Below are 288358 nucleotides of genomic sequence, written 5' to 3' on the forward strand. Positions count from 1 at the left end.
ATGAGATTCAGGTGGGGACACAGAGCCAAACCATATTACCTTCATTGCTCTGATCTGTCCTATAAAAAAAAATATTGATTTTGTGAAGCATCACCATGATCCAGTCATTTTCTTGCCATAAGTCCTTTCTAGATGACCTTTGTTTACTGTGTTGGTTCTCAAACTACTGTTATGGACTAGCAGCATTGGCATCACCTGGGAACAGCATTGGCCTCACCTGTTAGAAATTAAAATTCTCAGGCCCCACTTCTTTTTTACTAAATAAGAAATTCATGAGCGCAGACCAGAACTATGTGTTTCAACAAGCCCTTGAGATGACTCTGATGCTGGAAACTCCTAGACCATTGAATAATCGAAATCCCTAAAAATGCCATTTTTATGGATTGATATCATGTATCCATGTCATGGGTCATGATATCAACCCACCCCACATACCAGCTTTATTTTATAAACCCAATTGCACATTTTCTAAGTCCCAGTAAAACCACAAATCTTACTACTTTTAAAATATGCATTATAATATCTCATGTCACATATTTTTTACACTGTTCCCTCTTTAAAAGATTTCCTTATCACCCCTGTCTTCCAACCACCAGTAACAGTACCTCTGCTGCAATCCTCTTTTTTCTTCAAAGCCCTGTCTGAAAAAGTACCCTGCTTTTTAAACGTTTCCCAATTTCCTATCAAAAAATAGGATACTTTCCTCTTTTGAATCTTCAGAATAACTTCATTTCATCACTTTAATGCCTGCATCACAACCTAATTTGTAACATATTTTAATTTTGGATGTGATGACTGATGACTGGCAACCTCTTTCGCCATTTGGCTAGAAGGCTTTGGCAGGTAAGGACTAGATCCTGTTCACTTTGATTCTATTGCAGTTTGTTGGACATAGTGGGTATTCAGCATGGGTAGATTAGTTACACGAAGCAAATACCTTTTTTTTTTCTATAAAGAACAATGCCCCTTAAGCCTCTGTTTGCCAATTTTAAATCAAGTGCTTCCCTAGAAATCCTCTACTTTCCAGCTGAGTAACATTATCTAGTGATGGTACTATGGAATTAACTCTTGATTTTAACTTGGATAGACTTTCATTCAAGTCCCAGACTCACAGCCCCACCCTGGTGACTTCAGGCAAGTCCCTTATCTCTTGGTACTTCATATGTATGATGGAGATACTATTACTTGCCTTATAGGATTGTTATGAGGACTATACTCCATGCAATGCACACATATCTTGTAAAGAAAAACTACTAGTATAAAATGTGTACATAAGCCACAATAACTTAACAATTATCTAAATCTAGATAGCTTATATATTATCTATATATTATCAAGACAAAATTGAAAATTAAATGTTATTTTTGTACTTTATTTCTATCTTCTGTGTAGAAAAAAATACCTTAGGCTAAAGAAAATTGAAAGGACAGGCTGCCTAGGATGCCTTCCTTCTGATCTAGAGGCTAGTTCTTCCCTCCTGGGTTCTCACCTAGAGGCTAGCCTATTTGTCCAGTGCCACATACTCACCTTGCTCTTACTCTAAACTAATTAATTTTTTCTCTTCACTGAATTGTTCTATGATTTCCATGGTTACCTGCCATGTTTTGATGAAATAGCCCTTCAAAATATTGGAACAGATAAAATAGAATTTGGAACACATTAATGAATAAACTGCTTCAGTAACTTACATGACAATGAACATCAATTTTTAGTTAACTTAAATAAACCCTCAAGGGGAAATACATTATTTCTCTGTATGTGCGTGCATGTGCACGTTTATATAGAAAGCCTTAGGAGAATCTACTCTGTCAAAGCCTGTGACAGTCCTAACTTTAATGTCCTGTGGAGCTTCTTACTTTATTATACTATGGCCTCTGAAAGTCATCAGTTGAAATTAATTAGTGAGGATTCTCTCCCGATTACATCATGGTGCTTGTATTGCATTCTGTTTTTCCTAATAGATTCAGACATTTCTGGGATGTTGATTAGTTCTGCCTTCCATCAATTTTCTTACAGCATTTGTGTCAATAAAATTATGAAGTATAGGTTTAGAAGTTAATTTTCCTCACACTGAAGGAGCAGAGAATGTATTAATTCTCTTAGTTTTCTTTTAGCACTTTTATTCACAGCTGGTTGTGGCTGTATGGAGTAACCATAATTTTACATATTTGATCCATCAGATATACATTGTAGTTCACTACTATGCAAGTGAAAAGTGAAGTTCTGTTCTTGAAACTTGGCCTCTCTTGTATGGCAAATCTAAGAATAGGAGGATTATAGAAGCCTAAAGGATTTTAGGGTGTGTGTGTGTGTGTGTGTGTGTGTGTGCAACATTTGTGTATTACCACTGGAGTTACTTCAATTTTGTGACACTGAAGACTAAAACAGAAATGTCAGCTTATGCTCTGGGTCAGTTAGCTGTGGGAGCATAAGAAAATCACCCTAAAATTTGGAGACTGTCAATAACAACTATTTATTATTATTATTAATATGTCTGCAGGTTTGGGTGAATTGGTTGATATAGGCTGGCCTCACCTGAATAGCTCTACCTCTAGCTATGGTTCTGGATGAACTTGGCTTCTTGCTGAGGTTTCAGTTCAGGTCCGCTTCATGTCTGGTCATGGGGGCCCAGAATGAGGAGGAGCAAATCTTCAGATTTTTCAAGCACTTTTCAAGATGAAAAGCAAACAGAAAGTAGGAACATGGGGTTTCTTAAGATCTGGGCTCAAAGGTGTAACATTGTTACGTTTACCTTATTGTATTAGCTCAAGCAAGGCGCATGGGGAAACCCAAAGTCAGGGAATAGGGAGCTACATTCTCTGCTCCTTCAGTGCAAGGAACTACAAAGACTCATGGCAAAGAGCATGGATAAAGAGAGGGTTGAGGAGCTGAGACCAATAATGAAATCTATCACCTGTTCTCATATGTCGATTTGATAGTGATAAATAGTGAATTTGTCTAAATATATTATGTCTTGCTCCTAAATATGATTGTCTTCTTGTTTCATATATCCAATAGCCTCTGAAAATAGATCTTAAAAGTTTTTTTGATTAAAAAATGGCTAAAATCTTGTATTGGTGAAATGAAGATAAATTATATGGCACATTTATCACTATTCCCTATTTGATGGCAGATATCACACCTTATGTTTCTTTCTAGAAGTTTGACCCTAATGGTGAGAGATTAGAATTCAAATCTATTGAAAATGTATAGTCTTATTTTAATTTATTATATAACAACAGAGATGTGTGATTTCAATGATTAGTCCTACAGTCTACCAGGTATGTGACCTTGACTATTTAAACTCTCTGGTTTCAGAGGATTCGTTTGTAAGAAGTATTACGACACACACTTGGAAAGTTACTACAAGGATTAATGAGATAATTTGATAAAGCAGGTGGCACAATACCCAGTATGTGGTAGTATTCAATAAAGATAAAATGTTCTTAGATTGAAGCAAATGTTACCTATCATGAGAAACCATGAAAACTCTATACTAATATGAATGTAGCAGGTCCACACTCTGAAGCCATGTACTGAAGTATATAATAAAATTTCCTTCCATTTTCAATAACTTACTTTGTAAAGTCATTTATTCTACAAATACATTTTGAGTGACTTCTATGTGTCAGACGCTATGTTCCAGGCATCGGACATACAACAAAGAATAAAACAGACAAAAATCTGACCCTCAAAGCAGAGGAAGCAGGTAGTAAACAATAAATAATAGTAAGCATATAATAAATAATAATACACATCTAATACACACAAGTAATATACAGTTCCCCCCCACACCCCGCAACAAATCAGTACATTATTTGTGTGACTACCTGCCATTTGATAAAATAGCCCTTCCAAATATTTGAGCAGATAAAATGGAACTTGACACATTTAGTGAACAGACTGTTTTGATGCCTACATGACAAATTTTAATTAACTTGAACTTTCGACGGAAATATATATATATATATTATATATATATATTTATTATATATATTTATATATATATATATTTTTTATGGAAATATATATATATATTTTCTTGCTGAGGTTTGGATTCAGGTTTGCTTTACGTCTTTGTGTGTGTGTGTGTATATATATATGTGTATATATATATACACACACACACATATAAAAAAATGAAATAGGAAAGAAACATATAAAATTGTTGTGACTTACATGTAATTAGATAAATTGACTAGAGAAAAATTAAATTCTTGTTTACTACCAAAGGATTGGATTAAGGGTTCCCAATGTAATGTTCATGGATCTCTCAGAGGATACATCAATGGTTTTCAATAGCTCTGGGAAGCCTCTAAAATTGAATGCAAGATTTTGAATGCTTGTGTCCTCCCCAGTCCTGGGGAGATTACATAGCTTTCATGTGATATTCAAAAGGTTTCTTAAGAAGAATTCATTTAGGCAAATGTAATAGAGGGGAATCACTTTCAGGGGGTAGGTTATGAGGTTAATTCTTAGTTTAGTGTTCTGTGATCATATAATAGGCATCCTACCCTGTTCCCCAATCATTCCCCTGCATGAGGATTTACATAAAAACTCATAGAGGCTTCCAACTCACCTGTAATGAGGGCTTACAATTGCAGAGTTCTTCCTGCACAGGAGGCCTTACCTCTACCCTCAAGGAAAGATTGACACTCAAAAATAATTGGAATTCAACGTTATCAGTGCCAAAGTTATGAACAAGGAGTTAAAGGCCTTTTGTTTATTCAACTTACAAATTCTGATCCTAATTTTTTCAAAAGTTCTTAGGTAATACAATATGTGTAAGTATTGTTTATACTTTCTACAATCAAAGTATCCAAGTAAGTCTTGGACTAAATTAGTAACAGCTCACATTTATACTAAACCTTATTATTTACAGTTTCTTTAGATATATTGCCTCATGTGGAAACCATGACACAGAAAATCCAAAAAGTTCCACAAAATGCATGTCAAAATCATGAATTTAAGAGATAGGAAATACTTCTGAGATTATGTAGTCAAATCTGAATATTTTTTAAAAAAGTTGCTTTGTTACACTTTAACTGGTTTTTCAGCATTTAGATGTCCTTTGTATAGTAGTTTAAAATGGTTAAAAGCCCGATGAATTCTGCTGCTAGACTGATGTGATCAAAACAGTTTTCATATCTATTTACCACATTCTCTAGCACGAAAAGCACTGTATTATTATTTAGGATAGTTTCTCTTTTCATAAGCTCTTCTTCTCAAATGACTGTTAGTATCTCCAACTTATTCTTATCCTGAAATCTCAGACCTCCGAGACATTGATTTCTTTTCTTTGATAAATTTCTGAGTATTTTCTTTCATCTAGATTGGTCTGTTTTTATTCCTGCTACAATCATTATGAAGGGAGTCTTTAAACATATAATAATTTTTTTGAATAGCCTGTGTCATCACCCATTCTAGTACCTCATCCTACTTAATTACACTTAGAAAATCTGACAGCCTTTCAAGTTTAGTATTTTTATCAAAATTCAGGGCTTTATCCATCCCAGGCTTTCTTAGTTTTATTGGAAAAGGGATGGGAGAGAAAAAGCAATGGGTGAGATAGTTGTGCCTTCTTTTAAGAGACCCAGTCTCTCAAGTATTGCTCATTTTATAGCTTATTGAATTTACAGGTGCAGCAAGCAACACTAGGAGTGAATATTTGAAACCTAGAAAAATCTCAGAAAAAAATCAAGGGAAAAAGAGTGGAGATCCTTCTACATGCTTTTACCAGGTGAGTATTTTTTTAATTTCCATTTTCTTTCATTTCAAGGGCAGCATTTAGTTTTTATAGACTGGTATCGTTTGGCTGTGCCCACACCCAAATCTCACCTTGAATTGTAGTTCCCATAATCCCCATGTGCTGTGGGAGGAACCTGGTGGTAGGTAATTTAATCATGGGGCGATTTCCCCCATGTTGCTCTTGTGATAGTGAGTGAGTTCTCATGACATCTGATGGTTTATATGAAGATTTTCCACTTTTGCTGGACACTTCCCTCTCCTGCCACTGTGAACCAAGACACGTTTGCTTCACCTTTTGCCATGATTGCAAGTTTACTGAGGCCTTCCCAGCCATACAGAACTGTGAGTCAATTAAACGTCTTTTCTTTATAAATTACCCAGACCCAGGCAGTTCTTCATAGCAGCATGAGAATGGACTAATACAGAAATAACTCTATTTATCTTTGAATTTAATATTTATTTGCAATACTCAGAGGTATGCTCTTATGCAAAGGATGATAGCCCAATAACTAATCCACCTAATCCAGCAATAATATCAGGTGATTTTAGAGTAATAATTATAATACTGACAACAATAATAATAGCAATGCTATATGCCAAGCACTGGGCTAAGCTTGTTATAATAATTATTTAATCTTTACTACAACATGAGATAGATACTGTCAATAATGCTGTCATGCATAAGCCTCTGGAATTTCAGTTCTTCTCTATGTAATCAAATATAATCACAACTGATATGTTTTACATGAAGCCACCTAGAACTGAAAATACCAACACAAGAATTTGTCATGGATACATGGTAATATACATCCTAAATATTCTCTATCAGTTTGTTACTTTCACTGTAAAATGTATGATATTCACTTGTTAAAATTTCAAATATCCTTCATTCTCAATTTTAAAAATGAAAAATAATATATTGTGAGAAAAATTTCGGGTTGGATATACAAACCATATTAACATGATCGTCCCTGATATAATGGGATAGAAGGGAGTTTAGTTCTCATTTGTATCTTTTTGTCCCTCATTTTTTATGACAAACATGGATTAATGGTGTAAACTTATATATTTACATATTCACTTATTTATTTTTAAGGAAAGTACTTCCACATAAGCTGAACCTAGGATATGACCTAGAATATGAAGAATCAGTCCCATTCAGTGGTTATGAGTATGACTTCTGAGGCCACACTACCTAAGTTTGAATCCCAACTTTGCTTTTTGACTTGGTTCATTTTACTTCATCTTTCTGTGTCTCTGTTGCTTATACACTGAGGTTAGTGAAACTATTAATACCTACCTTAGGATTATTATGAACTAAAATTAGATAAATTAAGCATGCAAAGCATGTGGTACATCCAAATTGCACTATAAAATCAACTGTCATTATAACCTATAGACAGTGGGTTTCAGGGCAAAGAAAGCTCAAAATTTCCTTCTTACTTCTTGTCTCTTTCCCATCTACTTCAAAGTAGCATCTCTGCAAGACTGTCAAAATATGTCAGATATTCAGCATTAAAACTGCATTATATTGATATTAGACACTGAATTGTTAAGAGGTGCAGCATTGTAAGTATTGCGAAGAAGAAAACATATTAAATCGCCAATGGTTTTATACAGTGAAAATCTACCCAGGCTTACAAACAGAAGTTACAGAATTCAGTTTCATAGCTGCCCTTGTTTAACTGGGAAACAGAAAGCAAGCCATGTTACCTCAAGACATTTCAGTACCCTTATCACTCAGGAAAGTAATTTCTATGTCAAAGGGTTATATTTGAATCATTTTTGTGGGTATTTACAAAGCAAAATCTTAGATCCCAAGATAGGAATCTATTTCTTTAAAAAATATATAAATCACAAGTCATAATAGTAAAGACTGCTACATTTGACCATCTGAATAAAAATATTGTGTTTTACAAATGACACCATAAGTGAAATAAAAATTCAAATTACAGATACGAGAAATTGCATAGCCAACCAACAATTGAATACAACGTAAGTGAAGAGTTTTTCACATAAATAATAAATAGATGAATATCAGTTTTTTAAAAATGGGCAAAGCTTGTGAATAAGCATTCTGTTAAGAACCCAGTTAGTCATTTTAACACAGATATTATTAGTAATTACACAAATATTCAAGTTTGAACATTAATAGAAAATAATGCCATTTCCAGTTAGTTTTTTAATTAATAAAATTGATATCACCACATTTTTGTGAGGAACTGGGAAAAGGGTTGCTCAGTCATTGCTGATGGGAGTGTTAAGTTGCTACACCTTGTAGAGCAAATTTACATGTGAAGCAGGAAATGCCCACAAACCATTGACCTAATAGTTGTGCTTCAATGAAAATTGAGCATAAAAAGATACACAAAAAGATGCTCACTGTATCTCTCTATAACAAATAAAAAAATTATCTGCTTCTCAAAAGAATTATTATATACCATAAGTTTGATTTATAAAATGGAATATTATAAATGAATTAAAACATGAACTATACTACCAATGATGCTAGCCTGGGTAAATTCATAATATTGAGTGAGAAAAAAAAATATTTCAAATAAATAAGTAAAATATTGCTTTGCATGTAAAAATTTAATATAAAATATTATTTTCTGTATATAAAGACATGTTAATATAATGAAAGTACAAAAACAAGCCTAAGAATGATAGACATCAACTTCATGATTGAAGTCACTTCTATAGCTAGCTCTTAGCTTGAACTATACCTGGTTTGCTGAGAGGTATCTTTTTTGTTGTTGTTTTATTTGTATTACCATAAATTTTTCAAGTGCTTTTTTGGTCACGTGAAAGGATAATAATGTAGTATTTTTTTCCTTCAGTTACAAATGAAATTGATTGTTCTAACACAAATTTCCCAAAGTTAAATAGCCCTCATATTTCTGTGTTAAGCTCACCTTCGTACTGATGGGTATTTGTATGTGTTTGAGTGGTTGAACTGTTAACTTTCTTTTGTTATAGGATGTTGGCCTAGATTTTTTAAAATTTTAAGAGATAGTTCTGCATTGACATTAACAAATGAGATGACTTGTGCTTTTTCTTTTTTTCAATTACCTTTGTCTAGGTATGGTAACACATTTATGAAATGTTCCTTCTTTTACGTTTCTATTCTCTGAAATACTTCATATCAAATAATTTCTTTGAAATTTTGATAGCATTGACCTATAAAACTCTTTGGTTAAAAACAAAATGGATAGAAAAATATAGTATATTCATATCTAATCATACTCAGAATAAAAAGGAACAAATGGTGGATACATGCAACAATGGATGAATCTCAAATATATTGATGGTGAGACGAAGAAATCTTGTACAACACAGTACATAAAGTGTGATTCTATTTATATTAAATATTCCATGGTGGGAAAAAAATTAAGAAGGTTGTTACCACTGGGGAAGTGGAGATGGGTATTTATTGGGAAGAGTCATAAAGAAACTTCTTGACTTTATGGTACAGTTAATATTCTATACCCTGTTGGGAGTTGGGGTTGACAGTTGTATTCATTTGTCAAAACTCAGTTTAAAAATGATGCATTTTGTTGTATGTAAATTTTACATCAAAATTTAAAAACTGAATTCTAATTAATGTTTATTCTGAAACATTTAAGGTGAAGTATACTGATGTCTGGAATTTACTTTGACATGCATCAAAAAACAAAAGGTGTTTGTACCCAAAGGTAGAAGAATGAATAGATGGATGGTCTATTAGTCTGTTTTCAAACTGCTCTAAAGAACTGTCTAAGACTGAGTAATTTATACAGGAAAGAGGTTTAATTGACTCACAGCTCAGCATGGCTGGGGACACCTTGGGTAACTTACAATCATGGTGGGAGGCAAAGAGGAAGCAAGGCACTTTCTTTCACAAGGCGTCAGGCAGGAGAAGTGCTGAACAAAGGGGAGAAACCCCTTATAAAACTCTCAGATATTGGGAGAACTCACCCACTATTACCAGAACAGCATGGGGAAACCGCCCCCATAATTCAATTACCTCCACTTGGTCTCTCCCTTGACACATGGGGGTTATGGAGAATATGGGGATTACAATTCAAGATGAGATTTGGGTGGGGACACAAAGCCTAACCATATCAGATGGATATGTGAAAAAAGCAAGTATTGTAAATGTCAATGGAGGAATATAGGTAATGGGAATATAAGTATTTCTTCTAAGATTTTGGTGCACCATTTCTCTTTTGAAAATTTCAAAACGTTCACAATAAAATGGGGCAAAAAAACTTTATATTTTAAAAGTATTAAAACTTTTACAATAAAATGGGGGCAAAAAAAATAACTTGGCATTTTAAAATTACCCACAATAGTAGAGCTTCAATATTGATTTGACACTCTGGTATTAGCTGTCTTTTTCCGTGTGCATCTCTGAAAACTTCCTTTCTCTATTTCAAAGACAGTTACATGTTTTAAAAGCCTTTGAATTTCTTTTTATAAGAAGCATGAATGAATTCTGCAGTTTGAGAAATTTTCAGATAATGTAGCCTCTCATGTTTCTGAAAAGAAACAATATTAAAGACTTAATTTAATTTTTTTACTTTTTACTTTAAATTCTGGGGTACATGTGCAGAATGTGCAGGTTACATAGGTATACATGTGCCATGGTGGTTTGCTGCACCTGTCAACACGTCACCTAGGTTTTAAGTCCCGCATGCATTAGCTATTTGTCCTGATGGTCTCCCTTCCCCCACCAAAATGATCTTAAATGTACACATTGTGTAACCTCAATTTGATATATTCATTATATGCTACCCTATTATTGGAAGTTAACAAGGCTATAGCCCCCTTTCAAAATAAAGTATTAACTTACCTTTGTAGGCCCCCTCCACTAGTAAATTTTCTTGCAGGCTGGATTTCTAGTGTGTGTGTTTACTATTTGCTATTTCCAGACACTGAAAGGATATCTTTGATGCTAATGTTAATATAGTAATCTTCCTTTAACCGTGGCTTTGCTTTCTGCAGCTATAGTTACTTGCAGTCAATTGTGGTCTGAATATATTGAATGGAAAATTCAGAAATAAACAATTCATAAGTTTTAAACTGTGAACCATTCCGAACAGCATGATAAAATCTTACACTGTCCCACTCCATACCATCCAAGACATGAATCATCCCTTTGTCCAAGGTATCTATACTTTGTATACTACCCGCCTGTTAATCAGCAAGTAACTCTTATTTTACTTAATGCAGTTGGCCCTGGCCCTATGTTTCTGCAGGTTCCACCTTCATGCGTTCAACCAATCACAGATCAAAAATGTTGGAACAAAAAAGTACAATAAAAATAGCAATACAACAATAAAAACAATACAAATAGAAACAATACAGTATGGCAACTATTTCTATAATATTTACACTTACATTTCATTATAAAAATAATTAAGATATGATTTAAAGTATATGGCAGGAAGTGCACAGGTTACATCCAAATACAACACCATTTTCTATCAGGGACTTAAGCATCTGCATATTTTGGTACCTGTAGAGCTCCTGAAACCAATCTCCAAAATACATTGTGAGGGCCCACCATAATGGCCCCAAAGCTGAAGAGTAGTAACAATGGCATATTGTTATAATTGTTCTATTTTATTAGTAGTTATTTTTCATCTCTTACTGTGCCTAATTTAAAATTAAACTTTATCACAGATATTTATGTACAGGAAAAAGCATCATATGTATAGAGCTCAGTATTGTTCAAGGTTTTAGACATCCACCTGGGGTCTCCAAACATATACCTTGTGGATCAGGTGGGGGCACTGCTGTATTTATGTTTATCTGGACCGTTCCATATGGGTAAAGTAAAACCCATGTGAAATACCAGACTTTGATTGTGATTTCTCTGGGAAGATGGTTGTTTCTGTGTTTTATTCCTCACATAATAATATGTGGGGATAAACTGACTTTCTTATCATTTTCCTCTGTGTGTGTGTCAACCATTTCTACTTAACCCTTTCACTGAGATGTAATCCTTCATAGATTCTAGACGTATGCAAGTGTTTCAGTATTAGCTCACCAAGTTGGGGGCCCAAATACATTTTCCTAACTTTTAAATTCAATGTACTGGCAATGACAACCTCCCACAGGGTAGGCTCAGAATCAGTTCCTGCACTGACCACCCTGTGTTTCAGTTCTCAGTACATTACTGGCAGTTGGTGAGTTTTATCCTTTGTTTAGAGATCAATGATGCTTTATAATTAATGCTATAAAATATAACTTTTAGAAAATTGGTCATTTTAAATGTTTTGCAAAGAAAAGCTGTGCATTACTTTGATTTGTCATCTTCAGATCTACAAGACCCATTCCCTCTTTAACCAATTCCATTGTGGCCTCTGTCCCAGTCATTCTACAGAAAATACTTCCGTGAAGGGTACTGATGATGCTTAGAAAACTACACCACATACAATGTGGTGTTTTGGTGCGCTGAGTACTTTGCATTGAAGGACATTGGAAGGGCCTCAGAAGCAAAGTTTATTCCTAAAATTCCCTGATCTTTCTTTTTTTTTAGCTTTCTTTTTAGTTTTTTTTTTTTTTTTTTTTTTTTTTTTTTAAATTTAAGTTCTGGGATACATGTGCTGAACATGCAGGTTTGTTACATAGGTATACACATGCAATGGTCATTTGCTGTACCTATCAGTCCCTCATCTAGGTTTTAAGCTCTGCATGCATTAAGTATCTGTCCTAACGCTCTTGCTCCTCTTTCCCCCCAGCTCCCAACAGGCCCTGGTGTGTAATGTTCCCCTCCCTGTGCCCTTGTGTTCTAATTGTACGACTCCCACTTATGAATGAGGACATGTGGTGTGTGGTTTTCTTTTCCTGTGTTAGTTTGCTGAGGATGATGGTTTCCAGCTTCATCAATGTCCCTGCAAAGGACATGAACTCATTCTTTTTTATAGCTGCATAGCATTCCATGGTGTATATGTGCCACATTTTCTTTATCCAGTGTATCACTGATGGGCATTTGGGTTGGTTCCAAGTCTTTGCTATTGTAAACAGTGCCACAATAAACATACGTGTGCATGTGTCTTTATAGTAGAGTTTTTATAATTCCTGGGGTATTAAACCCAGTAATGGGATTGCTGGTTCTCCTGCTTCCCTTCTTCACCCAAGGCAGGCCTAGAAACTAGAATCCCGCTTTCACAAGGCAGGTCATAGGAACCAGAACCGCTCCCTACAAAGTCAACCATAAACCTAGAAATATTAATTTATCCTTCACCTACCTTTCATGTAAGAAGTGATCATAAAAAAATTATCTGACCTACCTTTGTCCCATAGGAGTTTATAAAAACCTTATTTCAGAGGGGTCCTGCACTATACACAAGAGAAAGGAATGCCACACAGAGGCACCAAGACTAATGAAAACATACAGGTGTTGCTAGGTTTCCCCACTCACTCTATTATTATTAGAACATTCTCTTTTGTCAAATTAAATTTCTACACAGCTGTTCACTCCTCATTGAATCTAAGCCTAAAAATGGACAGTTTTCTCTTGGGTCTTTGTGTCTTCCTTTTTGAAGGCTCCCATTGAAACGAAGTCGTTCGCCTGGGGTGATACCCGAGGTTCGTTGTCTCACAGCCACGAAAAACTAAGATGCAGACACACGAAGAGTGAGGATGACAGCGGGAGTTTAATAGGCAAAAGAAGGAAAATAGCTCTCTGTGCTGCAGAGAGAGGGGTCCCAAACAGGTTGCCATTTCCGAGGTGAAATGCAAGCTTTTTAGAGATGAGCTTGAAAAGGCAGTGTCTGATTGACATAGGGAACAAAAGATTGGTTGTACCAGGTCTGCCATTTGCATAAGATGTGAAAAACTGGTTAGGATTAGGTGTGCCATTTGCATAGGGTGCAAAAAACTGGCCACCCCTACCTTAAACTTTTATATGCAGACGGGTTCTCTGCCTGGCTGGCGCCATGTTGCCCATTTCTTTACTGTACATGTGGTAACAAAAAAAGGGAAGATGGAGTCTCCATGATGGACATGCCTGGCCCTCAGGTACCCTTTTTCTATTGGCATAGATGCTGGCATTTCCCTGTGCAAGCTTCCAGCTTGTTTATCTATGTTTGCAGCTCAATTTTTCAAGTTTCTCTTTGTTAGAAAAATAATAATAATAATAATTTCATGGGCTGCTTTTTGTTAAAGGGGAAGCTCTGCTAAGTACTCTTTTACCCTCACTATCTGTCTAAATAATTTCTTTCTAGTTCCTGCATCACCATGTCACCTAAAACTGTGATTAAATAAATTTGTTATGCTTTTTCTCTTTTTTTTTTTTTTGAGAAGGAGTCTCGCTCTGTTGCCTAGGCTGGAGTGCAGTGGCCAGTTCTGGGCTCACTGCAAGCTCTGCCTCCCGGGTTCACGCCATTCTCCTGCCTCAGCCTCCCGAGTAGCTGGGACTACAGGCGCCCGCCACCACGCCCGTCTAGTTTTTTGTATTTTTTAGTAGAGACGGGGTTTCACCATGTTAACCAGGATGGTCTCGATCTCCTGACCTCGTGATCCACCCGTCTCGGCCTCCCAAAGTGCTGGGATTAGAGGCTTGAGCCACCGCGCCCGGACTATACTTTTCTTCAACTGTTGTTATAGGAACGCTGTCAGTGCCCCTTGCAATGAATGAGGAAAGGTATCACACTGTTACACCCCTACAGTCTCATGTTGATTGAGGCTATGGTCATTTTCTTCACTCATTTGGCCATTGAGTAACATTCTACTGAGTAGACGGAAATGATCATGCTCTCCTTCTTGAGACACTTTCATCTCTAAGCCTTTGTGGTATCCCCTCTCTTTGTTTTTCTTTCACTTCACTCTGACTGGCCTTTCTCTGTATCTTTTGCTGGCTATTTTTTCTCTCCCACTTCTGAATGCTGAATGGTTCCAGGACTCATTCCTGGACTTTTTCTTTTTCTTGGTCTATACTCTTTTTAGGTGATTTGAATAAGGTAACTCACTAATATTGTATCTAGCCCTGTTCTCCCTTCTTAGACCCAACTCACCAACCATCAGATTTATACATCCAAATTTACTATAGTTGTGACTTCAACCTCAAGATACCCAAAACCCATCATTTTATATTTTCACTGAAACTTTTGCTGCATATTTCCAACCTTATTAGCTGAAAATCCCTTAGGAGTCATCCTTAATTCATCCTTTTCTTGTACTTCACACATACCATTCACGCACTGCCATGTTCTTTTTTCCCTACATCCAAAATATTTTGTGTCCAGAATCACATGCTTCTCCTCATCTCCACAGACATCCTGCTGGTCTAGGTATCCACAGCTTTTATCTGAATTACTGCAATGGATTGCTAACTGCTTTATTGCTATCTTTTCTCCAGTCCACTCTCCATACAAGAGCATGAGTGAATATATAAACCTGAAAATCAGATTATGTCATCCCAATGTTTTTATGTTATTCAAATCATTATTTATTGAAATGAGAGAAAAATATCCATGGTCTACTCCACTGTCTCTGGTTTCATGTCATGCTACCCCTCTTCTCTCTTTTATGATGCTTCAGGCATGCAGGTCTCATATTGCAGAAATATACCACCTAGCTTCACTCTGCTTTAGGAATCTCACAGTGCTTGGTCCCTTTTACTAGTATTCTCCTCTATCTCCTTGAGTAATTGGCTTCTTCTCATGCTTTAGGTTTTAGATCAGATTTTAAATACATGCCTCTATCTATAAATTTGTGCTCTAATTAGTGACTTCTAAGATTACCTAACTCTTCCTGACTGATCAGTTCTGCATAACAATTGATTTTTAGAGAAGCAACACTTTATCAAGTTATACAATATAAAGTTGAATATTCTTTCCAAGAATCTTCTATTTGCATAATTAAGAAAATTGACTTTTTTGATCCCCCTCGAAACAAAAAATTGCTGCCTAACAATGACTTTTCTTGTTTACTTACTGGTGTCTCTTATCTGGGAACATTCAATATTTTGGGTGGAGCAATCCTTCTTTGTATGGGACAGCCACACACATGACAGTGTCTAGCTCCTGTCACCAACACTAACAGTGTCTTCTAGTTGTTATGGTATGTTAAGACCCCTACACATTTCCACCTGTCCCCTATGGAGGTAGTAGTACCCACTGTTTGAGAACTGTAGAAGCAGCTAATAGATTCTGTGAAATAAAAAAAAAAAAAAAAAAAAAGAATTTTACCTCTGCAAACACCCTCTATGTGTTAACATACATGGAGGCTCAGAAAAAAATGGTCAATGAAATATCAAAGATTTTCCAGACTCCAACTTCCCTCTATATTAGATTACCTCTGCACAAATCCCCATAATATAAAACAAATGTTAAAAGTCAAAATATGATTACAATCAAAAGGTCTTGGGTGTTAAATGAGCATGAGATATGATAGTGAAATAACAATTGATTCCAGGGTTCAGGCAAGGCTTCCTAGAAAAAGGGGAATTTAACCTGATTCTTTAAGAAAAATGTCTAAGAGTATAGTTGGTAGAAGGGTGTCAATCAGGCAGAGAGAACATCTGGGAAAAAAGAAATATGGGAGCAAAAGAAATGTGGGAAAACCCATGTTAGGTTCTGAGAATAATAAATTATCCACGTTGACTATTGTAGGCAAGGGAGTACTGGAAGCTTTCTGAAACATTGACTAGAGCCGTGTTATGTAAAACCTTCAGAAATTTGTACTTGATTCACTAGGCAATAGGGACCCTATGAATATTTTGTGTGTAGCAATGGGCTGACCAAAGGGAAGAGAAAAGTCAGAGGAGAAAAGAATTAGGCAACACTTGAACACTAATAACCTTGACTCCACTAGAGGTAACTGTCTTACTGCTTACCCCTCACTTTATCTCTGCAGGTGAGATGCTCGAGAGAACAGGCATTGGACTCAGGCAGAATATATCTGAATTCCTGTTTATTCACTTAGTTGCTGTGTAATTCTAAGCAATTTATGTAACCCTTTCTCAATCCCAATTTATTTATCTGTAGAATGGAGTTTGTGAGAGTTATATGATAATTTAATATACTCATGGACACATAAAAATCATCCATTAAACTACTGCTATTATTATAAGTATTAATGTTAGGTTATTTATTTCCTGGAGAAAACAAATATTTCTTTTCTAGATGGCAAAATCCATTAATGATTTTAGATCTGTGGAGCATGCAAGAATTCAAGGCTTTGCATATGAATGCTATGATGCCACCTCAGAGATAAATGAGATGTTGCCAATAATTGAGACCTAATACAGTGTCTATGTGTACTTACATACACACACACATGTTGGAGTGTGCCTATCAACTAACTACAGTACAGTCTGGGTTTTTATGCTCTTCAGTGATGCCTGAGTTGAAATACATCCACAAAAACCTCAGAGTCACTGTTGAAACCATGAACCAACCCCAGTAGAACATTCTCTACATATTAGCTTTCCTGAATGCTCTTGACAACTATCAGGAAAGCTAACTGCAAAGTAAGCTGTGTTTTGTTTCTTCCATAGCCTCAGTTATGTAGCCAGATTTTCTAAGCTAAGCCATTTTAAGGAAGAAGAAATGAAGCAGAAGGCTAATCAATTATATAGTAAACTCGGGCTAAAGATTTGTGTAAGTTTCCTTCACCAATCAAATTTAGGTATTGAACTCTCTAGATTATACTCATTATCCAAATTCCACTTAAGTTTTTCCAAAATCATCTTCGGTTAGGTGCTACCTAAAATGTAAGACAAGCAGAGGATAATTAACAACTATAAAGCCTCAATTATACCCCACGTCTTTTGCTTAAACATCTTCGTGTTTCTCATTTAATACCTAAGTATCCACACATGCTTAATGAGATTAATCAACTTAAAGTAAGGGATATTCCTAGCCCTGTGCTAAGTGCTTTAGGAGGTCATGTGGCTATTGATCCCTGGAGCTATTTTTCAAATACAGATCCTTTACCCCCACTATGCCACACTGACTTTCCATTCTTCCTCAAGTGGGAGCTCATTTATTCATTTTGAAATCAAGAGAATAGTATTTACCTTATAGGAGATATTTGAAGAGTAAGAAAATAAATGTGAATAAATTTAACTATTAAGCCTGGCCTATATTTGAAAGTGAAATTGTTATATATCAAATATACAAGTAACTAAAATTTATTTTCAAAATATTTCTAATACAAATGATTTACTTCCTCACACATCATTCTCACCCCTTTCCAAATGTCGTCTACTTCTCTTTCTTGTTTATTTTTAAATTGTGAAACATTGCACAAATAGAGGTGCTGATACGTACTACTATATCTCAAAACAATTACTACCTATTAACAATCAAGAACTTAGCTGCTATTATTGAGCACCTACTATATATCAGATGCTTAGCCCTTGTTGTCTAAAGCCTGTAATGTGGATGCTATTTTATACAACATTACTGGTAGTTGTCACCAGGTCCACCTAGCTGCAAAGCCAGACTCTTTTTATTGTACTTGTTGCCTCCCCATGTCTGTTTTACTTCACATCTTTCATAACTGGGCCCTAACCTTATTCCAGGTTATTCAAAAAATCTTTGTACTATGCAGCACCAGGCTTGGAACAGCTTCCTTTCACTCTAATGACTATTTTCCTGCTTGTATCCGTCATCATTGAAGTCTTAATGCAGATCCCAATGAGATCCAAATAATAGACCAGTAAATAGTTTCTTCTACTTATATTATGAGCTTCATAGATGGCAGAGACACTTGGTGAGGAAAATATCCTTAGAAAACAATTAATTGTTTCAAAAACACTGACATTCATCCATTTAATAGAAATTATTGTATATCAAATACATAAGTCACTAAGAATGCCTTCAAAATATTTATCCAAAAAATGACTTACTCCCTCACACATTATCCTCACCCCTTTCCAAATGTTATCTATTCTTTCATCTTGAATAACTCATTGTATATTCAGGTTAACACTATGTCCTATGATACTGACATTTCTCTCATAGTAGCCCTTATTCACTTTTGGATCAGCTTCTCTGCTTTTTTAAATCCACCCTCATAAGTTGCAAAAGCAGTGTCTATGTATGTCTTATTTGAGTTATAACACTAGTAACTCAGATTTTCTGACTACTTTCTGATTTTGAAATGAATAATCAGAGTCTCACAGATTACTGAAAACCCTAAATGGTATTAGCATACTGGCATTTCCTAATTCAAACTTACTAAATCCGGGTCATAAATGTTCCTGTTTCTTATATGCTGAGCTCCTTCCATCTGACAAATTATAGCTACAGCCAGGAAGATATCAAAAAGAACACGTTCTATCCCAATAGTCACATATGGTGCTGTCCGATGTCTACCATTTACATCCATCAGTGAGAAGAATAGTCATTTCTAATAGAGTAGACTTCAAAGAAGAACAGCTAGTTGTGGTCTAACTATAGAGTCTGAATTTACACTAAGTAAATTCCAGGTCTATTCTGATTTTCTGTTTTTAAGGCAGTAGACATTATTGTATAACAAACAGAAAGAACTAGATGAAGAATCTCTCAACAATAATTCTCTATGTTGTTTTACAAAAGACATTCTTTGCTCTTCTCCTAACAGTAGAATTTCTCTTTTCTTTTAGCATTTGTATATTTTCCATCCTTCAAAACTATTAATTACATGCCTTAATTCTGTTTCTTTCAGAATTTGACCAGGTATCTCTGGCTAGCCAATTGGCAAATCATTTCCTGCTGGATGTGATCACTGATGCAAGAATGAGACAATGTCTGGAGGTCTCAGGATTCATTTTTGCTGCCACATTGCCATAGGGACACAGTCTGTAAAATAAAATTTAAAAAAATAACAAAACAATAGAGTCAAGATGGAAAGAAAGGGTGAGACTGATAACTTTTTTGAACATATAGAAGAATTATGCCTGATTCCAGAAAGCTCTATGAACAGTTTTGTGAATTCGTTGTGGTAATAACTTTTTTTCATGTTTAATTGGGTTTCTGCCACTTACAAGCCGAAAATATAAACTAATCTTCCTGTCTGTCTCTTCCTTTTACCATACTTATGTTAAAATGCTGTCCAGCTGCTCAACCTTAGGTCTTTATTCCCTGGATTTAGTTAACTACGGGATAAAGTCAAAGGGAAAATACTTTTATTATACTTGTCCCAGGATTTGGGGCCAAAGAGGATAAAGAGATTAGCAACTATGGTTCTATCCTTAAAGAGCTTCCAAACTAAAGAAGAAAACCAGACTTACATGTGTAACCTAAACAGAGAAACACATGAGAATTTCAAGGGAACATATTATAGATCGTGAGTGATAGAGAATATACCACCAGGAGCATTGCCATTCAATACTTAGGAACAGCAATGAGCTCCTTGCCTTGCAAATATGTTCTTATTGCCTCTTTATGAACGGATAATCATCTACAAGGTACTAAAGATTTTTTCAATAAAACTGCAAAATACTTCAGCAAGAAAATCTCATCTAGTTTTTGAATTTATTTTTTATTTTAGTGAAAGATTAAAATAAAGTTTTCCTCCTCTGACCAACTACGGTCAAATGATAGGTTCTGCCTGAAATATTCAGTTGGAAGGGATTTCGAGGACACAAACAGTATGAGTTATAAAAAGTATCAAGATTGATGATAATGTCTGGAAATGGATAACAATTGTTATGGTAATATTTGTTATTCTTGCCTTTGTGTGAATGAATTTTTCAACTCCATTTCTGAGAGCAAGTTTTGATTAATGAAGTGAAAAAGAGAGCAAGAGGCCAGTCTGGACAGAGATACCTAAATAAAGGGAAGAAGACAGTAAAGTTAAAGTATATGAATACAGAAAAACTTTATTTCATAATTTTTTCCCAGGCAAAATATTTGCGTAATTTCACAATTCTGAAAAGGAAAAAATTCGTTAAAAAGGAAAAAATGTTAAAAAGTGAATTATTTAAATATTTAAGTGTAAGAGAAGGCATGTAGTTACTTTTGTAAGACCATGTTTTCTTTTCCTTCCCCATCTCTCTCATTCTAATTTTCTGGCAAATGTATACCTTCCTTTTCTCTTTCAATTTCTTGTGAGCCTTCTGAAGAAAACTTGAATATAAACTGCTCCTGGCTAGAAAAATACTTCCCCCAGTTAACTTGGATTCCAAAGCAGAAAACCAAAAATTAGCAAGTTTTTGACTGTGAATAAAGGATAAAGTAACATTGACCAGAACACATGTTTGAATAGTGACTTCATTGTAGCTTTACATTCTCTTCCTTTGTCAAAAATTACTGCTTTTATGACACCAGCCATGTTGCTTTAATTTTTACAATAAAGTTCTTGCTGATAGAACCACAAAAAATTACAAAAACAAAATACTAGATGAATTAAACAGAGCAATTTTTGTAATTGATTGTGTAAAAGTAAAATGATTACCCCAATCATCTCTCAATAATTAATCATCTTATAATCTGACATATCCTTGTCTACTGAAGGAATGGGGCAAACTTTTTAATTCAGAACAGCAACTACTCATTTACACAAGGACAATATGAAAACACTGTTCTTTTGACAAAAGTATTTATATTCTTCCCCAAAATAGCTCTAGGAAATAGTTGTGATAAAAAATAAGGCCATATGCATTTTTCTAATATTCCCTTTTCTGCTGTCTGCCAAAACTCACGTAAGTTTCAAGTAGTCCCAAATTTTCTTGTTCACATGTATTTTCTATTAATTTTTCTAGCCAAGGTATCCAATGAAATAATTCTTTTCCTACACCCCTAGTTAAAAATAGAAATACTAAGAAAGATAAAAATGCAAGTATTTATAGTAAATAGACCAATAAATATGTACAGTATCAAATTAAATATTTTATGTGACCATAATGAAAATTAAGTCTATATAAATACAATAGCAAAATTAGCAGTGTAGAATTTTTCTGGGTGAAAAAACATCATTGCTTATTTAATTTATTATTATTTTCTTCAGCTCCTATGGCTAACCAAATTACATATAATACTCTCTTAATTTTGTTTAGCAATATACCTGGAGAAGCCAGGTTTGATTTTCTAAATAAAATAACATTATTGCTTTACAATTTTTTTTAAAAGCAACTAATACATATAAAAAATGAAAGATTTTCCTTTTGGTAATTGTTACTTATTTTTTATTGTTGTTGCTATAAAAAGTTACAACAAACTTAATGGCTTAAAACCATATGAATTTATGATCTTGCAGACTTGTAAGTCTGAGGTTTGACAGGGATATCACTGGGCTAAAAGCCAGGTGTTAGGATGGCTGGGTTCTTTTCTGGAGGCTGTAGAGAAGAATCTGTTTTCTTGCCTTTTCTAGATTTCATATGGAGCCCACATTCCTCAGCTCATAGCCATTTCCTCCATTTTCAAAACCAGCGAAAGCAAATCAGTTACTTATCGCATAATCCTGATGTACTTCCAATGTCACATCTCCCTCTGGCTGACTCTCTCTTCTGCCCGCCTCTTCCACTTTGAATAACCATTCTGGTTAAACTGGTTTTACTCATGTAATCCAGGATAATTCTATTTTACGGTCAGCAGATTAGCAACCTTAATAACATCTTCAACTTGAATTCATCTTTATCATGTTAACAACATGTTTATAAGTTCTAGGGATTAGAACATGGACACCAATTGCAGGGAGCATGATTTTGTCTATCACAACAGCCATCATAAAAATACTTTATTCAGGCAAGAATCATCAATGAATGCTTAAACTAGTGCGAGCCAATTGCTGAAGGAACAGCACACTAAGGTATCTCCTCTCAGCATACTGAAATTATATAGTAGAAAATAGTAGCTTTAAAGTGGAGTAACCTGGCAGATACCAACAAAACTCAAATTAACAAAACCAGCAATGAGACATACGAATATCATTGTCTCTGTTTATAGAAAATATGTACTGAAGCAATTAAGGATAAAATAAAATTTTGTCTTCAATTTATTCCCAATTAATAGAGAAGACAATTATTCATATTATATACATGTGTATATATAATACAATACATATTAGCAGTCATAGAATCTTAGTGAAGAATATATGTGTACTATTCCTGTAATAATTCCACAAGTCAAAATTATATTAAAACAAAAAGTAAAAACACATCTGACAAACGACTAATATCCAGAATCTACAAGTAATTCAAACAATTAGCAAGAAACAGACAAACAATCCCATCAAAAAGTGGGCTAAGGACATGAATAGACAATTCTCAAAAGAAGATTTACAAATGTCCAACAGACATATGAAACAATGCTCAACATCACTAATGATCAGGGAAATGCAAAGCAAAACCACAATGCAAAACCACCTTACTCCTGCAAGAATGACCATAATCAAAAAATTAAAAAAAAAAAAAGATGTTGGCATGGATGCGGTGAAAATGAAAACTTCTACACTGCTGATGGAAATGTAAACCAGTACAACCATTATATAAAACAGTGTAGAGATTCCTTAAAGAACTAAAAATGGAACTATCCTTTGATCCAGCAATTCCACTACTATCTACCTAGAGGAAAAGAAGTGATTATATGAAAAAGATACTTGCACACCCATTTATAGAAGCACAATTTGCAATTGCAAAATCAGGAACCAGCCCAAATGCCCATCAATCAATGAGTGGATAAAGAAATTGTGGTATATATGATGAAATACTACTCAGCCATAAGAAGAAATGAATTAATGGCATTTGCAATCTGGATGGAACTAGAGACTATTATTTTAAGTCAAGCAACTCAGAATAGAAAACCAAACATTGTATCATCTCACTCTTAAGTGGGAGTTAAGCTATGAAGATGCAAAGGTATAAGAATGATACAATGGACTTTGGGGACTCAAGGGGTGTGTGAGGGATAAAAGGCTACAAATTGGGTTTGGTGTATGCTGCTCAGGTGATAGGTGAACCAAAATATCACAAATCACCACTAAAAAACTTAATCATGTAACCAAATGCCACCTGTTCCCCCAAAACCTATGGAAATAAAAAATTAAAAATAAAATAAAATGAAAATATATTTTGAGTGTAGATTTGCTAGCACTTAATAGATTAGTTAATAGATTAGATGTATGATTAAAGAAATTCTAAAAATCGGGAACCTAAAAGTTGTATGAATAATTGTATGTTTACTGAGATTAGAAGTACTGCAGATAAGGCATCTTTCAAGGAAAAATGAATATTTGAATATTCAGAATATAGCTGTATAGGTGGTATTTAAAGACACAGGACTAGTGAAACCATTTAAGGAGAGTTTTAGAGGCAGATGAGAAGTAGCTGAGAACCAAGTTCTAGGGAACAATAGCACTGAAAAGTCTAGAAACAGGAGGAGGAACAAAAGTTCCTAATGAGAAAGATTGAATAGTCAAGAGGAGAAAAAACGGAAGAGAATAACAACTTGGAAATAAACAGAAGAAAAGTTCTCCCCCCAGATAAGGGACTGATCTAAATGTGACTGAGATATTCAGTAAAATAAAGGTTGAGATTAATAACTAGATTTGGCAGTATTGCATTTCATGGTGACCTTGACTAAGGAGGTTTCTGGAAAGTAGTGGAGTTGAGGGACTAAGTGGTATGGTTCCATAAAAGAAAATATGGAAATACAGAAAGTAGAAAACAGAAAAAGAAGATAATATTTGGAGGAGATTTATTATGTAGGAGAAAACAGACATGAAGCAGTGACAGTCCACTTGGGCTGTCATAACAGAACACCAAAGACTGAGTGGCTTAAAAAACAGAAATTCACTTTCTCAGAATTCTGCAGGCTATGTGTCCAGAAACAAAGTACTGTCAGGCTTGGTTTCTGGTGTGTCCTCTCTTTCTAGCTTGGACCTGGCTTCTTTTTCACTGTGTCGTCACATAACCTCCTCTGTGCACTCATAAAAATAAAGAGATCTCTGGAGTCTCTTCCTCTTTTTATAAGAATACAAGTCCTATCCTTTCGACCTCAATTAACCTTAACAAGCTCACTAAAGGCCCTGTCTCCAAATGCACTCACATTGGTGGTTAGGGCTTCAACATATAGATTTTGGGAGAATGCAATTCCATAATACAGGTGGGATATGAGGAATTAAGGAAACATTATGTTTTACTTTGTTTTTAAGTTGGGTGTTATTTAAACTTTTTTAATTTTATTTTTATTTTAAGTTCTGGGATACATGTGCTGAACATGCAGGTTTGTTACATAGGTATACATGTGCCATGGTGGTTTGCTGCACCTATCAACCTGTCATCTAGGTTTTAAGCCCTGCATGCAGTAGGTATTTGTCCTCATGGTCTCCTTCCCTTTGCCCCCTACCCCCCAATAGGACCTAGTGTGTAATGTTCCCCTCCCTGCGTCCATGTGTTCTCATTGTTCAACTCCCACTTATGAGTGAGAACATGCGGTATTTGGTTTCCTGTTCCTATGTTAGTTTGCTTAGAATGATGGCTTCCAGCTTCATCCACGTTCCTGCAAAGAACACGAACTCATTCTTTTTTATGGCTGCGTAGTATTCCATGGTGTATATGTGCCACATTTTCTTTATCCAGTCTATCATTGGTGGGCATTTTGATTGATTCCAAGTCTTTGCTATTGTAAATAGTGCTGCAATAAACATATGTGTGCATGTGTCTTTATAGTAGAATGATTTATAATCCTCAACTTCTTTTTAATGATGACAATGACCAAGTAGAGACAGAACACTGATAATGCAGAAGGAAACAACTAGAAAAAAAGCATCCACCTCACCAAGTCCCAGTGTACAAGGGGACATTTTGAACTAAGATAGGAACAGTTTATTTGTTCTATAGAATGGAAAGCAGAGTTTATGGGAACAGCTGTAAGTAGGTCAGTATATTGGTGGTAAGAAGGTGAGGAGATTATTTTCTGATTGCTTGTAATTTTTTTCATGAAATAAAAAGCCAGAGGACAGGATTGCAGTTAAGAAAATTTTTTAAATGAACAAAATTAGAGAAAACAAAAGAAAGTGTAAAATAGCCTTCTCAGGCAGTAGATAATGAATTGACTGGTGAAAAATAGTAGTATTCCTAATGAGAGTCAAGGCATACTTCACTTTTATGGTCATAAATATAACGTGACATCAGTCAGTAGGCATCCATATTCAGCTGTGCTATGCTAATTTCAAGTATAATTAGATTTAACCACAGTGGAATTTTACAAAGGGAGAACCAAAGGAGATAGGGCATGAGTTGAGGTTTAATCTAAGGAGTAGATTATGAGCAGATACGGTGACAGATGAGCAGAGTTTAATCTACACGAAAAGAAAAGAGGAACATGAGGGACTAGAGAGTGAAAAAGTATAAGGGGCCAATTGATTTCAGGTCAAGTTGCAAGTTAAATAATCGTTAAAATTGGAGAACTGGAAAGATAGGTGGTAGAGACAGTGGGTGGGGAGCTAGCATATCAAGATTTTTGGCAGTGGTATTTTTAAAAATAAGAGCCAGGAATGACCAGGGAGTAGGTGGCTGGATAGGATAAACGAAGAAATCATGAGAAACTGAATATTAAGGAGCTGAGAAGCTGAAGTGTTGGATTAGTGGATGGTAAGATCATAACAGATACAACGAAGAAGGAAAAGCTTCAAGTGAAGTGTTGAAATCTTTTATGAGTGAGGGCTTAACTATGACGGTCACAGGTAACTAAAATATCTAATATCATCAATTTCAAAATAGCCAATAATTTATATATGCATGTATCTCTCTGTTTTTATAGAAAAGTTAATTAACAATGGCCTAGAAATAGCAACAGGAAGCAATATGAAGCCCTATCTTACCTCTAGACCCCCTGTTCATACGGGAAGTGAGAAAAGACAAACAAACAAGCACCTTTCTCTCAAGAGGACTGCAAGGAAAGCATTGTTTTTCTGGGCATGGCAAAGTTAGGAAAAGATGAAGGAAATAAACATGCTACCTTTAAGCCCTGTGCTTTGAGTTCTGAAAACTTAAAATTTTCTAGACTTGGAAATGTTACCATTTTCTAAATTGGCACTCCACGGAAGTAGAAAGAATGCATTCTACCCAGCGCGTTTTTGCTGCGGAATATCCTTTTCTTTCTAACCTAGTAGATTATAGAGGGCGACTCTACTATCAGCCTGTTTGTCTTGCTGCGTGATGGAGATCTCCCCCATCCCGCCAGTTTAATTTGTGGGAATCGCTTATAAACGTATCCTGGGAACAATTTTGATTAAATTCAAATAAATGATAAATAGCATGCTTAAGTCCATTTATATTTATTTCTCCTTTGTTAACTGTGTTGGCAACACCTCAAAATTTAGTGCTATCTGCAAATTTCATTAGCAGGCAATTTATTCCCCCCTGGAGATGATTAATAAAGATGGAAAATAAAACCTGACCTCATGCCAAAGCTCCTGCAGCCCCCCTGCTATCCACTTCCTCACAACTGGACGCATTCCCATTTATCATCACCTTCCTCTGCACTGGCTCAGCCAGTCTGCCAAATGATGTGACAGTGTTCATGTCCAAGCCAACCTGAAACAGGTTAGAATACTAACTTTTTTGAGACACAACATGAAATGCTTCAACTATTCCCCCAATAAAACACAGACCACATTTCCAAAGTTACTAGCTTTGTCCTCCTGCAAACAGATACATGTTTGGCATCATTTACTATTTTGTAAGCCCATATAGCCGTATTAAGGAGTCTATTGTTCTCTGGGTGTTTATAGATTCCCTTTCAATATCTGGGACTTGAAGAAAAAAGTAAGTACTGACATCACACATATCATATAACTCCAATAACTGTCTTCTGTTTGAAGTTTTGCAACCTGTCTGCTTTTTCTCAATGTTTGGCATTATTCCAATCCTTAATGATATTTCAAATATTCTTCTAAGTAGTTTAACAAATGTCGGCCCACTTTTCCTGCTCCTAAGTGATTGTGAGATAGACTATTCTGATATTAATATTCTCTGAGTTTAAGTTTAAATGTAACCATGGGATTAAGTGGATTTGGGATGCTTTTACTATTTTCCCCCTGTTCGTATCCTTTGTTGAAGAATTATTGCATAATTGATATAATCAGTTGGACAATTAGTCTGATTTGGCCATTAAAGCTTAAACATTAGATTAACTTTTATTTTTAAAGTCTGTTACTTCTTATAAACAGTATAGTCTGTAATTTTATATAAGTCAAAATTCAATTTGAACTTTTACCCTGCAAATCTGATTCAAAAATCAGTTTGCCATAGAAAACACTTTAATAGCTGGGATTTTGGGTTTTTTTTTAAGCTTTCTTTTTTGTTGTTTGCTTTACCTATTTCAACGTCAGAGTAAAATTTTGCTATTATATATATATAATACATTATATAATATATAATATATATTATATTGGTTCTATAGAAGGGAATATATAATATATATTATATAATAAAATATATATTTTATATATATATAAAAAAAGGAAAATATGAGATCAAATCCAGTCTTAGAAAATATTTGAAACCTCTATTCATTTTATGTAAACCCTCAAACTATTTCATCAGAATATTTTATACAATGCCTAAAATATCTCCTTTAAGGAAAACATAATTATTGATAAATAGCTTTTTCAAATTCTCATTGGTAGCATATATTTAACAATTTTGGTAGAGGTTGAAAGAATTTGAATGTTGCATCATCTGAGAAATTTAATGCAGTTTTAAATAAATTAATCACTTAAAGAATACTAGAGTGAATACTTCATATGTCCCCAGAGCACTGTAGAAACACCTTGTTATATTATAAATATATGTATTGGACATCCCTACTGCTTGTTGGGATGTAACTAGATTTTTCCAGGTAATTGAGAATTTAAAAAAATCTGTCATTCTAGCTGACAGACTAGTAGTTAGAATATTTACTATATATATACTGCTATACATCAGTGTTTTAATACATTCTCTTCATTTTTCTCATAGGCTAAAACCACTAGCATGGTGGAAGTAGGGGTATTAGTTACCTAATTAGTCTTCATTCAGTTCCCAACAGTTACAAAATTGCAAGGGGAAACCAAAGTCATCATGACATGAAAAAGTTTACTAAATAATTGACTACTTGTATAATTAATTTTTAATAAATATACCTTCATACTTGAAATAACACTAATGTTGAGCTGATATAAAGGTTTTTATTTGGTTTTTAGGCAATGATATCTCAGCAAGGTCTCATCAAAGTAAAAATAATACTTCTATGGTCAGTGTTAGTTTCCTGCAATGAATTACCAGGAAATAGAAAGATGTGGGGATGAAAAGTCAGGCAGAGGTTATTGTAGGTGAGTCGTTGTAGCCATGACTGAAAGTAAAGCTTAAAGTTCAAACATGAAGCATTTAGGTAGCATGCAGGGAAGTTGGACTTTCTGTGACAGAGAATGTGATGCTATTGAAAGACTTAAGCAAAACTGCATAAACAGAGTTGGACTACAGAATGGTTTATCTGCCACAGCATGGAGGCTTGATGGCAAAAGGAACAGATTTAAGGCAGGGAAACTAGTTAAATGAATATCGCAAAAGACCAGGGCAGAAGTAATTAATATACTAAACAAATATTTACTGAGCTTCTATCTGCCCAACACTCTTCAAGGTGATCAGAACACAAAGTAAACAAAAGAGAACATAATCCCTGATCTCATGGAGCTTACATTGGAGCCGTAGGAGACAGACTATATACAAAAACAATAATAATTAAACTGTACAATGGAGTGGGAGGTGTTAAGTGATTTGGAAAAAATAAACAGTGAGAGAAGATCAGGAACATGGAGAGAGTTACAATTTTCAATAAGGCAGTCACCGTAGGCCTCATCGTGAAGGTGACATCTGAGGGAAATCTTGGGTGAATAAGTGACATGAATACCTGGGAAAAACGTGTTCCAGGTAGAGAAAAGAGCCAGGAAAAGACCTTATGGTATAATTGTGTCCAGCATATTCAAGACAGGATCTAAAAGTCAGTGTAACTGGAGTAAAGTGAATAAAGAGAAATAGGAAGTGGAATTGGAGGGAATGGGTTTGGGGATCAGTTAAGGTTTTTCGGGATACTCTAAAAACTGTCTTTTGCCCTGAGAGAAATGAGCTAGCACAGGGTTTGAGCAGAGGAGTGACACGATGTTATTTTAGTCTTAAATAAATAATTATGTTTTCAAGAAACAATTATGATTTATATCTTTAAAACAGAATCTAAGATGGGGGCACACAAGTTAAAAGCCAGGATACCTATTGCAATAATTAAAGGTTAAAATATAAAAGTAACTTTGTCTATGGTGTTAGCAGTGCAAAGGATAAGTGGTAAGAAAGACCCAAATGGGAATGTAATAAATACAGATGAAAATGTCTAAACCGAGTGAAGATTGATAGGTCTTAGTAACTGTAAATATAAGTGAAGATAAGGGAAAATTTAATCACTATTCTTAGGTTTTGAGTCAGGATAACTGACAGTATGGTGTTGCCCTTAATGGAAATAGGTAAGTTAGGAGGTGAAGTTAGTTTAATGGAAGAACAGCAGGTTTTAATCATATTAAATATGAGAAGTTAGTGAATTATATTAGGTCAAATCAAATAAAGTTACAAAAATTACATATTAGTGTGTGTATGCATATATATGCTTCTACACTATTATACATGTAATTATATTATGAATTTATAAATTATATATTTATAAATTATGGACATATTCATTTGTGGGATCTAAAGCATATAAATTTGAGAGGTCATCTTTAAGAAAAATAAAGCAATATAACAAATATTTGGTTTGGGATCTTGAAAGTGGCTCATAAAATTGAGAGGTGCAGAAGCTTAAATTTCATAATAAATTCATTTCTGGTGATACTATAGAAGGCTCAAATCTCCAAAGGAGTTAGGACTGAATATCACTTTTGGAGATAGTAGGAAAAGATACTCTTTAAATGTAGAGAAGGTGAAAGAGAAGAATTAAGATAAAATAGCATCATAAAAGTCAAGGTTTGCAGCTTCAGGAAATAGAAGTGACTGGATGACCAAAAATATCTGACAGGCAGCATGCTAGATGCTGGAAGCCTGCGACCATAGGATATGGTGATGAGGAGCCTTTTTCCATAGGCCCTACCAGATTGCAAAGGGTGGCAGCAAGTGATCCAGAAGCCAAAAATGATAAAGAACACTCAGTTGAGAAACATAGCCACATGATTAACTGATTTTCTTGCTTTTCATAAGTGTAGACCTATCATCAAGCTAATCACAGCTTTAGTGGCTGAGTATGAAAATATGCTAACTCTGAACACACATTAAATTCTTACCCATGGGAGGAAACTTAGCATATCTGAGGACCAAGGACTCTCTAATATCCTCAGAGATCTTTATGCTTAACTGCATCTATGTGTCTTTGAATAATTCATCTGAATTTATGCATAACCTCTTTTTTTCAGCCAGCATATTTATTTCTCACTAAGAGCTCAAGAAAGTTAAAAAAATCCTCTATTGTTTTTATGTATGCAATTACAACATTTTCACTAAGTGCAAATTCTATTGATTGTCGAAATACTCTAATTGTCTAACGTGCTTGGCTCATAAAAATGAAATACATATCTTAAAGCTAGAATATGCAATGTTATTCATTTTCTTGTATTTTAGCAGTGGTTTGATAACTTCATAGATGATTTTGTCTGTGTTTGTTTTAATATGGGGTAACTGAGTAGTTATTTTTCCACATACAAATCAATCAAAATACATGCTACATTGTAAAGTCTAAAGCAAAGTGGTGAGAAGTTAATTAATTTAACCACAGGTCTTAGTTGCAGAGCTCAAAAAAATTAAAATATATATGATTCCAAACATTATGATCTTTAATCCAAACCTTATCACTTTTATATTCTAATGACTCTTTTCCCCCAATCTGCCACCTTTTCTGTCTCTAGAGGGTCTTTCTATATTATACATGCTTAATTGCCTCTCATTTAATGATAAAAAATAGTACCTTGTATTTTTAATAGGGACAAAAAATATATAGTCCCTTGACCCCATGTCATCTCTAAACACTATTTTACCTCCTCTTTCCTATTCAAAGACCATTTTTTGGTTTTTATCCTTACAATTTCTACTTCCTTTCTTGGCTGCCATTCATGCGTGAACTTAATATAGTCTGATTTTTATTCCTCTATCACAAATAGAAGACTTCTTTTTTTTTTTTTTTTTTTTTTTTTTGAGACAGTCTCACTCTGTTGCTCATGCTGGAGTGCAACGGTGCTATCTCTGCTTACTGCAACCTCCGCCTCCCGGGTCCAAGTGACTCTCCTGCCTCAGCCTCCTGAGTAGCTGGGATTACAGGCACGTGCTACTACGCTGGGCTAATTTTTGTATTTTTAGTAGAGACGGGGTTTCGCGATGTTGGCCAGGCTGGACTCGAGCTCCCGACCTCATGATCCACCCACCTGGACCTCCCAAAGTGCTGGGATTACAGGTGTGAGCCACAGTGCCCGGCCATAGAACACCATTTTATTAGTATATTCAGTGATCACTTGCCAGTTCTTATTCATATATGGGACAAAAAATAAATTCTTCTCTAAATAAATTATATCATTACAATTATAATACAATTATCATAAAAGTTTGGAACTAAATACCATCAACTTTTTTTTTTTGAGACGGAGTCTCGCTCTGTCGCCCAGGCTGGAGTGCAGTGGCTGGATCTGAGCTCACTGCAAGCTCCGCCTCCCGGGTTCACGCCATTCTCCTGCCTCAGCCTCCCGAGTAGCTGGGACTACAGGCCCCTGCCACCTCGCCCGGCTAGTTTTTTGTATTTTTTTAGTATAGACGGGGTTTCACCGTGTTAGCCAGGATGGTCTCGATCTCCTGACCTCGTGATCCGCCCGTCTCAGCCTCCCAAAGTGCTGGGATTACAGGCTTGAGCCACCACGCCCGGCCAATAGGCATTCAATATAATATGGCTTATGCCTTAATAGCCATTCAATATGATATGGCTGTAAGTCAGTTAATTTCCCTAGATGGTGAGAGTCTGTTAACAGGGTGGGTGAGTTTAGAGTATCTTACTTGTAGACATTCCTATTTTTTCTGTCCCAGTTTATCAGAAGAGTACACTTGGTTTACTTGGCTCACTGATCTAGGTACAAGGAATAGAAGTCCAGCAAGTCTAAGGTTAAGTTGGCAAAAGAAGGAGGTAAACACTCTCTAAAGGAAAGAAAGGAAAGATGGACTAAGGTCAAACAAATGGACCAAGAGAAATCTTTTTTCCAGCAGCACCACTTAAGATAAGACTTTTATTAAGTGCTTTTGGGGTAATGTAATTTATTACACAGAATATAAACCTTTAAATTAAATTCCTCTTTGTTCCAAGTTTATGACCCGGAAAGTCAGCCGCCTTTTTTTAAACTTTATTTTACCTTAAGTTCTGGGATATATGTGTTGAACATGCAGGTTTGTTACATAGGTATACATGTGCCATGGAGGTTTACTGCACCTATCAACCCATCATCTAGGTTTTAAGCCCCGCATGCCTTAGGTGTTTGTCCTAATGCTTTCCCTCCCCCATCCCCCCACACCCCAACAGGTCCTGGTGTATGATATTCCTCTCCCTGCATCCATGTGTTTTCATTGTTCAACTCCCACTTATGAGCGAGAACATGCAGTGTCTGGTTTTCCTTTCCTGTGTCAGTTTGCTGAGGATCATGGCTTCAGGCTTCATCCATGCCCCTGCAAAGGACAGGAACTCATTCTTTTTTTACAGGTGCACAGTATTCCATGGTGTATATGTACCACATTTTATTTATCCAGTCTATCATTGATGGGCATTTGGTTTGGTTGGTTCCAACTCTTTGCTATTGTGAATAGTGCTGCAATAAACATATGTGTGCATCCATTTTTATAGTAGAATTATTTATAACCCTTTGGGTATACATCCAGTAATGAGATTTGCTAGATCAAATGGTATTTCTGGTTCTAGATCCTTGAGGAATCGCCACACTGTCTCCCACCATGGTTGAACTAATTTACACTCCCACCAACAGTGTAAAAGCATTCCTATTTCTCCACATCCTCACCAGAATCTCGTTTCCAGACTTTTTAATGATTGTCATTCTAACCTGAATGAGATGATGTCTCATTGTGTTTTTTGTTTGCATTTCTCTAATGACCAGTGATGATGAACTTTCCTTCATATGTTTGTTGGTTGCAAAAATGTCTTCTTTGAGAAGTGTCCATGCATATCCTTTGCCCACTTTTTGATGGGGTTGTTTTTTCTTGTAATTTTGTTTAAGTTCCTTGTAGACTCTGGATATTAGACCTTCATATACATTAAAAATAGACAAGCAGAGAGACAAATCATGAGTGAACTCCCATTCATAATTGCTACAAATAAAATAAAATACCTAGGAATATAACTTACAAGAGACATGAATGACCTCTTCAGGGAGAACTACAAACCACTGCTCAAGAAAATGAGAGGACACAAACAAATGGAAAAAAAAATTCCTTGCTCCTGGATAGGATGAATCAATATTGTGAAAATGGCCGTACAACCCAAAGTAATTTATAGATTCAATGTTCTTCCCATCAAGCTACCACTGACTTTCTTTGCAGAATTAGGAAAAAAACTAGTATAAATTTCATATGAAACCAAAAAAGAGCCTGTATAACCAAGACAATCCTAAGCAAAAAGAACAAAGCTGGAAGCATCATGCTACTTAACTTCAAACTATACCACAAGGCTACTTTAATCAAAACAGCATGGTACTGGTATCAAAACAGATATATAGACCAATGGAAAAGAATAGAGGCCTCAGAAATAACACCACATATCTGCAACCATCTGATCTTCAAAAAACCTGACAAAAACAAGCAATGGAGAAAGCATTCCCTGTTTAATTAATGGTGCTAGGAAAACTGGCTAGCTATATGCAGAAAACAGAAACTAGACACCTTCCTTAAACTTCATACAAAAATCAACTCGAGATGGATTAAAAACTAAACATAAAACATAAAACTATAAAAACCCTAGAAGAAAACCTAGGCAAAACCATTCAGGACATAGACATGGGCAAAGACTTCATGACTAAAACATCAAAAGCAATTGCAACAAAAGCCAAAATTGACAATGGGATCTAGTTCAACTAAAGAGCTTCTGCTCAGCAAAAGAAACTACCATAAGAGTGAACAGGCAACCTATAAAATGGGAGAAAACTTTTGCAATCTATCCATCTGACAAAGGCCAAGAGGAATTATGTGAATATATTGTGACATACTGTATATATACACATCTGTGTGTGTGTGTATATATACATATATGTATATGTGTATATATGTGTGTATACACATATATGTAGATATATACATACATATCCATATATGTATATACACACATATACATATATGTTTGTTTATGTATATATGTGATATGTCACCTATACAGTGACATATGTACTGTATATATACACACATAAGTATGTATGTGTGTGTTTGTATACTGATTCAAATATGTCATCTTTTCTTTCACATTCAGATCATTAGACATGCTTTTTCCACTGCCTGGACCACTCTCCTCCCTCTTCTACCTGGAATGGTTAATTCCTACTTTTTCCTCGGGCCCTAACTTGATCTTTGAAAAATATCTTGCTGTTTAGAATATAATTAATTTCCTGAGAGACAGTGAACATGAACATTTTGAAAACGTTGCCCAAATGAACTATTCATTCCACACCTCACTGAAATTTTCTGCTCTAGAAAGACCATGGGAAATGCATGGTGCTTCCAAAGACAGCAGTGATGGACTTCCAGGTGAAGTGAATCATGGTACCTACTCTCTTACTGTTAGCATGAGTGAGTCCAAATGGATGCCCCAAATTAAATCATATTTAACTAAACATAGCTCTTTTTTGTGGAAGGGTTTTGTAAGCTTAGGTGCATTGGCAGTTACTTATATTGGTTTTATTTTGTGAAGGATTTTGCTTTACTTGACATTTTACTGTCTACAGAGTTGCTATCAAAAATATCCATGCTAAAACTATGATGTGCATTTGCATGGTGGCTAACTGTTATTTATTTCATTTGAGAAATTAATTAAATACCCTGCTTCTCTGAATTCTGAGTAATTAATGAAGTGTGTAGGAATTAGCAGCTGGAGGTAGAACACTGATTTTTTTCCTCTATCATTGCCCACAGTAAGTACTTAAAATAAGCAACGATCATTCATTATTTGCTGTATTTCAGAGCTTTAATTTTAATAAATGCAAAAGAAATATGAAAATAAAGTACCTCAGTTGTGAGTTTGTTTTCACTTTTCTTTTGTTTTGCTTTAATTTTTAAAATTCCTAGTTTAATAAAGATTTGCATTATCACATGAGGGGAATTCTATATAGGTGGATAAGTGAATAGATACCATCATCATAATGTGCAGAACTGGCAGACTATGTACCATAGCAAACTGAGAGATTCGCCTTCTTCTGTCATAGATTTGACATCAGAAGTGGAAGCTTTCTGTATCTCAGTTGTTAGTTCTCAAAATCCTCTGTATATACTGGCTGAAAATAAAGGCAAAGTCAAGTCACATAGCAAAAGCATTCTCTTAGATATCTATGGATCTTTCTAATTTATGAGAACCCTAAATTCTCAGTGTGCCCAATAGAATTCAGTGTGACTGGCGTATAAAAACTGTGCATATCCGCCGGCTGCGGTGGCTCACGCCTGTAATCCCAGCACTTTGGGAGGCCGAGGTGGGCAGATCACGAGGTCAGGAGATCGAGACCATCCTGGCAAACACGGTCAAACCCCGTCTCTAGTAAAACTACAAAAAAATTAGCCGGGTGTGGTGGTGGGCGCCTGTAGTCCCAGCTTCTCAGGAGACTGAGGCAGGAGAATGGCGTGAACCCGGGAGGCGGCAGAGCTTGCAGTGAACGGAGATCGCGCCACGGCACTCCAGCCTGGGCGACGAGCGAGACTCCGTCTTAAAAAAAATAAAATAAAATAAACTGTGCATATCCATCTCCATTCTCTGTGTCTGCAAAATTCCTGCATTTCAAGTCTCATTTCCTATCAAGATCCCATACCTAACTCCCTCACTTTCTTAAGTGAATCACTGCTCCCAATCCTTTCTTAAAGAGTTGTGTTCATGACATAATTGTTGTGAAACTTCTTTTCGAAAGTAATTTTAACTTTGCTTGTTGTGATCTCTCCAAAGAGATTTTGCTCATGAATATCCTCATTAGAAAAATCTTACAATGCACTCCAGCCTGGGCGACACAGCGAGACTCCATCTCAAAAAAAAAAAAAAAAAAAAAAAAAAGAAAAAAAGAAAAATCTTACAAAAACTGCTCAATCGTAAGAGAAACCATGAATAAGGCAATTTTCTACTGTCCTCTGCAAACTACTTTGGGTCTAGGAGTGTTAAACACTTTTTCTTTAATCATATCACTGTCCAAAATGTGTTGTAGATCTTGTGAATTCTAAGTGTTCAAGGATATTTCCATAGCAGAGAACACTAAGCAGGGAACACTTCCAAATGGCAGCTGCTGCATTTCTATTTTTATATATAAGTGAAACAATACAGCCAAAAAAAAAAAAAAGGTTGAGTTGAAGAGAGGAATGACCCAAAGAAACCAAAAGTCCAGCAAGACTGACAGAGTACTCTAATTGACACAAGGTGCCTAAACGTTTATGTTAATATTAACCTCTTAGCATAAAACCTCAGCTCTGCAAATGTCACTGCTTTCTAAGGTTCAGTAAAGTTCAACACACACAAAAAGTAGATCATGTTTTAGAAATAAAAGGCATCATAAATTAACTCTGATTGAAGAACCTTTTTCTCTGTCTTGAAAATTGCTGAAGCTCCTCCCTTCAAGGAACTGCAGTTGGCTTCCCTTCCTTCACTTGATGTGACGTTAATTATATACCTGTCAGCCTACCTACCCTATTTAGAAGGCAAGTTGCACATTTTTCCAACAACCCACCACTTAGTTCTCTTCCAATTTTTAAATAGTGCTGACTGGTACTTTTTAATTAAGATTTGACAGTTGAAATTTGCATTCCAAAAGCTCATTGAATTTTATGGAATTAGCTTGCCTATTTTATCCTACACACACACACCCCACAGTAATTTCTAGGCCATTTTTTTTCAACATATAAACAAGCTTTCCTTTTTCTGGGTTTCAATAGCATAAGTTCTGTAGACCATAGAAAATTTCACTTTTAGACTATTGTAAATGAGCATTTGCCATTTGACGCTCTGCTAATGTAGTGTAATTTGGCATGGTAGGGAATTTGTGTACATGTTAAAACACTTACCCTGGCCTATTCATTATTAATTTATATTAACTACAAGCAAAGGAAATTGTTAGAGCTTACTGGACTTTAATCTCATAACTCTGTGACTGATGCTGAGATTTTGGTATGTATTAAGTGATAGAAACTATATAAGTAGAGTGTCAAATTTTTGGTACACAGAAGAAAAACCTAGTTCAGCACCAAATTACATTAGCGTCCACTTGTTATTACTAGCCACGGTCATATTTTTAAACAACATGTATCCCAGACAGAAGCTTATTTATGAACATAAATGAGCCTATTTTCTAAATAGTTTAGCAGCATATAAAATGAATATCAACTATCAATATATTACTTACCAGTTATGTGGATAGCAAAAATGACTTTCTAAACCTACAGGATTAAAAATAGGTTATAAATAAAAATATGAAAATGAACATCAACTATCAATATATTACTTACCAGTTATGTGGATAGCAAAAATGACTTTCTAAACCTACAGGATTAAAAATATGTTAGGTTATAAATAAAAATATTATGTTATACATAAAAAATGTCGCAATGCTACATATGACAGAAGTAAATATATTTTGGAGGAATGCATTTGTGTTACTTACCTAAGGGGGATTATCTCTAAATTGTATATAAACATGTAATTCTACTTATGACTTAAAGAAAGTGAATTAAAATCACTAATCTATTAGTCAAACTGATTTTGCAAATCATGATGGAGTGGATTTATCTCAAATCACAGAAATTTTTTTTTGCCCCAATCTACCAGATTCCAGCAATGGAAGGAAGACTGGATTTGTATAGAAAAGGAAATTTTGTTTTCTAAATCAACTTTATTTATATCAGGTGAAATTATTCAATACAGGTCAAAATATTGTTCCTAATGTGCAAACGTGACATCAAGACAAATATCTTAGGTGTCCCGTTCCAACATAATTATCAAACGTAAACACATTCTACATTGAAATTCTGAAGATGTTATTGAACAATAAAATTTTCCTAGAGCATTTTGAGCAGATTTAGAGTCTACACAACATAATATTCAAAATGTCCAGAATGCATTACAAAAATTTTTACATACAAAGAACCAGAAACATCTCAAGCTAAAACGCAATCAATAGATGGTAACCTTGAGAAAATGTTAATGTTGAATTATCAATGTATTAGTCTATTAGGGATGCCATAGGAAAATACTACAGACTGGGTGTTATAAATAACATGATTTATTTTTTCAAAGTTCTAGAGGCTAGAAATCTAAGACCAAAGAATCAAAGTTGTTGAATAGTGAGGCTTTTCTTGCTATCTTATAGGTGGCTGCCTTTTTGCTATGTCCTCATGAAAAAGGATTTTTTGGTGCTGCTTTGCCAGCTGGAGACCTAGGTGGCCAGCAATGCCCTTGCCTAGGCCTTGCTCAGCTCAGGCTGGAAGCACCCTGCCCACTCAGCCCGATGGGCTGCACTGGGCTTGCACTCTGGCCTGTATCCCATGCTTGCTGCAGGATCCATGCTCAGCCTTCAGCTGGCCTGGGCATGTCATGACCTGCTTCCGCCTTCAGCACCAGTGGCTAAACAAGGTGAATGCGGTGGTGCCTGAAAAACTCAGAGATACCAGTGACCCCAAAGCCCAAAATGGGTGCTACAGTGTGCTATAGCTTTAGTTTGGGGAGCCCTGATGTCTAGGACTCCAGAAGGTTCAAAGCTCCCCTCTTTCTCCTGTCACTAGCAGAATGGTGAATGGGGGAGGGGGAGCCATGTTTCAGCCCGTTTGTTTTACAGCACATTCAGTCCCTCTGCCCTGCTCTGGCCAATGGCTCCAGTGCTGGCCCAGTCTCACTGCTACTTCCTGTCCCATGGGGCAGTTGCCCGACACCAGCGGAGGGTGGAGAGCTACAGTGTTACAGACTTTTTTGTACCTCAGTTCTGTGGGTCCTGAGTACTTTCCCCATGTCAAAGAAGAATGAGGTTACTGACAGCCGAAGGGTGAGCAGGGTGGAAAGTTCTATTGAGTGACAGCTCTTAGTGGAGAGGAGACCCACAGGGGATATCCCACTACCCAAAGTTGAGTAGCTCTCAAAATGTGGCTGAATTAGGGGCTTTTATGGGCTCAGAATGAGGGAGTGCATGCTAATTGGTTTTTGAGCATGCAAAAAAAGCTATAAAAACACACCATTCAAAGATGGGCACAACAGTGTTAAAAAACAATTAGGGAAGGATAGGTATGTGTAAAATAGGTGAAGGGTGAGGATTAATCAGAGGAATGTGTGCCAAACGGTAAGAGAGGTTCTCAATCTGATCAATGGATTTATGTGAGATTTGTAGCTTGATTTTCAGGCCTTAAACTGTCTTTGATATGAAGGTGTGGTTTCACTGGGGACTCGTCCCTGTCTGTATAGGGATTTGTCTGCCTCCTGACTCTATCACTTACATGGCATTTCTTCTGTGTGCACACAGAGAGATAGATATCTCTGATGCTTCTCCTTTTCTCATAAAGACATTAGTCATTTTAGATTAGGGACCCACAATTATAACCATTTATTTTCCTCCTTAATTGCCTCCCTAAAGGCCTTATCTCCAAATACAGTCAAAAGGGGGGTTAGGATTTCAACATATGAAGTTTAGGGGAAGACAGTTCAGTCTGTAACAATCAAGCAAAAGCCTTAAAACAGATATAAAGACTATGCATGATGAAGTAAAGGTAAACATACTTGAAATAATTAGGAAAATGTGTTAAAAAGTATAATTTATAAAATTTCAAAACTCACAGGCAAAGTTTAAATAATAAAATGGAAATGACAAAAAAAAATCTGTCAAATTGAAATCAGATCAAGAGATTTTCCCAATCTAAAGCATATGAAAAAAAATTTTAAATAAAAAATAAATAAATAAAGCTAAAGAATTGTGACATTTTTGTCATTAATGTCTCAGAGTGAGAGAAAAAAATTGGTATAAAGTACAATTTTGAAAAAGTAATGGTTGAAACCTTCTCAAACTTAAAATTTTAAATTTAAGAAGCCCAAAACATACAAAACAAAATAAAATCAAAGTAAAATTGGCCAATTACCTTAAATTCGAATGGACATAAAACAAAAGACAAAGAAAAAAAATAAAGCACTATAGAAAACTGACACGCTATATACTGGGGAAACAATTTTAGTACTGTGTATTTTTCACACAAAATCCAAAAGTGGAACAATAGCATCTTCAAAGTGCTTATATTAAAAAAAAAAAAATGTGTCAACCCAGAATTCTGTATTTAGAGAAAATATTCTTTCAGAATGAAGGAAAAATGAAGACATCTTTAGATAAAAGAAAATTAAGAGAATACATAGTCAGCAGACTTCTTCTAGAAAAAAAGCTGAAAAAGGTTATTCATGATGAAGAAAAATGATACAAGAGAAAAACATGGAATACCAAGAAAAAAAGAAGAGCAAGAAAAATGCTAAATATCTGAAAAAATATCAGGTCTCTCTTTCTCTTCTTATTTAAAATATGCATGAATTCAAAATGTATACATGATAACATTTTCTGGTAACGTTTTCACTGTATGTAAATGCAATACATATGATAATTTTTAGCATAGGATGCAGAAAATGTGTAAAGAGGCCTGTAGGATTGTAAGTTAAACTATATTTTACTGATAACATTTATAAAGTATTATCTCTAAAGGGAATGTAGAAATATAAATATACATATTATAAGCCTTACATTAATGATAAAAGAAATACAAAGGTCCAAAACCTAATCTAGTACTACAAATATTCAAATAATCTAACAGAAGTCATTAAAGCAGAACAACTAAAATCAGAGAAGGGGAATAAAAAAAAAAATTTAACCATATCAATAACTAAATTAAACATTTTAAGTAAAATTTTAAGTAAAATTTAACATTTTAAGTAAAACAATTAAAATAGAGATTGGTAGGTTGTATTAAAGTAATATATATCTAGCTATCTATAAACCTATTTTAATATATAGATAAATTAAAAGAATGAAAAAATATAACATGAAAACAATAATCCAAAGTAAGTTGAAGTGGCTAAATTATTATCAGATAAAGTAGACTTCATAAGAAAGATGATTACCAGAAAGAGAGCTGTGTTGTATTATAATAATAATAGGTTAAATTCAACAAGAAGACTTACCAGTCATAAGTGTGTATATATCTAGCATCAGAGCTTCAGAATTTCTGATACAAAAAGACAAAAGAACTCAATGGAGAAATAGACAAATACACAAAGATAGTTGAAGGCTTCATCACTCCTTTTAGTAATAGACAGTTCATGTAGAAAGAACATCAACAAAGATAAAAACACATGAACAGAACTTCCAGCTACCTTGACCTAATTAATATTTGTAGAACAATCCATCCACAGAAAATACTTTTTCTCAAGTGCATCTAGAATGTTAACCAACATAGACAACATTCTGGGTCACAAAACAAACCTTAGCAAATTTAAATAAATTTAAATTATGGAAAATATCTTCTCTATGATATAATTTAATTAGAAATCAATAAAATAAATATATCTAAGGATTTTCCAATATTTGAAAATTAAAACACATACTTCTAAAAATCTCATGTGTCAGAGGTTTTCTCAAAGGATATTAGAAAACATTTTGAACTGAATGATAGTACAACATATCAACATTTATGAGGTGAAGCTCAAACAGTACTTAAAGGAATATTTACAGCATTAACTGCTTATGTTAGTAAAAAAGAAAAGCCTCAAATCAACAATCTAGGCTTAAAAACTAGCAGAAAAGTAACTTAAATATGAATAAGGCAGGCAGAAAGAGGGAAATAATAAGGAATAGAAATCAATTAAATTTAAGACTAAAAAATAGAGAAAATAAATGAAACAAAACAATTTCTTTTAAGATTTATAAAATTCATAAACCTCTAACTGGCAAAGAAAAAAACAGAAGACACCAATTACAAATTTTAGGAACAAAATAGAGGATATCAGTACAGACCTTACAAATATGACAAAGATGATAGAGGAATTTTATGCCCATAAATTCTATGTCCATAAATTTAATATAGATGACATGGACCAATTTCTTGAAAGACACAAGCTATGAAAATTCACTCAAAAATTAGTAGTCTGGATAATCTTGTACTTATTAAATAAATTACATCCATACATAAAATATTTTATCAAAGAAAACTCCAGGCCCAGATTATTTTATTTGTAAATTCTACCAAATTTTTAAGTAAGAAATAACACCAATTATGTCTCCACTATTCCAGAAAATAGAAAAATATCATATAATTTCCAACCTATTTTATAAATCCAGTATTTTCTTTCCACTAATGTCAGACACATTACAAGAAAAGGACAGCAATGACAGATCCACATCCTTCATGAGTATAAACGTATATCTTCTCAAGTTAATATTAATAAATCAATCTAGCAATATAGAAAAGGTTAATGTTTGGATCAAATGAAGTTTTCTCAGGAAGAAAAGGCTGTTTAAAAATTCAAAAACCAATCAATGTAATTTACTATATCAACCAATTAAATATATACAGGATCATCTCATTATGCAGAAATATCATTTAACAAAATTCAACATCCATTCATGATTTAAAAACCACTCAGTAAACTAAGAATGAAGAGAATTTCTTTAATCTTATAAAATATGTCTCATAAAATACAACAGGTTATAGCTAGCATGACATTTAATAGTTAAATGCTGAATGTTATTCCCCTGAGACTGGAAAAAGGCAAGAATATAATTTTTCACAGCTCCTACTCAACATGACAAGAAAAAGAATTAAAATGGGAGGGGGGAGGGGGGAGGGATTGCATTGGGAGTTATACCTGATGTAAATGACGAGTTGATGGGTGCAGCACACCAACATGGCACAAGTATACATATGTAACAAACCTGCACGTTATGCACATGTACCCTACAACTTAAAGTATAATAATAATAAATAAATTAAAAATAAAATAAAATAAAATAAAATGACATAATCACTCAAAAAAAAAAGAATTAAAATTCATAGAGGCTAGACAGAAATAAATAAAACTCTCTTTATTTGTAGAACATGTCTATCTACACAGAAAATTCCATGGAATATACTGAAAATACTCATAGAATTAGTATACCTAAGTTGCAAGATACACAATCTATATAAAAAAACTATTTTCCTATGTACTACAATAAACAATTGGAAACTGAAATATGGAAAGTCTACTATTTAAAGCAGCATCAAAAGCATTAAATACTAAGACATAAATCCAACAAAATAGGTACAGGATATGAATACTGAAAAATACAAAGCAAGGATAAAAAAGAATCAAGATCTGAGTAAACTGAAATAATTATTGCATCCATAATTTGGAAGGCCCAATATTTTAAAGATGTTAATCTCTTGGGAATCCAGGTGTGGTAGCTCAAACCTGTAATCTCAGCACTTTGGGAGGCCAAGGAGGGAGAATCACTTGAGGTCAGGAGTTTGAGACCAGCCTGGCCAACATGGTGAAACCCCATCTCTACTAAAAATGCAAAAATTTTCCAGGGCTGGTGGTGCCCGCCTCTAATCCCAGCTACTCGGGAGGCTTAGACGCAAGAATCACTTGGACCTGGGAAGCAGAAGTTGCAGTGAGCCAAGACTGCACCACTGCATTCCAGCCTAGGGGATAGAGTGACATTTCATCTCAAAATAATAAAAAGAAAAATATAAAAAGAAAAATAACTTGGCTTCTTCAGAGTAACAAGACTAATAAGATACACACACACACACATGCACACACACACACACATATATCCACACACCTGTGTGTATACACACACATATATATACATACATATATATATGAGAGAGAGAGAGAGAGAGAGGCAAAAAGACAGAGAGAGAGAGATGTTAAGGAAGTAGTTCATGCAATTATGGAAGCTGGCAAGTCCAAAACCTGCATGGTGGGCCAGAAGGGAAGAGGTATTGTTATGGTTCAAGTCCTTAGGTTATCTGCTGGTAGATTTCCTTCTTCCTTTGTAGAGATTATGCTTTTATGCTATTCAGGCCTTCAGCTGATTGAATGAGGCCCACACACATTATGGAAAACAATCTGCTTTATTGAAAGTCCACTGATTTAAATGTTAATCTTAACTAAAAACAGCTTCAAATAAACTTTCAGAATAATGATATATCAAATATCTGGGTCCCATAACCCATCCAACTGACATATAAAATAAACTATCATGTCTCCCCCCAAACCACTCTATAGATTTAATACAATCTTAATCACTTTCCCAGTAGCTTTTTAAATCACAAGATTGTTGCAAAGTACATGGGATCAAAGAACCAAGATTACTCAAAATAAGTTTGAAAATAAAGTTATTTTGGAGGACTTATGTTACATTATCTAAAGATTTAATGTAAATCTACACATTAATTTGGAAAGTGTAGTATTTGCAAAAGGATAAATATATATTTAAATGGGTCATAATAGAGTTCATCAATCAAACCATATAAATGCAAGTCATTGAGCTTTAATAAAGGAGCAAAATCAATTCAATGGAGAGAGAAGAGTCTTTTATCTGGAGTAATTTGACAGCAACATGCAAAAGAAGAAGAAAAAAAAAACTAGAAAAATCCATACTTCTGATCTTATACAAAAATTAACCCCAAATTGATTATAGACCTATGTGTAAAACCTAAAAATTTTTAATGTCTCAAGTAAAATATAAGATAAAATACCTGTGGCTTCATGTAGAACAAATATTTCTTAGATATAACACTGAAATCATAATCCATAAGAGAATAAAAGTACATAAATTAGACTTCATCAAGATTAAAAAGTACTTCATAAAATCATAGTTAAGAGAATGAAAATGGAAAGGGAAGGCCACAAAATATAAGAAAATATTTGTAAAACATACATCAGACAAAGGACTTTGTACAGAATGTACAAAAAGTACTGAAAGCTCAATAATAAAAAAATAAAAAACAAATTTAAAGATGAAGATTTGAACATAGACATCAAAGAAAATATATGGATGGCAAATAAACACATAAAAAGATATTCAATATAGTTAGTCATTAAAGAAAAGCAAATTCCAGACATGTGTCACTTAATGACAGTGTTATGTTCTAAGAAGTGCCCTGTTGAATGATTTTGTCGTTTTGCAAACATCATAGACTATGATTACACAAACCTAGATGGTGTAGCCTACTACAAACCTAGGCAATGTGGTATCTCTATTGCTTCTAGGCTACAAACCTGTACAGCATATCATTATACTGAATATTATAAGCAATTGTAATACAATAGTGTTTGTGTATCTAAAAATAAAAAGGTACAGTAAATATGTGGTATTACAATCTTACAATGCCATTTACCACATGCAAGTGATTTCACTTACATCACCATTATGTAAGTGGTTCATCATTGACTGAAATGTTGTTATGCTATGCATGATTGTACATCCATAAGGATATGCCAATAAAACCTATTAGAATGCATAATATCAAAGAAAAAAAAATAACTCGACAAAACTAAGTGCTAGGAAGGAATCTCCCCTACTGGTGCAAATGCATAATGCTACAGGTACATAAGAAAATGGTTTGTCCTTTTGGACTAATCCCTATATCATTATATAATGTTCCTCTCTGTCTTTTGTAACTGTTGTTGCTTTAAAGTCTGTTTTGTCTGATATAAGAATAGTTACTCCTGCTCTCTTTTAGTTCTCCAAAAGGAGCCCTCGAAACTATACAAATACATGGAAATTAAATAATCTGCTCCAGAATGATCCTTGGGGCAGAAATGAACTCAAGATAGAACTTTAAAAAGTATTTGAACTGAATGATAATGGTGACACAACCGATCAAAATCTCTTGGATACAGCCAAATAGGTATTGCTGTTTGTGAATGATTTGATGGTATACCTTCAAAATCCTAAAGACTCATCTAAAAAGCTCCTAGATCTGATAAATGAATTCCTTGAAGTTTCAGGATACAAAATCAATGTAAACAACTCAGTAGCACTGGTATACACCAACAGCCACCAAGCTGAGAATCAAATCAAGAATACAACCCCTTTTAAAACAGCTAAAAAAAAAAAAAAAAAAAAAAAAAAAAAAAAAAAAAAAAAAACTTAGAAATATACCTAACCAAAGAGGTGAAAGATCTGTACAAGCAAAACTACAAAACACTGCTGAAAGAAATCATAGACAACACAAACAAATGGAAAACATTTCATGCCCCTGGATAGATGGAATCAATATTGTGAAAATGATCATACTGCCAAAAGCAATCTGTAAATTCGATGCAATTCCCATCAAAATACCATCACCATCCTTCACAGCATGAGAAATAAAAATCCTAATATTCATATGGAACCAAAAAAGAACCTGATTAACCAAAGCAAGACTAAGCAAAAAGGACAAATCTGGGGGCATGACATTACCCAACTTCAAACTATACTATTAGGCTATAGTTAACAAATGAGCATGGTACTGGTATAAAAACAGGCATGTAGACCAGTGGAACAGAATAGAGAACCCAGAAATAAAGTCAAACATAGCCAACTGATCTTCGACAAAGCAAGCAAAAACAGAGAGTGGGGAAAGGACACCCTATTCAACAGATGGTGCTAGGATAATTGTCAAGCCACATGTAGAAGAATGAAACTGGATCCTCATCTCTCACCTTATACAAAAATCAACTCAATATGGATCAAAGACTTAAATCTAAGACCTGAAACTATAAAAATTCTAGAAGATAGCATCTAGACATAGTCCTAGGCAAACAGTTCATGACCAATAACCCAAAAGCAAATGCAACATAAGCAAAGATAAATAAGTGGGACTTAAAAGTTTCTACATGGCAAAAGAAATAATTATAAGAATAAACAGACAACTCACAGAATGGGAGAAAATATTCACAACCTATTCATCCAACAGAGGACTAATATCCAGAATCTACAAGGAATCCAAATAAAGCAGCAAGCAAAACCCGAACATTTCCATCAAAAAGTGGGCTAAGGACATGAATGGACAATTCTTTAAAGAAGATATACAAATGAAAACAAACCTGAAAAAATGCTCAAAATTACTAATTATCAGAGAAATGCAAATTAAAATCACAATGTGATACAACCTTACTCCTACAGGAATGGCCATAATCAAAAAATCAAAAACTGATAAATGTTGGCATGGATGTGGTGAAAGGGGAACACTTTTACACTGCTCTTGAGAAAGTAAACTAGTGCAACCACTCTTGAAAACACCACGGATATTTCTTAAAGAACTATAAGTAGAACTGCCATTTGATCCAGCAATCAATCCCACTGCTGGTTATCTACCCAGAGGAAAAGAAGTCATTATATGAAAAATACACTTGCACATATACATTTATGGCAGCACAATTTGCAGTCGCAAAAACATGGAACCAGCCTAATTGTCCATCATCCAAGGAGCCAATCAGTGCATAAAGACAATGTATATATCACAAAAGTATATATATCACAATATATAATATATACCACATAATATGTGTATCTATATACCACAAAATACTACTCAGCCATAAAAGGGAATGAAATAATGGCATTTGCAGTAGACTGGATAGAGTTGAATACCATTATTCTAAGAGAAGTAACTCAAGAATGAAAAACCAAATATCGTATGTTTTCACTTATAAGTGGGAGCTAAGCTACGAGAACACAAAGGCATTATAATAATATAATGGACTCTGGGGTCTTGGGGGAAAGGGTCGGAGTGGTGTGATGGATAAAAGGCTGCACATTGGGTGCAGTGTACACTGCTTGGGTGATGGGTGCACCAAAATCTCAGAAATCACCACTAAAGAACTTATCCATGTAACCAAGCACCACCTAGTTCTCCAAAAACTATCGAAATAATAATAATAATTTTAAAAACCAGTTTGTCATTCTTTTAAAACTCTCAAACTTTACCTATGATGCAGTAATCCCATTCTAGATCTTTGCCTAAGAAAAATAACCTGTACATGAATGTTTGTCATAGCTTTACTCATAATCACCCCAAAGTGAAAATGAACCAAGTATTCTTCAGCTTGAATGAATAAACCAAATGTAGCACAGTCATACATATTCAGCAACAAAAAGGAAGCTACTGATGAATGCAAAATACGCATGCTCTATAAGTAAAATAAGCTAGACTAAAAAGGCTACATGTTGCATGATTCCGTTTGTATAATACCTGTAAAAGTAAATTTATGGCAAAAGGAAATCGATCTGTTGTTGCCAGAGGCTGAGGTTTGGGAAAGGGATTAACTCAAGGGCACACCACAAGAGTTTGTGGTAGCAGTTACATCCATTGAATAAATTTGTCAAAATCATAGAACTGTACCCCAAAAATATTCATTTTACTCTTTTAAAATAAGAAATTAAATACATTATAATAGAGAATAAATCCATGATAGGATCTTTCCTCCAGATAGTTATTCCAATTTAATTGGTCTAGAGGTATGCTTGGGCATTAGTATTTTGTTTATGTATTAGCTCTGATTTCTTGATTTTCATAAGAATTCAATGGGGAGTTATTATCATTTCATTCTCCTTCATGAAATCTGGATTGGAACCACAAAGTCCATGAGTCCATGTCTGGAAGCCAAGAGCGCAAATATCAAAAGTTTAAGAATGTGATTTCTATGGGACCACTGAGAGTTTCTGAGCTGGAACTCAGAAGACCAGTGTTTGTAATTTTGGCTCTGTCACCTCCTTGCTGTCTGTTCTTGGGCAAGAGAAATGGAATCTTGGTAGTATACTTAGCTTTGCTTATATGATGGGTTTGAACAAATGAGCTCTATACTCTCTTTCACCTCTGTCATGCTAAGATACAAGAGCTGAATATTCTAGACCGGTCTTTCGTTTGCTTTCAATATAGTAACTAATTCTCCTGAGCCTCAAATTCTCTGTGTATTAAATTGGAAAAGGACAATGTAATTTTAAAAATTCGTGAGTAGAGGGAAAACCATACACTGCCTCCATCTGTGATCTCGCCAGCCAATAAAACAGAAACTTCTATTTTATCGGGCATAATCAGTATAAACTACTAACCACACGCTCTCCCATTTTTACAGCTTCAACCCACAGGAGTAGAAATTATTTACCTGTTTGCTAAAATGGCAAGAGATTGACAGTCATTCATATTTCTCTATTGAGGAAAAAAGACATATATGTTCAAGGTCATTCACAAAGAGAACCTTCCTCTGAAGGGCTGTCTGCCCTCAACTACACATGCCTCGGGTCAGTCCTCCTCTCAGTTCACTGCTCACCTAATTCTCCCTACAGGCAGATCCCAGATTTGAGGTTGAAGGTAAACGTTGGGGAGTATGAGGAAGTCCATTTTGGTCACAAAGAGCTATGGGCTAGTTAATATTTAATAACTGCCTTTCTGCCTTTCTGGCCGGGGCAGAGGATGGGAAGGTGCAATAAATTGTGATTTTATTCTTTTTAAACATTCAAAGGGAAAGTATTCTTGCTGTGGTAGATTTCAAACTACCACAGTGATGTCAATGAATGCAAAGTTGGAAAGAGATGTCCATTATTGGCTTTTGCTCTTGCAAACCAGCAGCTCCAGCATACCACTAGTGACAGACACACATCTAAGTCATGCAGCCTAGTCAAATTTTACAAGCAATAAAACTGATTGTTGGAAACAAATTATATTAATATCATTTCTTACTAATCAGATTTTCAAATACAAAAAAAACCCTTGAAAATATAGCCTCTTGATAAGGTTTATCTCATAATTGTTGCTGGGAGTACAAACTATTATTCACTCATATTGAAGTGACAGTGTCTATAAAGAATATACACATGTTCACTCTTAACTAATTAAATTCCTTAACTAATCAGTAGATACCAAAACACAGAATGGGAAATTGCTGGTAAACAGAAATTCACACTACTCAAAGTATGACAGATCATTTTTTAACTATACATGGAAAAGTTACTTTTAAAATACGAAAAGTATATAGCAGATATCACCTTAATTAAAAGATCAAATTGATTTTTCCATTTATGGGAGAAATGGAAATCATGTATGCATTGGACTGAGAAGGACACCTCTATCTTTATAGTATTGCTGATAAAGAAGGATAAGAATAATTTGAATCGTGTTCCTCTTGCATCTGGGTTGTCTTTAAGTCATTAAGGATCTTATTTGGCCGACTGGTATTATTTTTTTTAATTGGCTTTCTGAATGTAACATTTTTATTGTGGTAATGTAGGATGACAATCCTTGTCCTTAGGAGATACATACTGAAATATTTGGGGGTGAAGTGTTATGATGTCTTCAACATTCTCTAAAGTGGTTCCAAAATAGTAGTCTAAACCTATATGAATGAATGGTAAAGTGAATGAGAGATATAAAACAAGTAATTTGTTAGTGATTAGCGAAACTAAGCAAATAATATACATACTGCTGTTCATTGAACTATTATATTTAATTCTGACATTGTTTAATAAATGTTTTCAAAATAAAATTGAGAAATAAAATTTGGCTATGAGGTTAAATATATATATATTTAAAAGTATGTCATGGTGTTGATGCAACACAGGGTTGCAAACCAATTTTAATTTGAGGAATGTGATTAATTAAATTTGTGACATCTATATGATAGGGACAGAAGTTAAATTGATGATACAGATTTTTCATTAACAGAGGTTGCCTTTGGGTGTTGGGATTCAACCAATTTGATTATTTTTCTTTTCTCTTATCTCTTTTCTCTGGCTTTCTTTTTGTGCAAGTTTGGATCACTGCAAAATTTAAACATTAAAATATATCAAATACAGCAAAGCTTAAGTAATTTTTGTTTGTTTGTTTGTTTTTCTGAGATGGAATCTCGCTCTGTCTCCCAGGCTGGAGTGCAGTGGCAAGATCTCCGCTCACTGCAAGCTCCATCTCCCGGGTTCACGCCGTTCTCCTGACTCAGCCTCCCTAGTAGCTGGGACTACAGGCGCCCGCCACCAAGTCCAGCTAATTTTTTTTTTTTTTTTTTTTTTAAGTAGAGACGAGGTTTCACTGTGTTAGCCAGGATGGTCTTTATCTGCTGACCTCGTGATCTGCCCGCCTTGGCCTCCGAAAGTGCTTGGATTACAGGCGTGAGCCACCGCGCCCAGCCAAGTAATATTTTTTAAAAGACAAAAATGTAGGTTCTTAATCGATATCTATTAGATATGTGAAAGTGCACTTCCTGAGGTTTCAAATCTCTTTAATAAATGTTCTATCACTTCTGGAATGTAAATGCTTCTCAGTAATGTTTCCACGAGTCTATTTCTTGGGGAAATTTGTTTTTCTTCATAGCTGTAATATTTGGATATGTGATAGTTTCTTAATTTTTACTATGTATTTTGTAATTATTGCATGCACCTATAACTAGGTTTTTTAGAATTGTGTTTTGGAGACATGGTGGTATTTTACTAATGAAAATAGGATGCAGCGGGGCGGAGCAAGATGGCCGAATAGGAACAGCTCCAGTCTCCAACTCTCAGCACGAGCGACACAGAAGACCAGTGATTTCTGCATTTTCAACTGAGGTACTGGGTTCATCTCACTGGGGAGTGCGGGACGATCGGTGCTGGTCAGCTGCTGCAGCCCGACCAACAAGAGCTGAAGCAGGACGAGGCATCGCCTCACCTGGGAAGCACAAGGGGAAAGGGAATCCCTTTTCCTAGCCAGGGGAACTGAGACACACAACACCTGGAAAATCGGGTAACTCCCACCCCAATACTGTGCTTTAAGCAAATAGGCACACCAGGAGATCATATCCCACACCTGGCCGGGAGGGTGCCACGCCCACGGAGCCTCCCTCATTGCTAGCACAGCAGTCTGTGATCTACCAGCAAGGCAGCAGCGAGGCTGGGGGAGAGGCGCCGGCCATTGCTGAGGCTTAAGTAGGTAAACAAAGCCACTGGGAAGCTCGAACTGGGTGGAGCTCACAGCAGCTCAAGGAAACCTGCCTGTCTCTGTAGACTCCACCTCTGGGGACAGGGCACAGTAAACAATAACAAACACAGCAGAAACCTCTGCAGACACAAACGACTCTGTCTGACAGCTTTGAAGAGAGCAGTGGACCTCCCAACACGGAGGTTGAGATCTGAGAAGGGATAGACTGCCTGCTCAAGTGGGTCCCTGACCCCTGAGTAGCCTAACTGGGAGACATCCCCCACTAGGGGCAGTCTGACACCCCACACCTCACAGGGTGGAGTACACCCCTGAGAGGAAGCCTCCAAAGCAAGAATCAGACAGGTACACTCGCTGTTCAGAAATATCCTATCTTCTGCAGCCTCTGCTGCTGATACCCAGGCAAACAGGGTCTGGAGTGGACCTCAAGCAATCTCCGACAGACCTACAGCTGAGGGTCCTGACTGTTAGAAGGAAAACTATCAAACAGGAAGGACACCTACACCAAAACCTCATCAGTACATCACCATTATCAAAGACCAGAGGCAGATAAAACCACAAAGATGGGGAAAAAGCAGGGCAGAAAAGCTGGAAATTCAAAAAATAACAGCGCATCTCCCCCAGCAAAGGAGCGCAGCTCATCGCCAGCAACGGATCAAAGTTGGACAGAGAATGACTTTGACGAGATGAGAGAAGAAGGCTTCAGTCCATCAAATTTCTCAGAGCTAAAGGAGGAATTACGTACCCAGCTCAAAGAAACTAAAAATCTTGAAAAAAAAGTGGGAGAATTGATGGCTAGAGTAATTAATGCAGAGAAGGTCCTAAACGAAATGAAAGAGATGAAAACCATGACACGAGAAATACGTGACAAATGCACAAGCTTCAGTAACCGACTCGATCAACTGGAAGAAAGAGTATCAGTGATTGAGGATCAAATGAATGAAATGAAGCGAGAAGAGAAACCAAAAGAAAAAAGAAGAAAAAGAAATGAACAAAGCCTGCAAGAAGTATGGGATTATGTAAAAAGACCAAATCTACGTCTGATTGGGGTGCCTGAAAGTGAGGGGGAAAATGGAACCAAGTTGGAAAACGCTCTTCAGGATATCATCCAGGAGAACTTCCCCAACCTAGTAGGGCAGGCCAACATTCAAATCCAGGAAATACAGAGAACGCCACAAAGATACTCCTCGAGAAGAGCAACTCCAAGACACATAATTGCCAGATTCACCAAAGTTCAAATGAAGGAAAAAATCTTAAGGGCAGCCAGAGAGAAAGGTCGGGTTACCCACAAAGGGAAGCCCATCAGACTAACAGCACATCTCTCGGCAGAAACTCTACAAGCCAGAAGAGAGTGGGGGCCAATATTCAACATTCTTAAAGAAAAGAATTTTCAACCCAGAATTTCATATCCAGCCAAACTAAGTTTCATAAGTGAAGGAGAAATAAAATCCTTTACAGATAAGCAAATGCTTAGAGATTTTGTCACCACTAGGCCTGCCTTACAAGAGACCCTGAAGGAAGCACTCAACATGGAAAGGAACAACTGGTACCAGCCATTGCAAAAACATGCCAAAATGTAAAGACCATCAGGGCTAGGAAGAAACTGCATCAACTAACGAGCAAAATAACCAGTTAATATCATAATGGCAGGATCAAGTTCACACATAACAATCTTAACCTTAAATGTAAATGGACTAAATGCTCCAATTAAAAGACACAGAATGGCAAACTGGATAAAGAGTCAAGACCCATCAGTTTGCTGTATTCAGGAGACCCATCTCACACGCAGAGACATACATAGGCTCAAAATAAAGGGATGGAGGAAGATTTACCAAGCAAATGGAGAACAAAAAAAAGCAGGGGTTGCAATCCTAGTCTCTGATAAAACAGACTTTAAACCATCAAAGATCAAAAGAGACAAAGAAGGCCATTACATAATGGTAAAGGGATCAATTCAACAGGAAGAGCTAACTATCCTAAATATATATGCACCCAATACAGGAGCACCCAGATTCATAAAGCAAGTCCTTAGAGACTTACAAAGAGACTTAGACTCCCATACAATAATAATGGGAGACTTCAACACTCCACTGTCAACATTAGACAGATCAACGAGACAGAAAGTTAACAAGGATATCCAGGAATTGAACTCATCTCTGCAGCAAGCAGACCTAATAGGCATCTATAGAACTCTCCACCCCAAATCAACAGAATATACATTCTTCTCAGCACCACATCGTACTTACTCCAAAATTGACCACGTAATTGGAAGTAAAGCACTCCTCAGCAAATGTACAAGAACAGAAATTATAACAAACTGTCTCTCAGACCACAGTGCAATCAAACTAGAACTCAGGACTAAGAAACTCAATCAAAACCGCTGAACTACATGGAAACTGAACAACCTGCTCCTGAATGACTACTGGGTACGTAACAAAATGAAGGCAGAAATAAAGATGTTCTTTGAAACCAATGAGAACAAAGATACAACATACCAGAATCTCTGGGACACACTTAAAGCAGTGTGTAGAGGGAAATTTATAGCACTAAATGCCCACAAGAGAAAGCAGGAAAAATTGACACTCTAACATCGCAATTAAAAGAACTACAGAAGCAAGAGCAAACACATTCGAAAGCTAGCAGAAGGCAAGAAATAACTAAGATCAGAGCAGAACTGAAGGAGATAGAGACACAAAAAACCCTCCAAAAAATCAATGAATCCAGGAGTTGGTTTTTTGAAAAGATCAACAAAATTGACAGACCACTAGCCAGACTAATAAAGAAGAAAAGAGAGAAGAATCAAATCGACGCAATTAAAAATGATAAAGGGGATATCACCACCGACCCCACAGAAATACAAACTACCATCAGAGAATACTATAAACACCTCTACGCAAATAAACTGGAAAATCTAGAAGAAATGGATAATTTCCTGGACACTTACACTCTTCCAAGACTAAACCAGGAAGAAGTTGAATCCCTGAATAGACCAATAGCAGGCTCTGAAATTGAGGCAATAATTAATAACCTACCAACCAAAAAAATTCCAGGACCAGATGGATTCACAGCTGAATTCTACCAGAGGTACAAGGAGGAGCTGGTACCATTCCTTCTGAAACTATTCCAATCAATAGAAAAAGAGGGAATCCTCCCTAACTCATTTTATGAGGCCAACATCATCCTGATACCAAAGCCTGGCAGAGACACAACAAAAAAAGAGAATTTTAGACCAATATCCCTGATGAACATCGATGCAAAAATCCTCAATAAAATACTGGCAAACCGGATTCAGCAACACATCAAAAAGCTTATCCACCATGATCAAGTGGGCTTCATCCCTGGGATGCAAGGCTGGTTCAACATTCGCAAATCAATAAACATAATCCAGCATATAAACAGAACCAAAGACAAGAACCACATGATTATCTCAATAGATGCAGAAAAGGCTTTTGACAAAATTCAACAGCCCTTCATGCTAAAAACGCTCAATAAATTCGGTATTGATGGAACGTACCTCAAAATCATAAGAGCTATTTATGACAAACCCACAGCCAATATCATAGTGAATCGGCAAAAACTGGAAAAATTCCCTTTGAAAACTGGCACAAGACAGGGATGCCCGCTCTCACCACTCCTATTCAACATAGTGTTGCAAGTTCTGGCTAGGGCAATTAGGCAAGAGAAAGAAATCAAGGGTATTCAGTTAGGAAAAGAAGAAGTCAAATTGTCCCTCTTTGAAGTTGACATGATTGTATATTTAGAAAACCCCATTGTCTCAGCCCAAAATCTCCTTAAGCTGATAAGCAACTTCAGCAAAGTCTCAGGATACAAAATTAATGTGCAAAAATCACAAGCATTCTTATACACCAGTAACAGACAAACAGAGAGCCAAATCAGGAATGAACTTCCATTCACAATTGCTTCAAAGAGAATCAAATACCTAGGAATCCAACTTACAAGGGATGTAAAGGACCTCTTCAAGGAGAACTACAAACCACTGCTCAGTGAAATCAAAGAGGACAAAACAAATGGAAGAACATACCATGCTCATGGATAGGACGAATCAATATCGTGAAAATGGCCATACTGCCCAAGGTAATTTATAGATTCAGTGCCATCCCCATCAAGCTACCAATGAGTTTCTTCACAGAATTGGAAAAAACTGCTTTAAAGTTCATATGGAACCAAAAGAGAGCCCGTATCTCCAAGACAATCCTAAGTCAAAAGAACAAAGCTGGAGGCATCACGCTACCTGACTTCAAACTATACTACAAGGCTACAGTAACCAAAACAGCATGGTACTGGTACCAAAACAGAGATATAGACCAATGGAACAGAACAGAGCCCTCAGAAATCATACCACACATCTACAGCCATCTGATCTTTGACAAACCTGAAAGAAACAAGAAATGGGGAAAGGATTCCCTATTTAATAAATGGTGCTGGGAAAATTGGCTAGCCATAAGTAGAAAGCTGAAACTGGATCCTTTCTTTACTCCTTATACGAAAATTAATTCAAGATGGATTAGAGACTTAAATGTTAGACCTAATACCATAAAAATCCTAGAGGAAAACCTAGGTAGTACCATTCAGGACATAGGCATGGGCAAAGACTTCATGTCTAAAACACCAAAAGCAACGGCAGCAAAAGCCAAAATTGACAAATGGGATCTCATTAAACTAAAGAGCTTCTGCACAGCAAAAGAAACTACCATCAGAGTGAACAGGCAACCTACAGAATGGGAGAAAATTTTTGCAATCTACTCATCTGACAAAGGGCTTATATCCAGAACCTACAAAGAACTCAAACAAATTTACAAGAAAAAAACAAACAACCCCATCAAAAAGTGGGCAAAGGATATGAACAGACATTTCTCAAAAGAAGACATTCATACAGCCAACAGACACATGAAAAAATGCTCATCATCACTGGCCATCAGAGAAATGCAAATCAAAACCACAATGAGATACCATCTCACACCAGTTAGAATGGCGATCATTAAAATGTCAGGAAACAACAGGTGCTGGAGAGGATGTGGAGAAATAGGAACACTTTTACACTGTTGGTGGGATTGTAAACTAGTTCAACCTTTATGGAAAACAGTATGGCGATTCCTCAAGGATCTAGAACTAGATGTACCATATGACCCAGCCATCCCATTACTGGGTATATACCCAAAGGATTATAAATTATGCTGCCATAAAGACACATGCACACGTATGTTTATTGCAGCACTATTCACAATAGCAAAGACTTGGAATCAACCCAAATGTCCATCAGTGACAGATTGGATTAAGAAAATGTGGCATATATACACCATGGAATACTATGCAGCCATCAAAAAGGATGAGTTTGTGTCCTTTGTAGGGACATGGATGCAGCTGGAAACCATCATTCTTAGCAAACTATCACAAGAACAGAAAACCAAACACCACATGTTCTCACTCATAGGTGGGAACTGAACAATGAGATCACTTGGACTCGGGAAGGGGAACATCACACACTGGGGCCTATCATAGGGAGCGGGGAGGAGGGAGGGGGGAGGGATTGCATTGGGAGTTATACTTGATGTAAATGACGAGTTGATCGGTGCTGGTGAGTTGATGGGTGCAGCACAGCAACATGGCACAAGTATACATATGTAACAAACCTGCATGTTATTCACATGTACCCTAGAACTTAAAGTATAATAATAATAATTTTAAAAAAAAATCAGGCTGCTATAAAGACACATGCACACATATGTTTATTGCAGAAAAAAAAAAAAGAAAATAGGATGCAGGCATTTTTAAAATAATTTTTGTAATAAAAGGAGTAAGTGAATTTTTAAGTATCAGAATATTACTTCCCTTTTCTTTTTACATATATATATACAGAAATTACACTCTTTCGCCATGTTTTTGTACATTGATTCTCAAATGCCATCAAGAGTCACATATAAAAACAAGAGTGAAAATAGCACCACAATGGGAGAGGATATGTTGATTATCAACTGCATAAAAATTACATTGACTGCTATCCCTCGCAATTTGCTCACACCCACTGCATGAATACTTTGTCATTATTTTTTTCTTAATATGAATTTTTGCTTATTGCAATTATTTTTACTGAAAGCTATTATAAATTTACTTTACTGAATATTATTTTCCACAAAATATTCAACTGTCATTGACCATCCTATAGAAGTTCAAGTTTCTTTTCAAAAGTTTTCTCTCTCGTTTAATTTTTTTTAAAATGTAATGATTCTGTGACACTAGATACCTCAAAAACCCCAGTCAGAAACAATCTTTGGTAGATCTAAGTCTATATCTTGGGGTAAAAATATGCCCTGACCTCTTGCTGCCTCTTGTGATAAATTGAGGACATGGTGTATCATACTGTTACCTTGGGCACACCTCTGTTTTCAAACTTTCTAAATCCCTGGATTATTTTTAAAGCATCAGAAAGGTTAAAATTCAAAGCCTTTGAAATGGTCCTCTGAGAGATAAGTCCTGTACACCCTTAGTGCCCTGTACAGTAATCTCCATTATGCTGTTTGGGCTCACTAGAAATAGAATCATCATCATTATAAAGCCTCTCAGGATCAGGAGTCACAGTGTGGAAGCAAGACCATTAATGCAGAGCTCATGTATCTGCCACTGATGGCTCTTATAACTTCGTTCCTTTCAGTGCCCCAAGCTGCAGGTGTTGTAACAGCTGTTTGCTTCCTCTGCTGGAAGCACCGAGCTCCAGGATGATTCCCAGTGGCATCGTTTTAGAGCTCAGTGTACATGTCTGTCTGTGTTCCACAGTCTGAGCAACAGGATCATTAAAATCCATTAGAAGCCAACGACATGGGGTTCCCAGCAGACCATAGTTTCTCATTTGCCTATGAAGGCTGAAACATGAGAACCAACACTTGCAAAGCCCTGGCTAAAAAAAATCTAAATTTTACTTTTCAAGGTATTGTTGATATAAAAATCTTCCAAGAGCTCTCAGGGCATAGTGCAAGAAACTCTGGGCTTGGATTCCAAACAGCAGGGGTTACATTGACTCAGATCCAAGCGACTCCAAGGAAAATACTCAGCGTTATTATCTCTATCTGATATATTTGTTGTAAAACTTAGAAAGATAAAAATAGTTTGGCATGTTTATTACAATGTTAATACACATGAGGATAATCAAGTAAGAGTATACTTTTATTAAACAAAAACATTTAAACATATTTGGTAACTTAGAGGAAGAGGAGATCCCATGTTGAGTTACAGTTAGGAGCATCCTGTTGTATCCTGGGCAGAACAAAGAGCAAGATGGGCCTCCTAGTGTTTCCGGCTTCTGTCACCAAGATTTTTAACAGAAGTGGGTGAGTATGGGGTGCGAGTTGAAATAAGATTGAAAAATTTTAAGACAGTTTTCATTCTCTGGCACTTAGTGGTCTGCGTGGCCCCATGGTAGGTATTTAAGGTGCACTTCCTCATCTTCAAGATAACCCTAAGGGATAAGTATTGTTGAACACCTTTTATGGAAGAAGTAACCCATGTCTGGAGCAAATAACTTTTTCAAGTTCTTACCTCACTAAGTGCAGAACTGACGCAGGTCTCTGTCACTGACTCTGCATTCTGTGCTCTGTTCTCTAGTAGGTGTAGACACTATTGTCACAGACAATGAAGGTTCTCTGAACAGTTCTGAAGATCTTTAAATGGTTTGTGAAGTGGTACTCAATTCAAGGCATAAAGTAGTGAAAATAATCTGTTTTAAGCAAACCATAGATTTTGATGATAGTAATAGCTAGAATTGTGAATGCTTACTATGCTAGACACTATGTTGAGATGTTATGTATACTTCCTTCTTTAATTCTCACAGTCCACAAAATTTAATGTGAGAGACATGGAAATGAGTAACTCAGATTTCCCTTTAATCAAGGACCAGCTGCCCCAGTTGTAGGGAGTGAGATTGGCAGACAGTCTCTAGCTGTCATCTCCTTCAGGTTGATCTCAGATGCAAACAGCCCAAAATCACACACTACCAAGGTAGCCTACAGTCAGTAACTGAGCAAGGTATGTGTATTGATTCTTTAAGCCCTAGATGGGACACACTGATGCACAATCATCTCTCCAGAGCCCCAACCTAGCTGGTCAAGACTTTGTGAGGTCTACATCTCAATTTGTTTTCTTCCTCTGCCCAATCCTGCCTCCCAATCTCCCCCCATAATTTTTTTTTTTTTTTTTTTTTTTTTTTTTTTTTTTTTTGGTCACAGTCATTGACTGTTACTAAGCACCTTAAATCTCAAACTTTGACTTAGCATCTGCTTCCAGGGATCCCAACAGGCAACAACTGACAATGCTCAAAATATTTTTGGAGTTTATATTTGGAATTGCCTTTACAAGTCACAGAAGATTCTTTTTTCTAACTTCACTTGGTTATAACAACGGTATTACTCAAGTTAAATGACAAAGTATTTGGATATGTTGACTTTGAATAATGGTTGCTCATTTTTAATTACATCAAATGTTTATTCAATCAATAGGCATTTATTAAGCATCTCTTATGTAACAGAGATTATTCTAGACACTGGGGGTTCAAAGACAAATCAAGACTGCCCTTGGGGGTATACAGGCAAATAGAGCAAAAAGTGAGGCATTTAAAAGCATGTGAAACACTTAATGAGAGAATTTTGTGGGAGCATTTGGGAGAGAAGTTCTCCATCCCTATAAACAAAATGTTAATTTTAAAGAATTAGTAGATGTGAAATACATAACACAAACTTAAAAGATTTTAACTTAGGCTCTGAATATACTTCTAAATTTGAATTTTACAAATATATTCTAAACAATGAAAGCATAATTAGGATAAGCACATTGTCTCTGTTTTTTTTCAGTTTTGATTGGCATTTCCTTTTTATTTCTTCTAAAAAAGAAAAAAAAAAAAAAACCACGGGATACATGTGCAGAACATGCAGGTTTGTTACATAAGTATACGCGTGCCATGGTGATTTGCTGCACCTATTGACCCATCCTCTAAGTTCCCTCCTCTCACCCCCCTACCCTGCAACAGGCCCTGGTGTGTGATGTTCCCCTCCCTGTGTCCATGTGTTCTCATTGTTCAGCTGTCACTTATGAGTGAGAACATGCAGTGTTTGGTTTTCTATTCCTGTGTTAGTTTGCTAAAGACAATGGCTTCCAGCTTCATCCATGTCCCTGCAAAGGACATGATGTTTTTCCTTTTTGTGGGTGCATAATATTCCATGGTGTGTATGTACCACATTTCCTTTATCCAGTCTATCATTGACAGGCATTTGGGTTGGTTCCATGTCTTTGCTATTGTAAATAGTGCTGCAATAAACCTATGTGTCCATGTGTCTTTACAGTAGAATGATTTATATTCCTTTGGATATATACCCAGTAACGAGATTGCTGGGTCAAATGGTATTTCTGGTTCTAGATCCTTGAGGAATCACCATACTATCTTCCACAATGGTCGAATTAATTTACATTCCCACCAACAAGGTGAAAGCATTCCTATTTCTCCACAGCCTCACCAGCATCTATTGTTTCCTGACTTTTTAATAGTTGCCATTCTGACTGGCATGAGATGGTATCTCATTGTGGTTTTGATTTGCATTTCTCTGATGATGGGTGATGTTGAGCTTTTCTTTTTTTTTTTTCATGTTTGTTGGCCGCATAAATGTCTTCTTTTTAGAAGTGTCTGTTCGTATTCTTTGCCCACTTTTTGATGGGGTTGTTTTATTCTTGCAAATTTGTTTAAGTTCTTTATACATTCTGGATATTAGGCCTTTGTCAGATGTGTAGATTGCAAACATTTTCTCCCATTCTGTAGATTGCCTGTTCACTTTGATGATAGTTTCTTTTGCTGAGAATAAGCACATGGTCTCTTAAAGTGACTGTTTTTAAAGAGAATATACTTTTTTGCAAATATACATTTTTATATATTTAGGCTTCTTTAGAACAACCATTAATGTATGTATCCTATGTTTTAGTTTGTTAACTATTTACTACTTTAAGATGCTTACTTGTTTTGCTGTACTCTAGTTTGTCTTTTTAGGAAAATAATGAAGTTAATTGGGGTATTTCTTGCCTGTGAAGGGTAACATGTACAAGTAAGAGAACTATATTAAAGGAGACAGGACCTGGGCTGATCCTTAGTAGCTGTCATCATATTCCCCTGTGCTAAATAGGGGTTGGAGAATGACACAATGATCCATTCATCCCAGTTAGAGTTTCCTTTTAAAGATAAGTTTTTTAGGTTCTGTGAACAATGACAGCCCATGGCCTCTGATCATTCCAGTATACATCTTTGCTGTGATTTTCTTTTCTTTCCCTTTGTCCCTCTTCCTCAGTAAATGCCCTTCCTAGTGAAAGAAGCCAGCTTTTAGAATTACTCTTTTTTCAAGTCTGAGGGGAGCAGATTAAAATATCAACTTTGACTTCCTATCTCTTCCACCCCACCTCCTCTTCTCAAACTTATAATTGCGTCCTCTATTCTTGGAGAGTGTACTGACAGTAGTTTTATGACCCAGGATTTTTCAATTTCTTATCCAAAGCCAACTTCATCTCAAGTTTCCAAATTTATGGGCACAGGAGATGACATATGGGATTAAACTCTTGATAGATTTTCAACAATGACCTGCCTTTGGCAGTAGGCAAGGCTTTCTGAATCTGGAGGAAATGTGGGGAAAACATGCTGTCATGGTGCAGTGGGATATCTTGCCTCCTTTTCAGGCTGTTCTCTTTGACCCTTCCTGTTCTTTATCCCTCACCACCCTCCATTCAAACAACCACTAACCCTGATGAACAATTTACACTTAGAAGTAGACTCATTCATTCTTTTTTTGAATAGCGTCAGTTCTTAAGAGTTAGGAAACTATGAAGCTCTCATGAAAAATTAACAGTGACCAACATAAAATGAAACATTTTAGACTGCCGAACTTGACTAAATGGCCATCTGCTTTCCTCAATGCTTTCTGGGTTTTGCTGTTGTTCTAGATATTTTATTGTTTGAAAAATTACCTCTCTCCACCTGTGCATTCCTCCAGCATCCTTTCTGGGGTTGTCTTCTGGTAACGACAAATTGCATTGTTTTTCTTCATTTTGTTTCTCATGGTTTTACCTTGGAGATACCAAACATCTCTTTCTTTTACATGGTAAATAATCCTTATTTGGCTCATTTCTCATAATCTGTGAAGCATAGCCTCTCTAAATATATTCATTACTCTTTCCTGGCCTTTATCCAGTTTTCCTGATTGGTTTCAGGAGAACTTTACTCTTAAAAGTGTGTCAGGAATGGTAAAATCATGTCAACAAATGGTAGTATAAACAGACACCTCACAATTAGCAGATTATTTTATAACACTCTCTTCAGTCCCATATATTTTAAGCATTTATGCTTATTATCTTAGGTTGAATATTATACACAGAATTTCTGAATCTGTCATCTCACTCGGGATTAGAAGAACCAATTTATTATTTGAGGGCTCAGAGGTAACTAAAATGTTACCCAAATTTTTAAAAATAAGTTTTATCTGGTAGTAATAAATATGGTATATTTTTGATGCAGGTAGCATCCTTAATTTACTTCTTTTTGAGAGCAGAAGCACAGTATTAATTTATTCTAAGATTTTGATAATTTTTTTTGAAATGATAAATTATTTTCTCTGCTACTGTATTACTATACCTAACACAAATTCATATATTTCATCATTGTTAGCCTAGGATAACTAAGTTTAAATGCATATTTAAATTCATATATATTTTCACAATATGTCTTGGGTGTTGATTCACATTCAGCATGGCTAGACATATGGATTTTAGATCATACATGTTAGCCTCGAAATGATTTTTTTTTTTTTTTTCTGTAGTAGTTTAATTCTGAGGAAACAAAGTCTTCACCTTTGATAGGTAGGAAGGCTTTTGTCTTTGTTGGTTTGTTGCTTAGTTTCTTTTTTTTTTTTTTTTTTTTTTTTTTTTGAGAAGGAGTCTCGCTTTGTCGCCCAGGCTGGAGTGCAGTGGCGCGATCTCGGCTCACTGCAAGCTCCGCCTCCCGGGTTCACGCCATTCTCCTGCCTCCGCCTCCCGAGACACTGGGACTACAGGCGCCCGCCACCGCGCCCGGCTACTTTTTTGTATTTTTTTAGTAGAGACGGGGTTTCACCATGTTAGCCAGGATGGTCTCGATCTCCTGACCTCGTGATCCACCCGTCTCGGCCTCCCAAAGTGCTGGGATTACAGGCTTGAGCCACCGCGCCCGGCCTTGCTTAGTTTCTTTTTATCTTGGATGAATGCTTGCAAAATTCCTTTTGATTTTTAACACCTGAAATTCATCAATGCCAGCTTTGCATATGTAGGTGTTTGTTGTTTTATAAACATCACATGAGTCTTATCTACAGATTCAGGTCCTTCAGTTCTGCTAATCTTTTCTGTTAGTATACTTTTGTTCTGTTTACTTCTTTGTTGCATGTTGGATGTCAGTTACCTAGAAGAGTTCCCTTTCATCACTATCATTGTCTTTGTCCTCTGAATTCTGAGAGAATTTTTAAATCATGTTTTAAATATCTGAGAGTTTTTTCTAAATATTGTTGATTGGCTTTATGTAGTCTAGATTCTACTCATTATATTTTCAATTCTGTTGGGACACCATTTCTTAAAATTTTCTTCTTAAATTGATAATTAGCTCATGGAATATGTTATTAACATCCAATTTTTATTACATTTTAAATATTTATATTTAATTGTAAAAAAACACACAAAATAACTTTATCCTCAACCATTTCTAAGTGTAGATTTAGTACCATAAGTATATTCACACTGTTGTGCAACTAAGCTCCAGAAAATTTTTTTTTCCCTTCAACTTTTATTTTAATCTCTGGGGTACATATGCAGGACATTCAGGTTTGCTACATAGGTATATGTGTGCCATGGTTATTTGCTGCACAGATTAACCCACCATCTAAGTATTAAGCTCAGCATCCCTTAGCTATTCTTCCTGATGCTTTCCCTCCCCCAACCCCAACCTCTGACAGGTCCCAGTGTATGTTGTTCCCCTCCATGTATCCATGTGTTCTCATGATTCAGCTCGCACTTATATGTGACAATATGTGGTGTTTGGTTCTCTGTTCCTGTGTTAGTTTGCCGAGGATAACAGTCTCCAGCTCCATCCATGTCTCTGCAAAGGACATGATCTCATTCCTTTTTATGGCTGTATAGTATTCTAGGATGTATATGTATCACTTTTTTATCCAGTCTATCACAGATGGGTATTTGGGTTGCTTCCATGTCTTTGCTATTGTGAATAGCACTGCAGTGAACATATGTGAGCATGTATCTTTATGATAGAATAATTTATATTCTTTGGGTATATACCCAGTAATGGGATTGCTAGTTCAAATGGTATTTCTGTCTCTAGATCTTTGAAGAATCCACATTGACTTATACTCACAGCAAGTGTAAAAGCATTTCTTTTTCTCCACAACCTCGCAAGCATCTGTTCTTTCTGGACTCTTAATAATCACCATTCTGAGTGGCATAAGATGGTATATTATTGTGATTTGTACTTTTCTAATGATCAGCGATGTTGAGATTTTTTTCATATTTTTTGGCTGCATGAATGTCTTCTTTTGAGAAGTGTCTCTTCATGTACTTTGCCTACTCTTTGATGGGAATAATTTAGGTTTTTTTTTTTTTTTTTTTTTGTAAATTTGTTTAAATTCCATGTAGACTCTGTATATTAGACCTTTGTCAGATGGATAGATTGCAAAATTTTTCTCCCATGCTGTAGGTTGCCTGTTCACTGTGATGATAGTTTCTTTTGCTGTGCAGAAGTTCTTTAGTTTAATTAGATCTCATTTTAAAATTTTTTCTTTTGTTGCAATGCTTTTGGTGTTTTTGTCATGAAATCTTTGTCTGTACCTGTGTCTGAAATGGTACTGCCTAGATTTTCTTGCAGGGTTTTTATAGTTTGGGGTTTTACATTTAAATCTTCAATCCATCTTGAGTTAATTTTTATATAAGATATAAGGAAGGGATCCAGTTTTAATTTTCTGCATATGGCTAGTCAGCTCTCTCATCACTATTTATTGAATAGGGAATAGTTTCCCCATTGCTTGTTTTTGTCAGCTTTGTTAAATATCAGATGGTTTTAAGAGTGTGGTTTTATTTCTGATTTCTCTACTCTGTTCCATTATTTTATGTGTGTGCTTTTGTATGAGTACTATGCTGTTTTGGTTACTATAGCCTTGTAATATAGTTTAAAGTTAGGTAGCCTCCAGCTTTGTACTTTTTGCTTAGCATTGTCTTGGCTATTTGGGCTTTTTGTTTTTGTTTATGTTTTTGGGTTTTTTTTTCATTCCATATGAATTTTAAAATAGTTTCTTCTAATTCCATGAAGAATGTCAATGGTAGTTTAATTAGAATAGTGTTGTGTCTATAAATTATTTTGAGCAGTATAGCCATTTGCAAGACATTGATTTTTCCTATCCATGAGTATGGAATGTTTTTCCATTTGTTTGTATCCTCTCTGATTTCCTTGAACAGTGGGTTATAGTTCTCCTTGAAGAGGTTCTTCACTTCCCTTGTTAGCTGTATTTCTAGGCATTTTATTATTTTTGTAGCAATTGTGAATGGGAGCTCATTCATGATTTGGCTTTCTACTTGCCTGTTGCTGGTTTATAGGAAGTATAGCAATTTTTGCACACTAATTTTGTATCCTGAGACTTTGCTGATTTTTCTTATCAGATTAAGAAGATTTGGGGCTGAAACAATGGGATTTTCTAGAATATAGGAACTTGTTATCTGCAAACAAAGATAATTTGGTTTCTTCTCTCCCTATGTGAATACGCTTTCTTTCCTTCTTTCTCTTTTCTGATTGCCCTGGTCAGAACTTCTAATACTATGTTGAATAGGAATGGTGAGAGAGGGTATCCTTGTCTTGTGCCGCTTTTCAATGGGAATCAGCTTTTTCTCAATTCAGCATCATATTGCTGTGGGTTTGTCATATATGGCTCTTATTATTTTTATGTATATTCCTTCAATACCTAGTTTATTGAGAGTTTTTAACATGAAGGATGTTGAATTTTATCAAAGGCCTTTTCTGCATCTATTGAGATAATAACGTGGTTTTTGTCTTTGGTTCTGTTTATGTGGTGAATCACATTTCTTGATTTGTGTATGTTGAAGCAACCATGCATCCTGGTGATGAAGCCAACTTGATCATAATGGATAAGCTTTATGATGTCCTGCAGGATTCACTTCATTCATGTTTTATTAAGGATTTTTGCATCAATGTTCATCAGGAATATTGGCCTGAAGTTTTTGTTGTTGTTGTTGTATCTCTGCCAGGTTTTAGTATTGGGATGATGCTTGCCTTATAAAATGAATTTGGGAGGAGTCTTTCTTTTCAGTTTTTTTGGACTGGTTTTAGTAGAAATGGTACCAGCTCTTCTTGATACCTGTGGTGGAATTCAACTGTAAATCTGTCTGGACTTTGGCTTTTTTGTTTGGGAAGCTATTTATTACTGTCTCAACTGCAGAACTCATTACTGGTCTACTCAGGCAGTCAATTTCTTCCCAGTTTAGTCTCAGGAAGATGGATGTTTCTAGGAATTTATCAGTTTCTTCTAGATTTTCTAGTTTATCTGCATAGAGGTGTTTATAGTATTCTTTGAAGGTTGTTTGTGTTTTTGTGGGGTTAGTGATAATATCACTGTTTTCATTTCTAAATGTGTCTATACGATTCTTCTCTTATTAGATAGCTAGTAGTCTATTTTATTTTAATTTTTTAAGAAAAAAAACAGTTCCTGGATTTATTGAGTTTCTGAAGGATTTTTTTTGTGTTTCTATCTCTTTCAGTTCCACTCTGATCTTGGTTATTTATTGTCTTCTGCTAGCTTTGGGGTTTGTTTGCTCTTGGTTCTCTAGTTCTTTCACGTGTGTTGATAGGTTGTTAATTTGATATCTTTCTAGCTTTTTGATGTAGGTATTTAGTGCTATAAATTTCCCTCTTAACACTACATTAGCTGCATCCCAGTGATTCTGGTAAGTTCTCAATTTGTTCTCATAATTTGAAAGAACTTCTTGATTTCTGTCTTAATTTCATGATTTACCTAGGAGTCATTCAGGAGCAGGTTGTTCAATTTCCATGTAGTTTTGTGACTTTGAGTGAATTTCTTAGTCTTGAGTTCTAATTTGATTGTGTTGTGGTCTGAGAGACTGTTTGTTATGACTTCTGCTCTTTTGCATTTGCTGAGGAGTCTTTTAGTTCTGATTATGTGACCAATTTTAGAGTAAGTGACATATGGTGAAAAGAAGACTGTATATTCTGCTGTTTTGAGGTGGAGAGTTCTGTAGATATCCATTATTATGAATATCTTATGGATAAGATTATGGGTGCTTGATCCAGCACTGAGTTCAAGTCCTGAATATCTTTGTAAATTTTCTGTCTCAAAGATGTGTCTAGTACTGTCAGTAGGGTGTTAAAATCTTCCACTATTGTTGTATGGAAGTCTAAGTATTTTTTTTTAGGTCTCTAGGAATTTGCTTTATGAACCTCAGTTTTCCCATATTAGGTGCATTTATATTCAAATTCTTGTTCAGTTGAACTCTACCATTATGTAATGCCCTTTTTCATCTTTTTGTAATCTTTGTTAGTTTAAAATCTGTTTTGTCAGAAACTAAGACTGCAATCCCTACTTTTTTCTGTTTTCCATTTACTTGGTAAATTTTCTTCCATATCTTTATTTTGAGCCTATGTGTACCTTTGCACATGAGATGAGTTTCTTGAAGACAGCATACTGTCTTGAAGACCCATCAGGGGCTTGACTCTTTATCCAGCTTGCCAATCTGTGTCTTTTAGTTGGGCATTTAGTCCATTTACATTTAGGGTTAATATTCTTATGTGTGAATTTGATCCTGTCATCATGACGCTGGCTGGTTATTTTGCAGACTTGTTTATGTGGTTGCTTCATACTGTCACTGATCTGTGTACTTCAGTGTGTTTTTGTAGTGGTTGGTAACAGTTTTTTCTTTTCATATTTAGTGCTTCCTCTGGGAGTTCTTGTAAGACAGGCCTGGTGGTGACAAATTCCCTCAGCATTTGTTTGTCTGAAAAGAATCTTATTTCTTCTTCACTAATGAAGTTTTATTTGGCCTAATATAAATTTCTGGGTCGGAAATTATTTCCTTTAAGACTGTTGAATATTGGCCCCCAATCAGTTCTGGCTTGTAGAGTTTCTACTGAGAGGTCTGCTGTTAGTCTGATGGGTTTACCTTTGTAGGTGACCTGGCTTTTCTTACTGTGTGCCCTTAGCATTTTTTCTTTCATTTCAACCTTGGAGAATCTGAGGAGTATATATCTTGGAGTTTATAATCTTGTGAAGTATCTTACTGGGTTCTCTGCATTTCCTGAATTTGTATGTTGGCCTGTCTTGCTAGGTGGAGATGTTCTTCTCCATGATATCCTGCAGTATGTTTTCCAATGTGGTTCCATTCTCCCAATCTTTTTTAGGTAACCAAATCAGTTGTAAGTTTGGTCTTTCTTCATAGTTCCAAATTTCTTGGAGGTTTTTTTCATTCCTTTTCATTTTTCTTCTTTATTGTCTGACTGTCTTATTTCAGAAAAATAGTCTTCAGGCTTTGAGATTATTTTCTCCACTTGGTGTATTCTACTATTGATACTTGTGGTTGTATTGTGAATTTCTTATGTTGGGTTTTTCAGCTCCATCAGGTAAGTTATGCTCCTCTCTAAACTGGCTCTTCTGGTTATTAGCTCTTGTATTGTTTTATCATGATTTTTAGCTTCTTTACATTGGCTTACAACATAATTCTTTAGCTGAGAGAAGTTTGTTATTACCCACCTTCTGAAGCCTACTTCTGTCACTTCAGTCATCTCAACCTCCACCCAGTTCTGTGCCCTTGCTGGAGAGATGTTACAGTCATTTGGAGAAGAAGATGCACTCTGGCTTCTTGAGTTTTTAGTATTTTCACATTGATTCTTTTTCATCTTTTGGGGCTTATCTACCTTTGATTTTTGAGGTTGCTGACCTTTGAATGAAGTTTGTGTGGGGTCTTCTTTTTTGATGTTGTCATTGCTGCTTTCTGATTGTTTGTTTTTATTGTAACAGTCATGCCACTCTTCTGTAGGGCTGCTGCAGTATGCTGGGGGATCACTCCAGAACCTAGTTGCCTTGGTTTTCCCTTACCTGGAGGTATCACCAGTGAAGGTTGCAAAACAGCAAAGATGGCAGCCTGCTCCTTCCTCTGAGCACTCTGTCCCAGGGGGCACTGACATTTTGCTGGTCCACATGGTCCTGTAGGTGGTGCCTGGAGACCCGTGTTGGGGGGCCTCACCCAGTCAGGAGGGACAGGATAAGGAACATGCTTAAAGAAGCAGTCTGGTTGCTTTTTGGTAGAGCAAGTGTGCTGGGCTGGGGAGAATCCTTCCTTGTCCAGACTGCTTGGACTCTCCAGAGCCAGCAGGCTGGAAAGGCTGAGTTGACTGAACCCCAGGGTTGGTAGCTGCCCCTCCCACTGTGGTCTCTGTATCAGGAAGAGATCAGAGTTCTGTCTATATAACCCTGGCTGGAAATGTTGAAATTCCCACAGGGAGACCCTGCCCAGAGAGGAGGGATAAATAGGAGTCCCTTAAAGAAGCAGTGTTGCCACAATGTGGCACAGCAGTTGTGCCGCATTGTGGGAGACTCCTACTCATTTGGACAGCCTGAACTCCCTGGAGCTAGCTGACTAGAACAGCGAGTCAACCTAACCACAGAAATGGCAGCTACCCCACCCCAGGGAACTCGTCTGCCTCAGGCTATCTCCAGCCTACTGAACTGGCCGGCTGGAATTTCAAGCCAGTGGGTCTTAACTTGTGAGGTGCCATGGAAGTGAGTTCCACAGAACAACATTGCTTGGCTCCCTGGATTCCTTCCTAGGGGAATGTATGGATGGAATGCCTGTCCTGATGGGATTCCTGGGACCAGAAAATGTAAACTGGGTCTCTGTGTGAGCCCGAGCCACCGCTCTGCTGAGACTCTAAACGGCTCTGTGTTTGGAGGCCCTGGTGGTGTGGGGATCTCCTGATCTTCAGGTTGCAAAGATCAATGGGAGGTGTGTGGTTTCCCGGCAGGGTTGCACCATCACTCAGCAATTCCTTTGACTGGGTGTGAGGGTTCCTTGGGCTCCGTGCTGCACTCTGCTTTCCTTTGTTCTCCATGGGTTGAGTTGATTGTCTAGTCAGCCCCAGTGTGAGAACCTGAATAGTTCAGTTGAAGGTGCCATATTCACTCACAGTTTTCATTCCTCTTTGTGAGCACTATAGGTCACAGTTGCTTCTAATCAGACATCTTTGCCCCTCCGAAATTTTTCATCTTGCACAACCAAAACTCTGTATCCAATTAATGACTATTCTCCATTTATCCCTTCTCCTAGTGTCTGAGTTCATTTGTGTTGCTATGAAAGAATACTTGAGGCTGGATCAGTTATACAGAAAAGAGGTGGATTTACCTCTTAGTTCTGCAGGTACAAGAATCATGTCATCAGCAACTGTGTAGCTTGTGGTGAGAAGTGCAGGCTGCTACCATTCGTGGTAGAAAGCAAAGGGGAATCAGCATGTGCAGAAATAACATGGTGAAAGAGGAAGTAAGAAAAAGGGAGGGAGGGAGCGAGAGAGAAGATGCCAAGCCCTTTTTAACAACCACCCCTTGAGGAAACTAATAGAGCAAGAGCTCACTCATTTCTGTGAGTATGGCACCAAGCTGTTCATGAGGAATCCACTCCCATGATACAAACATCATCCACTAGATCCCACCTTCCAACACTGGGAATCAACTTCCAACACGAAGTTTGAAGGGTCAAATATCCAAACTATAGCACCCAGTCCATAGCAACCACCATTCTACTATTTCTATGAATTTGACTAATCTGGATAGCCCATATAAGTGGAATTATATAGTATTTGTCTTTTTGTGACTGGTTTATTTTACTTAATATAATGTCCTCAAGGTTTGTCTATGTTGTAGCATGTGTTAGAATTTCTTTCATTTAAGGTTAAATAATATTCTATTGTATGTTTATGCCAAATTTGTTGTACTATTCATCCATTGATGGACATTTCGTTTACTTCTACCCTGTGACTGTTATGAATAGTGCTGTTATGAACGTGGATGTGTTATTTTATTTTATTTTATTTTATTTTATTTGAAAATTAAAATTGCTTTCACAAATATTTCTACTTGGCAAAATAGTTAAAAACATGCCTAACATATTTTGAATATATGTATTTAATGTTGCAACTTTTTTGAAAAAAGTAACCCCACTTTATTTACTAATTTACTTTTCTTTGAATAAAGATAGGTCTATCCAATTTGCTATGTGAGAGGATTCTCAGCAAGTCCCTTTTCTATGACACAAACAGCATTTGACCCTGCCTCTTAAAAAGGTTTATAACACTATGATGATAATTAATAATAGCATATATTTTCAAAAAGCTAGAAGAAAAGATATTTATATATGCCATAAATATGTATAGTTATTATGTGCCAATTAAAAATAAATTTCAAAAGTAAGCTGTAGTGGGGCTGATCTATATATGTAAATTCACTTCATCATTCAGTAGCATGAGATTGTTGGTAGAGAAGCACAGACATTTGTCTCTGTAAATTTTTTCCCTTTGTTTATTAAAATGGCTGGAGGATATACTTGTTTTCAATACCTTTTTCCTGTATTGCCTCCCTTAGGGCATATGATATGGTTATTTCTAGTCTTTTTTCCTAAAATGTACTTGTCGATATTTGAAATATTGACCCACACCAATTTGTGCAGATACTCTGTATTTTTAGAAAATACTCCTTGTATTGAAGTTAAATAAAAATATCTTATTCATATTTTAATTAAATATATACTTGCCCGTCTGAACAACACAGTTTAGGTCAACCTAAACTCCACAGTTCAAATAAAAAGTCCATAAATATAGAAGCCAGTTTTAGCTGCTTAGAGTGATAGTGAAGTTTCTTGACATGAGATAATTTTATGTTTGGTAAAGTAGAACCTCCAAACAATTAAGACTTTGTCATAAATAGCTGGAACGTCTTAGAAATGGAGAAGAACTGTTTTACAGCTTTAAGGTACAAATACCCTGTAATTCCTTAGTTTACTTCAAGCTAAATTAATATGGTCTAGAGAGTTCACTTGTCAAATAGAGAGAAGGTCCATTGCCACAGGGTGTCACTATTGAATGCTAGTCCTCCACCATCTGACCTGCGGATTGATAGGAGCTGCAGGCCAGCCTCTCTGGCCTGGTTCCCAGGCACATAGGCATTGTCTTTTACAGAAGGCTATTTGGTGGAAATTGTGCTTTTTGAGTGTGTGTTCACCCAGCTGTCCCCACTGTATTCCCTAGACCCTGATGTTTAGTGCCCTCCCGCATCCGAAACATACAGCCATTCTCCTTACAGGTCAGATTAGCTGCCCATGTGTCCTTTAAGGGCTTACATAATTTTCCACTTTCTGAGAGTCTAGGAACTCAACGAGGATACAGTTGACTGTTTTCCTTATCAGCAGCAGTAGATGAAGAGGAGTGATTCCATTTACACTCAAGCAACAGATGGCTCTACACCTTCTCTTCCGTCTAACCCTCAAACAGAAAAATTTAATATTGCCCCTAGCTGCAGGGAACTTGAGCACCTAGAAGAAGAATCTTTCTCTGGTGAAAAAAAAAAAAAAAGGAAACATCTTTTTTCTTTACTGGTGTGTGTGTGTGTGTGTGTGAAGGTATAACTTCCATGTCTAACAAGAATATTAGTTCAAGATCTCCCCACCACTTTTCGAGTTGTAGAAGAAAAAATAAAATGTGTGAAAAGACAGGCTGATGCATATTTACTTGTGCATATGAGATGATTACTTTTGTACAGAAGTAAGTACCACATGTTATTTAAGGAACATGGCAAAACTATCCTTTCTAAATGTATCTCACTGATTGATTTCCTACACAACGTTTATGATTTATTTACATTATTTAAGTCACAGTACCTTTTTAAAGAGAACTCTTCTAGAATGAAGGTACCCTTGTACTAATAGTAGTGGTGTCAGTAATAGCTGAACAAAGTTTGTTTTTTTTTTTTTTTCTGGACAGTAGGGATCCATTATTTCTGATGGAGTCATACCCTAGAATCAAAGGATCATCATTTAATATAATAGAGGTCATAGTGGGATACTTTTCATGCCTTGCCAGGGGACAACTTACAAAAGGGGGCCAATGTGTATTAATTTAATCCAGTACATAATATGTGCATAGAATGATGGAATTAAACATCCTTCATACATAATCTCATTTAAACATCTCAGTAGTCCCATGGGCAGATAATAGTATTCCAAATGACAAGTTAGGAAAAGAAGTCCCAAAGACATGGAGTAGCCTGCCATGGTTCACATGACTTGTAATTGGTGGAGGCAGGTTCAAAACACTGTTCAGACTGATCACCTAGCTCATGTCCTCCATCACACGCTATACTCTTTATTTACCACGAGAAATATTTCTTTTAATAACAGTTACTCAGGATTCTTATTCCTCGGTGGTTTATAAACTGCTTCTCCATAACAATTAAACTTTCCCAATTGTTTGAGATATCTATAATATGGTCTCCATTTCACAGATAAAGAAATAAAAAGTTCTGGGAAATTGAGTAACTTGACTGAGATCCCTTAGCCAGAGTGGAAGACCAAAGTCCAACTGCTGCCAAAGCCTTTGCATATGCACACTTGAATAGACCAAGTCCCACACGAGACCTCCTTAAAAAGAGGGGGCTTCGCAAAAGAATTGGATCCCTCAGGCTATGCCAACCAGATATGGTTAAATGGTAATTGTATAAAATTAAGTAGCTAGGAAATAATTCTGATTACAATTGATTTAGTCAACTGTTTAATGTAACTTACTTTTTATTGTTGTTGTTGTTGTTTGAGACAAAGTTTTGCTCTTGTTTGCCCAGGCTGGAGTGCAATGGCCTGATCTCAGCTCACTGCAACCTCTGCCTCCCAGGTTCAAGCGATTCTCCCACCTCAGCCTCCCAAGTAGCTGGGATTATAGGCGCCGCCACCATGCCTGGCTAATTTTTTGTATTTTTAGTAGAGCTGGGGTTTCACCTTGTTGGCCAGGCTGGTCTCGAACTCCAGACCTCAGGTGATCCACCCGCCTTGGCTTCCCAAAGTGCTGGGATTACTGGTGTGAGCCACCACACCCGGCCTAGTGTAACTTACAACTTAATAGACAGATGACATGTATAGACCACCAAAGCAACTAAAAGAAGTATTTGGTGACATGAAACAACCATAGACATTCTGTCAAACAGGAAATAATAAGATAAACATGAAACTATCTCTTCAGAAGCGTGAAAACAAAGGAATTGTTACTATGAAATATATCCCGAGTTTTACAACTTAAATCTCAATTCTTGACCAGTATTTCGGGACAGCATGATGCTCTTTCTGATCTAGTTTTGTCCATTAACCAGAGAGTCGTATAAAATTATTTTAACTTTTTCTTTTTTCGGCTTGGTGGCTAAAATTGTTATAAACTTGCCATGCTTTCAAAGCAATGGCAATCCACTAAACTATAAGTGCTCTGGAGCTATTTCCTAGTGTAGAGGTCAGGTCAGTGGATCATTATTCTTGAAGTCATATAGCGTGCTTCATTAGCTTGGAAAGCGATAGCCACTACAGCACTTGCCCTCCTCCTCTTGAGCAAATAAAAAGAGGAAATGAGGCATATGCTTTTCTCTATGGTTGAACAGTAGCTGAAGCAATGGAACATCATGGACATCAGAGTTAGAAAATTTAGTTTACATTTTATGGGGATTTAATAGACGGTAAGCTGTGCCACCTTCCCAGTTCCACCACTAACACCCTACATGCAAAGAGAAACTAAAAACAAGCAAGTGTGTATTGCCAAATACACATGGATTTAAAGGGAAATCAGAAGAGAGAACACACAACAGGGATAGTCCTTGATCCTACAGGGCCTTTTATTTCAGTCAGCAAATTCATTCTGTAAGGTTTCTGAAGGGTCTAATTTTCCCTTCAAATTCACATGTTTTCTCATTGAAAGAGTCAGGAGGAAATTTCCATGCCATGACACTGAACAGATCTTCAAATGTGAAGACACTTGCTTTCTTCTCCAAACCCCTCTAACTGACTCCCCATAAGTCTGCTCCTGACTTCCATGTTGCCAAGCCAATTGACACCTTTCTGACCTTCTTTTGCACACTTAGCACTATGCCATTCTCCTTGTTTTCCTTCATTCTTTCTAATAGTCAACGTTTAGATAATGTTCAGCTGACATTGCTAGTTCTTTTCAACACAAATAATAAACCAGAATCACTCAGGATGTGTTCATGGACTCAAATTCTCATCTGTAATCCTGGCTATTTCCTCCATCCTTATAAATCCATCACTTGTCTGATTCACAGCTCTCTTAAACTGAATTCTTAGTCTCCCACAAACCTGCCTCTATTGGTTTCCTCCAATTTTGATCACCTCGATAAGGGATAACTTCATCAATCCATTTGCTGAAATCTGAAAACAATGTTATTTCCTAACATATTCTCTTCATTGTATCCCACATCCATTCCACATGTCTCTTTACTTCTACAAGCAATTCATGTTTTTTAATACAACCAGTTTTCTTCATTTCCCTTGCATCTAGATTGTCACACTTCTAGTCAGAAATATTGCAAAAGCCTCCCATTTTGACATAATGCTTCAATTCCTTCTTCATTTTGCATCCTGAATTTTTTTTATACAGTATAATTTATATCACTTCCATTCTCCCCCACATTAAAACTCCTCTGGACAGTAAACCTCTTTTTTTTTTCTCTCTTACCCTGGATACCTCCAAGTTACCTTTCCTTTCTCAGATCAAATCTTACATCTCTAAAAAGACCTTTTGCTGGTCTGAAAATATAAATTAAATCTCTCTCATAATAGTATAAATGTAAATTATGATTTATTTACATTATTTAAGGCACAGCACCTCTTTAAAGAGACCACTTTTAGAATGAAGGTATCCTTGTACTAGTAGTAGTGGTATCAGTAATGGTAAACAAAGTTTGTTAATATTTTTTCCTGGACAGTAGGGCTCCATTATTTCTGATGGAATCATAACCTAGAATCAAAGGAGCATCATTTAATATACTGGAGGTCATAGTGGGATACTTTTCATGCCCTGCCAGGGGACAATCTGGCATCGAACCTTTATGACACTTAAATACAATATAAAATTAAGTTGAATATCTTGAAATTTAAGCTCAAGACGAAAGCTGAAGATGGAACTGAACTGTCTCTTCTAAGGAGAGCTGCAGTACTTATCAGAAGGTGCTCACACTAATTTTTCAATCATCAATTCTTATCACTAAGATACTACTGGTAGCAAAAGAAGAAAATAAATAAAAGAAAGGAAGAAAGTATTTTAAAATTCACTGAGCAGATATTCCTTTCTTTGTTTACAAAGAAGCAGAAATTTTGCCCTCACCCCATTTTAAGTAAAATGAAGGGTTAAAAGACCATTTAATCACATCTAAGATAAATACAAACAGTTACTCTGAAGGCGCTGACCACTGCAATGCAACTAAATTAAAAATATAACAATTTAAATGTATTATTATGCTTTAAGAAATAGATTTTTAATGGTGAATACATTTTTTAAAATACCAAGAAGAGTATGAGCTTAAATCACAGTTATAGGGTGGTTATTAGAAAGCCAAAGTGAAAGTCTGTGTTTCCATATGAATTCTAGTCCTAGAAAATTAGCCTTGGAACCTCAGAAAGCCAAGCGAGTGAAACCTTACACTTCTACAGAGGAATAGAGCAAGATGTTCAAGTGGTACTGTATTGATTGTTCCTTCCTGGAAGAAGCCAACAAAATCTTTGGAGAAAAGCATCCCACAACAGAGGAAACTAATGGCTCAATTACCACAGCCCTAGTCACTGGAGACATTTACTCTTCATAATGCGTCTCTCATAGATAGACCATGGAGGATTCAGAAGCAAGAGAGCAAACTGAAAAAGATGTATAGATGATCAAAGATGGGAGGAATACTATATTGTATATGCAGTTGAATGTAAGAGTTTTAAATGGATGTGAGTTTTGCTGGGACTAGATGTTTCCATGTCTAAAGTGAGATGATTCCTCTACCTTAAAAAACCCTGAAACTTATGCATCTGCCTGAGACACTCTTAATGACTGGACAAGGGAATACAACAGAGTATGTTTAAAGTCAGGAGTAGGAGAAGAATACAACTTTATCTTAGTTATGCCGAACCAAGTTCTGTCCATTTAATAAACTGTTACATATATTTCTGAGTATTTTTCTTTAATATTTACCTGTCTTGTTAGATTATGTATTCGTTCATTCTAACACTGCTATAAAAAACTGCCTGAAACTGGGAAATTTATTTTTTTAAAAAAGTTTAATTTACTCAGTTTCACATGGTTACAGAGGCCTCAGGAAACTTACAATCATGGTAGAAGGTGAAGGAGAAGCCAGCACCTTCTTCACAAGATGGCGAGAGAGAGAAAGAGAGAGAGGGAGAGAGAGAGGCTAAGTGCCACTTTTAAAACATCAGATCTCGTGAGAACTCACTATCATGAGAACCAAGAACACCAGTGAAGAAACTGCCCCCATGATCCAATCACCTCTCACTAGCATCCTCCCTTGATATGTGGGGATTACAATTTGAGATGAGCCAAACCATATCATTCTGCCCATGGTTCCTCCAAAATCTTATGTTCTTTTCACATTTAAAAACACAATCATCCCTTCCCAATAATTCCTCAAAGTCTTAATTCATTGTAGCATTAACTCAAAAGTCCAAGTCCAAAGTCTCCTCTGAGACCAGGCAAGGTTCTTCTGCCTATTAGTCTGTAAAATAAAACACAAGTTAGTTAATTCCAACATACAATGGATGTATTAGTCAGTTTTTATGCTGCTAATAAAGACATACTTGAGACTGGGCAATTTGCCAAAGAAAGAGGTTCAACAGGACTCACAGTTCCATGTGCCTGGGGAGGCCTCACAATCATAGTGGAAGGCAAGGAAGAGCAAGTCACATCTTACGTGGATGGTGGCAGGCAAAGAGAGAGATTGTGCAGAGAAACTGTCATTTTTAAGATCATCAGAGACCTATTCACTATCATGAGAACAGTATGGGAAATGTCCACCCCCATAATTCAGTCATCTCCCACCAGGTCCCTCCCACAACACGTGGGAATTATGGGAGCTACAAGATAAGATTTGGGTGGGGACACAGAGCCAAACCATATCAATGGGGATACAGGCATTGGGTAAATGTTTCCATCCCAAATGGGAGAAATTGACCTAAACAAAGGAGCCACAGGCCTATGCAACTCTGAAACCCAGCAGGGCACTCATTAAATTGTAAAGTTCCAAAATAATCTCCTTTGATTACATGTCTGACATCCAGGAGACGCTGATGCAAGGGATGGGCTCCCAAGGCTTGGACAGCTTCACTGCTGTGGCTCTTCAGGGTACAGTCCCCATGGGGTGGCCACTTTCATGGTCTGGCTTTGAATCACAGCGGCTTTTCCAAGCACATGGTCCAGGCTGTTGGTAGATCTACCATCCCCCAAATGTGGGGCTCCAACCCCACATTTTCCTTCTTCATTGCCCTAGTACAGGTTCTACATGAGAGCTCTGTTCCTGCAGCAGACTTCTTTCTTGACATCCAGGCATCTTCATACATCCTACGAAATCTAGGCAGAGGTTCCCAAACCTCAACTCTTGTCTTCCTGCAAGCCTGAAGGCCCAACACCATATGGAAGTTGCCGAGACTTGGGGCTTACACCTTCTGAAGTCATGGCCTGAGGTTTACCTTGGCCTGTTTTAGCCATATCTGGAACTAGAGCATCTAGGACACTGAACGCCATGCATCGAGGCTGCACAGAGCAGTGGGAGTGCTGGTCCTGGTTCACAAAATCACTTTTTCCTCCAAGGCTCTGGGCCTGTGATGGGAGGGGCTTCCATGAAGATCTCTGAAATGCCCTGGAGGTATTTTCCTCATTGTCTTGGTTATTAACATTTAGCTCCCTGTCACTTATGCAATTTTCTGCAGCTGGCTTGAATTTCTCCCCACAAAATGGATTTTTTTCCTTTCTACCGCATGGTCAGGCTGCAAATTTTCCACATTTTTATGCCCTAGTTCACTTTTAAACTTAAGTTCCAATTTCAGATCATCATTTTGTGAATGCACATGACTATACGCTTTCAGAAAAAGCCAGGTTACATCTTGAATGCTTTGTTGCTTAGAAATTTCTTCTGCCAGATACCCTAAATCATCTGTTTGAAGTTCAAAGTTCCACAGATCTCTAGGGCAAGGGCACAATACGACCAGTCCTTTGCTAAAGCATGGCAAGAGTGACCTGCGTTTCAGTTCCTGATAAGTTCCTCATCTCCATCTGAGACAACCTCAAGGTGGACTTCATTGTCCATACCACTATCAGCATTTTGGTAAAAACCATTCAACAAGTCTCTGGAAGTTCCAAACTCTCCCATATCTTCCTGTCTTCTCCTGAGCCTTCCAAACTATTCCAACCTCTGTCCATTACTCAGTGCCAAAGTTGCTTCCACATTTTCAGGTTATCTTTATAGTAGTACCCCACTATCCCGGCACTGATTTTCTGTATTAGTTCATTCTCACACTGCTGTAAAGAACTACCTGAGACTGCATAATTTATTAAAACAAACAAAAAAAAGTTTAATTGACTCACAGTTCCACATGGCTTGGGAGGCCTCAGGAAACTGACAATCATGGTGGAAGGTGAAGGAGAAACAAGCACCTTCTTCAAAAAGTGGCAGGAGAAAGAGAGAGCAAAGGGGGAAGTGCCACTTTTAAACCATCAGATCTCATGAGAACTCGCTCACTATCATGAGAACAGGAAGGGGGAACCATCCCCATGATCCAGTCACCTCCCACCAGGTCCCTCCATCAACATGTGGAGATTACAATTCAAGATGAGATTTGGGTGGAGACACATAGCCAAACTATGTCAGATTATAATTTCCCATAAGAGTGGAAGTCCTGCTTGACACCCTCATCAAAAAATATTGAGTTGGTTATCATTTTTTGATACTTCCATCTCAGATATCAATATGTTGGTAAAGATGGCTCAAGAAAACCATTAGAAAAAAGGTGGCCTTAAGTCAAATTCTGATAAAAGTGGCTTTTCTCATTTCTATTTCTCCGATTAAAGAAGATGCATGACAAAACAGTAATATAAGAATTAAAAAATGAGACGTGTTTGTTTTCTGTCTAATATTTTGAAAGTTAAGTGGTAATCTTGACTCACTTATAGAAATTAAGTCATTTGAACAAACCTACAGTTTTAGTCACATATTGCTGTATGTCACACTCACTCCAAATTTTATGCCTTAGAATGATAATGATTTATCAATGTCCATGCTTTTCTATATTGAGAAAAGTTCAGCTGGGTCGTTCTGCTGTTCTCAATTGGGGTCTCATGTAGTTACAGCCAGATGTCAACTGGGGCTTTCTGCCGTTCTCAATTGGGATCTCATGTAGTTACAGCCGGATGTCAACTGAGGCTTCAGTGTCCTCATGGTTTTCCAATATAACTAACTAGACTTGAACTTCTTTGCAGAGAGGGTGGATTTTACAGACTACCACCCCCAGTATTCAAAGGCTTATGAAGACTCTGCTTGTGTCGCACTTGTTAGCATTCCAGTGAACAAAGCAAGTCGCATAGCCAAGCCCAGAGTTAATGTAAGCAGAGATTACTCAAGGATCTAGATATCAGGACCTATGTTCTTGGGAAACCACGAAGAAAACATCACAACACAATTACACAAAGAGTCAGAGGCGGAGGTAAATTTGACCTTGGGTTTCTCTGACTCCAAACCTATAGCTTAACAATAGCACGATGGCTTCTCAGTTATTATAGGCTACTTTCTCATTTTTACTTGAAAATCTAGTGATAATAGGGGAGAGAAAGAAGATGAAAAATATTTTTCCCTAGGCTATCACTGCTTTCTTCGATTCCCACAGTTCTACTTTCTTGACTAGTGGGTTACATACGACTCCAAGGTAATTTTTCTTAAAATTTTAGTGATTATATTCTCCTTTCATATATTTATTTTGTGCCTATTTTTATTCTCTAAGATTCTACTAATAGATGAGAAGTCATATTTCTCTAGATCCACGTCCACTGTCATGTACATCCTCTATATTACATAAGCTTGTGCATGCACATGTTTGTAAACTTACACACACAGACACAACAATGTTGATACCCAAAGAATTATTTTGTTAGCAAATGTCTACATTTCATCAGTATATGGTTACAATACTGTATTTCTCTTCTATAAAAGGACTAGATATGTTAAACCTAATGTTTAGAATACTACTGCACAAGGTTATTTCCATAACTAGTTTTAATTAAAGCATCCTTACTGAAATGACTTAAATGTATCTATTATAAATTACTGTAAGCGATGGTAAAAGTTCACGTAAGCAAGAGAGTTCAGAACCACTCATAAAGGCACCATTTGTATATAAAAAAATGAAGAAAGAAAATGGTGGGGAGGGCCAAGATGGCTGACTAGAAGCAGCTAGTGTGCACTGCTGTCACAGTGAGAAGAAAAAGTCGTGATTAAATAGTATATTTTCCACAGAAACATGCAGGTGAACACATTGCGATTCATCAAGGAGTGCTATGTGGAGTCTGGCAGAACCACTGCTCAGGCACAGGTGGAGTCCCAGGAGCCTTGGATCCCTGGGCATCCCAGCATTAGTGGCTGCAGCTCTGTCAAAGGGGGAGGCTAGAATTTCTTACATTCCACCAAGAAAGGGGCTGAATCCAGGGAGCTGAGCAGAGATGGTCTGCAGGCCTCACTTCCACTGCACTTTGCAAAAGTCCCACTATCCTGGGACTCCAGCCATCCCTCTCTGGGTCTCTCAGACCAGTAGCAGCTCTGCACCTCCCATGGACAGAGCTCCCAGAGGGAGGGGCGAGCCACCAACTTTCCTATCTTGCAGTCTTCGCCATTGCTATCTTCAGGCTCTGGAGAGTCCAAGGTGACAAGGGATAGGTACAGACCTCCAGCATAGTTACCCCACGAAAAAGTGGCTGGGCTGTTTTTTAACGTGGCTCCCTGATCCCATTTCTCCTCACTGGGTGGCCAGCACCTCCATGCCTGGTACTCCATCAAAACTCCACTTGGGTTTCTGGGCTGGCTGCATCTCTGCACTGGCTTTGGAGAGTTCCCAGAGACTAGGGACTAGTGTGGACCCCCAACACAGTGCAGCTGCCCCACAGAAGAGTGGCCAGACTGTTCTCCATGTAGGTCCCTCTCCTCACTTCTCCTCACTAGGCAGGGGCTCCTGACCTGGGACTTCAGCATGACTACCCCGCCCCTGGTTAATATTTCAATCACAGCCAACACAACACTTCTCTGTGCAGGAAATCCCAGAATCAACGGACAACCCTTCTGCCTTAGCAGCTATGCTTGTACCACCCTAACTGCCCTTGGGCTGGGGAAAGAACAAAAGGCCTAGTCACTATCCTGGCACCCCCAGCACGCAGCAGCCACCAAATGGAGAGGAATCCAATTCCTCTTCCCTGGAATCCCCAACCCCCAACTCATCACCAGGCAGTGCAACCAGCTCAGGACCACAGAACAGCTGCCCCAACCACGGCTGAGCACAACTGGTAGAAGCTCTGAATTTCCCTGGGGAGAGGTTCCCAGAGGCAACAAACAGCCCCTTGGCCACTGCCACAGGAGTGGTTCTGCCCCTGATGCACTCAGTCTGGGAAAGAAACAAGGCGCCCGAGGGCTTCACCCAAGCTAACAGCGTGCCACAGCCACCATACTGAGAGGAGCGCACTCTCTCCTCCCTGTGAGCTCTCAACCTCTGCTTCCCAACAAGCAGAACCCCTAGCTTGAGCCAGCAGTAGAGCTGCCATATCCCTTGGCTGAACATGCCCAGTAGCAGTGGCTCCTAATTTACTGGAAGTAGAGCTCCCAGGGGCAACCAAAAGCCCTCCGACGCTGCCTCTGCAGTGGAACTGCCACTGCTGTGACTGGACTGAGGAAGGAGCAAAGATTCTGAGTGCTTTATCTACACCTCCAGCAAGCTGCAATTGCCCTCAGGAGAGGAGGTGAGTTTGTCTCCCATGAGTTCCACCCACTCCCCCTGCTCGTCACCAGGCAATTAAAAAAAAAAAAACTACTTTAAAATTCATACGAAAGCAAAAAATACGCCCTAATAGCCAAGGCAATCCTAAGCAAAAAGAACAAAGCTGGAGGCCTCATGTTACCTGACTTCAAACTGTAACACAGGGCTACCGTAGCCAAACCAGCATGGTACTGGTACAAAAACAGATACATAGACCAATCAAAGAGAATAAATGCATAGACCAATCAAACAGAGAGCACAGAAATAGACCACACACCTACAACCATCTGATCTTCGACAAAGCTGACAAAAACAAGCCATGGGGAAAGACTTCCTATTCAAGAAATGGTGCTGGGATAGCTGGCTAGCCCTATGTAGAGGATTGAAACTGGTCCCTTCCTTCCATCACATATCCAAAGATCAATTTGAGATGGATTAAAGACAAAACCTAAGACTATAAAAATCCCTGGAAGATAACCTAGGATATACCATTTTGGACACAGGAACTGACAAATATTTCATGACAAAGATGCTAAAAGCAATGGCAACAGAAGCAAAAATTAACAAATGGGATCTAATTAAACTAAAGAGCTTCTGCACAGCAAAAGAAACTATCAACAGAGTAAGCAGGCAACCTACAGAATGGAGAAAATGTTTGCAAACTATGCTCCTGACAATGGTCTAATATCTAGCGTCTTTAAAAAAACTTAAACAAATGTACAAGCAAAATATACCCCATTAAAAAGTGGGCAAAGCAGCTGGGTGTGGTGTCTCATGCTTCTAATCCCAGCACTTTGGGACGCCAAGGTGGGCAGATCACCTGAGGTCGGGAGTTTGAGACCAGCCTGAACAACATGGAGAAACCCCATCTCTACTAAAACTACAAAATTAGCCAGGCATGGTGGTGCATACCTGTAATCCCAGATACTCGGCAGGCTGAGGCAGGAGAATCACTTGTACCTGGGAGGCGGAGGTTGCAGTGAGCCGAAATTGTGCCATTGCACTCTAGGCTGAGCAACAAGAGTAAAACTCCATCTCAAAAAATAAAGGCAAAGCAAATGAACAGATACTTTTCAAAAGAAGACATGCATGCAACCAACAAGCATATGAAAATTACTCAACATCTCTGATCATTAGAAAAATCAAAACCACAATGAAATATCATCTTACAACAGTCAGAATGGCTATTATTAAGAAAATAAAAAACAACAGATGCTGGCAACATTGTAGAAGAGAAGAAATGCTTATACTTCACTGGTGGGCGTGTAAATTAGTTCAACCATTGTGGAAAGCAGTGTGGCTATTCCTCAATGAATGAAAAACAGAATTACCATAAGACTCAGCAATCTCTTTATTGGGTATATACCCAAAGGTATATAAATTATTCTACCATAAAGACACATGCACTTATATATTCATTTCAGCACTATTCACAATAGCCAAGACATGGAATCAACTTAAATACCCATCAACAGTAAACTGGATAAAGAAAATGTGTTCTATATATACCATAGAATTCTATGCAATCATAAAAAAAGAATGAGATCATATCCTTTGCTGCAATATAGATGGAGCTGGAGACCATTATCCTTAGCATACTAATGTAGAAACAGAAGACCAACTACCACAAGTTCTCACTCATAAATGGGAGCTAAATGATGAGAACACATGGACACAAAGAGGGGTAGAACAGACAATGAGGCCTACTTGAGGCTGGAGGGTGGAAGGAGGAGAGGATCAGAAAACATATCTATTAGACACTATACTTTGTACCTAGATGACAAAATAAACTGTACACCAAACCCCATGACACAAGTTGCCTATAAAGCAAACCTCCATATGCACCCTGAACCCTAAAAATGTTAAAGGAAAAAGAAAGAAAATGGTAAAGAGTATATTTCTCCCAGCACTTTGGGAGGTCGAGGCAGGCGGATCACGAAATCAGGAGATCAAGACCATCCTGGCTAACACGGTGAAACCCCGTCTCTACTAAAAATACAAAAAAATTAGGTGTGCGTGGAGGCGGAGCCTGTAGTCCCAGCTACTCAGAGGGCTGAGGCAGGAGAATGGTGTGAACTGGGGAGGCGGAGATTGCAGTGAGCCGAGGTCGCGCCACTGCACTCCAGTCTCGGCAACAGAGCGAGACTCTGTCTCAAAAATTAATTAATTCATTTTTTTAAAAAAAGTATGTTTCACCAGAATCTAGCCAGCAACGTGATATATTTATATTTTAGCATACTCGAAGTTTGGAAAATGGGAAAATGAGAGAATTCTGGCAAGATTTTACATTAATTATATTTTTTTCCAGTGTGAAAGATATTGATGGAAACAAAGAGGTATGGACCAAATTTTAAACTTAAAATGATACTCAACTTCATGAATGTGTCACATTAAGAATAATTTCAACTTGGCTTTAATTTCTATGCACTTAGCTTTAATGCCCCTTGAAATTACAGAAGCATAGTTTTCTCTATCCATTTTCATCATTGATATTCCCGTTGTGCCACTGATTATAATAATTACATAGATTTATGTTTTAATCTATGACCCTTTCATATCAAAGATCATGCAATATGCTTCTTAAAATAATAATTACATAACATAGAAGTCTGCTACAACAACTTTAGATTGCATGACAGTTGATAGTTACTAATGAAGTAATTAACATTAGAGCGCCTCCTTTGTTATAGAACATTGAGTTAGTGAAACAGTTTACCTAGTCTCCAGTGCTGCAGGTATAAAAGTTACATTTGCAAGCAGAGTATCTACTAGGCAAGCTTTCATTGTTTTCTCTAATATTCCCAGCTCTGCAGGTGGGACTGTGTTTCTGGCATATGTTAGAAACTCAAAAAACTTAGCCGATCTATTTTTTTAAAAAATGTTTACAATGTTTTTCAAACATTCCTGGGGAAAAATAAGTTCAATGGTAGGAAACAGAAGATCTGCACACTTCATAGATGGTCCAGGTATGTTCTATATATAACATAAAAGGTTCCGATATTTAATCAGGAAAAGACTTTATGGCCTTTCTTGACTATGGACAACATAATATTGGAAAAGCTAGAAAGAAATGAAGCCTGATAACATCACTGCTTTTGTTTATCCACAAAGCTATTTAATGAATGTCAGTTAAATAACTCATTTTATATAAGATGTTATCCCATATAAAGAGCACTGCCTAAGTGAGAATTGTGCTTGTCAGCTTTGCAACCTGCCTTCTACTGGTAACACCTGGTGAAACAGACATATTATCAGGTTAATATCTCAAGAAAAAACAATGTTATTAACTGATAGACCAATTATAGACAGACGCCTATGATTACCTATTAAAGAGACCATTGATTTTCCTTAGTTAAGAGACTAAAAACATCACCAATCGCTCTGGAAGAATTCAAGTATGTTAGTGACAGACAAGAAAGGTCATAAATAAAGGTCAAATGAACCTACCTATCCGAGTTTAGTCATGTCAACAAGAAAGTCATTACAATAGCCCCTATCTGAAACTTTAGAAAATTTACAATTTTCCTGGACCTGTCAATTTATAAAAATATTCAAATATTTCTGCTTTGTAGTTTGGCCTCCAGATTCTAAAACGGCATTGTGACCCAAAACATTTTTTTTTCTTCAATTTAGATTTTTCTGCTACTAAGATAGTTACTTTAATTCTGGTTATTTTAAAGTATTTCATGAATAATCAATTTTAAAAATCCTAATATCGGCCGGACGCAGTGGCTCACACCTGTAATCCCAGCACTTTGGGAGGCCGAGACTGGCGGATCACGAGGTCAGGAGATGGAGACCATCCTGGCTAACATGGTGAATCCCCTTCTCTACTAAAAATACAAAAAAAAAAAAAAAAAAAAAAAAAAAAAAAAACAAAATTAGCCGGGCATAGTGGCAGGTGCCTGTAGTCCCAGCTACTCGGGAGGCTGAGGCAGGAGAATGGCGTGAACCGGGAGGCAGAGGTTGCAGTGAGCCGAGATCGCCTCACCACACTCCAGCCTGGGCGACTGAGCAAGAGTCCATCTCAAAAAAAAAAAAAAAAAAAAAAAAAGCCTAATATCATAAACCCTGCACACAAAGCTAAATTTTAACATAGTTTAAAATACATATTTTACTTTTTCACAGACTTCTTAATGTTTTTGATTTCTTGTTCAGGTAAGGATTTAGGATTTTAAAAAAATTTACCATCTAGTTTTATTTTATTCTGCTACTGTCAATAAAGGCATTTTAGCTTAACCTTTTTCATGTCTCACTAATAGTGTGTTAACATGGCACTGGAATATTTTGATTATTGAATTAAACATCTGTGATAAGAAAATTGTAGCAACTCTACAAACATGTCTGCATAAGTTTATCACAGAACCTTCTCCCTTTGCTTTGTCCTCTGACCATATCCGCATTACCATCTCCTCCCTTATTCTGGGCAGAATAACCCTTGGGTATTTTTTAAATCAGCATCTGACTAAAACTCACCAGTTTTCCTTACACTACAAACTGTGCTTCTTTAGTATGCTATTAATCTCCCTTTTTAGATTTCATCACACCTATCTGAAGTCAGTAGTTGCCCTCAAGAGGAGAAAAAAGACCATATTTGTCAACTGCCTCTAGGAAATAGGGGCTCAAAAAAAGCCTAAAAAGGCTTTACTGTCTCTGACCAACATTGGGGAGGATGAGATAAAATAATAACTTTTCTCTTCATGACACACCTCTTTTATGCTTTTCTTACCACGCACCCCTCTTCAGACAACTGAAATTCAAATTAATAAGACAGATGTGACATCATCCTGGCATTTCTCTCTTCATCTAAAAGTTCACCACGCGAGTAGGAAAATGGCTAATTAATTTGACCACCTGACAGATTAAGATTAATTACGCAAAATGTAAAGCCGTTTGTTACCAAGCAAACAGACCTTCTCAGGCAATAACTTATTTTATACCAACCTAGGAAAAACAAAACAAACAAACAAAAAACCTATTTCGACTTTTAAAAATCGATACTGAACCAAGGTAGAAAAATTTACTGTACAAAATCTTTGGGGAAAACGTCCTCAAAATGCTATTCTAATACCATGATTTTTATAAAAAAGCCTTTCTCCATGTTGTTGTTTTAAACTCTATAGCTATTATTTTTCACAGTCATCACTTTTTATCTCAATAGTAATATCATAGAGTGCTTTGATGAAGCCTTTTTATACTTCAGCATAGCATAATTGCTATTTCTCAAGTCATAGTCTTCTTAAAAAGATAGTGATTTCTTTTAAAATAAAGGTTTTCTCTGATCAAACTAATTATTACCTATCAGGAGAATATTATCCATTTTTTTCAGGTCAATGTAGAGTTGTTGAATTCAAATGCAAAAAATAACTAACTTTCTGACCATCCATCCACCTGAGTATTCTGAAGAATGTACTATTGTAAATTTTAGAAAGAACATCAGGTTTCCAAATTGCCTCTCATTTCTGCTTCACTCTGGAAGAAGAGCCTCCAGACATAGGTAGCCTGTTGACTTAAGATCTTAGTGATTTGCTTTTGGAGCTCATCAAAGACCCGCAGGTTATTTCTTTGCCTAGTAGGAGGAACATCAGGTTTCTATGGTTTTATTTTGTCACTTGCAAAAGAAAGAAAAAACATCTATGTCGAAATAACTGACTAGTGCTCTTCAAAAATGTTAAGGTCAGAAAAGTTGTGGAAAGCCTGAGGGACTGTCACAGATTGGAGGAGATTAAATGCAAGATGGGATCTTGGAACAGAAAAAATATTTTAATCACAACACTAATGAAAAATCAGAGTAAATTAAGTAGTTCATAGCACTATACAGATAATAATTTCTTGGTCTCGATAGTTGCATGATGCCTATATTAGATCTTAACATCAGAAGAAGTTGGATGAGGATATATAAGAACTCTCTATGATGTTGTTGTTACTTTTGTATAACTCTAAAATTCATTTAAAATAAAAAGCTAATTTTTAAAAATAAATTGCAAAATATCTTTTTTCAGAATAAGCATTTCTCAATATTATTATAATATATTTTTCTAAAGTCAGTTTAAATTGCTTTTTAATTGATAAAAATTATAGCTTGATTTACAAGAATGTGCTATCAAGAGGAGATCTATTTCAGCAATGCAACATAAAATAGATTTGTGAATTTGTTTTTTAAAAATTTCAGATATTATTGAAAATCTAGTTCCATACTGATATTTAAAAAAACATGGAATTGTCATTTTTACAGTAATTTTATTTGATATGAAATATTCTAGAAGGTGAGAAAAAGAATAGTAGCAATGGCTCCAGGACTTTGCCTCTCTAACCTTCTCTCAGGGGGATAGAGGAAAATGGGTAGAAACTGGTCAGTTGGCTTACCATAACTTCGTCAATGAAAAAAGCTGGAGGGCATTTCCTGCTGGTGGCAACTGTCACTGGGGATGGGCTGCTAAGGATTCTTATTCCTCAAAATGTCACAGTAAGGAAATTACCTAATTAATCCCCCAGACTCAAGAATCTGCCCTTGAGACCCACTAAGATGTTATAGAAGTAAGATTCTCTATTCAGAGGCTGGCGATTTGTTCTCTAAAGAGACAGCCAGTAAATATTTTAGGCTTACAGGCCATGGGGTCTCTGTTGCAACTATTTGTCTTTGCCATTGCAGACTGAAGTAGCAACGAACACTAAGGAAACACATGGTTGCGTCTGTGTCCCAATAAGACTTAACTTACAAAATAATGTGGTGGGCTAGATTTGATCCTTTGGCTACAGTTAGCTGAACCTGGCTCTATTTCATATTCTCTTTCATATAAAAATATATCTCACCACCTGGAAATTCTGAGTAAGCTGTAAAACCCACAAACTTCTTGCAGATTTTAAAAAATCACTGTAGCCAGAGAAGTCGTCTAGAAAATCTTCTAGGAAAAACTTAGATGAAAAGTCATGGAAACATTATCTGAGCACTTCTTTACACACTCTCTATTTTAATGTGCCTCTGTTATGCCGTAAGTGAAATTAAAGGATAGTTTTGTATAACAGTAAAAGCATTGACGTTTTAAACAAGTCAACTTGTACTTCAGTTCTGACTATCACTTACTAGTTGGGCAAGTTCTTAAAATATCTGACCTTTCATTTATCTTATCTATAAAACAAAAATAAAATACATTTCTTAAGGGGTAACAATGATGTCAATATATAAACGGCTTGTATATGAACTAAGGGCCTGCATTTTTTGGAATCGACATGAGGTAACTTTTAAGAAAAATTATTCCAGCAATTCTAAAGTCATAAAATACAGTCAGCCTTCTGTATCTGTGGATTCTGCATCTGTAGATTCGACCAAACACAGATCAAATATATTCGGAACAAATAAAAATAAAAAATAACAATACAGTAATAGAAAGCAACACAAGTGTAAAAAGCAATACAGCCTAACAACTACTTATATATAATTTACATTGTATTAGGCATTATAAGTAATCTAGAGATGATTTAAAGTGTACAGGAGGACATATGTGGGTTACATGCAAATTCTACAACATTCTGTATAAGGAACTTAAGAGTCTGCAGAATTTGGTATCCACTGGGGGTACTGGAATGATTTCCCTGACACATACTGAAGAAAGGCTGTAATGAAATCCCTACTTTAATCTCTTAGAGAAAACTGAAGGAAATCCACTTCATAACATCCAGCAACTCTTCCTACCAGTCCCTTTTTTCTCTTCCACAATTTGCTTACATATAGCAAATGGCTTGGAGCTTCCCTCATAATAAATCTCCAAAACTCTCCCAGGCTGTTTTTCTCTTTCCTCCTTTTCTCCAAACTCTTTCTTATGGACATTGATTTTACTTCTCTGACTTTTATTTTTTCCGGGTCTATACGTTTTTCTACCATATTATTCAATTTGCTTGTTTTCTATGTTAATTGATTAATGTTGATTTCTCTGTGGAAGAAAAACTTCATGAGGAAATGGTTTCTCTTTTGTTCACTTGATATGTCTCACAAGCCCAGAATAGTGTCTAGTGTGGAATAGGTACTTAACAAATATTTGTTGAATAAATAAATGAAGAATATATTCTTCTAATTTTATATTGTAGCAGTCTCAGGAGTCAATTTGGGAAAGAAATTCTTCTTATGTTGCAAGGGGAATAGGAAATAACAGAAATTTAAATTGGAAAATTCAAATGTATTTTGGGGTCACTGAGACAACTTTTATGCTAGAATATGTTAACTTCAGTGCCAACATACACTATTTGACACATAGAAGCCTCAAAAGCAGGAGTTTTTCCACATAGTGTATATTTTATTACATAGATTTATATTATTTTTTAGTCTTTTTATAAAAATTTTACTTATCTATCACATCACTATTGCATAGCTATGTAAAACTTTAGTCTGACTTTTTTTTTTCTTCAGGCCATAGTGGAATTGTAAGGATCTGGTTTACCCTCCTACCAGAAACAAGTGAAAAACAAGACTAAATGTATGAAACAATGGATTTTAAGTCATTGAATACCAGGTAAATAGGGACAGTGATCCTTCAGAGACAGGAGAAGCCCTGACAAGTTAAGCCCTAACTTGCCTAAGACTGCCCTAACTTGCCAACTAGAGAAAGTTTGCAAGAAATGGCAGAGAGTTGGAGAACCCAGCTGGACCCAGTAGTCAATCTCCCTGAGTTCAGGAGATTGAACTAGGAGTCCAGGGAGATCAAGCATGCTGGGCAGAGTAACAGAATGGATAAGGTGTACAGAGAGAGAACTTTGGAGACTTGAAGAAGTTATCCTTAGAGTCTTTAGCTGAGGATTTATCAATGTATTCATGCGAGAAAACTACCCAAGAAAGAACCATTTGAAAGGATTAGGGGAAACAATTGCCAGGGCTCACATATGAGGAATGGTGCCTATTCCAGTCAGTCATACTGGGAAAATGTTACATAATTATAAGGCATTGCATATAGTATTTTAAAAAGTTCTGTCTCAGTAGTAGGGCAAATTTAGTCCTAGAATGCTTCTGCAATTCTCCCTAAAAAAAACTTAAAAGACAAGAACAAAAAAGATCAAGGTTTCATGTAACTAAGTTGTATCCCAGATAAAAATTTTAATAATGCTTATTCAGATGCAAAAAGGCCTAGGGCCCCAAAATTTAACATTTGTAATATTTATTATAAGTTAAAATTACCATTTATGCAAAGAAGCATGAAAATGGGAACTACAATTAGGAGAAAAATCAACCATTTGAAATCTACCCACAAATGACACAGACAAAAGGATTACAAGAAAGAAAAACATTAAAATAGTTATTGTAACTGTACTCCATTTGTTCAAGAAGCTAAATGACAGATTGAGTATATTAAAGCAAGACATGGAAAATATTAAGAAAAAATCCAAATCAAACCTCAAAAAGTGAAACTAAATGTCTAAAATGAAAAATGTACTGGGTGGGATTAACGTCAGATTACATATTACAAAAGAAAACATTAGTAAACAAAAATGTATAGCAATAACAATTGCCTAAAAGGAAACAAAGAGATGAAAAAGAGAATAAGAAAAAATGATCAGTTATCTGTAGAACAAATTTAAACCTCCTATCAATGAACTAATTGAGTCCCTGAAAGAGAAATGGGATAGGAAAATACATAAAGAAATAATACATAAATTTCAAGATTTGATGAAAATTATGAACTGACAGATTCAAGAAGCTCAATCAAACCAAAACACAATAAATATGAAGAAAACTATACAAAGGCATATTATAGCCAAATTACACAAAACGAGAGAAGATCTTAAAAGCAAACTTAAAAGGAGGACTTTTTTGTAAATATGGAAGGTTAAAAATTTAATCACCAGCAAACTTTGCACTACAAAAAAAAAAAAAAAAAAAAAAAAAAAAAAAAAAATGTTAAAGGGTTAAAGGGAGCCCTTCCAAGCAGAAGGAAAGTGATACCAGGTAGAAATCTGGATAAATATTGGGTAAATATAAAAACCATTTCTCTTATTATTTAAATATTTTCAAACAAAACTTCATAATCCCTTGTTAATTTGTATTCTTCTTTTTAACATATCTTTTTTTTTTCTGTCTTTAGAATTCTGAGCTACTCAGAAAAGAATATAATGTGAGATTGCTCCATTCCATATAACTAAGAATCACCTGAAAAAAATATGTTGTGGATGCAACATTAATGAAATTTGTTAGTTTGAGATACAAATGAGGCATCACTTACCATAGGTCACTCTGGCTGTTACCCAGTCTGATTGTCTTCCTTCGAATAAATACAATTTTAATTAGCCCACGTTCATCTTATTAGCTTACTTTAGGTTCATGAATTTCTTCAGAGAACAGCTTTGTCTCTACTTGTTTTATTATTATTGGGACTGATTATACATCCTAACATAAGGAAACTGTGAAGCTAATTAACATTCTACTCCCCTTATTTATCAAATTATAATTGATGTGGCCATACTGAACCAGACAACACCACTAACCTTTAAATTTCATCCTCTGATCCACATTCCCACACAGAGGCTTTCCATTTTTCATTATTTTTTTTTCTGTTTACATCTTGAAGACACTTATATTTCTGTGAAAGTCTCCATAAAAAGCCAATATGCATTTTAATTTTAGCACTGTATTTTGATAAATCATGGAAAAAAACAAATAACAAATACTATACGGAAATAAGTCACAAAAGCATAAATAAGAGCTGATCTCTAATAAGACAACAAAATATTAAGGTCATAGAAATATTCAGACTTCTAGCCTCTGATTGACATATAGTGCCTGTCTCACATTGCCTAAGGCATTAACACTTTGGGACTGCACAATCTGAAGTGATCAGCAAAGATCATTGAACAGAGCATTAGCCACAATTCATAGAAAACATACTTCCAAAGCTATTTTACACAAAATACTTCTGTATTATTTGCTATTTATCAGTCATTGAACAATACATTTTGTACATCAACAATGTATTGGTCTTTGTGCTAAGCACTATGGGGTCAAGCATGAATAAGATACGAATTTTCCCTGAAGGAGCTCACAGTTGTTGAGGGAAATTTAAACAAGTTGTCCTATAAGGAGGACAATGAAAACACATTTAATAAGTGCTATAAATCATTTATGCACTCTATGGTTTAACAAATACCTATTATTTGTTATCAGTTGAATTATAACCCATCGTATTTAATACCTTGAAGTTCTAAGTACCTCAGAATGTGACCTTATTTGGAGATACAGTCTTTACAGTGGTCATAATGTTAAGGTGAGTGTATTAAGGTTGCCCCTAATCCAATATGGCTCATGTCCTTATACACCATTTGTGAGCAAAGTAGTAGGTCTGGAACAGATTCTTCTCTCACAGTCCCCAGAAGGAACCAACCCTCCCAAGACCTTGATCTGAAACATCTATCCTCCGGAACAGTGAGATAATAAATTTTGTTGTTCAAGTCACCAAGTTTAGCTACTTTGTTACAGCAGCCCTAATAAACTAATACATATGCATTAAAACTATGTGATGGAGATACCTAGATTGGGGGTGGTGGAGAAGACAAGTCTTTAGAAAATTTAGACTTAATAAATAAAACAGTTGAATAAGAAATTATAATACCAAATAATAACTATTATAATAAATATCAGCAGAGAGTGCTACTGTAGCACAGGATAAATTAAATCATGCTAACATGATTTGAGTTATATATCAAGTGATATATTACTGGAGTGACATAACAAGAATCAATTGAAGTCAACTAGAAAAGGACAGGAAAGAATGTTCTAAACAAAGAATATTACCTATTCAAAGGTACAGAGAAGTGAAAGAATGCAGCACTCCTCCACATTCATAGAAAAGGCATAGATGATCATTTGGTGATTGGGTCTGTACATCTTCTTTCCCTTACCAAAATTACTATTTTCTCTGAATTTTTAAAACTTAGAAGGTATGACAATATAAGCTATCCCAGAATGTGTGGCAAGTAAGTTATATGTTTGTATTTGTGCAGCAACAACCTATCAGATCTTACTACTTATCCACATTATGGTATATGAGGTCTACTCAGTAACCCAGGTGCAACCAACTCTATGGCATTATCTCTCTGCTATCATGCTAACACCTGGAGTGACATATCAAATAGAAGTCATTTCTATCAGATTACTCTGCTTTAGGAAATATCCCATGTCTATGTTTTTGCTTATTACATCGTTCCTAGAGTTCTCATTCACCTCTCTCCTATTCTGATTGAGCTAACTCCTTCTTCAGCTCAGTCTTGTTTGTGATTTTCTCCAACAACATGTATCTACAATATTCATTATCTCCAGTGCATTTCTAAAGAACTTAAAATAACATAATTTATAATAAATCCATACAGTTTACTTGGTATCTGGTATTTATCTCAGATCTGTATATATAGGAGTAGACATTTAGACATACAGATATAAACACAGAGGTACAGATAATAGATGCAGATATATCTGTTGCTATGTCATCTTGTCTCTAACTAGATTGCAAACTTCTTAAAGACTGTATTAGTCTGTTCTTAGGCTGCTGATAAAGACATACCTGAAACTGGGTAATTTATAAAGAAAAATAGGTTTAATGGACTCACAGCTCCAAGTGAAGAACTGGGGTGACCTCGCAATTATGGCAGAAGGCAAAAGGCACATCTTACATGGCAGCAGGGAAGAGAGAAAGCTTGTGCAAGGAAACTTCCCTCTATAAAAACATCAAATCTTGTGAGACTTATTCACTATCATGAGAGCAGTATGGGAAAGACCTGCCCCCACGATTCAACTACTACCCACTGGGTCTCTCCCAAGACATGTGGGAATTGTGGGAGCTACAATTCAAGATGATATTTGGGTGGGGACACAGCCACACCATATCAATGTCCTGTCTGATTATCCTTCACAAGCTACTTATGCCTGACCTTAGGCCATCTTGCTTTGATGTTGATGGTTTTCTGTGGTTAAATGGTCAAAAATAACTGCATAGATACACACATATGTATGTATGTATGTATGTAACACATATATATTTATATAAATAAAATAAAATATTCAACATTTTTGTCATTTACTCATATTTTTACCAGAATAAAACATAAAGCTATTTGCTAATGATCTTCAAGGCTATTTCATTTTTTGTTGACTCAGAAAAACATCTTGATGACTCACGAAAAGTCTCATGAAATGTCTGAATCACTCAGCAAGTGGTTCTTCATAGACAAAGAAAATCTGCCATCTGAGAAACAAAATATATAAACGAAGTATATAATAGCAGTGCTCAAGATCAATTTCTGCTTGAACTATAGTAACTAGGAAATTCACCATTTATATCCTTTAGGGAACAGTCTTCTAAGAAAGAACTTAGTGGGATTTAGTTTGTGAGATGTACCAAGTTTCATGACATAAGAATTTAACACAAAGATACATAAAATAATTCTAATGCTAGTGTGTCAATCTTCAAAAATGTTATTTTCATAATATGAACCTGAAGACATCCTCTGTAAATATTTTGATTTTAAAATCGTTTTTACTGAGCAGGTGCGGTGGCTCATGCCTGTAATTTCAGCACTTTGGGAGGTAGAGGTGGGTGGATCACCTTAGGTCAGGAGTTCAAGACCAACCTGGTCAACATGGTGAAACCCTGTCTCTACTAAAAATACAAAGTTAGCTGGGCGTGGTGGCACATGCCTGTAATCTCAGCTACTTGGAAGGCTGAGGCAGGAGAATCGCTTAAATCCAGGAGGCAGAGGTTGCAGTAAGCCGATATAGCACCACTGCACTCCAGCCTAGGTAACAAGAGTGAAACTCCGACTCCAAAAAATATACATAGCCGGGCGCGGTGGCTCAAGCCTGTAATCCCAGCACTTTGGGAGGCCGAGACGGGCGGATCACGAGGTCAGGAGATCGAGACCATCCTGGCTAACACCGTGAAACCCCGTCTCTACTAAAAAATACAGAAAAAAAACTAGCCAGGCGAGGTGGCGGGCGCCTGTAGTCCCAGCTACTCGGGAGGCTGAGGCAGGAGAATGGCGTAAACCTGGGAGGCGGAGCTTGCAGTGAGCTGAGATCCGGCCACTGCACTCCAACCTGGGCGACAGAGCGAGACTCCGTCTCAAAAAAAAAAAAAAAAAAAAAAAAATATATATATATATATATATATATGTGTGTATATATATATATATGTATATATAATTGGCAGATGTAAAATAAATGTCAAAGCTACTTGGAAAGAATAAAAAATTAATAAATGCAATCTACATAACATGTTTTGTGGGTGTTTGTATCAGATGCCCATAACTGGGAAAAATAAAACTCAGACTGTGCATAATGAAAACACTGGAATAAACTGTTGATTTAACTATCATTGAAAAATAAAATCACTAGAAATGGTGAAATAAACAAAGGAAACTTCAGTTTCAGCTTGATTTATACATATTATTACAATAATTTTCTACTTTTAGTTTGCTATTTTCAATATGACAGATCACATAGAAGATAAATTATTCATTCCCATACTTTCTTTTAATTTATTTGAGGATAACAGGTTGAATTATGGAATAAGGAAATATACCAACTTCTGCAAGTCTAAATAAATTTTTCAGGACTAGCACTAGGCTTTGCTTATAGTAGATACTTTAATCATTACCTCTTCAACTGAAACATTTCTGCCTGCTTTTTTCTTAGGAAACCTCTTGTGGAGACTGAAGTCTACTGCCACCTGAAAGAACCCCCTCTTTAATAAGGGGTTATTGGAATGGCCTCCAAACTGCCTGTGTTCAGGCTAGGCACATACAAGAAAAGTCTTGCTTCCTTTGAAAAACAGGAATATACCTTTATTGGATAATGAGAACCAAGTAAATTTCTGTGTGACTTCCAGAATTCTCAGGTGACTCCACAAACCTCAATTAAGCATAGCTTCTGTGCTAGATGCTAGAGACACCAAAGGTTGGTAAGTATACTACTGGACTCATAGAGTTAATTATCGTGTAAGGAAATAAGCCAACATAAAACCATAATAGGGGGGTTTAAAATCAATAGTGCTTTACTTTGTCTACTTTCTAGCTACTACTGGTACTAGTGAACATAAGAATAGTAAAGTAAAGTTGAGAGAACAAGAAAAAATTTAAGCAAGAATAATAGAGAAATACAGCAATTTATTTAAAGAGTTTTGGCTATTTGATTATCAAAAATGTCATCCAGAGAGATCTGTTCATTTAGAAGGCTGAGAGTGGAAATGACTAAATTCTAGGAAGCTCAACTGAGGAAAGTATAATTTGCTTTTTCCTTTCTCTTTTTCTCTTACTCTTGTTTTACTCATTTTCACTCATGATGAATCCTACAACTATAATTCATTTTGCAGAACTGATTATGATTCCTTAATCATTTTACAGAATAAAAATAAACCATCTGCTTAAATAGTACTGCTAATTAAGTTATCATGGGGCAATTGCATTTCCTCCATTGGTGAATTCACTGTTAACTTCAGTGAAGAAGTGAAAGTGACCAATAGCCTTTTTTTTTTTTTTTTTTTTTTTGACTTGGAGTTTTGTTCTTGTCACCTAGGGTGGAGTCCAAAGGCGCGATCTCAGCTCACTACAACTTCTGCCTCCCGGGCCCAAGCTATTCTCCCGCCTCAGCCTCCTGAGTACCTGGGATGACAGGCACCCACTACCATGTCCAGCTAATTTTTGTGCTTTCACTAGAGATGGGGTTTCACCATGTTGGCCAGGCTGGTCTCAAACTCCTAACCTCAGGTGACCCACGCACCTCAACTTCCGAAAGTGCTGGGATTACAGGCGTGAGCCAATGCACCCGGCCCCCAGTAGCCTCTTAATGCAATCTTATTAATGAGAAGAAGGTGATGGGTCTTACTGTAAACAAATCAAATGTAATAACAGTTTGAATTTGAAGAAAAGACTGCCAGATTCCAAATATTCATTCTTACTAATTTGTTATATCAGTTTCTACTGTTAAACTGTCTCTAGAACAACCATATCAGAAAAAAATATGAAAAAATAAATTTCTACCTCTATAAATAAATTCTATAGTGTATATTATGCCTCTTAATATCATGTAATTTAATTTGTATAATTGCAGTCAATATGTATACTGCCTTCCAAGATATATATTTATATCGGCTATATCATTCATTCTCAATTTGTGCATAGTTTTCACATGTCATTCTAATGTCAATATAATATTCCTTTAATTTAACATAGGACTGTCTACATAGCAATTTTGTCAGAATTGGTTATTTGGACCTTTTTTCAGTTTTCAGTAAAAATATATAACTTAGCTTTAGGCATTTTTGCACAAATAGCCTTTTCTTAACCCTTATATTTTTCCCATAGGATAGTTTCTGAAAATAGTATTAGGTAAAAGAAGATCATTTTTATTACTTATGTCATGAGTTGTCAACTTGCTCTTTCAAACTATTGCACTAACTTACAGTGCCATCAGTTGTGAATAAATCTACTTGCTCCCAACAACCATGTTCATATTAAGTGTCTGTCAATTAAAAATATTTTTTCTTACATAACAGAGCTAATATAATATCTCCTAATTGTGTCCTTTAGCATTTTACTAATTTGTTGGTGATTTGACTTTTAAAAATGTACTCTTTTAGCGTTCACAGTTCTTTGTACTGTCTATCAGTGCCTGGCATATAGGTGATGATAAGTGTTTGTAGAATGATTGAAAAACAAGAGTAGTTCTTTGACCATTTATCGACTAGAGTAGTGTTTTATAAATTTGATCCAAATCTAACCCCCACATATTTTCAAAATCAAGCGTGTTTGTTACAACTTTGAGAACAGTATATCTCATTATCTTTCTTTTTTAATTATTATGTTATATACATATATTTAATTTTTATATGTAATAAGTGATACATATGTTTTATTATGTCAGTGGTCAATGATGATTTCTTCTTCACCCTTAAAATATAAAGTGTCATTTCTTACTGAAATTGGGATAAGTATAAATTTTATACTATTCTAGTGTCTTATTGTTTCTAAAATATTTAAATTTGTAATGTATTTAGAATATACTGAAAAGCATTATATCAGATTTAATTGGATATATTTTTTCATGATTGTCGTATTTTCCTAATATTGTTTACTAAATATCATTTTAGAAACTGGGCTTTAAAACTTATCAAAAAACACTCACATAATGATTAAAACTTAAGTACGCGTGTTGTAAAAAATAATTTTTCTTTTATTTAAATTTACATTGAAACAACTTAGTTTTTAATGTGTAAATTCAAAGTATACAACATGACGTTTTCATATGCATACTGAAATGATTCCTACTGGTAAGTAATGTAACATATCCATCACTTTGCGCAGTTAGGGTTTGTGTGTGTATGTGCGTGTGTGTTTATGTGTGTGCTAAGAACACTTAAAATCTACTCTCAGCAAATTTGTGACATAGAATACAGTATTACTGACTGTAGTCCTCCTCCTGTACATTAGATCTAAAGACTTAATTATTTTACATAACTACAAGTTTGACCTCCATCTCCCCATTTCCTTTCCTACCCTGCCCCTGGTAATCACTTTTCTATTCTGTTTCTATGAATCTGACCTTTTCTTTTTAAGATTCCACATGTAAGTGAGAGCATGCAATATTTTTATTTCCACAAACATAAAAATGCAGTATTATTTATTTCTGCTCTTGTTTCACTCCTTACTAGCTGTGTAACCTTGGCTAAGTCAGTTAATGTTTTAAACTCTCATCTATAAAATGAAGAGAATAATAGAACTTGCTTAAGAGGATTGTTATAAGAATTGGAAGAGATGACGCAAATAATATTACTCACTGTTTAATACAGTGAGTAGGTGGCTTTCAGATGGAGCACAGTGTTACTAGTTATCTCGGCTTCAGCAGTATCATTTTTTTTTTTTTTTTTTTTCGAGACAGAGTCTCGCTCTGTCATCCAGACTGGAGTGTAGTATCGCGATCTCGGCTCACTGCAAGCTCTGCCTCCCGGGTTCACGTTATTCTCCTGACTCAGTCTTCCAAGTGGCTGGGACTACAAGCACCCGCCACCACGCCCGGCTAATTTATTTATTTATTTATTTATTTTTATTTTTTATTTTTAGTAGAGATGGGGTTTCACTGTGTTAGCCAGGATGGTCTTGATCTCCTGACCTAGGGATCCGCCGGCCTCAGAGTCCCAAAGTGCTGGGATTACAGGCGTGAGCTACCGCGCCCGACCCCTTTTCATCATATTTCTATTCTCATATGCTTTAACATAATGTGGGCTATTCAGTATGAATAACATATCAATTTCTTTTTAAATTAATTTTATTAAAATATAAACTCCTTATATCATTATATAAATCATTATTTTCACACCTGTGTAGTGGTCAATAATCAAGAAACACAATATATTAATTAAGCACCAGTTTGTTATTGAGCATTTAAGTTGTCCAGTGGTTCACTATTAAGATAAATCTTCAGTGATACTGCTTGCACACGTATCCTTGTCTCTATCTCTTATTATTTATTTGAGACAAATTGCCACAAGGAGAATTACTGAGTTAGATTTCCTAACACATACTGAATTGCTGTCAAAAAAACTTCATCTAATTTACAATATAAACAGAAGTTCCTGTCTCACTATAACTTTGCCTGCCTGCATTAAATATATACATGTTTTTTGTTTGTTTGTTTTTTGTTTTTAATTTTTGAGACGGAGTCTTGCTCTGTCACCAGGCTGGAGTGCAGTGGCACGATCTCGGCTCACTGCAACCTCTGGGTTCAAGCGATTCTCCTGTGTCAGCCTCCAAAGTAGCTGGGACTACAGGCACGCACCACCACTCCCAGCTAATTTTTGTACTTTTGGTAGAGAGGGGGTTTCACCACATTAGCTAGGATGGTCTTGATCTCCTGACCTCGTGATCCGCCTCCGTTGGCCTCCCAAAGTGCTGGGATTAAAGGTGTGAGCCACCGCACCTTGCCACATTAAGTGTATTTTTAAAATCTCTGCCAGTTTGCTAATATAAAAATGGTATCTCATTGATGTTTTAATTTACATTTGACTCCTAGTGAGTGTCAATATTCTTGTGTACTTATTAACCATTTGATTTTCCTCTTATGCAAAGAGCTCCTATAGGCAACTAGTCAGGATTTGTGTTTGTCTCTTTCTCTTGTAATGATTATTTAAATATAAAAAATATTCTAGAGTTTGTCTTCAACTGATTTTATGATACTTTTTAATATAGAGATCCTATCATTTCTAATGAACCCAAATCTATCAACATTTCCTTGGAATTTTTATAAACTGATGTTTTTAATGTCTTTTTATATCTAAAATTCTTTCACTTGAATCTTTAACTGGTTGATTCATTTATTTTTATACATATAAGTTTATATTAAGATGAAAATTTATTTTTATGTATTATATGTAATATGAGGAACTAATTTAATTTTTCTCATTTTTTTCACTGACTGCTTCTTTTTCCACTCTCTTACTTAAGATGATACTTTTGTAATTTAGAGACATGTTGTATAACTGCTTCCTCTTAATAAAATATATATGCTACAGTTTGAATGTGTTTCATAAAATTCATATGTTGAAACTTAAAGGCCAATTTAATGGCATTAAGTAGTGTGACCTTTAGGGGGTGATTAAATCATGAGAACTGAGCTCTCATGGTTGAAACTGGTACCCTTTAAAACAACATGAGGGAGTGGGTTTACTCCCTTCTGCTCTTCTGCCGTGTAAGAAGGCAGTATTTGCCCCTACTGCCATGAGAGAATGTAGCAAGAAGACCTCTCCAGACACCTAATCCCAGTGACTTGATGTTGGATTTCTCAGCCTTCAGAACTATAAGAAACACATTTTTGTTCTTTGTAAGTTACCCAGTTTATGGTATATTGTTATAGCCGCACATAAAAACTAAGGCAATATGTTAATCACAAAAATATCGGGAAAAAACAGTAAAAGAACAGAATCAAATTATATGTAATCTTATAAGACCTATGATAGTCTATCTAACAATGCTGGTATATCTTTTTCTAAATATACAGATGTACTCATAGACCTATTTTGCCCACAAATACAATACAATAATGTGCATTTTAAGCTTTTTATTCTTTGTTGGACAAGTATTTATTTTCCTTCTGTTCTGTTTTAGGCATTGTGCTAAGGGCTAGGAATACAATGAATGATGGGGTTGATAAAAACTACTCTCATAAAACTTATCAACAAAAGCTAATAGTTAAAAATAATTTTAAAATTACATAAACAGTGTATTATTGCATTTCTGATAATTGGAACAAAGGAAGAAAAGAGAATGCCTCAAGAGAATGTAATAGAACAAACAGATTTTTCTGAGTATTCCAGGAAGGTATCTCTGTATTTAAGCCCTAAGTGATAAGCAAAGTTAGATAAACCTTTCTAGGCTATGATGGTTTCTTTAAGCCTTTAGGAAAAAAAATAAAAGCAAAGAAACAAAAGGAAACGTCACTGAACTTTTGTCAGTGCCCTGGCAGGGAATATTGGCCCATTGATTAAGATTGCCAGTTGCAGTTATTAGATATATTTGTAGATATCCCAAAAAGACCTGACTTTTAAACTAGTACACCTAATAAACTACTTGGAAAAAACATTTTGTGGTATTTAATTTAAAATGTGGAAAAGAGGTATTGGCTTTACAAAGGATTTTAAGAATTTAAAAAATATTTTTAGATCTCTAGAAGCATTTAAAAAAGAATTTGATTTACAAAAATACAATGGATTTGAACCTCCCTGATACCACATTTCCAGTGTAAATAAGGTAATTGTGCATCTAACATTTATAAAAATGTATTTTATGTTGCTTTTATCTCATTCTACTTGTTTGGCATTCTAAATTGTGCTCATATTTTAAGAAACATCAATACCAGCAAAGAAAACTATATAACCAGAATATTGTTATATCAATAAAAATAAAACATGCCTTCTGGTAATATGTGGTCAGAATTTATGTGGCAGTGGAAAGAGTAGTGGCCTTAAAATAAAGTAATCCGATTTTGAGTCTCAATCACCTTTCCACTTACTACCTGAGTGTTCTTAGGGAAGTCATCTTACTTTTCTGAAAAAATTATTTTATCACTTAAGATACTCACCTAGTCCAGAGCCACATTGTGAATTTTACATGATATTTATAAAGGCAATTTGCAAAGCATTCAGCTATTTGTTTTTTTGTTGTTGTTGTTGTTTGTTTGTTTGTTTGTTTTGAGACAGAGTCTTGCTCCATCGCCCAGGCTAGCGTGCAGTGGCTTGATCTAGGCTCACTGCCAGCTCTGCCTCCCGGGTTCACGCCGTTCTCCTGCCTCAGCCTCCCGAGTAGCTGGGACGACAGGCGCCCATACCACACCCAGTTAATTTTTTGTATTTTTAGCAGAGATGGGGTTTCACCGTGTTAGCCAGGATAGTCTTGATCTCCTGACCTCGTGATCCGCTGGCCTCGGCCTCCCAAAGTGCTGGGATTGCAGGCGTGAGCCACCACACCTGGCCAGCTATTTGTATTTTTATGTTCTCTATGCTTTATGATTAACTTATACTGGCCATATACTTTTTAGTACAATTGTTTGCCAAATATTTGGGAATTAGACCTGTTGTCTTTAGTGAGATCAACAGCTACAAATCCCAATTTCAAAGTTTAATTCTATGCCCTGTGAATTAAATCTAAGTCACCTTTTGGTAAAGTGCTATTTTTATTTAGAATTGTATATGCAATCTTGATACTGCTTAGTAGAAAGGGTACTGTAAAGGCAACCAAACAGACATTTTACCCCCTGCGGTTCACAATTATGGAAACACCTGGGCCAAAAAAGAACTTTCTATTGATTCACTATGATAATTCATGAGACTCAAGGGCACTCCATATTTTAATCCTTGCCAGAAAGTAGGGTTATGATCTTCAAGTGACTACAGAGTAAAGCAAGAATGAACTCACTTAAAAAATACATCATACAATAATTGTTTTGAAAGAAACACTGTTCATAGTGAACAGCTGTGTTACTTGACTTTAAAATATTTGTATGTGTCCTGTTAACCCAGTTTCTTTAGGAGTGCAAGGCGGAGCTTTGATTATGGTAGGAAATTAAGAGAAGCTTCTGTTGGATTGATGGCTTAAATTTCTATTGATCTAGGAAATTATTTTTCTAAAACAGTTAAATATTGTTTCTTTATGACATATCTCAGTGAATATCTAACATATATCAGGAATGTACAAATGCTCAGATTTGTATATTGTTATTTAAAAAAACCTCACTGAAGAAGTAGATAAATTACTACATGTTTATCAAAATCTCAAATACATTAATCCAAATGAATAATGCATCATGAATTTTTGCTTATGTATATTAAGATTTTAGACCATGAGAATTACAATCTTCATATAATACATTGTAGGATTTAGAAATTTGAAGATTTAGAAAAAATAATATACTACTTACTTGTATATGAGACATATCTTAGATACAGAATAAATAACCAAACTCTCAAGAACCCTAATTAGATCCATTTTTTTCCTAAATCTGCTAAAAATTTTAATTAGTGACACTGTTTCAAGCTATTACTGTGTGGGAGACACTCAGACACTGTTCTGACTTCTTTCATTTATTATCTCTTCAATTATTATCACAACCCTGTCAACCAGGTAGTTAGGATCTCTATTTTACAGATAACATATTAAGGTTATAAAAATTAAGTAATTTGTATGGGCACAATGGCTCACACCCATAATCCCAGCACTTTGGGAGAGCAAGACAGGTGGATCACTTAGGTCTAGGAGTTTGAGACTAGCCTGGGCAACATGACAAAACACTGTATCTACAAAATAAAATAAAATATTTACTCAATGTATAAAAATGGGATTCATAGCCAGATCTGACTCAAAGTCTAAACTCTTTTGTCTATGCTGCCTGATGTGAAAAATGAGAAATAAATGAGAAATAAAGATGCGATGTGTTAAAGATAGAGAAAAGAACCTCAAATAATTGTTAGGGATAGTCCTTTTACAGATAAGTCATTTACTGATAAGTCACTATAGTTTCTTTAAAAGAAGAAAAAATGAGTTATTGTTACAAGCTGTTGTACTTAGTACTTAAAAGATTATTCAGCAGTAATACTTACAGATAAGAAATTAGATTAATCTGAGATTCTCAAGCCAAATAAAATCACTAGTAGAAAGTATTTATTATTGATTAAAATCTGTAAATAGTTTACCCTGAACTGTATCATGGGGATTTTATTATAATAAGTAGTACATATCATGAAAGCTGGTGAGTAACTACAAACAGCTTTACCACTAGGATTTTCATTGCCATGGAAGTCACCTAGTGAAACTTTAGGTTTGTTCCATGTGGAGAATAATGGAAGATATACTAACGTCAATAGTAAAAATACCAGCTTCCACTTGTGGATTTGAAGGTTGTTGAAGGATGCCAGGATGGAGGCAGTTCAGTCATTATATTCCTCATCTCCAGGATTTCTATTTTTTTTTTGTTTTTAATTATTTGCATTTCTTTGTCAAACTTTTTGTTCTGTTTATTCTTTTCCAAATTTTATTTAATTGTTTATCCCTATGTTTTCATAGTTCCGTGAACTTCGGGAGGATTATTTTGAATTCTTTGTCTATCATGTCATAGATCTCCCTTTCTTTAGGGTCCATTGTTGGATTATTGTAAGTTCCTTTTGAAAGTGTTGTGATTTCCCAAGACATTGTAATCCTTGTCTCCTTCTTGATGTCTATATATTTGAGGAGACATTCCTTTTTCTGTCTTTTACCAATATTCTTTGGCAGAGATACTTTACTATTTAGCCTGTGATTCTGCATGAGCCAGCTGTTAACCACCCTAGTCAGAATTTGCTTTAGGTTTCCCTAGATACTGATTCACTGCCTTTGCTCTAAGTTCAGGTGGGGAGGCTGGCTAAACTCTGCAATTAGATTGAGCTGCTGGATGGGCACTCCAATTGCCTCTGAATGGGTTGAGCAACAAAATATATTCCCTGGTCAAATTTTATTGTTATTTTAGTTCAAAAGTTTAACAGCGTTTCAGGAGGGGCCCTGAGGTTAGATGGAGTTGCTGATTGAGATGAATGAGACCAATTGCTATGCTTAGTAGAAATGCATGGTTGAATTTTTGTCTTCCTGCCTGGGTGGTACCTTGCGGTGGGCATTAAAGCTAAACTAATTACTGTTTAAATTCTCAGGGGTGGCAGATCTATCTTCTGTTCTTCTTTGAAATTTCCTGCAGCAGTCATTTATCTTTCTGGGAAGGTCTTGGGCTGGGCTTTGAGACCAGGCAGAGGCAGTTAGACTCCCAGGTGTGGTGTAACTAGCTTCCACCCTTTACCTAAATTTGCTGTAGTTGTCATTTCCTTCTATGGTTGGGTCCCTGGGGTAGAGTCTAAGGCTGGTCTTAAAGGCTGGCTGCCTGGAGATTAAAGCCCAGTAGAACTTCTAAGAGTGACCAGCTCAGTTCTGCAGGTGAGCTATGCTAATTAACTGATACCTCTGATTGAGTGTTACTGCTCACAAGTGCATAGAGCTACCACCAACTGTGTACTGGCCATTATGGGCTATTTTTCCACCTGATTCCAGGTGAACTAGATGTGCCATTTCCCTTGGCATGACTCGTTTGGTGAAACCAGAGTGGGCTCCATGGAAAGCATCTTGGAATACTAAAAATGTTGAATGTTTGCCTCTGGTTCTCTTTTCCCTTGGCAGAAACCGTCATCCTTGGGGAATCCTGTATGTGTGGCATGATGCTGACTCGGAGGGGGAAGGGGGAAGGTTGTCAGAATGAAGCTGTTTGTTTTGCCCTTTCCATGTGGTTTTGTGGACTATGTAGGTAACTCAGGCTTAGTCACAAATTTGGGGGTTTCACCAATGTAATACTTGGATCATTTTGTAGGTCTATGCTTAAATGCTTAAGGAACAGTCAAAATCTTTCCAAAAGACATTGTACCATTTTATATTCCTACCACATTCTTGTTAATACTTGCTATAGTCCATTCTACTATTTGCGCATTAAGTACACCAGTGAGATTTGATTTTGACTTCTACTATGAGACAAAGTATCAAACATAAGGAGTCAGATTTGCTAATTTCTGCTTGCTAGCACAAATTCATAAGCCCCTGACTGTGTGACAATGTGCAGCTCTTCAAATGGATGCTTTGAAGACAAAACAGGATAAAGCACATGTCCCTCTCTGCCACATCTCTTGCCTTATATTCCTCAAAAGATAAATGACCCTAGTTCTTGCCTTTTCCTACAAATAAGATAATGTATTATGGGGTTTGTGATTATGCTTCTGTAATCTATAACCAGATTAACACTTATACCCAAACCGTGATGTGATTTAAGGTAACTTCTGAGCAAGTGTAATACGATTTTTTAAATGTACTGAACTTCTACCACCTTCATAGAAGCAGTGGGCTGAAACATATTATAGAGCAGTCTGATAGAACCACTCTAAAGAGCTACTTCCAGGTGGTAGGTCTCAGTCTGCCCACATATGTTTTGAGTTATTTTCTAACCCAAAGTAGAAAAAATAAGTTTTACATTTTTGTGATAGAAATGTTTTAGTTTTAACATAGAAATTTTACTCTCTAAAAGTTTACTTTTAGGTCTGTGATTCATTTTCATGTTAATTTTAGTGTGCATGCGAATTAAGAGTTGAAATTACATTTTCTCCATATGGATAACCCATTGATAAGTCACCATTTGTTGCAGATACTCTTTTCAACATTGAATTACCTTGATATCTTGTTAAAAAAGAATTAACCATATATATGCAGTCTCATTTTATGATATTTTATAATCTGTTTTTTAACTATTATTTTAAGATCAGGTATATGTGCAGGTTTGTTGTATTATAGGGGAACTCATGTCATGGGGGTTTGTTGTACAGATTATTTCATCACAAAAGTGTTAAGCCTAGTAGCAATTATTTATTTTCCTGAGCCTCTCCCTCTTCCTAACCTCCACCCTCAATAGATGCCAGTGTCTGTTATTCCCTTCTTTGCATTCATGTGTTCTCCCACTTACAAGTAAGAACATGTAGTATTTGGTTTTCTGTTCCTGTGTTAATTTGCCAAGGATGATGGCCTCCAGCTCCATTCATGTTCCTGCAAAGGACATGATCTCATTCTTTTTTATAGAAGCATAGTATTGCATGGTGTATTTGTATCACATTTTTCTTTATCCAGTCTACTACTTTGGGATATTTATGTTGATTCCATGTCTTTGATATTGCAAATAGTGCTGCAATAAATATTCACATGCATGTGTCTTTATGGTAGAATGATTTATATTCCTATGGGTATATGCCGGTAATTGTATTGCTGGGTTGAATGGTATTTCTGTTTTTGGGTCTTTGAAAAATGGCCATACTGTTTTTCACAATGGTTGAACTAATTTACATGCCAACCAGCAGTGTATAAGCATTCCTTTTCCATGCAACCTCACCAGCACCTATTATTTTTTGACTTTTTAATAATAGTAATTCTGACTGGTGTAATATAGCATCTCATTGTGATTTTGATTTGCATTTCTCTAATGATCAGTGATGCTGAGCTTTTTTTCATAAGATAATTGGCCACATGCATGTCTTCTTTTGAAAAGTGTCTGATCATGTCCTTTGCCCACTTTTTAATAGTGTTGTTGGTTTTTTTGCTTGTACATTTGTTTAAGATCCTTGTAGATGCTGAGTATTAGACCTTTGTCTGATGCATAGTTGCAAAATTTTTTTACCATTCTGTAGACTGTCTGTTTAATCTGTTGATAGTTTCTTTTGCAGAGCAGAAGCTCTTTATTTAGATCCCGTTTGTTATTTTTGCTTTTGTTGCAAATGATTTTGGCATCTTCATCACAAAATTTTCGCTTGTTCCAATATCTAGAATGATATTGCTTAGGTTGACTTCTAAGGCATTGCGTCCAAAAGTTCTAATTCTCAGGGTTTGTTTTTACCCATTAAAAAGCAGTAGTAACTATGACAAACACTAGTAGGTTTTTGTTTTGTTTTTATTTTTGTTCCTTAGCAAGGTCTGGCTCTGTCACCCAGGCTGGAGTGCGGTGGTGCAATCTTGGGTCACTGAAACCTCAGCCTCCTGGGTTCAAGCAATCCTACCTCAGCCTCCCAAGCAGCTGGTACTATAGGCATGCCACAGGGTGTCCAGATAGTAAATTATGTAAATTATATAAATATATTAAAATAATATTTTTAAAAAATAACTGCATCCCTAGCAAACAGTTTGACTGCAATTTTATGCAAGATCTTGACCTAGAACTGCCCAAATAAACTTTTCCCAGATCCCTAACCTATAGTGACTATGAAATTATGAACGTTTACAGTTTCAAGCCTGGAAATTTGCTGTAGTTTGTTACCCAGAATCATTATAAGTAGAATTTCCTCTACTTGATAAAGGAGTTCTGTGAAAAGCATATAGTTAATAGCATATGTAAGAAAATTCAAAGCTTTCTCCCTACATGAGGAACAAAGCAAGTGTCTCTACTCTTACCACTTTAATTCAACAGGAGACAGACATGGTTTTTTTCTAGTTTCTCCGGCTATAATCAGTGCAATAATGTAAGAAAATGAAATTTTTAAATCTACACTGTAAAAAACGTCAAACTCTATTCAAAGTTTATTTTCTCTGTAGAAAATCTTATGAAATATTTCAATAAGCCTGTAAACTTAATAAGTAAGTTGATCAAAGTTGTAGGATGCAAGATTGACCTACAAAAGTCCCCTATATTTCTATTACTAATAATGAAGAAAAAAAGTTGACATTTTGAAAATATTATTTATAAGAGCATCAAAAATATAAAGTACTGAGGGATAAATGAAACACAAGGTATTCAGACTAGTACACTGGAAATCTCAAAACATTGCTGGGGGAAATTAAAGAGGACTTAAAGAGGTTGAGGGATATATAGTGTTCCTGGATTGAGAGACTTAATATTTTTAAAGTACTATTAAGATATAATTTTTCCTCTAATTGCTCTATAAATGCAATGGATTCTCAGTCAAAATCCCAGTAGATTTTTTTTTTTTTTTAGAAATTGACAGACTCTTCCAAAACTCATGTGGATATTGGAAGGACCAACAAAAGCAAAAACAACTTAGTAACAGAGAAATAATGATAGGGGACTTACACTATTTAACTAAAAACTTATATAGAGCTTCCGAAATCCAAAATTCAGTGTGATATTGGCATGTGAGATAGAAAAAAGGATCAACAGAACAGAGTAAAATACAGATGAATACACAAATACACACACACACACACACACACTCAATTGATTTTGACAAATGTACAAAGACCATTCTCTGAAGAATAGTCTTTTAAATGTAGTTTCTGAATTATTGGATATCCATATGCAAAATAATAAACTTCAATCTACACCTTACAAATACAAAAAAAAAAATCAGAATGTGTTAGAGTCCTAAATGTAAATCCTGTAGTTCGAATATTTCAAAAGTAAAACATAAGGGAAAAATGTAATCATGGGTTAGCTAACGGTTTCTTGGACATGACATCAAAAGTGTGATCTATAAAGAAAAAATATATAAATTGACCTTCATCAAACTCAGAAACTACTTTTCTTTGCAGACACTGTTAAGTGAATAAAAAGACAAGTGGCAAACTGCTAAACTACAAATTTACAAATCACATGTCTAATAAAATAGTTATATCATGAATATTTAATGAATTATCAAAACTTAGTAAGGAAACACACAACTCTATAAAAGATTAGTAAAAGTTTTGAGTAGACACTTTACTAAAGTTATACAGATTGCCAATATGCACATGAAAATAAACTGAACAACTTTAGTGATAAGGGAAATTCAAATTAAAACAAAAATGAAGAAATACTAAAAACCTATCATACCTAAAATTAGAGGGAGCCAAGATGCAGTCAGGAAGATTATCTCCCACCAAGAGACCAGGGCTTCCAGAAGACTGGCACATTATGAGCAGACCTTCGAAGGAAAGGTATTCAGAGTGGACAGGAGGAAGATGCAGACCCTGGGCTCAAAGAGTAGGAAGCTAAAATCCTTGCAAGGGGCTGCTGAGCACTGGGACACATTCCTGGCCCCCAGTGGCTTCTGGTGAAAGAGTGGAAGGTGGCAGGGGCAGGATTCCAGCCTGTGCTTGTGTGGAGTCCAAAGGGTGTGGGAATGGTGGCAGTGGAGGATGGCCAGAGCCACCCATCCCCTAAAGTTCGCCATGTTCCTCTTGGTGGTTTTGGTCTTTGGTGACTGTGTGATCTTGCTCATGAAACTGGGACAATCTGATCTCTGTGTTCCCCTGTTTGCTGGATTTTCCTGAGGCCCCAGTCTGGTTGTTCTTGGGGGCCGTCATCCGAGGTCCTTCACCAGCAGACTATACCTAACTGTCAGAGAGCATCACAAAACCAGTCCCCACTAACATGTATCCATCCACGTGCAGACCCCTCCCAACACAACCTTCTCTTACATGCACTCACCTAGAGTGCCCCCATACTGGTTTGCCATATATATACACCTTGGAGGATATTGCCTCCCCTCCCCTGCTGGCACACATGCCTACTGCTGGTGTGAGACTACATGCATGGCCACTCCCATCTTGTTGTCACCAGCACCTTTTCCCACTTTCCCCAACAATGTACAGCCTCTCTGCCACGCTACCACTGATGCTGGTACACATGAGCGAGCACCAATTCCATTGCCACTGCCCTGATGAAGCACTTTGGCCAGCACGCCTCATCAAAGTGTTGTTGTCTGAGGACTGGGAATACCCCAGTCCCTCCAACACAGCAGGTTTCTAACTTTGGGGGGCCAGAGAACACAGCTGAGGATCTAGTACAAGACCTGCAGAGTTAGAGCATCCAGCCCAAGAGTGCTGAGTTGAGTCTTGGACCCCTGAAATCTTCCAGAAATGAAACCAGTCAACTAGACCCACCTTACACCACAATCAAACCCTAAAAAGGATCAAAAAATAGAAAAGAAAAAAAAAACTCTACTCAGGGGGCATAAACTTCAAAAATTAAAGGAAAATTAGCCCATGCAGATGAGAAAGAACCAGTGTAAGAACTCTGGCAACTCAAAAAGCCAGAACTCCTTCTTACCTCCAAATGACCACATTATTTCCCCGGCAATGGTGCTTAATCAGTCTAAAGTGGCTGAAAAGGCAGACATAGAATTCAGAATGTGGATGCAGATAAATATTATTGAGATTCACGAGAAAGCCAAAACTCAATTCCAGTAATCTAAGGAATATAATTAAAATAATACAGTAGTTGAAAGGCACAAAGGCAATTTTAAGAAAGAACCAAACTGATCTAATACAGCTGAAAAATCACTTCAAAAACTCTGTAATACAAATTGCAAGTATTAACAGCAGAATCAACCAAGCAGAGGAAAGAATCTCAGAACTCAAAGACTTGTTCTCTGAAAGAACTCAGTAAGACAAAAATAAAGAAAAAAGAATGAAAAAAACTCTGAGAAATATGGGATTATGCAAAGAGACTAAATGTATGACTCATTGGTGTCCCTGAAAGAGAGGGTTACAAAGCAAGAAACTTGGAAAACATATTTGAACATATTAGCCATGAAAAGTTCCCTAACCCTGCTAAAGAGGATAACATTCAAATTCAGGAAATGCAGAGGACACCTGCAAGATACTATACAAGAAGACCAGTCCCAAGACACATAGTCATCAGATTTTCCAAGGTCAAAATGAAAGAAAAAGTACATAAAAGGCAGCTAGAGAGAAGGGTCAGCTCACCTACAAAGGAAAACTCACCAGGCTAACATCAGACATTTCAGCAGAAACTCTATAAGCCAGAAGAGATTGGGGGCCCATATAAAGCATTATTAATGAAGAAATTCGCACCTAAAATGTCATGTTCTGCCAAACTAAACTTTGTGAGTGAAGAAGAAATAAGATCCTTTTCAGACATGCAAATGCTAATGAAATTAATTACCTGCCTTAAAAAGGGTCCTTAGGAAAGTGCTAAACACGAAAAGGAAAGACTATTACTGAACACTACAAAAACACACTTAAGTACATAGATTATCCACATTACAAAGCAACTACACAATCAAGTCTGCATAATAACCTACTAACAACATAATGACAGGATAAAATCTGCACATATCAATATTATCTTTGAATGTAAATGGGCTACATGCCCCATTTAAAAGGCACAGAGTGACAAGCTGGATAAAAAAAAAGAAGACCCAATGGTATACTGTTTTCAAGAAATCCATGTCATATGCAATAATAGGCTCAAGGTCAAGGGATAAAAAGAAATCTATGAAGCCAATGGAAAATATAAAAAAGTAGGGATTGCCAAGCAAAACAGACTTTAAACCAACAAGGACCACAAAAGACAAAGAAAGTTATTACATAATGGTAAAGGAATCAATTAAACCAGAAGACCTAACTGTTCTAAATATATATGTACACAACACAAAAGCACCCAGATTCATAAAACAAGTTCCTGGAGACTTATGAAGAGACTTGGATAATCACACAATAATAGTGGGACACTTCAACACTCCACTGGCAGTATTGGACAGATCATCGATGCGGAAAACTAACAAGGTATTTGAGACCTGAACTTGACATTGGACCAAATGAGTCTAACAAATATCTACAGAACTCTCTACTTCAAACAACAGATTATATATTCCTCTCATCTGTACATGGCACATACTCTAAAATCTGCCAGGCAATTGGCCATTAAACAATGCTCAGCAAACTTAAAAAAAAAAAGAGAGAGAGAGAGAGAGAGAGAGAGATCATACTGATCCATTGTTGGACTACAGCACTATAAAAATAGAAATCAATACTAAGAAAGTAACTCAGAACAATAAAATTACAAGGAAATTAAACAACCTATTCCTGAATGGCTTTTTAGCAAACAACAAAATTAAGAGAGAGATCAATAAATTTTTTGAAATTAATGAAAACAAAGATACAACATACCAGAATCTCTGGGACACAGCTAAAACAGTCTTAAGAGAAAACTTTATATTAATAGTTCTAAACACTCATATAAAAAAGAAAGATTCACATTAACAACCTAACACCACCACTAGAGAAACTAGGAAAATGAGAGTAAACCAACTGCAAACCCAGAAGACAAGATATAACCAAAATCAGAGTGGAATTGAGTAAAATTGAGATGCCAAAAAATAATAATACACAAGATCAACAAAACCAGAATTTGTTTTTTTTTAAGAATAGATAAAGTTTATGACAGCTAGCTAGACTAATAAAGAAAAAGAGAGAAGATCCAAATAAACACAATTAGAAATGACAAAGGGAACATCACCACTGACTCCAAAGAAATGCAAAAGAATCCTCAGAGACTATTAGAATGCCTCTATGCACACAAACTAGAAAACCTCTAAGAATTGGATAAATTATTGGAAACATACAGTCTCCCAAGATTAAAACAGGAAGAAACTGAAATGAACATATCAATAACAATTTCTAAAATTGAATTAATAATAAACAGCCTACCAGACCAAAAAAAGGCCAGGGCCAGATGGATTCACAGACAAATTCTACCAGATGTATAAAAAAAAGTTGATACCAATCCTACTGAAACTATTCAAAAAATGGAGGAAGAAGGACTCCTCCCTAACTCATTCTATAAGTTTAGCATCATTGAGATACCAAAACCTGGCAGAGACAGAAAATGAAAATTTTAGGGCAATATCTTTGATGAACACTGATGCAAAAATCCCCAACAAAATACTAGCAAACTGAATCCAGCATCACATCAAAAAGTGAATCCACCATGATCTTGTAGTCCTCATCCCTGGGATGCAAGGTTGGTTCAACATATGCAAATCAATAAATGTGATTTATCACATAGGCAGAACTAACAATAACAAAAAAAGATCATCTCAATAGGTATAGAAAATGCTTTTATGTTAAAGAACCCTCAAAAAACTAGGCATTTTGAGGAACATGACTCAAATAATAAGAGCCATCTATAACAAACCCACTGCCAACATCATACTGAATGGGTAAAAGCTGGAAGCATTCTCCCTGAGAACTGGAACAAGATAAGGATGCTTACTCTCACCACTCTTATTCAACATATTACTGGAAGTCCTAGCCAGAACAATCAGGCAAGATAAATACATAAAAGGCATTCAAACAGGAAGAGAGGAAGTCAAACTATCTGTTTGCAGATGGTATGATTTTATACCTGGAAAACCCCATAGTCTCTGCCTAAAGGCTCTTAGATCTAATAAACAACTTCAGCACAGTTTCAGGATACAAAAACCAATGTACAAAAATTAGAATTTCTATATACTACAACATTCAATCTGATAGACAAATCAAGAATATAGTCCCATCCACAATAACCATATGAAAATAACTAGAAATACAGCTAATCAGGATGGTAAAACATTTTTACAATGAAAATTACAAGACACTGCTGAAAAAAATAAGAGATGACAGAAATAAGCAGGAAAAAATATCCATGCTAATGGATAGGAAGAATCAATATGTTTAAAATGGCCATACTTCCCAAAGCAATTTACAGATTCAATGCTATTCCTATCAAACTATCAATGATATTTTTCACTTAATTAGAAAAAAATTTTAACATTCATATGGAACCATATAACTATAAAAATGCTAGAAGTAAACCTACAAATATCATTCTGGATATAGGCTCTAGCAAAGATTTCCTGACAAAGATTCAAAAGCAATTGCTACATGAACGAAAATCGACAAATGGGATTAAACTAATGAGCTTCTGCCAGCGAAAGAAACTATTAACAAAGTAAACAGATAATCTTCAGAATAGGAGAAAATATTTGCAAACTGTGTGTCCAACAAAGGTGTAATATCCAGAATCTGTAAGGAATTTAAACAAATTAACCAAGCAAGAATTAAACAACTCCATTAAAAAGTGGGCAAAGGACATGAACAAATAGTTTTAAAAAGAAAACATACACATGGCTGACAAGCATACAAAAAAAAATGCTCAACATTGATCATAAGATAAATGTAAATCAAAACCACAACACGATGCCATCTCACAGCAGTCAGAATGGTTATTATTAAAAAGTCAAAAAATAACAGGTGCTGGTGAAGTTGTAAAGAAAGGGGAACATTTATATCTGCTGGTAGAAATGTGAATTAGTTTAGCCAGTGTGCAAAGCAGTTTGGCTTAAACTCTACCATTTGACCCAGTAATCCCATTATTGGTACATCTTCAAAGAAATAGAAATTGTTCTACCATAAAGACGTGCATGCATATGTTTATCAAAGCACTATTCGCAGTAACAAAGACATGGAATCAATGTAAATGCCCATCAGTACTGGACTGGATAAAGAAAATGTGGTATATGTATATCATGGAATACTCCACAGCCACAAAAGAGAATACTGCATGCTCTCACTTTTAAGTGAGAGCTAAACATTGAGGACACGTGGTCACAAAGAAGGAAGCAGTAGACACTGGGGCCTACTTGAGGGTGAAGGATGGAGGGTGAGGACTGAAAAAGTACCTATTAGTTACTATGCTTATTACCTGTGTGATGAAATAATCAATATATCAAACCCCCATGATGTATAATTTATCTATATAACGAATTTGCTCATGTATTGTTAAACCTAAAATAAGTTTAAAAATAAAAAAGGAAAAAAAAAAAAAAGATGAATGAAAATGCATGCAAAGACTAACACACAAAAAAAATTTAATGAAAAAGACTGACCAGATCAAGTGTTGGTAAGGATATAGAGGAACTTCAACTCTCAAACTCCATTGATTGGGATAAAAATAATATAAGCACTTTGAAAAACAATTTGGCACTTTTTAAATATTTAAACACATATCTGACATGTGATATACACACTATCACTTATCAATTTCACTTCTCAACATGTATATAAGAAAAAAGCAGTCAAAATGCATGCATAAGAATGTTCATAGCAGCATGATTCATAATAGCCACATGTCAACAGGATAACTGACATATAAATTTTGTTAATAAAACCCAATAAGGTTGAATAAAACAGTCATAAGAATTAACAAATCCAACAGCTAGATAAATCTCCCAAACATAATGCTGTGCAAATTAAACCAGAAGAATGTACATATTATATAACTAAATTTACACAAAGTTTAAAAATAGATGTAACTAATCTAAGGGGTTAGAAATCCAGATACAGTTACCTTGATGATACCAGGAAGACAGTGACTGGGAGGAGACATGAAGGGGGCTTCTCTGGTATAGGTAACATTCTGTTTCTTCATCTGGATGTACATTATACAGATTTGTACATTTCAAAACAAAACTTTACTGGTGTGTAACTAGCTTATAACAAACGCAAATATTTAAATCATACCAGTTAATACGTTTTGACATACGTACAGACCAATGAGACTATCACTACACTCAAGTTAGTGAATGCACTCTTCTCTCCTACCTTTCCCCTCCACTCTAAAGATAAGCACTTACTGATTTACTTTCCATCACTATAGAGAAATATTTGCATTTTCTAAAGTTTTATGTAAATGCAATCATTGAGTATGTATTCTTTTTTGACTAAATTCTTACCATCAGTATAATTAAGATTCATCTATATCGTTGCATGCATCAATACTTTATTGTTTTCTTGCTAAATAGTAGAAGGTATACTAGGTACATTATATACTAGCATTTTGTATACTAGTACTATATTCATATAATAGTATGTATGGATGGACCACAGAGGTTTATACTTTCATCTGCTGATAAACCTTTGGATAGTTTCCAGTTTGGTCTATTATTTAAAATAAAAAGCTGGTATGAACATGTGTGTACACATCTTTGTATGGATGTATATTTCCTTTTTTCTTGGGTAATTCACATTCTGAAAATTCAAATTGCAGTGTGCTTATAATTCATGTGACCCTATGTATGTTTTATTTTAATTAAAGTTTTATTTTTAAAAATAAAAGGCTTTATGTGAGAGAAATCAGAATATTTCACACAGAAGTAGCAACAAAGACATACTTTTAAAAATTCCAGAATTAGAAAATACAAACAAAAATATCTGAGTATAAAAGTGAACACTATTTCATTTCAATGGACATTTTCTATAAAAATTAAAAATTATGCTTTTTTCTATTAAAATTATAGCAAAATATTTTAATATCTCCAGTAAAGAATATTCTACAATGTTATACCAAACGAACATAACAAAAATACACTAGAGAGGCCACAATTAGATACCCTGCTATATAAATTCTGTTGACTCCAGCCTTTTAGTCATTTCTGCCAAGCTCCCTGATGTGTGAGTAAAGCCATCTGGATCCTCCAGACCAGCCAAAAGCCAGCAGAATAACCCCATGTCATGTCTACGATGTTACATGTAATGAAAAGTTCACCCCATTGAACATTGCCCAAATTCCTAACCTATGGCACACTGAGATAGAATAAAATGATTACCAATTTAAGATACCAAATTTTGGAATAGGTTATTGTAATAGATTTGGAACAAAATATTTAGATTGGATTTGTGAGATGCCTTGAAAAGGACCTTAAGAAACCTGAGAGAGGAGAGGAAATGATGCTTCTGGTAGCAGACCATTGAAATCACTTGAGGAATTCTTTTTTTTTTTCTAAAATTTTTTTATTTTTGTTTTTCAATAAGTTATTGGGGTACAGGTGGTATTTGGTTACATGAATATGTACATTAGGGGTGATTTGTGAGAATTTGGTGCACCCATCACCCAAGCAGTATACATTGCACCATATTTGTAGTCTTTTATCCCTCGCCGCTCTCCCACTCTTCCCCCCAAGTCCCCAAAGTCCACTGTATCATTCTAATGCCTTTGCATAAGCTATAAAGCTTAGCTCTCACATATCAGTGAGAACATACAATGTTTGGTTTTCCATTCCTGAGTTAATTCTCTTAGAATAATAGTCTCTGGTCTAATCCAGGTCACTGCAAATGCTGTTAATTCATTCCTTTTTATGGCTGAGTAGTATTCCATTTTATGTATATATATAAATATATATAATGTTATTATATATTATATATACAAATAATGTTATATATTATATATACATTATAATGTATTTCATATATATTTATCTAATATATATTTATTATATATAATGCTACATATATAATTTTATATATATACACATACACACACACACCATAGTTTCTTTATCCACTCATTGATTGAGAGGCATTTGGGTTGGCTCTCCACGATTGTGCAATTTTGAATTATGCTGCTATAAACAAGATTGTGCAAGTATCTTTTTCATGTAATGACTTCTTTTCCTCTGGGTAGATACCCAGTAGTGAGATTGCTGGATCAAATGGCAGTTCTACTTTTAGTTATTTAAGGAATCTGTACACTGTTTTCTGTAGTGGCTATACCAGTTTATGCTCCCACCAGCAGTATAGAAATGTTCTCTGATCACCACATCCATGCCAACATCTGCTGATTTTTGATTTTTTGATTATGGCCATTCTTGCAGGAGTAAAGTGGTATCGCATTATTGTTTTAATTTGCATTTCCCTGATTGTTAGTGATGTTGAGCATTTTTTCCTGTTTGTTATGGTGTTGATGCAACAGTGTTGTAAACCCATTCAATTTTAATTTGAGGAATGTGATTAACTAAATTTATGACATCTATATGATAGGGAGAGAAGTTAAATTGACGATACAGATTTTTCGTTAACAGAGGTTGTCTTTGGGTGTTGGGATTCAACCAATTTGACTATTTTTCTTTTCCCTTACCTCTTTTCTCTGGCTCTCTTTTTGTGCAAGTTTGGTTTCATTGCAAAATTTAAACATTAAAATATATCAAATACAGCAAGTCTTAAGTTTTTTTCTCTACTTACTGCAACCTCAGCCTCCCGAGTAGCTGGGACTACAGGTGCCCGCCACCAAACCTGGCTAATTTTTTTGTATTTTTAGTAGAGACAGGGTTTCACCATGTTATCCAGGATGGTCTCGATCTCCTGACCTTGTGATCTGCCCACCTCGGCCTCCCAAGTGCTGGAATTACAGGCATGAGCCAGCGCGCCTGGCCAGGGTTGAGTTCTTGATTTGATTCTCTGCTTGGTCGCTGTTGGTGTGTGGAAGAGCTACTGGTTTGTTTACATTAATCTTGTATCCAGAAAGGTTGCTGAATTCTTTTATCAGTTCTAGGAGCTCTCTGGAGGAGCCTTTAGGGTTTTCAATGTAAACAATCATATCGACAATGAACAGTGACAGTTTGACTTCCTTTTAACCAATGTGGATGACCTTTAAGTCTTTGTATTGTCTGATTGCTCTGGCTAGGACTTCCAGTACTATGTTGAAGCAGAGTGGTGAGAGTGGATGTTCCAGTTCTCAGAGGGAATGCTTTCAACTTTTCCCCATTTAGTATTAGGTTGTTTGTGGGTTTGCCACAGGTGGCTTTTATTACACTGAGTTATGTCCCTTGTTAACTGATTTTGCTGAGAGTTTAAATCATAAAGTAGTGCTGGATTTTGTCTAATGCTTCTTCTGCATCTATTGAGATGATCATGTGATTTTGTTTTTTATTCTTATTATGTGGTGTATCACATTTATTGATTGTGGATGTTACAACATCCCTGCTTCCCTGATATGAAACCCACTTGACCATGGTGGATTATCTTTTTGATGTTGTTGGATTTGGTTAGCTAGTATTCCATTAAGGATTTTAGTATCAATATTCATCAAGGATATCAGTCCGTAGTTTTCTTTTTTGGTTATGTTCTTCCTAGTTTTGGTAGTAGGGTGATGCTGCCTTTATAGAATTAATTAGGCAGGGTTTCTTCTTTCTCTATCTTGTGGAATAGTGTCAAAAGGATGGATATCAATTCTTTGAATGTCTGGTAAAATTCTACTGTGAATCCATCTGGTTCTGAACATTTTTTGTTGGTATTTTTTTCAATTATCATTTCAATCTTGCTTCTAGTTATTGGTCTGTTCAAGGTATCTAATTCTTCCTGATTCAAGCTAGAAGGTTTGTATTTTTCTGGGAATTTATCCATTTCTTCTAGATTTTTTTAATTTATATGCATAACGGTGTTCATAGTAGTCTGGAATGATCTTTTGTATTTCAATGGTGTCAGTTATAAAATCTCCTGTTTTGTTTCTTAGTGAGGTTATTTGGATTTTCTCTCTTCTTTTCTTGGTTAATCTTGTTAATGATCTATCAATTTTATTTATCTTCTCAAAGAACCAGCTTTTTCAGTTTTTTATTGTGTTTTCTGTTTCAGTTTTCATTTAGTTCTTCTCTGATCTTGGTTAATCCTATCTTCTGCTGGATTTGGGTTGGGTTTGTTCTTGTTTCTCTAGTTTTTTGAGGTGTGGCCTTAGAATGTCAGTTTGTGCTCTTTCAGCCTTTTTGATGTAAGCATTTAGGGCTATGAATTTTCCTCTTAGCACCACCTTTGCCATATCCCAGAGGTTTTGGTTGGTTGTATCATTATTGTCATTCAGTTCAAAGAATTTTTTAATTTCCATCTTGAGTTTTGTTTTGACCCAGTGCTCATTCAGGAGCAGGTTACTTAATTTCTATGTATTTGCAGGATTTTGAAGGTTCCTTTTGGAGTTGATTTCCAGTTTTATTCCACTGTAGTCTGAGAGAGTGCTTGATTTAATTTCAATTTTCTTCAATTCACTGAGGCTCATTTATGGTCTATTATATGGTCTGTTTTGGAGAAAGTTCCATGTGATGTTGAATAGAATGTGTATTCTGTGGTTGTTGGATTAAATGTTCTGTATATATCTGTTAAGTCCATTTGTTCCAAGGCATAGTTTAAATCCTTGAAGTCTCCAACTATTATTGGGTTGTTGTCTATCTCATTTCTTAGGTCTATTAGTAATTGTTTTATAAATTTGGGAACTCCAGTGTTAGGTGCATTTATATTTAGGATTGTGATATTTTCCTATTGGACAAGGCGTTTAACCATTATATAATGTCCCTCTTTTAACTGCTGTTGCTTTGAAGTTTCTTTTTTTTTTTTTTTTTTTTTTTTGGTCTGACATAAGAATAGCTAACCCTGCTCTCTTTTGGTGTCCATTTGCATGAAATGCCTTTTTTCACCCTTTTACTTTATGTGAGTCTTTATGTGATAGGTGAGTCTCCTGAAGGCAGCAGATAGTTGGTTGGTGAATTTTTATCCATTCTGTGTTTCTGTATCTTTTAAGCGGAGCATTTAGGTCTCTACATTCAATGTTAGTATTAAAATGTGAGGTACTGTTGCATTCACCATGCTATTTGTTGCCTGTGTACTTTGGTTTTGTTTTTTTGTTTTTGCTTTTTAAATTGAATTTTTGTTTTATAGGTCCCGTGTGCTTTATCCTTTATCCTTTAAAGAGTTCTGTTTTGATGTGTTTCCAGGATTTGTTTCAAGATTTAGAGCTCCTTTTAGCAGTTCTAGTAGTGGTGGCTTGGTAGTGGTGAATTCTCTCAGCATGTGTTTGTCTCAGAAAAACTGTATATTTCCTTCATATACGATGCTTAGTTTTTCTGGATAGAAAATTCTTGACTGATAATTGTTTTGTTTGAGAAGGCTGAAGATAGGGCCTCAATCCCTTCTAGCTTGTAGGGTTTCTGCTGAAATATCTGCTGTTAATCTGATAGGATTTCCTTTATAGGTTCCCTGGTCTCACAGTTCTTAAGATTCTTTCCTTCATCTTAACTTTGGATAACCTGATGAAAATGTGTTTAGGCAATGATATTTTTGCAAAGAATTTCCCAGGTGTTCTTTGTGATTCTTGTATTTGGATGTCTATGTCTCACAAAGCCAGAGAAGTTTTCTTCGATTATCACCCCAAATATGTTTTCCAAGCTTTTGGAATTCTCTTCTTCAGGAACACCGCTTATTCTTAGGTTTGGTCGTTTAACATAATCTCAGACTTCTTGGATACTTTGTTCATATTTTCTTGTTCTTTTTCTTTTGTCTTTGTTGGATTGGGTTAGTTCGCAGACCTTGTTGTGAAGCTCTGAATTTCTTTCTTCTATTTGTTCAACTCTATCGCTGAGATTTTCCAGAGCATTTTGCATTTCTGTAAGTGTGTCCAATGTTTCCTGAATTTTATGTTGTTTTTTCTTTAAGCTATTTATTTCCTTGAATATTTCTCCCTTCACTTCTTGCAGAGTTTTTTGGATTTCCTTGTGTTGGGCTTTACCTTTCTCTGGTGCCTCCCTGATTAACTTAATAACTAACTTCCTGAATTTTTTTTCAGGTAAATCAGGGATTTCTTCTTGGTTTGGAGCTGTTGCTGGTGAAATAATGTGATTTGGAGGGGGTGTTGAAGAGCCTCGTTTTGTCATATTACCAGGGTTGGTTTTCTGGTTCCTTCTCACCTGGGTAGGCTCTGTCAGAGGGAAGGTCTAGGGCTGAAGGTTGTTATTCAGATTCTTTTTTCCCACAAGGCATTCCTCTTATAAATAAAGTTTTGGTGCCACAAAAGAAATAGCACTTGAATATAAAATTTTATTTTTAATTCTCAGCCTGGCAAGTTACTTCTATAGAAGGGTGCACCCTTTCAGATGGAGCAATGGTGAGCACACACTTGGACAAGGGAGGGGAAGGGGTTCTTATCACTGACACACGTGGCCCCTGCTGCTATGTCATTCCCCTATTGGCTGGGGTTAGACCGCACAGGCTAAACTAATTCTGATTGGCTAATTTAAAGACAGTAATGGAGTGAGTGGTTTGGCAGGAAAAATGGTTATCACAGAGCAGGTAATTGGAATGAGTCAGGGTGGAGCAGCTAATCGGAATGAGTCAGGATAGAGCAGGTAATTGAAAAAGGCTGCTTTATGAGGAAGTTAAGTTTAAAAGTAGAAGGCAAAGAATTGAACATACTGACATATTGATCCTTTGAAAAGAAACTCATATCTAACATTCTCTTGATGCAGTACTCTCCCCTTTTTCCTATGGATGTAGCTTTCTGTGAGACAAACAGGAGTAATTGCTGTTTCTCTTCTGTGTCTATCCACCCAGCAGGTCTACCCAGCTCTGGGGTGGTATTGGGGGTTGTCTGCACACGGTCCTGTGATGTGAACCATCTATGGGTCTCTCTCAGCTGTAGATGCCAATGCCTGTACCAGTGGAGGTGGCAGGAGGGTGCAATAAACTCTGTGAGAGATCTTAGCTTTGGTGGTTTAATACTCTATATTTGTGCTGTTTGGCCTCCTGCCAGGAGGTGGTGCTTTCCAGAGAGCATCAGCTGTGGGTGGGGTCCTAGAACTCATGCCCTTTGTCTTCCCCTACCAGGGTGAGTAGGGAAGGACCATCAGGTTGGGGCAGGGCTAGGTGTGACTGAGTTCAGACTCTTCTTGGGTGGGTCTTGCTGGGGCTGCTGTGGGGGATGGGGGTGAGGTTCCCAGGTCACTAGAGTTGTGTACCTAGGAGGATTATGGCTGCCTCTGCTGAGTCATGCAAGTTGTCAGGGAAGTGGGGAAAGCTGACATTCACAGGCCTCACCCAGCTCCCACAACCAAAGGGCTCGTCTCACTCCCACTGAGACCCCTCCTAACAGCCCTGAGTCTGTTTCCAGGTGTGGGTAAGTGAGGCTTGAAAACTTGCCCCAGGCTACCCACCTCCCAGCTATGAAAGAAAGGGCTTAGTTGTTCCCCAGCCTGTGGAATCTGCATACCAGATTTGGAGTTCCGGCCAGGAGGCTTCTCACCCCATTCAAATTGTCACACAGTTCAACTAGAGAATTCCTTCTCCCTGTGGAGTTTTACCCCCCAACTCCCACCCCCCACTCTCCCACTCCCCCACCCCCACCCCCCACCCTCCCCCACACCCCTGCCGCCCCCCCCACCCACCCCACCCCACTCCTCTGGATGCCCTCCTGATGGATTCCTGTGGTGCCAGGCAGAAATGGCCTGCTTGGGAACCCAGCAAGCTCCTTCCTCTTTCTGCTCCTTTCTCTACCCCTGAATTCACTTGGCTTTCTAAATTGACTCAGCTCTTAGTTAAGGTAGGAAACTTCTCCCGCAAACAAACCTTCAGGTTCTGCAGTAAGGGTGTGTGTTTGGGAGAGGAGGCGCTCCCTTTCCTACCTCTGTAGTTGGTGCACTCACAGTATTTGAGATGTCTCCCAGGTCCTCCAGAAGCCGTCCAATTCCTTCAGAGGGTCTGTGGGTCCTCTCGGGATTGCTGGTTTGTTATTGCAGTCAATCTAGAGATAAAAATCACAATGAGAACCTCCGAATGTTGCTCTGTCAGCAGCTGCAATCTAGTCCTGCCTCCAGTCAGCCATGATGATGTAATTCTCTTTTCTTTCTTTTTTTTTTAATATGGATTCCTGGCTTCCACTCTGAAATGTGTGATTTAATTGATAGCGGGTATGGCCAGGGCATCAGGATTTTTAAAAGCTTCTGAGGTGATTCTCCTAATCAGCCCATGTTTGCCATCATCAGTATAGAATATATTAAGTCCTTATCTTTGAAGAAGAATAAAAATATATATTTTATTTTCTTATTTTGATAATCAGAGAATATAGATTCAACAATGTTTTGAAAACACTTAAAGAAAACTCGTGACATGTTTAAAAAAAACTGGGAAAAATATAAAAAAAACATGCTTTTTATAAAAAATTATGGAAAAATATAAAAAGAAGAGTACAAATATTTAACTAAAGTAAAATAAAACATGTTAAAATTGAAATATATTTCTTTAAAATGTTATTGGTAAATGACAAAGATTTTTTTTTTTTTTTTTTTTTTTTTTGAGTCAGAGTCTCGCTCTGTCGCCCAGGCTGGAGTGCAGTGGCCTGATCTCAGCTCACTGCAAGCTCCGCCTCCCGGGTTTACGCCATTCTCCTGCCTCAGCCTCCGGAGTAGCTCGGACTACAGGCACCCGCCACCTCACCCGGCTAGTTTTTTGTATTTCTTAGTAGAGATGGGGTTTCACAGTGTTAGCCAGGATGGTCTCGATCTCCTGACCTCGTGATCCGCCCATCTCGGCCTCCCAAAGTGCTGGGATTACAGGCTTGAGCCACCGCGCCCGGCCAGACAAAGATTCTTATAATAAATGATAAAAACATAATGCATCAAAGAAATACCTAGCACATCTTTTTCTTTTGCAAATAGAGGTAAAGAGAAAAAAGCATTGATTTTTAACAATTTAGAAAATTCAGTAAAAATCAGTATTATTTATAATAAATGAAAGTTATAAAATGAAATATTACTCCTAAATAACAAAGAAAAAATAAACAGTGCCTTAAATACATCTTCTTGATTATGTCCCAAGAAGTAAACAACAAAAAAAAGTGATAATGAAAAATTTGAATATTCAGACTAGTAAGTTTAAATTAATAGATAATACATCAAACTTTGCATGTAAATTACTTCAACTGACCTTTATAAACCTCAAATCAGATACACTGAAGTCATATTTTAAACTTTCCTTACACTCTACACCCTACCAATCACCAAGCACAATGACTTCTGCAATCCAGAAATCTTTCAAATATACCTGCTTCTTTCCACTTCACAGTTATGAGCCACTAACTGCCCCCACTACAGTCAGTTCTTGCATGAACTACTTATTGCTTATGCATTCTCTCTGGTCCCTCTGCATTTTGATTTGCTTCTTGCCAAATTATTCACCATACTGAAGCCAAAATGATGTTTGAAATGAGCAACTCCTATGCTAGCATCTCAGTGCCATTCTCCCATGATGCAGTTAATGACAGAAACATACATGTATGACATTTTTGTGTGTATGTTTCTCTTCAAGTGAAAAAATAAGAGCTAGATTGATTTTCACTAGATTTTAAAAATAAGTGTTTTGGTACTCGGACTTAAAAAAAAAAAAAAAAAAAGGCTCCATGAGATATACAGAACTCATTGTTAGGAAGCACCTGAGGGCTTAAAATATAAACAGTCATTCTCCATGGCAGCTTGGAGCATTGATTTGCTATTGAACTAATGCTACATATTGACTTGTGAATACACAACTCTAGGGTGTGAAGCAGCAGGTTTATGGTTCCACTCAGGAATTCCACTTATATTGTATGTCTGTGAATATAAGTTAAAATATTTGAATGTATCAAAATCTACCAAATATGGCATGTAAACCAGTGTTTGAGTTTTAGTGTATATTCATATCATAATATGTACACACAGTGAGTGCATTCAATGTTACAGACACCATCCTGTGGGAAACAAGAGACATGTATTCTTGCCCTCATGGGATATGCAATCTAGGATGAGAGGTTAATTATAAACAAATAATTCTATATACAACTTTTTAAATTACAACAGCTAAGAAAGTCCATCTTTTATTGAAATCCTGATTCTCAGTGGTACTCTGCTAATGTAATTGCTGCATAAGAAATCATGGCATGGTCATTATTGTATTTGTTGATGATGCTTAGGTGGTGCCAAGGATTCTGGGCTTTCAGAAAAGGATAATTAGCTCTTTCGTAGCCTTATTATACCTTGTATCTCTACATTTGACCCGCAGTGATATGTCACATGGTACCATTAGAACAAAAAATGCTTAAGAGTTACATTTTGAAGAAAGCAAACTTTGTTCCAGCTCTTTCCAAAGGAAATTATCCAAAATTTTAGAACTAGAAGAGACATTCTCATTCTAATCATCTTTTCCTCCCCTTTCATAAAGTAAATGAAACCCAAATAAGTGAAATGGCTTGCCAAAGCTCATTGAGCTATTTTGTAGCAGTGTCTCTGATTCTACTACATTAAAATAAAAATCAAGTGAGTTTACTTTTAGAGAGCAAGATTGTGAAAATCAGATAAATACTTCTGAGAATCTCTAAATTAATCTTAACTCTTTAGTCTGTTCATTCCATAAATAAATATTTCCTGAGCAACTACCAAGCAAAATTCTGTGAAGGCTACGAGTTGAATGAGACTTGCTCTGTGCCTTTCAGACTACAATGTAGTTCGAAAGACAAATCAAGCAAATAAATTATTTTAATAAACTGATAATTGAGTATTAACATACAGCTTGTCACCACTGTAAACTTGTGCTCTGTTTTATTTAGTACGGGTATCATTTAAATGAGATAAAATATGTGAAAGTACCTAAAATCGTATATAATTATCAAATGTTTTTAAAGTTGTTAACCGCTACAAAAGCATTAAAAAATAAAACAAAAAACAGTCTTGGTAAAAGAAGACCAAAAAAGTAGGTACCTATTCATTTTAAGTAAAATGCAGAGTTGAACTTATTCTCTGGATAGTTAAGCAGAATGATACATCTATGTGATCCAGTCCATTTCTGCCTTTGAGGCAGCAGTTTCCCTTCCCATTGAAGTCTCAAAGCCCCAACCTTCATTGTTTACTGATTCAGCTGATGGACAGGGCCTGAGCTCCCAGAGTAATGCACTGATTGCTATTTGCTTCTGGAAATAAATGTGGCTTAACTGAGCTTTATTTATTGATTAGTTGGAATGGGCCCAGACTGCCAATGAAGTCTATAGGAGGAAACAAAGCATGCCTGCTTTGAGAAAGAAAATGTTAAAAATTCCCCTCTGGCTGTGTTGGTGCTGAAACACATCTTCCAGTGCCAGGGATGTTGTGGGATGTCTCCCTTTTTTTCCTATTTAAACAAGACTATAGGGTGGTGACAAGAAGAGGGCAAAAAAACTTGATACCAAACAAATGCGTTCAGCAAACTCTGTCTCACAACTTTGGAGGCAGGGGGAATAATGCTGCAGATGGTAAATTGTCTGACACGTATAGAAGCTGACAAGGGATCCAACCTTCAATAATTATACAGAATTATTTTCTCTTTAATGCAGAATTCCCAACCCAGAACTTCACTTTATATTATTATTTGCTGTAAGGCTACTGTCAGCTTCAGGGCAGAACTGTTTCTGAGACTGCAGTGAGCCGCTTAGCCACAGCTGCTTTCAGAACTGGAAGATAACATATAAGTGAGGAATAACTCCATGTGATTAGGGGAAGAGCTGTGGGTTAGCTTAAGAGAAACAACAAGCTATGTCAGGAAACCTTACATCTATCTCTCTATTTTAAATGTTCTTAAGTGGACAGTAGACAAAACAATAACAGCAGCATTAATAACCATCGTATATTGAATTTCTTAAGTGTGAAAAGCTTTATATCAATTATTTCTGATTCTCACACAACTCTGTGAGATAGGATTTTTCCCATTTTGTACATAAGAAAACTGGAGCTCAAAGAAGTTAAATAACTTGCCTCCAGCTATGATGTGGTAGATCCCATATGTAAACATAGCTTGTCTCCTTCAAAAGCTCATGCTCCTTTCAAACATATTTTTCACAAACATTACTCCTCTCAATGCATACCAAATTTAGGGTAGTTACTACTTCTGAGTGAAAAAGGAATAATATAAAGTTTTGGCTACAATGAGTATAGAGTTTTATTCCTTAAAGGTGATAATATAAAGCAAATATGGCACAATGTTAACATTGAAATTGATTTTTGTTAATTTTTTCCATAGTTTTATGTGAGCTTGAAGTATTTCATTTAAAACATCGCTCCCACTAATAATTGATAAAGTTGAACTTACTTCTTAGCTAATGAAATTTTGCCAGGAATCCAAAACATTACTCATAAAATCAAAATAGGATGGCTTCAATAAGAAATTAAACTCTCTCTTTCCTTTTCCTACCAATAGAGATTAATGACTGTCATGAATACAGTCAACTCCCTTTATAAAGAATAAAGACTTTTTTGATAATAATTACTACATGTTAAAAAGTTCTTACTTTGAACAATAGTGAGAGATCATAGAGAACACCTGAAAGCTGAAACCTTGTGAATGGATCTTAACAATCAATGAGAAAAGTTATCATTTAAATATTTTGTTCCCCAACCTTTTAGAGCTTTGCAAAACATTTAAATCTCTTACTATTGATTACAAATATCTAAAGATTTTTAAGATAAAAATATATTTAGCACATTGTAGTTTAAACTATTAAAACATTAAGAATTAATATGTTTATTTCTTTGTGAAAATCTGATCAAATTTATTTGGACAGTACTCATCTTCTTCTTACAGAATAATTTAACAAGATGGGATAGACATCTTTTCTACACCTTGGTGAATTGTCATACTTTTTTCTAAGTTTGTATCAGCTTCCTACATGTTATCTTTCATATTTTCAATGTAAAAAAAAGTCTCCTAGATTTCCCTTATTGTGAAGTTTTTGTCAGTGTCACATTCTGAGAAATCTTCATCCTTATTGTTACTCTCATATTCCTCATTTTTGTTGATAAATTCATCTTTACTCAGTTCCTCTTTCAGCATATATAAACTTTCTGAATAGCAGCAGTGTGAATATCACCAGTCAGCCACTTAATCTATAACTTCATTTATATTCTATTTGAATTTCACTTCCAGCGTTACCACTTTTTATATCTTTGCTGCACTTTCATCTTTGTTGACCAATTTCCTCTTTCAATTGTGTATTTTTGTAAAATTTCATGTGACTTTGCCACTAAGAGTCAAGGAGGCAGAACAACTGTATGCTTTGCTGTCTGTGTGTGAACTGCATAACCAATGTGTTGTGACCAGATACTGGCTGTCCTAGAAAAAGGTGACATGATTGGTCACTGGGTACGTGTACAACTGATATTTAGACAGTGATCTGTGAACTGGACACCTGGCAATTATTCAGTTATTCACATTTATAATAATACACTATTCTAATTGAAATTTAAGCCATGTTATTGGGGGCACTGATTATTTAGCTAATTCTGTCCCTATAATTTGTGTATTTTGGAAGCTTGCAAAATGAGGCCTGCCCATAATCTTATTGGAAAATAATATTTCTTATGAAACACAGTAGTGGGATATAGGACATAGGGATAGTCTGAGCATTCCACTCTAGCAGGAGAATTTTATCATTGACATTGCACAGAATTTCCAACAGGTGGTGATAATAAAAAGCAGATTAACTAAGTTGCTTTTAAATTATTTAACACAATATCTTCATTTTCTGCTTGTACTAGGTGTGGGTCACTCCCACTGCCTTCTACCTTGGCATGCCACTGAAACATGGTAACCCAAAATGTCACAACAGTTGAAGTCAAGGCTGGAGACTACTCATGTCAGGGTAATTATTTTTCTGTGCATCAATTTCTACATCTATATAAAGAAGAAATTAACACCTTCTCATCTTGTGAGCTTGCTGATGGGATAAAATACAATTTTATATATATATATACACACACACACACACATATATATATATAAGCATTTGCTTTAGTATATTAAATGAAGTACAGAAATACATGGTGAGAAGGCCTAGATTCAAGACCCAATCTGCAGCTTATTTACAGGGCAACTTTGGAGAATGTCCTCAGCTTTATGAGTTCTAACTTTCAGTTTTGAGAAAATAAATATGGAATTAATATCTAACTCACAAGATCACTTTTACACCAAATAAGTGTTTTGTTAAAAGCAAAACACCAACAAATTTCATTGCTCTTATGGTGTAATTGTTATAATAAGACATCTTCCGTTCACTCTTACTGTGCAATACTTTCTTTTCAGTATTCTTTAGTGGAACACTAATACTAGACAAAATTTATTTGGGACCACTGTGTTGAAGTATGGTCCCCAGACCAGCAGCATCAGGAATACCTGTAAACTAATTATAAATGCAAATAATTGGGTCTGCACGTCTAAATTTCTACCAAATCTGAAACACTGGAGATTGAGCCCAGAAATTTGCATTTTTTCAAGCCCTCCTGATGATTCCTTCACATGCTGAAATTTAAGAACCACTGCTTTGGGACAGCTTTGGTTCTAAGACTTGTCTGCATATTGGTATCAACTAGAATGCTTTAAACAACATTGAGTAATACACCCTTATTTTATTTTACCTTAGGTGGAACCAAAGCAGAAGGCAAAACTTAAGTACATAAAATGACAAGATAACAAACGCTAGACCTCAATTTGCCTAACTGCATAATTATGAACACATCAAGGTACAGACATGATGAAAACTTGTTTAGATTCTTTAGAGAAGTCGAGATTCAGGATATCCTAGAAGACAGGACCAATTATTTAGGTAAAAAGAAATAGATTTATATGGGCAAAAAGATAATTGACACAATAGCTCTATACTCTTGAAAGTTGCAAGGATGTGAAATACGTAAAGATAAGCCTACTAGCCCAAGGGAATACAATAGCTGATTGAATTTTGTATTGTTGAAAAAGGGTTCTCTCTCTCTCTTTTTTTTTTTTTTTTTTTTTTTTTTTTTTTTAACAAAGTTGCTTATAAAACAACAATCTAGAAAACATAGCATTTTTCTCCAACAGAGATGTTGAAACTTTTGGGATTATTCCAGGTATGTGAGGATGGTTGAATGTCTTAAAACCAATTACTGTTATTCACCATATTAGCAAGATAAATAAAAAAATAACATGAACATTTCACATTTTTCAGAAAACGCATTTGAAAAAATTCAAAACTTAATCATAATATAAAAACTTTCAGAATACTAGAAGTATAGGGGAAATTCTTCTAAGAGATAAAAACCATCCTCATAAATCCTACAAATAACATCATATATAATTGCGAAAGTTTGAATATTTTCTCCGTAAGATCAGGAAAAATGCAAAGATGTCTACTGTCACTACTGGTATTTAACATATGAACAGAAGTTCTGATGAGCATCATAATGCATGAAAGAGAAATAAAAGGCACAGAGATCAGAAAGGAAGAAATAAAACATTCCCTATCTGCAACTGATATAAATATCTGTGTAGAAAAATCCCAAACAATCTCCAAAAATCCCTCAAAATGTTACAATAAATTCTAGTCAGGGTTTTAAGACAAATAAAGATAAATTAAACATATAATACTTGAAAATAAAGAGGTAAATATGATCCCTATGTGCACAAAATACAATTTCTATAAAAATGTCAGGATAAGACAATAAAATTTAGTGCATTCAGCAGTTTTTCTGGTATAAGTTCAACCTTCAAATAATGGTAGCATTTTTATAATTCAGTAATAGCTAATTAGGAAATCTAATAATAATAAAAATTTTCCTATTTACCAAGTGTGAGTCTAATAAAAGATATAAAGGCATTATTCAAGAACAGAAAAATACCTGACCAAATAAAGATACATATTATGTTAATGGAAACATAATTTAGTGTCACAGAGACAAAATTATTTCTAAATTAACCTATAAAATTAATGCAATTATAATCAATGTTTTAATGTATTCCATTTTTTTGATATAGACCCCAACACAAACTTATTTAGAAATTGGTAATATATATATATGTAATTTGGAAGAAGAACAAGATAGTAGGATTTACCTTACTAAATTAGAATAATGACCCAGAAAGAGAGATATATTTATATATAAACTGATTTAGGATAGTAGCATTAAAAATTAATAGGAAATGCTAGGTTACTCAGCCAATGGTATTGGTTAGCACTGTGTAAAGTATTAGCCATACATTGAAAATAATGTATTTCAGATGAGCTTAAATATTTATTTTAATATTTAAATTTTAATATTTTAAATTTTAACAAGTAAATGTAAGACAACATTTTTTTGACCTTAAGATGGAAAAATATGTCTTAAAGAATTTATGAAAAGCATGCTATATAAAAGAAATATTAATAAATATGAGTGCATTTAACTTTTTGTGTGCAAAAAAAAAAAGAATTTAAAAGTTTTCAAACTCAAACCATAAAAGATATTTGCAAAGAAAATTACAAATGAAGAGTAAGCATCAATAATTATTTTAAAATACTGGTAGTACTAATTATGGAAAGATATATAATTCAGTGAAATATTGGCAAGGATGATAAAAGTGCAATTTATAGTAAAAGAAATCAGAATAGGCAAGAAATGGACTAAAATATTTTAATTTCACTCTAACCAGAAAATGCAAATTAAGCAAAGTGAGATTTTCAAAAGAAATACATGACAGGTTGACAAAATTTAAATATTGGAACATTCAATTAATGGTGGAGATATGAAAAAGTAAGAAATCATGTAACACCCTGGTGGGATAATAATAAAATCTCTTTGGAAGCAATTGGTTAGTAAAAGGTAAAATAGAAGAGTACGTGTTCTTAGAGCAGCCACTCTACCTGTAGAGGTATAAAGAAGTTCTGACACACCTTCATGGAAATATAAACAGAGGTGTTCATATAATGAATAAAAAAAAGTAGAAAAAACTCCAATGCTCATTAGAAAGAAAATGAATAAATGATGTCATATTCATACCTGCAATAAAATAGAGTTATTTGTATCTGTACAGATAATTCCCAAGAATATTATTTAAAATGAAAGTATAATATCAGTTTTATAAATTATATAAACCTTCATTCAAAAGAAATTATCAATATGCAATGTAAAATGTTATATTATATATTTTTATATGTAAATACCTAGAAGTTATATGTTGCCATTGTCTCTCCCTCTCTGTGATGAACAAAATGAATATAAGATACTAAATTAATCAGAGAAAAACAGGAATAATATCAAGGTGGGTATCTTGAGTGTTTCACTTTGATCTGTAGTATTTCACTTCTTAAGAAATTAATCTGAAGTAAACCTGATAAATGTTAATATTTTGAAAATTGAATAGGATAAGTGTGATTGTTTGGCTTATTACTCTCTATTCTGTGTTTTATATATTTTATAATAAGATATATTAAAAGAGAAAAAATGATAATTTAAATCTCTACCATGAACATGTTTCTTTAAAATATGTTTTCAACATGTATACCATTTCCTTTCTTCCTCCTGCAAAAGTTCACCATGATTAGGAAGTGTGAGACTGAAAAGAAAAATTTCCCTTTTTTTTTTTTTTTTTAAGAGGCAATTAAATCTAACACCTGGCCGCCTGTTAATCAAAGCATTGAGATCACTTATTATCTTGACAGATCTTTCTTCGTCTTCAGGTTTCCCATTTCACACAGCAGGGAATCAGCTTTGCTGAAATTCACAACTAATTTCCAGAGTATAACAGAACTACTTTGTCAAAAATCCCATACAACCACATTTTCTAATGCACTACAAAAAACAGAAAAACACAACCTTTTCACTATGGCTTCACTGTAAAAATACATATAAACCCAAAATATATGAAAAGTGTGGTAAGCAAATTACCTTTCTTAAACAAACTAAACATATATTTCAGCTCTAGGGTTAAATGTTTACTACTGCACCTATCCCACACAACCCATAAAGTTTTTACAATAAAAGTTTGGATTCTAAATTCATAAAAGTAGGCTAGAAATATTAGTGGGATCTCTGGGTTTTTACTCTCTTCTATTCTTTTATCCTTTCTGTCACAAACTCTAATAGTAAGGACTTTCTTCAGTATGGGTTATATCAACTTTACCAGTCTCAAGCTAGAAGAAACCTCAGAGAATATGATGACGAAGACATCATTGTGAAGATGAGCTAAATCCTAGAGAAAGCAAATGGTTTGCTCTAGGACATACTTCCAGAGCACACAAGAGCCAGGGCTAGAATTCAAATAAATCTCCTGGTCCAAGAACTTCACATGACATGACAGTTCATACGGTCAGGATCTTTCAATACTCACAGCTATCACCATAAACCAAAATAAGTGCTCTCATCTCATTTTTAACCTTCCAGATGGTCTGCCTAACTTCAGGCTCTGCTTCAGTATTATTTTTGTGTTATTTTATTATGTTTTTATTATAGAAAAGTCTCCTCTGTTAAACTCTCACATTCCTCTGTAATCTTGACCTAACTTTATTTCCTTCTTTTCCCTGTTCTCCTTCATTTTTATATTAAATATCCTCTTTAGAAAGGATTAAATCATGTGTGACTTTCAATTATATTGACTGTCTTTTCTCCTAAATTCATAAAGCCCTACCCATTATTCTAGGCACATATTAATTCCTATCCAATCTACAAAATTTTCTCCGACTATATTCACCTATAATTTTACTATCACTTAATTACCATACTTACATTCTATTTTGCAAAATTAACTATTTAATTGTTCACTGATTATCTCAAATGCATTGTTGGTTTCTTCATCAATTATTTTCCAAACTCCCTTAAATCTAGTAATATATCTTATGATTGCTTTGTAATCTCCACAGAGTCTAACACAGTGGTGACTGATGATCCATAACAAGTGCTCAAAAACTACTTGTAATTGACTAAACTTAATTTAGAAATTCAAATTATGGATGATGACTAGTAAATGAAGTAGACAGTAAATTGCTAAATGATTTGGATTAGTTGTCTGCAATGTACCAGATCATGAGGGTCAATTGTTTGCCCCACATAGCTCCCAGAAAGGGCAGCACATATGACCACACATTTTCACTGGACAGGGCTGGAATACACAATCCATGGACACAGTAGATTTTTCCACTTGGGAAGTTTAAATGGAAGACAAAGTTATAAACCCCATAGTGGAATGCTTCTTTATTGATAAAAATCCAAGTAGCTTTGAGACCAGAGTTTAGGTCAAGACAAATCATAACAATGTTCAATATATAGTTTTAGGAAAGATGATACAAAGAGTGAGCAGAGAAGCTGGTTTCCAAGAAGGAGAATGCAATAAACAAGCTGATCAAAAAGAGAGAGAGAGAAGGAGGAGGGAGGGAGGGAGGGAGGAGGGAGGGAGGGAGGGAGGGAGGGAGGGAGGGAGGGAGGGAGGAAGGAAGAAGGAAGAAGGAAGGAAGGAGAGAAGGAAGGAAGGAAGGAAGGAAGGAAGGAGGAGGAAGGAAGGAAGGAAGGAAGGAAGGAAGGAAGGAAGGAAGGAAGGAAGGAAGGAAGGAAGGAAGGAAGGAAGGAAGGAAGAAGGAAGCAAGGAAGGAAGGAAGGAAGGCAGGCAGGAAGGAAGAAAGGAAGGGAGGGAGGGAGGGAGGGAGGGAGGGAAGGAAGGAAGGATTTCCTATTTCCTAAAAGGAAGGAAGGGAGACCACGGTGTGTGTGTGTGTGGGTGTGTGTGTGCATGTGTGCGTGCATATGTGTAAGAGAAAGATAGATAACCTGAGAAAGATTAATTCCTGACAAACTATTTCCAATCTCATGAGACCCAGTTACAAGTTACTTGTTCTTCATGTTCATGAGACTGCTTGTCAATTTCATGTCATAATTAAAATTTTCCCCCACCCACATTTCAGCAAATTGTATTGGGTTTATTTTCCTTGTAATTCATATTCTAATTTATCTTTATGTCTGTGCAATGAAAATTAAATTTGAAGTCTTATTTTCTTAGCTAAAATCTGATATTTAGGTGGATCTTCAGTCAATGACCCTCAATATTTTATGATTCTACATTTGTTTACAGCTAATCCTTTACTCCATCCATCTCTTTACTATAGCTTACCTCTGTGTAGTTAATAAAGAAGAAAATAAACAGAAATTGAAGAAAAAAAATTTTATGCCGCTTGATATCCATTTAAGTTTCTGAGGAAAATACTCTATTTATCCTACATTATTTAAATTTTACTCATTGAAATAATTTTATTAAAATTAATTAGGTAGAATTATTTCCAATTCAGGTCTTTTATTAAACCATTCTAAACAGCAGGTTTAATTGCCGCGAATTGATACATTTAGAAGTAGCATTCACTACATAAGATATTAGTCATTTCTGGTGTTTTGTTTATTAATACTATGTCAGTAATACACTAACATCAGTTTCTAAAATAATGTTAGCACACATTGGCTCAAATTAATATGCTTATCTGTGTCATTTTGAAATTAAAGGCTTCACATGTTGATAGGGGATACATAAACTGGACCAAAGAATGGAAGAGAGTACAAGAGACACTTACTGATAACATATTAAATATGAATGTGTATAAGTATGTATTATTTATAAATGTAGATATATTTGCATGCCTATATTTAATCATGTTTAATGTGTGAATATAGATGTGCCCATATACACACACACAATCTCACTGGCTTTTGTAACTTCTTATATTCCTATTATTTCAAAAAGGCCAGCCTCTTCAAGGAAAAGTAGGTGAAAACACTTTATAAAGAATAAAAAACTATATATACATATATATATATAACTATGATAATAAAGAGGAAGGGGATAATTATGATGAGGGTGAAGAAAAATACAAAGAATATCTGCTTTGGGTCATGGGAAAAGATATCTCCCTTTACATATGATCAATTTATCAAAAAGTAAAGATTTCTTTTCCATGAGCTAAAATCTTGAGCAGAGCTACTGTCCGAAGAAAATGACTTGATACCCTCTTGACATATCAGCATGAACTGAAAAACAGATAGATGGTATCTGAGAGCTGGGAGAAGAGGGACTGACTGTCTCACTAATAACTCCATTTCCTCTTCAAGCAAAAAATTTAATAAAAAATTTTTGAGACTATATGTGTTCTAATTTTGAGTGGAGTCTGGTCTTTTTGAAATATTACATTTAACAGATTTTCTTAATTTTAACCCAGTAAACTCTTGCTGTTGCAGAATCCCATCCAGTATTACATATTACATTTAGTTGTGTCTCCTTGGGCTACTCTTGATTCTAACAGTTTCTCAGACTTCCCTTGGTTTTGATGTCCTTGACAACTTTGAGGAGTACTGGTCAGTATTTTGCAGGATGCCCATCAAGTAGAACTTATCTGATTGATTTTCTCATTATTAGATTGGGGCTATGAGTTTTTAGAGGTAGACCACAGGGGTAATGTGCCACTTCCATCAAATTATATAAACTGTATCAACTATCAACATGATTTATCACTCTTGGTGTTGGCCCTGATTATCTGGTTCAGGTAGTGTTTATCAGGTAACGCCTATGTAAAGCTACTCCTTTTGTTTCTTTGTTTGTTTTGCTACTTTTCATGCTATATTCTGTAGAAAGAATCACTATAGCCAGGCTACAATTATAATGTGGGAAATTATGATCTACCTGCTTATGGTCAGAATATGGACATACATTATGTGGACTCTTATTCACAGATTCATCTCTTCTTCTTTATTTAGTTACTTATTCAACCATGTATTAATACAAATATGAAGTCATGAATATTTATTTTATAATCTGGATTACAATCCAATATGAATTTGTTTTGTTGTTCAAGTTATTCCCACTCTGGTCATTAACTCATTTATGCCTAGTGTTCCATTATTGGAACGCTAAGCATGTGGGAGTTATTTATATCCTACTGCTCAAGGTCATCACCAAAGTCTGAGTTTTCACTCATGCAAAAATTCAAAAAATTGCAACCTCCAGCATAAATGGGTTAAAAGCTCTTTCAGTTGGCCCTTGTGTCCTGCTGACACACCCCCATAATTGTTAACATTTTCTTCCCAGAACTTTCTTATTTCCAACCATATCTTTTAATGGTTTGATAGCTCATTCATTTTTATCACTGAATAATATTTCATCGTATGGATGCACCACCGTTTGTTTATTTGTTTCTCTTATTGAAGGACACCTTAGTTGTTTGCAGTTTTTGGTGATAATAAATAAAACTGCTATAAGTACTTACATTCAAATTTCAGTTTTCAAATCAGTCAGGCAAGTAGGCAAGAACTTAGGAACATGATTACCACAGCATACCACTTTTCAATTTTAATCTTTAATATGTAATATAAAAGTAATGATTATTACATAAAAATTGTAAAAATAGAAAATTGTATAAAGTGGAGAATCTGCAATTCTATTTTCCCAAACTAATACCTGTGATACCAATGATAAAACTGTTATAAATTTCTTTCTGATTTTCATACAAGTTAAAATTCAAATAATATATTATTGTGCAACTTGCTTTTTGTTTGTTCGTGTATCAGCAGGCCATCAACTTCTCCTTATGTCAATTTACACGGCTTCCTTCATTCTTTCCAAATGCTGAAGTGTATTCAGTTACAAGCTGAACCAAAAATTGCTAAGTTCCTCCTACAGTGAATGCCATTAAGCTTTGGTACTTCATAATTTCAATTTTTAAAAATTCTGCAATTTGTATCATATAAAACTCTAGGCTTACATTAATCTATTTCTATATGCTATATTCTTCAAACTAGAATTTCTATTTAATTAAATAGAATATCTAGTTAATTAAATACATTTGCAAAGTTGATATATACTGTATGTATTAGTCCATTTTTATGCTGCTCATAAAGACATACCTGAGACTGGGCAGTTTATAAAAGGAAGAGGTTTATTGGACTTACAGTTCCACACGGCTGGGAGGCCTTGCAACCATGACAGAAGGTGAAAGGCAAGGAGGAGCAAGTAATGTTTTACATGGATGGTGGCAGGCAAAGAGAGAGAGCTTTTGCAGGGAAACTCCCCTATAATACCATCATATCTCCTGAGAATTATTTGCTATCATGAGAACAGCACAGGGAAACACTTGTCCCCACGATTCAATTGCCCCCACCAGGTCCCTCCCACAACAGGTGGGAATTCAAGATGTGATTTGGGTGGGGACACAGCCAAACCATATCATTCCACCCCTGGCCCCTACCAAATCTCATGTCCTAACATTTCAAAGCAAATCATGCCTTCCCAACAGTCCCCCAAAGTCTTAACTCATTTCAGCATTAACTCAAAAGTCCACAAATCAAAGTCTTATCTGTGACAAGGCAAGTCCCTTGTACCTGTGAGCCTGTAAAATCAAAACAAGTTAGTTACTTCCTAGATACAATGGTGGTAAAAATATTAGGTAAACATAGCCATTCCAAATGGGAGCAATTGGCCAAAATAAAGTGGCTACAGGCCCCATGCAAGTCCGAAATCCAGCAAGGCAGTCAAATCTTAAAGGTCCCAAATGATCTCCTTTGACTCCATGTCTCACTTCCAGGTCACACTGATCCAAGAGGTGGGTTCTCATGGTCTTGTGCAGTTCTGTCCCTGTGACATTGCAGGGTACATCCTCCCTCCTGGATGGTTTCACTGGCTGGGATTGAGTGTTGGCAGCTTTTCCAGTGGATCTACCATTCTGGGTTCTGGAGGATGGTGGCCCTTTTCTCACAGCTCCACTAGGTGATGCCCCAGTAGGGACTCTGTGTAGGGGCTCCAACCCCACATTTCCCTTCTGCACTGCCCTAGCAGAGGTTCTCCATAAGGGCCCTGCCCCTACAGCAAACTTCTGCCCAGACATCGAGGCATTTCCTTACGTCCTCTGAAATCCAGGCAGTGGATCCCAAACCTCAATTCTTGAGTTCTGCGCACTTGCAGGCTCAATATCACATGGAAGTTTCCAAGGTTATGGACTTGTACCCTCTCAAGCTATGACCTGAGCTCTATGTTGGCCCCTTCCAGCCATAGCTGGAGTGGCTGGGACACAGGACACCAAGTCCCAAGGCTGCAGACAGCACGGGGACCCTGGGCTTGGCACAAAGAACTACTTTTTCCTCTGAGGCCTCCAGGTCTCTGATGGGAGGGGCTGCTGTGATGACCTCTGACATGACCTGGAGACATTTCCCCATTGTCTTGGGGATTAGCCTTCAACTCCTCTTTATGTATACAAATTTCTGCAGCTGGTTTGAATTTCTGATCAGAAAATGAGATTTTCTTTTCTATCGCATTGTCAGGTTGCAAATTTTCTGAACTTTTGTGGTTTGCTTCCCTTACAAAACTGAATGCCTTTAACAGCACCCAAGTCACCTCTTGAATGCTTTACTGCTTACAAATTTCTTCCACCAGATACCCTAAATCATCTCTCTCAAGTTCATAGCTCCGCAAATCTCCAGGGCAGGGGCAGAATGCCACCAGTCTCTTTGCTAAAACATAACAAGAGTCACCTTTGCTCCAGTTCCCAACAAGTTTGTCATTTCCATCTGAGACCACCTCAGTCTGGATTTCATTGTTTATATCATTATCAGCATTTTGGTCAAAGCCATTCAATAAGTTTCTAGGTAGTTCCAAACTTTCCCACATTTTCCTGTCTTCTTCTGAGCCATCCAAACTGTTACAACTTCTGCCTGTTACCCAGTTCCAAAGACACTTCCACATTTTCTTGTATCTTTTAAGCAGCACCTTGCTCCTGATACCTATTTACTGTATTAGTCCATTTTCACACTGCTTATAAAGATATAAGTCGATACTGGGCAATTTACAAAAGAAAGAGGTTTATTGGACTTACAGTTCCACGTGACTGGGGAAGCCTCACAATCATGGTAGAAGGAGCAAGCCACATCTTACATGGCTGGTGGGAGGCAAAGAAAGAAAGCTTGTGCAGGGAAATTCTTCCATATATTACCATCAGATCTCATGAGACTTATTCACTATCATGAGAACAGTACTGGGAAAGATTTGCCTGCATCATTTAATTACCTCCAACTGGGTACCTCCCACAGCATGTGGGAATTCAAGATTAGATTTGAGTGGGGACACAGGCAAACCATGTTACTGTCCAAATAGCTTTCAAAAAGGTGTCTCAATCTACATGGAAGTTTTTAAGTGTAAGTTATTATTTTAAAAACCTGTAGGCACATTCTTCGTCTTAAGAGGACAATGGTAACAAAAATGTATAAACTGAAATCACATTTTACCTATTATGTATATATAGATGGAATTGTTTAGCAAACATGTGTAAGTAAAAAATAATTTTGCTTTTTCTGTGTAGCTCTTTAAAAATTGAATTTTAAAAGGAAAAATGTGTTAAGGTCTGTGAAGGGTGAATTGTGTTCCCCTTAAATTTATATGTTGAAACCCTAACCATCAGAACCTCAGAATGTGACTATATTTTGACACAGGATCATTAAAGAGGTAATTAAGTTAAAATGAGTTAATGAGGGCAAGCCCTAATTCTATTTGACTGCTGTCCTTATAAAAAGAGGAGATCTGGACACGCAAAGGTATCTAGAGATGTACACACCCAGGAATGTTGTTTAAATCACCCAGTCGGTGCTATTTTGCTATGTAAGACTTAGCAAATTAATACAAGATTTGAAATGACTAAAACACCATGAGAGAAATTTGTGAAGTTTTACATCTTCAAGTTCTACAGCAAAGACTTATTTCCACATTTTCAGGATAGTTAATTTTTGAAAGAATTGTTGAGCTTTGTCAGGCAGCCAGTTTTCAGCTGATGAATAAAAGTCAGTAAATCACTTGGAAACACAATCCATTGAGGATTCCATTCTAAAACTGTAATTTTCTAGAGTATGAGACAATGTCGGATGAAGTGAAGTTAGTGTCTCAGTGATCTCTAAAACCCCAATAGCCCAGGCTCAGAATCTGCATTTATCCACTGTCTAACCCTCCTTCTTTTAAAAAAGATCACAATGCTTACCTGTTGCTGTGTAACTTTCATAGCCACCCACATCCACAGCCCCATCACCACCTCCGCTTCTACACCCTCCTCATTAATGTTGAGGTTGGCTATGTGGCATGATTTCAGCCAACTGAATTTTGGCAGATATACACCCCAACAAAACACAAGCTTTTAAAGGCACCTCACATTTTTGCTTTCTCTCTTTTCTCCCTCTGCCATGAAAACCTTCTGTCTCAGGTAGATGATGCTCCTTTAGAGTGAGGCTAGGAATGAGATCACACAGGGAGCATTTCTAAGGGGGCAGACCCACAGCTGCAACCTGGACTCGTGCCTGTAGTCCCAAGACTTTAGGAGGCCAAAGCAGGCAGATGGTTTGAGATACAGATTTTGAGACCAGCCTGGGCAACATGGTGAAACCCTGACTCTACAAAATATAAAAACAATTAGCCAGACATGGTAGCTCATGCCTATAGTCGGAGCTACTTAGGAAGTTGAGGTTTGAGGATCGCTTGAGCCCAGGAAGTCGAGGCTGCAGGGAGCCAAGATCATGCCACTGCACTCCAGCCTGGGTGACAAGACTGAGACCCTGTCTTAAAAAAAAAAAAAAAAAAAGAAAGAAAGAAAGAAAGAAATGTACACTAGATTTTCAGTTGCTAAGATTTTGAGATTGTTATTGCAGCAAGGCTAATAAATAAAGCAAACTTAATAGATTAAGTGATTTGTTCTAACATAAGAAATTAAATAGTAATATTTAATGAGTTAATAAAAGTGTATAAATCACTTACTAGGGAAGGTGAAGAATACAAAGATGATTAAAATTGTCTTTAACAAGTCGGATAAGTAAATAACTAGGTAGAATTCAAATGTGAGAAATCAAGTGCTATAGTAGCTAAAAATTTATTAGAGGAACCAAATGAGGAGAATACATTAATACCAATTTTGGAAATTATCTTAAAATATCTTGTTTGAAAGTAAGACACATAAATTACTTTTCAATCAAGGTATATTGTCTAAGGATTAATATTTAACCGTATGATTTAAGATTCTCAGGCTTAGAATTCAATATACAGCATCAATATCACTGTTTCTTTAAGAAGAACACATTACCCTACCAGAGGATACAGAGTTGGAAGATGCTGTTCTGAGCAGTTTGCCTGTATTATTTTTTAATCCATATTGTACTCCTATAAGGTAGGTAATATCATCCTTATATAACAGAATGTAAAAGTGAAGTCCAACTTCATCAATGATAAACTGCCATAATTGGTGAAGCCAGAATGACATTTATCTAACCTCAAAGTATACTCTTATAATAGCCACAGTATATTTCACTATTGAGGATTAGAGAATGTTGCCTAAGGAAATCCTAATATATATTTGATGGCCCTTTGTTTAGCTCTGACCTCCATCAGAACAAACATCTGCAGAACTGTGATTTTGGTCACTTTGTGCCTGCTCTTCTATGTCTTCTTTTCTGATTCTGATAATTCTTGCTCCTCTAACCAGAGTTTGTCTATATTGTTCCCTCTAAAAACAGCATTGCTCTCAATATCTTCTAAACAAATGCAGTGTCAAATGTATCTCTTTATTCAATCTTTATAATCCATATTAAATTCTTTTTGGAAATAGGATAAAACTTGATGTATGCTACACAGATGAGAGACAGCTAAATGACAGATAGATAATAAATAAATAAATTTCTAATGATTGATAGATTAGATGAAAGTGCACTAGCACCAAATTTTTTATTATAACTACCTTCTGTACATATTTATTACATCATTGTTGGCTTCATAACTGAAGAATGATGATGGCAAATCACAGTAAATTATGACATTTTTAACAGCAGGGACTTGTTTTTGATAATCTTAACATATTTTATCACCCAGGCAAAAGATTATCTACTACATGTATAGCATTGTAATAAAAATTGGCCATATAAAGACAAGTAAGATATGAAAACTCTGCTGACAAACGAGCTGGAGATCTAGTTCTAAAATATACAGCTCAATGGATAATATCTGCTTAGGTATACAACGAAAGTAAAAGAGAAAGATTTTTACTTTCAATGACTATCTTCCTTTGTCTATACAAACATTATTTTTATAACTATTCTATTATTTTTAAAATGTCCAAAAATTTTTTAGGTTTTAGTCATCACTGAACCTAGAGTAAAACTCCCAGTAGTAATTTGTTAAACTGACATTGGTAGAAGGGGAAATTAGTACAACTCATTGACAATATCTGCTAAGGCTGAATGTACACTTAGCCTCTGACCCAGGAGTTCTGCTCATAATATAAGAGGAATGAGTATAATTTTCTAGGAATAGACAAGTACAACAATGTTTATAGAAGGACTATTCATCATAATATCACTGGAAATAACAAAAATGCCCTCCAGCTATAAAACGGACAAATAAATGATAGCGTATTCACAGCAATGGAATTAACAAACTATGAGATATATGTACATGAATAAATGTTCCAAATGAAACATTGAGCTAAAGGAGCTAGAAACAAAAAAATACCCACTCCGTGATTTCATTCATATAAAATTTAAAAATAGACAAAATTAATCTGTTGTGTTAGAAGTCAGGGTAGCAGTTACCATTGGGAGAAGAAGTGTTTGGATCGGGGGATGAGAAGACTTTTGGGGTGCTGGGAAAGTTGTTTCTCATCTGCTTTCTGGCAATATGGATGTGTTCATTTTGTGAACATTTATGGAACTCTACCCTTATGCTTTCTGATTTTTAAATCTATGCTATACAGCAATAATTAATTTGATAAATATATGAATTTTGCCTAATGCTATAAAATTTGTTGCAGAGAAACCACAGAAAATGATAATAGGAGAATAAATCATGGAAGAAAATGCAAAAATAATAACTCCGATATTACAATATATAAAAAGCTGTTACATGTGTCTACTATGGTAGAAGTAGATGGGAATGTGTGTGGCAACATAGAACAATAGTCAATAGATACAGGAATAGATTTCTGCAGGCTACTGTGGCATTTTCTCTGAGAACTTTGAAGAATTTACACACCATCTTCAGTATAGAAGGCTTGAAAGAGCGGATTGAGAACACTGAACCCAACTGCCTTGAGCATGCTTAGCCCCTTCTGATCACTGACACTAGGCAGAGCTGGGTCTGGGTAGCACTCTGATAAGATGCTCAAATTACAGGAATCAAGCAGCTTACTTTACAAGATTCCTTCACTCCTGAGATGTCGGCTTCTGTAGCAGTAGGTTTCCTTTGTATTCAGAAGACAGACAAAGGTGACTATTTGGCTATTTTCTCTTAAATTGAGTCCTAACCCATAGAAACGAGGCTTTAAAAAGTGGCTGACAAGACTTTGCAAATTATATGAATTAAGTTAATAATGCAGCAACATGGATTAGATAATTGAATGGGATCATGTGGAATGTTCCCTCAAATATGGGTCTCTCTGAATGTGGGTCTCAGAATATGCAGTCTCTAGAATATGGGTCTTCAACTTCCCAAAAGGCCTAGAGTCTCTGACTTCTACATATTTCTAGACATTACATAAGTTTTCAGATCTCTGATAAGATCAATAGGCAATCCTTGAAAACTTACCTTTGTAAACTAAGAGGCTATAACTCAGAGATTTTGCTTTAATTTTCTCTTTAGGGTTGATCTGTCTTTTGCTTCCTGCAATCTCCCATGAATTCAGAAAACAGTACAGGAAGAGAAAAGAAATACTAATGAGGCATACTTCTCAAAGGATAGGGATGGAAAATGTGTTGTGTACCTGTGATGTACTCAGAAACACATGAATCCTGTAACGAAGGAATTTAACATGGGAGTGAAGTGAGAAACAGTCTTAATACGTTCATGAGAGTCACACAAAAAAATGAGGAACCATGCTAGGATTTTCTTCCCAAATACGTCAAAAAACAACCCATTCCTATTCTTACCACTCCACACTGCCACCCAAAGGAGGTTTCATCACGGCTTGCTACTCACACTGATGTTCCCAGGAACAGAAAATTAAATCAGAGACCATTTAAAACTGCTAAAATGAGTGCAGCAAATCATCCACTTAGGAAAAAGGCACATATGCCTTCTGATCAAGAAAAGGATATATTTATGACAGAATATCTATACTCATGAAATATGTGCCTCTTACTTTTTTATTCAGAAATTTATTTGAACATAAACTGCTATGTTGATATGTAGGCAGCTGCATTCTTCTGATTAATTGTATATATCTTGCATGAAATCGATTTCTTTGTTTTGATGATGATTTTATTTAAAAGGAAACATAAGAGCTTCAACTACTAGGTTTTTTTTCTTTTTTTCTTTTTTTTTTTTTTAAATAGAAACGAGTCCTGTTTGGCAAATAGGGACAAACAGGCTCTATTAATACCTCAACTCTAGGAAGTCACTCCTAAGTCACAGAAAAGCTGCACAAAAGCAGTAGGTACCCAAGTCGAGGTTCAGTTCCTACCTTCAACAAAGCTGCCATTTAAAGATCCTGTATGATCCAGCCTGTAGAATTTAGGTCAGCACTGCTATTTCCTAGTCTTCTCCTACTGTTAGACTTACATAGTACTGAAAACAGCTCTGCCTTTTTATTTAAACTTAAAAAGACCAAGCGTGTGATGAGAAATCACAGTCTTAGAGGAAAGGTAATGCAAAACTATTTGTTTTAAGAAAATTGCAGAGATTAATTAAATTAGTGTGGCTGAATAGTGCTCTCACTGATTTTCTATTGGGGGGTGTGTGTGTGTGTGTGTGTGTCTGTCTGTCTGTCTGTATGGCATTTACAGGTAAACAATGATTCCAGACAACAATAAAATTATAACTGTTACCATTTATTGGATATCATGTACCAAGTCTATGACAAACAGATTTTATGTCATTCAGATTTGGGCATGAAGATTAACTATTCCTGCAAGCTCTTTGGTTACGAGTAATTTTCTCAATTTCCATGAGATTTAATTTACTCTTTCTTAACATAGGCATAATAATACACTTCTTGGGTGGTTATCACAAGGTAAGCGAAGAGCTTACCTTACACAAATTATTTACCCGTTTTCTGGCCTTTTTCTTATTCTATAATGGTGATTTGTGCTATTTTTGTTTCCCTGCTATAGTATACTTTTTCTGAAGTAAAGACTGTGAAGTTTTTTTTTTTTCTTTCTCAACAGCTTGTGAATTGCCTGGTATGTATTTATTGAAGAAAACAGAAGAGGTTATGTCTTCTGATTTAATTGCTGCTACTAAAGAACATTCACAAAGTGACAATGGACTCTGAACAGACAACTTTAATGTTCTATCCCGTACACTAGAAGCATGAACATGAAGAATACCTCATCAATATCCTTTTTTTTTTCAGATATGTTGTCAGGATAACATGAAATAATGTTTGTAAAATGCTTATCTCAGTGTCTGGTGTACCGCAGGCCCTTAACAAATGGATTTGCTTTTCTCTCTCTCATGAGAAGGCTCAGTGCCCATCTCCACATTGGTGCTTTTACTTTTATTTTTCCACGTGACATAAAAGTCAGTCCCTCTCTCTGAAGCAGACTTTATCCCACTTTCCCAAAGAGACACTGTAAGAAGCTGCCTGTTTATCTGAGCTCTTACACTATTGATCTCCAGAATGTGGACCGAGGCACATGTGTGGTAGGGGGTTGATACTTGGCCCTCTCTCCTAGCCTGCTTGCCCTATACCTTTGGATAATTTATCTGTTTTTCTGTGACTCAATCTGATTTTTTCTGCTTTTTGATGCAGTCTAAAATTTTACAAGTCTTAGGGTACCTGTGTTATTCATTTTTTCATATGTACCAATTTTATTTCTAATTATCTGCTTCTTAAACATCAGATTCTGGGTCATATTTACTTAAATGTGCCCTTCACAATGCCAAACTGACTGATACTTAAAAAGTACTACTGATTGATTCAATGGGAAGAGCAGCTCTAACCAAGCATGACTTGGTGAGAAGTCCATCAACTCTACTGATGGCCTTGGCATTAGATAGAGGTGCTGGTCCCAACATCATGGATAACCTCAAAATGGGGGTCATAACATCAGAAAGGAGCTATTGGAGCCCAGAGAAACTCAGGCATAGAGAGTGTAGGGCAGCTCTTTAGAGTCCTCATTCTGGGACTTCTGTGGAAAATACGAAGGCTAAGTCTTTTGAGATCTTTGGAAACTAGTCTCCAAGAACAAGCTTGCCTCAGCATTTCATGAGCTTCATGACTTTGCTTACGTCACATCACTTCCTTAAAATTCAATTTCCACACACATAAAATGTCATAATATGTCTTTCTTCAGCAAAGATCAAAAAAGAAAATATACAGAAAACATACCTGAAAACTGTAAATCACAAAATACAAACTATAAACATAAGCAGTTACATGATTTTTCAGCCAAGGCCTAGCATCTATATAAAATATGAGTACTGAAAATGCCACTAGGCTAAAGGGTTGCAACTCCAGTAATAATGATGCTAATGTTACCAGATAAAAATTAACTTTGCAGTCAAAGTGCTTAATAAAACATGTATATTATCTAATAAATATTTTAGAGTGAAAATAATTCACCATACTATTTTAAAGGAAAAAACGCTGTAACATGCTTAATAGTTTGCAGCTGACATTGTGAAATTGGAATTCAGTGTTCGCTAACGGTAATTATGGGAAAACTAACTAAATTAACTGTGTTATACATTTTCATGCTTGACAGAAAGTCACGAGGACATTATTTACTTCCCTTCAAAGTGAAGGCTTCTTGGGATCTAAATGAACACGCACACATTCACATGAGAATATGCACACACACACATACACAGAAACACAGAAAAACTAAAGCAGATAACTTCAGATTTATAGACTTTTTAACCTTGCAGATAACAATGTGGTCAAAGTTCTCAAAAGCAGCATTTGTATTGTTTTAGGTGATGAAATCCCAGGCACTGAAAAAAATCTCGTAATTAAGGAAGACCTGGGCATGAGTTGGATTCTGCCTCATTGATGCTTATGGCATGAGGCAGGGGCCAAGACTGAGTGAAATTTGAATTTAACACCCAGAAACCATCCCTGTTGTTAAAGAGTAGTTGGGCATCACTTATTGGATGAGAAGTCCAGTTGGAGCACCAGTTTTTGTCCATCTTCATGGAAAGGAAGTGCAATCCAGTAAGCAGAGCCTGTATCAAAACCTTCTAAGCCCAAATTCAGGCAGAATAATAATTCCAGGTGGTCAATTCATTTAAAATATTCCATTCAATGAATATTTATTACATGCTTACAATTGATAAAGGATGAGGAAAAACAGATATAGCCTTGCTGTTACGGAGCTTACAGTCCAGTAGGAGAAATGAATATTAATTTCATAATCACACAAATAAGTGTATAGATGAAAAATGGGGTAATTGTTATAAAAAGAAGTCAATAATTTTATGACAATTTATAGGCAAGAAATTAGGCCTTGTTTGTGTATGGGGAAGGGGTCAGATAGACTTCCCTGGTGAAATTATTTATTTAATTAATGAGGGTGAAAAAAGTTTGAATGTTATTACAAACAACCCCAACTAATAATGCCTAAGCTTACACAAATCTAAGCGGGACATCCCTTGTTGAGAAGCATTATTTTGGGGCAGCAGTCCTCCATAAAGCCTTCCTGGCAGCCATGCTTCTTCAATCTACTCCCTCTGCCACCTTCCATAGTGGCACCCATGAAAGGGAAAGGGAGAGGCCATAGGAAGAACACACACACACTATGAGTTGCCTCTGCCCAGAGTGGCACACAACTTCCCCTCACTTTCTGTTGGGGAGAATTAATTTTATGATTCTACTCTAAATGCAGAGAGACGGGAAGATGAATTTAAACTATGTTCCCAGGAAGAAGAGACTAATTTAATGAGCACTTTTCCAGGTCTGTGCTGCATATCTGAAAGAAGAGTAGAAGCAAATTAATTAATTGATTGGAGGTGGGAAGGTGGAGGAAAGTATTCCAAACACAGGGTATGGCACATATGCAAAGGTCCTATGGCAGAAGGGAAGCATTTAAAGAAATGTAAGATTACTATGGTTGAAACACAAATAAAAGATGTGAGCAGTGAGACATAAGTTGAGGCTAAAACATCAGGTCCAGATCATTTAAGGCCTCATAGCCGATGAGAAGAATCATGTGAATTATTTTAATTGCAACAGAAAGTCATGGAAAAATTGTAAATGAGGGAACGGCAAACATATTGATTGACGTGTGCTCATTACTCTGTCTGTATCATAGAGACTGATTGAAGGGGTGCGAGATTAGAAATGGAGAGGCCAAAAAACAGGCTATGGCATTGGTCCATATGAGACAAGATTATAGCTTCGGCCAGAATAGTGGCAGTAGAGTTGCAGAGAAGTCATTATTCAGTAGAAACTGACCAATGGCCACCAGTAAATAGTTATCATTTACAAGGAAGAGGCTCTCATTCCTAAGTAGAGAAACCTGAAAATGATTAGGTAAACATTACGATCTTAGTCAATCAAATTAAAGTTCCAATTGATGTTGCAAAATTAACTTAGCAGTCCTAGTAGAAAAACTAAAGTTAGGCAAAGAAACCAAAACTGAAGCCCATAGAATGAGGCAACCTGGTGGAAAGAAAGAACAGGGTTGTGACAACTATGACGTTCCATAGACACCCACAAACCTGGTCTGGCTCACATGAAATCGGATTTTTTGGAAGAAAGACCTAATCATAATCCTTTCTAGATTGCTGGGTTGAGGTTGTCAGTAAGTAATCTATGAGGTCTTCCAGGGCATGGAACTTGCTTTTTCTTCCCCTTCGGTATTCAAAAGCTATTACATGTTCTAATATATAATATGCACTCACTGTGGATTTATTAAATTATATGCTCTTTATCCCTATATTTATTTAATAAAAAAGATTTTTTTAAAAAGGGCATTGCGTAATTCAGATATAACTGAATTTAGCATTAAATGTGTTTTAACTGCATTACCTTAGGATAGCTATGATGAAGCCATACAGAAAACAAAAGAAACCAGAGGGCCCAGTTTTATTACTCAATGTAAGACTACTTAAGGGGAGCACGTGAGACAGACAGATAGGTGGCAGAGGGAGAATGTGGAACTGTGGGCAAGTGCATTTATTATAATTTCCAGGGGAAGGAATGGCCAAGACAGGGTAAACAGGCTTACGGTTGCTTAGCTATGTTTGAAAGTTGTACCCTCATGAAATTCATGGTCACTTTGACTGTCAAAGCATAAAATTTAGGGTTGTCTAATGTCTCCAGAAGTTTTTGGGTGAACCAGGGTTTACTTGAGAAGAGCTAGTAACCATTTTGTAGATTTTAAAGCATCAGTTTGCAGGAACTAAAATTATGGTTAATACAAAATGATAATAACTCCAAGATACATATGTCTAACACTGATTATTTCACTCAGCTACAGGCTAATGGATTCACATTTCTTTAAGACACATAATAGACACTGAAAAAAGTAAAATATTCAGAAATAGCTCTTGATTCTTACCACCCGCCTTAATCTATTTCTTTCCTATTCTTTTCTATATTAGTATGTATCATCCATATACACCTCTTATTTAAGCCTAAAACATAAGTATTTGCTTTGATTTTTCCCTTTTTCTTTTTCTTTTTATTTTTTGGAGACAGAGTATCACTGTGTCTCCCAGACTGGAGTGCAGTGGCGCGATCTCGGCTCGGTTCACACAAGCTCTGCCTCCCGGGTTCATGCCATTCTCCTGCCTCAGCCTCCCGAGTAGCTGGGACTACAGGCGCCTGCCACCATGTCCAGCTAATATTTTGTATTTTTAGTAGAGATGGGGTTTCACTGTGTTAGCCAGGGTGGTCTTGATCTCCTGACCTCGTGATCCACCTGCCTCGGCCTCCCAAAGTGCTGGGCTAACAGGCGTGAGATTTTTCCCTTTGTCTTACCCACCATCGCTAATCCACCAGTAAGTGGTATAGATCTACCTCAAAATATATCTCAAACCCATTTGCTCCATTTTATTTTCAAGGTCTTCACTGCTATTATTCTACTTCATATCACTGGTCCCAGCAACATTATTTCTTTGCCTCAGATTACAGCTGAAATTAAATTCAAACTCATTAATGTGGTGCACAAAGCCCTACACATTCTAGTCCTTGCCTACTTCTCCAATTTCATCCTCACTAGTTCACGATGCGCCAAGCTCTCTGGCCATTTCTGTGCCTTGAACATTCAATCCCTCTCCCTCTGAAGGGATTTTGCATTTGTTGTGCTAACTGTAAATGCTTTCTTTCCCCCAACACTCATCATTTGGCTTGGTATTTCCATCGAAATATCAGAGAGATTTCTCATAACTAAACTAGCAATGATAAGCCCCACTCCCATATCCATCACTACAGTTACTGTCTTAGTTTGAGTTCCCTGCAAAAAGAGACTGAGACTGAGACAATGATTTGCATGCAGGTAATTTACCCAGTAGCTATTTCAAGAAGAAAGAAGGAAAAAGAAGGAAGAAGGAGAAGGAGGAGGAGGGAGGAGAAGAAGAGGAAGAAGAAGATGAAGAAGAGGGAGGAGGAGGGGGAGGACAAGGAGGAGGGGGAAGAGGAAGAAGAGGAGGAAGAGGAGGGGGGGGAGAAGAAGAAATAAATAAGGAAAAGGAGGGGGAGATAGAGAAAAAGGAAAAGCTGTCCTATGTATTTTACCGAGTCAATAGCATCTGGGGCTCATGGGATTTAATTCCTCTGGAGATTCCTGGAGAAATAGTGTAGTATAAGCCTCATGATTTTTTTTGTCTGCAAGAAAGAAGGCTGGACATTTATCTCCAAAGTTCCATCCATCAAAAGTTGAGGGTTTTCCTATGGATATTAATTCTCCTGTTTTACCTGTATCCTAGTGAAAGACCTCCCTGGTTTTTAAGAAAGCCCTGAAGGGGGAAAAAAAGCAGAGAAACAAAAATCTTATTCAGATATTCTGGTGTCATATCTGAGAATTGTCCATCAAACTTGATGCTGAATTCAGAGGTAAGCTGAAGGAAAGGTGATGCAAAGCACCAAAAGTGTTGGCCACATTATCACTATGACTACTAAAAACTTTTTTTGATAAATCATAGGAAGTATGGACAACTAAAGAGACACTAGTGACATGATGTGATTTTTTTTTGGTTTTGTTCTTTTGTTTGTTTGTTTATTATACTTTAAGTTCTAGGGTACATGTGTACAACGTGCAAGTTTGTTACATTTGTATACATGTGCCATGTTGGTGTGCTGTACCCATTAACTTGTCATTTACATTAAGTATATCTCCTAATGCTATACCTACCCCCTCTCCCCACTCCACGACAGGCCCTGATGTGTAATGTTCCCCACCCTGTGTCCAAGTGTTCTCATTGTTCAATTCTCACCTATGAGTGAGAACATGCAGTGTTTGGTTTTCTGTCCTTGTGATAGTTTGCTCAGAATGATGGTTTCCAGTTTCATCCATGTCCCTACAAAGGACATGAACTCAGATATGATCTGATATTTTAAAATGATCGAACCTAATTAGGATTAATTATAATCTTGATTCATAACATAATCTTGCTTGGTTATCTGCATGATCTACTTTCATCTAATTATTTAATGACTTCTTTGTAATAATATTATAAATTACCATACTTTAACCATTCAAATTAAGAGTTAAAATCTTGACAAAACCATGGACTCTACCACCAATTTATATTCCATGCTCTCAACCCCTATGCAGCTATTTGCTATCATGAATCCAGTGTTTTTAACTACTCCCTGTCCTCTGTCATCTCTCTGTACTCCTAAAATGTATGCATACATTTTAGATTCATTGTTTTTACCCATATAGAAGTTATACCATGATTGAAATACTTTGAAACTTGTATCTTAATTTAATACCAGATTTTTAAAAGTCATCCTTGTCACTACAAATTATTTTTTTCTGATAGCTATATATTTCATTGTGTGACTATAACATCCATTATCCTTTTGAGGGTCATTTGATTACTTACAGCATTTTACTATTGTACACAGTTCTACAACATATATCCTTATATTCCTATTTCCTGCTAGTTATGTGCAAGAGTTCCTCCTGAGCCTATACCTAAGAGTGAAACTGCTGAGTTACAAGATACGTGATATTCAATTTTAAGAGGTAATGCCAAACTATTTTCCAATATGGTTGCACCAGTTTATAGTTCTCACAGCAATGTTTGAGAAATCCTGTAGGTCCACATTTTCTCCAATGCTTCATTTACCTGGAGATTAATAAAACTTCTTAATTTAAAAAAGTCTCATCAATGCTTTCTAATCTTATTTCTAATCTGTTTTTATCTGAAGTTTTAAACTATATCCACCTATATTTTCTATAAGTGTTAAAATGTATTATGTGATATTGAAGTTATTTGTTCTTCTGGTGTTTATCTTTTGAAATAGTTGATGAATTAGATCTAATTTTATCTTCTTCCATATTTATTATCACTTTGGCTAGTTTCATTTATTGAACAATACTTTCCACACTGTTTTTTCATGCCACTTCTGTTTTATACAAAAATTTCATGACAAGCGGGTTTGATTCTAGGCTTTCTGTTTCTTTGGCCACTTTTTCTACCCTTCTGCCAACATCATATAATGTTTAAATAATTTCATAATAAATACTGATATCTGATATGTGAAGTCCTCTCTCCCTGCTTTTTTTCCTCAGAAATGTCCTAGGTAGCCTTGATCTTAATTCTCCTTATAAATTTTAGTATCATAAAGTTTCATTAAAAAAAACCCAGTTGAGATTTTGATTAGATTTTATCTATGAATCAGTTTGGGAAAAGATAACATCTTTATCATATTGTCTTCCATTCAATGAACATGTCATGTCTCTCCATGTATTTCGGTCTCTTGTAATATCTCTTAAGGAAAGTTTACATGTTTTTCTGTAGAAATCTTAAACAACTTTTGTTTAATTGATCTCTATATACTTCATATTTAAAGAATATGTTGATATATGTTTGTATTTAAAGAATTTGTTGACATATATTTGTATTACATGTACATTTTATTCTGTACCAATATTAACACATTCTTTTCTTTTCCTTTGACTCTCTATATTTTTAAGACAATGTTACCTTTTACTCAGGTATTTGATCACTTTTACTTCACATGTCTTTTCATATATATACTAAGTTATTCTTCTTTTTAAGAATTTAATTCCAAAATGTTTTTAATGTAGATGTTTGTCCAAAAAAATTCTGAGACCTTGTATGCCTAAAATATTTTATGCCCTCATATTGTTAGTTCAAATTTTCTTACATTCAATAACTTGTGTGAGTAAAGAGGCTATTCCAGTATATTCAAACATAAAAAGTTAGCTTAAAAAATCAAAATAATTATATGTTTATTATAATCAGCTCAGGGGAAGGAGCTTTGGCATATAGAGACCCCAAAATCAGAAAACATCAATTAATCACTCTCCACCTCATAAAACATTTTCTTAGGTCAAATCTTTACTTTTTGCCCTGTAGAAGAATATATCATTAGGAGAAGGTGCCATTTAAGTTATAATTCTTCAGTCTTAAAAATTTGGGAAGAGGGAGTTAGAGAAGAAATTATTACCAGGTCAGTTATTTGCCAGCAGTTCCCCCCCCCCCCCCCCCAGCTCCTCACAAGCACAGGGCTCTGAGCTACTGTGATTTTTCTCTTGGGAACACATGGACAAGAAACCTGTGTAAGCAGGTATAGATGTAGACATAGTTTATTATAAAGGAAAATGGAGGGAAGGCATGGTAGGGAGAAACAAATGCAGAATGCCAACATTTCCCCTTCCCTGGCCTAACTGGAGTGTTTCATGTTCCAAGACAGTGGCATCACTCTCTCCATCAACCTGCATTGCCACTGCCTCTCCCTCCATCCACCTTTCTCCACCACAGAAACATACCAGTTCACAATAGCATTTCTCTCTGCAATTCCTGGTTGCTTTTTCTTTCTAAGGAGTTTTTTCAATTTTCTGTCTCTTGCTTTTCTTTCTACAGTTGATATGGTTCAGAATCCTGATTGTACCTGGAGTCAAGTTATCTGATTTTAAATCTTAAATGCTGACCTTGGCTCCTGTGTAGCGAATTTACTGTGGTCCGCAGCTCAAAGAAAATGGCAGCTTGAGTCGGGGTGGTAATAGTGGAGATTAAGAAGCAGGTGTTATGTATTTTGAAGTTATTGCATTACTCTAGGGGAGTCAAAATGGGAACTGTGAAAAACACTAAGTCAAATAGTATAATGTGCTAACCAGTGCTAGGTGAGTATTTTTTCAATAGGAATACAGAGAAGGCACCTCTGAGAAGAACAGAAGTAAATTCCAAGAAGAAGGAAGTAAATAGCAAGTAAAAATACCTAGAAAAAGAGCTTACGATTATCTCGATTAAGGTGGTCATTGTGAAACTGTAGAATAATGTAGATTCAGGATATACTTGGAAGATGTCACCAACATGAATTACTGATGGATTTAAACTGAAGAAAAATGGAAAGTAGGCCGGGCACGGTGGCTCAAGCCTGTAATCCCAGCACTTTGGAAGGCCGAGACGGGCGGATCACGAGGTCAGGAAATCGAGACTATCCTGGCTAACAAGGTGAAACCCTGTCTCTACTAAAAAAAAAAAAAAAAAAAAAAAAAAAAAAAAAAAAAAAAAAAACTAGCCGGGCGAGGTGGCGGGCGACTGTAGTCCCAGCTACTCGGGAGGCTGGGGCAGGAGATTGGCGTAAACCCGGGAGGCGGAGCTTGCACTGAGCTGAGATCCAGCCACTGCACTCCAGTCTGGGTGACAGAGCGAGACTCCGTCTTAAAAAAAAAGGAAAGTAAAGAATTTTAGATGACTCTAGGTTCTAAGTGAGACTTATCTGAAATGTTTATGTTCAATGTATTTACTCATTTACTATTTATTTTTTCATTAGTATTTTTTTGTTCATTTTTTAAAGGAATAAAAACTCTTTAAGTCTTTATTATGACTTTTACTATTCTACTCTCAGCACCTAGAAGAGTGGTTGGAACACAGAAAGAGCTTAACTGCATTAGTTGAATTAATAAATGATGCAACCACTCCCTGAAATTCTTCCCAGATAACACAAATAAGACTATTTCTGTCCTCATGTCACATTTTCTATTTATTTATCTAACATCACATTTGCCAAATTATATTGATATATTCGATTGCAGTAAGTATATTCCTCAGTAGATTGTAAAATTATTGATGACATGGTCAAGAAATTTTTTTATTTTCTTAGCACCTAATGATTTGTTAATTTGTTAGATAAATATTTCTTGGGAATCTATTATGTGTCAAGCACTTCTCATGTCAAAGGAATGCAGCAGTGAAGAAGCCCAATGATAACTGCCTTGGAGCAAACTGCATTTTCAGACGGGGAAGAGAAACCCATATAAGTAGGAAATGTTAAGAGCTACATTTAGGATATGTGTCTCAACTCATCCAATGTCACTTAGAGGGTACTAAGTACAAGTTTATCGAACTGCTTAAACTTGAAATAATGGATGAAATGAGCAACTGGCAGATGCTATGGAGGATATTAAATGAATCTTTCACTAACATTGATAATGGTTATCAATTGACTAGTTAAAGAAGGAAATGAGATAGTCAAGGACTAGGAGTAAGTTTTTTTTTTTTAATTATACTTTAAGTTCTAGGGTACATGTGCACAACGTGCAGCTTTGTTACATATGTATATATGTGCCATGTTGGTGTGCTGTACCCATTAACTCGTTATTTACATTAGGTATATCTCCTAATGCTATCCCTCCCCTCCCCCAATAGAAGTAAGATTTTCTAAGAACCAAAGTAATATAAAAGATAAATAAAAAGTTTTGCCAAGACATATAACAGAAGGTGATTCTTGAGTGGACTTACCAAAGGTCAAAGTATAAACAGGTGAGGAAAGTAACTTCTCCTTAAAGCAGAGACTTGACCATTAAAGTTAGATAAAAGCATAAGTAAGACAATAAAGTCTAGATAGGAGACAAGATTGGATGCCCAGAATCCTGGGGACATAACTATAGAAAAGAGAGAAGATAAATACATTAGGACATAAAGGAAACTGGAACAAAATATATGAGAAGCAAGGAGCAATGTTAGTAGGTAATAAAAAAAATCTGTCATTTTGAGAATTCTGGTAGGGACTCAAATGAAAAATAAATTTGGCTTTGTTGACTTTTCTAAGTGTGATATCTTGAAAATATTGCCAGAAGACAAAGAGAAGGCAAGTAAAACACAGTTTATTGGCATAAAATAGCATAGTAGAGTAAGTTTTCAGTCCATCATTGATTTTTTACAAGACTCTGATAACCGCAATATTATTAATTCACAAATTCTGCCACCAAAATCCAAAGACTACTATTGTTACTATGCATTGGAAAAAAATTACTGCCTGTTAATAATTATTTTTCAGCACAGTATTTTCTAAAAATGTTTATTTTTTGCTGATTATTAGCATATTATCTGGCTAATTCCAAAAATAAATAATGGTCTTCTATTAAAAATAATTTACAGCACAACCAAATAATTTTAAAAAGCACAAATGTAAGAAATTATAGAAAGCAATAAAAAATCATTAGATCACAAATCCTAGACTAGGAGAAGCTATTGAAAATTAAAATTGGGTAGATGGGGGAGCTTAGCAGCAACTAAAACTTTTTCTAAAAAGAAAAATTACAGGGTCAAACTTAAACTTGAACATTTCTAAAAAATATTGCTGATGACCAGAACCTGGATTCTATAAGCTCGAAATTTAATATTTATTTTTCTCTTCCCTAGCTCTCATTTTCTTAACTACCTTAGCTGAAAAACTTTCCCTGTACTCCAACTTGGCCGCTATTCACATTAATATTGTACAAACTCTAAAAGCTACTTATCAGTTATCCCCTTTCCAGCCACTTTCCCTAATGCTCCCACCACTCATACCCTCACTTCCTACCTTAACTGATTACGTTCTACAATTCATTCTGTAATCATTATAGTAGAATAAATACTTACTCTATCCTTATATTTCCAACTATTGTATCTATGTGTGCATGTGTAGAGTTTGCTGGGGATATAGAATTTGGAATGTATGTACAGTATTAATGTTGCCACTATGACCATGGCATGTAAACTGACCATGTGCTTATGTAATTAAGTCCTGCTGTTAATTCCTAGGATTTTCCATAGTTAACTTTATTTTCTCCTTTGATTTCTAACCATTTGAATTATTTCTCTTTTTTAATAACTGGATTACCTTAGATCTCTCAGACATTTTATTATTCCTTTCCCCAGACAAATCATTTGCATAATTGATGGTTTAAATAAATTTCAACTGACCCCCCCCCCAGAAAGAGGGGCATTTAAAATTAAGAAAATAAGTAGGGCAATGCACAGAAACAAGAAGTCTATGGTATATTGAGGAGAGCATTGGCACAGTGAACTTAGAGAATCTACTTCTTTACACAGAGATCTACATTCTCTGATTATATGGAGAGCTTAGCACTAAGCCACACATATTCTCCTTGTCCCATAAAATAAACTGTAGAAGTAACTGATCATTATTATTGGAAACAAACGTCCACTTTACTTAATATGAGAAAAGCAATTAAAATATTTGCTAACCCAACACTGCATCCTATCAGATGCCAACAATGTTTGCCTTAAATATTGAGAATTTTATTCTTTAAAATATCCTTAATGACTTAAGTAAATAAGAATCAGAAATAAAAGAAACATAAAAGGAATGAGTTGCAGGGTAAAGTGAGTAATAACAATTGTTATTGTCAATTTTGTAACTATCATTCACTTTCAGTGCTATTTAGTTCTTTTCAGATCAAATAATAAACTGGAAAAATCAAAGTTCTATTTATTTATTTATGTGTTTATTTTATTTTATTTTTATTTATTTATTTTGAGACGGGGTCTCGCTCTGTCTCCCAGGCTGGAGTGCAGTGGCATGATCTCGGCTCACTGCAAGCTCCGCCTCCCGGGTTCATGCCATTCTCCTGCCTCAGCCTCTGGAGTAGCTGGGAATACAGGTGCCTGCCATCACGCCCAGCAAATTTTTTGTATTTTTTAATAGAGACTGGGTTTCACCCTTTTAGCCAGGATGATCTCGATCTCCTGACCACCTGCCTCAGCCTCCCAAGGTTCTGGGATTACAGGTGTGAGCCACTGCGCCCAGCTATTTATTTATTTATTTATTTATTTATTTATTTATTTATGAGATGGAGTCTGATTCTGCTGCCCAGAATTGAAGTATAGTGGCATGATCTGGATCACTGCAGCCTCCACCTCCGGGGTTCAAGCGATTCTTCTGCCTCAGCCTCCCGAGCGGCTGAGACTACAAGCGTGCAACACCATGCATGGCTAATTTTTTGTATTTTTAGTAGAGACAGGGTTTCACTATATTGGCCAGGCTGGTCTCAAACTCCTGACCCCGTGATCCGCCTGCCACGGACTCCAAAATTGCTGGGATTACAGGCATGAGCCACTGCGCCCAGTCAATTATTATTATTATTATTATTATTATTATTATTATTTTGCTGTTTTTAACTTCAGGTAAAAAATGAACATTTATTTACTTATTATACTCCATCACTGAAGTCTCAGTGAATTACCAAAGCTACCATGGAAGAATAAAAACATAATCTAAGAAGTTATGAGTATTTTGGTCCATTGCCCTCTCTCTGCTGTTGATTTTAGAACCTACAAAAACTGAAATTGACAAACAAATCAATTATATTTGAAGTTTTCTCTACTAGTGTTACTCAGAAAAAAGTTATATCTTCTTCAGTAAATTACTTAAATAGTATTCACCAGGAAAGTAAAACAATTCATTTTTCCCATAAAATTACTCTTGATAAAGACTAAACAGTAAAGCATAGGTGGTTCGTATTCCTAAATAAAATATACAATGTTTTTGAATTTTTATTCTCAAAGTTGCATACTTGGTATTACCTTGTCAATGCCTGTATCTGTGAGACAACTTATATCTACCAGTTTTCACCTTTAATTCAGAAATCCCTCCTACTCTATATCATGGAGACTGTTCTTTTATAGAGTATATTCCTTGGATTATCTGATTTCCTAGGTGACTTATTGATATGTCTACCTCTAACAGCTACATATTTTCATTGATCGTATGTGTAAACCATATGTTCTCATTTTTATTCAGGTATCTTTCTTTTAAAAATAAATCCTGGAGACTGGAGAGGAGGTATAGTAAAATGGCAGAATAGAAGACTCTACTGATCATCCGCCAACAAGGACACCAATTTAACATCTATCTACACAGAAAAAACACCTTCATAAGAACCAAAACCCAGGAGAGCACTCATAGTACCTGGTTTTAACTTCATATTGCGGAAAGAGGCGTTGAAAACATAGAAAAAAGCAGTCCTGAATCGCCAACACCACTCTTTCCCAACTCCCTGGCAGCAGCAACCAGGGAGGTGCAGAGAATATCTTTAGGCCCTGGGGGAGGAAGAGCACAGCAATTGTAAGGCCTTAAACTCAATGCCGTCCTATTAGAAGAGAAAGAAAAAGTAGACCAAACTCAGCTAACTCCAACCCACAGAGGGAGCATTTAAAACAGCCTTAGCAAGAGGGAAATCGTACCACAAACCTCAACATAGAGGGCTAAATTGCTCTGAGTTTCTAGGTAATAAATTGAAAGGCAGTCTAGGTCATAAGGACTGCAGCTCTTAGGTGAGTCCTCTTGCTAAACTAGGGCAAGAGACAGTGGACTGTGCGGAGCGTGCAACCTCCTGAAATACCAGCTGGGTTGGCGAAGGGAATGCTGGCAACACACCTTCCCTAACCCCAGGTGGCCTAGTTCAGGGCTTCAAAATAGACCCTTTGCTTTCACTTGAGGAGTGGAGCAGGAAACGTGGGGAGGACTTTGTCTTGCATTTTAGATACCAACTCAGCCACAGTAGAATGGGGCACCAGTCAGAGCTGGGAGGCCCCTCTTTTAAGAGCTAATCCTGAATGACATTTCTAGACATACCCTGGGCCAGAAAAGAACACACTGACTTGAAGGAAAGGATCTAGTCCTAACAGCATGTATTGTCTCTTAACTGAAGAGCCCTTATGTTCTGAATAACCAGCAGCAAATCCAGGTGCTATGTTGAGGGCACTGGGTGAGCCTCTGAGACTTAGATCAATATCTAAGTACAAGAAGGTTATAGAACACCATTCAGATTTAACCCAGTCAAAACTACCTCAAGGCATATAATAATCAAATTCACAAACATAAATGATAATAGAAAGAATCCTAAGAGCAGCAAGAGAAAGAAAACAAACAACATACAACAGAGCTCCAATATGTCTGGCAGCAGACTTTTCAGGGGAAAGCTTACAGGTCAGGAGAGAATGGCATGACATTTTTAAAGTGCTGAAGAAAAAAAGCAAAAACAAAAAACCTTTACCCTAGAACAATAAATCTGGTGAAAATATCCTTCAAACATGAAGGAGAAATAAGAACTTTCACAGACAAACAAAAGCTGAGGGTTTTCATTAATACCGGAATTGTCCTACAAGAAATGCTAAAGACAGTACTTGAATCAGAAATAAAATGGGATTAGTGAGTAATACATAATCTCCTGAAGGTATAAAACTCATTGGCAATAGTAAGTACACAGGAAAAATAGAATATGATAACACTGTAATTTTGGTGTATAAACTACTTTTATCCTAAGTAGAAAGACTATATGATGAGCCAATCAAAAATAATAACTATAACAACTTTTCAATATATAATAGTACAATAAGATATAAACAGAAACAACAAAAAGTTAAAAAGCAGGGGAACAAAATTAAGGGATAAATTTTTTATTACTTTTCTTTTTGCTTCTCCATTTATGCAGTGTTACGCTGTTATCACACTAAAATAATGGCTTCCATAATAGTGTTTGCAAGCCTCATGGTAACCTCAAACCAAAAAACCTACAACAGATATACAAAAAGTAAAAAGCAAGGAGCTAAATTATATCACCAGAGAAAATCACCATCACTAAAGGAAGACAGGAAAGAAACAAAGAAGGAAAAGAAGGCTGCAAAACAACCAGAATAAGTGGCAAAATGGCAAGAGTAAGTCCTTACTTATCAATAATAACATCTAATGTAAATGAACTAAACTCTTCAATCAAAAGACATAGAATGGCTGAATCGATTTTAAAAAAACAAGACCTATTGATCTGTTGCCTAAAAGAAATATACTTCACCCATAAAGAGATGCATAGACTGAAAATTAAAGGAATAGAAAAAGATATTCCGTGCCAATGGAAACCAAAAAAGAGCAGAAGTATCTATACTTATATTAAAATATGTTTCAAAACTAAAACTGTAAGAAGACACAAAGAATGTCATTATATAATGATAAAGGGTTCAATTCAGCAAGATGATATACAAATTTTAAATATATATGAAGCCAACACTAGAGCACCCAGATCTGTAAAGTAAATATTATTAAGCTAAAATGAGAGATAGGCCCCAATAAAATCATAGCTGGAAACTCCACCACTTCACTTTCAGCATTGGACAGATTTTCCAGACAGAAAATCAACAAAGAAACATTGGAATTAATTTAGACTATAGACCAAATGGATCTAATAGATGTTTACAGAACATCTCATCCAATGGCTGCAGAATACATAATCTTTTCCTCTGTACATGGATCATTCTCAAGGATAGATCATATGTTGGGTTACCAAACAAATCTTAAAACAGTCAATGAGCTGAGATAATATCAAGCATCTTCTCTGAATACAATGGAATAAAACTAGAAATTAATAATAAGAGGAATTTTTGAAACTATACAAGTACATGAAAATTAAACTATTTGATCCTGAATGAGCAGTAGGTAAATGAAGAAATTAGGAAAACAATTGAAACAATAATTGAAACAAATGATAATGGAAACGCAACATACTAAAACCTATGGGATGCAGCAAAAGCAGTACTAAGAGGAAAGTTTATAGATATAAATGCCTACATCATAAAAGAGGAAAAACTTGAAATAAACAATCTAACAATACATCTTAAAGAATGAGAAAAGCAAGACAAAACAAACCCATAATTAGCTGAAGAAAAGAAATAATAGGATCAGAGTAGAAATAAGTAAAATTGAAATGAAGAAAACACTACAAAAGATCAATGATACAACAAGGTGGTTTTTTGAAAAGTTAAATGAAATTTACAAATCTTCAGCCAAAGAAAAAATAAAGACAAGATACAAATGAATACAATCATAAATGAAAAAGCAGACATTACACCTCATACTGTGAAAATACAAATAATTATTAGGGGCTACTATGAGTATCCATGTGCCAATATATTGGAAAATATAGAAGAAATGGAGAAATTCCTAGACACATACAAATTTTAAATTTTATCCCAATACATCTAACATAGAAGGAGGTTGACAGCCTTTAAAGAAATATTCCTGAATTAAATAATCAACTGAAATGACAAAAACAGAATTTCAAATATTTTAAAATGTGGGGGGAAATAGGTATATTTAATGTTTTTGAAAGTATGAAGCTTTTCTTAATACTAATAACCAATATCTTAGTAAGCTGTTTGAAGCATTTTGGAATTATGTTAGATTTTTTAAGATGAAATACACAGAAGTATACATACAGAATACATTAGAATGAACTTAAACTTAAAATCATTGATGTTGTTAAAGCCAACAGATTTGGTAACATCCTAACATTATCACTTTGCATAAACAAGTTAATATCTTTCCTGCTTTCTGTGAGAGGACACAAATATTTAAAATATGTATCACACACTGGGCTACTCTAGATTTTATATTATCCAGAGACGTATTTTGTTGGACCAGCTTAGTGTTTGTTTGAATAAGTTACAAACAATTATCTATTAAGAGATTTTGCATAAAAATCTGAATTTTAAATATATTTTTACAATCAGAAGATTTTACCACATTGGTCTGCATTCTTATGTGGCAATAATTGCAGGCTCCAAGGGCAGCTGTTCACTTTAGGAAGTGCAAGTACTGTCCAGAACCTAATCTACCCATACACCTGACACATTCATGTACTTGACTGACCACTGTAGGCATTTCCATTGTGATCCTGTAATAAAGTGTTTAATACACATCAAGATACTTGCTGCTTTTAGACCACATTGAGAAACTCACTGCTTTCCTTTCTCTTTCAAAGTTGGCAGTGAGAGGGCTTTGGGAAAATTCCACCTGACATATAAAGAATAGGCATTAAGGGATCATACAATCTTTTTAGTAGATCTGAGGGATTCCCCCCACTCCCACGTGTGTGTGTGTGTGTGTGTGTGTGTGTGTGTGTCTGTCTGTCTGTCTGTCTGTATTTCGTAAGATTTTTAGTAGTCATTGGAATCATAAATAGGTGCAGACTCGGGGTAAAATAAGTCTAGGCACAAGGTAGTTTCTAGTCTTCTAATCTGATTCAATGTAGCTCACACAAGCTTTTGAAAACTATCTTCAAGTTGTAGGGAGTGTTTAGTCTGGAATCTGCCTCCATATTTGTATAAAGAGTACATAGGTAATGGCAGAACAAGATTCACAATTCTTTATCCAAGCCAAATTTCATCATTCTGGCGCAATGTAAAGTTGGTCAATTTGTGTAGATATATGCACATAAGACTCATAAGTGTGACTGATGTTGATAATTCAGAATTATTTATTGTTAATATCCACTTCATCTGAATTATAAATCCCTATAATGAAGAATATTGAAGAAGATACCTGGTTCTGTCAATTTTTCTCAAGAGAATAGTAAATTTTGTAGGAAAATAACATAGTGCTTGCAAGTAGACTACAACAGCATTTTCATCTGAGACAATGAATAAGTAAATATGCTTTATACTAAAACAAAAAAGAAGTATGAGAAATTCCTGGGGCAGAAAATTTAAGAAAGTGACAGTTGAGATAATTTAACTTCAAAAGAGGAAGAAAACTGGTATAATATATGCCAGCCACTTTACATGAGACATCTCATTTAATCATCACAACATATCTGGGAGGAAAGTATCATCACCCTTTTAGAGATGCACACAGAAATTAGGTGTTGGACCCATGGTCATCAAGCCATTACATTAAACAAATGAAATGCAAGTATTTAATTACCTGACTCTTGAATATATTCTTTATCCAGTATAGTAATGATGGAGCAAGCAATAAAGTGGCATTATCCAGAGAGAGTTTTCCTATAAATGAGTAAATTAAGGGATTGCCATATGTGAAAGAATGAAATTTTCTCTAATGTATGTAACAATGAACAATATTTGTAGTCTTAAAAATTCACTGAATAAACTTGAGTTTTGCTTATATACTCCAAATTTTTCAACTTACAGTAGAGAAAATGGGTAAATTTCTGCTTACCTAAGACTCAGAAAAGAAGCCAAGTACTCTGGTCGTTGGTAACAGATATAAGAATTTATCAGATTTGCTTTGAAAAGTACTTTCTGTATAATGATTAGCTTTAGAGTCATGAACACATTTTATATCTTTATCTGAAACTATACCAGAAAGACCAGACTAGATATCGTTAGAATTAAAGATTGTCAAGAAAAAGAGAAATTTTTTGAAGGCTCAAATTGTTTTCTATAACTTATAATATAAAATTAGAATAATCTGTTATGTTTTCTTGTTTCATATTAGAACTCTGACCAGTCTTACCTATTAGGAGGAATTTATTTGAAATTCAAGAGATTTTGTCTACAGAAAAAAAGATACACAAATTTGTTCATGACAGAAGATTATTAATTGGAGTCTCTATTAATGACATAAATTGTATGTATAATTTACTATGTTTAGAATAAAACAAAATAGTTTAAATCACAAAAGAAAAATATAAAATAATAGAATAAATACATATGTAATGAAAGGGGAGATGTAAAGAATTACTGAGAAATGCATAGCGGTTGATTCATGGACATCAACTCCCCAGTTTCTTGGTAGTTAAGGGAAAATAAGTTCGACTTATCAATGTACTTCAGTCATTTGTTTGCTTATAAAATTTCCCTACCTCTTCCTTTAATTTCTGTGATTCAACTAGCCTCTAGTTCTACCCATGAGTTCCACCCTATAAATTTATTATTTCTCCTGTATAGGGGAAAATCATGAATAGGAATGGAAAAATGTGGAATGAAAACTTCCAGGATTCAGATACAGTGCAACTGCTATGGTTTGGCTCTGTGGCGCCAACCAAATCTTACCTTGAATTGTAATCCCCATAATCCTCACATGTCAAGGGCAAGACCAGGTAGAGGTAGTTGAATCATGGGGGCAGTTTCCTCCATGCTGTTCTCATGATAATGAATGACTCTCATGAGATCTGATTGTTTTTGTAAGCATCTGGCATTTCCCTTGCTTACACTTGTCCTTCCTGCCACCTTTTGAAGAAGGTACCTTGTTTCCCCTTTGCCTTTCGCCGTGATGGTAAATTTCCTGAGCTCTTGCTGGCCATACTGAACGGTGAGTCAATTAAGCCTCTTTCCTTTATGAATTACCTAGTCTCAAGTATGTTTTTACTAGCAATGTGAGAGTGAACTAAAACAATAAATTGGTAATGGGAGTGGAGTGCTGCTATAAGGACACCTAAAAATGTGGAAGTGACTATGGAACTGGGTAACAGGCAGAGGCTGGAAAAGTTTGGAGGACCCAGAAGAACACAGGAAAATGTGAGAAAGTTTGGACCTTCCTAGAGACTTGGAAAGCTCAGAAGACAGGAAGATGTGGGAAAGTTTGGAACTTCCTAGAGACTTGTTAAATGGCTTTGACCAAAATGCTGATAGTGATATGGACAATAAAGTCCAGGCTGAGGTAGTCTCAGATGGAGATGAGAAATTTGTTGGGCACTGCTGTAAAGGTCACTCTTGCTATGTTTTAGCAAAGAGAATACGGGCATTTTGCCCCTGCCCTAAAGATTTGTGGAACTTTGAACTTGGGATAGATCAGTTAGGATATCTGGTGGAAGAAATTTCTAAGCAGTAAAGCATTTAAGCGGAAGCATAGCTTAAAAGTTGAGAAAATTTTTAGCCTGACGCAATGGAAAAAAAAAAAATCTATTTTCTGGGAAGAAATTCAAGCCAGCTGTGGAAATTTGCATAAGTAACTAGGATCCCAATGTTAATCACCAAGACAATGGGGAAAATGTCTCCATGGCATGTCACAGACCTTCACAGCAGCCTCTCCCATCACAGGCCTGGAGGTCTGGAAGAGAAAAATAGATTCCTGGGCCAGGCCCAGGGTCCCTCTGCTCTGTGCAGCCTGGGGACATGGTGTCTTGCCTGGACGCTGCTTCAGCTCCATCTGCAGCTAAACGGGGCCAATGTACAGCTCAGACTATTGCTTCAGAGGTTGCAATAACCAAGCCTTGGCAGCTTCCAGGTAGTGTTGAGCCTGTGGGTGCACAGAAGTTTGCTGCAGGGGTGGAGCCCTCACGGAGAATCTCTGGTAGGGCTTGAGGAAGGAAAATGTGGGGTTGGATCTTCCACACAGAATCCCCACTGGGGCACTGCCTAGTGGAGCTGTGAGAAGAGGACCACCATCCTCCAGACCCCAGTATGGTAGCTCCACCAACAGCTTACACTGTGTGCCTGTAAAAGTTGCAGGCACTCAACATCAGCCTATGAAAGCAGCCTCAAAGGGAGCTGTACCCTGCAAAGCCACAGGGGTGGAGCTACCCAAATTTAGGGGAGCACACCTCTTGCATCAACGTAAACTGAATGTGAGAGACAGAGTCAAAGAAGATCATTTTGGAACTCTAAGGTTTGATGACTGCTTTATTAGATTTTGGAGTTGCAAGGGGCCGATATCCTCTTTGTTTTGTCCAATTTCCCCCATTGAATGTGGGTGTATTTACGCAATGCCTGTACCCCCATTGTATCTAGGAAGTAATTACCTTGCTGTTGATTTTACAGGCTCATAGGCAGAAGCTCATATGCTTTTTCTTAGATGAAACTTAGAACTTGGACTTTTCGGTTAATGCTGGAATCAGTTAAGACTGTGGGGGACTGTTGGAAGGGCATGATTGTGTTTTAAATGTGAGGACATGAAATTTGGGAGGGACCAGAGGTGGAATTATATGGTTTGTCTTTGTGTCCCCACGCAAATCTCACCTTGAATTCTAATCCCCATATTCCCCATGTAAAGGGGGGGGGACAAGATGAAGGTAACAGAATAATGGGGGCAGTTTCCCCTATGCTGTTCTCATAATCTGTGAGTCTCACAAGATCTGGCATTTCCCCTGCTTGCACGTCTCCTTCCTGCTGCCTTGTGAAGAAGGTGCCTTGCTTATCCTTCACCTTCCTCAATGATTATAAATTTCCTGTAGCCTCTCAGCCATGCAGAACTATGAGTCAAATAACCTCTTTTCTTTATAAATTACCCAGTCTTGAGTAGGTCTTTATTAACAGCATGAGAATAGATTAATAAAGCAATTAAAGAAGAGAAAAAAAAAAGAAGCTACCACTAGAAGTAAAATATCAGCTCAATATTTTTCTCCCTTTATTCCATTATCAGAACGTGAATTTTCTTTTTTCAGATCAGAAATAAATTGGAGAGAATAGTTATTCCATTTTTTAAAAATCTCAGACTTGGAACTAAGGCAAAACCATTATGGTGTATCTTAGACATACTAGAGCTTTGTCTAAAAAAAATCCACTGAAATAGTGTACTATGGAGTAAGATAACTACTTAACTTACTATATATTATTTATTTGAGCCAAGGCTCTAAAACATCAGATGCTAACTTTTAGAAGATGGATGAGTTGCAGATAATTTGTATCTTATAAAAATAAAAGTGATTTATGTCTGGGATAAAGATAACTCAAAATTTTATTTTTCCATAATAATTCCATTTCCTTGGCTTGTTCTTGAACAGACAAGTCAAACATTACCATTTTGGGGAATGTTTAACCAGTCTGAAATCTAAGGATCTCCTAATATGCCCATTGGAAATGACTTCAACTTTCTTCTCATTGCCTTCTTCTGAATACTTATATTAAAATAATACAAAACTTTATTTTGTTTAGGTCAAAGTGATTTGATGTTTTTTTCATTATTAAGATATCTGATTCCAACTTATAAAATAAGCATGTATTGGCTCCTTGCACATGTTGAACCCTATGAAAGATGATAAGATACAAAGATGAGCTAAACTTTTGATTGAGAATCAAAGGATTTCTCAATCAAATGAAGAAGACAGACAAAGAAATCAACTAAATCAGGATAAAGACTATGCAATATGTATAGAAAAGGGCCTATAAGTGAGTCTGGGAATCAGGAATACATTTTCAAAAGTGGTGACATTTAACTGGTCTGTTGAAGAATGAGTAGGAATAAGCCAAGCAATGTGAATTCTTGTGGAATGAAAATTCCAGGTTGTGGGAAAAGTGTGAATATAATACTAAAATACTTGCTCAGAGAAAAGAAAGTAGACCAAAATGTCATGAAAATGTTTTGAATAGCTGAGGTCAGAAAGACAGCCCAGGATGAAATCCTAAAATGCCTCATATGTTATGGTAAAAATTTTGAACTATGAACATATCATAAAGGATATATGCAACAACATGCTGTGAACAGATGAACATTTCAGAAAGTTTACCCTGACAGCCATAAGGATAAATTATTTGAAGAAGGCAAAATTAGAGATAGAGAAACCAAGTAAGAAACTTCCAAAGTAATTCAAAAGAAGTAAGGGAGCTTGACCTGGAAGATACTGGACAGTTGTCTTAAGAGTTTTTTAAGAGTAAAAATAATCAATTCTTGCTGGTTGATAAGATAGAGGAATGAGGGGAACTAGGAGTCTGTGATGGTTGTCAAAGCTGATTCATAGGCTTATGTGGATAGCTACACTTTACCAAGTCAGAAGGAGTGAAAGGTGATGAACACTTGGTATATTGGTTTTTCTATTGTTATGTAACAAATTAACACAATTTAGATGAAAACAATACAAGTTTATTATCTCAGTTTTGTAGGTCAGTAGTATGGCATATTTTAGCTTAGTTCTCTGTTTACAATCTCACAAGACTGAAATTAAGATGTTGGTTAGCTGTATCCTCATCTTGAGGCTTTAGTAGGGGGAAAAAAGTAATTAACCAGCTCCCTTATGTTGTTTGTACAATTCATTTCCTTGAAGCCATATGACTGACTCTGTTCTCTTGTTGTCAACTGGGGAATGCTCTCAGTTCCTAGAGCAGTTTGCTTCTTCAAGGCCATCAGGAGCATGTCTGCTGCTGCACTGAATCTCTCTCACTTCTCTCGCAGTTTTAATCATGTCAGCCTCCCCAATAATCACCTATTTTTGACTAACTCTACTGATTAGTGAACTTAATTACATCCCTTCTGCCATGCAAGGTAACATGATTGCAGAAGTGATATCCCATTGTTCAGAAGTAATTCTCATGCTGAAGGGGAGGGGATTACACACAGTGTTTAAATCAGGAGGAAGAAATCTTGGACAGCATGTTAGAATTCTCCCTTTCACTTTGGGGAGGAAGGATAATGAATGAGAATCAAAACCTACCAGAAGATGTGATTTCCTAGGAAGAAGACAAATGAAAAAAGAGGCAGAGATAAGATAGTGCATAAGAATAGAAAAATCAATGATTAGACATGACACACAATTTAATCAATCCTATGGTACTCATGGCTTTAAATATTCATTGTTTAAAATTTACATCTATAGAAACATCTTAAGTTTTAAGTTTTATATAACTTTCTTCAAAAATAAAAGTAGCAACAAATATACCTGATAAAGGGAACATAAAGAAAAAATGATTTCTCCATTTCAAATTGCACTACTCCTATTCTTTTTACTTTTAAATACGCTTTTTCTAACAGTTTTATCATTTTTTTCCACACTCTGTTGGGGCTACTCCAAGCTTCCCACATTACACTACAGTTGTGATACCCTCAACTGTCATAACAGTACAATAAGTGCCTGATAGCTTCTAAGTATAGAGAATTGTCTCACAGTTTCTATAGAAAATTCTGTTATTTATACACCCTGAAATTTCAACCTTATTTTAAACAACAGCACTGATATGCACTTGCTAACCTGTCCCAACTGCCTTTCTAAACATTTCTTCACTGTTATTTTTATAATAATGTCTTTACTTAAGTCAGCACTTACATAACTGAAAACATTTACTGAAGCAGTGGCTTTCTAAAGCTATATTTATAGAGATAAATTCAGTTTGGACTCAAGGAGAGACAAATTCATAGAGATAAATGTATTGGACTTGAGGAGATCTAAAAGAGGTCATATAGATCATCCTCCTGTTTCTAAGCAACCCCCCAAAAGATAACCATCTTGCCTCAGAAATCTCTCCGTAAAAGGAAATTCTACAGTCTTTTCTCCAGCAACCTTTACTTGTGTCTAATTACCATTGCAGTTAGGGACTTCTTGTTCTAATCTCTCTGGACATGTAGAACAGCTGGTAACCACACTCCTTATAATGACTGCTCATAAATCTTCAGATTTGTTTAAGTCATCTTCATTATCTTTCTTCCAGACCAACTGTATTCCATGTTTAGTAGTTAATTTTATATATTTTCAATATTCAAGGACCAGGCTTGTGGCATATTCATTAATGATTTCAATTTCCTAAGTTCTTATGTATTTAGAAGAAATAAATACAAATTTAAGATAAATTAAGATGATACTAGTGCCATGAAAATCAATTGTTTTCCTAATTATCTGTCTTTTCAGTGACTCAAATATACAAGGTCACATTCACAAACTGTTCAAGGAAGGCAACTGTATGTCCTCATCCTGATAACTGTATTCACTTCTTTTCTATAGTACTCCTTCTGCAAAGGATTGGAGTTGCAAACAAATATGGTCAATGGGACACTGGGGTTTACCACTTCTCCTATGCTCTCTTTAGATTCTGAGTAAGTAATCAGTAAGTTAAAATAAGGTGGCTTCATTCCAATATTATGTCAATCTGATCTTGACTATGCATTTAAGAGACACTATACTTTTATTTTACCTCTCTGTACAATAAAATTTTATCATTTTTGTGCTTTCTATTTTTGTCAATATTATAACTTTTTACACATAATAATTATTGTAGCCCATTATCAACTCTTCATAGAAGTTACTACATTGACAGCCACATCTCAGTTTAAGCATCTTAAATATTATTTTGGGGTGGTTTGGTATCAACACTGTCCATTTCTTATACTAACTCTGAACAAGATAGCAAAATACTAAAATTCAGTCTATCATGGTTCTTTTTTTCCTGTAATCAGAAACTAACATTCTCATCAATATGAGATAGGGAACAAAGTATACCAAAATTAACACTGTATTTTTGCTTAGGCACAGGATTGTGATTTAAAAATCTAAAGTTCAAATCCTTCTTTCAAAATAGAAAATTGCAAGTGATATCAGCAAGATGAGATATGCGTTCTCTACCTTGACTTCCCTGTTCCCCTCCATTTACATGGAAAACGAATTAGCAATTATCCACATGACAGAACATGTTCACGAATACCCAAGAACACAGGAGTAAGGCTGAGATATTATCTTGGATTGTAAAATAGATAAAAGGTGCACTCCAAGGGTAAGAGGAACTGTTTCTCTTTAACTGCATCACCCATCCCATAAGCTAGCACAGTGCCACACACAGAGGATTTCCCCGGGCTCATAATTTTTACTTTGGGAAATGAAAGTTGGAGGCAGACATTCAGCTTCCCCATCATTCTGAAACTCTTCACAGGTGGCTCACTGCTGTCTCGTTCTATAGGAAACATAGGGAGTACCAGCAGCACTATAACATCAGTTATTAAAAAAAATGGGAATGGAGCTCATAGTGTCCAGAGCATTAATACTGATGGTTGCTCTGGATTCCTACTAACAGAGAAGCCATATAAGAGAGACTAGCCAACAGCCTTATACTGCAGGAAGAGTGATCCACAGAGCTGAAGTACTCTCTTTAAGCTTCCCTCTCGCCAGGAAAAATATCAGATCATTATTTATCTATGAAGAGAGAATCTGGCCCTGCCCACCCCTTGTAGAAAAGAGGTGATTTAAAAAAAAAAAAAAAAAAAAAAAAAAGCCATAGTAAGTTCATTGATCCTTCCCCAGGCCTGAAGACAAGTGTAGATCAGAGTTTACCCAGGAAAGTAACATCTGGGTCTACCCAACATGAGTGGCTAAGTGACAAATCCATCAAGCCTTGATGCTGTTTAAAATCTATCATATGTTAGGGAGGTAAGCTCAAATTCATGCATATCCATGGAGCATGGCGTCTGGTCCTGTCCACCTTATGTAGCCAAGCACTGACCCCCAGAGACCTCATACAGCCTTGAAACCAAGCATGTGTCTCTGCCTAAGGATTCCAAACTGTATTGGCTAGCAAGAGAAAACTACCTGTAACCCTGCTTGATCAGAGATTATTATGGAGCCAAGCCAGCAGCTCTACCAGACTGTAGTGTCCAACTAGTGATCTCACTGAATTGTGGAGCATAGCCAGAAGTATTGTCTGACTTGGGAACACAAGAAGCAACCCAGTCCAGCTGGCAAAATCAACACCAAGGTCTGCCTGTTTGAGGTCACTACCAGCTGGTTCATCCAGAATTCCTGGCTAGACAAAATAGTGAAGGTCTATTACCACCAAAGAACATCTGAAAAGGCCAAAGAAGATGGCTGTCTCCTCCAATGTGCAGACACCAGCACAAGGACAGAAGGATTTTGAAAAATCAGGAAAATATGAGGCCAGCAAAAAAAACCCTAATAAAGCTTCAATAATGATCTCAAGAAGAAACGGAGATCTACAAAATGACTGATGAAAAGTTCAGAATTATTCTCTTAAAGAAGTTTAGAAATATCCAGAAAACTATGGACTAAAAAATTAAATCTGCAAAATAATTAATGAACAAAATAAATCTGACAAAAAAATAGAAACAAAAAGTTCTAGAGGTAAAAAATCAGCAACTTCACTGGAAAGTGTTAACAGCAGATTTTATCAAGCAGAAGAAAGAGTCAGTAAATTCAAACATAGAATATTTGATATTATGCAGTTCAAGGGAGAACACAAAGAATTAAAAAGGTCTGTGGAAATTTTGGAATACCATCACCTGGCTAAGCTTTAAATAATAGGAATTAAAGAAGGAAAAGAATGAAGAAAAGACCCAGAAAGCATATTTAGGGAAATGATGGCTGAAAGTTTTCCAAACCTGGGGAAAGATAGCAACATCCAGGAACAGAAAGATCTGAGGCCTCTAAACAAATTCAACTCAATGAGGGGTTCAACAAGACACATTATAATAAAATTCTTTTAAAATTCAAAGACAAAAGGACTACTGAAAGCAGCAAGTGATAAACTCACCACATTCAAGGGAGCCCCAGCATGATTTTCAGTGAATTTCTAAGCAGAAACCACACTGTCCAGGGAAGTGGGATGATATATTCAAACTGCTGAAGAAAAAATGAACTGCCAACCAAGAATTCTTGACCCTTCAAACCTGTACTTCAGAAATGAGGGGAAATAGTTCCCCAGACAAACAAAAGTTAATGGGGCTCATCACCACAATATCTGCATCTCAGGAATTGCTAAAGTGAATTATTTAAACTATAATGAAAGGCTACTAATTAATAATAAAAATCAGATAAGAGTAAAAAACTCAATGGTATTAATAATATTTAATCACACTCTGAATTCTTAAATAGTGTAAGGGTGATGCATAAGGCAATATTATCCCCACTATGAGAGATACAAGACAAAGCTATTAAAAATGATTGTAACTACAGGGAATTGTTAAGAAATACAAATTAGCCAAAAATATGTAAATTTTGATATCAAAATCATAAAAGATGGGGGAGAGTGAAAGTGTAAAATTGTTATATATGATTAAAGTTAAGTTGTTGCTAGCTTAAAATAGCTTCTTATTAGCCTGTTAAAAAGACATGTTATGTAAGCTTCATGGTAATTACGAAGTAAATACTTAATTAGTTTAGTTGTACAAAATATAAAAAACTTATTTAGTTTAGTTGCATGAAATACAAAAATAAAGAAAAAAAAGCATACTATTATAGAAAGATGGCCAAAGAGTAAGAAAGAAGCAAAGATCCAACAAAACAACAAGAAAACAAATTACAAAATGACAGTAGCAATTTCTTTTTTTTAATTTTAATTTTTATTTATTTTTATTTATTATTATACTTTAAGTTGTAGGGTACATGTGCACATTATCAATAATTACCTTGAATGTAAACAGATTAAATTCTCCAATCAAAAGGCACAGATTGGGTGAATAAATTTAAAATAAAAAAGATTAATCTATATGCCTCCTATAAGTGAATGTCTTTACTAGTAAGGACACACATAGACTGAAAGTGAAGGGATTAAAAAAAGATATTACACACAAATAGAAAGTGAAAGAGAAGAGGTAGCTCTACTAATATCAGAAAATATAAACCTTAAAGTAAAAAAAAAAAAGTATAAACAGAGAGACAAAGAAGATTACTAAATAATTATAATGGGATAAATTCACCAAGAGACTATAACTACTGTAAATGTATATGCACCCATATTAAAGCATGTAAATACATAATTTAATTATCAAATAATCTGAAGAAAGAGATAAATTACAATACAATATTATTAGGGGAACTCAATATTGCCCGTTCAATGAAAGACAAATTATCCAGACAGAGAAGTCAGTGAGGAAACACTAGATTTAAATTCAACTTTAGACCAAATGGTCCTAGCATATATACAGAACATTCCATACAGCAACAGTACAATAAACATTTTTTTTTCACGTACACTTGGAACATTCTTTGGGCTAGATCATATGTTAGAACAAAACAAATCTTAACAAATTTAAGAAGACGGAAATATCAAGTATCTTTGATTCATGATGGCATGAAACTAGAAATCAATAAAGGAAGAAATCTTGAAACATACACAAATATATGAAAATTAAAACAGCATGCTTCTTAACAACTAATGTGTCATATAAATTTAAAATAAAATTTTTTTAAATGCCTGGGCAAATTAATTTGGAAACACAACATACCTAGATTTATGGGATGTAGTGAAAGCAGTCCTACAAATTTCCCACCGTAAGGGAAATTTACAGTGACAAATGCCCATATCAAAAAGAATGATCTCAAACAATCTAATTTTATAATTCAAGGAACTAGAAAAAAATACTAAGTCCAAGTTATCAGAAAAACGGAAATCACAAAAGATGAAAGTAGAAATAAATGAAATAAATAGAGACTAGAAAAATAATAGAAAAAATAATTGGTGAAACTAAGAGTTGGTTTTTTAAAAAAGGTAAACAGAATAACTCTTAGCTAGACTTTAAAAAATTAAAAAAATAAAAAAACAGAGAGAAGACTCGAGTAAATAATATCAAAATGAAAGGCTGGGCATGGTGGCTCATGCCTGTAATCCCAGCACTTTGGGAGGCCAAGGTGGGAGGATCGCCTTAGTCCAGGAATATGAAACCAACCTGGACAACATAGAGAGACCCTGTCTCTACAAAAAATTAAAATATCAATCACAGGTAATGGCATGTGCTTGTGGTTCCAGTTACTCAGGAGGCTGAAGTGAGGGAATGACTTGAGCCCAGGACATTGAGACTATAGTGAGCCAAGACCATACCTCTGCACATCAGCCGGGCTGACAGAGCAAGACCTCAACCTCCGCCTCCAAAAAATAAAAAAATGAATGAATGAATGAATGAGAGAGGAGACATTACATGTGATACCACGAAAATAAAAAATCAGAAGAACCTACTATAAACCATTATATCCCAACAAATTGACAACTCTAGAAAAAATGGATAAATTCGTAGATACAGCCTACAAAGACTGAATTATAAATGAACAGGAAACAGAAACATACCAGTAATGACTGAAGAGATTGAATCAATAATAAATCTTCCCTTTAACAAAAGCCCTACAACAGATAGTTTACTGCTAAAATCTGCTAAAAATTTAAAGAATTAATACTGCTTCTCCCCCAATTCTTTCATGAAATCAAAGTGGGGAAAATACTTCCAAACTCATTTTATTTTATTTTATTCTTTTTTCCATAGATATAGATATAGAAATAGATATAGATATATAGATATATAGATATTACTTAAATCCTGGGATACATGTGCAGAACGTGCAGGTTTGTTACATAGGTATATATGTACCCTGGTGGTTTGCTGCACCCATCAACCCGTCACCTACATTAGGTATTTCTCCTAATACTATCCCTGCCCTAGCCTCTCACCCCAAAACATGCCCCAGTGTGTGATGTTCCCCTCCCAGTGTCCATGTGTTTTCATTGTTCAGCTCCCACTTATGAGTGAGAACATGCGGTATTTGGTTTTCTGCTCCTGTGTTAGTTTGCTGAGAATGATGATTTCCAGCTTTCCTGCAAAGGCCATGAACTCATCCCTTTTTATGGCTGCATAGTATTCCATGGTGTATATGTTCCACATTTTCTTTACCCAGTCTAATATTGATGGGCATTTTGGTTGGTTCCAAGTCTTTGCTATTGTGAATAGTGCTGCAATAAACATACGTGTGCATGTGTCTTTATAGGAGATGATTTATAACCTCTTGGGTATATATCCAGTAATGGGATTGCTGGGTCAAATGGTATTTCTGGTTCTAGATCCTTGAGGAATTGCTACATTGCCTTCCACAATGGTTGAACTAATGTACACTCCCACCAACAGTGTAAAAGCATTCCTGTTTCTCCACATCCTCACCAGCATCTGTTATCTCCTGACTTTTTAATGATCGCTATTCTTACTGGCATGAGATGGTATCTCATTGTGGTTTTGATTTCCATTTCTCTAATGACCAGTGATGATGAGCTTTCCTTCGTGTGTTTGTTGGCCACATAAATGTCTTCTTTTGAGAAAGGTCTTTTCATATCCTTTGCCCACTTTTTGATAGGGTTGTTTGTTTTTTTCTTTTAAATTTGTTTAAGTTCCTTGCAGATTCTGGATATTAGCCCTTTGTCAGATGGATAGATTGTAAAACTTTTCTCCCATTCTGTAGGTTGCCTGTTCATTCTGATGATGGTCTCTTTTGCTGTGCAGAAGTTCTTTCGTTTAATTAGATACCATTGTCAATTTCGGTTTCTGTTGCCACTGCTTTTGGTGTTTTAGTCATGAAGTTTTGCCCATGCCTATGTCCTGAAAGGTATTGCCTACGTTTTCTTCTAGGGTTTTTATGGTTTTAGGTCTTATGTTTAAGTATTTAATCCATCTTGAGTTAATTTTTATATGAGGTGTAAGGAAGGGGTCCAGTTTCAGTTTTCTGTATATGGCTAGCCAGTTTCCCCAACACCATTTATTAAATAGGGAATCCTTTCCCCATTGCTTGTTTTTGTCAGGTTTGTCAAACCCAGTGTATGACTCTGAAACCAAAGCCAGATAAGGATACTACAAGAAAGCAAATAAACAAACAATACAAAACAAAACAAAAACCCACTACAGATTGAAATTCCTGATGAACAAAAATCTTCAACAATATTAGGGAGCCGAATTAAAGAACACCTTGAAGAAATCATTCACTATGATTATAAGGGGTTTATCCTTGGGATAGAAAGATAGTTCAACACATACAAATCAATAAATGTGATATACCACATTAACAAAATAAAGGATAAAAAGTATATGATCATCTCAATAGATGCAGAAAAAGCATTTGACAGAATTCAGCATCCCTTCATGATCAAAATTCTTAACATATTAGATATAGAGGGAATGTATGTCGATACAATAAAAACCATATACACCAAACATGCAGCCAAAATCATTCTCAACAAGAAAATTAGAAGTGTTTCCTTTTAGATCAAGGAAAGAGACAAGGCTGCCCATTGTTGCCACTTCTTTTTGACATATAACTGAAAGTCCTAGCCTGGGTGATTAGGCAAAAATAAAATAAAATAAAATAAAATAAAATAAAATAAAATACATCACAATAATAAAGGGAAAAGAAAAATTATCTCTATTTTCAGATGACATGATCTGATATGTGGAAAATACTGAAGACTCTAGCAAGAAACTGTTAGAAATGGCATTCAGTAAATTCGCAGAATACAAAATCAACATAGAAAAATCAGCAGTGTTTCTACGTACTAAAAATAAACTATCTGAAAAGGAAATTAAGGAAACAGTTTCATTTATACATACAAATAAATATAATAAAATACTTAAGTATAAATTTAACGAAGGAAGCGAAAGACTTGTATACTGAAAACAATAAAACACTGATAAAATAATCTTTTAAATAATAAATAAATGGAAAGATAACCCATGTTGATGGATTGAAATAATTCATATTGTGAAATATCCATACCACTCAAAGAGATCTAAAGATTTAATGCAATCCCTATCAAAATTCCAATGCTATTTTTCACATAAAATTTCTTAAAAATTATTAAATTTGTTCAGAACCTCAAAAGAGATCAAATGAAAAAACAATCTTGAGCAAAAAGAACAAAGCTGACAGAATCACACTGTCAGATTTCAAAACATATTAAAGCAATTATAAAAAATACTGCATGGTAGTGGCATGAAAACAGACACATTGACCAATAGAACAGGATAGAAAGTCTAGAAATAAACCCACATATCTATGGTCAATTGATTCTTCAAAAACATATCAAGATTACACAACGAGGAAATATAGTCTCTTCAATAAATATTGTTCGGGAAAATTGTCCATCTCCATGCAAAATAATACAATTGGATTCTTATACCTTATACAAAACTCAATACAAAATGGATTAACAACTTGCTCTTATAATATTCAGCTTTATATAAAGGAAAAGAATTATGTCATTTGCAATAACAGAGATGAACCTGGAGGCCATTAGGCTTTGAGAAATAAGCCAGGCACAGAAATACAATTACCACATGATCTCATATGTGAAATTTTAAAAAGTTTAACTCATAGGATTTCAGAGTAGAATGATGGTTAGCAGAGGTTAGAGGATTAGCGGGAGGGAGGGAGGGAATGGGGAGTTGTTGCTCAAAGGGTACAAAGTCTCAAATAAAAAGAGTAAGTTTTGAGATCTATTGCAAAGCAGGGTGACTATAGTTAATAAATATGTATTGTATATTTCAAAACAACTAAGAGTAAATTGCAAATGTCTTACCATACAAAATTATAGGGGAGCAAGATAATGGATATATTAATTATTTGTTTTAATTTTTACACATTTCATATATATATATACACACACATGTATATATCAAAACATCAACACTTTGGGAGGCCAAGACAGGCGGATCACGAGGTCAGGAGATCGAGACCATCCTGGCTAACACGGTGAAACCCTGTCTCTACTAAAAAATACAAAAAACTAGCCGGGCAAGGTGGCGGGCGCCTATAGTCCCAGCTAGTTGGGAGGCTGAGGCAGGAGAATGGCGTAAACCCCGGAGGCGAAGCTTGCAGTGAGCTGAGATCCGGTCACTGCACTCCAGCCTGGGCGACAGAGTGAGACTCCATCTCAAAAAAAACAAAACAAAACAAACAAACAAAAAAAAATTGTACCCATAAATGTATTTAATTATGATTTATCAATTAAAATAACATTAACAAAAACATTTTAAAAACTTTATTTTAAAGGTAAAAAGAGAAAAAATATGAAGCTGTATATTTTGAATGATCCATGGATATCAGAGTAATATTATTTTCTGTTGTCCTTTTTTGCATTAATTTTCATATTCTTGAATATTGGTGTTAGAACATGAAAATATATGTACCCACACAGACACATATATACACACATATTGTATACTGAGTTGTTATCTTGTTGATTTGTTAGAGCTTTATCTGTGTTATAGATATTTGTGTTTTATGTGGAATCTATGTTGCAAAAATGCTTTCCAACCCCTTTCAATTTTCTATTGATTTTGCTTATGGCATCTTTTGCCAAACAAAGGTTTAATTTTATACGCATAAATATAGATTTTTTTATTGCAGATTCTGAATTTCCTATTTGTTCAAGAAAATCCCTTCCATGTTAGATGATGTGTGTGATCTAGATTTTCTTTGAACATATCTATCTAGATCTATAAAACCTAGAATTTAGAATTGTGTATGATTTGAAATAGGCATATACTTTTATTTTCTTTTGATAGATGATCATTTATTAAACAAGTCATTTTCCCATTGAGTTGAAATATTATCTCAATCATATTTTAAGTACTCAAATATATAAAAATAATTTCTGGATCCCTATTGTGTTGCATTAGTTCATATTTTGTTGTTCTTGCTATTGCTGTTGTTTTCTGCTGATTCCCATGCCTATATAATATTAATTTGATTAAAATGTATCTATAAAATATTTCAATATTGGGCAAAGCAAGTCTATTTTCATTTTATCCTTTCCGCTTTGAATACATTTCTTGGTTCTTCTTCAGCATTTGTTCTTCCAAATCTTCAAGTGATTTTAAATGCATTTAAAATAATTTGATATATTTCAAAGATAATATTTCTTCCCTAGAAAATCTCTTTTCTAATTGGCAGATAACTAAAAGTGTATATTAATTTTAACAGAATATACATTTAAATATTCTCATCCATCAACATAAATATTTTAGTTGCTTTAATAAAATTATGTACTTTTTATCTATCTTTCCCATTTCATTCATTGTTAAATATGTATTGTCTTTGTCACTGCTCTGAATAGATTTTTCTCCATGTCTATTTTCTTGGTTTTTACTTTAATGAAAAATCACCTTTGATTTTTGATTATTCTTATGTGCAATCACACTGGAAATTTGTTTTATTATTTCAAACAGCTTTAAAGTATAGTTGCTTGGATTTGTAGGCATAAAATATGTCAGTAAATATAGATCATTTTACTGTCTCAGTTTTTTTCTTAAAATGATGATAATAGTACCTACTTTATAACATCTCTATGAGGAATAAATGAATTAAAATACATAAAACATTTTGAAAAGCACTTAGCATATTAGTACTTAATAAATGTTAGCTATTAATGGTCGTGATAGGCATTCCTGTCTAGTTTCTCACTTTAGTTAAAATGACTTACATGTATTTCCATGTACGAGGATATTCTAGTGCCCATTGCTTTTCTCCTTCTTGGCCAGATACAGAAATACTATGTACTTTGATTGTAAGCTTGTTTTAAATGCTAGTGTTCTGAAAGAAAAAAGAAAGGGGTTGTTCTAGTGCCAATTAGATCTGGTTGCAAATCAAAATTTAAAATCTCTACAATTTTGGTCAAGCTACTTAAGCTCTCAATCTGAAGCTTCTGTTTTTATACACATAAAACCGGGGCTAGATGCTCCTTATATTCCTGGGTTTTTTGAGTATTAAATGAGATCATAATCACTAAATACTGACTACGATTTCTGGCAAAAAGTAGGTGTTCAGCTCATTTTAATACCTCCTTTTCCCTTCGTTTCCATCATTTTAGGAAGGCCTTTTGTATGTATACAACTTTCAAATGATCAGTAAAAATATTGTATTGCCTTTTACTACCAGCACTTAATCATGATCATCAGCCCTTACCTGACTGAATCAAAACAAACAAGACCCTTTAATTTATTACCTAAACATATTTCTATATCTTAATATAACCCCTGCAATAGACAAATTAGAACCAATCAACTTCTGAGAGCCTATTCTTAAGAAATGTCAGACCACAGAACTATACACAGGGCTTTTGACAGATTCTCTAAAATAAAAAATACATTAGAGGCTATAGCATTGATGGTGATACCAATACTTTTAGTAATAGAATAATCCCAGCATTTAAAATTCAGTTCTCCAAAATCCCATGTTTGCATATTTAGGATGCATGTTTAAACAGTATATTCTTTTAAAATGATATTTATACACAAAGTAATATTCATTCATCACAAACCTAAGGCAACTCAAAACCAGAGTGCCAGAGTTAGCATCTTTTAAATAAGCATCTCTATTCCACATACTGAGAGTAGGATTACAATCACTAAATCATCCTGTCTCTGGGAACAAATATGAACTACAAACTAATGAGGTAAGCATTTTTGGTTACTTAGAATCAATAGTGTCATCCTTTAATTAAACACTATTGATTGCATTATACAGAGGGCAGCCTTTTGAAATGATATGGTCTTATGCAATAAACCTTTCCTTGCAAAAATATGCCAGGGGCAAGTTTCCTTTGACTTGGACTATCCCCTTTCTACACATGCCAATATGATAGCATTTTACATTTATAAAGTCAGAACTGAAGGGATGTCCAAACACTTACTATATGATATTTGGTGCCATGATGTGTTATTGAAGTTTCTTGTGGACTGACACGGAAGCCTGTTTATGAGAAAGGTATTGTCTAGTCATAAAGGGCTTAATTTATCTGGTTATAATTTTAAAATATGATGAAGAGTTACTTCATTATACAGTAAGATTTTTTTAAAGAAAATTTTACTTTTAATTATCTCAACATTTTTTAAAAGTATGATTTTTGCCCAAATCCTCCGTTACAAGCCTTGTGAAGGCAGAAATTGTGTCTATTTTGCTCATTATGGCTTATCTTTTGCTGAACACATGAATAGTATAAAATTAGTATGCAATGAATATTACTTAGTTAGCAAGTTATTTTCTCTGAGGTCCCATCTGAGGGATGTGGACAGATAGGATCTAACAGCCAGGAAGCCAACAGAAATCTTTAAATGCCATGTTACTATGCTCACATTTTGCTTGATTACATGGAAGTCATAACGATCGCTCCTATTATTAAAGACCTACTGTATTGTCATCCTCAGTCTACCACTTAGTTTTGCACCATTCACCATTCTCACTTTCAGAAAATTCTTTCTTACATGTGTTATAAATATCTCATGGTATAGTTTTAAGCATATTTCCTAATGTTCTCTCAGTGTTGGAAATGGAGGATAGCTGAGCATTAAACCTATATCTGTTTTAAAACCATTGACGTGAAATCACCTTAGAAAGACGAATAAGTTACCATAGTGTCTTAATATGTTACATTTCTTTGGAAGTAAATAAGGAAATTACGCATGTATAAACAGAACAAAACAAATATGAGAACATGTTAAGAGGACTCCTTTTCTTCAGAAGATTAAAAAAAATTATCTCAAATCCTTTATAATTTCCCCATAAGCTTCATGTTGCAATTGTTTGAACTGAGTTTTCAATGAATGAAATTTAACTAACAGTAACTGAATGCCAGATTTGAATTGGCTCCAGGTCAGGTACTGTGAGAAAATCCAGAGAAATGGAAGAATAGTAGCAAAGTCAAGAAGTAACAGAGACAGCGATATAAAAGTGAAAAAGACCAATGCCAAAGTCCTGGCAAAATTTGCTACGTGTAAAGCATATAACTTTGAGCATAATATTTGATTTTACCAAGGTTCATGTATTTTATTTATAAAATGGGGATAAAAAAATAACTTGTCTTATTGGTTTATTTTTTGTAAGGATTAATTGGAATATTATGCTAAAGGTGCTTAGTACATTGCCTGGTATGTTATTAATCTTAGCTATTCTTATTAGCCATGACTCCTTTCCTCAAAATATTATTTGGAGATACAACCCTGTTTGAATAGCCTTCAGTCTGATGATATTTCTATTATACCTCTCAGGTTGTTATGCAGCTACTTGTTCTGCTTCATTTCATAAACCTACTATATCAGCAATTTTGGCAGGGAGGGGGGCGCTATAGCTTATATATTAGCAGGAAAACATGTACAAATGCAGTTTGCACCACTTTAAGCTAAGGTGAGCAGTTCATTACCAACGTTAGTATTACGTACCAGGAAATTTTAGCTGGTCAAGGCCTGGAGTTATGATGTAGGTAAGTTGTTGATTAATGAATGTGACATCAGCAAAACTGCCTAGCTAGGTTGTTTGGACCCTCAGCTGTCTTTAGAGGGTAAGGGGAACAGGAGGTTGATAGCATGAGTTTACCTTTTCCCTCAAACCTGAAAAATGAGGTGGTAATGCTTATAGTTGTCCCTCAACACTGAGAGACAACTGAGGTTAGTGGGTAAGGAAGCATGGCAAGGTATGAGAAGTGCAAGTGTTGTAGCTTTGTTCAATTTATTAAAATGCACCCAAGTAGGGGCATTGGTGGAATTTGATCTATAGGCCAAATTATTTCATTTGAGCTACTGAACCAAGAACCCACATTTTAAGACGTAATAACCCTAATAATGCCATCTGCTACTTGGGATAAATGAGAGTGTCTTTAGTTACTCACTCAATGGAGGTACTCAAGATAGAGTTTAGTGGCATCAGGAGCAGAGCATAGGTATGCACTGAGGCCAGAAAGCACATTCCACATTACCAAGCCCATGCCACAAATAAGACAAGAAGGTGGCACCACCTGACATAATATTTGCAGGGCTCCTTTGAGATTACTCCCATGAAACTGTGTTTCAAATCAAATGAGAGTATTCCTGCCATTTTGGGGGAAGAAGGAAAGATGAAGAAAAACCACTGCTATGGGTGAAATATTTGTTCTTTCCAAAACTCATGTTAAAATTTAATTGTCATTTTTAACAATATTAAGAGTGGACTTTGAAGTGGTGATTAGGCCACGAGAGCTCCTCCTTTATGAGTAGATTAGTGGCATTTTGGTGGGAGTGGAATCCTTATAAAAGGATGACCTCAGCCTCCTTTTCTCTCTTTCTCTCTCTCTCTCTCTCACTTTCTCATTTTCCCCTATGAGATGGCACAGGAAGACGTGCTCACGTGATACTGCTGCCTTAATCTTGGGCTTTCCAGCCTCCAGAACTATACAAAAATAAATTTTAATTCTGTATTAATTATCAAATATTTGGTATTCTGTTATAGCAGTAAAAACTGAACTAAGACACCAACCCTAAATGTGTATTTCTTGCCCCAAAAGGAGAATAATATCTAATATTGCCATATTCAGAAGTCGAATCACACCTTGGCTCAAAAAAACTGAGATTTGGGGGTCCTAGATTTTATTCCCAAGATCTTTCCACCAGGTAAGGTTCCATGTCATCTCTCATGTATCTATACTATTAATTCTAGTAAACCAAACTTTATGATTGCAAATCAGGAGAATAAAATAATAATGACAAAAGTATTCTGATTTTAATTTATATGTGTTGCTATATACTCTTTAAAAATGTATTCTCCAGTGAGTTTTTAATAATTGGCAACATCTGAATTTTATTGAGATCCCTACAATAAGCAAAGCTCTTAGAGAGTTTGAGGTCACATAATAATGAGCTAACATAACACATAGATAGCAATCTCCGTCTTTCATACAACTCACGAAAAATGCAAATATAGAACTTAACAGACAGCAGTCCTGCAGCCACCACTGGTGATTTTCACTTCAGACCTTTTGATGACAAGTTCTCACAATTACAGAGAACACAACAGGAATAAATCATTTCTGTCCAAATGTTTCACACCCTTCTCATCACAGATTTATATCATTTTAGGTGCCAAATGATAAATTTAGTTGAACTCTTGTTATTGAAGAAAAAAAAAAAAACAATGTAACTACCGAAGAATGTTCAAAGTTATAGTTTTCTGAATTACCTCTCAGGGATCACAAATCTTTTGAAGAAACTGACTCATATAACTGTCAATGGTGAGCATCCTAGGAAAAATAAGGAAAAATACATGATACGTAACAATGTCTACTTTGATGATGATGTCCCAATCTGTATCATGGTTGAAGGTCTAGTGCTCTGAATATAAAGATACTTGCTTTTATTTGCAAGGGAAGTAAAGTATTGTTCAAGAAACGCTTCTTATTGCTTACTGCTTTGTGTAAGGCATTATTCAAGATGTTGCAGGAATACTGAGGAGGCCTTCTAAATGTTAAATATGAATAATTAGATTGAGGAAGTTACAAATAGGAGTTTATCTATTTAGAAATGATTTAATTGGGCTCAGTATATTGACAGATGTGATTATCAGGAATACATCAAAGATAATATTTTAGCAAGATGAGTTGATAGAGATCTTGAGAGTATTTCCACTTTTGAGGAACAGGGACTACCAAACAAATAACCTTTTTCTGGTGGAGTCTTTAGGTTTCCCCAAATACAAGATTATATCATCTGCAAACAAGAATAATTTGACTTCTTCCATTTCAGTTTGGATGCTTTATGTCTATCCCCTGTCTGATTACTCTAGCTAGAACTTCCAGTAGTATATTGAATAACAGGGGTGAAAGTGGGCAACTTCGTCACATTCCAGATCTTAGAAGAAAGGTTTTCTATTTTTTTACCATTTAGTATGGTACTAGCTATGGGTCTGTAGTATATGGCTTTTATTATGTTGAGGTATGTTCCTTATATGCCCAGTGTTTTGAGGGTTTTTATCTTGAAGGGAAGTTTAATTTTTTCAAATGCTTTTTCCAAATACCTTTTTTAACAGTAATTTCTTTCATTGGTCAACAGTTACCAAAAAAAAGATAACATTACATATCTTTGGAAGTGAGTGGGAAATTATGGATCTATAAACAAGACAAAACAAATAGAACATTTTAAGAGCAGGCTTTCTCTTTAGTAGGCTAGAGTATCCAAGATTCTTTATCACTTCTCAAAGGCTTCATCTTGCAATTGTCTAAAATGAGTCTTCAATAAATGCAATTCAATCAATAGTAACTGGATGCCAGGTTTGAACTAACTCCAGCTTATCTGCCATGAGGAAATACAAAGAAATGAAAGGAAAACAGCAAAGTACAGTAGTGATTGGCATAGGAGATTAGTCTCCTAGTTAGATGATGCCTGTTAGGCCATTATTAATAATTAAGATGGCAAACTCTTATTGTAGTTCAGTTTTTAGAATGTAGTATATGCCTATATTTTAGTTTTTAGAAAACATTTGGTTGTTAGGAATATGCTTTAGAAATACTGATGTATTACATGTGCTAAGAAGGAGGGGAAATTCATAACTTCTAAATGTTACAAAAAAGATTTATGACTGCATCACATTTTTTCTATGGTCCGGAGAATATTTTGAAGTTATCAAGCACACCTTTTGTTTTATGCTGCTGTTGTGCCAGAAAAGTTTGATAAAACTTCTGTCTTTCCCTTGAACGGACAAGGTGACCAATCTTACTAGCAGAACCATGGCCAACCCCTTCTCTATGCACTGCATTTTGTCAATAACAATAATATCTATAAAGTCTGCTTGTGCTAGGAGTACACTCCTTTCTCCTCATCTGAATGAAATGTAGGTATTGTAGTTTTGCTTTCTCCATTCATATGAGTAGGTAAGGAACATTTTCTTTTAAATATAACTCTAGAACACTAGGTAATCACACTGTTATTTGAAATAGTGAATTAAACTATCTACTAACCAGTAAACTGGGTAGAAAATGAAAACAATGATTTTATAATGCTGTGTTTTATGACTATTGGGTTAAAAAACAAACTACTGTAAGCATTCATTTGTAAATGGGGTATGTTGTACCTTATTTTCTAACTCACTGAAGCATCTGCAACATCTTTATGGATCAAGAAAATTATAAAGTAGGTACATTATTTGTGAGATGAGACTATAGATATTTCATACATAGAATATTAAGTGAATGAATGCATGTATATATGAAACTATTTAAAGCATAACCGTATAATTACAGCTCTTCTTATCTGAAAGTAAAACACATCATTTGTTTACTATATTTACTAGGCACCTTCTTTGAGGATTTTGTTTGCTTGTTTGTTTGTGATATAGTTTTGCTCTGTCGCCCAGACTGGAGTGCAATAGCGTGATCTCGGCTCACTGCCACCTCCACCTCCTGCCTCCTTCAAGCGATTCTCCTGCCTCAAAGTAGCTGGGATTACAGGCACCCACTACACGTCCGGCTAATTTTTTCTACTTTTAGTAGAGATGGGGTTTCACCATGTTGACCAGGCTTGTCCCGAACTCCTGACCTCAGGTGATCTGCCCACCTCGGCCTCCCAAATGCTGGGATTACAGGCATGAGCCACTATGCCCGGCCTGAACGTTAATTCTTTTTTCATTTACAGCTCGCTGGAGGTTTCTGGATAAAATGTTATTTATCTTTCTCACCTTATAAACAACTTGTCTTACTTTGCAAAATTTTCTTAATAAGAGATTGAGTTTTAATATCATTCATCATTATTTTTGTGTCAACAAGCATCAACAACAATGTAGGCAAAAAACAACATGCAGATCATTAACAGTCTGTAATATTTTGAAAATTACATAATATTAAGAACACATGAGAAAAAAGCTGGAGATTTCCCATTCATTATACTTGTCATAATGATACTGTCATTTTTATGTTATTGCTGTTGCTGTTTTGGCACATATAACAAACCACACTGCAAACTTATTCAAGGATGGAACTATTAATATTTCTTATGGATTTATATTAAAGGAGTGTACCTAGTACAGTATGTTGCACATAGAAAATGATGTAAAATGGCTTATTGATAAATGTTACTTATAATATTTTTTAGTGTTTTAGTTAGTTTTAAATAGCTTTCAACCTAATTAATATTAAAATAAATATCACAAAGACAGTTATGAATAATATGCATTATGTATGTATTTAAATGGTATGAGTCAGCTCTAAATTCTAATATTCCAGACAAACAAGAATCATTAAGAACTCCGTTTCCATTATTTGCATAGGTACTCTTATTTTCATTAAGATTCCATGCTCTGATTAACTCTGCTCATGGCTAACAGCAAATTAAAATGTTTGGATTTCTAAGTTTATTTGAATTTCATTTGGCACAAACCCAGCCATACAGCCTATACCTTTTCTTTTTTTTTTTTTTTTTTTCATTTTATCTTTTGGTCTGGAACATACAACTGAAGCACAGGGTGTTCATATAAATGTATAATCAGAATCAAGTTTAAAGTATTAATTATCCTTTCCTGAAATAAACAACTGGAACAGTATTCATCTGGACTCAACTCAATTCAGTGTACAAACATTGAGAATCAACAATGGGCAAATCACTGTTACAAGAGTGGCGGGAGATTAAACATTGAGTAAGAATTTCTAACCTCCAGGAATTTACTTTCTAATAAAATAGGCATTTATACCAACACACACACACACACACACACACACACACACATTATTCAGTCCCAAGTCAAACTTAAGGTTTGACTATTTTACTAAAAATTGGAAGGTTGTTGTTTTATCAGTTCATATTTGACATCCATTTGGTGGGGAATTTTTAGATGCTTCACAAATGTACTGTTTCAATGTGCTATTTGTTGTGATCATTAAATACCAGTTACTCTTTCTTCACTTTTGTGCTCTTTTGCTCTTGCTCTCACTCTTGCTTTCTCTCTTTCTGAAACTCACTGTCATTCACGGTGTGGGAAGATGAAGAAGACATTCATTGAGTATGAATATTGATACAGAGAGGCAGTGCCACCAGTTAAGATGCTTCAAGGGAAAGTGATTGAAGAGGTGAGTAAAACAATAGAAATGTATATAATATGGAAGTGTTTTGTCTAACTCTTCATTTTCTTCTACTTTCTTTGTTCCTGAGTTGTATTTTACTAAGTGTGTTCTTTTTTTTTCCCATTGTGCTAACCTGGAGAAGTATTTTGTGCTAATTAAGCAACAGCTATTGAAATGTGTACAACTTTCATTAAAGTTTTTAGAGTACACTAATTTTAGAAAACGTGTAGATTTTACAGCTTTAAAAATAATTTGCTAAATGAATTGACCTGCAATTAGTTTCACAACAGTTATTTTCATGGAAAAATTGCTTGTAAATTTAATGATTTTTCTTTGGCTTCATTTTGTAATAGGTGTTTTGAAAGCAGTTTTTCTATTATTTCTCTATAACATCACAATGCATTTCTTTGCTTCACTTCCCACCATCACTATTGTAAAAAGTAATTGAGAATTTTCAGCATTATAGAAACTACAGAGATCACCCAGTTCCAAAATTTGCAATCTTTTGCCATTAAGAACACCTTTCATTATTTTCATCTACGACAGTCACTTCTAAGAGAATACTGCCTACCAAGCAGTGCATTAATAATGATTTCAGATTTTTGTCAAATAATTCTGAAACAAAAATAACAAGTGCAGTATATATAAACCGTGCTAATATTATAGCAGGCAAGAATAAATGACATATTTTTGGGTTAGACTGTGTAGTATAAAAATGTTTAAATATAATTACTAATAAGTGTTTTTAAAGCATTGCTAGTATTTTGAAATCCTTCACTAATTGTTACCAAGGGAATCCTGATGTATAGAAAACCTCAGCTGCAGAACTTCTGATCCATCTATCCAACTCATCTGTCCAAAAATTAGAACTTCCCAGATTAGCATATAATCTGGGAATCAAATAAATGACATACTCTGAAGAATGATCTTAGAAGGCATAGTATTGATACATTTAAATTTTTTTTAGGTATAACACATTCAGAAATTAAACAAACACAAGAGTATGTTGGTGCATTGAAACAGAAGGAACGCCTTTGTAACCACCAACTATTATCAAGAAACAGAATATTTCTAGTACTTCATTTGTGCCCCTTCCAATCATTCCTTCACCCAGGATCAGAAGGCATGTGTACTCCCAACTTTAGTAGATAATGTAAAACTATTTTCCAAAATCATTACACCCATTTAAACTCTGACAAATGGAATATGACATTTATCTTTGCATCCAACATTTACTCAGGCATGGTATTACGGATGTTTTTAATTATAACACAGAGGAAGAGCTTATTATGATTTGATTTATATTTCCAGTATTACAAATACAGTTTCTAACTTGTCATATGCTCAGCGGACCTATTTTTAAGTGCTACTCCCAGATACACATGCCATAAAAAAAGGTGTTTAGGCCTGGCGCGGTGGCTCATGCCTGTAATCCCAGCACTTTGGGAGGCCGAGGCGGGTGGATCACGAGGTCAGGAGATCAAGACTGTCCATAGAGACACGGTGAAACCCTGTCTCTACTAAAAATACAAAACAATTAGCCGGGCATGGTGGCGGGCACCTGTAGTCCCAGCTACTTGGGAGGCTGAGGCAGGAGAATGGGGTGAATTCGGGAGGCGGAGCTTGCAGTGAGCCGAGATCGCGACACTGCACTCCAGCTTGGACGACAGAGCGAGACTCCATCTCAAAAAAAGTAAAAATAAAACAAAAAGTTGTTTATGCACCAAGAGGTATGCATTGGAATGTTAATAGAAAGATTGATAGCCAAATATGAGAAATTACCAACAAGTCCATCGACATTAGAATAGTTATGGAGAGTCCATACAACAGAACACTATAGATAAGTAAAATGAATGAAGATAATGTAGCAAAACAATACAGTCTTTCGCTCATTTTTATATTAGGTTGTTTGTTTCCTTATTGATTTGTAGGCATTCTTCATGTATTCTGAATGAAAGCCTTTTGTACATGTTGCAAGTATCTTCTCCCATTGTATGGCTTTCTTTTTCACTCATTAATGATATCTCTTGATGGACATAAACTTCTCATTTCAATGTAGTCCACCTAATCAATCTATTCTTCGTGGTTATGACATTTTGATTCTGGCTTATAATCTCCCCCATCCCTAGATCTCTTTAATTGTCTTCTCAAAGCCTTATTATTTTGCCCCAGTGTGCCAGACCATTTTCCTTAGTTTCCCAGAGCAAAGTTATGGACAGCCCCCATCTTCAAGATCCAGCCCACCACACTGCTATGCTGATACTGACAAATCAAGAGGTACATTAAGATCCTCTGCCTCTTGATTCAGATGATCTGGGAATTGTCACCTGCCAAGCCCAGAAACAAATGCATCTGCTGTAAATCCTTCTCTCACATTGCACCCTATTCGTTTGTAGTAGCATTGAACTGATGCTGTTTTTTTCTTATTCCTTGGGCACATGTTATTTCTTCTCTTTAGAATCCTTTGCTCTGTATTATCAAATTAGAAATCCTATCAATTCTTAGTGTCAATCTCCTCCATGTTCTCAATGAAATAATCAGATTCTATCCCAAATAAGCAGATCCCTACCCATCAGGCCCTCAAAAATTTTTATCACAAATACAGTATTTTATAGTCACATGGTATTTTAAAATCATGTCCCCTTTTAGCTCAAACCTCTCAATGATTTCCCATTACCCTTAAGGTAAAATCTAAAGGAAATTTGCACAATTTGCAATGCTCTACATGATCTGATCCAGGACTATTTTACCAGCATAACTTTTTGTTGTTCTTCCGCTTGTTATTTCTATTCTAGCTGTCCTGGACTTCTTTCTGTTCCCTGAAAAAGTCAAATGCTCTCTCACTTCCTGGTCCTTGCACATGGACTTTCTTCTGTCTGGAATGTTCTCCCAATCTAATATGGTCCCATTGACTTAATTATAAATCTTGAAGTCAATTCTTGCTGGGGTCTTTCCATATTCTCATGACCACATAAGTCCTGCTCTTCTCAAGACTATGACAGATCTACCTACGATACTTTCTCATAATCTATATTTTCCTTTATCACAATACTTACTTTTGTCATTTTTTTTTTTTTTTTTTTTGAGGCAGAGTCTCATTCTGTTGCCCAGGCTGGAGTGCACTGGAGTGACCTTGGCTTGTTACAACTTCTGCCTCCCCAGTTCAAGCGATTATCGTGCCTTAGCCTCCCAAGTAGCTGGGATTACAGGTGTATGCCATCACGACTGGCTAATTTTTGTAATTTTAGTAGAGACAGGGTTTTACCATGTTGGCCAGGCTCGTCTTGAACTCCTGACCTCAGGTGATCTGCCCCCCTTGGCCTTCCAAAGTGCTGAGATGACTGGCATGAGCCACCAAGCCCAGCTGTCATTAATTATTAAATATCTGTGTTCCTTGATTCTCTGAGTCTTAAGCTGTGCTAGGAATATCATTATTAAAAAGGTAATTCCATGATTATAAGGAAATAATAAATATTAAAAGTGATCTGTGATCTGTACAAAAAAAAAAAGGCTCTTTTTAAGTTTTTAAGTTTGGGGTATATGTGCAGATTTGTTAGGTAAATTCATGTCCTGGTGGTTTGTTGTACAGATTTCATCACCCTGGTATTAAGTCTAGTACAAATTAGTTAATTTTCCTGATCATCTCCCTCCTTTCCATTCTCCACCCTCCAGTAGGCTCCTGTGTCTGTTTTTCCCCTCTATTTGTCTGTCCATGTGTTCTCATTATTTAGCTTCCACCTATAAGTGAAAATATGTGGAATTTTGTTTTCTGTCCCTGTGCTAGTTTGCTAAGGATGATATACTCCAATTCCATCCATGTTATAGTGAAGGACATGATCTCGTTCTTTTTTCATGGCTGCATAGTATTCCATGGTGTATATGTACCACATTTTTAGAAAATTCAGTCTACCATTAGTGGGTATTCTCTGTTGCTAGTTGCATCAAGCTCTGGAGGATAAGGACTATCTTGTGTTTCCATTTTATTCCTTGGTGTTTAGCATAGTAGGTATTCAGTAAGAACTTGCTAATGTATTAATTGATTTTTTTTCAAATGGAAATATTAAAATAGGTAACTTGAAAAATCACATAATGAAATAAACATCCTCCATTCCATTCCATACTACCCATTAAAAGAAAGCTTGTAAAGAAGGAAGGGTGGAAGGATGGAAGGAAGAAAGGGAGAGAAGGGAAAAAGGACAAAAGAAGGGAGACTACAATTATGGACTACCAGCCTTTTTTTTTTTTTTTTTTTTTTGAGACGGAGTCTGGCTCTGTCACCCAGGCTGGAGTGCAGTGGCCGGATCTCAGCTCACTGCAAGCTCCGCCTCCCAGTTTTACGCCAATCTCCTGCCTCAGCCTCCCAAGTAGCTGGGACTACAGGCGCCCGCCACCTCGCCCGGCTAGTTTTTTTTTTTTTTGTATTTTTTAGTAGAGACGGGGTTTCACCGTGTTAGCCAGGATGGTCTGGATCTCCTGACCTCGTGATCCGCCCGTCTCGGCCTCCCAAAGTGCTGGGATTACAGGCTTGAGCCACCGCGCCCGGCCTACCAGCCTTTTTAAGTCACATATTGCACACATCACAAGAGCCAGGACAAATAGAGAAAACAACATTTTAAATGAGTCTACTCTCTATCTTCTAGTTTTCAACCATTACATTAGATGACCTGGCCTTAATACACCCAGGCTTCCCTTTACACTCAAGAAATCAATGTAGCATTTCAGTGAGCCATTAGAGGAATCTTGGGTTTCACACAGTCTAGGAAATAAAGTCTCTATAGAGGCCAGAACTTATGTAGGTAAGGATGTGGCTCATTTTTCAGAATCCAGAACAAACTTCATAATCAAATAACTATCTTTCCCTTCAGCTTTGTCTTAACACGAATCATAACAAACAGCCTTCTTATTGTGATACGACACTTACAAAGCCATTTCTTGAATACAGTCTTAGAGCACTACAATAACCAGAGAGAAGGTAAGGTGCTACTATTTCCATCTTATAAAGCTAGAGCCTCGAGTTATTTAAATAGCCAAGAACATATAGATAAGTGAAAGAAAATCCTGACTGACTTCAAATCCAGTGATCTCTGCACAAAACCATGATCATAATTTTGTTTCTACTGTATTATTTCTCCACTGACTTTTCTGTAATGTTATTTAATTATTTCTAAAAAAGAAAGAGAAATTATCATCTTAAAATCAATAGATACTACCAAAATCTTAGGAAATGAACTAAAAAATTATTTTCCAAACAACAACAGTGAGCAGAAACCAACGATTGGTAACAATATAGCTAGTGCTTACTGAGTCTCTAGTCATTGTTCTGAATAGCTAAAATGTACTATCTGCTTGAATCCTCTTAACCATATGTTAGCTATTATTGCAAGTTCCACACTGCACATGAGGAAACTCAGGCATGAAAATTTAATAACTTCACCAAAGTCACACAGTGAGTAAATAATAGAGCCAGGATACAGGCCCAGGCCAAAATATTTACCCTTTCTCTTGGAAGGCTTTACCACATCCCACAAAGAACCTTCATGTGGCTTCAGACATATAGCAAGCTCAGAGTTCATAGCCATATGAAGAGTTCCTTTTCAAGAACCTTGTTGTGACATTTCCAAAGGCTATAAGACTATGCCCAACAGAGTTTCAGTATGAGGTCAGTCCTTTGGCACTTCAATTTTATCAGATTTATTATCCATGGGCATTTTTTCTCCCAAGCACATAATTTCTCCTAATGAGAAAGAGACAAGAAAAACAAATTGTGAATCCCATACGAGAAAAACAATTGTTTTGGAATAAGTGAGTTTAAAGAAGTATCTTTGAAGCACTTTAGCCTTAAAAAAAAAAGCATATGAGGGCCAATAATACCTATTTCTTAGGTTTATGAAGATTCACACTGAACCCTCAAAGCAAAACAGCTATTAATCCACATATACAACCAGCAGCAGATAACAGCATAAAAGAATGGAACAAGCATTGGACATTGAATAAAATGGCACAGTTAGAGTCACATTAATTTCCTGCCATGAAAAATGGAGATAATGCCTACTCTACCTTATTCAGGTGTTGTAAGAACTAAGTTAATTAAAGGACTATATAAACACTATGTAATGTTAGCAGTACCTGTAGCAACATTTGAAGGGTCAAAATTTATAGCAAATGGAAAGCAAGACTCAGGTTCATCTGAAATGATTATGGATCAAAGTGAAATATTAACACATTCAAATTGTTAATGTAAACTAAGCCAACTGATTGACAGCTGAACTTAGTGATCACAGGTAATTGCTGCACACAGCTGTGCTGAGCGGCAGGACCAGATGCACCTAGCAGCTCAATCTCTCTCCAGTAGTTTTTTGGTTTTGGTTTTTGGTTTTTTTTTTCAATTTTTCTAGCACATACATCATTAGTAGTTTTGTCTAAATAGGGCTAGAGATAGAGAGCAGAACTGCCAACAGACGGCACACATCAACACTTCAGAAGTAAAAATTAAATGAGGGGCAGAGGGTCAAGATGCTAGAAATCAGTGTTTCATTTCAAATTCCTCTTATATCACAGTCTCCATCCATGTCTATAGGAGCTCACCCTTTCCACCAAGTCTAGCTCTCTGATATCCACTTTTCTTCTATTAGCTCAATTGGAGGCCTCTCAGGAAAATTAAGGTGCACTGACAACAACACTTAAGGTTCTTGCAACCCCTAGCAGAGGCAGGGGTAAAGATGATGGCAGTAATGGCAGAAGTTGCAAAGAAACACAATAATATCAGAGACAGAAAGGGCAAGTATCATGCTCATGCTTTAATTTCTTTAGCGTCTGCTGACCACCAATGTATTTTCTTGCCTTGCGGAACATCTGTTAGGCTGAAAGCTTGAAATTATTCTCACCATTCCATGGATGGGTTTGCTGCCAAATGTTTTCATGACATTGACAGCAAATCCAGAATTCCAAAGCTCATCAAAGACCATTCATACCTTCTTTTGGGAAATCATGCTAATGGATTCCTAGGGAAAAATCATGTTAACTCTACTCCAAGAGGGTGACTAACTCTCCTTCTGGCCAATAAAATCCAATTATAAAAAGGAAAAATATTTTTCTTAACAATTGTCATTTTATAACATTTGAAAAACTTGTCATGTTTGTGAATTCATTGTTCTCCCCTGCTTTCATCTGTCTTTCTAACCTCAAAGAGGTCTAGGCCTTAGTTATTTGGAAAGACAGTGTCATTCTGGGTACCCCATGTGCCTACAGGCTGAAATGGCTCATCCTCTGCAGAGTGGAGAAATTCCTTTATCATATCACAGGATAGTACACATTCTATTCAACACCAAATTTTATGCCTACTTCCTTCTACTTCTAGCTATACCTAGATAAGTGTGAACATTCGCCATTGGAAAAAACTACCTAGAGTAGAATACTGAAATGCCAGAACAATATACCAAGAAATGCATGCACTATCAAAGGAAAACCTAGAAGAGATCAGAACCAGAAGCTGGGTGCAAAGAAAATTATCGGTCTAAAGTCAAACCACCATTTCTTATTTTAGTCATTCTGACAGACATATTGTATTTCATTGTGGTTATAATTTGTATTTTTGGCTAATGATGTTGAATTCATCATCATGTGCTTATCTGCCATTGTATATTCTCCTTGGTGAAATGTCACTTCATAACTTTTGCCAATTTTCTAAAACTTCATGACTTTAACCTATTTTCTAAAACGTATTATTGTTGAGTACTTATATCCTAGAGAGTAATTTTTAAAGTACTTATATCCTAGAGAGTAATTATTTGTTGAATAAGTGGCTTGAAAAGATTTTCTCCCACTCTGTAGCTTTTCTACTTATACTTGTCAATTTTTTTTCTTTTATCAATCATGCTTTTGATGCCAAGGCTAAGAACTGTTTGCATAGACCTAATTGACCAAACTTACTTCTTTTTTTCTGAAGACATAGTTTTATATTTTACATTTAAGTCTATGTTTTATTTAGAGTTAATTTTTATCAGGTGTAATATTTAGGTGAAGTTTACTTTTTCCCTCTAGATGTCCAATTGTTCCAGCATCATTTGTTAAAAAGAATGTCTTTCCTCTATTGAATTGATTTTTCATCTTGGGCATGTATGTGTGGGTTCTCTATTCTGTTCCATAAATATATGTGGGTATACCCCCACCAAGACCATGCTGTCTAAGTTACTGTAGGAAATTTAATAAATATTTAGGTGAAGAAGACTGATTTCTTTATTCTTTCTCAAACTTGTGTTAATTTTAGTTTTTTGACTTTCCCTTTAAACTTTAGAACAGTATTGCGTATAGGTATAAAACATCTTGCAGAGATTCTGATAAGAATTGAGGTAAAAGTGCATATCAATTTGGGAAGAACTGACATTTCACATCTTTCTTATCTTTAGCCTTCAAATCCACGATCTTGGAATGCGTAATTTATATCTCTTTTTGTCTTCCATCAGCTTTATGTAACTTTCAACAACAAATTCTGTATTTTTTTAGATTTATCCATATTTCTCTCTTGTTTTTGGCAACTTTAAATTGTATTACATGTTTTAAATTGGTAAACGGCCAGGCATGGTGGCTCATGCCTCTAATCTCAGCACTTTGGGAGGCCAAGGCAGGCAGATCACTTGAGGTCAGGAGTTTGAGACCAGTCTGGCCAAAAGGGTCAAACCCCATCTCTACTAAAAATACAAAAATTAGCCAGGGTTGATGGGGGCATCTGTAATCCCAGCTACTTGGGATGCTGAGGCAGGAAAATCATTTGAACCTGGGAAGCAGATGTTGCAGTGAGCAGAAGTCATGCCATTGCACTCTAGCCTGGGTGACAGAACAAGACTCCATCTCAGGGGGGGAAAAATGGTAAACACATGCTTATTGCATCACTGCAAAGATATAAAAATATGATGAATTTTTGTATGTTTATCTTGTATCCTCCAACTTTGCTGAACTCACTAGTTCCTAGGAGTTTTGTTTGTTTGTTTGTTTTTTATTCTTCAGGATTTCCTATGTAGACAAGTAAGTCCTATATGCAAGATGGTTTTATTTCTTCCTTATCTATCAGCATTTCTCTGTTTTCTTTTTTGATTATTGCACTCACTAGAACATCTGGCACTCTACTGATTAAGAATAATGAGATCAAATATCCAGGTCTTATGCCCAATTTTAAAAGGACAGCATTTATCATTAAGTAAAACATTAGTGTAAGTTTGTAAAAACATATTCCTTATCGGCCGGGCGCGGTGGCTTAAGCCTGTAATCCCAACACTTTGGGAGGCCGAGACGGGAGGATCACGAGGTCAGCAGATCGAGACCATCCTGGCTAACATGGTGAAACCCCGTCTCTACTAAAAAATACAAAAAACAAAAAACAAAAAACAAAACAAAACAAAACAAAAACATATTCCTTATCAATTTGAGAGAGATACCCTTCAATTTCTACATTTTCTAAAAATTCTTAGAAGTTTTATCATGAATGGGTGGTGAATTTTGTTAAATACTCTCTACATTGTCTACATACTCTACATACATTCTCTACATTTGCATTTATATACACATACACATTTCTCTACATATACATTCACATATTCATATAGATTTCCATATAATTGTGTGATTATTTTTATTCAGCCTCTTACTATAGTGAATTTTATCAATTAACTATTTTTTTTTTTTTTTTTTTTTTTTTTCTTTTTTTTTTTTTTTTTTTTTTTGAGGCTGAGTCTCCCCCTGTTACCCAGACTGGAGTGCAATAGTGTAATATTAGCTCACTGCAACCTTCGCCTCCTGAATTCATGTGATTCTCCTCCCTCAGCCTCCCGAGTAACTGGGACTACAGGTATGCACCACCATGTCCAGTAATTTTTGTATGTTTAGTAGAGACGGGTTTCACCGTGTTGGCCAGGCTGATCTTGAACTCCTGACATCAGGTGATCCGCTGCCTCGGCCTGCGAAAGTGCTGGGATTACAAGCATGAGCCACCGCGCCTGGCCTCAATTAATTTCTGAATACTGAACCAGCTTTCATCAGTGGAATAAACTCCAATTGGTCATTATTTATAATTTTATATATATATATATATATATATATATATAATATATATATATTTTATATATATATATATATATATATATATATATATATATATTATATATAGAGAGAGAGAGTGTGTGCTTAATTTCATTTGTTAATATTTTATTAAATTATTTTCACCTATATTTATAATTATTATTGTTCTATAGTTTTCTTATTTTGTACTATATTTTTCTGGTTTTGATATGAAGATAGGTTTTATAAAATCAACTGGAAAATGCCAATTCTTCTATTTTCCAGAAGAAAATATGTAGGATTACTGATCATTCTTTTTAAAACACTTGAGAGACTTTTTCAGGTAAACCATGTAGACCTAGAGGTTTCATTTTTCAGAGTACTAAAATAATACATTCATTTTCATAAAGGAATGAGATAATTATTTTACACTGTTTGAGTTTGGGTGTTTTGTGATTTTTTAGGAATTGTACCATTTATGTGTGTAGTTTCTCATAGTATTTATTTGTTATTTTTCTGATATTTGCACATTTATACTGATATCCCATGTTTCATTCTCAGTGTTAGAAATTTGTGTCTTCTTTTTGTCTTCATCATTCTCATGAGAGGCTTGTCAATTTTGTTAATATTTGCAAAACAAAAAAAGGCTTCTTGCTTAATTGATTTTCTATGTTGTTTTTCTGTTTTTAATTTTATTGAATTCTACTTTTATCTCTATCACTTCCATTCTTGCTACAGATATTTTGTTCTTCTTTTTCGTGGTACTAAAGTGGAAGCATTGATTATTGATTTTGAATTTTCTTTTTTATAATATATGCATTTAGTGCTACAGATTTCCTCTTAGCACTGTTCTAGATTTCTCCCACAAATTTGATATATTGCATTTTTGTTTTTATTCTATGTATTGAATTTTTTTAAAAATTTCCTTGAGACCCCATCTTTGGCCTGTGAATAATTAATAAGTGTGCTGTTGAGTTTCCAAGCGTTTAGAGATTTAGCTGTTATCTCCCTGTTACTGATGTGCCTTAAATCTATGGAAGTCAGAAAACACACTTTGTAAAAAGAAGATTTAGTTTATTTGTTATATTTATTATTTATTATTGAAGTATATTACACATAAAGTTTACATTTAATATTTGTACAGTTTAATTAATTCTCATAAACTGAAAACATTTATGTTATAAGAACCCAAGTGAGAAGCAGCCCTCCCTAACCTGTTCAATTACCCCCTTCCGTTTACTACTCCCAAAGTTCAACCACTTTCCTAACTTTTAAATGTCAAATGTTTTTGTAAATACTCTTCATCAGCCTGAAGTGGAACTACAGTTGTACTAGCGTTGTAGAGCTTCTGTTTTTACTATTGTGTAAAATACAACATAGATTAGTCCCTTTCTGGATGGGATATGTTTAAGACCCTTAGTGGATACCTGAAACCACAGATAGTAGTGAACCCTATAAATATCATGCTTTATTTCTATACATCCAAATCTGTGAAAAAATTAAATTTGTAAATTAAGTATATGAAGAGAGCAACAATAATGATAAAATAGAATAATTATAATACAATTATAACAATATACTTTCATAAGAGTAATGTTAACGTGACTTCTGTCACTTTCTCTCTCTCTCTCAAAGTATCTTAATATTTTTGGACCATGGTTGACCACAGGTAACTGAAATTATAGACAGAAAACCACAGACAAGGGGGGACTACTGTAATATTTATCTTTTTTAACCAATATCTATGATGTTAATCATTATATATTTGTTAATATATGTTTCATATTCCATGATATTGTCTATTTTGGTACATGTTTCATGAGCACTCAAAAATTGTAAATTTTGTTGCTATTGGATGAAGTTTTCTATACATTTTATGAAATCTTCTTGCTGATGTTGAGGTGTATGTCCTTGCTGATTTTCTCTCTAGCTGTTGTATGAATTGTTAAGAGAGGGTTTTGAAGTCTCCAATTCTAATTGCAGATTTATCTATTTTTCCTTTCAGTTCTACTTGTTTTTATTTATGTTTCAGCTCTTTTGATTGGTGCATACATAGTATTGCTATATCTTCATTGATTAACCCATTTATCTTCTATAATTCTCCCTCTTTCATTGAAAATATTATTCTCTCTAAAGTCTACTTTACGTGATATTAATACAGCTATTGCTGCTTTCCTTTAGTTAAAATGTTCATTTTACATCTTTATGCATTCTTTCATCTTCAGCCTACTGACTTCCTTATATTTGTAGTAAGTTTTGGTTGTTGTGGTTGTTGTTTTTGAGACAGAGTCTCGCTCTGTTGCCCAGGCTGGAATGCAGTGGTGCGATCTCAGCTCACTGCAAGCTCCGCCTCCCGGGTTCACGCCATTCTCCTGCATCAGTCTCCTGAGTAGCTGGGATTAGAGGTGCTCACCACCAAGCCCAGCTAATTTTTTGTATTTTTAGTAGAGATAGGTTTTCACCGTGTTAGCCAGGATGGTCTCGATCTCCTGACCTCGTGATCCGCCTGCCTCGGCCTCCCAAAGTGCTGGGATTACAGGCGTGAGCCACTGCGCCCAGCCAAGTTTCTATAAGACAGCATATAATTGTATTATGTTTATTTTTTTAACTCCCTCTTCCAGTCTCTGGATTATAACCAGTTTATATAGAAAATTTATATTTAACGTAATTATTGATATATTTGGGCTTAAGCCTGGCATTTTTTGTTTGTTTTCTGTTTGTTCTCTGCTTTTTGTTTCTCTGTTTTCTTTTTCCTTCCTCATCTGAGTTGCCTGAACATTTTTACAATTCCATTTTGATTCAGAGTGTTTTTGAGTATATCTCGTGGTAACACATCATGTATGCATAATTGGCCCACTTATGTCATTATTTTACCTGTTCAAATGAAATATAACTTTAACTCCTTTAAGTCCTTTTTTCTTTCCCCTATTTAAACATAATTTTATTAGATATTTTCTCTACACAAATTTAGAACCACATTGAACTGTACAATAATTTTTGCTTCAACTATCAACTGAAATTTAGAAAATCCAAGCAGAGAAAGCTCATTGTATGTACCTATTTTTGTGGTACCGAGTTCCTTCTTCTTTTCTGTTGTTTGAAGGTTTACACTTTTATAAATTCATTCTGTTGGAAATATTTCTTTAGCCATTCTTTTATAGTAGTACTGTCGATGACAAATTCTTTGTTTTTCTTCATCTGAAAATGTCTTGATTTCCCCTTTATTCCTGAGGGATATTTTCACGGTATACAAAAATTGAGTTGACAGTTCTTTTATTTCAGCTTTTGAAAAATATTATGCCACTTTCTCTGACATCCAGTTTCTGAGGAGAAATCCACTGCCTTTTGAATTATTGTACCCTACAAACAAGATGTTATTTTTCTCTGTCTGCATACAAGATATTATTTGTTTTCAGTTTTTACAGTTTAATTATGATATGTCTTAGCATAAATATCTTTTGATTTATATTTTTGTGGCTCACTCAGTTTCTTGAATCTGTAGCTTTATATGTCCTGCTAAACTTTGGAGATTTTCAGCCATTTTGATTTTCAACCTTATCCTTTTTTTTTTTTTTTTTTCCCTCTACTTCTTGTTGCTGGTGTAATGGATATTAGATCTATTGTTATAATCCCCATGCTCTGTTCATTTTCTTCTCTATTTTCTCTCTGTTGGTCAGATCAAACTATTTTCCAATGCGCTGATTCTTTTCCCTAACTCCACGATTACATTGTTGAGACCATCACTGAGCTTTGTATTTTGATCATTCTATTTTCTGGCTCTAAAATTTCCACTTATTCTTCTTTTTGTCTTCTATTTATTTGCTAACATTTTCTGTTTCTTCCTAAGGCTTTCCAATTTTCCATTTGTTCCAATCTTGTTCGTAACTGTTCATTAAAGCATTTCTATCATGGCTGCATTAAATTATTTGCCAGATAATTCTAACATCTCTGTCACTTCATTTCTCTTTTGGCTTCTATTGTGTCTTATCATTCAATTTGAAATTGCCCTAGGTCTTATTATAACAGGTGATTTTTGTAGAAACCTGGGCATTTTTGTATTATGTTATGAAACTCTAGATATAACTAGATATCTGACTTTCTCTGATATTGCTCAATCAGGAGAAGGGTAAGTATCATCTTGTTTCTACAGGATCGAAGTAGAATTGCAAGACTCTCACTAGCCTCCATTGACATCTGAGGAAAGGGAGAGTCCTTGTTACTGACAGACTGAGTAGGTCTTGTTTCCCATGTGGTTTATATTGATGTTATTCTGGGGGTGGCTGCATTATCTCTGAATGATAGTGAAAATTCTCACTCCCACTAGGTCTCCTCTGATACCACCTAGTAGGGAAGAGGAGAAATGCCTCATTACTACAAGGCAAGAATACAAATCCAGTCTGTCCACATGAAGTCCACTAATACTGTGGGAGAAAGGAACCTTGTGACCAATGGGCAAAGATGAAAGTCTCATGTCTCTGCTTGATCTCCTCTGACAACATCTGACAAGATTAACTAGTACCTTGTTACAACCTCAGAAGGGTAGACAGAAGTCGAGGCAGCTCCCCACTGTCTTTGCTGACATGGCTGAGATGGAACTAGAGTTGTTCTGTAGTGTTTGGCTAGAATGCATAAGATGCTGTCTGATCTTTTCTGTCTTGCTAGGTTGCCCTTTTCTTGATCCTTTGACTAAAAAGAGTAGGCTTTTGTTGGGCTTTTTTGTTTGTTTGTTCGTTTGCATTTGTTGATGTTTTCAGATTACAAGCTTTGTCAACTCCAAGTCTGGAATATAAGTGGCAAAAAGAAAACCCAGGGAATTCACTATATGTCATTACCGGGGTCCCAAGACTTCTAGCTGCTCTTTCATGTTCATACTTTTTGGGTTCTTCTCATGTTTATTTTATGTATAATGTCCAGGATTTTTAGTTGTAGTTAACAGAAGGAATAGGAAAAAGTACATCTACTTCATCTCCCCTGACACGGAATTCCTCTCTTTTTTATTTTTACATTTTATAAATAGATAAAATGTATTAGTATTTGAATTTCTTTATTTATCTTTATTTCCTTTTGTAGTTTATAGCATTGTTTAACAACATAGTTTAATATAGCTAATATAGTTTAATAATTCTCCATATGGTTACCATCTTTAGCAAAAAAAAACTGCCTGTTAATTAATTGTAGTATTGTAATTGGACTTATTAATTCAAAAATAATAAAAAGAAAATCATTTTTAGAAGAAAATTAGGTGTAAAAGATAAAAGCTATAAAAAGATATAGCAAAAATTTACCAAGCTCTAACTCAAAAACTACATGTTTTGAAAACACTGACCTTTTTGAAGGTGCTTTCGCTTACTATTCATAACAGGGTTGAGTTGCTGGACTTCCCTGTTTCAGGCCTCAATCTATTAAGTCTTAACTTTGTCACTATAGCCTTAACATTCAAAGACCTAATATTCAAGAATCCCTTTTGTTTCTGGATATCCCAGGATTATTGGAGAAATACTTTACATTTTATTGTCAGACATGCCAAGACATGCTGTGTCTCCTGGTAATATTTTTTGCAGTTTCTGATTTTTACTCTCTGGGGGTGTCTGAAGTTCTGGAACAATTAAGGTCAACCTGGCACATAAACTGAAACATGTCTTGCAAACATGAGGTACATGTGGTGATCACAGTAAAACTCCATATTGATTTCTGACCTAATGACCTCCAAAGAGTGTCCCTGATCTCCCACGGGTGAAGTTTTGCTAGGGAATGTTTGATTATACTGTAAGATTAAAGAAAATTCAAGTGGTCGGATAGTTCCCTATTCAGTACATATTTGGGAAGTCTTGAAAACATGTGTTATTTTTTAAAGTTGGTTATAAATTAACTCTCTAAATTGTTTCCAGATCAGTCTTTTCAGGCAAAGCATTAAAATGATGATTCTGTCAGCCAAAACACTAATTTTTGTTTCGATCACACATACTATTATAAATTCTCCTTACCCTAATATAGAATAAGAAGATGCCAATCCAACCAATCATCCTTTCTCTCGGTCAGCAGTTGTGGTGTCTAGATTAGGAGCTGCTGTCAGCAATTCAGTCACATAATTTAGCTCAGATATTTTAAGAGATCAGTTGTGTGTCTCTGTGAAAAGATTTTGGCATAAATTTCAAAAATAGTCTTCTTCAGAACTCTGAATATAATATCAAATGAATGTAGAATATTCAAGTTATACAGAAGCTAAATTTCTGACAGGAAAATATTTTATAGCTTTTCAGATTAGAAAATAAATTGTTTGATTATCCTATTTCAAATATATGCAATATTTATTTGTGAGTCTTCTTTGAGGACTCTGGAAAGTAAGTAACAGCAAGCAGATTGAGGAAAAAGACCAGAATTCAACGTACTGCCAAATCTAGTGCTGAGAATGCCTTTTTGGTGTTGGTGTTTTGCCCAGATATCCTTCAATATCCTGAGCCTAGATGCAGTGAAATTCTGAAATCTAAAGTGGACACAGTGTGCAGTTGGAGATGTCTACAAGACATCTCTCTAATCTGACTCAAGGAGCAATAAAAGAAACATGTAATGTTCAAACGGACTACAAAAACAACACTTTTTTTTGTATTTTTCCCTGGTTTTTGTGCCATTCTTTTGCACTCTAGCCCCTAGTAAAAATTTCGGAGTGGTAACAGAAGCCCATAAGAGCCAAAACTATGAAATAGGTGAGCTTTCCTTCACCATCATCGGAACTGTGGTCTGAAGAAGCTGCAGTGATCACATGTTGCTTCTTTTCCTCACTCTGTTCTATCTCTGCTTGGTCTTAGGGGCAGGTATATTTGTAAAAGGGCACAGGAGACAGTAGTAAAAAAGGCCCAGTTTTCTGGCCATGTGACTCAAAATGGGAGGCCCAGAGAACCAGAAATTTCTGGAGAGAACGCAAAGAGGGAGGATTTGAGGAAAGCAATACCATACAAGTATTTATTAACTTCTGGGTTACTGTGAAGCTGTTTGTATGTAGATCTGACAGTAGTAAAAATATCAAACAATTTAAGAATTAAACTAAGAGATAGACCACATCCCAGGTGGGAACAGATCCAAATAACACTATAAAGGCTTTAAAAAACTGAATTTATTATAAAAACAACAAGTGATAGAAGATGGACTAGAACTAGCAGTCTGAACCTAACCAAATAGATTCCCTGCTAAAACAAACATATCAGCATTGTCAATAACACTTAAACAAGACTTATACACTCATAATATTATATTCAAAATGACTAGGATGTGATTCAAAGCTACTCAGCAAAGAATGTCAACTCTCAAGGAAGAAGATAATCAACAAACATCAATACCAAGATAACATAGATCTTGAAATTATCAGAAAAGACTTCAAAGTAGGTCCTATAAATTATCTCAGTAAGCAATCATAAACATTATTGAAATGAATAGAAAAATAAAATTATCAGAAAAAAAAGGAGGAGGAGGAAAAGAAAGAGGAGAAACATAAAGAACAAAATGGAAATTTTACAACTAAATATAAAACAATTGAAATTTTAACATCATTAAATGGATTGAATAACAGAATGGAGATGACAGAGAAAGGAGTTCATGAAATGAGGACAGATGGAGAACAGATCAGGGATTGCCTTAAGGTTAGGGGTTGGGTGAATGAATACAGTATGGGTGGTTTTGTGGGGGATGGTGGGATATTTCTGTTTAGTTACAAGGCTAGTAATCACACTAATTGTTCAACACTAATTGTTTAACATGTAATATGTGTTCAAATTTGCTGAACTGTATACCAAAATAGCCTATTCTACCATATGACAATTTAAATGGTATTTTAAGTTGTGCATGATAATTTGATAAATGAGAAAGTGAACAAATTTAAATTTATTTGTTAAATGTAAAGGATAATCTTGTCTGGTAGCACACATTTGATGCTTCTAGGGTAGTTTGCTTTATTTAAGATTTAGTTAAGATAATTTTCATTCTATGCAGGTTATGCCATGGCTTCTTGACAATATACTAAGCTGTTAAAACTCAGAAAATGCATCAGCTTCTCCTCGAAGCACCTCAGGAATGTTCTTTGTGTCTCTTCAACAAATTTACCCAGCCGCTCATTTATTTTTTAATTTTTTATTTTTATTTTTGTTGTTGTTCAGAAAGTTCTTTTAATATGTCAGCTAAATTCCACAAACCAGTACTATCAACATGCTCAGATGCTGTTTTCTCTTTCCTAATCTTCCTAATTCTTGCATGTGGTCTTTTTTCCTTTTTTTAAATTGTACTTTAAGTTCTAGGGTACATGTGCACAACATGCAGGTTTGTTACATAGGTATACATGTGCCATGTTGGTGTGCTGCACCCATCAACTCGTCAGCACCCATCAACTTGTCGTTTACATCAGTTATAACTCCCAATGCCATCCCTCCCCACTCCTCCCTCCCCATAATAGGCCCCAGTGTGTGATGTTCCCCTTCCCATGTCCAGGTGCTCTCATTGTTCAATTCCCAACTATGACTGAGAATATGCGGTGTTTGGTTTTCTTTTCTTGTGAGAGTTTGCTGAGAATGATGGTTTCCAGTTGCATCCATGTCCCTACAAAGGACACGAACTCATCCTTTTTTATGGCTACATAGTATTCCATGGTGTACATGTGCCACATTTTCTTAATCCAGTCTGTCACTGATGGACACTTGGGTTGATTCCAAGTCTTTGCTATTGTGAATAGTGCCGCAATAAATATACGTGTGCATGTGTCTTTATAGCAGCATGATTTATAATCCTCTGGGTATATACCCAGTAACGCGATGGCTGGGTCATATGGTATTTCTAGTTCTAGATCCTTGAGGAGTCGCCATACTGTTTTCCACAATGGTTGAACTAGTTTACAATCCCACCAACAGTGTAAAAGTGTTCCTATTTCTCCACATCCTCTCCAGCACCTGTTGTTTCCTGAATTTTTAATGATTGCCATTCTAACTGGTGTAAGATGGTATCTCACTGTGGTTTTGATTTGCATTTCTCTGATGGCCAGTGAAATGCAACAGACACATTTTTTCATGTGTCTGTTGGCTGTATGCATGTCTTCTTTTGAGAAATGTCTCTTCATATCCTTTGCCCACTTTTTGATGGGGTTGTTTGTTTTTTTCTTGTAAATTCGTTTGAGTTCTTTGTAGGTTCTGGATATTAGCCCTTTGTCAGATGAGTAGATTGCAAAAATTTTCTCCCATTCTGTAGGTTGCCTCTTCACTCTGATGGTAGTTTCTTTTGCCATGCAGAAGCTCTTTAGTTTAATGAGATCCCATTTGTCAATTTTGGCTTTTGTTGCCGTTGCTTTTGGTGTTTTAGACATGAAGTCCTTGCCTATGCCTATGTCCTGAATGGTATTACCTATGTTTTCTTCTAGGGTTTTTATGGTTTTAGGTCTAACATTTAAGTCTCTAATCCATCTTGAATTAATTTTCGTATAAGGAGTAAGGAAAGGATCCAGTTTCAGCTTTCTGCTTCTGGCTAGCCAATTTTCCCAGCACCATTTATTAAATAGGGAATCCTTTCCCCATTTCTTGTTTCTCTCAGGTTTGTCAAAGATCAGATGGCTGTAGATGTGTGGTATTATTTCTGAGGGCTCTGTTCTGTTCCATTGGTCTATATCTCTGTTTTGGTACCAGTACCATGCTGTTTTGGTTACTGTAGCCTTGTAGTATAGTTTGAAGTCAGGTAGCGTGATGCCTCCAGCTTTGCTCTTTTGTCTTAGGATTGTCTTGGCAATGCGGGCTTTTTTTTGGTTCCATATGAACTTCAAAGCAGTTTTTTTCCCAATTCTGTGAAGAAAGTCATTGGTAGCTTGATGGGGATGGCATTGAATCTATAAATTACCTTGGGCAGTATGGCCATTTTCACAATATTGATTCTTCTTATCCATGAGTATGGTATGTTCTTCCATTTGTTTGTGTCCTCTTTTATTTCACTGAGTAGCGGTTTGTAGTTCTCCTTGAAGAGGTCCTTTACAGCCCTTTTAAGTTGGATTCCTAGGTATTTTATTCTCTGAAGCAATTGTGAATGGAAGTTCATTCATGATTTGGTTCTCTGTTTGTCTGTTACTGGTGTATAAGAATGCTTGTGCTTTTTGCACATGAATTTTGTATCCTGAGACTTTGCTGAAGTTGTTTTTCAGCTTAAGGAGATTTTGGGCTGAGATGATGGGGTTTTCTAAATATATAATCATGTCATCTGCAAACAGGGACAATTTGACTTCTTCTTTTCCTAACTGAATACCCTTTATTTCTTTCTCTTGCCTGATTGCCCTAGCCAGAACTTCCAACAATATGTTGAATAGGAGTGGTAAGAGAGGGCATCCCTGTCTTGTGCCAGTTTTCAGAGGGAATGCTTCCAGTTTTTGCCCATTCGGTATGATATTGGCTGTGGGTTTGTAATAAATAGCTCTTAGTATTTTGAGATATGTTCCATCAATACCGAATTTATTGAGAGTTTTTAGCATGAAGGGCTGTTGGATTGTGTCAAAGGTCTTTTCTGCATCTATTGAGATAATCATGTGGTTCTTGTCTTTGGTTCTGTTTATATGCTGGATTACGTTTATTGATTTGCATATGTTGAACAAGCCTTGCATCTCAGAGATGAAGCCCACTTGATTATGGTGGATAAGCTTTTTGATGTGCTGCTGGATTTGGTTTGCTAGTATTTTATTGAGGATTTTTGTATCAATGTTCATCAGTGATATTGGTCTAAAATTCTCTTTTTTTGTTGTGTCTCTGCCAGGTTTTGGTATCAGGATGATTTTGGCCTCATAGAATGAGTTAGGGAGGACTCTCTCTTTTTCTATTGATTGGAATAGTTTTAGAAGGCATGGTACCAGCTCCTCCTTGTACCCCTGATAGAATTTGGCTGTGAATCTCTCTGGTCCTGGACTTTTTTTGGTTGGTAGGCTATTAATTATTGCCTCAATTTCAGAGCCTGCTATTGGTCTATTCAGGGATTCAACTTCTCCCTGGGTTAGTCTTGGGAGAGTGTAGGTGTCCAGGAAATTATCCATTTCTTCTAGGTTTTCTAGTTTATTTGCGTAGAGCTGTTTATAGTATTCTCTGATGGTAGTCTGCATTTCTGTGAGGTTGGTGGTGATATCCTCTTTATCATTTTTTATTGCATCTATTTGATTCTTCTTTGTTTTCTTCTTTATTAGTCTTGCTAGCAGTCTATCAGTTTTGTTGATCTTTTCAAAACCAGCCTCTCATTTAGGTTACCTCTTTTCCCTCTCGATACTTTTATAACAGCAATCATAGTAATTTTTTTGCTAAATTTTACATCTCATCAAGGAAAGAATCATGTCTTAAATACCTTTCATCATCATTTTGTAACAAAGACTTCAGTATACATTAGATATAGAATAAATATGTGTTGAATAAATAAAGTGTCTAAAGTTTTACAATATTTTCATTACAGCTTACCAAGGAGTATTTCATCGCTTCTATATTAAAGTTGCAACCTATAACTATTTATCTCTAGACAAAGAAAGGAAAGAACCACTTTGATGACATATCAAACCACTGGTCTGTTTATTGACTTTTAGTGTAAATCACCTTCTCTATATATTATATATGTGAAATTTATTTATATCCTATACTCGAATATTACATGAATGAAATACCTTTTATTTAAATCTACTGGATAATAATTAGCATGCAAGAGAAACTTTAGACAAGTTAGTACTAGATTATTTTTCTAAAATGGACATCATGGAAACATTTACATTGAGAACATGTAACATATGTTATGGTTACTAGAATGGAACCATTATGCCTAAAGTTTGAAATAGTCTTACTCTGTAATAATAAGAGGAAAGTGCAGTCAGAATGAGCAAACCTTGACATAGTCACAATGGTCCCAATAAAACACTGATATCTAGCCTACATCAATCGCCAATATTGTCTTTTCTCCCAATAGGAATAGAAAAGTAGAGAAAAAGTAAATAGTCTTAAGCTTTGAAATCAATAATCTGTGTTTTAATAATAGAAGCTAATTACTGTACTACCCTAAAACAAGAGTTCATCAGCCACCCAGAGAAGCCCACCAACCATATGAAGGTGGATGGATGTGTATAAACATTGCAAATGTCACAGACGCCTCTGACCTTGGACATCAAATCTATAAAGTTAGAAATTCATGTAAATGGTATGATGTCATGAATCTACTGTAGACAAGTGACTACTAGGGCCTTATTTCTCACTGAATCAGGAAAACCTTGCCTGTTTTCTAAATAATAAGAATACTTCAATTCTTATCTGTAAAAGGGGAAACAATGATGGATGAGGAGCGAAAGAAGAAACTGAAAGAGGGATTGGAGAAGAACTAAAGAGCAAGATTCCCTGATACTTCTAAGAAGACTTAATTGAAAGAGGGTTCTGGGGAAGTAAACTGGACTACAGCAAGTAAATTAATAAGGAAGTTGTAGTGTATTATGACAGACTGGACCCTTGGTCATCCCTGGCATTAAGATAATATGCAGTGCAGGGATGCTTGCTCTGTGATTATGCAGGAGTACCTCAGATACCATGATTGCTCTGCAGTGATAATGTCAACATAAAAATGAAAAGATAAGATAATACTTAATGACAGTTTTATCCTGTTCTCTGAGAAAGTCAGAGAGTTGGATGATTTCTAAAATGTTAAGCAGGACATTTCTAATAATGTCTCTGTGCAAATATTCCTGAAACCCAAATGTGACTTCTAGTCCTGTGTCTACTTGTTGAAGTGTAAAGAGAATAGACAATCTGGAATTGCCCTTTAGTGCCAGGACTAAACAGAAACTTCTAGAACATGAGGACATTGAAAATAAGATGAAACCCATCCACATAAGAGACAGGGGGAGTTCCAAGATGGCTGAATAGGAACAGCTCTGGTCTGAAGCTCCCAGCGTGATCAACACAGATGATGGATGATTTCTCCATTTCCAACTGAGCCTCTGCTGGTGATACCCAAGCAAAAAGGGTCTGGAGTGGAACTTCAGCAAACTCCAACAGACCTGCAGCTGAGGGACCTGACTGTTAGAAAGAAAACTAACAAACAGGAAGGAATAGCATCAACATCAACAAAAAGGTCATCTACAACAAAACCCCATCTGTAGGTCACTAACATCAAAGACCAAAGGTAGATAAAACCACAAAGATGGGGAGAAACAAGAGCAGAAAACCTGAAAATTCTAAAAATCAGAGTGTCTCTTCTCCTCCAAAGGATCACAGCTCCTGGCCAGCAATGGAACAAAGCTGGACAGAGAATGACTTTGAGGAGTTGACAGAAGTAGACTTCAGAAGGTCGGTAATAATGAACTTCTCTGAGCTAAAGGAGGATGTTCAAACCCATCATAAGGAAGCTTAAAACCTTGAAAAAAGATTAGATGAATGGCTATCTAGAATAAACAGTGTAGAGAAGACCTTAAATGACCTAATGGAGCTGAAAACCATGGCATGAGAACTTCATGACACATACACAAACTTCAATAGCCAATTCAATCAAGTGGAAGAAAGGGTATCAGTGATTGAAGATCAAATTAATGAAATAAAGTGAGAATACATGGTTAGAGAAAAAATAGTAAAAAAGAAATGAACAAAGCCTTCCAAGAAATATGGGACTATGTGAAAAGAAGAAATCTACGTGTACCTGAAAGTGATGGGGAGAACGGAACCAAGTTGGAAAACACTCTTCAGGATATTATCCAGGAGAAATTCCCCAACCTAGCAAGGCAAGCCAACATTCAAATTCACGAAACACAGAGAACACCACAAAGATACTGCTCAAGAAGGGCAACACCAAGACACATATATGTCAGATTCACCAAGGTAGAAATGAAGGAAAAAGTGTTAACGGCAGCCAGAGAGAAAGGTTGAGTTACCCACAAAAGGAAGTGCACCAGACTAACAGTGGATCTCTAGGCAGAAATCCTATAAGCCAGAAGAGAGTGGGGGCCAATATTCAACATTCTTAAAGAAAATAATTTTCAACCCAGAATTTCACATCTAGCCAAACTAAGCTTCATAAATGAAGGAGAAATAAAATCTTTTACAGACAAACAAATGCTGAGAGATTTTGACACCACCAGGCCTGCCTTACAAGAGCTCCTGAAGGAAGGACTAAACATAGAAAGAAACAACTGCTAACACCCACTGCAAAAACATGCCAAACGGTAAGGTCATCGATGCTATGAAGAAACTGCATCAAGTAACTGGCAGAATAACCAGTGAACACCATAATGACAGGATCAAATTCACACATAACAATATTAACCTTAAATGTAAATGGGCTAAATGCCCCAGTCAAAAGACACAAACTGGCAAATTGGATAAAGAGTCAAGACCCATCAGTGTGCTGTATTCAGCAGACCCATCTCACATGCAAAGAGGCACATAGACCCAAAATAAAGGGATGGAGGAAGATCTACCAAGCAAATGGAAAGCAAAAAAAAAAAAAAAAAAAAAAAAAGAAAGCAGGGGTTGTAATCCTAGTCTCTGATAAAACAGACTTTAAACCAACAAAGATCAAAAGAGCCAAAGAAGGCCATTACATAATGGTAAAGGGATCAATGCAACAAGAAGAGCTAACTATCCTAAATATATATGCACTCAATACAGAAGCACCCAGATTCATAAAGCAAGTCCTCAGAGACCTACAAAGAGACTTAGATTCCCACACGATAATAATGGGATACTTTAACACCCCACTGTCAATGTTAGACAGATCAATGAGACAGAAGGTTAACAAGAATACTCAGGACTTGAACTTAGCTCGGCAACAAGTGGACCTAATAGACATCTACAGAATTCTCCACCCCAAATCAACAGAATATACATTTTTCTCAGCACCACATTGCACTTACTCTAAAATTGACCACATAATTGGAAGTAAAGCACTCCTCAGCAAATGTAAAAGAACAGAAATTATAACAAACTATCTCTCACACCACCATGTGATCAAATTACAACTCAGGATTAACACACTCACTCAAAACCACACAACTACATGGAAACTGAACAACTTGCTCCTGAATCACTACAGGGTAAATAACGAAATGAAGGCAGAAATAAAGATGTTCTTTGAAACCAATGAGAACAAAGACACAACGTACCAGAATCTCTGGGACACACATTTAAAGCAGCGTGTGGAGGGAAATTTATAGCACTAAATGCCCACAAGAGAAAGAGGAGAGATCTCAAATTGACACCCTAACATCACAATTAAAAGAACTAGAGAAGCAAGAACAAACAAATTCAAAAGCTAGCAGAAGGCAAAAAATAACTAAGATCAGAGCAGAACAGAAAGAGATGGAGACAAGAAAACCCTTCAAAAAAATCAGTGAATCCAGGAGCAGGTTTTCTAAAAGATCAACAAAATGATAGACCACTAGCAAGACTAATAAAGAAGAAAAGAAAGAAGAATAAAATAGACACAATAAAAAAAAAGATAAAGGGGCTATCACCACCGATCCCACAGAAATACAAACTACCATCAGAGAATACCATAAACACCTCTATGCAAATAAACTAGAAAATCTATAAGAAATGGATAAATTCCTGGACATATACACTCTCCCAAGACTAAATCAGGAAGAATTTGAATCTCTGAATAGACCAATAACAGACTCTGAAATTGAGGCAATAATTAATAGCCTACAAACCAAAAAAAGTCCAGGATAAGATGGATTCACAGCCAAATTCTACCAGAGGTAAAAAGAGGAGCTGGTACCATTCCTTCTGAAACTATTCCAATCAGTAGAAAAAGAGGGAGTTCTCCCTAACTCATTTTATGAGGCCAACATCATCCTGATACTAAAGCCTGGCAGAGAAACTACAAAAAAAGGAGAATTTTAGACAAATATCCCTGATGAACATCGATGCAAAAATCCTCAATAAAATACTGGCAAACTGAATCCAGCAGTACATCAAAAAGCTTATCCACCGTGATCAAGTTGGCTTCATCGCTGGGATGCAAGGTTGGTTCAACATACGGAAATCAATCAATGTAATCCATCACATAAACAGAAACGACAACAAAAACCACATGACTATCTCAATAGATGCAGAAAAGGTCTTGGAAAATTTAACAGCCCTTCATGCTAAAAACTCTCAATAAACTAGGTATTGATGGAATGTATCTCAAAATAATAAGAGCTATTTATGACAAACTCACATCAAATAGCATACTGAATGGACAAAAACTGGAAGCATTCCCTTTGAAAACAGCCACAAGACAAGGATGCCCTCTCTCACTATTTCTATTCAACATAGTGTTGGAAGTTCTGGCCAGGGCAATCAAGCAAGAGAAAGAAATAAAGGGTATTCAATTAGGAAAAGAAGAAGAAGTCAAATTGGTCCTGTTTTCAGATGACATGATTGTCTATTTAGAAAACCCCATCGTCTTAGCACAAAATCTACTCAAGCTGGTAAGCAACTTCAGCAGTCTCAGGATACAAAATCAATGTGCAAAAATCACACGCATTCATATTCACCATTAACAGACAAACAGAGAGCCAAACTATGAGTGAACTCCCATTCACAATTGCTTCAAATAGAATAAAATACCTAGGAATTCAACTGACAAGGGATGTGAAGGACCTCTTCAAGGAGAACTACAAACCACTGCTCAGTGAAATAAAAGAGGACACAAACAAATGGAAGAATATTCCACACTCATGGATAGGAAGAATCAATATCATGAAAATGGTCATACTGCCCAAAGTAATTTTTAAATTCAATGCCATCCCCATCAAGCTACCAATGACTTTCTTCACAGAATTGGAAAAAAACTAATTTAAAGTTCATGTTGAACCAGAACAGAGCCCACACTGCCAAGACAATCCTATGCAATAATAACAAAGCTAGAGGTATCACACTACCTGACTTCAAACTATACTACAAGGCTACAGTAACCAAAACAGCATGGTAGTGGTACCAAAACAGAGAGATAGACCAATGAAACAGAACAGAGGTATCAGAAATAATGCCACACATCTACAACCATCTGATCTTTGACAAACCTGACAAAAACAAGAAATGGGGGAAAGGATTACCTATTTAATAAATGGTGCTGGGAAAACTGGCTAGCTGTATGTAGAAAGCTGAAACTGGATCCCTTCTTTACACCTTATACAAAAATTAATTCAAGATGGATTAGAGACTTAAATGTTAGACCTAAAACCATAAAAACCCTAGAAGAAAATCTAGGCAATACCATTCAGGACATAGCCATGGGCAAGGACTTCATGACCAAAACACCCAAAGCAATGGCAACAGAAGCCAAAATAGACAGATGGGATCTAATTAAACTGAAGCGCTTCTGCACAGCAAAAGAAACTACCATCAGAGTGAAGAGGCAACCTGCAGAATGGGAGAAAATTTTTGCAATCTACCCATCTGAAAAAGGGCTAATATCCCAGAATCTACAAAGAATTCAAACAAACTTACAAGAAGAAAAAAAAAAACCCATCGAAAAGTGGGCGAAGGATATGAACAGACACTTCTCAAAAGAAGACGTTTATGCAGCCAACAGATACATGAAAAAATGCTCATCAAATAGGAACACTTTTACACTGTTGGTGGGATTGTAAACTAGTTCAACCATTATGGAAAACAGTATGGCGATTCCTCAAGGATCTAGAACTAGATGTACCATATGACCCAGCCATCCCATTACTGGGTATATACCCAAAGGATTATAAATTATGCTGCTATAAAGACACATGCACACGTATGTTTATTGCAGCACTATTCACAATAGCAAAGACTTGGAATCAACCCAAATGTCCATCAGTGACAGATTGGATTAAGAAAATGTGGCACATATACACCATGGAATACTATGCAGCCATAAAAAAGGATGAGTTTGTGTCCTTTGTAGGGACTTGGATGCAGCTGGAATCCATCATTCTTAGCAAACTATCACAAGAACAGAAAACCAAACACCGCATGTTCTCACTCATAGGTGGGAACTGAACAATGAGATCACTCGGACTCAGGAAGGGGAACATCACACACCGGGGCCTATCATGGGGAGGGGGGAGGGGGGAGGGATTGCATTGGGAGTTATACCTGATGTAAATGACGAGTTGATGGGTGCAGCACAGCAACATGGCACAAGTATACATATGTAACAAACCTGCACGTTATGCACATGTACCCTACAACTTAAAGTATAATAATAATAAATAAATTTAAAAAAAAATGCTCATCATCACTGGTCATCAGAGAAATGCAGATTAAAACCACAATGAGATACCATCTCACACCAGTTAGAATGGCAATCATTAAAAATTCAGGAAACAACAGATGCTGGTGAGGATGTGGAGAAATAGGAACGCTTTTACACTGTTGGTGGGAGCGTAAATTGGTTCAACCATTGTGGAAGACAATGTGGTGATTCCTCAAGGATCTAGAACTAGAATTATCATTTGACCCAGCAATCCCATTACTGGGTATATACCCAAAGTATTATAAACCATGCTACTATAAAGACACATGCATATATATGTTTACTGGGGCAGTATTCACAATAGCAAAGACTTGGAACCAACCCAAATGTCCATCAATGATAGTCTAGATTAAGAAAATTTAGCACATATACACCGTGGAATACTAGGCAGCCATATAAAAGGATGAGTTCATGTCCTTTGTAGGGACATGGAAGAAGCTGGAAACCATCATTCTCAGCAAACTATCACAAGGACAGAAAACCAAACACCGCATGTTCTCACTCATAGGTGGGAACTGAACAATGAGATCACTTGGACTCGGGAAGGGGGACATCACACACTGGGACCTGTCACGGGATGGGGGGCTGGAGGAGGGATAGCATTAGGAGAAATACGTAATGTAAATGATGAGTCGATGGGTGCAGCAAACCAACATGGCACATGTATACCTATGCATGAAACCTGCACGTTGTGCACATGTACTTTAGAACTTAAAGTATAATGAAAAACTAACAAATAAATAAATAAATAGGGTAAAAAAAAATAGGGATGGGGTTTCACCATCTTGTCCAGGCTGTTCTCAAACTCCTGGCCTCAAGTGACCCACCTGCCCTAGGCTCCCAAGGGGATTACAGACATGAGCCACCGTGCCTGACTGAGTAAAGTTTTAGGGAACAAATTGAGGAGGGAAAATGGCAACTCTTCACGAGACCTGGAAAAATAGATAGAAAGAGTGGATCAGATGAGATTTCTCTAGGACCTTGGTCATCCCATCCCCATAGTAATATATACCAAGGAAGAGCCAGAGTGAGACCCTTTGTTAATTCAGACCTTTTGGTTGCAAGTAATATAAACCTAATCTAAAATAGTTTAAGGACTAGGCATAGTGGAGCGTGCCTGTAGTCCCAGCTACTCAGGAGGTTGAGGCAGGAGGTTCGCTTGAACCGGGTAATTCAAGACTAGCCTAGGCAACATAGTGAGACTCTCACTTCTAACAATAAAGAAAATTTTTAAAAAATAGCTTAAGGAATCAATCAATAAACAAATGCATCAGATTACATTTATACATATATTATTTACCTGACTGGAAATTCCAAAGCATTCGGCATGACATGCTTTGGTCATCAGGACTGTTTTTCTCCATATGTTCTCTGTGTTGGTTTTATTTTCTACTATTCCTAAGGAAAAACCAATATCAGTCTCATCTGCAGGATGAGAAATTCCCCAAAGGACTGTGATTCACCCTCATGAGAGCACACCTGGACCTGTCCCTAGCTTCTGGGGCTTGGAGGGGTCTGTTATTGGGAGACTTGGGAAGGTGACTGGGCAGGAGAAAGCAGATATGGACTACACCTGAGAGCCCTCTCTTCAATGCAGTGCTTTGTTGATCTCCAGTTTAGGAATCTCCACATTCTACCCCACAGACTCAGTTGCCCCCAAAGCTGAATGACACCTTGTTCCTTGCCCTCCCACAGATTACTGACTCTCCAGAATATCTCTGTAGAGCCAAGTCACTCGATAAGTGGTAGATTTAGCAAGATATTGCTCTGAGGACACTAAGTACTTGATTTGTCTCTGCTGACAAACTATCATTTCTTGTTTTCATCAAGGAGAAGCCATTTCTAAATATCTAGTTCTAGAAATCAGCATAGGAGTGCAGGAAAGGCCTGATCAGGAAGGGACTTGTTAACATTAACTCACTGCTATATTTCAAGAGCAAGAAAACCTCTGAAGCAATGACTGGGTGGGGGGATAAATGCAACATGCTATTCTGCTGTGTATTATAATTATTGAGAACTTGTTTTGTCTTTCCCAGTCATTTGTAAATTTGTTGTAAGTTCAATTTTGTGTCTCTGTTACCTTGTATTACATAGAAGGGGGTAAATAAATATGTGTCTATTAAAAAAAAAGAGAATAGACAATATCATGGGTTATTAAGCAAAACTCTTAACCTAAAAATTAAAATGACTTTGATATTCAAACTTGGGAATTCATTCCCCTCTGTTTTCACCAACCTTCATTATGTATATTGTCTCTCATCAATATCTGGTCTATTTGTATTCTACTCTGCTGTAGAGTCCTTTATGTCTTTTTATTTTATTTTATTTTTTGAGATGGAGTTTCACTCTTGTTGCCCAGGCTGGAGTTCAATGGCACGATCTCGGCTCAATTCAACTGCCGACTCCCAGGTTCAAGTGATTCTCCTGCCTCAGCCTCCCAAGTAGCTGGGATTACAGATGCGTGCCACCACGCCTTGCTAACCTTTTGTATTTTTAGTAAAGATGAGGTTTCACCATATTGGCCAGGCTGATCTCGAACTCCTGACCTCAGATGATCCACATGCCTCTGCCTCCCAAAATGCTGGGGTTACAGGCGTGAGCCAACATGCCTGGCCTTATGTCTTTTCCTAAAAGTATGATAGTCTTACACGTAAGTGCTCATGAATGAATGTATGACTCTTGCGTCAAGATCATATGTCACAAGAAGATAAGCCAAGCAGAATCAAGTCAGAGAGAATGCACAGAACCACAAGATATCCATGAAAGACCTGCCCTTGGGGTTATTTACAGTAACTTCCTCATCACACAGATGCTAAATGAAAGTTTAGACAGTATTAGTTTCCTTTGCAGTATACTAAAACTAATGAATGATGAAAATTAAGACTTGAAGGCAGTTTCTCACTCTTTTGAAACCTACAGCTATATGTTCTCTGTTTCCAGACCTTGTACAATGTTTCACAGGTTTATTGCTTTTCCAGCAGAAGACAACTCCAAAAATTCTAACTAAAGGTATTTTCTCTTCAAGCCAACTCATACTCAGAAAGTGGATGCCTAAAATGAGGGGAATATTGCTCTCTAGAGAAAATTGGTAGAAGCTTTTCTGCACATAGACTGTCTGAGAAATGAATAAAGCAGACAGAAAAAGAAAGGTAAGACTTTCTGCACCTGCCTTTCTGTTCTGAATGTTCCCCAAACTACTTCCTGCCAATATCTTAGAGTGGGAGGTTAGATAGTAACATTGAAGTACCAATACACTGTCTGGTAAATATGTGCATCTTCACTTCAAACTTACTTTCTGTGCATTATCCCTGTATTCCATCCTTCCACTAGTCCACCTCTTGGGTTTTGTCCAAACTTTGTCCTCCGTTACAACTTCTTGAAGCCACTTATCACAGTCATTCTAAGAATTCTAAAAGTTCTAGGACAGTAGCCTGTTTTGTTTTCAGCTAGAGAAATCAGAGCAAGGAAAGATTTTTTTTTTTTTTTTCTTAAATTTGCCTCACAAATTTTCATTTCAATAAGAAACGCCACCCTTGGCAGATGTCCCCTTTGACTGGTAATCTGAAAATTTCATTGCAGGCTGAAAAAACACTTTGGAGAAATAAAAACCTGGTGCTAAAAGGCAATTTTCAATTGGAAAGAAATATGATTCTTCACTAGATCTGATAAGTGTGACCTAATGAAGAGAGAGGGAAATGAGACACACTTGACTGTAACGACAACTTTGCACCTGGGAAGGAACGAAACAGGGGAAGAGGAGGAAGCACACCATACATGAGCAAATGAAATATCCTGTGAAGGAGCAGAAGCCAATTATGACACAGAGAATGCTACTTCACACTCCAGGGAACATTTAAGGGCATATAATAAAATTTTTGAGTGCCTACTATATGCTAGAATACATTTATTCACTTATGATGTTTTTTAAAGGCACAAAAAACAATTTGTTGAAAAGTTTAAAGGAATTGATAATGATCTTATGTATGCAGCCTCTTGATGGGGTCTAAATAAAAGTACTCTCAGTGGAGACTAAGGTGGTTATCAATGGAGATTCTAACATGTTAGTGTTTGTTGGGCAGGGTGGACCCTCCAGTAATTGATTTCTAGATATGCTTGGTAAAAGATTAGTCAGAAGAGAAGAGGTTTAGAAGACAGCACCACGATGATCTCAGATATGAGTTCTCAGCTGCTCTAGATACCTGCTATTAGTTATCTTTGGGAATGGATCTATAAAGAGAAAAGGGAAGTCCTCAAGCAGCAATATCTATGGAGATACTGGGAACACTGGTTATAGTTGCATTATTAGTAAAGTATATTATCTCAAGCAGTCATTTTAAGTGTGTTATCTTAAGAGATGAAGCATACAAATGGGTATAGAAATGTTAACTTGAGAACCTTGTGTTCTATGAGCTGAGTTTATCTACAGACTTTTGTTTTGCGTTAATTCTCCTGCAGAGAGCCAAAAAATAAACAAACTGGAAAGTGTTTAGAAAGAATGTGTCTGTCCTTTCTAGTTTTCCCAAGTTCCTACCTCTTCTTACTGTCTTACAACTAGCCTGCTGCTCTCATTTATGCTAACTGCCTAGACCCTGGTTGATCTCAATCTGTTAGGAATTTGTGATCCCTATTTTAGGCAAATCAGTAAATGACAAAACTTGAAAGGATGACACCAGAGATCAGAAGTAATCTGCAACCATAACTCTCCCAACCTTCCCCTGTTGACTTTACATATCTATTTACTTTAACTTTATTTATACCTCACTACTTCCACACACCCACATACACCTATTTCTCTAGCTAAAATCACAATTCCAACCATTTGGTTGTCACCCAACACTAAACCCAATTAAGCTCAGTGCTTTTGTTGTCTTTTATTTTTATGTATATCAATTTATGGGATACAGTACAATTTTCTTACATGCATCGGTATCATAGTGGTCAAGTTGAAATTGCCTTTGCAAAATTATGACTGAGACAGTGAAAGAGATCTAATTTAATCGACTTTGTCTTGCCTTTAACCTCAAAGCTGTCTTTGCTCATTCCCGGGCATAGACTGAACTAACTTTGGGAGAAATTTAGTTCATAATTTATATTTTAAAACAAAGACTATAACAGCCTTTTCCCAAAGCAGACCTACTTCTTGTCTGGAGACTAGATTGCCTCTATAGGACTAACATTAGCCACAAGATTAGAAATTATGTTTTAGGAGTCATGCAGCTGGAGGCTATAAGATTTTGACCCTCCCTAAACTGTTCCTAAGATCAGTGCTTGAGATATTTTGCAGACCCTTCACTTGGATGGATCAGCTGGCACCACCTAGATTGATAAATTGGATCATCTGATCTTGGAGTCCCCAGATGCAGGAACTGACTCAGGACAGGAAGACAGCTTCAACTCCCTATGATTTCATCCCTGACCAATCAGCACTCTTGGCTCACTGGCTTCCCCTCACCCACCAAGTTGTTTTTAGAAACTCTGCTCCCAGAATGCTTGGGGTGACTGATTTGAGTATAATAAAACTCCCTTTTCTGCACAACTGACTCTGCGTGAATTATTCTTTCTCTATTGCAATTATTCTGTTGTGATGAATCTGCTCTGTCTAGCCAACAGGCAAGGTGAACCCCTCGGGCAGTTGCAAAATGAGGGCTTTTAAGGTATCAATCATTCGAAGAAGGTACATTGTACTCATTAACTAATTTCTTATTATCTACCCTCCTGTGACCTTCTCACCCTTCCAAGTCTCCATTGTCTATTATTCCATTCTCTACATCCACTGTACACATGTTTTAGGACCCACTTATGAGAACATGTGATAATTGACTTTCTCTTTTTTTGGTGAGGGGCTGGGCTCACTCTGTCGCCCAAACAGGAATGCAGTGTCCTGGTTTCAGTTCACTGCAACCTCCGCCTCCCGGGTTCAAGCAATTCTTGTGCCTCAGCCTCCTAAGTAGCTGGAATTACAAGCATGCACCACCACTCCCGGAGATGGGGTTTCACCATGTTGGCCAGGCCGGTCTCGAACTCTTGGCCTCACGTGATCCACCTGCCTTAGCCTGCCAAAGTGCTGAGATTACAGGCATGATACTAGATAATTGACTTTCTCTATCTGATTTGTTTCACATAAAATACTGACTTCCAGTTCCATCCAAGTTGCTGGAAAAGACACGATTTCATTCTTTTTTATGAGTAAATAGTATTTCAGTGTGTATATACCACATTTTCTTTATCAGTTTATCTGCTGATTGACACTTAGGTTGATTCTATGCCTTTGCTATTGTGAAAAGTGCTCCAACAATCATGAGCATACTTATCTTTTTGATATATTGATTTCTGTTCCTTGAGTAGATACTCAGTAGTGGGATTGCTGGATCAAATGATAGTTCTGTTTCTAGTTCTTTGAAAACCTCCATACTATTTTCCGTAGAGGTTGTCCTCATTTACATTCCTACCAAATGTGTATAAGCATTCTCTTTTCTCTTCATTCTTACCAAAATCTGTTATTTTTTGTTTCTTTAATAATTGCCTTTCTGACTGAGGTAAGTTGTATCTTATTGCGATTTTAATTTGCATTTCTCTGATTATTAGTGATGTTGAACATTTTTTATATAACTGTTAGACACCTGTATGTCTTCTTTTGAAAAGTAACTGTTCATGTTCTTTGCCTACTTTCTGATGGGATTATTTGTTTTGTGTTTATTGTGAAGTTGTTTGAGTTAAGCTGTATATTCTAGATGACAGTCTCCTATCAGATGCATTGTCTACAAATATTTTCTCCCATTCCACGGGTTGTCTGTTCACTCTGTTGATTATTTATTTTGCTATGCAGAGGTCTTTTATAATAATTAAGTTGCCTGTGTCTATTTTTATTTATGTTGCCTGTGCTTTTCAGGTCTTAGTCATAAATTTATTGCCTAGACCATTGTCCAGAAGAGTTTTCCCTAGGTATTATTCTAGCATTTTTATAGTTTCAAGTCTCATGTCTCAGACTTTATTCCATCCTGGGTTAATTTTTGTACATGGTGAGAGGAGTCCAGTTGAAAAGGTGTCCTGTCCCCAAGCTCTGGTTGGCTTTGTCAAAGATCAGTTGGCTATAAACATGTGGCTTTCAATTCTGGATTCCCTCTTCTGTTCTATTAATCTATGTGTCTATTTTTATACTATTACTATGGTATTTTTGTTACTATGGCTCTGTAGTATAATATTAAGTCAAGTAATATGATGTCTGTAGCTTTGTTTTTATTGCTTAAGATTTCTTTGGGCTATTCAGGGTCTTTTTTTGTTGCATATGAATTTTAGAATGATTTTTTCTTCTAATTCTGTGAAAAATTATGTGAGGTATTTTTATAGAGATCATATTGAATCTGTGATTGTTTTGACAGTACGGCCATTTTAATGGTCCACAATTTTTGCTTGTTTTTTTTTTTTTGTTTTGTTTTTTTATTTTATGTGTCCTTGTTTGGTTTTGGTATCGGGGTGATATAGCCTAACAGATTGAGTGATGTAGAACACCCTCCTTCTTATTTTTTGGAACAGTTTCAGGTGGATTAGTATTAGTTCTTCTTTGTATATTTGGTGGAATTTGTCTGTGAATCCATCTGGTCCTTGGCTTTTCTCTATTGGAGAATTTTTATTACTGATTCAATCTCACTACTCATTATTGATCTGTTTAGTTTTCTACTTCTTTCCCACACAAACTTGAAAAGTTGTACCTTTCCAATAATTTATCCATTTTCTCTGGATTTTCAATTTGTGAGCATGTAGTTTACAAAGCTTCTGATGAGCTTTTGTATTTCTGTGGTGTCAGTTGTCATGTCTCTTTTGTCATTTTTTATTATGTTTATTTGGGTCTTCTCTTTTCTTTATGTGTTTAGTCTAGTTAGTGGTTTATCAAGTTTGTTTATTTTTATGAAGAATCAGCTTTTCATTTCATTCATTCTTTGATTTAGTTTTTTAGTCTCTATTTTATTCCTGCTCTTACCATTGTTAATTCTTCCATCTGCTATTTTTAGGTTTGGTTTATTTTTGTTTTTCTAGTTCCTTAGGTGTATCATTAGATTGTTAATTTGTAATTTTTCTACATTTTTGATATAGGCATTTAATACTATAAAAATCCCTCTTAGTACTTCTTTTACTGTATCCCACTGGATTTGGTATTTTTTGTTTTTATTTTCATTCTTTTCAAAAAACATTGGTACATTTGTCTTAATTTTTGTGACCCAATGATCATTTAGTAACATGCTGTTTAAATTTCATTTGTTTATATAGTTTCCAAAGCTTCTCTTGGTATTGATTTCAAATTTTATTCCACTGTGGTCTAAGAATATGCTACACATAGCTTCAATTTTTAAAATTTGTTGATATTTGTTTAGTGGCCTGGCATATGGTCTATCTTAGAGAATGTTTCAAGTATTGATGAAAAGATTGTGTATTCTACAGTTGTCAGATATAGTGTTCTATAAATGTCTGTTGCATCAATTTTTGATCTAAAGTCTATGTTAAGTCCAATTTTTTGTTGATTTTTCTCTCTATGTGACCTCTCTAATGCTCTCAGTGGGCTATTAAAGTTTGCCCTGCCCTATTATGGTACTTATGTCTATATTTCTGTTTAGGTCTAATAATATTAGTTGTATAAATCTTGATGCTCCAGTGTGGGTACATGTAAATTTAGCATTTTTATATCCTCTTGCTGGATCAATCCCTTTATCATTACATAATGACATGTTTGTCTTTTTTTTAATTGTTTTTGACTTAAAGTCTGTTTTATCTAATGTAAGTATACATACTATTGCTTGCTTTTGTTTCCATTTTCATGAATACATTTTTCACACTTTGACTTTCTGTCTATATATGTCTTTACTGGTAAAATGAGTTTTTTATAGCAATATATAGTTGGATCATTTTTTATCCATTCAGCCAATCTAAATCTTTTAAGTGTAGCATATAATGCATTTGCATTCAAGGTTAATATTAATATATGAGTTTTTGTTGTTGTCATGTTGTTAATTTTTTTAGTTGGTTTGTATATTCTTTGTTTTTTTTTTTTTTCAGTTTGTTATTGTGATTTAGTGGAATTCTGTAGTGATGTCAATTGATTTCTTTGTCTTTCTCCATTGTGGGATTTCTTTATTAGTGAGTTTTATACTTTTCTGTGTTTTCACAGTGGTGAATGCCATTCTTTCACTTTCAAGTTTAGAATTTCCTTGAGCATTGCTTGTCAAACCTGTTGAGTGTTGACGAATTCTCTGAGCATTTCTTTGTCTGGGAAATACTTTATTTCTCCTTTATGTATGAAGGCTAACCTTGCTGAATATGAAATCCTTGTTGGATAGTTTTGGGGTATGGTTTGGTTTTTTTTTGTTTTGTTCTGTTTTGTTTTTTTGTAATTTTATCATGTTATCCCATTCTCTCTGGCCTGTATGGTTTCTGCTGAAAGTCTGCTGTTTGTCTGATGAGATTTCCTCTATAGGTGACTAAATACCCTTCTTTTGCTGATTTAAGAACTCTTTTGTCTGGTTATGATATGCAGTGTGGAAATCTTTTTTGCATGGTATTTTCTGGGAATCTCTGAACCTCCTGTATCTGGATGTCTAAATCTCTTGCTATAATTCAGAAGTTTTCATCTTTGATTTTGTTAAATACACTTGTTAAGCCTTTTTATCTCTCTTCACCCTCAGGCATACTGACGATTGGTAAAGTTGTTCACTTCATGTAGTCCCAAAGGTTTTGAAAGCTCTGTTAATTTTTTTTTAATGATTTCTTCTTTAGGTTTGTCTGACTAGATTTTTCAAAAGACCTGTCTTTATATTCTGAAATTCTTTCCTCTGCTTGGTCTGGTCTATTGTTGAAGGCTTCAAACATTTTGTATTTCATATAGTGAATTTTTCAGTTCCAGAATTTGTTTGATCTTTTGTTTTAAGATATCTGTCTCCTTGATAAAATTCTCATTTATGTCCTAAATTGATTTTCTTATTTCTTTGAATTGTTTTTCATATTTCTCTTGCATCTCATTGAACTTCTTTAAAATCTATATTTTGAATTCTTTATCCAGGATTATGAAATTTTATTTTGGGTTAAAATCTATTGCTAGAGGATTGTTGTTGTCTTTGGGGTGCCATATTCCCTTGCTTTTTTATATTTCCTGTTTTTTAATGTTGATTTCTGTGCCTCTGGTTAAAAAAAAAAAAAAAGTTGCTTCTTATTTTTGAATTTAGTTTAAATTGGGGGTGGGGTTAGGGGTGTGGGGGGCTTTTTACTGAAGTTGTAACTATGATGTTAGTTGAGTAGAGCCTTATGACTTTGCTTCTGCATGAGAACAGCAGTGAAGTCTCTCTATGATTTCTTCAGTTACATATCATTAATGATATCTGTGGTTTTTTTGGTGTGTTATTGGTGAAGGCTGTGGTGAAGTGCTGGGGATTGGAATGCCAGATGTGCATGTCTTCAGACTTTAGTGATAGCAGTGGTAGGATAAGCATGTTTATCCATGTCTCCTAGGGCGGGTATGTTGACATCTGTATTGGCAGATAAAGGTATGATCTAGGAAGTTGATCCTTGGGCCTCTCAACGGCTTTCTTAAATGCCAGTTTTAACAACAGTGTACTGGACAGGTGAGGGCTCTCAAGTTCCTAGGCAGCTAGCATGGCATGGGCAATGGAAATAACAATGGTGATGAGATCCTCTTCTGGGTTCCCAGCACTGTGTATTTCTGTTTGCAGAGGTTGCAATGGGCTGTTTGGGCTGGCCTGCAGGCCAGTAAGTGGTTTTCACAGATAAAAGCTTGCTGAAGTGCTAGCAGTATTGTGATTCTACCCAACCTCTGTCCCTAAGGAGGAGTGCTCGGGTGTCGCAGGTGATGGATTGAGTTGTGGAATCCCCAGGAACCAGGATTTCACACTCTGACTTAGAAGGAGTAAAGCCATGTGGAGCTGTACCAGCCATGCTTGCACTCAAGCCACCCAATGGTAAGTGCATGCATCAGCTATGGTGAGTGAGAGCAATGTGATCCTCAGCCACTGGTGGAATGCTAGGGTAAGTGTTGCAGTCCTGCCATGGGGAAGGTTGGCCTGGTCCCAGCAGCCACATCCTTGGCTGGCTGGTGGTGGACTTATGTCAAAGTCCTGGTAAGGCTTGGTCCATTTTCTTAGCTATTGCAGCCAACCTGGCTTTTTCGTAAGACCTTGCACTTCATGCTTAGATTGCAACTCAACCCCAGGCCACAGAAGCCCCCACCCAGCTCAAGACCAAGCTTCCCAGGCAACTCTCATCTTGCTCAAGTCCCAAGGGCAGTGCCTACTTCTAGGGACAGTGATTGTAACCCATACCATTCTTGCTTCTCAATCTTGATTGCAGGAGTCCATCCACCAATCACACCTCAATTCTACACAAAGAAGTCTGCATTTCCATTATGCTGAGGTCTGAAGCCACTAGTTTCCAGGACTGTCCATAATCTAAGAGTTAGGATCAAGAATGGCAACTTGCTCTAGCCACTTAGGCTTTAGAATGGGAGTGGGACCCACAGCATGTTTCCTCTCTGGAACAGTTTATTTTCACAGTCTCCCATCTACTCCCTAAGTTAGAGGCAGGGCTTGGGAGGGTCAAGGTGCTCTCTCATGACCTGAATTCTATAATTCCCCAGTAGGAAAGTAGAACTCAGATTCACTCAATCTCTCCCATATTGTGGAGTTAACTCCTGCTTCCTGGCCTGTCCTGGTCATGCAGGCTGCCTGTTTTCCCTCTCCTTCCTAGTTGTGGGTGTTTACTGTCATTTTCTGTTGAACTTTCTTGTTTCTTCTTAGGTAATGTAATCAAACTGGGATTGTCTACACACTATTTTGGTTCTTCTCTGTGGGTGAGGCATGCTTGAAATGCTTCTAGACAGACAACTTAAAACAAAAACAAAAACAGCACAATACTTTAATTGCTGTGGCTCTTCTGGGTAAGGAGTGAAAGAATCCTTTCATTTTCTTACACCAGTTAGAAGTAGGCAGTAATTTTACAATAGAATTTGCTGAGAAATAAAGTTGTAAAACAAAAAGAAAAATATACGACAAGAGAATTGTGGCAACAAAAAACTAATTCTCCAGCTTAAAATATTACCTTATTAAATAGTTTGTTCATCCCACATCCTTCATGAACAATAACTCTTAGCCAGCACTCTGCATTAGAATAATAGAGGAGATATACAATTTTGTTAGTGTGATGTGTAAGAGGAGATTACCATAGTCTAGGTGTAGTTTACCTTGACTGGCCAAAATTACTTCTTACACACAATTCCTATTTTAGCTTCAACTCTGTCTGAAAAATTCACTACAAAGCCCTTTAGCTTTTCATTCCCTACTTTCTGGAGAGGTTAAGTCTTCCCTAGTCAGGTTCCCCTGTAAGACAGATTATAGGTAGTGGATGGAAAAAGAGAGCCCCCATCCAATTATCATGAGCTTAGGAAGAATAAGCAACAAAAGGTATCTGTTTCCCACCCCCTCAACCACATCAATGGTTTTCCAATGACAGTGTGTTATGCCATGGTAGTTTCTAAGAAAGTATGTGAGACACAAAATGAATTGTAAATATCTGACTTTTTTTTTTAAATTTACTTGGTACTGTGCCACTGACATGGTTTGCCTCTGTGTCCCCACCTAAATCTCATGTCAAATTGTAATCCTCATGTGTCAAGGCAGGAGCCTTGTGGGAGGAGATTGGATAATGGGAGAGGTTTTCCCCTAGCTGTTCTCATGATAGTGAGTTATCACGAGATCTGATGGTTTAAAACTGTTTGGAACTTCCCCCTTCACTCTCTTTCTCATCTCGATGAGAAGACGTACTTGCTTCCCCTTCCCCTTCTGCCATGATCACAAGTTTCCTGAGGTCTCCTAGTCATGCTTACTGTACAGCATGCAGAACTGTGAGTCAATTACATCTCTTTTCTTCATAAATTACCCAGTCTAAGGTAGTTATTTATAGCAATGTGAGAATGGACTAATACAGCCACGTAGAAGCACTGGTATTTTCCAAGTGCTAGGATAGTACAATAAAAGATAATTGCCAGTCCTTGAGACTCTTACAATTCAATGTCGAAGATCAGTAAACCAAGTGTTATAAAGATAATTACTAATCTCTATCTGAACACAAAAGAATCATGCTAGATTTAGACTGAAGAAAAATAAGTGGATTACTGGAAGAGTGGCTGGGTCTTAGAGGGTGAACCAGATTTACAAAGTTTCCCACATCATTTTGCATGCTGCAGGGAACTGTCCCACAGAAAATTCCATGGTACCAATGTCAAAAATAGAATACTAGGTTGATGGTTTTGGGTCAGACTAAAGGTGACACCTAAAACTTTCAGATATGCCAAAGTAAGCAGTTAAAGATAAATGCAGTTTAGTATACCATTAAATCTGTATGTATCAAGCCATCAGCTCCCACAGGTTAACCCTCAAGATAAATGACACATCTGAATCCTGAACTTGACAAGTTTTAACCAGCTAAGATACATCCAATAAGCTGTATCAGTTAAAAACCCTCTTACCTTTGGGCTTGGAGTGCCACTATCAACACACTTACCACTCAGGTACACATGATATGACTGCTAGCAAAAGGCATATAATACATCTGTTTAAATATATAGGTATGTCCCTTACATAGTATCATTTATAATAGGAGAAATTTTAATAGGCTGTTCCTAAGATATGAAAACATTAATGTGTTACTGTCTGTATTAGGATTTGTCAGAGAAACAAAACTAATAGGTTTTATCTGTCTGTCTGTCTGTCTGTCTATGAATCTATCTATCTAAAAGGGGATTTATTATAAGGTATTAGCCGATAATTACAAAGGCTGACAAGTCTCCAATCTGCTGTCTGCAAGCTGGAGACCAAAGAAAGCCAGTGGTGAATTTCTGTGCAAGTGTGAGGGCCTGAGAAACAGGATAAATTGACATCTAAGGATAGGAGAAGACTGTTGTCCCAATTCAACAGCCAAAAAGAAAAAAAAAATGGTGCATTTCTGCTTCTCTGCATGTTGTTTGTTTGTTTGTTTTATTCAGGCCTTCAATGGATTGGGTGAGGCTCACTCACACCGGAGAGGGCAATGTTCTTTCCTGAGCCCACTGATTCAAATGTCAATCTTGTCTGGAAACACCATCATAGACATACCCAGAACTCCTGGTTAACCAAATATCTGGGTATCCCTTGACCCAGTCAAGCTGACACATTAAATAAACTGTCATGGTGCCTATGGCCAGGATAGCTGGACTGAATAAAGAGCCTCTAATCTCCGAATCTGTTCATAATGTCACCTTATAAGCAGTGGAAATTGTGTAACAGATAAAGTTTAGCTAAGAAGACAACTGGTTCTGCAAATAATGTTCATGGCAGACAATCTATTTACAATGCAAAACACCAATCTAATAAAAAATATTACTGTGGCCAAAATAAAATGAAGCAAACATTAATAATAATCAGAATAAACTCTGAAGGTGACTCACATTGAATCTCCAGAGGAGATCTTCAGTGAGCTGGCTAAGCCTGTCCCCCATTTAAGTATGCGATTTTGAATGCTTGCTTTTGCTAAACACATTTGTAAATAAATATATGTAGAAGTCATAGATCCTGACTCAAGAAGCTTACAGGAGAATACGACTAACATGACATATACATAAATAATTTAAATACACAAGTAGATTGTGATGGTTAATATTGAGTATCAACTTAATTGGATTGAAGGATGCAGGAATTGTTTCTGGGTCTGTCTGTGAGGGTGCTGTTGAAGGAGATTAAAATTTGAGTTAGTGAACTGGGAAGGGCAGACCCACCCTCAATCTGAGTGGGCACAATCTAATCAGCTGCCAGTGCGGCCAGAATAAAAGCAGCCAGAAGAATGTGAAAAGACTATACTGGCTTAGCCTCCAAGCCTACATCTTTCTCCTGTGCTGAATGCTTCCTGCCCTCAAACATCAGGCTCCAAGTTCTTCAGCTTTGCTAATCGGACTGCCTTCCTCACTCCTCAGCTTGCAAACGGACTATTGTGGAGACTCACTTTGTGACAGTGTGAGTAAATACTCCTTAATAAACTCCCCTTTATATATATATATTCTATTAATTCTGTCCCTCTAGAGAACCCTGACTAATACAGATTTTGGTACCAGGAGTGGTTCTAGAGGAAAAGAATATTAAGGATAGATTTCTTTCATTGGCTTTGGGGTTTCTGGAGTTGGCTGCTTAACATGATTAGACCCAAAAATGCTCAAGACTCTACTTCTAATAGTATGGAGAACCCTGACCATCCTTGGCATGAACTGTTTAGAGAGTTATGCAAAATAAATGCATTTGACACTCTTGTTTCACCACTTGTAAGAAGCATGGAGTTTAGTGACTCTATGCATAATACCTTTGACCATATATGGAGAACCAAGGAATATGATGAAGCTGGTTGGTTGCTCCCAAGTTCATTGGACAAAGTGATGAAAGAAAATGATGAACTCAGGGATTCTAACTCACAGATTCAGAAGCAGATATTGAGCCTCTAATCTTCTAAGATTGTCCTGAATGAGAGTTTTATCTCCTATGGAGAAAGAGCTGAAATTGTGGAAAATAGAACACAAGTTCTTATCTTAGGAGTGGCTGATCTGCAATGAAACATTCAAGCACAGCCTCACCAGGTGTCTACTATTAAAGTGAGGGCATTGATTAGAACAGAATGGGACCCTTCAACTTGGAATGGGGACGTTTGGGAGGACTCTGATGAAGCTGGGGACACTGAGCTTGTAATGTCTAATGAGACATTTTTGTCAGAAGAAACAGCTTCCCCATCCCGAGCAGAAACAGCTTCCCCATGACCCTCCCTGACCCATGCTGCTATCAATCTTTCCACCTTTGTCTGAGGAGATAAACCCTGTGCTACTTGAGGCAACAGTGATGGCCTCCCCTGAGGCAGTTGCCAGGCAAGACGATGTTGATTATCCTCAAGACCCACCCCAACAAGGCTGTTTGCTTCTAGACCTATAACTGAAGTCCTGGCTGGCCCCTAGAGGTGAGGTTCAGAGTGTGACCCATGAGGAGATTTGCTACACTCCAAAAGAATTGCTTGTGTTTTCTGATTTATATAAGCAGAAATCTGGAGAACAGGCATGGGAATGGATATTAAGGGTGTAGGATAATAATGGAAGGAACATAGAGTTGGATCGGGCTGAATTTATTGATTTAGGCTGAATTTATTGATTAATCCCCTAAGCAGGGACTCTGCATTTAACGTTGCAGCTCAAGGAGTTAAAAAAAAAAAAAAAAAAAAAAAAAAAAAAGGCTCTAATCATTTATTTGCTTAGTTAGCTGAAACATGAATTAAAAGATGGCCCCCTGTGAGAAAGCTGGAAATGCCTGATCTCCCTTTGCTTAATGTAGAGGAAGGATCTAAAGGCTTAGGGAGATTGGGGGCTGGAGTGGATTAGTCACTTTAGACCCATTCATCCCAGCTGGGAAGGTCCAGAAGACATACCCTTGACCAATGCTTTGTGAAACAGATTTGTGAGGGGAGCACCTGCATCTTTGAAGAGCTCTGTGATTGCTCTTCTCTGTATGCCAGATCTAACAGAGGGAACTGTAGTCACTCAACTACAAAATTTAAATTCAGTGGGACTAATTTGATCCCGAGGTGGAAGGGGCCAAGTGGCAGCACTCAGCCATCAAAGGCAAGGTAGGCATAGCTGCCGTAATGGACAGCAGAGGCAAAGCAGCAATCAGAATAGTCTGACTCTTGTAGAGCTCTGACATTGGCTTATTAATCATGGTGTTCCTAGAAGTGAAATTGATAGGAAACCTACTGCACTCTTACTTAATTTATATAAACAGAAAACTTCTAGGTCAAGTGGACAAAAGACTTATTTGAATTTTAAAAACAGAGAATCACGGCCCCTCAATCAATTTCCAGACTTGAGCCAGTTTTCAGCCCCAAAGCCCCTGGAATGAAGGGGAGGCTGGGTCCCCTTGAGAAAGGACCACACTACACTACCGATAATTTATCCTGTTAATCTTTCTCCGATCCTTCCCCAAGTAGACCTCTGGCATTTTACCAGGGTAACTGTGCACTGGGGAAAGGGAAATGATCAGACATTTTGGAGATTACTGGACTGTGGCTCTGAGCTGATGTTGATTCCAGGCAACCCAAAACACCAATGTGATCCTCTAGTTAAAGTAGGGTCTTGTTGAGGTCAGGTAATTAATGAAGTTTTAGCTCAGGTCCGACTTACAGTGGGTCCAGGGGGTCCCCAGATCCATCCTGTCGTCATTTCCCCAGTGTCAGAATGTGTAATTGGCAGAGACATACTTATTAGCTGGCAGAACCCCCACATTGGCTCCCTGACTGGTAGGGTGAGGGCTATTATGGTGGGAAAGGCCAAATGGAAACCATTAGAGCTGCCTCTACCTAGAAAAATAGTAAATCAAAAGCAATGTGGCATCTCTGGAGGGACTGTGGAGATTAGTGCCACCATCGAGGACTTGAAAGATGCAAGGGTGGTGATACCCACAATATCCCTGTTCAACTCTCCTATTTTGCTTATGCAGAAGGCATAGGATCTTGGAGAATGACAGCAGATTATTGTAAGCTTAACCAAGTGGTGAATCCAATTGCAGCTGCTATACCAGATGTAGTTTCATTGCTTCAGCAAATTAACACATCTCCTGGTTCCTGGTATGCAGCCATTGATTTGGCAAATGCCTTTTTCTCCATTCCTGTCCATACGGCCTCTCCAAGGAGCAATTTGCCTTCAGCTGGCAAGATCAGAAATATATCACTGTCCTACCTCAGGGCATATCAACTCTCTTGCTTTTTGTCATAATCTTGTTCAAAGAGAACTTGATCATGTTTTGTTTCCACAAGGTATCACACTGGTCCATTACATTGATGACATTATGCTGATTGGATCCAGCGAGCAAGAAGTAGCAAACACACTGGTCTTATTGGTGAGATATTTGCATGCCAGAGGATGGCAAATAAATTCAACTAAAATTCAGGGACCTTCTACCTCAGTAAAATTTCTAGGAGTCCAGTGGCCTGGGACCTGTCAAGATATTCCTTCTAAGGTGAAGGATAAGTTGCTGCATTTGGCCCCTCCTACAATCGAGAAAGAGGCACAATGACTATGGGCCCTATTTGGATTTTGGAGGTAAAACATTTCTCATTTGGGTGTGTTACTCCAGCACATTTATTGAGTGACCTAAAAAGGTGCCAGTTTTGAGCGGGGTCCAGAACAGGAGGAGGCTCTGCAACAAGTCCAGGCTGCTGTGCAAGCTGCTCTGCCACTTGGGCCATATGACCCAGCAGATCCAATGGTGTTTGATGTGTCAGTGGCAGATGGGAATGCTGTTTAGAGCCTTAGGCAGGCCCCCACAGGTGAATTACAGTGGAGGCCTCTAGAATTTTGGAGCAAGGCCTTGCCATCTTCTGCAGATAAGTATTCTCCTTTTGAGAGACAGCTCTTGGCCTATTACTGGGCTTTGATGGAAACTGAACATTTGACTATGGGTCATCAAGTCACCATGTGACCTGAATTGCCTATCATGAACTGGGTGCTTTCTGACCCATATAGCCATAAAGGGGCTGTGCACAGCAGCATTTCAACCTCAAATAGAAGTGATATATACGTGACTGGGCTTGAGGAGGTCCTGAAGGCACAAGTGAGTTACCCAAGGAAGTGGCTCAAATGCTCATGGTCTCCACTCCTGCCACCCTACCTTCTCTCCCCGGGCTTGTACCAATGGCCTCATGGGGAGTTTCCTATGATCAGTTGACAGAGAACGAGAAGGCTGGGGCCTGGTTCACAGATGGTTCTGTACAATATGCAGGCACCACCCAAAAATGGATAGCTGCAGCACTACAGCCACTTTCTACAACATCTCTGAAGGACAGCAGTGAATGGGGAACCTTCCTAGTGGGCAGAACTTCAAGCAGTGAGTCTGGCTGTACACTTTTCATGGAAGGAGAAATGGCCAGATGTGCAATTATATGCTGATTAATGGGCTGTTGCCAATGGTTTGACTGGATGGTCAGAGACTTGGAAGAAGAATGACTGGAAAACTGGTGACAATGAAATTTCGGGAAGAGGTATGTGGATGGACCTTTCTAAGTGGTTAAAAACTGTGAAAATATGTATATTCCACGTGAGTGCTCACCAGTGGGTAACCTCAGCTGAGGAGGATTTTAATAAGCAAACTGATAGGATGATTCATTCTATGGATACCACTCAGCCTCTTTCCCGAGCCACCCCTGTCATCACCCAATGGGCCCAGTGGCCATGGTGGCAGACACGGAGGTTACACATGGGCTCAGCAACATGGACTTCCACTCACTAAGGCTGTCCTGGCTATGGCCACTGTTGAGTGCCCAATTTGCCAGCAGCAGAGACCAACACTGAGCGCTCAATATGGCACCATTCCTCTGGGTGATCAGCCAGCTACCTGGTGGCAGGTTGACTATACTGTACGTCTTCCATCATGGAAAAGGCAGTTGTTTGTTCTCACTGGAACAAACAATTACCCTGGATATGGGTTTTCCTATCTTCTATGCAATGCTTCTCCCAAGACTATCTTCAGTGGACCCACGGAAAGCCTTATCCTCCGTTATTGTATTCCACACAGCATTGCCTCTGACGAAGGCACTCACTTAATGGCCAAAGAAGTGCAGCAGCGGGCTCATGTTCAGGGAACTCACTGGTCTTACCATGTTCCCCATTATCATGAAGCAGCTGGAATGATAGAACAGTTGAATAGCCTTTTGACGTCACAGTTACAGCACCAATTAGGTGACAATACCTTGTAGAGCTGAGGCAAAGTTCTCAGCTATGTATGCTCTGAATCAGCATCCAATATATGGTATTCTTTCTCCTATAGCCAGGATTCACCGGTTCAGGAGTCATGGGGTGAAAGTAGAAGTGGAAGTGGTACCACTCACCATAATCACTAGTGATCCACTACTAAAATTTTTGTTTCCTGTTCCCACGACATCACGCTCTTCTGGTCTAGAGGTCTTAGTTCTAGAGGGAGGAACGCTGTCACCAGGGGACACAATAATGATTCCATTAAACTGGAAGTTAGGATTGCCACCTGGACACCTTGGGCTCCTCCTACCTTTAAGTCAACAGGCTAAAACAGGTAAGTTGATTGACCCAGACTATCAAGATGAAATCAGTCTACTGCTCCACAATGCAGGCAAGCAGAGTATGCTTGGAATACAGGAGATCCATTAAGAAATCTCTTAATATTACCATGCCCTGTGATTAAGGGCAATGGGAAACTAAAACAGCCCAATTCAGACAGGAGTACAAATGGTCCAGACCCTTCAGGAATGAAGGTTTGGGTCACTCCACCAGGTAAAAATAAAAACAAACAAACAAACAAACAAAAAAACATGACCTGCTGAGGTACTTGTTGAAGGCAAAGGAAATACAGAATGGGTAGTAGAAGAAGGTAGTCATTAATACCAGCTACAACCATGTGATCAGTGGCAGAAAAAAAGGACTATAATTGTCATAACTATTTCCTTCTTATTTTGTTATGATCATGTTTGTGCATGTATACACTTGTACGAAGAAAATATCTTCATTTGATTTCCTTTTTCGTTTATCATGTGACATAAGATTTACTGACTTCGTATCAGCATTTAAGTGTTGTTTACTTTATGTAATAGCATTTGGATTGGGAATTGTTGCATTTCCAGTTGTGCAAAGGATAGTTGTATATGTTAGGGATCATTATGATCTTATTATTGTCTTTCTTTGAAGATTATGTATGATTTCAGAAGATGTGTATGGGTTCAAGTGAACAAGGGGTGAACTTGTGATTGTTAATACTGGGTGTCAATTTAATTGGATTGAAGGATGCAAAGTATTGTTGCTGGGTGTGTCTCTGAGGGTGTTGCTGAAGGAGATTAACATTTGAGTCAGTGGACTGGGTAAGGCAGACCCACCATCAATCTGGGTGGGCACAATCTAATCAGCTGCTAGAGTGGCCAGAATAAAAGCAGGCAGAAGAACGTGAAAAGACTAGACTGGCTTAGCCTCCGAGCCTACGTCTTTTTCCCATGCTGGATGCTTCCTGCCCTTGAACATAGAACACCAAGTTCTTCAGCTTTGAGAGTCAGACTGGCTTCCTTGCTCCTCAGCTTGCAGATGGCCTATTGTGGAACCTCACCTTGTGATCATGAGTTAATACTCCTTAATAAACTTCTCTTTATATATACATCTATCCTATTAATTTAGTCCCTCTAGAGAACCCTAATACATAGATCATAGTAAGTGTCACAGGGACAGCACATATGTACTATTATGGGAGGTGTTGTGAAGGAAGAAAGATTTTTTCCAGATGACACATCTAGAAAGACCCCTTTATGAAAGTTTGTTTTGCTGCACTCCAGACTTGCATATCCACCTGGCTTCTGATAATTTTTACTTTTATGTCCCATTATGCTCAAAATAGAATCCAGCACATTTTGCCCCAAATTTGTTTCTTTTTTCAAATACCCAGCTAACTCAATGACACCATCCATGAAACCCAACAAGCTAGTGCCCTGGCAGTCATAATGAATCTCTCTCTCTCTCTCTCTCTCTCTCTCTCTCTCTCTCTCTCACACACACACACACACACACACAAACACACTTGCCACTATCACATTTCATCAGTCACTTCGTCCTGTGCATACTATGCGTTTAACATTTTTGGAGTCATTCTTTTCCATTTGGACACCCAGTATTGTAGTCATGTTGTAATTATTGCTTTTACAGATTCCTGCAGTGGTCTTTGATTTGTTTTAGAGTCTAATCATGCCATTTCTCTGTTTAAAATCCCACAAAAACTATATATTTCAAGATAAAGTTAAAACTCTTCAGGTCCCTTGTAATCTAGCACCTCCTAAAGTACCTGTTGTATAGTAGAAACTTAATATTTTTAAAATAATAATTGAATAAATGGATTGTTGGACACTTTAACCTAGAAGTAAGAGGACATTTTGACATGCTGATGGAGTAAATAGAATTCCAACTAGAGAGAATGTGCTTAGAGGACCTGACCTAGGGGGCTAATTGAAAGAACTTAGGGCACTATGTCCAGGAACACTTTCTGTCCTTGATAACCTATTTCCAATGAGAGCAGGAAATAAACTTCAAAAATACCATTGCACCCTCTCCAAAGATAAACAAGCAAGGTCAAGATATAATCAGAAACAACTTACAATCATGCAGAAAAATAATGGTAGTGGCACTGACTTGATTCATAGTTCTTACTTGCTTAAGAAAACAATGAAAAAGAACAAGAGAAGGATGATAAAGAACAGAGAGTGAGAGAGAGAGCAAGCAAAGGAAAAGGGTGGGAGGAAAGGAGAAAGGAGAGAAAAAAAGAAAATCTTACTTTTTATAAAGTTGCTTTCTGTTTTTCATATTCCTAATACATTAGAAAAATATAGACTGAAAATGTCTGCTCAGCTCCATGCTAAATTTTAATTGAAATTAACTGACATTTAATTATTCATGTGATATCATCTTAGACAGATGAAACTTGTTTAAAATATATTTTTAGAGCTCAGTGTGGTGGCTCACACCTAAACACCTATAATCCCAGCAACTTGGGAGGCTGGGAGGCAGGAGGGTCCCCTGAGCCCAAAAGTTTGAGGCTGTAGTGGGCATGACTGTACCACTGCACCGTGCCCTAGATGACCCAGCAAGATCCTGATTCAAAAAACAAACAAACAAAAACCTCTCTCTTATACTAAGATATGAGTAAAATGCTAAAATACGTCTTTAAAATAATCTTATAATATCTTGAATTCATATACCTGCATATATAATCTCATGAAATTAAAAAAAAAAAAAGGCTAGTATTTTGTTCACAGAATCTATGTATGTTTCCAAAATTTCTAAATGAAGGTTGAAGAGTTAGATGTAATTCTTCAAACTAGCCAATTTTATACTTTACTATTTGAAGTCAGGAAGAGGGATGATCCAGGGCAATGCTAGGTCCTTCTGCTACCAAACTTAGACCTTGATCTAGAAGAGCCACTCTTAACCGTTTTGCATATTGAGACTATGCAAAATATTTTACCTTTAGAAAAATTTCAATGAGGCCAGGAGCTGTGGTTCATCCCTGTAATCTCAATACTTTGGGAGGCTGAGGCAGGCAGATGATTTGAGGTTAGGAGTTAGAGACCAGTCGGGCCAACATGGTGAAACACTATCTTCACTAAAAACATGAAAATTAGCTCAGTGTGGTGGCAGGCACCTGTAATCCCAGCAACCTGGGAGGCTGAGGTAGGAGAATCACTTGAACCCAGGAGGTGGAGTTTGCAGTGAGTTGAGATTGTGCCACTACACTCCAGTCTGGGAGACCTGGGAAACAGAACAAGACTGTCTCAAAACAACAACAAAAAAAAATCAATGCAAATAACAAACAAGTGTTTTAAAAATATGGCTAAACAAATAAGTTTTCCCTTTTGCTTCTTCCTCTTTTCTCAAAGTTTTGAGATAGGGGAAGGGATATTCCATAAGTATAATACTAAACCTATTTTTAAATATACATTATTCATAGAACTATTAAAAATTTTTTGAAATAATTAATTGATTGGTCTCTAAAAATAATGGTAAATTATCTCTACTTATTAGAGATAATTTCTATCTCTAAATAAGATATTAAGTAAATAAGATGTACTTACTATCTCTAACTCTTGAATTTCCATTATTCCCACAGCAGAGAAGACTCTGCAGGCTCTCACTGATCCTATAGATACTCTGATAACCTTTCAAATTGCTTTCCTGGTGGTGACCAGAAAATAAACCTTTCCTCAAGAGGCCACTTGTCTTCCCATATTTATGCACATTACAATTGCAAAGATGTCTTTTCCACCAGGGACATTTATTTACTGACTTATCTAATGCAATGTGTCAGCAAAAACCAAAAGGAGTTGACATATTTTGTGGTTACATCTTGGCTATAGTAATGTTGTGATTGTTGTAATTGATGTTGTTGCTTTGGTTTGTTTTCTTAACCTTTATCATTTTTATTCTTGTCAAAATAATGCATTTTCGCATTTATACAATCAAGTTGTCCTGAGAGGCTCATAATGAAAAGCAGCAGTTCAAGTGATAGACCTCCGCCTCCCTCACCAGTGAAAATTGCACTCAATGGCTCAGGCTCTTCTGAAATTTATCTTCCCTTTTCTCAATAATCTACTGATTTCTTGATTTTTGTCAGTTTTGAAATTATTAGCAACCCCCTGTGTAAACTTGAGGATTTAATTATGTTACACACTGCACACCTAGTATAGTTAGATGACTGTTTTTAGAAATGTCAATGTTTGTATGAAGATGGTGTGTGTGTGTATATATATATATAAAATATAGATATAAATTATTCACAGAAATGAAAAGTGATGATAAATATCTATATAAATAACCTTATTTTTTTCCTACACTCCATCAGATACCATTTACCTCTCCTCTGACTTCATTTTTCAACCAAATACTACATTATATTAGATCTTTTATTGTGTTTTCTTTCCCATCCTGGTAACCTTTACCCAGATCATATCCAGCTGGTCCCTGGGCCTTCTGTGAGCTACCTTCCAAAGACTTCTCTCTACCTTCCTCCTGAGATGGATAACTTGTTTCTCAGACACCATAATTTCTCTTTCTTTATTCTCTAGTTTACTTGCTAGTTTCCTGAAGCATTTATTTAAAAGGTGAATGAAAATGAAAGTTTTTGTGATCTGACATGAATATGATTTCATTCTATAATTACACTTGACTGATTTTTTTGAGTATGAAATCCTCAGTTGAAGATAACATTCCATCAGAATTTCTGTTTTCTTTGTCTTCTATTCTCTATTTCCAGATCTGACATTAATAAGATATTGAACTTTCTAGGTAGATCTTCTGGGTCTAGCTGCCTTTGCCTCGTCTTTTCTCCAACACTACACTTTGGGTCTATATTCTAAATGATTTATTTGCCCTCGTATTTCAATTCCTCCATTGATTTTCTATTGTACTTTTCATTTCCAAGAGCTATTTATTTTTAATTTGCCGGTGCTTTTCTGTTTTTTTTTTTTTTAAATTTATGCAACATTTTCATCTATCTCTCCTAGTATATTATAGCTAGGTTTTTATTTGTGAACTTAAGGGTGCCCTGGGAAGAAGCAGACAATTTTATTTTTATTTTATTTTACTGTTTTATTTTATTTATTTATTTTGAAATGGAATCTCTCTCTGTGGCCCAGGCTGGAGTGCAGTGCCACAATCTCTGCTCTGCCTCTGAGGTTCAAGCGATTCTCATGCCTCAACCTTCCGAGTAGCTGGGATTACAGGCGTGTGACACCATGCCTGGCTAATTTTTTTTTTTTTTTTGTCTTTTTCATAGAGGTGGGGTTTCACCATATTGGCAGGCTGTTTTCAAACTCCTGACCTCAAGTGATCCTCCTGCCTCAGCCTTCCAAAGTGTTGGGACTACAGGCATGAGCCACCGTGCCCAGCCCCAGCTGACTATTTTCTAAGGAAATGGCTGTATGTGATGATATTTTCCCCAGCACTGTTTACTTTCTCTAGAGAAGTAAATCCCAGTTTTGCCTGAGGATTTATATTTACTAACAACGTGTTCTACACACAAACTGGGGAAGACAGACATTTAAAATTACTTCCTAACACAGCTCCTAAACTCCTGCTTGGTGGGGGTAAGAAAAGAGCCCTGACTGCTGGTGACATGGCCACATCACTGCTCAGGGTTGTGCCTTTTGCCCAGTGCTCATGTTTGTTTCCATCCGGTACCTCATCTTCACCCTTCACCGTGTTCTCTTTTTGTTTGTATATTTCACTAGGCACAGTTTAAGCTCTCGCTTAATCTTGCTGTCTTCAACTTTTTTGTGTTGCAACTTCCACAAATCTATGGATATCTCTAACTTATCCCCATTTTCTATCTTCTCTTTGTTCTTGAAAGAACACACACACACACACACACACACACACACACACACACAGAATCATTTTAGTTTTCCCTTAGGAAAAGATGAGATCAATATATATGATCTTCTTACAATCAGAAGTTTCTTGGCTGTGTTTCAAGTTTATGAAAGTATTTTTTTAATACAAAAAAACTAGCCGGGCAAGGTGGCGGGCGCCTGTAGTCCCAGCTACTCGGGAGGCTGAGGCAGGAGAATAGCGTGAACCCGGGAAGTGGAGCTTGCAGTGAGCTGAGATCCGGCCACTGCACTCCAGCCTGGGAGACAGAGCGAGACTCCGTCTCAAAAAAAAAAAAAAAAAAAAAGTATTTTTTTTAATTCTTGTTAAACTCCGATATCTCTCTAACCCAATTACATACTTATTCCAACTCAATAAAACACTAGAGAAAAATTTTTCTAAGAGACATTTAACTTTTTTCCTGTTGATAACCAAATTTATTTTCATTGCCTATTTTTAGACTTATTGAACTCTGTTTCATTATAATATTAAAACTTTAAAAATGTCCCTTTCAATACACATGGCAATACATTGCCTCAAATGGAAAAAGGATTATAGTAATTTATAATGATCAACCAGGTATCAGCTGTTGTAGTATTTCCAAAAGAACATCAGTTAGGGACTTGATGACCCCCACTTTGTAGGAGACTTTCTTTGAACACAAAATTTTTTCCTAAATTTCTGAAAGTTATAGTCTGGAGTGTGCAATGAAATTATAACACAGTAATTTGATATTAGCATTTATTGTTGTTTGAAATGTACAGGCATGATAGGTTTTAAACTGCTATTTGTACTTGTATAGCTGAGGCTCTGTATGAACCCAGCTGTCCTCACTAATAGAGAGCACCTAGCAGCCATCTCTAAGGGACAGTCTGAGGCAAAAGATTACACATTTAGGCAATGTGGCTTATATTATTTCTGCCAAAGCCTCCTAGGAAAGGTTGTTCCTTGCCTGAATACAAAAGAAAGTACATACTCTTCGGGAACTGGCAAGCTACCAGAACAAATTCATCCCCCTTTTGTCTGTTGTCAGTGTGCACCTCATCCTTCCTGGCATGTTGAAAAACAGTAGGGCTTTACTCTTCCTTCTGTTCAGGGTTCATTCTCTTGTTTCCCCCACTCCGTTTATTAAGAATAGCATGTATCATAAAACATACTTTAGTTTTACTCATTGCATCAGTAAGTGTCCAGTTAAGAAAAATGGAGACCAACCCAGCTATTTTAATGAAAACAAAAGTCATAATACAGAGAATTGTTTAAATAAATATTGAAGGATTGAAAGGGAGAGAACATAAAGCTAACAAACTGCTACCATCTTTAAGACTGTTGAAAAGACGAAGGTTACTGTAATTTAGAAGCTTGCAGAAGCCTTTATTGAGCTGGGTCTCATATCCCTGAGAAGGGAACACATCACTGCTACTCCTGATACTCAGGAGTTCTGAGGAGCACCGCTTTCCCCAAACCGGGACTCAGTCTTCTGAGGAGGAGCTGAGGCCTGGCTGCTGAACTGAAAATTAAAACTAACTGCTGCTACTGAATCCAATAGCTGCAGCCAGGGTGGAAAACAATAGTTGTAGTAATGGGAACAGGAATAGGAATCAAACAAAAAAGAAGTCTCTTTTCTCTCTCCTTTCTTCCAATCTCCTTTTGATGTTCCCTCCAGTGAAGCCCAATAGAGAGCAAGCTGACCAAGAAGAAAAGTAGTCTGCAGACTCCCAGTATCACAAAGCATATATGGAAGGGTGAGCCTAGAGCAGACAGGCAAGAGCTTAATAACCATCAAATCTACAACTGTGCAAAAACTCCTCTTTCAGGACAAAAGGAACTGACTTCTAGTATAACTACTAAAAGTAGTTAACTACGCAATAAGTTCTTTTAAAGATTAATGCATAATTTCGGTCTTATACTAAATTTTACCAACACTACCCTCCAAATTTAGGCAATTCAAGACATTGTATTTGCCTTTCCAGGATAATGCTAGAAATGATTTCAATTGCTCCATTATCAGACTGATGAATTACTGAACAATAATTATAGTCTCCCACACTCATTCTCAGGTAAGCAGAGCCACGGTCCTAGTTCTTTGTGTTCTACTCAATTCCTACAGATTGTTGCTACCTTACTTACCCTCTGGACTGAGTTTTCTTCAGCATAGTAAGTATACACCAAATATTACTTACATTACTTGAGATCTTTAAAGAGAAAATTGTTTAGTTTCCTTCGAAGAGTTCAAACCAAAAGCAATCTATTTTGTGCTTGCTTTGGCTCAAGTCTTCTCTTATTACTCATGAGGGACTTTTGCCTTCCATTTGTCTACCAATTTCTACTTTTATTCTTCTGCCTTTCTAACAGCATGCAAATTTTGTTCAAGATACTGATGTAGTCAGGTTAAAACTACATTTTCAGCCTTTTTTTAAACATTAAGAATGGTTATGTGTCATCATTTAAGTTGATGAGAGGAAGGCAGATGTCTGATTTCCTGTGCTAGTCCAGGAAATATTTTCTTACTTTCCTCTTTTTTTAGGTTCCTGCCCGGAACATAAATGGAAGGTTGGAGCTAGAGCTTCCATCTTATAATGGTGAGATGAGCAGGAGGGAGAAACCGGTATTGAAAAAAAAAATGAAAGAGTAAGATGATGGAAAGAACATGTCTGCCCTGGACCACCAGTCCAACATTTGTTGCTATGTGATAAAAATAAGCTTCCATACTTCTTTGATAGGAAACTTGAACCTTCAAAATTGATACACCATCAAAAATGTTGCATCAATATTATTCTAATTCAACCATTTCTAGTGGAACTTCTACTATGTGTAAAGCACTACCCTTAGCAATATAGATATTACAAGATGAAAAATAACTACAAGAGTTTACTGACCTTAGGGACCATATCATATGCTGGAGGAAGCAAACATAAAAAAATATGATTATGATAAAATGTTTATTACCAAAACACACATATCATTTCTGTAGTTTTGGCCCCTTGAGGGCCTGAATGGTTACGGTCTATGCTAGGTCCCAAATTCCAAGGAGGTTTTGATGGTGGCATAATGCCTGCCACACCTGGAGAAAGGTAAGCATTTGTCTACTGGCCAACCCTAATCCAGAAACATTTAAACAAAAGACTTCAAAAATATCATTCTAAGCTAGCTAAGTTTGTATGGCATAAAACCATTATGCCCAGTTAATAACTAATAGAGCCGGGATTCAGACACGGTCAGTCTGTTTCCAACTCTGTACTTCTAAATATGCTGCTACATTATTATTCATGTGGCTATTGCAAGGGAAGACCCTTGCCTGGTTATGATGTCATATTTTTCTTGTGAGTTCTCAGTATCTTATGTTCATCTACCCATGAACATAGCAACATTAACAAATAAAAGAGCATTTATTCTGCTTCTGGTCCAAGGATATAGCTTAAGATTTTTTTCTCTATGTCCAACATGAACAGATCAAATGAATAGCAAATATACAAAAACTCCAACGTATTGATGGAGGAAAGATGAAGGTAGTATGTTTTAAGATAAAAGACAGTGCGGGTTATAGCTCTGATAAATAGATAATGAAATACAGGATTACAGAGAGCTGATACAAGGCCTGAAACTAGAGAATAAAATATTAACCAAACCCGATTTAACTTCAAACACCAACTACTTAATCATAAATTCCAGTGCAGTCCCATATCTGGTTGAAGGCTCCTTCAACACAAATGGAAATTAAATGCTTGCTATAATCGAGATATAAGCTGTGGGGCATGGAAGAGAAAGTAACTTATCCTGAATGAGAGGTCAGCTTCAACAAGCAAAAGGCATTCGAGTCTAGCCTTTGAGCACAGGTAAGATTTAAACAGAGAAGATACATGTATCAAGGCAGTCAAAAGATAAACTGGCCTTGAAGCATTCAGCAAAATATTTCTACTTCCAATGTTCCATGCACTGTGCTAAAAATGAGATTAGTATTATAGAAAAGAAAAGACAGGTTCACACAACAGATACTTGTATGGGTTTGGAATGTAGGGTGGCAAGCATGAAATAGAAGCAGATGAGTTTGGAAACATAAAGTGACATCAGATTATGGTTAATGGATTTTCTATTCAATGCAAACATTTTCTCTTTTGTGGGCTGAATTCAAAAAATAAAATGTGTAAAGATTTTTGAAAGTTCACAATAAGCCAAGTAACACTGGATAACAGAAGAAAACTGTCACTGCCAAACCCTTTTCTTTCTTTAGAAATGCAGTTGTATGCAGCAATGCGTCTATAATATAAACCATTTCTATTTCCATTGAAATAAGGACAGAAGCACCACCTTTTATGAAATTTGTAGAGTTTAAAATCGATAAGTACAATGATCACAATATTACATGTTCTCTCTTAGCCAAAAAGCGAAGCCAAAGTTTTGTCTGCAAGATTGGCTTATTATTTTATTTATTGGAAAACACATTGACATTTCCCATTCCCAAACTTCTGTGGTATTAAATACTATTCAGCTCATTGCTTAATCTTTCTGGAGTCTTCTCTGTTTTCTTTTTCTATGCATTTCATTTACTTATGGAATTTAACCTTCATAAAATTACAGTAAACGGTTCCTGTTGACTGCATTCTGAACTTGCACAGCTACATTTTAGGGGTCTGTATGTCATGGTTCATACGGTCTATAGTTTATTGTTGTTCTTTAATTCCAGTACTAACTGTGTTTTGTAAGTACTGACTGAGGTGTGGCTTGCAGAAGCAAATGATCAATAATGTGTGACAAAAGCACTGGGGAGAAACACTGAGCAAATTCAATTGAGGGATTGACTTTGCTGGTCCCATTCTTACAGAGAGAACAGCAGAATTTGAGAAACACTGGCTACTATGTTTACTTTACTTCAATTTTTAACCCTCCTGGACCAAAATTATAGAGGAGAAATATTAAAGAGAGTATAGGGGTAAAGAAGTGAAATAAGTTGAAATTGTTTATGGTTCTCACATGTACAATAAAAAATATGCTTCTATAAACTAGCAGAGATGTCATATCAGTGAAGTTTCATCCAAAGTTATTCTTTTTGAATTAAGACAACATGCGTAGTATAAAAATGTATTATACAATAAGGTAACAGTTGCACATATTATATTAGAATATATTCTTTTATTCAACTTAGAGAGTGGGAACTTAAGGAGAGGACAAACATCAGCGAGAAGTTTGGGGCAGGGGTGATAGAAGGAAGGGATATATGTTCAGAGCATGATAAGGGACCAGAGTTGAGATCCAGGGTTAACAGGACTGTGGGAATTTTGGTAAGTCAGTGAGGTCAGAGAAATAAATGTGGACCTAATGTTTCCCTATTTGTTCTTTAGTCTAATGATGTAATAGTAAGAGGCATGTTTCTGGAGTTAAATTTGGATTGGTATGTAGTCTCTGGAAGGGACTTACTAGCAGTGTGACAATGGAGGACTGACACCATGATTTCTACTTCCTGGGATCCATGCATATATAATCCCCTCTCTTTTAATGTGGGAGGGGACAATGGCCTGCTTCTAATCAAGGTAATGTAATAAAAGTGATGGGATGTACTTCCGTGAGAGCATTACTAAGATTGTATCCCATCTTGCTAGGAGAATATTTCTCCCTTCCTGGATTTGAAGAAGCGAGTAGTCTTGTTAAAAAGGCCCATGTGGCGAAGAAGTGAGGGTGACTGCTGTCCAACAGCAAGAAAATGAGATCCTCGGCTCACCTAGCCATGAAGGACTGAATGCTGACATCAACCACGTAAGCTTGGAAGTGGATTATTACGTAGTTGAGTCTCTGATGAGACTGCAGCACAAGCCAATGCCTTTATTTCAGCCTAGTGAGGCCCTGAAGGAGTGGATTCACTAAGCTATGCCCTGACTTTTGATTCTTAGAAGTTGTGAGTTAATAAACGTGTGTTGTTTTCAGCTGTTAAGCATGTGGTAATATTATTACATGCAGCAACAGAAAAACAGTGATCTTGTGGTATGTTACTTAACATCTCCAAGCCAAAGGATTTTTTCATCTCCTTATAATGTTCTTCAGTGTAGGCTGTTTGCATATCATTGAAGTGGGGTCCATTTAAAAAATCTACACAGTACTAACACTATGAGGTTCAAGATTGCAGCTCTCTGACTCAAGTTCAAAAAGAATAAAGCACACTGGATTCAGAGTATCATTTTTTCAAGTATTCCTCAGGATGCTAATTTTACCGGATATTTATACTTGCTACAAGAAAAGTGTGTCTAGTGAAAAGTAAGTTTTTAAAAAGCAAGCTAGCTACAGTTAATTGGATTCCTTTATTTCAGCTTTTCAGATTCTCTAGTGTGCATTGAGAATCTCTGAAAGGGGATGGAAACTAAGAACTTGATCAAAAATAGTCTGAGAAAGTACTCAAGGAAAAGATGCTAATTTCCTAAGAAAACCATTTGGCATCTGTTTCAACAGAAAAACAAATGGGTGACCTAGGTCCCCGAAGCTTACAATATAGAACACATCTATAGAAATTTCAGAATTTGTGTAATGCAAAAATTATTTCTCTACATCAATCCTTCCATCCTTAACTGCTCCCAAGGCTGAGCACACTAACAAGGCTATGATACCAACCTGATGCTACCAAGGAAAGCAGTCCCAGAACACAATTTCAAAGCCACAATTTCAGTTGCACATAGCTGACTTAGCATTTAATGTAAAAGGTGGAGCCTTGAATGTCACTCTCATATCCCAGGACTAGCCACTCCCTTCTTCTAAAACTGCCCAGGACATCTAACAATAGTGGGCAGAAAATCTGATAGCTGCGTTTCATAAATGATAGTTGCATAATCCAGCAGAGTCCTGTAGTATCTGAGAGGTCATGCGAGATCATCTGAATGAGAAGGTACATTTTCAGGTAGACGTAAGAGGATCAGCCCTGAGTGATTACCACTGGTAATCAAACATGGCCCTCTTTTAACCTTGCCTCTTCTAAGCTGATTAAGTTTGCCCTGAGGATAAAAACATCTCTGAGTAACTTTACATGTCAAGTTTCCTCCATAAATACAAAATGATTTGAATAACCCAGATTTAAAATGCATCCAAAAAAAGCATATATATTGTTTCTCCTTATAAGCATATGCATTACTTTTTCTCATTGTAATCTCATTATTCACAATTAAAAAGCATAAGGAAGAAGTGTTAAAATTACTTTGTAATCCCACAAGATAGAGATAAATATTTTTATAGATGTGATCAATTGTTAAGGATATTATAAGGTTTTTCCTAAGTCATTAAATGTCACTTAAATGATAAATTTTTATGTGTGCATAGTATTCCATTAGCAATATAATCTGAGGATTATATTTTGTATTTAGAATTTAGTTAATCATCCTCCTACTATATAAAACTTAGGCTATGTCTGATTATTATATTGCTATAAATAACCTTATCAATGGTGTCTTTCTCCTGAAAATTTGTCTGTACCTTTTATTATTTGTTTTGGACAGTTTCCTATAAGTGGATTTCTAAGGAAAAGGACATAAATTTTATAAAATTATTTTAATTTTTAAAATTATTTTTAGTTGACAAATCATAATTGTATACATTTATGAGGCACAATATGATGTTTTGATAAGTGTATACAATATGGAATGATTAAATACAACTAATTAACATGGCCTTCTCTTCAGTTACCTATTGTTTTTTGAAGTGAGATGTTTGAAATTTACTCCGTTATTCTGAAGTGCGCAATACATTATTACTAACTATATTCTTGTTGCTGTGCATTGTATCTCAAAAACTATTCCTCTTGTCTAACTGAAATTAGGTACTGTTTGAGTAATATTTCCCCATTCTCTCTTTTCCATTTGCCTCAGTCTCTGGTAATGACCATTCTATTCTCTACTTCTACCAGTTAGACTTGTTTTCAAATCCAAATACAAGTGAGATGGTGAGGTGTTTGTCTTTCTGTGCCTACCTGACTTATTTCACGTAACGTAATGTCCTCCAGTTTCATCCATGTTGTTGCAAATGACAGAATTTCCTTCCTTTCTAAGGATTAAAGATAACAAGTAATAGCAAAAAATGTGAAGAAAGAATATAACCAATATGTTGAAGAGATACCTGCACTCCCTTGTTCACTGCAGCATTATTCAGAAAGCCAAGACAAAGAATCGACCTTTCTATCAACAGATGAATGAATGAAGAAACAAAAGTAGTGTATATATACACAAAGTACATGAGCCTTTTGAAGGTTCTTTGTATGTGTTTATGTAAATATAATCTAAGTAGTATCTATTATATGTAATATACGTTTATATTACATATAGTATTTATCTGTGTATATATATATAATATAAATATTTATAAAACTATTAACAGAATGTTGCCAATTTACCCTTTATTACTTAAGTATGCAAATATTCCTTTCACTGAGATCAAAACAGCAAAAGATAGTTTCCCCAATTTAGGATGATAAAGAAATAAATAAACAGTTAATCTTGGGGCAGAGCAAGATGGCCGAATAGGAACAGCTCCAGTCTCCAACTCCCAGCGCGAGCAACACAGAAGACGGGTGATTTCTGCATTTTCAACTGAGGTACTGGGTTCATCTCACTGGGGAGTGCCGCACAATCGGTGCTGGTCAGCTGCTGCAGCCCGACCAGCGAGAGCTGAAGCAGGGCGAGGCATTGCCTCACCTGGGAAGCGCAAGGGGGAAGGGAATCCCTTTTCCTAGCCAGGGGAACTGAGACACACAACACCAGGAAAATTGGGTAACTCCCACCCCAATACTGCGCTTTAAGCAAACAGGCACACCAGGAGATCATATGCCACACCTGGCCGGGAGGGTCCCACACCCACGGAGCCTCCCTCATTGCTAGCAAGCAGTCTGCGATCTCGCGGCAAGGCAGCAGCGAGGCTGGGGGAGGGGCGCCCGCCATTGCTGAGGCTTAAGTAGGTAAACAAAGCTGCTGGGAAGCTCGAACTGGGTGGAGCTCACAGCAGCTCAAGGAAACCTGCCTGTCTCTGTAGACTCCACCTCTGGGGACAGGGCACAGTAAACAATAACAAATGCAACAGAAACCTCTGCAGACACAAGCGACTCTGTCTGACATCTTTGAAGAGAGCAGTGGATCTCCCAACACGGAGGTTGAGATCTGAGAAGGGACAGACTCCCTGCTCAAGTGGGTCCCTGACCCCTGAGTAGCCTAACTGGGAGACATCCCCCACTAGGGGCAGTCTGACACCCCACACCTCACAGGGTGGAGTACACCCCTGAGTGGGAGCTTCCAAAGCAAGAATCAGACAGGTATACTCGCTGTTCAGAAATATTCTATCTTCTGCAGCCTCTGCTGCTGATACCCAGGCAAACAGGGTCTGGAGTGGACCTCAAGCAATCTCCAACAGACCTACAGCTGAGGGTCCTAACTGTTAGAAGGAAAACTATCAAACAGGAAGGACACTTACACCAAAACCCCATCAGTACATCACCATCATCAAAGACCAGAGGCAGATAAAACCACAAAGATGGGGAAAAAGCAGGGCAGAAAAGCTGGAAATTCAAAAAATAAGAGCGCATCTCCCCCGGCAAAGGAGCGCAGCTCATCACCAGCAATGGATCAAAGCTGTATGGAGAATAACTTTGACGAGATGAGAGAAGAAGGCTTCAGTCCATCAAATTTCTCAGAGCTAAAGGAGGAATTACGTACCCAGCGCAAAGAAACTAAAAATCTTGAAAAAAAAGTGGAAGAATTGATGGCTAGAGTAATTAATGCAGAGAAGGTCATAAACGAAATGAAAGAGATGAAAACCATGACACGAGAAATACGTGACAAATGCACAAGCTTCAGTAACCGACTCGATCAACTGGAAGAAAGAGTGTCAGCGATTGAGGATCAAATGAATGAAATGAAGCGAGAAGAGAAACCAAAAGAAAAAAGAAGAAAAAGAAATGAACAAAGCCTGCAAGAAGTATGGGATTATGTAAAAAGACCAAATCTACGTCTGATTGGGGTGCCTGAAAGTGAGGGGGAAAATGGAACCAAGTTGGAAAACACTCTTCAGGATATCATCCAGGAGAACTTCCCCAACCTAGTAGGGCAGGCCAACATTCAAATCCAGGAAATACAGAGAACGCCACAAAGATACTCCTCGAGAAGAGCAACTCCAAGACACATAATTGCCAGATTCACCAAAGTTGAAATAAAGGAAAAAATCTTAAGGGCAGCCAGAGAGAAAGGTGGGGTTACCCACAAAGGGAAGCCCATCAGACTAACAGCAGATCTCTCGGCAGAAACTCTCCAAGCCAGAAGAGAGTGGGGGCCAATATTCAACATTCTTAAAGAAAAGAATTTTCAACCCAGAATTTCATATCCAGCCAAACTAAGTTTCATAAGTGAAGGAGAAATAAAATCCTTTACAGATAAGCAAATGCTTAGAGATTTTGTCACCACTAGGCCTGCCTTACAAGAGACCCTGAAGGAAGCACTCAACATGGAAAGGAACAACCAGTACCAGCCATTGCAAAAACATGCCAAAATGTAAAGTCCATCGAGGCTAGGAAGAAACTGCATCAACTAACGAGCAAAATAACCAGTTAATATCATAATGGCAGGATCAAGTTCACACATAACAATCTTAACCTTAAATGTAAATGGACTAAATGCTCCAATTAAAAGACACAGACTGGCAAACTGGTTAAAGAGTCAAGACCCATCAGTCTGCTGTATTCAGGAGACCCATCTCACATGCAGAGACATACATAGGCTCAAAATAAAGGGATGGAGGAAGATTTACCAAGCAAATGGAGAACAAAAAAAAGCGGGGGTTGAAATACTAGTCTCTGATAAAACAGACTATAAACCATCAAACATCAAAAGAGACAAAGAAGGCCATTACATAATGGTAAAAGGATCAATTCAACAGGAAGAGCTAACTATCCTAAATATATATGCACCCAATACAGGAGCACCCAGATTCATCAAGCAAGTCCTTAGAGACTTACAAAGAGACTTAGACTCCCATACAATAATAATGGGAGACTTCAACACTCCACTGTCAACATTAGACAGATCAACGAGACAGAAAGTTAACAAGGATATCCAGGAATTGAACTCATCTCTGCAGCAAGCAGACCTAATAGACATCTATAGAACTCTCCACCCCAAATCAACAGAATATACATTCTTCTCAGCACCACATCGTACTTACTCCAAAATTGACCACATAATTGGAAGTAAAGCACTCCTCAGCAAATGTACAAGAACAGAAATTATAACAAACTGTCTCTCAGACCACAGTGCAATCAAACTAGAACTCAGGACTAAGAAACTCAATCAAAACCGCTCAACTACATGGAAACTGAACAACCTGCTCCTGAATGACTACTGGGTACATAACGAAATGAAGGCAGAAATAAAGATGTTCTTTGAAATCAATGAGAACAAAGATACAACATACCAGAATCTCTGGGACACATTTAAAGCAGTGTGTAGAGGGAAATTTATAGCACTAAATGCCCACAAGAGAAAGCAGGAAAGATCTAAAATTGACACTCTAACATCGCAATTAAAAGAACTAGAGAAGCAAGAGCAAACACATTCGAAAGCTAGCAGAAGGCAAGAAATAACTAAGATCAGAGCAGAACTGAAGGAGATAGAGACACAAAAAACTCTCCTAAAAATCAATGAATCCAGGAGTTGGTTTTTTGAAAAGATCAACAAAATTGACAGACCACTAGCAAGACTAATAAAGAAGAAAAGAGAGAAGAATCAAATCGACACAATTAAAAATGATAAAGGGGATATCACCACCGACCCCACAGAAATACAAACTACCATCAGAGAATACTGTAAACACCTCTACGCAAATAAACTGGAAAATCTAGAAGAAATGGATAATTTCCTGGACACTTACACTCTTCCAAGACTAAACCAGGAAGAAGTTGAATCCCTGAATAGACCAATAGCAGGCTCTGAAATTGAGGCAATAATTAATAGCCTACCAACCAAAAAAAGTCCAGGACCAGATGGATTCACAGCTGAATTCTACCAGAGGTACAAGGAGGAGTTGGTACCATTCCTTCTGAAACTATTCCAATCAATAGAAAAAGAGGGAATCCTCCCTAACTCATTTTATGAGGCCAACATCATCCTGATACCAAAGCCTGGCAGAGACACAACAAAAAAAGAGAATTTTAGACCAATATCCCTGATGAACATCGATGCAAAAATCCTCAATAAAATACTGGCAAACTGGATTCAGCAACACATCAAAAAGCTTATCCACCATGATCAAGTGGGCTTCATCCCTGGGATGCAAGGCTGGTTCAACATTCGCAAATCAATAAACATAATCCAGCATATAAACAGAACCAAAGACAAGAACCACATGATTATCTCAATAGATGCAGAAAAGGCTTTTGACAAAATTCAACAGCCCTTCATGCTAAAAACGCTCAATAAATTCGGTATTGATGGAACGTACCTCAAAATAATAAGAGCTATTTATGACAAACCCACAGCCAATATCATACTGAATGGGCAAAAACTGGAAAAATTCCCTTTGAAAACTGGCACAAGACAGGGATGCCCTCTCTCACCTCTCCTATTCAACATAGTCTTGGAAGTTCTGGCTAGGGCAATTAGGCAAGAGAAAGAAATCAAGGGTATTCAGTTAGGAAAAGAAGAAGTCAAATTGTCCCTGTTTGCAGATGACATGATTGTATATTTAAAAAACCCCATCGTCTCAGCCCAAAATCTCCTTAAGCTGATAAGCAACTTCAGCAAAGTCTCAGGATACAAAATCAATGTGCAAAAATCACAAGCATTCTTATACACCAGTAACAGACAAACAGAGAGCCAAATCAGGAATGAACTTCCATTCACAATAGCTTCAAAGAGAATCAAATACCTAGGAATCCAACTTACAAGGGATGTAAAGGACCTCTTCAAGGAGAACTACAAACCACTGCTCAGTGAAATAAAAGAGGACACAAACAAATGGAAGAACATACCATGCTCATGTATAGGAAGAATCAATATTGTGAAAATGGCCATACTGCCCAAGGTAATTTATAGATTCAATGCCATCCCCATCAAGCTACCAATGAGTTTCTTCACAGAATTGGAAAAAACTGCTTTAAAGTTCATATGGAACCAAAAAAGAGCCCGCATCTCCAAGACAATCCTAAGTCAAAAGAACAAAGCTGGAGGCATCACGCTACCTGACTTCAAACTATACTACAAGGCTACAGTAACCAAAACAGCATGGTACTGGTACCAAAACAGAGATATAGACCAATGGAACAGAACAGAGTCCTCAGAAATAATACCACACATCTACAGCCATCTGATCTTTGACAAACCTGAGAGAAACAAGAAATGGGGAAAGGATTCCCTATTTAATAAATGGTGCTGGGAAAATTGGCTAGCCAGAAGTAGAAAGCTGAAACTGGATCCTTTCCTTACTCCTTATACGAAAATTAATTCAAGATGGATTAGAGACTTAAATGTTAGACCTAATACCATAAAAATCCTAGAGGAAAACCTAGGTAGTACCATTCAGGACATAGGCATGGGCAAAGACTTCATGTCTAAAACACCAAAAGCAACAGCAGCAAAAGCCAAAATTGACAAATGGGATCTCATTAAACTAAAGAGCTTCTGCACAGCAAAAGAAACTACCATCAGAGTGAACAGGCAACCTACAGAATGGGAGAAAATGTTTGCAATCTACTCATCTGACAAAGGGCTAATATCCAGAACCTACAAAGAACTCAAACAGATTTACAAGAAAAAAACAAACAACCCCATCAAAAAGTGGGCAAAGGATATGAACAGACATTTCTCCAAAGAAGACATTCATACAGCCAACAGACACATGAAAAAATGCTCATCATCACTGGCCATCAGAGAAATGCAAATCAAAACCACAATGAGATACCATCTCACACCAGTTAGAATGGCGATCATTAAAAAGTCAGGAAACAACAGGTGCTGGAGAGGATGTGGAGAAATAGGAACACTTTTACACTGTTGGTGGGATTGTAAACTAGTTCAACCATTATGGAAAACAGTATGGCGATTCCTCAAGGATCTAGAACTAGATGTACCATATGACCCAGCCATCCCATTACTGGGTATATACCCAAAGGATTATAAATTATGCTGCTATAAAGACACATGCACACGTATGTTTATTGCAGCACTATTCACAATAGCAAAGACTTGGAATCAACCCAAATGTCCATCAGTGACAGATTGGATTAAGAGAATGTGGCACATATACACCATGGAATACTATGCAGCCATCAAAAAGGATGAGTTTGGGTCCTTTGTAGGGACATGGATGCAGCTGGAAACCATCAATCTTAGCAAACTATCACAAGTACAGAAAACCAAACACCGCATGTTCTCACTCATAGGTGGGAACTGAACAATGAGATCACTTGGACTCGGGAAGGGGAACATCACACACCGGGGCCTATCATGGGGAGGGGGGAGGGGGGAGGGATTGCATTGGGAGTTATACCTGATGTAAATGACGAGTTGATGGGTGCAGCACACCAACATGGCACAAGTATACATATGTAACAAACCTGCACGTTATGCACATGTACCCTACAACTTAAAGTATAATAATAATAAATAAATTAAAAAATAAAAATAAAAAAATAAAAAAAAAAGTTAATCTTAACTTTTGCCCCTGATTTAATTTTTAGATTTCTAGTAAAATTAAACATAAGTTTATGTTCACCAGCCATTGACATTTCTTCTAACTGAATCAACCTTTTGTTCCTTGTATTTTCATTAATTATAATGTACAGACTTCAATACTTGGAACATAATTTTGCTTCAAAGAGTATTCCAGGCTTATCAGTTACCTTTACATTTTAATATGATATAGCTTATATTATTGTATATACATATTTTTATACTCATTTAAAATTTTTTTCTAATTACTTCTAAAACAGGCATGTCTAAATTTTCTTTTTTAAATTTTTAATTATTACAGATACATACTAGTTGCCCATATTTGGGGGTACGTGTGATATTTTGATGGAAGCATACAATATGTAAGGATAAAATCAGAGTTCTGGGGTCCCTTAAGGATTTATGATCTCTTTGTGTTAGGAACATTTCAATTCCAATCTTTCAGCTTTTTTATGAAATGCATAATAAATTATTGTTAACCATAGTTGTTTCACTGTGCTACTGAAAATCTACATTTTATTCCTTCTATTATTTTTGTACCATTAACCATCCCCTCATTTTTCCACTCTCCCCACTGTCCTTCCCAGTCCCTGGTAACCATCATTTTACTATCTTCATGAGTTCAATTTTTTTTTTTTCTGACTACCACATGTTTGTGAGAACATGCCATATTTGCCTTACTGTGCCAGGCTTATTTCACTTAACATAATGTCCCCCAGTTCCATCCATGTTGTTGCAAATGACAGGATTTTATTCTTTTCATGGCTCAATAATATTCCATTGTGTATATATAACACATTTTCTTTATCCATTCATCCATTGATGGACACTTACCTTGCCTATTGTGAACTGTGCTGCAATAAACATGGGAGTGTAGATATCTCATTAACATACTCATTTTCTTTCTTTTTGATAAATACCCAGCAATGGCATTGCTGCGTCATGTAGTAGTTCTCTTTTTAGTTTTCTGGGAAACCTGTATACTGTTCTTCATCACAGCCATACTATTTTACTCTTTCACCAACAATGTATGAATGTTCCTCTTTTTCTACATCCTCACCAGCGTTAATTATTGCCTGTCCTTTGGGTAAAAGTTATTTTAACTAGGGTGAGATGACATCTCATTGTAGTTTTCATTTGTATTTATCTGATGATTAATGATGTTGAGTATTTTTCAGTATACCTGTTTTTCATTTGTATGTCTTCTTTGGAGAAACGGAAACGTCTGTTCAAACATTTTACCTATTTTTAACGGGATTATTCGATTTTTAAAAAAATTGGGTTGCTTGAGCTGCTTATATATTCTGGTTATTAATCCTTTGTCAGATGAGTAGTTTTCAAATATTTTTTCCCATCTGTTGGTGATCTTTTCATTTTGATGATTGTTTCCTTTGCTGTAGAGCTTTTTAGCTTGCTGTAAGCTCAATTGTCTATTTTTGCTGTGGTTGCTTATGCTTTTGCAGTCTTAGTGACAAAATCTTTGCCAAGAGAGATGCCCTGGAGTGTTCTATCAGTTTTTTTTCTAGTCATTTTATAGTTTCTGTTCTTATGTTTAAGCCTTTAATTCATTTTCATTTTATTTTTGTATGTAGTAAAAGAACAAGGCCTAGTTTCATTCTTCTGCATATGGATATTCAGTTTTCCCACTACCATCTATTGAAGAGTCTGTTCTTTTCCCAATGTAGGTTCTTGACACCTTTGTGAAAAATAAGTTGACTGTAAATGTGTGGACTTATTTATTGGTTCTTTATTCTATTCCATTTGCACGTGTTTCTCTTTTTATGACAGTACAATACTGTTTTAGTTATTATAGTTTTATATTATAATTTAAAGTTAGGTAGTACAATGCCTCCAGCGTTGTTCTTTTTGCTCGGGATTTTTTTTTTTTTTCCTATTTTGAGTCTTTTGTGATGCAATGTAAGTTTTAAAATGATTTTTACTATTTCTGTGAAGTATGTTATTGATATTTTATAGGGATTGGACTGACTCTGCATATTGCTTTGGGTTGTATGAACATTTTAACGATATTGACTTCTCTAATACATGAGCATGAAATATTTTTCTATTTTTTGAGTCCTTTTCAACATTTTAAATCAAGCTTTTAAGGTTTTCTTTGTAGACATCTTTCACTTCTTAGGTTAATTTTATTTCTAGGTATTTTGTTTTACTTTTAGCCATTGTAAATGGGATTACTTTCTTGGTTTCTTTTTCAGATGATTCACTGTTGGCATTAGAAATGCTAGAGATTTTTGTGTGTTGATTTTTGTATCCTGCAACTTTACTGGATTTATCAGTTCTAATAGTTCTTTGGTGAAATCTTTAGGATTTCCTAAATACAAGATCATATCATCTGCAAAGAGGAACACTTTGACTTTCCAGTGCTATGGATTTCCAGTACTATGCTAAGTAACAGTGATAAAAATGTGCATTCTTTTCATGTTCCAGTTCTTTTTTTTTTTTTTTTCTGAGACAGAGTCTCATTGTGTTTCCCAGGCTAGAGTGCAGTGGCACGATCTTGACTCACTGCAACCTCTGCCTCCTGAGTTCAAGAGATTCTCCTGCCTCAGTCTCTCAAGTGGGATTATAGGCATGTACCAGCACACCTGGCTAATTTTTGTATTTTTAGTAGAGATGGGGTTTTGCCATGTTGGCCAGGCTGGTCTTGAATTCCTGACTTCAGGTGATTTGCTCACCTCAACCTCTCAAAGTGATGGGGTTGCAGGTGTGAGCCACTGTGCCCGGCTCATGTTCTAGTTCTTAGAGGAAAGGCTTTCAGCTTTTCCTCATTCCATATGATGTTAGTGGTGGATTTGTCATATATGGCCTTTATCATGTTGAGGTATATTCCTTCTATACCTAGTTTTTGGAAAGTTTCTTTTTTCTTTAATCATGAAGAGATGTTGGATTCTATCAAATGCTTCTCTAGTGTGCACTGAAATAATCATATGGTTTTCATCCTTCATTCTATTTATTAATTCATGTAGGTAGAACCATTCTTGCATCCCTGGGATAAATCCCACTTGATTATGGTGAATGCTCTTTTTAACGTGTTGTTGAATTTTGTTTGCTAGTATTTTGTTGAGAATTTTTTGTGTCTAAGTTCATCAGAGATATTAACCTGTAGTTTTTTGTTGTTGTGGTTGCATCTGTGTCTGGTTTCAGAAAATAGATTTAAAGACAAAAACTGTAGAAAGAGATGCAGAGGTTATTATATAATAAAATAGGGATCTTTGCAGAAAGAGGATATAACAATTGTAAATATATATACACCCAATACTGGAGCACTCATATATATAAAGAAAACATTATTAAAGCTAAAGAGAGAGAAAGACTCCAGCTACAATAACAGCTGTGGACTTCAACACTCCACTTTTATCATGGGAAAGACCTTCTAGACAGAAAATCAACAAAGAATTATCAGATTTAATGTCACATTATCAGATGAAATGTTACAGAACATTTTACCTAACAGATGTAGAATACACGTTTTTCTCCTCAATACATGGAACAGTCTTAAGCATAAACCACATGTTAGGTAACAAAACAAGTCTCAAGAAATTAAAAAAAAAAACCAAAGTCACATCAAATATCTTTACTGACCACAGTGGAATAAAGCTAGAAGTCAATAACAAGGGGAACTCTGGAATGCAAACACATGGAAATTAAATGATATGCTCCAAATGACGATTGGGTCAATGAAAAAACTAAGAAGAAAATTTTAAAAATACTTGAAGAAAAGGAAAACGGAAACATAACACATCAAAGCCAATGGGATATAGGAAAAACAATACTAAGAGGGAAGTTTATGTAGCAATACATGCCCACATTTAAAAAGGAGAAAAATTTCAAATAAGCAACTTAGCAATGCATTTTAAAGAGCCAGAAAAGCAAGAGCAAATCAAATCCAAAATTAGTAGAAGAAAAGAAACAGTAAAGATCAGAGTAGAAATAAATAAAATTGAAACTAAAAACAAATTTGAAAGATGGATACAACAAAAAGTTAGTTTTTTGAAAGGATAAAATTGACCAACCTTTAGCCAACCTAAGAAAAAAGGAAAGATCCAAATAAGTAGTGAGAGATCAAAGAGGAGACATCATAACTGATACCACAGAAATTCAAAGGATTATTAGAAACTCTTATGAGGAACCATGTGGCAATAAATTGGTAAACATAGAAGAAATGGATTAATTCCTAGACATATATCTATCAAGATTGAGCCATGAAGAAATCCAAAACCTGAATGGTCCTATAGCAAATAATGAGATAGGAAAAGGTCACAAAAATGCCCTGTCAAAGAAAAACCTTGTGAACTTGATGGCCGAACTGCTAAACTCTAACAAACATTTGAAGAAGAATTAATACTAATCTTGTTCAAACTATTCCAAAAAATTGAGGAAGACAAAATACTTCCAAAGTCATTCTAAGTTTTATTTTATTAACTATTTTATTTCTTCTATACTCAAAAGTTCTTTGGTAATACTAGAACTGTTAATACTAGATCTGTTAAAAGTATGCTTATAGTTTCTTTTACTTTTTCAATTCTTCACTATTTTATCTTTTATATTTTATTTTTTAATATACCTGAAATTCATGTTTGTTGACAATGTATAATTGGCGATCCTCTCCTGATTTTTTTTTTTTTTTTTTTTTTTTTTTTTTAGGATGGAGTCTCACTCTGTTGCCCAGGCTGGAGTGTAGTGGTGCAATATGGCTCACTGCAATCTCTGCCTCCCGGGTTCAAGCGATTCTTCCACCTCAGCCTCCTGAGTAGTTGGGATTACAGGTGTGTGCCCCCACACCCAGCTAATTATTTTGTATTCTTAGTAGAGATGGGGTTTCACTATGTTGGCCAGGCTGGTCTCAAACTCCTGACCTCAAGTGATCCACCTGCCTTTGCTTCCCAAAGTGCTGGGATTACTGGTATGAGCCACCATGCCTATTCTATCTTGATTTTTCAGTAAAGCACTCAGCAGTAGTGAGGATCAGTGAATAGACATATTCATCTACAACTTGCAGGGGTATAAAATCTTACATCTATACTATTTTAAAAGAAATTTTGAAACATATGCTTGGAACCTTAAAGTATCTATGTATTTTATAATGCAACTCCATGCCTAGTAATATATTACAAAGAATTAACACACATTGTGTGTTAGTCACACAAAGTTGTTCTTTATAGCATATTAACTATTTTGTAATTGCATAGAGCTTAAACATTGAATAGACAGGCATATTAAAACTACATAAAAATAACAAGAATATTCAATTGTTAAAAAGTGTTTTCAAAGAATATCATTTTGTAGTTTTATGCCTAATGACAATGCTTTCAGAGATTTCACTATTTTCATAGACAGTCTTATAATAGTCTTATAAAGGAGATATAGCAAATCTACCTGACATAGTAAGGGTTCTCTAAGTCGTAACTACTATTATTATTATTGTTGATTTTTAAAAAGTTATTGTCTTCATGTGCAACTCAAAAATTACTATCAGAAATATTATTTTTCCCCAAATACTTTCCACAACATTTGTCAAAATGGCTAGAACCTATTTAAGACTCATTTCTTTATTATTTGATCTTTCAATTTCAAAAATTCTCAACCAAAACATAATAAAATAAAATAAAATAAAAGCAGTGTCTCATTCAGTAACCCATATATCCCACTCTCCTGTCCTATCTTCCTCAACCTACCTAGTTGTTTGCCAGAGAAGCAATCTTTTTGAAAAAAAATTGAAGAATGGGAAAAAGGGGGGAAGAAAACATTAAATTATTTGGCAGTTGTTATTGATATACATTTTTATTAAAACCAAAATACCGGTATGAATTTGTTAAAAGATGGAATAGAATATACAGGCATTCTCCTACACAATTTGGGACATTAGGATAGAAAAAAATGAGAAGTATAAGTTTAAGAGGCTTCCAGCTGCTCTCTTAGCTGAACTTGGCTATCATGTGTTCTCCAGCTGAGCTGAGAGTCAAAGACAGAGGTTAAGGTAAACCGGTAAACCAAGGAGGGCACTAGAGCACAAGGGAGAATGCTGACAGAAGCTTCCAATCATTCACAATCTCATCGACTTGCAAATAGGCATCAAACCAAATTCCAGTTAGCTTCCACTGTGCCTAGCAGAGTGCTAAAGACCTGGAGGCTGCTCCTGAAATGGTAACCTGAAGAATGAATTGCTATTTATAAAGAAATAATGTAATTAAGGACTTTAACTTCCAAGTACAATAAGCTTGGAAAAATAATAGCTGCCAAGTGATTATTCCCTCCACATGCACCCCCATTCCTTGAAACCCCTCACATCCCCTGCCAAAATTTACCTGTAACACCTGCTAGAAAAAAAGCACTTTTTTTAAAGCATATTTTAAATCTTCAAAACAGACATATTCTGGACATTTCAATGCTCTTTTTTACTTTTTACTTTTTTGTTTGCATACACATACCACATAACAATAAGTTCAAGCAATTATCTAACCCTAAGAAAATTGCCTTTTCAAGAAAAAAATAGATAATTGGAAACAAAGCAGGCTATTTGTTTTATTTTGCTTTAATTATAAGGATAATTACTTTTGTTTCAATCTTTATTACAGAGAATAGAATCACTAAGTTGAAGATATTTCTATGAGTCTGACAACATGTATTTAAGAAAACTCTTATAGAAATAGTAATAGTCTTCCCTGTGTTTGATTTTTTTAAAGGAGGTTAATGATGATGATTTCACAATCGTGATACAGAAACCACCAGTTCTCCTCTACACATCTTCAGCACTTTAATGGCAAATCAATTTGTAACCAGTTAATAGCTGTAAAGTTTATTACATGTCTCTGTTGACTTCTCAACTATATAGGCTGTTAAAAATAGGGAATGGGTCTTCTGAACTATAGAAGTATTAAATTGATACTAACAGAATGCCAACATGTGATAAAACATTTATATACATATATGTGTGTGTGTATGTATATATGAAGATTTTATATATATATATAATATTCAATCAAAGAGACTGTCTTCAATAAAATTTATATGAGAAAAATAAATATCTCTTTATAAATATATTGGCCCATTTGTAACCTGAAGCATAGAAAGGACAAGCAACTTGATCAATGTACCATAGTTAAGATGCAGGAATGGGATTTAAACAGAGATACGTCATATTTCTAGTTTATATATTTAAACTCTACCTTATGAACAGTTATATATAAATGTACAAGCATAAACCATCTTTCTTCTTTTTTCTTACTGTTATTTTAAACTTCTTCAACAGGCAAGCTGTTTTCTTACTCCTGGATGAAATCTCAGACTAATCCTAGTCTTTCTGGTCATAAATGTTGAACATTTCTCAGGATGCCTCTCGTCCAAACAATAGTTTTATGCCATTAATCAAAATGTTCAATATGGTATATAATCATCAAATCTTGAAACATAGCCAGATCTTTCCTTATTACCTCTGGTCTATGAGATACAGAAATCTGGGCCTGGTCCTCAGAAGAAGTACATCTGCCTTACAAGGCACCACCACTCTTCTTTCACTACCAGTCGCAAGGCGGAGGCACACTCTACTGTTTCTGGGTTTTTCATGTATGAGTCAAACACCAGTCCCTTATATTCCTCCAAGCTTCCTGGTTCAAATATTCACCCCAACTTTTAGTTCTTCAAGGAATCTCCACATTATTTTCCATAGCGGCTGTCCTAGTTTACATTCCCACCAGCAGTATAGAAGTGTTCCACACCAACATCTACCAGTTTTTGATTCTTTGATGATGGCCATTCTTACAGGAATAAGACGGTATTGCATTGTGGTATTGATTTGCATTTCCCTGATCATTAGTGATGTTGAGCATTTTTTTCATGTTTCTTGGCCATTTGTATACCTTCTTTTGAGATTGTCTATTCATGTCCTTAGCCCACTCTTTGATGGGATTGATTGTTTTTTTTCTTACTGATATGTATGAGTTTGTTATAGATTCTGGATATTAGTCCTTTGCCAGTTGTATAGACAATGAAGATTTTCTCCCACTCCGTGGCTTGTCTGTTTACTCTGCTGACTGTTTCTTTTGCCACGCAAAAGCTCTTTAGTTTAACTAGGTCCCAGCTATTAGTAGAACTACCATTTAATCCACCAATGCCACTACTGGGTATCTATCCAGAGGAAAAGAAGTCATTATTTGAAAATGATACTTGCACATGCATGTTTATAGCAGCACAATTCACAATTGCAAAATCATGGAACCAATCCAAATGCCCATCAATCAATGAGTGGATAAAGAAACTCTGACATATATATGATGGAATACTACTCAGCCATAAAAAGGAATGAATTAACAGCATTTGCAGTGACCTGAATGAGTTTGGAGACTATTATTCTAAGTGAAGTAACTCAGGAATAGAAAATCACACATCGTATGTTCTCACTTATATGTGGGAGCTAAGCTATGAGGACACAAAGGCATAAGAATGATACAATGGACTTTGGGCACTTGGGGGGGAAGAGTGGAAGGGGGCAATGGATAAATGACAACAAATATGGTACAGTGTATACTGCTCGGGTGATGGGGCACCAGCTTCTCACAAATCTCCACTTAAGAACTTACTCATGTAACCAAATACCACCTTAACTCCAATAACTTATGGAAAAATAAAATTAAAAAATAATTGAGCTTATTGATATTTATTTATTCAACATATATTTGCTGAGCATCTACCATATGGGAGCCAATACTATTGAACCATGAATAAGACAGACAAAAAATTAATTCTTATAAATAGGTCAATCAAAGTAGGACATTTTTGAGAGTAAAAGTGAGAGTGAAAGTGAACGAGAATGCTCTTTATAATTGTATCATGACATCAGGCATAAACCAGACCAAAACATGTGGTCACCTACAGAGAGGAAATTACACGACATGTGATTAGTGTTATTTTTAACTATAGTATAGACTAAGAGAGATGGAAAGAGCCACGATGAATATAGAGCTTGTCATTTTAAACATGGCAGTCAGAGAAAATCTCACTGTAGAGGGAATATCCGAGCAAACACTCATAGGAGGGGAGGGAGTGAGTCATGTGGATAGAGGAGATAAAAGCATGCAGGAGTTAAATGAAGGGTCCATTGGGCAAAGGGCAGGAAAGCACAGTGATTAAGGAACTTCAAGTGAACAAGGGAAGGGCTTGGATCAGTGAGGCAAGAGGGAGAGGAAAATATTTACAGCTTCATAGGTATATGTAGAGTGTTGGCTTCTGCTCTGAGTAAGATAGAAGCACACGTTTTTTGAGCAAAACAATGTCATATTCTGACATGTTTTAAAAGGGCCCAACTGGCTTTTGTGTTGATATAAATTACATAAGTTTGGAATCAGAAAAATCAAACGAGGTTTTGCAGGAACCCAGGTGAGAGATGATAATGACAGTCTTTGGGAGGCAGCATGATGAGGAGAAATGATCAGATACTGGATATGTTCTATGTATATTTCTCTCAGAATATCCTGATGAAATACAGGCAGGATATGCAAGGGAAAATGAAGACAAACTTGGAGGGATATCATTGACGGTTTCCTCAAAGTTCCTATCAGTTTACTTGAAGTAAGAAGGGACACTTTGCAGGGTATGGGAGAGAGAAGGGAAAAAACTGTCACACTCTAGCAAATTTCTTCAAATAAATTTCCTCTCTAAATCTCTTTAGCTTTAATCATTTTATAATGGTGAAGAAGATATTGGGATGATATCTTCTTAATATTGACGCTGTGAAAGTACTACACAGATGCAGTGGCACCTTAATTTGGAATACAAGAGTATTAGTCCACTATTATTTGATTATTGTCCTTTTGGTAACTCAGCTAGACAAATACATAAGCATGTAAACACACACACACAGACACACACACACAGACACACACACACAACAAAATCAAGATCATATCTCTGATATAAATTTTAATATTTTTTATGTGTACCATCATGTCATTACATACTTTTGAAAGCCTGAGTCTTTCACTGTTGCATTATTGTATAATGTTGCTGAAATATGTATTTGATTATTCCCCTTCCATTAGACATTTAGAATTCTATATTTTGCTATGATAAATTTTCTCATATATTAATCTCTGTACCCATATCTGAATATTTTCTTAATAACTCTTTCTAGACATAATATTAGACCAATACAAAACATTATTATAACGCTTGATACAGTTTACATCATGTTCAGAAAAGATTTCAGCAGATTTGCACCAGTAATGTCACAAATATAATCTCATTTTCAAAAATCACAACTAAGTCAGTAGGAAAAGCCAACACAAATAAGATCCAAAATTAGCAAAAAAGCCAAACCAAACTTAAATATTGAAAGTATATAAAATTTACCCCAATATTGAAAATGCATCAAGTATTAAAATACTGGAATACAGGATATAAAATAAATATTTCAACATAATTTCAGAAATAACAAAGAAAATTAAAATTGTCAGTCAAAGTAAATAATAAAAAATTTATAAATTTATAAATTATTCATGATTATTTGAAAAAGTAGTAATTGGGTGTAGAAGTAAAAAATCTTATTGTTTCAATTAAAAGATAAATGAATATCCAGTCCTAGTTGTTCCATAAGAAAAATAGAAACTACGCACAGCAAAAGATATATACATTAATATTCATGGCATTCCATCTCCATCAAAAGGAGAATCACTAAATAAATTGTGGTATATAAAAAAATGGAATACGACTCTGCAATAAATGGCATTAAACTACTGAAATATGCAAAAAGATGAGTAAAACTTGAAAACACAGAGTTGAGCTTACCCTAGACATAAAGGTACACATTTTGTATATTTCCATCTATACCAAGTACAAAAACACAAAATAATACATTATGATAAAAATCGGATCAGTTGTGGGCAGATTTAGAGGGCATAATTGAGAGGGAGGACTAGACAATTTTCTGGTGGATAGAACTTTTATATTTAAATTGTGGTGATGTTTACAGTTGTTTATAATTGTCCAGTACTAACTCATCTGTTCTTTTTATTTATCTAAATTATGCCTAAAAAATACATTTGGGGGCAATTTTTAAAACCACTGAAGAGCAATTATTGAACTTTCAATAAGCCCTACTCTATTTTAAACATAGATTAACTTTGTTAATCCAATAAGGTAAGAATCATTATCACCGCCTCCCCCTACCCCCAGTATTCTGATGAGGAGACTGAAGCACATAGAAATTAAGTATCAATTTCTACAAACTTTCATAGTTAGTAAGTAAATGAGGAAGGACCCTAACCTAAAAAATTTGACTTCCTAGCCTGTACCTGAAGATGCCTCCTGTACTCCCAAGGCATCCTCAGGCTAAATAAATCAGAATATCTGAGGTCAGATTCAAGTCAACAGTGAAAACTACCGCCATAAGGAAACTTGCAGACTTATACCCTGGAACATTTACAAGAATGTTTATAGAATATTTGTTTGTGTGAACCCATAACTGGAAACAACTAGAAATAAGAAGTTGAAGAATAATGCATTCTATTTATACAATGTAAGACTTTTGAGTAGTGAAAATAAATGTCCTACAGCTATTCTTACGGATTAGGATCTCACAAAATATAATATAGAATGAAAACAGCAAGTTGCAGAAGATTATATGTGGTTATGATGTCATTTATATTAATTTCATAAACACTTAAACCTGTTAATATATTGAGTAGGTGGAATAAAACTACAAAGAAAAGCAAGAGCATTGTAAATTTTAAAAATTTAAAACAGTTGTTGCTTCAGGGAGTCTGGGTAAAGAAATAGGGTAAGTACACGGGATCTGCAACTATATTAAGATTATTTTATTGCTTAAATTCAGTCACAGGTATAGGTGTATTCTTTATGTTATTCTTTGTACTTCATATGTATCAAAATATATTCTTTTGTTATTATTAAATATGTATGCATAAAATTTGGAGTAGGAAATATTACCATTGTAATAGCACCCAGAAGGAACTAGCAATTTTTTGAAAAATTGAACTTGCACTATATAGGCACACTTCAAAGAACAGATAACATATTGTAATTCAGAGATTCTAGGCTGAATTTTATTTAAGCAAGGAACTGAACACTTCACTTTCTTATTTATTGTTTCCAGTTTAAAATGAGGAATACTCAAAACTAGCTTTTAAAAAAGCAAATATTCCTACTTTAGTTCCTTGGAATTAAAACTGCCATTGTGTTGCTTTATTCAACACAAGTTTATGGAGAGTTAAAACGTAATTCTTGTAGATTATTGCTTAGGTAATGTGATCAACTTATCGAGTAGCTGATGTAATAACTAACACTTGCACAATGCTATCATGAGTCAGGCACTATTCTATTGCTTTGCATATATTAATGCATTTAATCTTAGATCATGCTTAATATCTTCATATCCTAATCTTAGATAATGCTTATAATCCTCACTATGTAGTGGCCTAACTAAGGGACAGAGAGTTTATGTAACTTGTCCACGGTAGCACTTCTGGTTGGCAATAGAGTTAAAATTTAAATCCAGGCCCTCAGACTCTATATCTGGGCTATCAATCTCCAAGCAATACCAAGTCAGAGTTATTGATAAAGGCAGTGAGATATAATGATGTGCCTCCAAAGTACGGGAAGAAAGCAAACATTTAAGTAATTGTTGCATGTTATCAACAAGAGATTCCATCTGCATTGAAAAGTGAAGGTCATGAACAATAAGTAACTGACCTGCTGTAAGGAGAGCAGAGAAGATAGCAGAAAGGAGACCCTAGAGTATACAATCCCTGCACCTTCCCAGTGGGGACCTACACTGAACCAAGGAAGGGACTGAGTGCTATAATTTTTTCAGACCTTAAAATCTGACACTATCTTTCTCTTTTCATAGCAAAATTTAAAAAAAATGCTTGGTGTGAAGTTATGGGATCTCCGTTTCTTCTCTATCTCCAAATTCTGTTGTTGTTCTATTACTTAATATTTCAAGAGACATCTGAGTTAAACTTCTTATTTTTCTCTTTAATACTGGCTTGTCTTTTGTAGGTTTTCTTTCATTGTAATTATATTTCAAAAGTATTTGTGAAATAAGTCTACATATGATTTCTTTACATTGACTTTTTTGGCAAAATGAGTATACATTTGCATATTTATACATCTTTCCAAGTCTGAAAGAGTTCTTTATTCATGTTTGATAATTGATTTATTTCTGATTACTCTGATTATAAACTGAGGACAATATGTAATTCTTAAGTTGAATCCTGTTTTACTTGTTTTATGTCTTCTGACTATTATTTTCTTTTTTTTTTTTTTTTTTTTTTTTTGTCTCTTGAATTATAGGCAAGTTCATGTTTCACATCACTGATTCAGTTGTCCAAGGTAAGTCTTCTTTGACTCCACTGAAAATTTTATTTCTGTTATTACATTTTTGTTTTCTTATAAGCCCTCAATATATTATCTATTTTTCTGTTTTCTAATCACAATGATCCCCTCTTTATGATTTTCTTAACATTTTTCAAATGAGTCATATATTATGATATCCTATTGAGAGTATTAAATGTTACTCAAGAAATTTTGCTGGTTCAGGTAAAGGTGCAAGTTGCAAAGCTGGTTCAGCTGCAAAGGTCTTATTGACTCTGAATGTTTAGGATGACAGTGCTTTTCCCTTGTTTTTCAGTGTTTTCCTGTAGACTATTTTTTCTTCCCTGGGGGTGAAGTAGGAATAATCTATTCTAACAAAAGAGAGCTCACATTTGTTTCCCGTTCTATCAGATTTGAATTATAAGCTATTTGTCAAGTCAGTTTGAATAGTTATTGCTGAAATTATCAAGGTCTCATGGGTTTTCATTGACTTTGGGTCTGTGGCACTAAAATGGCTTAGCCCTTTGTATTAGTCCGTTCTCACATTTCTTTGAAGAAATACCCTAGACTGGGTAATTTATGAAGAGAAGAGGTTTAATTGACTCACAGTTCTGCATGGCTAGGGAGGCCTCAGACATGGTGGAAGACATCTCTTTCAACAGCATGACCTAGATATGAAGCATGGAGTCAAAGCACAACATTTTGGAACTTTAAGGTTTGATGACTGCCCTATTGGATTTCAGACTTGCTTGGGACATGTAGCCCCTTTGTTTTGGCCAATTTCTCCCATTTGGAATGGGTGTTCTTACCCAATACCTGTATCCCCGTTGTATCTAGGAAGTAACTGGCTTGCTTTTGATTTTACAGGCTCATAGGCAGAAGGGACTTGCCTTGTCACAGATGAGACTTTGGACTTGGACTTTTGGGTTAACGCTGGAATGAGTTAAGACTTTGTTGGCATGATTGTATTTTGAAATGTGAGGACATGTGATTTGGGAGGGGCCAGGGATGGAATTATACGGTTTGGCTCTGTGTCCCCACCCAACTCTCACCTTGAATAGTAATCCCCATAATCCCCATGTATTGTGAGAGGGACCTGGTGGCAGGTAACAGAATCATGAGGGCAGTTTCCCCCATGCTGTTCTCATGATCCTCAGTGAGTTCTCACAAGATCTGATGGTTTTATAAGCGTCTGGCATTTCCCCTGCTGGCACTCATTCTCTCTCCTGCTGCCCTGTGCAGAGGTGCCTTCTACGATGATTTTAAGTTTCCTGAGTACTCCCCAGACATGTGAAACCATGAGTCAATTAAACCTCTTTTCTTCATAAATGTTAAATGAGGTACCCCTTCATACTATGAACATAATAAATATATGGAAAATAAAATCTGTAGGCTAATAGGGCCATGTTCTGATCTTGACTCTTGATATTTTAATTATGGGAACCATACCTCTTAAGGTGAATGGGCAACCATGAGGACTCAGCACTCCCCCAGTACAGTCAAGCAACATGAAAAAGAGATATTGCTGCAGAGAAGAGAGCAGCACTCTGTCTTTCTCAAAGCATTGCTGCCAATCAATAAAGTTGTTACTCAACTCAGAATCCGCCACTGTATTCAGGAAAAAGAAAATAGAAAAGGAAATAAAACATATTTTTACATACTTTGAGGCAGGTGGACTCAATTTATTCTCATGAATTAAAATTTTTAATCCATTCTCGCAGTTCTTGTAGCAAGTAGACATTTATTTTAAATTCTGACAATACGTTGACTGTGCAAGCAATAGTTAAGTTGTAAGTTTTCATCTGAGCCTGTGGACATATTTTAGTATAAAATGTGGAGATATTGTACCTGATGTTGTTATCCACATAGCATTGAATAATTTCTGGCCTCATTACTATGGAACTTATATAACACAGGCTCCCTCAACCCCACTCCACCCCATACCTATATTATTCAGCTGGATGGTGAGTTACAGCTTCCTACCCTTTCTAACCTACCAATAACTGGGGAAACAGGATCTTATTCTTGTGTTTGTTATTTATTGCTGTTTCATCGTGTCATAGAATTGAGATTATAACATTGTTAATCAGGAATTTCAAAAACTCAACATTAAAGGAGACACTAAAGGGCCATTTCATCTACTTTGCAATAAATTACACTTTCAGAGGAAATCCCAACCAAGACTGGAATATATAAAGACATTCCATTGCATGCTATTAGTAAATATCAGTTTCTTTTCTTTTTATTCCTTTGGTGCTTGTCTAAACTGATAGGCTTTGAGGAGTATCTTAAAAAGTTTCTAGTGCCATTTTTATAACCTGGACATTTCATGAATGAAAACAAATATCATCTAGTTAAGTCATTACCTGTGCCTGGGTCCCATTTTAAAATAAAAAGAATATTTGGGATAGTTCATTGATTTTATTCTGTCATTAATGATGAATGCAACTCATTTCAGTAAACATTTTCAATAGGTAGCTTAGGCAGACAACCAAAGCAGTCATATTGCATTCTGAGCAGAGAAGGAAAAGGGTTAGGGTGAATGGAGGCCAACACCTCAAGAGAGAAATGTTATACCAACCAATGCTTAGTATGGAAGGGAACCTAGTTGTCCTGAGGGATGGCAAAGAACACTGGAAACAAAAGCACAAGTTTGCCCAGGGCCACCCATTGCCCACCCAACTAAACCATTATAGAGCATCAAGAACAGACAGCCAACAATGCCATCTCACAGCTCACCTTCAGGTTTTCCTTCCTCATTAATGTAAATCTCTCATGTTAAAATCTGTAATTTCATTATCCTTTCCCAAACTTAATTTGAAGTAAATATCTCATTCCCAATATTTGTAAATTAAGCTGTCTTGTTGTGGGAAGTAAACAAGTGTCACAGAATCACAGGAAGTGATCTTAGCCTGACAACCTCAAGTCCACAGAAAGAGAATCAAACACTTCAGGCCAAGACTATGCATCAGTTCACAGAGTAGCTCATGGCAGAGCCACCAATAAGATGTGTAGTAACAGCGGGGACATTGCTGTCAAAGCAAACGGTGCATCTGCTTTCACCATCTTGAAGAACTGGGCACCATTTACCTGAGTAGGACATTTAGGCCTGCTGCTATGTCTGTGACTTCTTACTGTGACTTGTACTTCACACTCTATAAAGCAAAGGGGTGTTTTCATTTTCTTTTTGGTTTTTGTTTTGCTTTTTATCAAGCTTGCTAAAGTTATTAGCTGCTTAAGTTTGTCCCAATATAAGTACAATGTGTCCTACTATAAAGTTAAGATGTTCCACTGTGCACACTCAGCTTCTAAGAAAATAGATGTTTCCTAAGAGTTACACATTTCCTCTAAGTGTGAAACTAGCTTAAAGTTAACTAATTAAGGGGGTCAAGTTTCACAATAAAAGTCAAACTTAATAATGAAAGACTTTTCCATTCTAACTAACTAGCCTATTTCAGACTTCACCAGAAATCAGTGCTGAGCCAACAGCTTTCTAAAACAACAACAAAACTCACTAGACTCACTAAAGGCAAAACATGGGGGAAAAACTCAAAATTAGCATTTCTAAAAAAGAAAGATACATTTTTAGCTCTTATAGAAAACAGTTCTGGAACGTGCTTAAAAGGAGAGCACCATGTTTGGGTTGTGAAGTCCCTATTTGGACTTCAAGAAACATTCCAGAATTCACATGAGAAACTTTACTAACAATTTTCTTTAGAGAATTCTAAGTATAACACATGAAACGTGCTGTAAATACTCTGAGCAAACATCCATCCTATATGGTAGTATTTTTATTTTTTAAAAATTAAAGCATGTACCTTTTAAGATATAAGAAAAAGTTAATGCTTATCCAAATTTGAAGCTGGATGGGTCTCTGCTTTATTTTTTCGCCCATGGAAGCATGTAGTTAGGATTGAACCGTGGTTATTGAATTTATTCAGCTGACCAGGCTAGCCATGATTCTAGGGATTACAAATACAGCAGTGAACAAGAGAAATAAGGATACTGCTTCATAGAATCTACATCTTATGGGGAAAAAAAAAAGAGCAACTGAGAAAAAGTTAGATGGTAAAGCGCTAGGAAGAAACAGAAAGAGGGTAATATATTACAGAGTGACTGGGGGCTCCTTTAGTGTGGATGCTTAGAGAAGACCTCTCTCAGGGTGTGGCACTTCACCTGGCCTAGATGAGAAGAAACAAGCCATGTAAAGGTGTAATTGAAGAACATTCCTGGGAGGAACAAGTGCAAAGAACTAAAGGCAGAAATCAATTTAGCATTTTAGGGCCCAGGAAGTCATATTACTTAAGCCCAGGAAGAAGGAAAGAATAGCCTGTGAAGAGGTCAGAGAGGTGGGCAGGCTGGCGCCACACCACGCACGGCCCCCACAGTGGTGTGCTGGCTCGTGTTTAACAACCTGCTCACCAGATTTTTAGAGCTCACCCATTTCAATATTCATGGTGTAAATAGTCACCAATCCCATGGATTATTTCAAGCTATCAAATGTTTCAAAGCTGGCTCACAACATTTCTGAAAATGTAACAGTGGTGGGAGTCAATCTTGCAGAGTAAGGACACTGGACTGTATTTGTTTGGAGGAAGCTCAAAGATTTTTCTTCAGGCTTTACCCTTCTACTTTCCATGGAATGGACAAAGAAGAAAATATCATCCTACTTCTCATAGGATAAGCATACACAGGAACAATTCTAACTTTTATCTGCCTGCTCAAGAAAATATATTGGTGTGTCCAGGAACAGAAACCAGGCATGAAATGCAGTGACCCTCCCAGGCATTCTCTTTTTCACAACTGTGTGACCACAAGCAGAGAGCATGAGGACCTGTGCATGCAAGCAGAAAAATGTTTGCAGTTGCCTTTGTGTGAAAAGAGATAAGCCTGCAATTCTGGAGGATAAGTTCAGTGATGAGAAGTCACAAGTACACTGTCACCTCACAACCCATACATGTTCTCCAGTTTTCTCCAGTTACCATCACCACTAAAGGTGATACTTGGATCTCCATCTGTCTGTTGTGTAGACCTTTCAGTTCTAAACGCAATGAGGAAGGAGTGCCATTTTTCACCATTAGATCCCCACACCATGATTTGCCAAAGAGCAAAATGAACTTCAGCATGAGAATGATCTAATCTGATTTACACTTTACAGAAACAAAATGTTATGTCAGAGAGAATGCCATAGAAAAAAATGAAAAATAAAAGTTATCTCTAAACAGCATTTAACAGACTGTGGGAAGAAAAGAAACCACCATTAAAAAGATGAGGGAATAGTGTTTCCAGCAGAGAGCAAACATCTTCTGGTGGGAAAGAGCTTGGCAAATTCTAGCCACTGACAGAGGCCAGTATGACTGGAACAAAATGACTGAAGGAGATATTGGTAGTTGAGGAGGTAAGAGCTGTGTGGGGCCTTGTCAGGGCTCTGTTAGCACATTTGGCATCTTTGTGCAAACTGGAAAAATGTACCTCCTCTGAGCAGATAAGTTAGGAAAAAAATGTTCTTTATGGGCAGGAAAATTAAGACAAGGTGTTCCATCTACTTTGTTGTTAAAACTCTAATTCCTGGGACAGAACTTGGGTAGCTGCAAGCTGGCTGAGGATATTCAAACTGCGCAACACACCATATGGAAAAGACAGAGACTTTTTTATTATAGGTGCTGGAGAACATGAATGAAGAGTTTAAGGAGGTGATTGAAACAACAGAGTATACTCATTGAGGACACCCATCTGCTTGAGTTTCAATTGAGTGCCTCTACTTAAGGTACATATTAACCCTCTCTGTAAAATGGAGTGAGAACAGGGCCAAGTCAATGAGATAGCTATTAGTAATCAGTGAATTATATATGTAAAACACTCAACAGTGCTTTACACAAAGTGTGTCATTTATAAATGTTTGCTAAGATTATTCTCTGAATTATACGTTTAAAAGATTATCTGGCTGCTGTGTTGAGGATAAACTTTAAGGGACCCAGAATAGAAGTCAGAAGACCACTTTTTGTGGGGTTGTTTTTTTCTTGTAAATTTGTTTGAGTTCTTTGTAGGTTCCAGATATTAGCCCTTTGTCAGATGACTAGATTGCAAAAATTTTCTCCCATTCTGTAGGTTGCCTGTTCATTCCGATGGTAGTTTCTTTTGCTATGCAGAAGCTCTTTAGTTTAATTAGATCTCATTTGTCAATGTTGGCTTTTGTTGCCATTGCTTTTGGTGTTTTAGACTTGAAGTCCTTGCCCATGCCTATGTCCTGAATGGTATTGCCTAGGTTTTCTTCTAGTGTTTTTAGGTTTTAGGTCTCTAATCTATCTTGAATTAATTTTTGTATAAGGAGTCAGGAAGGGATTCAGTTTCAGCTTTCTACTTATGGTTAGCCAGTTTTCCCAGCACCATTTATTAAATATGGAATCCTTTCCCCATTTCTTGTTTTTGTAAGGTCTGTCAAAGATCAGATGAGTTCGTGTTCTTTGCAGGGACATGGATGCAGCTGGAAACCATCATTCTCAGCAAACTATCACAAGAACAGAAAACCAAACACCTCATGTTCTCACTCATAGGTGGGCACTGAACAATGAGATCGCTTGGACACAGGAAGGGGAACATCACACACTGGGGCCTGTCGTGGGGTAGGGGGATGGGAGAGGGATAGCATTAGGAGATATACCTAATGTAAATGACAAGTTAATGGGTGTAGCACACCAATATGGCACATGTATACATACGTAAAAACCTGCACATTGTGCACATGTACCCTAGAACATAAAGTATAATAAAAAAATAATAAAATAATAAAACATAAAAAAAAAGAAGTCGGAAGACCAATAGGCAATCACTTGTATTAGTCCAAGAGAAATATGGTGGTTCTGGGACCAGAGTGGTATTAATGGAGATATAATTATGTGATATATGATGTTCAAATAAGGTAGCAGACATTATATAGACCATTTTATCCATGAATATTTTATATGTATCTCAGAAGATGAAAGATCATATTAAACATAGGCATAATACCACTTTCATGCTTTAAAAGATTAACAGTAATTTCTGTCATCAAATATCAAATATGTCTTCAAATATTCCAAATTGTCTCATGATTTTACAGTTACTGAAGATGCAATCAAAATCCATGCATTACAGTTATTTGCCATGTCTCGCAAGTGTCTTTTTTACCTAGAGATTGCCTTCCTGTCAGCCAGCCTCTCTCTCTCTCCACACACACACACACACACACGCACACGCACACACACACAAACCCACACACACACACTTCCTCCCGCTCCTTAATTTACTTGGTGGAGCAAGCAAAGAATTCTTCTTCGGAGTGTTTTACAGTCTGGATTTTGCTATTGAGTCCCTATACCGTCATTCAACGTTTATCTTTCCCACGTTTTTCACATTTATCGATACTTTCAGCAACATTCTTGGTCACTTCGGGTTGATTTTTTTTTTCAGCAGCATGTCATAGGAGGTGTGTATTTCCATTAGAAAATACACACATACACCTAAGACCTATATATTTTTTCATAATACCATCTGTTTTATTTGCTCTCTAATAGATGCCTTAGGAAAATCTTATAGTAATACAATTTCCTAAGATATTAAATGCTCATAGTATACTTTTTGGAGCTTTTAAATTTGAAGTTGAGTTTGGATGACTGTAAAATTCTAAGCTCATGTTTTCTTTCTTTGCTTATATTTCTACTTTGGCATAAAATATTGCTGTTGAAAGGTTTGATGACAATTAAATTTCTTTCCTTTATAAGTGACTTTATTTTTTTTCCTAGATACAAAGGGATTTTTCTTTATTTTTTAATTTATTTTTAAGTCTTCTAGTTTTACTAGTATATATCTTGGTATTACCTGATCTAGTTAGATTTTTTCCAGGTGTGCTGTGTCTCATTTTATTAAAGTATGATTTTATGTCTTTATTTCAAGAACGTATTTGTGATTATAGTATTTAGCTTTTGGTCTGCTCATTGCTTTGCTTTGCTCTTCTGGGGGCAGCTACCTTGTGTATAAAGAATTTTCTTTGCTCATCTTCTCTATCACTCTCTATTGAAATAATTTCATCTCTTTTTCAAAAAAGTTCTCTCCTTTTACATAAATATTATTTTAATCACTTTCTCCTTTCCCTCTTTTACTTCTCATAAGACATTTTTCTGAGTATTTGTTAGCTCTTCCATTAGTTTAGGCTATATCTCAGAAGCAGCTTCTTCTTTCGTTTCTACCTCCTTTCTGAGTTCTGAGATTCTCCAATCACCTCATATCTGAGTAATTCCATTTGTTATTTTTATGTTGCTTGTTTATAGTTTCTATTACTTTTTATTCGTTTTAATTTGTTTTAGAGTATTAGGTCACCATGTCGGACAGTATTTGTCTGTTTTGTGGACCTGGCTCCTGAAATGCCTTAATTATCTGTACAGGCTGATTCTACTTCTCTCTCTCTCTCATATTCTCATGGTCATGCTATTTCATTTCATAAAAACTTAACATATGGGATTCTTCTGCCACCCTTTTGATTCTGATGGTTCTGTGAAATGAGTTTCCGGTATTTTTAACAGGAGCATGTGGGCCACATTCTCTTTTCATAGCTCTAGAGGCCCCTCTCCTGTTATGTTCATTAAGTATTCAGAAATAGGGCCTTGCCCCTTCTGAAATCTGCATCTGCTGTTTGCTCTCCGACTTTTATCTCTTTTATCTGATTCTTATCTTTTCTTCTCTTGTATCATTCATGTTCTGTTATCAATTTAGGCTCTATTTCTGGCCATTTCTCCTTACGTTGCAATTTTATCCCGGAAAATTGCTTTGGCTTATTCTTAGGGTCTAAACTGCTCCAATGCTGTTAAACTCTCACTCTCACCACTAAGTTTGAGCCGACAAGCTACTTTCCCAGATTCAGCTGCAGTTTTCAGGTTGATCTAGACATATTCCACTGAGAACCTATGGGAAATTTGAGAATTCCCTTGATTTTGGTGTTGTCAGGTCCCTTTGCCCCTCTCCTGTTACTGTGCACACAGTTACTGATGACTCATGAGATGCCATGGCTGTAAGTGGTTCTTCTATATCCCCATATGCCTATATTTGGAAGGTTTTGGAGATACCCTATATATAGGAGATTTGAAAGAGGTTTGATAACCATGCCACAAACCCACAATCTCCTCCTGCACTCATTTCCAAACATCAGGGCTATTCAGAAACACTCCAAAGAAGCTTTATTAACTCCATTGTATAGAGTTAATAGAGAAACTAAAGCTTGGAGAAATTAGGAAACTTAAACACACTCTCAAAACCAGAAAAGAGCAAAGGTAAAATTTGAACCCAGGTCCATTGGACTTTCAAATTCATTTTTCCCACCATGAAAATATTGTTTCTCTTAGCATTTGAAGTAAGACTGCACTAGATTTCTCAGTTTCTTGGTATAGAGAGAGGTGAGGATGACCAAAAAGATATGCTGAGCAATTAGGGGCTGGGGACTGGGTCATAAGACAAGACTATTCAGGCTGTGACTCCTCCTTACATCACCATGGCTGAACTAAACTTCCTTACATGAAAAAGGAACTCTAACACAAGACTTTGCATCCATCTGAGAATACATACATTGTAAAGTTGAAAAAAAAAAGTATTTCACATCTTGAGTAATTAAGACAGACTCTATCTGGATGGTTTGCATACAACCCTGAGCAGAGCGCAGAGTGCAATGCATGTTCTGTTCTAGATGTTGTTTGTTTGGTTTGTAAGATTGTAATTATATCATGGTGTAAGCTCACTACTTCTATCATTTAACACCAATGAGTTTAGGCTGAATGGGTCCAGGTTTAAGAAGAGACAGACTATGTCCGCATTGACTTCAGAAAAGAAATGGATGGCTGACTGGACCCCCTCATTTGTCTGAAGGAGATCACACAAGTCATACATGAGAGAACAAGAACAACACATTATTTTTCCTCTGCTAAGGAAAAGCCAAAGTGAAAAAGTTGATCAGAGTAAGAGTTACTTAGTTATGATAGTAACAGGTAAACAGTGAGGGCATATGAGAATCAGAATGAAGACCTACTGCAGGAACTAATTCCTGCATCAGGGGAGAATTTAGCATGCGTGAAGTTATCAGATAGCAGTCAGGGATTCTATCTGGAATACAGGTTAGACATAGAAAATATGGATTACCTGGAAAATCCACCAAGTCACCTGTTGTAAATATTTACTGGTATTAGTTTTTAATTCTCTCTTCGTCAGAAAAAAAGAAGTTGGAAAGTTTTTGTGCCCACTTTAATCTACTCCCATTAATGTTAGATTAATTATTTATATTTAATTTGTTAGAAGTTCAATATTTAATTTTAAAAACCACCCAATGTATTGGTAGCATTTTAATAAATAATATCTAATAACTATTAAAGATTACTCAAAATGTACAAGATATTTAATTTCATA

Source organism: Macaca thibetana, chromosome 14 (genome assembly GCF_024542745.1).
Source record: "Macaca thibetana thibetana isolate TM-01 chromosome 14, ASM2454274v1, whole genome shotgun sequence".
In the NCBI taxonomy this organism is placed as follows: domain Eukaryota; kingdom Metazoa; phylum Chordata; class Mammalia; order Primates; family Cercopithecidae; genus Macaca; species Macaca thibetana.